The 280,657-nt window shown below is 53.9% G+C and overlaps 7 protein-coding genes and 2 long non-coding RNA genes across 13 annotated transcripts; 8 read left to right on the forward strand and 1 right to left on the reverse strand.

Annotated features, from left to right (window-relative positions):
• Positions 1-2,693: 2,693 nt before the first annotated feature.
• LOC125625640 (SLAM family member 9) lies at positions 2,694-8,339 on the forward strand. The gene is made up of 4 exons (XM_048827971.2): positions 2,694-3,280; positions 5,234-5,560; positions 6,541-6,819; positions 7,332-8,339. Exons 1-4 carry the CDS (start codon positions 3,223-3,225, stop codon positions 7,481-7,483), a joined length of 816 nt encoding a protein of 271 aa, XP_048683928.2. The 5' UTR covers positions 2,694-3,222; the 3' UTR covers positions 7,484-8,339.
• A 2,739-nt stretch (positions 8,340-11,078) lies between these two features.
• LOC125625642 (uncharacterized) lies at positions 11,079-13,208 on the reverse strand. The gene is made up of 2 exons (XR_007353610.2): positions 12,730-13,208; positions 11,079-12,151 (listed from the first exon to the last, which is right to left on the reverse strand). It is a non-coding gene; the product is annotated as an uncharacterized LOC125625642 (long non-coding RNA).
• Positions 13,209-14,507: 1,299 nt separating this feature from the next.
• Positions 14,508-49,452, forward strand: LOC125625639 (T-lymphocyte surface antigen Ly-9). The gene is given in 8 exon segments (XM_075123004.1): positions 14,508-14,580; positions 17,386-17,709; positions 18,351-18,617; positions 34,856-35,182; positions 36,168-36,431; positions 39,714-39,980; positions 40,505-40,657; positions 49,292-49,452. Coding segments are annotated over 8 exon segments (1,821 nt in total). The 5' UTR covers positions 14,508-14,522.
• A 29,423-nt stretch (positions 49,453-78,875) lies between these two features.
• Positions 78,876-80,930, forward strand: LOC125625998 (uncharacterized). Its single transcript, XR_007353676.2, has 2 exons — positions 78,876-78,961; positions 79,965-80,930. It is a non-coding gene; the product is annotated as an uncharacterized LOC125625998 (long non-coding RNA).
• Positions 80,931-90,256: 9,326 nt separating this feature from the next.
• KIRREL1 (kirre like nephrin family adhesion molecule 1) lies at positions 90,257-176,051 on the forward strand. Of its 2 annotated transcripts, none has more exons than XM_048827998.2 (15): positions 90,257-90,555; positions 152,392-152,541; positions 154,338-154,487; positions 159,222-159,379; positions 160,749-160,899; positions 162,632-162,737; positions 163,073-163,221; positions 164,378-164,505; positions 164,605-164,731; positions 165,250-165,350; positions 168,812-169,010; positions 169,551-169,658; positions 170,297-170,436; positions 171,274-171,351; positions 171,711-176,051. In XM_048827998.2, exons 1-15 carry the CDS (start codon positions 90,495-90,497, stop codon positions 172,179-172,181), a joined length of 2,277 nt encoding a protein of 758 aa, XP_048683955.2. In that variant the 5' UTR covers positions 90,257-90,494; the 3' UTR covers positions 172,182-176,051. The 2 variants fall into 2 exon arrangements, with proteins under 2 accessions (XP_048683955.2, XP_074979177.1); XM_075123076.1 differs by lacking the exon at positions 90,257-90,555 and adding an exon at positions 93,684-93,720.
• A 12,945-nt stretch (positions 176,052-188,996) lies between these two features.
• Positions 188,997-204,371, forward strand: LOC125625815 (SLAM family member 5). 3 transcript variants are annotated; one of them, XM_075122702.1, is made up of 5 exons: positions 188,997-189,902; positions 190,040-190,251; positions 201,288-201,629; positions 202,809-203,105; positions 203,958-204,371. In XM_075122702.1, the coding sequence occupies exons 2-5, from the start codon at positions 190,197-190,199 to the stop codon at positions 204,092-204,094; spliced, it is 831 nt and encodes a 276-aa protein (XP_074978803.1). In that variant the 5' UTR covers positions 188,997-189,902; positions 190,040-190,196; the 3' UTR covers positions 204,095-204,371. The 3 variants fall into 3 exon arrangements, with proteins under 3 accessions (XP_074978803.1, XP_074978804.1, XP_048684295.2); XM_075122703.1 differs by having other exon boundaries at positions 188,997-190,251; positions 203,961-204,371; XM_048828338.2 differs by having other exon boundaries at positions 188,997-190,251; positions 203,428-204,048.
• Positions 204,372-209,078: 4,707 nt separating this feature from the next.
• LOC125625813 (SLAM family member 8) lies at positions 209,079-228,215 on the forward strand. The gene is made up of 7 exons (XM_048828335.2): positions 209,079-209,425; positions 218,157-218,495; positions 219,655-219,948; positions 220,642-220,761; positions 221,362-221,450; positions 223,603-223,727; positions 225,879-228,215. The coding sequence occupies exons 1-6, from the start codon at positions 209,359-209,361 to the stop codon at positions 223,717-223,719; spliced, it is 1,026 nt and encodes a 341-aa protein (XP_048684292.2). The 5' UTR covers positions 209,079-209,358; the 3' UTR covers positions 223,720-223,727; positions 225,879-228,215.
• Positions 228,216-233,002: 4,787 nt separating this feature from the next.
• LOC125625814 (CD48 antigen) lies at positions 233,003-248,550 on the forward strand. Of its 2 annotated transcripts, none has more exons than XM_048828336.2 (7): positions 233,003-233,106; positions 238,735-239,073; positions 241,538-241,834; positions 242,714-242,833; positions 244,261-244,352; positions 245,865-245,962; positions 247,983-248,550. In XM_048828336.2, the coding sequence occupies exons 1-6, from the start codon at positions 233,046-233,048 to the stop codon at positions 245,955-245,957; spliced, it is 1,002 nt and encodes a 333-aa protein (XP_048684293.2). In that variant the 5' UTR covers positions 233,003-233,045; the 3' UTR covers positions 245,958-245,962; positions 247,983-248,550. The 2 variants fall into 2 exon arrangements, with proteins under 2 accessions (XP_048684293.2, XP_074978940.1); XM_075122839.1 differs by having other exon boundaries at positions 248,355-248,550.
• A 13,792-nt stretch (positions 248,551-262,342) lies between these two features.
• ETV3 (ETS variant transcription factor 3) lies at positions 262,343-276,541 on the forward strand. Its single transcript, XM_048828435.2, has 5 exons — positions 262,343-262,466; positions 264,738-264,800; positions 265,896-266,133; positions 268,627-268,742; positions 271,637-276,541. Exons 2-5 carry the CDS (start codon positions 264,755-264,757, stop codon positions 272,833-272,835), a joined length of 1,599 nt encoding a protein of 532 aa, XP_048684392.1. The 5' UTR covers positions 262,343-262,466; positions 264,738-264,754; the 3' UTR covers positions 272,836-276,541.
• Positions 276,542-280,657: the final 4,116 nt, after the last annotated feature.

Raw genomic sequence — 280,657 nt, forward strand, 5'->3', positions numbered from 1 at the left:
TGCGGGGAGACATTGACAAGAACATTTCTGTGGCTGCAGCCATTCCCCGGCTAGAGTGTTGGCAGCAAGACCCACCGTTCCCCAGGACCCTGAGGCAGAGAGAGAGAGAGAAAGAGAGAGGTGTGCTTGGAGACTGTCAGACACAATCAGCCATTCAAGGGGTTGTGATAAGATCGTCAGTCGCCCTTGAGTCTATGCAGAAAAACACCTTTAAAAGCTTGTGAGCGTCTCTCGCTCAGTGCTGGTCTTTGTCCCCATCTAGTGGTGACACCACAAAGAAGCACAAGAGCCTCCTACTGCTCCCTGGTCTCTCTCCCCCACGTCTGATCTGCAGCCAGAGCCCTGAGTGGGGCCCCGAGGAACTGCTGCATTATAATAATGATAATAAATAATAATAATTAACAATAATTCCAGAAGTTTATTAAGTTACAACTAGAGCTGATAAAAAAAAGTTTGCAGAAATTTCAGCAAATTTGAAAACTTGACCATTCAATTTTTCTCCCATCACATTTTTGTGGATGGGCCACGGAATTCATTAAATGAATGAAATTATATTAATTTACCTCGAGAGATGATTTATTTTTATTTTGTAATTTTGGAAAGTATTTTCTTTCCAGAGAGAAATCCCATTTTGACATTTTGGGGGAGGGGAGGGACCAAACAAGAAAGCTTTTGAGTTAGTACAAACTCTGAACTGTAACCTGCCTGCAGTGTTTGGTAGGGTGAGAAAAAGTGTTTGATTCCAATCTTGCTTAGCCTGATAAAGTTCAGGATTTAGGATGCCTGTTTACTTTGTATTTCTTATGTAACCAACTCTGACCTTTACGCCTACCACATATAATCACTTCAAATCTCTCTCTCTTTAGTTAATAAACTTATTTCGATGTTTAATCTAAACCAGTGTGTTTGTCTAAAGTGTTTGTGGGATCTGCTCAGATTACAGAAGCTGGGGCATGTCCATCACCCTTTGACGGAGTGGCGAACTCATTAATGAGCTTGTATTGATCAAGAAGGTCTTGAGTAGTGTAAGACACACATTTCTGGGGTGCAAGGCTGGGGGAATTTGCTGGGGTCTCCCTGTATGCTGTTCAGGAGTGGCTTGGGAGAGCCTCCAGGTAACTTTGCTGGGTGTGCCTCTGCACGCTGATGGCTGAGTGAACAGAGCCTGGAGGGGTTTGCTGTTCACTGGCAGAACAGTGTAAGAGACAGCCTGGACAGGAGAGTTAAAGGGGGCACAGGCGTTCCACAGTCTGGATTACACCCCGGAGCACGTTACAATGGGCAGAGCATGCGGTTTTGCTATTTAGTGCTGTCGGTCCTGTCTAAGGATCCCAGGGCACTTTGCTACAGTCGAGCTGTTAGGCCTGGTGCTAAATCCAAGTGTTGGTGAATTACACTGGTGCCCTGCATTCCCCTCCAGTTTAATTAGATGCAGTGGAGGCTGCCTCGCTCATAAACACTGTTTACTGGTGCAGAGTAGCCGCTAAACAGCTGGCCCATTCCACCCCAGAGGAGGCCGCATTTCCATGTTGGCATTTCACTCACCAAATTTAGAAAAGCACCTTGGGATTGTATGGCTTTTCAGAATGCCTGGAGTGGCCCCTTTGCACCCCAGTCGTGAGAGAGGAAATCAGGCCACAAATGAAAATGCTACAGGTGGCTGACTGGGAAATTGGAGCATCCAGCACCGCATGGAAGTGTTTTACCCCTAAGCCAGGCTGCCTCATGGATCAGGGAGGGGCTGTGAACAGCCATTTAGAAAAGCCATTTCTACCAGCACAAACCAGAGCTCAGAGACACCAGTGAACCATTGACCCAGAGGTGAGTGCAACCAATGTGTATGGAGGGGGGAGGGTCACAAATGGGAACAGGTTCCCTTTACTCTACTCTCCTAATGCTGTCCCCTTAATGCAACTCTCAACACTCACTCGTGCCCCCAGAAAAAAATGTTTTTCATTTTTTGCCAGGAACAATAATACCTGCCCTTCTAAGTAGATCTCCAAATGCTTTACAAAGAGGGTCAGTATCATTTCCCCCATTTTATAGATGGGGAAACTGAGGCAGGGGGAGGGGAAGTGACTTATTCATGATCACCTAGATGCCAAGCCAGGAATCAAACCCAAGTCTCCTGGTCCAGTGCTCTAAACACTCGGCAATGCTGCCTCCCTTCTACAATAGGAGACTCCTGTCCTGTCCCCTGCGCTCAGTCAGGATTTTCCCAAGAAAGTTCATGACATGTGTTTGCCCCAGCACTAAACCGGGCTCCCTGTCCGCAAAGCTGCCATTGCACCAGTGCTGTGCCTTTCCTGGGTCGTGAATGACCTGACCTGTTACAGCTGGAGCTGGTTGAATTTTTCCCATCAGAATGGGCTCGGATTAGGTTTGGGTTCTTTTAACATAGAAAATTGGGGGTTAGGCCAAATGCAAACGTTCACAGGAAGCGGTTGCTTCACACTCCAGTTGTTTGATTTTTCCATCCAAAAGCTGAAATCCTCAAAAACAAGGTTGCTGCTGAAACAGTTTTGGCAGCTGAAGACAAACAAACAAAACAACTTCCCATTTTCCACTGTGGGAAGTTTCAGAACCAAACTTCGAAACTTTCTGCTGAAAATCCCCACAAACCATTTTCTTCTAATCGGTGTTTTCCTTGCAAGCCCGCACCATCTACTTTCCAACCAGCTCTATTTAAAATTCCCCCCATGTCCTGCACTTTGGGAACAGCCAAAATGATCTCCTGCCGCCACCACACACCCGTCTTGACCAGCTACAGCAGTGATCAGAATTTTTAAAAATGCCACAGAAATGTTGAATTGCAACAAGCCAGGGCAAAAAATTCCGTAGAGATCAGTCTGATTTGTTTCCTGGTTTTTCAACCAGGCCTTATGAAGACCATTAAAAAACAAGCTTTCAAAACTACGAATATACTGTTATCTACACCACTTCCTCTGTTGAGCAACAAAACCTTCCCTCTCCGTAAACCCTGCTCGGTTTCAGTCACACGCATGCAGAACCTCACCTGCTCTGCAGAGTTCTTAGGAGCAGAAAAGAGTGAGGGGAATTTGCACACCACCTGGGGGTTATATTATTTCTTTCAGCAGGGGAGTCACAAGAGCCTCCTGTCCATCAACTCTGAGCTCTTTGCCTAGTTGGTCTGGGTATCCGCTCTATAGACTGATTACTCCTGGCTCAGCAACCTGTCCTGTCCTGTCCCGCACTGCCACGATGCTTGGACCTCTGCCACCTTCCCTTCTCTTCCTCCTGCTGGCTTTCCAAGCTGTAGGTAAGTAACAACTAAAGGGCAGGGTGCAAGAGCAATAAGCCAGCAGGCCAGCCGCAGGGTCGTAGCTAGAAGTCTTAGAGATCCGATTAAGCTGGTTGTTTGTAGCCCAGTTGGGGTGAATAGCCCAGTTTCATTTGAAAAAATTTTAACAAAAAAACCTGGCATCTGGGCTCACCGAGGGTCTGTCTACACAGCAATTGGGAGGTGTGACTGCAGCCCCTGTAGGCATAGCCCAGCGAGCTAGAGGAAAACTAGCCAGCTGTAAATAGAGTGAAGCTGCAGCAGCATGGCGGGGACTTGGACTAACCACTTGAGTAGGTAGCCGGGGATCTAGGCTGGCTGTACTCAAACAGCTAGTCTGTGCCACCCCAGCCTCACTGTTGTTCTTAGCCAGCTGGCTCAATGGAAGGTAGCTCAGTGATGCCTACACCGGTCCCCTGATTGCAAGGTAGACACGTCCTCGGACGGCTGCTCCCATCACAAAGCGCAGTTGGCACCGGGTTTCGGTCTGAGTGAGACTCGCAGCTACGGGAGATGTGGATGAGGCTCCAGGCACATCACCAGCTCTGGGGAGGGGATTCAGGAGGCCAGCAGCATGGGGCACGGAGAGCAGGGATGACGTGCTTAGACAGAGCTGCGTGGCGGGGCTCCGGACTGGAATAGCATTGGGTACTGCGGGTCCAGACTGAGATGGACTGGCTGAGTTGTGTGGAGCGGGGAAAAACAGGGGTATTTCGCAAGTCACAAAGCAGGTGCATTAACAGAGCCACAGAGCACTCATGCAGATCCATGTGAGCATTTGCACTTCCCACTTTTGGTCAGGGCTGGAAGCAAAGGCTGAGTAGCAGGGCGGCTCCGTGGGCTGGGTGTCAAGTCCCTGCTCCGTTGCGGACTCCATGTGTGACCTTGGGTAAGTCACTTAGTCTCTCTGCGCCTCAGGTCCCCGCTCTGAAGGTGGGGGTGACAACCCCGTGTTAGGAGGAGAACTCCATGAGAGACAGGGAGGGGTTCGGATATTATTGTGATGGGGACCAGCGCTGTCCCTCAGGTGCACATGGATCTGCAGTAATATCTGGTTGAGCAAGGCGGAGACAGGGCTGCTGGCGGGCGAGGAGACGACTGGAAGTGGGGATGGAAAGAAGGGCAGAAAAGAGGAAAAAGCAGAAGAGGAAGAGAGAGAAAACAGGGGGCAGGAAGGCCCTTCGGGCAGCGAGGGCTCCGCTGACAGGCTGACGAGGACAGGCAGGGTTGGAGTCTCTGACACGGCCAGCCAGAGAGAGATCAGCAGGACAGGCAGGGGAGCCAGAGAACAGCCCCAAAACTGCAGCATGAGGCCAAAAACAGGTCTGGTTCCCAGTCCACTGCCTCCTTGGGTCCCCAAAAGTTCTCCATAGACATAAGCCACTAGGATGGGGCAGCGGGACTGGCTCGATCTGTCTGCGATGGGCTGGGATCGGGCAGCAGGACTGGCCTATTCCCAGGGTTGGGGCTTGTTTAATCTGCATCCAAAAACCTCCTCCCCCCACCTCAGCTCCCTCCCCATTTTCACCCAGCTCTATTCTTGCTAGACTCTGGGCACAGGGCTTGTGCAGCCGGCTTTCCCCCCCTGCACTCAGTAAAGTTGCACGGATGTCCCAGGGAAGAATTGACACCTCAAAAATAAACTGATGGGCAGTATAATATCCCAGAGGCCCACAAAGGGGCAGCTCTATGGGGCAGGGACTGTCGCCGTCCTGTGTTTCTACAGCGCCTCGCACCATGGGCCTGGTCTATGACAGGAGCTCCCCAGCCCTACGGTAATACAGGCGATAAATACCCTGCCGCAGGTTTTCAGTGGAGATATTTGACCAGGTGCCGGGGGGAGAGCTTGGTCCGTCTCTGATAGGTGGCGGGGGCAGGGTTTGTTCCGGCTGGATCTTACAGTTTCCTTTTCTTCTGTCTTCCCGGCTGCAGGAGCCTCCGGAGAAGAGTCGGGGCCCGTGAGGCTGAACGGGATTTGGGGAGAGTCGGTCACTTTGTCTCTGGTGATTCCAAGTGGAAGCCGGGTTGACAATATAGTCTGGAACGCAAAGTCAACTATAGCAATTGTGAAACCAGGAAAAGAAGCCGCACCCCAAGTGATAGATCAACATTACAGAGAGCGACTGAGAGTCCTGGACAGGGGCTACTCATTGCAAATCATGGACCTAAGCCAGGAGGACACGGGCACATACACGGCACAAATAGCCACAGAAGGAACCACTGAGCCCATCTTCCAGAGATTCGCCCTGCACGTGTACAGTAAGTCCCGGGCGGAGGGGTCAGTCCCTTTCTCTCTACAGCAGATGGATGGGTCTGGATGTTGGTTGTTCAGTTTGTTGCCACGAGGGGCGTTGCTGGGGGATGCGGCCGGGGGCAGAGGGAGGACGGCCTGTGGTGGCAGACTCCATGGCAGCGACTGGATGAAGTGAGCTTTGCCCTCTGGCACGGCAGGCTCTATACTCGTCTCGCTGCCGTGGTCGCCCCACCCTGCCCCCTGCACGCTTTCACACAGCTGCTGGGGAGACTCTGCACAGTAGCCTTCTCTTGATGAGCGAGACCCATGAGCCTCTTCAGTCCCTTGCTATAAGGCAGGTTGTCCAGGCCTCCGATCTTTCTTGTCGCTCTTTTCTGAACCCTTTCCAGGTGGAGCTCAGGCCAGAAAGGGAGGAAGCGTGGCCCAGGGGCTTGGGTTCTCGCTGGAGACCCAGGGGGATGGGTTCACGTCCTTGATTTGCCACAGGCTTCTTGCGTGACCTTGGGCAAGTCACTTAGCCACTGTGTGCCTCGGTTTCCCATCTGTACAATGGGGATTAAAGCCCTGCCTCACGGGGGTGCTGCAAGGATAAAGACTGAGAGACAGCACCGTGATGGGGGCCATTTAAGCACCTTAGATAGAACCACGCAGGGCCTGATCCAAAGCCGCTTGAAGTGAGAAGGAAGCAGCGCTCTTGGCCTTTCTGCGACTATCCCGCACAGCAAACTCAGACCTGATCTGCAGCCCCCCTCTCTGGATCTCGTCCAGCCACTCCGCTCTGGGTAGGTTCTTCCACTGCCCCCATCACTGTGGCATCTGGGCACCTTCCAGATGTGCACTGAGCGACGTGACAACACCTCTCAGGGGTTGTTTGTTCTCTCTCATCTCCCCCCCTTTCGGAATTCCATGATTTCCAAATTCACCTGCACAGCAGGGGCCAGAGCCAGCTGTCCTCGCTGATGAGGTTTGTTTTCCTCCCAAACAGAACAACTGACAGAGTCCGACATCAACATCATCCCCGGGCAGGACTCCGTGCGCACTGTGAATGGGACGTGTAACGTCACCCTGAACTGCTCCCTCCTGTGGGGAGGAGAGGACGTGACCTACACCTGGAGCCAGACAGCAGAGAGCTCTGTTGTCTCCAGTGGGGCATCCATTCTCATCTCGCACAGACTCGGAAGTGGGGTCTCACCTGTGACCTGCACGGCCAGGAACCCCATCAGCAACAGCTCAAAATTAATTTCTCTCCAGGAATTTTGTGAAGGTGACTTTCCACAGCAACAAGTCCTGTTAACAGCCATTCTTGCTGTATGTGTCATGTCTGATGGTAGCTGTAGCTAATCCACTTGGGGATAAAATCTGCCCCAGCAACAGCAGATCAAAAACTGTCCACCTGGAAAGGGTTCAGGGAAGAGCTACAACCAGAATTTGAGGTCTGGGAAATGCACTTTATAAGGAGAGACTTTAGAAGCTCAATCTATTCCGTTTAAGAGAAAGTTGGCAGGTGACTGAATTTTAGCCTACAAGTTTCAGTGATTTCTGATAGCAGAGGGGACCTTAATCTAGCCGAAGAGAGCACAATGAGATCCAGTGGCAGGAAGCTGGGGTCAGGAAGGAATTTGCCCCGAGTCAGGTTGGCAGAGACCTCTGCAGCATGGGGCGTGAGTTCTCAGGCTCCCCGACCCCTTCCCCTGTTGCACTCTATGGGTGCAGCAACCGCAGGGCGTCACCAATCGCTCCCCACATGAACTAACCCTGTCCCGTTTCTTCCTTCAGGTTTCACCAGCACTGGCTTCCCAGCAGGGTCAAGCAGCCCAGCAACCTATTGCCAGGTGAAGGGGATTCTCCTGCTGGTGGTGCTGGGAGCCCTGCTCGCAGCCATCGGCATGGTGCACGTCCTCACCCGGGACAAAGAGAGGCTGGATTGAGCGAGCCGAAGGGCCAGTGCAAGGAGCTTTCCTTGCGGCTTGTGGCGACGTCTGCATCTGCAACGGGGTCTTTTCACTCCCCTGCTGCACACCGGAGCCGCAGCAGCCCAGCTGTCGATAGGCCTGGGTTTGGACCCATCCCTGCTCCTTTGCCCTGCCATGCTGGGGCTCAGATGGGGAGGTCGGGACTAGAGAAACTCAGCCTCCAGAGCCCCCCTAAACCTGGCTGAGAATGGGTTGCCACCACCTCCTGGCTGGGCATGGTGCTGCAGGTGTTCTGCCTTAGTTTCTCCATTCTAGCTTTCCCCACTTGCTATAACAGTTCGCCTGGCTCACCACTCTGGCTCGGTCAGTGCGGAAGCTCAGTCCCCTTCCAGGGTATCGGAGTCGAACCAGACACAAGATATAGGAGCCTTTGTCCCAGCTCAGCTTAGTTCTCTGCTCCTTTCACGTTACCCATCTGCCCACCCCCTGGACTCAGCTCGCAGTCACTCTCCTGCCCCTGCAGGGCCTTACGTTAGGAATCATCCCAGGTACTTCCAAGCAGTCTCCTGTCAGGGCCTTCCCTCCCCCCAGGGAGGCCCAATCAGGTCTCCCAGTTTCAATCCCTAGCCCAGCTCCCCTCTCCCCGTGAGGGCTGTTGGGTCCCTGCTCCTTCCCAGCCAGCCCCCTGCAGGGCAGGGTCTCCCCTTTCTTAGCGTCTCCCTTCCAGCCTAGCCCTGCTACAGGTGTGGCGGGCAGAGCTGGCTGGGCTCAGAGCAGCCGAGTGACCCCTCAAGCTTCCTGCGGTGTTTGGATTATGGGTTTTAAGCATTTTTCAGTGTTTATCAATTTATATATTCACAGTTGCAGGACATTGCGGGGTGGGGGGGAGGGTCAGAAAGTAATTCTTTATGGCAGACCTTGAGATGCAAAACATTAAAGCTTTATCGTGAGCGAGAAGGAGGGGGCGTTGTTATTGGGCCGGAGGCAAGCTTTCGAAAAGCTCTGGGGTAGCTCCAGGGCTGGTCTCTCTGCTCCTATAAAAGATGTGCCCTCCCCCACCTTGTCTCTCTCATGTCCCGGGACTGACGGGGCTGCAAGGCGACTGCATACCCAGCTTTGTCATTGTCCATTTTGACATGCAATGTTGACAGCGTAAATAGCCGTCAATCAACTTCTAATATGCTCTGAAGCAGCAGGTTTCTTACCCGGCCTAGCTGTACATTTCAATCGTTACTTTTGTGATGGTTGGCAGCATGACCCCCGTGCCCCAGGACCTGGAGAAAGAGATGGGTGTGTGTGTGTCACGGAGTCCCTGGGCGATGCTCTGGAACTGCTCCCCATGAAGTCAGTCAGGACTCTGGGGTAGTCGCCTTCCTGTGAGCAGCCTGTCTTCAGGACACACAGCTCACCCGGCTTCCACCTTCCTGGGTCTGACCTCGGAGCATTCAGCCTCCTCTGCCCCTCCGTGCGCTTCCCACAGCGAGTCCGCTCAGGCGGTGCTCCTGGGGAAGCCAGAGGGTCCTGCACCCCAACTTCGCAGTCAGACGTGACTCTCAGCCAGCCAGTAAAACAGAAGGTTTATTAGACGACAGGAACATGGTCTAAAACAGAGCTTGCAGGTGCAGAGAACGGGACCCCTCAGCTGGGTCCATTTTGGGGGGCAGTGAGCCAGACAACCAAGTCTGCACTTCACTCCATGTCCCAGCCAGCCCCAAACTGAAAACCCCCTCCAGCCCCTCCTCCTCTGGGCTTTGTTCCTTTCCCGGGCCAGGTGGTCACCTGATTCCTTTGTTCTCCAACCCTTTAGCTCTCACCTTGCAGGGGGGAAGGGCCCAGGCCATCAGTTGCCAGGAAACAGGGTGTCGGCCATTCTCTGTGTCCAGACTCCTGCACACACCTGCCCTCTAGGGCTCTGCAATGATCATACACCCTTACTCCACCCCCTAGATACTTAAGAACTGCCTAGGGGAAACTGAGGCACCCCCACACTATTCAGAGGAAACATTAAGAACAGTCCCACTTCGTCACATCTCTCCCCCCTTCGAGATCGAACTGAGCGGGGTCACTTTAGCCGGTGACCTGGGGAAGTTCGAAGCCACCAACGTTCCCATGGATGCCCCAGCATCTCTCCCATTCCTTGGTAGGAGTTACACCAGGCCCTTCCAGTTTCACACCCTCCCTTAGGTCAGGGGTGGTCGATAGAACTCGCAGGCCGCATGTGGGAAGGTTTATGCAGCCCATGCCCTTTGGCCACCCCAAGAATGTCTCCCCATTGACCATCACCTTCTGCTCCCACTGGAGGTCCGAGGGGCCTGGCCCCAGGAAACTCCACACAGACATATAGGTTGGGGTCAGGAGTGGGAGCCCGTCCACATCCCCAACCATCTGGCTGACGGAGTCTATGGCCTTGGGACCCAGCAAGGGAGCTAGACACCGGGGCTTTTCCGTAGGGTCCCCCTGGTTCAAATCGTCAGCCTGCTCAAAGGCAGTGAGGTGGGCATCCACACCCCCCCCTCCTTAACCAGGGGCAGGAATTTAGTCTCGAGGTTCCCTGCGGAACTGGCCCCCCGGGATCTATCCCCACTCACCCCGGGGAGGTCCCCTAGGCCTCTCCGCCCCACCACCGCCAGTTCATGCTGCTGCTGCTTCTGCAGCTCTTTCTCGGGCTCTCGCTGTCTCCCACGGTCCTCTTGCTCTCTCAGACTCAGCTCCAATCCCGTCCGTCTCGATCCCCCGATGGGGAACCTGATCGTGAAGACCCCCGTCTGGTCGGGGACAGGAGTCTTGGCGATGCCTGGCTCCCGCTCCAGCTGCTCCCAGATCCTGCTATAGCCCCAGTTGGGGTCAGGAATCTGTTCCTTAGAGCGGTCATCCTCCTCCAGCTGCACGATTAACTCTGCTTTGGTGAACTTTCCAACGCTCAACCCTCTCTTTCTGCACAGGGTTACAATGTCCTTCTTAAGGAGACGGTGACAGGCCATCACTCCGCTCCTCCCAAGTTGTTGTGGACTCACAGGCCCGTGTGTTCTCAGCTCCCCACGGTTTCCAGGGAGAACCCCTAGTGTGCCAGCCCTTCTCGAGGTCACCACCTCTTTGCCAGGGTCGAGCTGCAGACTCCTCCGCCCCTAAGACTGCTCACTGCAGTCCCCAGGGGGACCCCATTACTGCACAGTCCTTCTCGCTGGTCACACACTCCCAGGGGTTAACCGCCCCCCGAAACCGCTCCTTTCTGAGCCTTCAGCAGGCCTGGTCCTCGGCAATCCCCCTTCGTGTTACTGCTCCCCAGTCACTTACTGCAGGAAGCGCCATCCACGGGGTGCAGTACATCCCACCGCTGCCACCAGTTGTCACGGAGTCCCTGGGCGATGCTCTGGAACTGCTCCCCATGAAGTCAGTCAGGACTCTGGGGTAGTCGCCTTCCTGTGAGCAGCCTGTCTTCAGGACACACAGCTCACCCGGCTTCCACCTTCCTGGGTCTGACCTCGGAGCATTCAGCCTCCTCTGCCCCTCCGTGCGCTTCCCACAGCGAGTCCGCTCAGGCGGTGCTCCTGGGGAAGCCAGAGGGTCCTGCACCCCAACTTCGCAGTCAGACATGACTCTCAGCCAGCCAGTAAAACAGAAGGTTTATTAGACGACAGGAACATGGTCTAAAACAGAGCTTGCAGGTGCAGAGAACGGGACCCCTCAGCTGGGTCCATTTTGGGGGGCAGTGAGCCAGACAACCACGTCTGCACTTCACTCCATGTCCCAGCCAGCCCCAAACTGAAAACCCCCTCCAGCCCCTCCTCCTCTGGGCTTTGTTCCTTTCCCGGGCCAGGTGGTCACCTGATTCCTTTGTTCTCCAACCCTTTAGCTCTCACCTTGCAGGGGGGAAGGGCCCAGGCCATCAGTTGCCAGGAAACAGGGTGTCGGCCATTCTCTGTGTCCAGACTCCTGCACACACCTGCCCTCTAGGGCTCTGCAATGATCATACACCCTTACTCCACCCCCTAGATACTTAAGAACTGCCTAGGGGAAACTGAGGCACCCCCACACTATTCAGAGGAAACATTAAGAACGGTCCCACTTCGTCACAGTGTGGACATCTGATAGACAGCATCAGCCTTCAATGGGCTGTAATGAGATCAACAGCCTCCCGTGAGGCTCTGCAGAAAAACCCCTGTAACAGCTGCAACCCACTCCAGACAGGGAGGGCCTTTGTCCCCATCTAGTGGCTGCTCCACATCAAAGGGTCAGAGCCTCCTGCTGCTCCCAGATCTCTACCCCCCAATAGCTGATGCATTCAAAAGCCAGACCCGGATCCAAATCTGACAAGTGGCCCCTCCCTCGGCAATAGCCCAGTCACAGCCCCAGGGCTGAAGGTCCCGGCCACGAGGCGCTGGACACCATGATGTGGGAGGGTTTGGGCCCAGCTCCATAGGAAAAGGAACTGTCCCCTCCCCCAGCCCGGGAACAGCAGCGCCCCCTGGTGTTTGAGAGAACATGTCACAAGAGCTGGGGAGGGGACCTGGCCTGGTGTCCCCGTGATGCGGTCGATCTGGTCCTAAAGGCTCCTGTTCTTCTCTCTCATGGGGCAGGGTACGGCAGAGCAGAGGCAGGCGCGATGGAGCTGAGCGGGATTCTGGGAGGGTCGGTCACTTTCCCTCTGGGGATCCCAGCGGCAGAGCACTTCGAGAACGCTGGCTGGATGGTAAACACAAACAGTTTACTAACCGTAGCAGCAGGGCAACCACCCAATGTCGTTCTGATAGACAAAAAAAATTACCGCGGATGCATGAGAATCCTTGACGAGAGCTACTCCCCACAGATCACCCACCTGCGCATGGAGGACACGGGACAATACACAGCTGACATAAACACGGATAAAGTGTACAGTAAGTGTGGGGCCAACGAAACCCCGGTGGAAGCTAGAACCCGCCCTGCTCAGGAAGCTCCTCTGGGAGATCAAGGGCTGCAGGGTCCCAGCGTCTGTGCAGACTTCTTAGTGCGGTTGCTTCTCCTCCTCCTCGTTCCTGTCCCTGCCGCTCCCCCACATCCCAGCCCTGCCTTTCTGTTTCTCCTCTACAGCCCTTTCCCACTTGTCCTCTGCAGATACCTTCCCCCATCCCGGTTGCTACCCCATTGCTCCAGCCCCTTCCCTGAACACACACAGACCTGGTCCATCAGAAACCCAGTCTTCTCTTGGCATGTAGGTTTCCTTCACCCACCCCAGCATTTCATTGTTCATTCATCTTCTCCAGGCCCCACCCTGATCTCCTCACCACACAACTCCAGAGTGATCTTCACCCCAACAGAGCTGGTCAGACAGAATTCCCATCCCGCAGGACATGCTGGTATTTCTACAGCGGTTTTCCTTCTGCATCAAGAGGAAAAGTGGAAGGAGCAAAAATGTTCATGGAACAAAACAGTTTGAAAATGTTCGATTCAGAAAGGAAAATTTTCAACGTTTTCAATCAAAGCAAAAGTTTTGTTTCAAAGCTTTGATTGGTTACTTAGACGTTTCAACCTACCGTGCCAATAAAATGGTGTTTTGAGCGGAAATGTCCGTTCAAAATGAAACGGTTTGTTTCCAAATGTAGCTTTGGAAAATTAAAAAATTCCACTGAAATGGACGATTCCCCCTGGAAAATATCAATTGCAACAAACCCACATTTTCCAACAGAAAAAAAATTCACTGGAAACTTTTGATCAGCTCAGACCCCCAACAAGCCTACAGGCTGGGCCTCCCTGCAACCCCCAATCCCCTAAATGATCCCTTCCTTCCGTCTGCCCCCCACTTCCTAGTTGTGACAGCATCACACTTCCCCACCGCCCCTGCTCCAACCATGCTGCAAAGATGCAGAGAGCTCCCCGCCCTCTTCTTTCCCCAGCAGTTCCAGGCAGCAGCTAATAAGATGCTGCTGTGATTTCATCCTGTTCCACGTTTCTCTGCACCCCCCGCAGAGCAAGGACCGGAGCCAGCTATCATCTGTGACTCAGTGACCTGCGTGAATGAAACCTGTAACTACAACCTGAGCTGCACCGCCAGGGATGGGGGGGGGGAGGGGGAGAATGTGACCTACAGCTGGACTCGCCCAGCAGGGGGTGCTGTGGTGTCCATTGGACCCATTCTGACCATCTCCCAGAGACCCCGTGGTGCTCACCTGGCCGTCACCTGCACAGCACAGAACCCCGTCAGTCACAGCTCCACAACGGTCTCACCAAACGACTTTTGTGCAGGTAACTCCCTTGACAGCAAGGTGCTGCCCAGTGCTGACGCAGAGACAGCTAGCCTTGTGTCATGGTCTTTGTGCCTATCCCAGGCCTTTGACCCCAAACCGAATCTGCCACCTCCCACTCCACCCCAGAAGCCACCTCGCTGCAGATTTTAGCCTGTAACCCTGCCAATCAGGGAGCAGGTTGCACTTGATTTGTCTGTATCACCAGAGCAGCCTCTGGCAGGGCCCAAGGAGAGCCACGCACAGGCTGAGATATTAGGGGGGATGTTGGGGGGAACCCCGAGAGGTTTAGTTCTTAATCACTCCTGATCTCAAACACTGACTCACTTAAGGGACTGTATCAGCTCACCTATCCCCTCCCCCAGCTCTGACAATTCCTAGCATGGCAGGCTCTCGGATGCAATAGACAGAACTATCCAATGACGCAGGAGCCATGTCCCTTTCAGACCCACCCGCTGCCCCTTTCAGCCCTGAGCAAGGCCCATGAGAGGAGCCTTCCCCAAACCGGCGCCCTGGGCTTGCATTGACCAAAGGCGACATGACCCCTCGCCAGGAGCCTGGCTGGGTGTAGTCCGGCGCTCAGAGTGACGCACCCTGCGGGCTTTAGGGAACTCAGCTGCTTCGAGTTCATTGCGCGACTTACCACAAAAGGAAAGAGCATCTCGCGGGGGAAGTTGCAGAGCTGTGGGGTGGGTCATTTCTCTGCAGCTCCTCGGCACCATCAGGGATCGACCACTCAGGAAACCCTGCCGGCCAACCCGCTCTGGCTCTGTTCAGTCAGGACACCCATTACATGGACTGACGGCCGCCCGCTCTGCCTGCCCCTCGCTGTCAGGATGGAGGGGGCTCTACGGCCTTCCCTTCTCTTGCTCCTGTTGGTTTTACAGCGCGGCGGTGAGTGATCTGTCTAAATTCCAGGGCAGGAAATGGTGGCAGAGACAGGGCCATCATTTCGGATTTCGGTGGGGGAGAAGGGGGCACTTTAACCGTGATTCCAGAGCTACTTGGGCACCTGAAAACTCTTGGTTTTTTGCAGATAATAACTGAGGTACAGTGCTCCCGTCAGATAATAGTTTCTAATTCCTCTATAAAGAAAGAAAATTTAATAAATATTAGGCCCACTCAGCTCTAATACTAACATGTTCTGGCCTCTTGTGTCAAGTCACTTAAGGGACACTGGTTAGGTTTAAAATGTTAATGTATATTCTTCCTTTGTTACTAACTCTTGCATACAACTCTTGAAACAATGGTAGAAAAACCTAGAGGACTTTCTATCTCTTTTTTGCAGTTCATCAAGCTTGGAATAGACCCTTTAGCTTTTGGAAACATCCTATTAGGGGAAGGCCCTGTGAATTTAGATTGCACCTGCCTCCCGCTCTAGGGGTGTGGCCCCACTAGAAGTAATAGACTAGAAAATGGCTTTAAACAGGAGTGAAACTGACACTTTCAAGTCACTTTCAGAGTATTGCCAACCCCAAATGTTCAAAAATCATGAGATTGGCTTTAAAATAATCCGAGTATATAAAAAATAATAGACTTGGTGGGTTTTTTCTTTACATTCTGCTTTTTGAGCCTTTAAGGTGCACGGGGGTCACATTTTGAAGCTCCCTCCACAGCCACAAGAGCTAGAAACTTCATTGTTCTTTAAGAATGAAGGCTGAAATCATCACATATCGCTTGACTCCAGGTGCCGGAGTTTTAAGGGAAAAGATATTTAGCATGAGACTCATGACAAACTCATGAGAGTTGGCAACACAGCGTTCACTTCTCTTGAAAGGCTAGTCACTTTCCAGCAGGGTCTTCAACACAACACCCCACCTTCCCGTCTGACCTCAGGTCAGTGCCTTAGGGACAGTGTCTCAAAGGTTTTCAGGCACCCAAGGATGCAGCCAGGCATCTAGTGGGGTTTACAAAGCACCGGACCTTCTAGGCACTTTTGAAAATCCCACTCCGTGCCTAAATACCTGTGAAAGTCTGGCTGTTAATCTGTGTGTGCCTCAGTGCCCCATCTGTACAATGGGGATAACAGCCCTGCTCTACCTCATCCAGGGGCTGTGATGGGAGGCGCTCAGATACTGCGGTGATGGGGCCACATAAGTACCACAGGTAGAGTGGGAACTTCTCTGTACCACTGCGAGCCCTGCCCTGGGGTTTGGCCCCTTCTTTTCACTTATGCCCCGCACACCTTCCTCTGTTCTGAATGTAGCCTTGGCTCAGAGGGCTTGGCTGTATTTCTTCTGAGTCCCCTGCCTTCTCTCCTCAAACCCCCACCCACAAAGGGATTCCTGTTTTACAGGTTCATCTGACCACTTCCAGGTCCTTCATTTAATTACCAGCCATTTCCTATCTTAATCACCCTGCCTCTGTTTGGAAAGAAAACACTGACCCCCTGCCGAGGGACACAAGCTGAAAGAAACAGCTCTCTGCAGAACTCACAATCCAGTGAAGAGCTCCCCCTGGGAGCACACCTCCTCTATGAACCTCAGGGGGATGGCAGCACCCCATTCCCTACCTAATCGGCGCCCTTGGACAGAGAGCGTCTAATGCACCCCCTGAAAAAAACTGGGGGCTCCTCATCTCCCACTGACCACAGGAGGTGCACAAAGACGGGATGGGCAATCTGGGGAATTTATGGAGCATTGGGAGGACCACCTCAAATCCCCTGCAAAGTTAGGAGGGAAATGGGGGCCCCCACAAATAGCCCCTGCAATGGGCCTGGGAGACTCATGCCCCCTCCCCAGCCAAAGGCGGCTTTCATAGAATCATAGAATATCAGGGTTGGAAGGGACCCCAGAAGGTCATCTAGTCCAACCCCCTGCTCAAAGCAGGCTTTGCTGGGTCTGCCCCAAGCTCCTGCCCCCCAAGGCTCATTGGGGAGCACTGTAGACCCCTCCTCTCTGAGCCTAAAACGCCTGCACCATACCTTAGGCAGGTCCCTTCCCCCTAAGGATCTAAAACCTCCCCACACTCAGAGCAAGGTGCAAAGTCACCTCTTCAGCCAAACTTCCTTCACTAGCCCCCAACTCAGCACAGTCACTCCCCGCTCAGCTCGGTCCAGTGGGGATCATGAAACCACCCGAGCCTGCTGGGAAGGGAGAAGGGAAGCAAAGCTGTCTCCCTTACTCTTGGGATGTGCTCAGATACCAGGGTGCTGGGCACCAGTGTAAGAACCCCCGGGAGAGAGACGAGTGGGTAAGGGGAGAGGCAGACTCAGCCGCCAATGGGCTGCAACAGGATCATCAGCCTCCACTCAACCTGGGCAGGAAAAACGCCTCTGAAAGCCTGTAACCCGCTCTGGCACAGGGCAGCTCTCCGTCCCCCTCTAGTGGTTGGATCACAGCAGAGGGAAAGAGCCTCCTACTGCTACAGGATCTCAACCCTCTGAGTTCGGACGTGTTCAAAAGCCAGATCCGGACCCACATCTCACAGCTGGCCCCTGGCTCTGTAATATCCCAGCCCCAGGGCTGAAGGCGCACAGCCATGGGGCTCTGGACACCAGGATCTGAAATCTGGGAGGGTTTGGGTCCAGCTCCAAAGGAAAGGGTACCGTCCCCTCCCCCGGCTGTTCTCTGGCCCGGGAACAGCAGCGCTCCTGGTTCCCGGGGGAATGTGTCACAAGGGCTGGGGAAGGCACCTGTCCTTTGATGGGGCGTGTGGTCGACCTGGTCCTAAAGGCTCCTGTTCTCTCTCGTGGGGCAGCGTACGGCAGAGCAGAGGCAGGCGCGATGGAGCTGAGCGGGATTCTGGGGGGCTCCGTCACTTTCCCTCTGGGGATCCCAGCAGAGCAAGTTAAAACTGCTGCATGGACACGAAACACAAGCAGCGCTGTAGTAACTGTAGCAGCAGGAAACCCCCCCAATGTCCTTGTGTCGGACCCATCCTACGAGGGACGCCTGAGAGTCCCTGCCGAGAGCTACTCGCTTCAAATCACCAGCCTGAGGATGGAGGACACGGGCACCTACAGCGCTAAAATCATCACAGCTCCAGGCATCATCTACAGACACTTCCTGCTGCGCGTGTTCAGTGAGTGTGGGGCCGATGAACCCCGGTGGAAGCTGGAACCCGGCCTGCTCAGGAAGCTCCTCTGGGAGATCAAGGGCTGCAGGGTCCCAGCGTCTGTGCAGACCTCTTAGTGCGGCTGCTTCTCTTCCTCCTCATTCCTGTCCCCTCCACTCCCGACCCCCAGCTCCGCCTCTCTGCCCGCTTCTCCTCTGCAACTTTCTTCCCCTGCCCTGGCTGCCGCCCCACTGCTCCCACCCCACACGGTCCTGGCTCCTCAGAAACCCAAACTCCTCTTGGCACGCGGATTTCCTGCACCCAAGCCAGGGCTCACCTGCCCGGCCGCTTTCTGCAGGCCCCACCCCCATCTCCCCAATTCCACCAAAACCCCATTTTCTGATGGAAACCCCTTTCATTGAGGAATTTCAACTAGCTCCAGGCTGGGCCTCCTGGCCAACGCTTCTCCAGCACCCCCAATCAATCCCTCCCTTCTTCCCCCCACCTCCAGCTGGGGCAGGGTCTCCCCAATCCCCTGCCCCTGCTCCAACCGTGCTGCGAGGAGCCAGACAGCTCCTTGCGCTCGGCTTCCCCCAGCACATCCAGGCAGCGGCTAGCAAGATGCTGTGGGAATTTCAGCCCATTCCATGTTTCTCTCCCCCGTGCAGAGCAAGTACCGGAGCCAACTATCCTCTGTGACTCAGTGACCTGTGTGCCCGAAACCTGTAACTACAACCTGAGCTGCACCGTCAGGGATGGAGGGGAGCACGTGACCTACAGCTGGACTTGCCCAGCAGGGGGCGCTGTGGTGTCCATTGGACCCATTCTGACCATCTCCCAGGGACCCCGTGATGCTCACCTGGCCGTCACCTGCACAGCACAGAACCCCATCAGTCACAGCTCCACAACGGCCTCTGCAAAGGACCTTTGTGCAGGTAACTCCCCTTGCAGGATGCCGCTGGCCAGCGCTCACGTGGGGGGAGCTGGCATCGGGTCGCTGCCTTTGCACCGGTCCAAAGCCTTTGATACCAAATGCAACCTGGCCCCCTGCAGCCCCAGAAGCCACCTCGCCGCAGATTTAACCTGTCAACCTGCCAGTCAGGGAGCGGTTTGCACTCGATTCGTCTGTCGCAGGGTCAGTGGGGAGCAGCCTGGGCCCAAGGAGAGTCGTGCACAGGCTGAGATACTGGGGGGGGGGGGGAACCCCGAAAAGTTTAGTCATTAAACACTCCTGATCTCAAACACTGACTCACATAAGGGGCCGCATCAACCCCCCCCCCTCCCCCCGGCTCTGAAAAGGCTCCTACCTGGGAGGTAGCAGGGGGAGGGGCAGAAACATCAGCGCAGGCTGCCCAGGGGAGGGGTCCCAGCCCAGCCCTGCACAGGTGTGATAAGCGGCTCACGGGGGAGGGGGAGCTTAGGGTGGAGCCAGCGGAGCGAGGGTCTCAGAGTGGGGGAGCGAGGGTCTCAGAGTGGGGGCCCAAGGGGCTGTTTTGGGTCCCGTTACCTCACTCTGCTCCGGAGGAGTCTGAGCCGCATCAGAGCCCCCTGGGCCCCGCTCTGGGCACTGGGGGCAGGACGCGGCCTCTGACTCTGATTCCCCAGACGGGACACCGGCGCCGAGGTCAGCGGGGCCAGGCCCAGACTCAGCCCTGTTCACACAGCGTCTCCTCCTGCCCCATAAGGAGTGGGGGGCAGGTTCCCAGGCACCCCGACCCCTTCCCCTGCTTTGCTCTTGGGGCATTGGCGGTTGCCCCCTGCATGAACTGACGCCATCACCTTTGTTTGTTTAGCTCCCACATCAGCCCCGGCCTCCTCGCTGTCCTACTGCCACGTCAAGGGGCTCATCCTGCTGCTGGTGCTGGGAGCCCTGAGCGCCGGGATCATCGCGGTGCACGTCCTCCCCGGCAGGGACCGGAGACGGGACTGAGAGCACAGGGGCTCCCACTGTGGCAGCTCATCCCGCCTGGGTGTTCCCCAGCCCGCCAGCCCAAGGGATGCTCCGGGGGGACACTCGCTTGCACCTTCATAAGGGTGGATGTCACTGAGTGGGAGGAGGGGAAGTATTGGGTCCCTCTGTGTGGCGGGAGATGTGGTGGAGAATCAGCCCGGCTCAGAGGTGCCCTCTGGCAGCCACAGACAGCACAACAGGTGCGCCTGCCTCAGTTTCCTTCTTTTTGAAAAGATCCCAGTGTCTAAACGTACCCCTTCCAGGGGCTGGTTTATAGTCCCAGAGTGTAAACAGTCCCTACGTGCCCAGCCCACACCAATCCCCCAATCCAGAGCACACTGCTCAGTCCTCATGGCTGCTCCAGCGCCTGGTTCATCCCAGGCCCTTCCAGGCTTCCCAGACCTTTCCAGGCCCTTCCCAGGCCTCTGCACTCCACAGGGTCATGATCTTGGTATCTCTGGGGTAATCCCGCTAGTGGCATCATACTCACTGCGGGGTTTCCTTGGGGCCCAGGCTCAGTCACCATCTTCCCTACATTGCTCCTGCTCACACCCGACCCGCATTTGTGTCCCTATCCCAGCTCTGAGCTGCCAGCCATGGGGAGGTACCTTCCATTCCTTTGCGCATTCCTTTATGTAGCAGAGAACCTGCAGCCCCCCCGGGATGCAGGGCCAGATTCTCATTCACACCAAGCCTCCATTGTGACGGGTTGGGTCACAGAGACCACCTTGGGACTGTCACCTGATGTGCTGAGACGACCTCTGAGCCCATTTTCCCCGGCAGCTTGGGACTCCAGAACCCTGCCTTGTCGAGCCAGACATGCCAGCCTGCTGCAAACCCAGACCCAGGTCTGATCCACGCACCCAAAGTTGCAGACTTAACTGATAGAGAGATATACACAGCTGTTTGCTCCCCCAGGTAGTAATTACTTACTCTGGGTAAATTAATAAGCAAAAAAGAAAAAGAAAGCTTAATATAACTTTCGCATGGATTTTTCAAAAAGTGGAGAGGAAAATAAACTTCTCTCTGCTCCACTGGATTACGAAATAAGGGGAATATAAACTAGCTGTTACTAAGGTTCTGCGGTTTTCACTCTGGGGTGTTTTCTGCACGCTCATTTTTCTGTTTTTTTAATTGAAACACACGTAAAAATGTTGAAGGGCTCTGTCTTCAGACAGGCTTGTCTTTTAAAGCATTTATTCCTTTACAAAACTTAATATAACTTTCACTTGTATTTGTTAAAAAGCAGGCGAAGAAGCAGCCTTCTCATCTCTGATCCACTGGCTTACAGAGGCTGTTTGTGCTGACGGTGGCTTTGCTACAAAATCACGCTGCTTCAAATTGTCCTTACTAAAAAATGACCCATGTTAGTCCAAAACGCAGGGGGGAACTTTTTTATCACTATACATTACTTTTATAAACAGGTTTTCTGTGTTTTTTACCCTGGGTTGTTTCTGCGTGCTCACTTTTTATTGACAGGTTTCAGAGTAACAGCCGTGTTAGTCTGTATTCGCAAAAAGAAAAGGAGTACTTGTGGCACCTTAGAGACTAACCAATTTATTTGAGCATAAGCTTTCGTGAGCTACAGCTCACTTCATCGGATGCATACTGTGGAAAGTACAGAAGATCTTTTTATACACAGAGACCATGAAACAATACCCCCTCCCACCCCACTGTCCTGCTGGTAATAGCTTATCTAAAGTGATCACTCTCCTTACAATGTGTATGATAATCAAGTTGGGCCATTTCCAGCACAAATCCAGGTTTTCTCACCTTCCGCCCTCCCCCCCCCCCATCCCACACACACAAACTCACTCTCCTGCTGGTAATAGCCCATCCAAAGTGACCACTCTCTTTACAATGTGTATGAAAATCAAGGTGGGCCATTTCCAGCACAAATCCAGGTTTTCTCACCCCTTCCCCCCCCCCCCCCCAAACACACACACACAAACTCAGTCTCCTGCTGGTAATAGCTTATCCAAAGTGACCACTCTCCCTACAATGTGCATGATAATCAAGGTGGGCCATTTCCAGCATAAATCCAAGTTTAACCAGAACGTCTGAGCGGGGTGGAGGGGGTAGGAAAAAACAAGGGGAAATAGGCTATCTTGCATAATGACTTAGCCACTCCTAGTCTCTATTTAAGCCTAAATTAATAGTATCCAATTTGCAAATGAATTCCAATTCAGCAGTTTCTCGCTGGAGTCTGGATTTGAAGTTTTTTTGTTGTAAGATAGCGACCTTCATGTCTGTGATTGCTTGACCAGAGAGATTGAAGTGTTCTCCGACTGGTTTATGAATGTTATAATTCTTGACATCTGATTTGTGTCCATTTATTCTTTTACGTAGAGACTGTCCAGTTTGACCAATGTACATGGCAGAGGGGCATTGCTGGCACATGATGGCATATATCACATTGGTGGATGTGCAGGTGAACGAGCCTCTGATAGTGTGGCTGATGTTATTAGGCCCTGTGATGGTGTCCCCTGAATAGATATGTGGGCAACTGCTGAATTGGAATTCATTTGCAAATTGGATACTATTAATTTAGGCTTAAATAGAGACTGGGAGTGGCTAACTCATTATGCAAGATAGCCTATTTCCCCTTGTTTTTTCCTACCCCCCCCCCCCCCAGATGTTCTGGTTAAACTTGGATTTATGCTGGAAATGGCCCACCTTGATTATCATACACATTGTAAGGAGAGCAGTCAGTTTGGATGAGCTATTACCAGCGGGAGAGTGAGTTTGGGGGAGGGGGGGCATGAGAAAACCTGGATTTGTGCTGGAAATGGCCCACCTTGATTATCATGCACATTGTAGGGAGAGTGGTCACTTTGGATGAGCTATTACCAGCAGGAGAGTGAGTTTGTGTGTGTATGGGGGTGAGGGGAGGGAAAACCTGGATTTGTGCTGGAAATGGTCCACCTTGATTATCATGCACATTGTAGGGAGAGTGGTCACTTTGGATAACCTATTACCAGCAGGATAGTGAGTTTGTGTGTGTGGTTTTTTGAAAAAAAAGGGGGGGGGGGCTGAGAAAACCTGGATTTGTGCTGGAAATGGCCCACCTTGATTATCATACACATTGTAAAGAGAGGTTTCAGAGTAACAGCCGTGTTAGTCTGTATTCGCAAAAAGAAAAGGAGTACTTGTGGCACCTTAGAGACTAACCAATTTATTTGAGCATGAGCTTTCGTCACGAAAGCTCATGCTCAAATAAATTGGTTAGTCTCTAAGGTGCCACAAGTCCTTCTTTTCTTTTATTGTAAAGAGAGTGGTCACTTTGGATGGGCTATTACCAGCAGGAGAGTGAGTTTGTGGGGGGCGGGGAGCGGAGGGTGAGAAAACCTGGATTTGTGCTGGAAATGGCCCAACTTGATTATCATACACATTGTAAGGAGAGTGATCACTTTAGATAAGCTATTACCAGCAGGAGAGTGGGGTGGGAGGAGGTATTGTTTCATGGTCTCTGTGTATATAATGTCTTCTGCAGTTTCCACAGTATGCATCCGATGAAGTGAGCTGTAGCTCACGAAAGCTTATGCTCAAATAAATTGGTTAGTCTCTAAGGTGCCACAAGTCCTCCTTTTCTTTTTATTGAAACGCCTATGCAAAAGGGCAGAATGAAAAATTGTTTCTTCACATAGACTGGTTTTTCAAAGTGGTCTTCTTCTTTTCTAATCAACCAACTTAAAAAGGCTGCTTCAAATTGTTCTCACTAACAGCATAGGGGAAAGCTTTTAAAAACTTTTTCCTAGTCAGGGTTTGTGTTTAGGCCTGGGGTGCTTCTGCATGCTTTTTTTTATTGAAACGTAGGCAAAAGTGCTAAATGAAGAGATGTGTCTTCATACAGGCTTGTCTTTTACAGTGTTTATTCCTTTACAAGACATACTATAATTTTCACCTCTGTTAAAAAGTGGGGGAAGAAACAAACTTCTTCTCTCTGATCCACTGGTTTACAAAATAAGGGGAATATAAACTGTCTGTTACTAAGGACCTGTGGTTTTAAAGCTGGTATCTGCATGCTCTATTTTATTGAAACACACCTGTAAATAAAGGGATGTGTCTTCATATATGTCATAAATATAAAGGGAAGGGTAAACACCTTTAAAATCCCTCCTGGCCAGAGGAAAAACCCTTTCACCTGTAAAGGGTTAAGAAGCTAGGATAACCTCACTGGCACCTGACCAAATGACCAATGAGGAGACAAGATACTTTCAAAGCTGGAGGGGGGAGAAACAAAGGTTCTCTCTGTCTGTGTGATACTTTTGTCGGGAACAGAAAGGAATGGAGTCTTAGAACTTAATAAGCAATCTAGCTAGCTATGCGTTAGATTCTGTTTTGTTTAAATGGCTGATAAAATAAGCTGTGCTGAATGGAATATATATTCCTGTTTTTGTGTCTTTTTGTAACTTAAGGTTTTGCCTAGAGGGATTCTCTGTTCTGAATCTGATTACCCTGTAAGGTATTTACCATCCTGATTGCAGCTTCCGAAGGGTGGATGTCACTGAGTGGGAGGAGGGGAAGTATTGGGTCCCTCTGTGTGGTAGAAGATGTGGTGGAGAATCAGCCCAGCTCAGAGGTGCCCTCTGGCAGCTGCCGAGAGCACAACAGAGGTGATTACAACAAGAATCAACAGAGTTGATTCTTTTTACTTCAGTTAAAATTCTTCTTTTCAGAAACTGAATGCTTTTTCATTGTTCTTAAGATCCAAGGGTTTGGGTCTGTGCTCACCTATGCAAATTGGTGAGGATTTTTATCAAGCCTTCCCCAGGAAAGGGGGTGTAAGGTTTGGGGAGGATTTTGGGGGGAAAGACATTTCCAAGCGGACTCTTTCCCTGTTATATATTTGCTAGACGCTTGGTGGTGGCAGCAATAAAGTCCAAGGGCAAAAGGAAAAATAGTTTGTACCTTGGGGAAGTTTTAACTTAAGCTGGTAAAAATAAGCTTAGGGGGTTTTCATGCAGGTCCCCACATCTGTACCCTAGAGTTCAGAGTGGGGAAGGAACCTTGACATGGTGGCAGAGCGGTGGGATTAACTTGAAATCATTTTGAGATCAATTTGAGATTTTTTGAACAAGAAGCCCAGATTTTAAAAAGGGAATCTTTTTTTCCTTTGGGCTGCTGGAAAGCAGGTTTTCAGCTGAAAGCAGTTAGAGTTTTTTTGTCTCTGCTTGGGGGCCAGAGCAGAGACAAAAGGGAATTGTCTTTTGTGAGCTGGAGTTTTCTCTACCTAAAGGCAGGGTAGTTAACCTCCTGCAGGGAAATTCACAAGTCTTCACAGACCTGAAGAATTTTTTTTTTTTTACCTAAGCGCAACTAGAGGGGTTTTCTGCCTATTTGCCTGGAGACAAAGGTGTTGGGTTTGGTTTTTTTTAAGGATTTTTCTGTAGGCTGACAATCACTATCAGAGAACATAGGTATCCGGTTACAGCACAGCAAAATTTTACAAGCCAAATTTTTTTGTTTGTTTTATTTCTAACTCCTGGGTGTAAAGTTAGTTAAAAACAGAGAGGCAAACATGACAGAGCCCCAAAACAGAAACAGCCAAAGAGGCTGCCCACAGGAGAGCTATGGAGGCAAAGGAAAAAGAAACGGAGGAAAAGGAAAAAGCCCAGAGGCTGCCCGCAGGAGAGCTATGGAGGCAAAGGAAAAAGAAACGGAGGAAAAGGAAAAAGCCCAGAGGCTGCCCGCAGGAGAGCTATGGAGGCAAAGGAAAAAGAAATGGAGGAAAAGGAAAAAGAATGGAAGCATGCTGAGGAGGAAAGGGAGGCTGCTCACAGGAGAGCTATGGAGGCAAGGGGAAAAGAAATGAATCATACACTGGAGATGGAGAAGGCAAAGGCTCAGCAGAATAGCAATCCTTCTCCAGGTACCGCTTCAAATCCCAGGAAGTTCCCCACCTACAAGGCAGGCTATGATACCGAGGCTTTCTTAGAAAACTTCAAAAGGGCCTGCCTTGGGTGCAGCGTCTCTACAGACCAATACATGGTAGAGCTGAGGCCGCAGCTCAGTGGACCCTTAGCTGAGGTGGGGGCTGAAATGCCGAAGGACCACATGAACAAGTATGAACTGTTTAAAACCAAGGCGAGAATCGGAATGGGGCTAACACCCGAGCGTTCCCGTCGGCGGTTCAGAGCCCTAAGGTGGAAACCAGACGTGTCATTTACCCGACATGCCTACCACATTGTGAAACATTGGGATGCCTGGATATCAGGAGCAAGCGTTAAATCTCTAGAAGATTTGCCCTTCCTAATGCAAATGGAGCAGTTCTTAGAGGGTGTTCCTGAGGAAATAGAAAGATACATCCTAGATGGGAAGCCCAAAACTGTAATCAAGGCGGGGGAGATTAGAGCCAAATGGGTGGAGGTGACAGAAAAGAAAAAAGCTGGTTGCAGTTGGAGCGGATACCAGAAGGGACAACCTCAGACCACACCCTACTATCAGGGGCAGCCCAAGGCCCGAACTACCCCTCAAGGAACCCTGCAGACACCTTATCGTCCCACCACCCCATTCTCCAGCAACCCACCTCGCCCCAGTGACCCGTCAGCTGGACGATGTTTTAAATGTAACGAGCTGGGGCACGTGAAGGCCAACTGCCTCAAGAATCCCAACAGATTACTGTTCATTGCACCAGAATCACACCAGAGGTCCTCAGGCCCAGATACCTCCCAGATACCCTTGGAGCAGAGGGAAACTGTGAGTGTGGGCGGGAAGAAGGTCACCGCGTGGAGGGACACCGGAGCACAAGTGTCAGCTATCCATGCTTCCTTAGTGGACCCAAATTTAATCGACCCAGAGATCCAAGTGACAATTCAACCCTTCAAGTCCAACTTTTTCAATTTGCCTACAGCCAAGTTGCCTGTCCAGTACAAGGGCTGGTCAGGAACGTGGACTTTTGCAGTCTATGATGATTATCCCATCCCCATATGCTGTTGGAGGAAGACTTGGCCAATCATAGAATCATAGAATATAAGGGTTGGAAGGGACCCCAGAAGGTCATCTAGTCCAACCCCCTGCTCAAAGCAGGACCAATTCCCAGTTAAATCATCCCAGCCAGGGCTTTGTCAAGCCTGACCTTAAAAACCTCTAAGGAAGGAGATTCTACCACCTCCCTAGGTAACGCATTCCAGTGTTTCACCACCCTCTTAGTGAAAAAGTTTTTCCTAATATCCAATCTAAACCTCCCCCACTGCAACTTGAGACCATTGCTCCTCGTTCTGTCATCTGCTACAATTGAGAACAGTCTAGAGCCATCCTCTTTGGAACCCCCTTTCAGGTAGTTGAAAGCAGCTATCAAATCCCCCCTCATTCTTCTCTTCTGCAGGCTAAACAATCCCAGCTCCCTCAGCCTCTCCTCATAACTCATGTGTTCCAGTCCCCTAATCATTTTTGTTGCCCTTCGCTGGACTCTCTCCAATTTATCCACATCCTTCTTGAAGTGTGGGGCCCAAAACTGGACACAGTACTCCAGATGAGGCCTCACCAATGTCGAATAGAGGGGAACGATCACGTCCCTCGATCTGCTCGCTATGCCCCTACTTATACATCCCAAAATGCCATTGGCCTTCTTGGCAACAAGGGCACACTGCTGACTCATATCCAGCTTCTCGTCCACTGTCACCCCTAGGTCCTTTTCCGCAGAACTGCTGCCTAGCCATTTGGTCCCTAAATCATGTGAAGCAAGCCAAGAGGGTGGGAACGGTCACCCGCAGCCAGGCTAAACAAGCCGTCACAGCTAGCTCTGTTCTGGAAACTTCTACCAGGACCCGGTCAGAGGTGGTGGACCCAGACCCCAGGCCAATGTCTGCAACAGCAGTAGTGGATCCAGTCCCAGAGACCCAGACAGAGCCAGTCCCAGAACCGGAACCAGCAGAACAACCAGCACCAGACCCATTGCCAGCACTGAACCCAGTACTTGCAACCCCAACACCAGAGGGCCCCACCGAACCTGAACCGGCAGCAGCTGATAACCCTACACCAGAGGCTCATCCGGAGCCTGAACCCCAACATAGTGCACCAGTGGAGAGCGGTTCACAGTCAACAGAAGCAGCCCCATCCCCTACATCGCTTCCAGAGGGACCAAGCCTAGGTCCACAATCCAATGAGGAACTGATGTCTCCAGCATCCAGGGAACAGTTCCAGACTGAAGCAGATGAAAGCCTCCAAAGAGCTTGGATGGCGGCACGGAGCAACCCACCGCCTCTCAGCTCTTCTAATCGATCCAGATTTGTTGTAGAAAAAGGACTTTTATACAAGGAAACTCTTTCTGGTGGACACCAGGAAGACTGGCATCCTCAGAGACAGTTGGTAGTTCCAACTAAGTACCGGGTCAAGCTCTTGAGCTTAGCCCACGATCATCCTAGTGGCCATGCTGGGGTGAACAGGACCAAAGACCATTTGGGGAGGTCATTCCACTGGGAGGGAATGGGTAAGGATGTTTCTACCTATGTCCGGTCCTGTGAGGTATGCCAAAGAGTGGGAAAACCCCAAGACCAGGTCAAAGCCTCTCTCCAGCCACTCCCCATCATTGAGGTTCCATTTCAGCGTATAGCTGTGGATATTCTGGGTCCTTTTCCAAAAAAGACACCCAGAGGGAAGCAGTACATACTGACTTTCATGGATTTTGCCACCCAATGGCTGGAAGCAGTAGCTCTAAGCAACACCAGGGCTAAAAGTGTGTCCCAGGCACTAGCAGACATTTTTGCCAGGCTAGGTTGGCCCTCCGACATCCTTACAGATGCAGGAACTAATTTCCTGGCAGGAACTATGGAAAGCCTTTGGGAAGCTCATGGGGTAAATCACTTGGTTGCCACTCCTTACCACCATCAAACAAATGGCATGGTGGAGAAGTTTAATGGAACTTTGGGGGCCATGATACGTAAATTCGTAAATGAGCACTCCAATGATTGGGACCTAGTGTTGCAGCAGTTGCTCTTTGCCTACAGAGCTGTACCACATCCCAGTTTAGGGTTTTCACCATTTGAACTTGTATATGGCCGCGAGGTAAAGGGGCCATTACAGTTGGTGAAGCAGCAATGGGAGGGATTTACACCTTCTCCAGGAACTAACATTCTGAACTTTGTAACCAACCTACAAAACACCCTCCGAACCTCTTTAGCCCTTGCTAAAGAAAACCTACAGGATGCTCAAAAAGAGCAAAAAGCCTGGTATAATAAACATGCCAGAGAGCATTCCTTCAAGGTAGGGGACCAGGTCATGGTCTTAAAGGCGCTCCAGGCCCATAAAATGGAAGCGTTGTAGGAAGGGCTATTCACAGTCCAGGAGTGCCTGGGAGCTGTTAATTATCTCCTAGCATTCCCCACCTCCAACCGAAAGCCTAAGGTGTACCATATTAATTCTCTAAAGCCCTTTTATTCCAGAGAATTAAAGGTTTGTCAGTTTACAGCCCAGGGAGGAGACGACACTGAGTGGCCTGAAGGTGTCTACTACGAAGGGAAAAGTGCTGGTGGTGTGGAAGAGGTGAACCTCTCCATGACCCTTGGGCGTATGCAGCGACAGCAGATCCAGGAGCTGTGCATTAGCTATGCGCTGAAGTTCTCAGCCACCCCAAGACTGACTGAACAGGCATACCACTCCATTGACACAGGTAATGCTCACCCAACTAAAGTCCAACCATACCGGGTGTCTCCTCAAGCTAAAACTGCTATAGAACGGGAGATCCAGGATATGTTACAGATGGGGGTAATCCGCCCTTCTGGCAGCGCATGGGCATCTCCACTGGTTCTAGTTCCCAAACCAGATGGGGAGATACGTTTTTGCGTGGACTACCGTAAGCTAAATGCTGTAACTCGCCCAGACAACTATCCAATGCCACGCACAGATGAACGATTAGAGAAACTGGGACGGGCCCAGTTCATCTCTACCTTGGACTTAACCAAGGGGTACTGGCAGGTACCGCTAGATGAATCCGCCAAGGAAAGGTCAGCCTTCACCACCCATGTCAGGCTGTATGAATTTAATGTGCTCCCTTTCGGGCTGCGGAATGCACCTGCCATCTTCCAAAGACTTGTAGATGGTCTCCTAGTGGGATTAGGAGAATATGCAGTCGCCTACCTTGACGATGTGGCCATATTTTTGGATTCCTGGGCAGAACACCTGGAACATCTACAAAAAGTCTTTGAGCACATAAGGGAGACAGGACTAACTGTTAAGGTTAAGAAGGGTCAAATAGGCCTAAACAGAGTGACTTACCTTGGACACCAGGTGGGTCAAGGAACAATCAACCCCCTACATGCCAAAGTGGATGCTATCCAAAAGCGGTCTGTCCCAAAGTCAAAGAAACAGGTCCAATCCTTCTTAGGCTTGGCCGGATATTACAGGCAATTTGTAACTCAATACAGCCAAATCGCCGCCCCACTGACAGACCTAACCAAAAAGAAACAGCCAAATGCCGTTCAGTGGACAGAAAAGCGTCAGAAGGCTTTTAACCAGCTTAAAGCGACACTCCTGTCTGACCCTGTGCTAAGGGCCCCAGACTTTGACAAACCGTTCCTAGTAACCACAGATGTGTCCGAGCGTGGTGTGGGAGCAGTTTTAATGCAGGAAGAACCGGATCAAGAATTCCACCCTGTAGTGTTTCTCAGCAAGAAGCTGTCTGAGAGGGAAAGCAACTGGTCAGTCAGTGAAAAAGAATGTTACGCTATTGTCTACGCTCTGGAAAAGCTACGCCCATATGTTTGGGGACGGCGTTTCCACCTGCAAACCGACCATGTTGCGCTATAGTGGCTTCATACCGTCACAGGAAATAACAAAAAACTTATTCGGTGGAGTTTAGCTCTCCAAGATTTTGATTTCAACATCCAACACATCTCAGGAGTTTCTAACAAAGTGGCTGATGCACTCTCCCATGAAAGTTTCCCAGAATCAACTGGTTAAAATCATCCTTGAGATGTGGAAAATATTGTTAGTCTTTATGTACTTGGTAGTATATTTAGAGGTGCATGTGTCTTATTAACTCTGTTTTCTCCTATAGCTCCAGGAAGAAATCACAGCCAGCGTTTCACCCTATCTGTGATTTGCGGGGCGTGTCATAAATATAAAGGGAAGGGTAAACACCTTTAAAATCCCTCCTGGCCAGAGGAAAAACCCTTTCACCTGTAAAGGGTTAAGAAGCTAAGATAACCTCACTGGCACCTGACCAAAATGACCAATAAGGAGACAAGATACTTTCAAAGCTGGAGAGGGGGAGAAACAAAGGTTCTCTCTGTCTGTGTGATACTTTTGCCGGGAACAGAAAAGGATGGAGTCTTAGAACTTAGGAAGTAATCTAGCTAGAGATGCGTTAGATTCTGTTTTGTTTAAATGGCTGATAAAATAAGCTGTGCTGAATGGAATGGATATTCCTGTTTTGTGTCTTTTTGTAACTTAAGGTTTTGCCTAGAGGGATTCTCTATATTTTGAATCTGATTACCCTGTAAGGTATTTGCCATCCTGATTTTACAGAGGTGATTCTTTTTACCTTTTCTTCTATTAAAATTTTTCTTGTAAGAACCTGATTGCTTTTTCATTGTTCTTAAGATCCAAGGGTTTGGGTCTGTGTTCACCTATGCAAATTGGTGAGGATTTTTATCAAGCCTTCCCCAGGAAAGAGGGTGTAAGGTTTGGGGAGGATTTTGGGGGGAAAGACATTTCCAAGTGGACTCTTTCCCTGTTATATATTTGCTAGACGCTTGGTGGTGGCAGCAATAAAGTCCAAGGGCAAAAGGAAAAATAGTTTGTACCTTGGGGAAGTTTTAACTTAAGCTGGTAAAAATAAGCTTAGGGGGTTTTCATGCAGGTCCCCACATCTGTACCCTAGAGTTCAGAGTGGGGAAGGAACCTTGACAATATAGGTTTGTCTTTTAAAGTGTTTATCCCTTTACAAGACTTAATATAACTTTTACTTGCATTTGTTAAAAAGTTTGGGGAAGAAGCAGCCTTCTTATCTCTGATCCACTGGCTCACAGATGCTGTTTTTGCTAACAGGGGTTTTGCTGCAGCTTCAAATTATCCTTATTAAAAAATAACCAATGTTAGTCTAAAACATAGGGGGGAAATTTTTAAAATTGTTTGTTACTAAGGGCTTATGGTTTTAACTTTTATTAAAGTCCCCCTGTAAAAGGGCTACATGGTGGGGAAAAATGCTTGGGGTCTTTTTTTTTTTTAGATAAGATTAATGCTGTTAAAGGGAGGGGGGGTGGGTCTTGTTTAAAAACCTTGGGACTATAGGATTGGTTCCGGAAAATGAATTGTATGACACTGCTGTAGAACAAGATCTGATTGGGCCAACCCAAAGGCGGTGATAACAAGCCTGAGGGGCTGTGAACCTGGGAAGTTGCCTCTTTCCACAGAAACACTTGGAAGGGTAAGATCTCTCTCTCTCTCTCTCTCTCTCTGCCTCAACCACATGCTGTCTATCTTTGCCCTTTGCAAAGGGGCTTTCTTTTCAGTTTTCTTGCCCTGTTCTCTCTTTTAACTTAACTCTTTTTAAATGCTCTTTTCTTAACCTAGCCTTGTATTTATAGTTTAAATGTTTCTTTCTTAACCTGCCCTTATATTTTTTTACCATGTGCTTACTAAACAGTTTCTGGCAGGCTCTCCAATGCAATAGACAGAACCATCCAATATCACAGGAACCATGTCCGTTTCAGTCCCACCCGCCGTCCCTTTCAGCCCTGAGCAATTAGAGGACCCTTCCCCAACCCAGCCCCCTGGGCTTGAGCCCAGCTGAGTGGAGCCCCGCGCTCAGCGTGACACACCCTGTGGGGTTAGGGAACTCGGCTGCTTTGAGCTCATTGGGTGACTCACCGCAAGAGTTGAGTCACATCACTGCCAGTGGGGTGTGGTCTTGCCATATCCCATCTCCCGGTGGAGAAATTGCAGAGCCACAGGGCAATTCATTTCTTTGCAGTCCATCCTCAGCCACAGAGGGTAGCCAGGATCGCCCTGCCAGCCACACGTTCCCATCCGAACCACTCCAGGCTCCGGCTCGATTTGGTGAGGCTCTCCGACACCCACTGCCCCACGCTGTCAGGATGGAAGGGGCTCTTCTTCGACCTTCTTTTCTTTTGCTGCTTCTGCTCTTGCAGCCTGGCGGTGAGTGATCTGTCTGAATTGGGTGCAGGAAATGGTGACACATGGGTTACCCACAAACCCCACACCTGGGGCAACTGGGAGTCTAGGGTTTGATTCAATCCATTTGCTTTCTTTTCCACGTAGAGTTATTGCAGCCCTGCAAATAGCTCCTCGGCCAGGGCTGGAATAACCGGGGGGGGGGGTGGGGGCTGAACGTCAGGATTGAGGGTTATCAGCAAAGCTGAAGGAGGGAAGGGGAGTCCAGCGCTGGAATGGGGGGGCTGCATGTCAGGATTGAGGGGCATCAGCAGAGCTGAACAGAGGTAGAACCCGGGGCTGGAATAGACCTGCACTCCCAGCTCACCTCACCCTGCAGGGTCCCCTCCTCTCTAGCAGCTGGGGGCAAGACCTGTGGGAAGCTACACAGACCCTGAAGATCCTGGGGTGGCCAAGGGAAGGGTCTGGGCAGGCCCGAGAGCGCTCCTGTGCTCTTGGGGGACCATCTCCCCGCAGCAGAGGGACGATGCTGGGAGGGATGTCCTGCATAATGGCAGGGCAAAGCATAGAGCATTGCCAGGAGGGACCTGGGGATGGGAGACGGGAGGACTTGGGGGAGGGAGAAGGAGGGGTCAGGTTGTGGGTCTGGAGGCTGAGAGGAGGGAGGGAGGGAAGGGGGACTCCTGCGAGGCGGCCGCGGTGCAGCAGGGGATGCCCTGAGCCCCTGTCCCTAGGGGTAGCAGGGCAGTGGGCAGGGGCAGGGTTATTACTGCTTCCCTGGCAGCTCCTGGCGGCTGCTCGGGGGGGGGGTCTGCACGGATTCGTGCTTCCCACTCCCTGCTCCCCACCCCCTGCCCAGGGCCTGCCGTGGGCCAATCACACTGAGCGTGACCTGCACACAGAGCCGTAGCAGGGCCACCAAACTCCGCAGGCCCCTGGAGAGGGAGCAAACGAGAGCCCAGCTCGGGAGAGGAGAGGGGCTTGGGAGTGTGTGGGGGGGCGATTCCTGGAGGACAGTCATGAGGCCGAGATGAAACGGCCCCTCCTTGCACCTGCACAACAGCTGGGCCCGGCCCAGCGTGAGCCACGGGGCGGGTGGGACCAACCTGACCCTTTGGGTTGATCCGTCTCATTCACACCAAGACGACTTTTCCAGGAACCCCCGGTCGGGCCTGATCCTCCGCGGACCCGCGTGTGAAATGCTCCTGGATCGCACCAGGAGCATTTCACCCTGGCTTTGCCCTGGGGGAGGTGGTTACGCAAGATGCAGAGCGGTGGAGAATCAGGCCCAGGATCTCGACCTACATTTCCTTGCTCGTCTGCTTCCCAGCCCCGAACCGCTAGTGGGGATGTAGAAATACCAACAGAAATGTCACGTTGGCTACTTCTGGCCTGAGAGGCAGCTACCAGCCCTGCAAAGGGGTGGAACTTGCCTCTCCCAGGAGACCTGCTGCCCTAAGGGCTTCGAGGTTCCCCCCTGGCTCCAGCAGAGCCCGGCTGCTAAAGCATCTGGAAGATAATTTGGGAGGTGGAGATGCTGGCAAGACTATTTCTGTGGCAGCAGCTATTCCCTCTGCTATGCTGGTTATGGCACGACCCACCATTCGCCAGCACCTGTGGGGGGAGAGAGATGGGTGGGCATGGAGAGAGACAGACCGATTCGTTCAGCCGTTCAATGGGCTGTAATAGGATCACCAGCTTCCCTTGGCTACGCGGATAAAACCCCTGGAAAAGCTGTATCCCACTCTAGTACAGTGAGGGGTTTTGTCCCTTTTGAGGGTCTTTTATCTAGAGGCTGCACCCCATGCAAGGGTTAGACCCCCCTACTGCTACCAGATCTCTGTCCCCCAAGAGCGGATGTGTTCCAAAGCCAGATCCGGCTCTCAACCTCACAAATGGCCCCTCGCTCTGTAATATCCAAACCAACACCCCAGGTGGGAAGGCTGCCCGGCCATGGGACGTTTGACATCCAGATCTGCAATCTCTGGGGTTTGAGCCCAGATCCAGGGGAAACAATTTTTCCCCCTCCCACTCCTGTAATCTGTGACTCCCCCTGGTTCCTGTGGAGCACGCACAGAGACCATGGAGGGAACTGGCCTGGTGTGTCCATGGTCCATCTATTCCCTTTTCTTCCCTCCTGTGCACCAGAGTACTCCAGAGCAGCCGCAGACGAGTCGGAGCTGACCGGGATTCTGGGAGGATCGGTCACTTTCCCCCTGAGGATCCCAGCAGCACAGAAATTTATACACGGGGCCTGGGCAGTAAACACAAGCAGTCTAGCCACCGTCACCGCAGGGAAACCTCCCCATGTCCTGGTGTTTGACCTATCCTACAAGGGACGCCTGCGATTCCATGATGAGAGCTACTCGCTTCAGATCACCAACCTGAGGATGGAGGACATGGGCAGCTACACCGTGGAATTCAGCACAGACAAAGAGCAATTCGCCTACAGGGAATTCACGCTGCGCGTGTCCAGTAAGTGCTGGGGCAGGGGGAACCCTGATGGAGCCTGGAACCCGCTTTGCTCAGGAAACTCACAGCTGCTTGCAAACATCTTAGTGTGGCTGCTTCTTCTCGTCCTCCGCCTTGCGCTTGTCTCTTCCACTGCTCGCCAGCCCTGTCTCCCTGCTCCTCCATCTTCTGAAGCCCTTTCCCACTTGTGCTCTGCTGCAGCTTCCTTCCCTCATTCTGGTCACTGCCCCACATGGTCCTGGCCCATCCGAAACCCAAACTCCTCTTGGAATCGAGGTTTCCCCCACCCAACCCAGGGCTCCACTTCCTGGTCTGCTTTCCCCATCCCACAACTCCAGCGCTGGTCACCCCAAGAGAGTTAGTCAGGAACAGCGTTTCCATTGCACAGGGCCATTTCGACATCTGCTTTTGCCCCTGATCGGGATGTGAAGTAGAAATTAAAAAAAATGAGAATAAAATAGTGGCATGAAAAGTTTCAAAAGATCCCAAACAGAAAATTAAACATTTCAACATTTTCACTCCCTCTGAAACACTAGGTGTCGAAATACTGATCGGTTTCCACAGCGACTTTGCCCCTGAGGGCGGACTCCAAAGGGTGGAGGGGAAAGACCGTTCGAATGCAACGGTTGGGGTTTTGCTTGTTCAGGTTTCCGAAGCAGGTGTTCATTTTTCTTGGCATCAACTTTTCCCCCGCCGAAAATGGCAGTTTTGACAAAACCAAATTTTCAGATGGAAAAGATGTTCATTGGAAAATCTCAACCAGCTCCAACCCCCAACCGATCCCCAAGCTGGGCCCCCCAAATGATCCCTCCTTCGTCCGCCCCCTCCCAGCTGTCCCATTACCTTCATGTCCCCCTGCCCCTGCCCCAAGAGCGCTGCGAAGATGCAGAGGGCTCCTTGCGTGCTGCTCCCCCAGCAGATCCAGGTAGTGGCTAGTAAGTTGCTGCAGGGATTTCAGCCTGTTCCATGTTTCTCTCCCCCCACACAGAGGGACAACTGCCACCCACCATCACCTGTGACTCAGTGGCCTGTGAGGAGGACTCCTGTAGCTACACCCTGTGCTGCGCCGTCAGGGACGGAAGGGAGAACGTGACCTACACCTGGAGTAACGCACCCAGCAGCGTTCTGTCCACGGACTCCACCGTGCACATCCCTCAGCGGCACCAGGCTGCCCACAAGGACGTCACCTGCACGGCCCGTCTCCCCGACGGGAACAGCTCCAGGACCATCTCCCCGAAGGACTTCTGCGCAGGTAATGCCCTCTGCAGGGAAACGCTGCCCGGGGCTCTCCTGGAGAGAGCTGGCATCGGGTCCCTGCCTCTGCCCTGACCCCACAACTATTTCAATGAAACCACTCTGGTCTCCAACACTTTTTTGCACTTAAAGGGGCACTGTCACCCCAGCAATCCCCTGCCCCACCTCCCCCTCTGAGAAAGCTGCTGCCCCTCCGTCCCCCCGGGGAGATATCAAGGGAAGGGGCTGGAGCGTCCCTGTGGCTGGGCCAGTGCAGAGTCATGGGGCCGCAAAGAGAACCAGCAGGGAGCCCCAGGATCCGATCCCCTGCTCCAGCCACTCATTAATCAGAGATCCAAAGAGCCCCCCGCCCCCCATCAGGCTATCCCAGAGCCCAGCAGTTATATCGCTCACTTGTGAGGTGGCAGCTCCCTGTTCAAACCCCTTCTCCCACCCGGGGGAGGGCCCTCACCACAGGGCTACACGGTACAAGGGGAGGCCTTGGCAGCCCATGCCCAAGAGAGGGTTCCCAGCTGAGAGTCCCCAGCAGAGACAGGCGGCAAAGGCCATGAGAGGGGGAGGGCTCCCTGCCCAGCGTGAATCCCTTTGTACCTATCGGTCCCCACTGGTTGCACGGGACGCCGGGGCGCCAGACTCAGGCTTGTGAATCTCAGTGGCGTCCCAGACCCCTCCGAGTTAGGCGCGGCGGCTCTGTGTCCCTACGTTCCTTTGTGACCCCAGCCCTCAGGGTTCTTCTTGCGCAAGCCCTTCATGTGTCTCCAGCATCAGACGGATGGAGCAATAGTGGCATGACGTCATGGTGACGACCCCACAGCCGGTGCTTTACTCATTCCCGTGTGCAGCTGAGCATTGCCCCACTCTCTGGTCCATTGCTCACCAGGCCAGGAGATTGCAGACCTCTTAAAAAAAAATATCACCAACGAACCGGGTCCAGGGAACGGTCTGGGCTTGGGACCAACACCGCGGCTCATATGGAGGCTGCGTGGGCTTTGTTGACACACGAGCACTCCCGCCGTCGGGAGTCCGGCCGTGCTGCCCAGACAAGGCCACTTCTTGCCGGGGAAGCTGAAGATCTGACCGTTTTCTCTCCCCACGGGTCAAAAGGGAAGAGCGTCGTCCTGGTTTTCAAAACGAAACAAGACCCAGCAACCTTTCTCCAGCGTCGTTAGCAGAGCCATGCCGAGAACGTCTCGTGGTACTTGCTGGGCCTCTTCTACCAACCGTCTCAGAGATCCTCCAATGTGCAGGAAGGCTCGTCGCTCCGCAGCTGTCGGGCAAGGGGTGGCCAGGTGTGGACAGCCCACCGTGACATTCCTCATGTCTTTCAAACGTGAAACTCAACATTCAGTTCACTGCTTGAACCCGGCGTTCCGTCCATTCAGAATGCGGGAAATGACACTTTTGCGTCGTCTGATGCCCAGAACGGGTTCCTGAACGTTCAGACACATCCTCATGAGAGCAGTGAACATAGTCCACTCACAAGAGTGGAAGGAAAGGGACAACACCACGGAAAAACTAAGGGATCATTCCCGCACTGACAGGGTGTTCACCCTACACCGCCGCTCAAGGGGTTAAAAGGGCTCAGGGAGGGGCTACCTGACAGGATGGGCTGCACCTGGGTAAGGTGTGGGCTGGACAGACAGCCCGAATTGAGCCTGAAGCCTGGCTGGGCTGGTATAAAACCAGAGAGAGGAAAGCAGAAAGGGCCTGGCAGGGCCAGGGGGAGAGTCAGTCACTCTCGGGGTTGAGAGAAGGGAGCAGGAAGCAGCCTCAGGAAAACAGCATTAGAAGGAGGCCACCTGGACCTGAGCTGGGGATTGTAGGGAGCCGGTGTGGAGGGAGGGCCTGGCCTTCCCTCCCAGTCACTGACGGGGAGGGTAACAGGGGCAGGGCAGTGGATTTTGAAGACTTCCCGAGGCAGTTTATTTAGCGAGACTCTGACCCCCGCAAAGGGAGGAAACTGCAGCCACCTGGCCAGAGGGCCAAGCCACAAAGAGGAAATGCTGGAGCTCGCGGAGCATGAGAGAAGCCGCCAAGTGCGCGATTGGGGCAAGGGAGGCAAGAAACCGCAAGCGGCAGTGCAGCAAACCAGCGGTGAGCCAATCCCCCGGTGAGCCACAAGGAGGCGCCCCAGCGGTGAGCCAATCCCCCGGTGAGCCACAAGGAGGCGCCCCAGCCATGAGTGGTGTGAACCGCGTGAAACCCACACCCTGCTGTCTACCTTCTAGATCCACGCTTCCAAGACATCTGCGATGGTGATTCCATTTCTGCTTGTGACCTCAGAGCATCTCATGCGAATTTTAAAGGCTAAACCAGCGAACAGACCGTTCGGATGGAGGTAGCAAGTTATGGCGTAAGCGGCAGCCCGGCCAGCCGTAAAACCATGCGGAGTGCAATCCCCGCACTTAAATCAAAGCAGCGTCCGCCTTGCAATCTCGTTACAGCGACAAATGCCTGTAACACTTTAAATGGCTCAGTTGGCCGGTTTGGGGATCATGCACTGAAAATCCAGAAAGAGACAGAAAGTCTCCCCTGCTGTGTCGCCGTGTGAAATCAGAGAAGAAAATGGCAGATGAAGAACTGACTCAATGCTCTTCCAGCGAAGAGGAAGACGGACAGACTGACGAATTCGCTGACTGGGATGATGGCTAGGATCTACGTGAAGCAGATAAAAAAAAAATAGTAAGAGAATGCAAAGTGAGCTGCTCGAAGAGCTGGCTAGCTGCCCACCTAGCTTAAGTGTGGGTATCGAAGGCCAGGGCAGGCTAAGCCTCCCCTAACCCAGGCCCCGGCCCCACCCATGCTCCGCTCTGAGAGCCTGCCTTCACTCCCCCTCTCCCCTGAAGCCAGCGGGGGCTGAGCTCCAGCCGGCAGGCAGGGGTTGGGGTGGCCTGGGGCTCCTCCAGCCGCAGTGGGGGCAGGCTCGGGGCTCTGGCAGCAGGGGGGGTGTGCTTGGGCGGAGGAGGCGGGGCTGTGGGGCTAGCCTCCCTGAAGCGGGGGTCCACCCGCCACCCTGGTCAGTAACTTTTTTTTTTTTTTTGGCGATTAAAGAGAAGTAGCTGAGGCTAAGCGGGCTGGCGACCACAACCGTATCTTGTTACCGACGTTACTGTTCGGATAAATTGATGCTTTTACATTATTTTTGACACTATTTGACCAGCCATCTATGGGCAGGTGCTCCACCCGCCCTCCTGCGCTCCGCTTCCTCCAGCGGTTCCAGGCAGCCGCTAGGGAGTTGTGCCAGGGATTTTATCCCATTTCTCCCTCCCCCACCCCGCAGAGCAAGTGCCAGCAACAACGATCGTCTGTGACGCGGTGACTTGTGCCAATGGAACCTGTAACTACACCCTGCGCTGCGTGGCCGGGGAGAGAGGGGGACGCGTGGCCTACAGCTGGACTCGGAAGGCCAGCGGCACGGTCGTATCCACCGGACCCATTCTGCTCGTCTCTCTGAGACCTTTCGAGGCTCTCCCGGCCGTCGCCTGCACGGCCCGGCACCCCGCAAGTAACAGCTCCAGAATGGTCTCCCCAAAGGACCTGTGTGCAGGTAACCCCCTGGGAAAGCGCTGCCCGGCGTGGGGGCAGGGAGAGCTGGTCTTTGCTCTAAGAAGGTCCCTACCAGGGGGGAAGCTCAGGGGAAGGGTCTGGAACATCAGCGGGGCAGGGCCCGGGGAGGGCGGCCACATCCCGCAGCGTTGCAGACACTTGGTGAGCTACTCACAGGGAGCCGGCAGAGCAAGGGGCTCAGACTTGGGGGGACCAAGGGGCAGGTCTGAGCCCTATCACTTCCCACTCTCCTCATTCTGCTCCGTGTCAGAGTCCTCAGGCGCCGAGCTCCACGGACGGGGGGTTCCTGGGCAGAACTGACTCCGATTCCCCAGAGGAGACGCTGGAACCGAGGCCGGCATGGCCCTGCCCAGACCCAGCCCTGTTTGCCCAATCTCCTCTTGCCCCATATGGAATGGGGGGGGGAGGGTCCCTGGGTATCCCAGCCCCTGCCCCAACCATGCAGCAACGCCCCGGCATCGCCAGTCGCCCCCGACAGGAACTGACCCCGTCGCTCTTGTTTAGCTACCCCGCCAGACCAGTCCCTGGCCTCATCGCCGTCCTACTGCCTCATCATCCTGCTGCTGGCGCTGGGAGCCCTGAGCGCCGGGGCCATCGCGTAGCACGGCCTCCCCAGCAGGGAGCGGAGATGGGACCAAGACCAGAGGAGCTTCCACTGCAACTGCCAATTCCACCGGCCCCAGGCGTTCCCCAGCCTGCTAGGCCAAGGGATGGAAAGGGGGCGAGGGGGGGGGGAGATGACACACTCACTTGCAGCTTCCGAAGGGTTAATGTCACTGAGTCAGGAGCGAAGCAGAAACACTGGGTCCGGCAATGGGGCCGTCAACTCTCTGAGACAATGGTGGAATCGTGGATCTCGTTATTCACATAAATATTTAGGATTGGCTGTATTTTAATACTGTGGATACCGGGTAGCAGTGAGTTCCACAGGTTAACCCCCCATCTCATAAATAAAGTCTCTACCATTTGACTCCACGGTATAATGATCTCTGCATCTCTGGCTTACGCCTGCTTGTGGCATCACCCTCCTTGTGGGGTTTTCTGAGGAATGCTGGTGCGGGGTGGCAAGGGGGAAGGGAATGTTTCGGCTGAAGCTTAGGAGGGGTTATGCCCGGGCAATGAGGTGTGTCACTGTGGGAATCACCGCTGCCGGGGGGGGGGGGGCCTATCCTAGCCAGGCTGGGGCTGCGGGAAGCAGTGAACGGTGGGCATCGTGGCCGAGGCAGGAAGGGCTGGTGCATCGGGTAGCTTCTCTCCTCCTGCTGCCGAGGGAACGGCTGATGGGAAGGAAGGTGGCACTGGACAGCAGCTGCTGCGTGCGTCTCTCGCAGCCCTTGTGGGGCGAGCCCAGCATGGCCCCACACGGTTGCCTGGGCACAGCTCAGACAGTGGGGCGCACGGAGGGGAAAGGAATCCCGGCTGGCCCAGCACAACCTGGGAGATGAGCACTCGCCCGTCCCCTGCCCGGCCAGGAACCCCCACTCCCCAGGGGCAGCTTGTTGCCTCCCGCTCTGTGGTCCCGGTCTGCATGCCTGGCCTTTCAGTGCCTGGCCTTGGGCAGGAAGGGGGTTGCGGAGGCCTGGGGGCACCGGGCTTTGCACTGCACCTGGCCAGGCCGGACGAGTTGGGCGTGGCATCCCCGCCCCCTCCGGGCTCTTTGGAGTCGGAGCTCCCGGGGCCCAGAGCGGCTGGGTCCCGAACATGTATTTGTTTATTGAGGTCCCTCCCTGCCCTGGGTCCCTTCTCTGCCCTACTGCCACGGCATGGGCAGGGGTCTGCGAGGAAGTGGGCACCCGGACCGGAATTCAGGCCTGCTCTGCTGTGGGGCGTTCCCAGCTCTCCTCCCCTCCCCACGGCCCCCAGACCACAGCCAGCACAAAGCCATTTCCTGGCTCCTCACCCGTCCAGGGGGAGACTGAATCTGAGAGTTGCTGGAAAACAGACCAGTCCAGACTGAGAGACTGTCTGTGAAGCACCTACCCTGAGTGCGAGGTGCCAGCCAGGCTACTGATCCGCCCCCCTGCAGGCCCCCAGCCACCTTCCTCCCCCCTACAGCTGCCCCAGGCCAGGGCTGTCGGAGGCTGATTGGCAGCTCTCTCCATTAACCCTTGCCTCCCCAGGCTGAAACCCCAGGGAGTTCCTCCTCAGCTGGGCCGAATCAGTAGCGCACCCCATCAGGCTGCTGTAAACAGACCTGTCCTGGTTTACTCTGCTGTGGGAACTTCTGTTCAATTCTGGGCACTGGGATATGGACGAACTGGAGGGTGTTCAGAGAAGAGGGGTCAGGCGGCTCTTGTTCTAACCGGCGGTTGTAACTGGCTGGTTGGTGGGTTTTTGCAAAAGGGGTTCAAAAGGATGCTCTGCTGAAAATGTTACGCAGGGGGCTTTGGGAAGGGCTTCTAGTCTGTGCTTCTGAATCCTGTCTGCACCCAACCAGCAGGGGAAATTCAAATTCAGCAGCAATGTTCATTTCTGGGGAAGCTTTGGGCGTTCGGCCACTTTTACAATGCGGCATAAAAAGAAAGGTCAAAAACTGCCCTCGAGATGAAATTCGTGCCGCAGCTTTAGCAATGCCACAGCTCCCGCCTGCCTACTTCCTGGCTGTGTTACAGACACCGGCTAATTGTTTGGTGTCTTGGCCTCACTTACAGTAGAGATCTGGAAAAAGACAACCCAGGCAAATCACCAAATCCATGGGGCCTGATTCTCCGCAGCCCTGCCCCGGCGTCATTTACACCTGTGCACTATTCTAACAATGCTAGCGTGGGAGAAATGACTGAGGGCCCTGGACTGTAACAGTGGCAGGGGGAGACACAGGGGGAGTATTTAGAGGCCTTCTGCCCCTGGGGCAGTCCACATGGCAGGGTGGCCCTGGAGCCGTAGATCCTGGAAGCCTGGGGCCACCAGCAGCCTGGTAGGAGACCAGACAGTTCTGTCAGAGCCTGATAGGTTCCCGTCAAAAGGTTGTTGAACCTGATACGTCCCCAAGAACCATTTTGGGGTCAACAAATCGGCTTTTTCCGATGCCACCCTGGGCACTATCTGCCCCCAGTAATTCACTCAACCAGCAAGGTACCTTCCATCGCCACTGAACTAGGATGAAATTCAGTCTCAGCTGCCTGCCAGCGCTATAGCGGACGCCTGTCCCGCTCTCAGGCCCTTCGTCTGACAGTCCCAGCCCCGTCCGCAAAGACCACTGATCAGGCACTTAACCAAGCTGCTGCTGCTGCTCCTAACTCTTCCGGGGGCCTTTCGGCTAAAACCCCAAGCCAGGGCTCAATTCACAGCTTGGACAGACTCCTCAAGGAGCGTGCAGTCCAACCCACCAGGGCGGACACAGAATGGAAAGACACAGAATGGGAAACTGAGGCACAAACAGATTCCGTATCTTGCTCAAGGAACCTATGGAAGAGCTGGGACTTGAAACCCCGCTCCCCAGAGCCCAGTTCTTCATCCGCATGGTTTCCATTGCCTTGGCAAAGAGCCATCCCCAAACTCCAGGGGTCAATAGCTTTAACTCTCTTCCGAATTCCTTAAGCGGAATGAAGACGACTTTTCTCATCTCACAAGGTTTATTTACTTCCATGGTGACATACTGTAACTTTAAACCTCCTGCGATCTGCCAGGCACGTCCCATAAAAAGAAAGTTCTGTTCACCTAGCTCAGCAGCAGCTTGCTGATACTACACCTAGCGAGGCTACCAAATACCACGCCGTTAACTCTGCTGCATTGAGAGAGACTAACGAGCCCAACGTCGCAAAGGAAAGAAGTTGCTTTATTACAATTCAGCAACATTTTGCAGCTCTTTTTTCCTAGCTAAATGGTGCTGCCTGGCCGAGCACCCTCTCACTCTTCGAAGGGCAGCCACCGTTTGGGACACGTGCCAGAAGTGTCATACTCCCCTGCCTGCCTGCCTGCATCCATCCGTTGCCTCTTGACTTTCATTTCAGTCGCAGACTTTTTGGGGCAGGGACAATCTTTTTGTTCTGTGTTTGTACAGCGCCTAGCACCACGGGGTCCTGGCCTATGACTGCTTGGTGCTGCCACGATACAAAACACTGTCAGTGCGGTCTAGTGGACTGAGCATTGAGTGGGGTCAGGAGGTTCTGTCCCTGACTGTGACCTTGAGCAAACCCCTTCCCGTTTGTCTCCCGTCCCACACTTTGCAGGACTTGTCTACTTAGGAGAAGAGTGGCATGGACGGACTCCCCTCTGAGTCCCACCCACGCCGCCTTCGGTGTAGAAGGATCTGAGGCTGAAATGCCCATCACTATCTCACAGACCCCTTATCCGTCCCCAGCTGCGATACCAGCTCAGCCAGCGGTGCTGGATCTACTAGCTGGAGCCAGTGGTGCCGGCTGGAGCAGACAGAAGTGCAGCACGGGAAATCCTGCAGCTAAACATGCTGGCACATGCTGAGAACGCTTCCGCAAAAGGGAAGGACAGACAACTTCGGCCACCATACAGCTGCACACCAATTGCTAGAGTGGCTGCAAATCGCGAGGCGCTAAGAACCTTGGGATACGGGCCCCTCCCCGCCCCAGCAATTCTAGCGCCAAACACATTTCATGGCCGCGCCGGGGTGGACAGGGGTCTGGGGCGTGAGCAGCTCTGCCATGTGGATTCTTGGAGGCCAGCGTGGCAAGCCCACGCCCACAGGCCAGGACCCGGGTGCGCTCTGCAGTGCAGACGTAACCTTAGCACCCCAGCTCTTTGCAGTGGGGACTGTCTCAGTGACAGCAGAACCCCGCCTGGGACCCCGGATGGAGACTCGCATGCCTAGCCCGTGCTGCCGCGGCTTCGCTGCTATTTTCATTTGAGCTCGACGCTAATTTGCGTATGTGCTGCAATCACCCCCCGGATTGCAGTGTAGACACACTCACAGAGCATCTACATTGCCGGGGGGGAGAGCTTGTGTAGACAGACCCGGGCTTTCTGCAGTCTAGCTAACTCACTAAAAATAAAAGTGAGTATTATACCTAGGGGGTCAGGCGGGCTGGTGCAGCCGGTGCTGAAGCCCAGTTGTGACGTCCTCACCTTCATTTTTGGCGAGCTAGCTCGGGCGCGGTTGGAGCGGGTGTGTCTGCCCCAGCTGCCAGTCACACCCCCTGGCCGCAGTGTGCACAGCCCCTAAGAAGCAGCCCCTGCCCTGGTAGGGTTACCAGCCCTCCAGGATTGTCCGGGAGTCTCCAGGAATTAAAGAGCAATCTTTAATTACAGCTTATGTCTTGTGAGGAAACCTCCAGGAATGCAGCCAACCAAAACGGGCAGCCCCGTGCCTTGAAGAGCTTGGCATTTAAACAGAGGGAAGAGGAAACAGAGGCACAGAGAGGGGAAGTGATGCGCCAGATCAAGAGTAGAACCCAGACGTCCTGACTCACAGTCCTAGGCTCTACCCACTAGATCAAGCTACCTCACTGGAGAGCCGGCGCTTTGCTCCTCCCCAGCTCTGGCAGAGCCAAGAACAGGCCCCAGGTCTCTGCCAGCTTAGCCCAGTGCCTTATTCACCAGGCCACACTGCCTCTCCCTATCTAGCCGATTCCATATTTCACAGGGCCAGGCCTCCTCCCACCTCCATCTGACCTGAAAAGCCTTAGCCTAGAGATAATAACCGGGCTGCAAAACTGAATCATGCTGGAAAGCGAGGCCAGAGCCATATCTCTGCAGAACGTTCCATAAACTCCCTCGGCAGCCAGAAGAGAGAAAAAGCTCCACGCAGGCAGTCGCGCCCAGACTCTGAGCTCGTAATCTGATCCACACGGCTGTTTTCCCTTCAAATCCCCTCTGAACTGCACTAATCACCTTATGGTTCCCCCCCCCAAATTGCCTGCCTAAGCCTATTGTCTGTCATCCTTTCAACGGCTTCTCCAGATTAGCCTCTGCAACAGCATCCTGTGTCTCTACCAGTCAGCACTGGCCGGTCCTTTACCTGGCTTTCCCAGGAGCCCAGATTGCTCCCCCATCTCCCACAGCAAACAGAAGTCCTTCTCTTCTCCGGTGAGCTACAAGCATGTTTTCATCCAACATGACAACACTGCATCCTTCCACACCCCCTTTCTCACTCGACGATCTTCTCTGCCATGCACCAAGGAACTACCCCTCACTGTGGACATGACCCTATGACAGATAGGGAAACAGAGGCACAGAGAGCGGAACTGAGCTCAATCAGGAGACGATGCAGGGATAGGACCCAGGAGTCCAGATGCCAACTTGCGATGAAAAACCAAAGCTGGCAACCAGAAGAGGTTTGGTTTTCAGAATCTCTATTTGATAAAAATGTCGGTTTTCCCTTAAAACCACACTTTCGGTAAACTTTTTGGTAAACAAGTTCAAGTTTTTTGAGGGGAAAAAGGAAAATGGCAAACAAAAATTGAAAGTGTTCATTTTTTGGTCCAAAAAAGTGTCTTCAACAACAAAAATTAAACTTTGGACCAGCTCTAGTGCAGAGCGTGATCAGGTCTCACATCCCAGCCCCCAGGGTTCAGGAGAGGAAACAGTCCAATGGTGAGGGTGTTACTGTGCTTCTAAAAACCCCAGACTCTTGGTAACTCTTAGTCTTGGCGAGGTGGTGGTAGAAAATAAATCAATGGAGACCGAGGTGTCCAGCCGATAGGTGGCTGGCACAAACAGTACAAGACAAGAGTGTTCTCAATTAAAGCTGCACTTTATTCTAGTCTCAAGCACTCACACCTAAGAACGGCCCCACTGGGTCAGACCAAAGGTCCATCTAGCCCAGTATCCTGTCTGCCGACAGTGACCAATGCCAGGTGCCCCGGAGGGAGTGAACAGAACAGTGAATCATCAAGTGATCCATCCCCAGCTTCTGGCAAACAGAGGCTAGGGACACCATCCCTGCCCATCCTGGCTAATAGCCAGTGGTGGACCTGTCCTCCATGAATTTATCTAGTTTTCTGGGGGGGGGGGGGTTAACCCTGTTATAGTCTTGGCCTTCACAACATCCTTTGGCAAGGAGTTCCACAGGTTGACTGTGCATTGGTTGAAGAAATACTTCCTTTTGTTTGTTTTAAACCTGCTGCCTATTCATTTCATTTCGTGACCCCTAGTTCTTGTGTTAGGAGAAGGAGTAAATAACTCTTCCTGATTTACTTTCTCCACACCAGTCATGATTTTATAGACCTCTAGCATATCCCCCCTTAGTCGTCTTTTTCAAACTGAAAAGTCCCAGTCTTATTAATCTCCCCTCAAACGGATGCTGTGCCATACCCCAAATCATTTTTGTCACCCTTTTCCGGACCTTTTCCAATTCCGATATATCTTTTTTGAGATGGGGCAACCAATTCTGCATGCAGTATTCAAGATGTGGGCGTACCATGGATTTATATAAGGGCAATAAGATATTCTCTGTCTTATTCTCAATCCCTTTTTTAATGATTTCTAACATCCCATTTGCTTTTCTGACTGCCGCTGCACACTGCATGGACGTCTTCAGAGAACTACTCCAAGATCTTTCGCCTGATTAGTTGTAGCTAAATTAGCCCCCATCATATCGTATGTATAGTCGGGGTTATTTTTTCAAATGTGCGTTACTTTACATTTATCCACAATATGATGCAATACGATATTTTCTGTCTTATTATCTATCCCTTTCTTAATGATTCCCAGCATTCTGTTCGCTTTGTCGCCTGCCACTGCACATTGAGTGGATGTTTTCAGAGAACTACCCACAACGACTCCAAGATCTCTTCCTTCCTAACAGCTCATTTCGACCCCATCGTTGTATCTGTAGAGTTGGGATGATGTTTTCCCAGGTGCTTTACTTGGCATTGCATGCTAGTACATCTGCTGTGAAAGGTGGTACTTGCATGTTTGTTAATATCACTCTTCTCAGCAAGCCCCAGGTGGCGGGGGAGGCAGCAGGGGCGATGAGGGGGTGGATGCGGGGCCGAGGGAGGCAGCGGGAGCTGGGGCCTAGGAGTGATGGGGGAGGGAGTGGTGAGCCTCACCACCATGTGGCTGGAGCCAGGGGCTGGGAGCTGGACCCAACCACCCCAGGCCCCACCATCCCTCGCCACCCAAGGTGGGTTGAGAACTCACCTTGCTCCTGTTTGTGTCCCTTCCTCCTCCCCCTCCCCGTCTCCAGTCAGTGCAGGGTGGCACATCCAGGAGCAACAGGTAAGGAGCAGGAGGGGGAAGGGCCGATGCTTTGCTCCCTCCCCCCATCACCGCCCTGGAGGCTGTCGTGGCCGCATTTGGGAAATACTGTGCCAAGGCACAGTAATGATAAGCCTCAGAATCCATATTACGCTACCCGTAGCCGTCCCAGCCTTCTCCTGGTCCGTCAAAATCTCCCCAGACAAGGGCAGTGACTTGGGAGACCTGAGCTGGGGGTTGCGGCCGACGTGCGTTGCTGTTCTTTACTTCGCAGGGGTAATGGAAGCAGCTTGTAAGTTAGAGCAGCCCTGAGGCTGCTCTAATTTACATCAGGGGCCAGAATACAGGGAATGCAAAGGAAACTTAAATCCAATTTAAGCCCACCCACCCCACCCTCATCCCCTGCTTCCAGCCTCGGAACAGAGCAACTGAGAATCAGGCCCATTGACTTGAATGGGAGTTACTCTAGAATTACACCCTTACCCTGTAATCTCCAATCTACACAAAGTTTCTATTCTGGAATAACTATTGCGCTTTAAATTCACACCCGACCTCAGTCTGCATTCATTTTCCAGTGTGGCCAAATTAATCATGGCTTTCAAGACCCAGCCCGGGCAGGGAGTAAGCCGCTGTCATTTGCTGGACACTCATTAGTCTGTGGGGACAGAGCTAGGCTGGTCCCCACGCAGTTCCTAGGGGGCAGGTCATCTGCGAACTGCCCGTAAGCAAAAACTAGGGAGTGATGAACTGTCACATCTACTCTGTCCATCCCAGACCACGCCACGCCAGCCTTGTGTCACAGCAGCCCAAACGCGTGAATAAGGAAGTCATACAAGACTTCTCTTGTATCTTGCTTTCTGCAGAACAGCTCAGGGCCGAGCGAAAAGAAACCTCTCAGTCTGCCTCTCTCAGCCAGGGCAGCGTCCGGACCTGCCCGTGCAGAATGGACACCCGGCCTTGCGCCCTCTTTCCGGGCCTGCTGTTCCAAGCTGCAGATCCGTGCCCGTCCATCGTGTGTCTGATCTGAAAGCTCAGCGTTAGTGCAAGTTGCCAGGCATAAAGATGACCAGGAATGCGTACAGACTGTTTCTGGGGTGTCAGCCTCGATTCACCCATCGTGATGTATTTTGACATGATCCCCTAACAGCCTCCGGGGCTGGCTCTTCCCTCGCCCTGCAGATATCGCGCTGGGCGGAAGGGACCTGCAGCCTCGAACTGAACTGCACGGCGGGGACCGGGAGGACAGATCATGTGACCTTCAGCTGGACCCATGCTGGGAAGGCAGGAGCCTCACCTGTTCAGGGGTCCATTCTCCAGCTTCTCCTGTGACCGGCAGATAAACCCCTGCCCTACAAGCGCACAGCATGGGCCTCCCACAACCACAGCTCCACATCAGCAACCATCATCCGCTATGAATTCTGCAGCGAAAGGGCAGGGGCAGCAAGTGATCATTTCCTGGGGTGGGTCACACCTCCTGGGTTCTCTTCCTGCCTCCTTTCCTTACCACGGATAAGCTGCTCCCCCACCCGTGCCTCAGTTTCCCCTTCTGTGAAATGGGGTTGGGGCTCCTGGCTTGACACACTGGTGTTTTTGCAGTGACGTGAGATGCAAAGCGTCATTTACATCATGCTGGAATTCTTAATGGGCAGAGAGCTCTGGGTACAGGAAGATTTTGGCTCAGAAATCACCACGCGCCGAGCTCCTCACGAATGCCTCGACCCCATCTCCTGCCATCCATCTAGGCCCCATTACATCAGAGCAATAGCTAGCCTCACAGCCCGGCTCCTGGCATATCAGACCAGCTCACCAATCCACAAGAGGCCCTGCCTAGCTATGGCACAGAGCCCAGGGCTGGGAGAGGTGAATGTCCGTCCCACCTCTGCCATTAGTCTGTTGCGAGACCTTGAGCGGGTCCCCTCCTCTCTCTGTTCCAATCTCCCAGTCTGGGAACGGGGTTGAGGTCACCTGGTGGCTAGGGGGGTTGTGAGGGTTCATTGTTTGCCGAGTGCTGTATAAATCCTCAGCACCACTCTTAACCCTGCATCCTTTGACCTACTAGGTCAGACCAGGGGGCCATCTAGCCCAGTAGACGTGCATTCCAGACCACTAGTGCAACATCCTCTCTTCCTTCCATGCAGCACCAGACCTATCTGCAGCCTGCTTCTAAGCAAGGGAAAAACCCCCTCATTTCCGGGGCACACCTAGCAAACCACACATGGGGGAGCAGTGACCCTCCTGACCTCCATCGATGGACACCCTGCAGCAACAAGCCTGATGAAGGGAAATGTTGGCACCAGAGGCAGATAACCTGTCAGGTGTACGCTCTAATGTCCGGAGCCCCGCTCCCAGGTTCGTGGCTCTACAACAGAATCTCAAGCTTGCCTTTTAAAGGTATGATTTCTATCCCTCCTGTGAGAAAAATAGAGCTTGCTGATGTGGAACTGCCTGAGTCTGCTGGCAGCCTGAAACAACAGCTCCCAGAGGCGTGAGCTGCCCTGTTCATTTTAACTCTGAAACCTGCTGCCAGGCACAGGGAAGGCGCAGTGCTAGGGGCTGATATGGGCGACGGCCTGGATTGCCTTCAATAAGGATGGGAATGGTGCTCAGGAAATGTAGGTTTGTTCCCAGCTCTGCTACAGGCCTTTTCTGTAACCTGGGGCGAGTCCCTTCACCTCTCTGTAAAGAGGGGTGATCGCAGCTCTCTGCCTCGCAGGTAGCCAGAAGAAAACCTGCAGGAGCGAGCTGCCAGGTGCACAGGCTCATGAGCAAGGCAGCGGGGTCTAACGGAGAGGGGTAGTGACTTGGGCCAAGAAGCGTCCTGGTTCCTGTGTCTTTACGAGGTCAGGCTTCATGGTGCAATGGTCCCTTCTGGGCCTAAATTCTATGAATCAGATACTTCAGCTAGGGAGACAGAGCGACACGTGATCCTAACAGGAGTTTTGTTGTAGAAGGGCTCTGCTGCACACAGTGATCCCTGCCTTTCCTGCTTCTCCTCACCCTGAACTAAGCAAGTCCTGCATGTGTTTGTTTTAGGACACACTGCAGCCGGCTCCTGGTCATCCTGTATCACGAAGGCTGTCGTTGCCTGATGGCAAGCCTGCTGCCTAAGACGACAACTCCCAGCGCGAAAGCAGGGATTGAACCACGCCTGGGAAGAAGGGACAGATGTGGGGGCGGGGGAGGCTTGACATAATCATGTTGCCCCTCAGCTTTGTTAATTTCACACCCCCCGAATTTCACTTCACTGAAGCTGCCAGAGAAAACACAACCAGCCCCTCTGTCTGCTGGGCTATTGCTTCTTATGAAAGCATCACATTTTCATTCACCTCCTACCCGATCTACAAAGGCCGCAGGCTCGGGCCAAGTCACCAGTTGCAGCAGGGTCACATTGACTTTCATGGAGTCTGGCCCATTTTCACCAGCAGAGAATTTGGCCTTTGTCACCCATTCCCAGGTGTAGGCTACATTAACCCCCTCCCCTCCCCTCCCCTCCCCATATAGAGGGCACCATAACAGATTCACTCACCCAGCCCGGTTTCAGGCTAGCAGCGGCTGCCTCAGTTTCTCCTCACTCAGGTCAGATCTCCCCACCTTGCAGCCAGGTTTGGTTGCCATGGTAACCTGGCCCTCCAGCCAAGTCCTTAAAGGAGACATCTACCCCACCCAGGGTACCCACGGCCAAAACAAACAAGAGTCTTCCACCCCCTTCTGAAGCTGGGCCCATCTCCTCCTGCCTGAGGGTCTGCGTCCCTCCCCAGCCCTTCTTGGGCTCTGCTGAGTGTCTCCATGGAGCAGCAACACCCAGCGTTTCCTACCTGGGGGTCTTTCCTTGCAGCTCTCCCCAGGCGTCTGTCTCATCTCCACCCCAGAAAGCCCAGGTCTGCCCCAGGCCCAGCCCCTCATGTGACTTTGTTCATTTTCTCCACTTGGGGAGGTGAAGTAAGTGAGTGTCAAGACCCTGGGCAGAGGGAGGCCGGACCAGAAGCCGGGTGTCAGAACCAGTATCAGGGTCACCAGTCGAGTCAAGGGTCCGAGCGAAAACCAGGGTCCATGTTGGGGCTCCAGGGGTCAGTCAGAGACCAAGTGAGGGCCAAGGTCAGTACCAAGAACTCAGACACTGGGCAATCAGCACTAAAGACCGACCGACCGACCGACCGACCGACCGACCGACCGACCGACCGACCGACCGAGCTCCCTGAACACGGCCCACCCCTTCCCATGGGCTTATATAGGGTCAAAGAGCCAATGAGGGATCACTAAGGGAACTGTCAGTCAGATCACACAAGGCGGAACTTCCTGCAGAGTGCAACAGCTGTTGATTGCGGGAGTAACATCCTAGGGTGCAACCAGCAGTAGGGCACTGTTGGTTTCCTAGTAACCCTACAGACCTGAGTTCAAATCCCAGTGATCCTTATCTAGGGTCATAGGTGGGGCTAGACCCATCTACCCCGGAGGGGCACTCTAACCCCATCCTTTTCCCCTTACCAAGTCTAGGACACCTCACCTCCTCCTCTCCTGCTACTATAGCCCTACTTTTCTCCTTCCCATCCACACTGCACACCAGCTCCGTGCTTTCTCGGTCCTTAAAACTCATTAAATCAATTGCACTAAAGTTTAAAATGTCGCTCTCCAAGGATTATCGGGAGGAGATGGTGTTGACAGAGGTGAGTCATGTAACTCGACATGCCCATAGGGTTAGATCCAGAAGCGTTCACCAGCCTGTATAAGCAGGCCATGGGATTTCACCCAGGGACCCCTGCAGGAAGCCCTGTCTCTTGTGTGGGAGATCACATCTTTTATTGGAGCAACTTCAATGGACCTGAAGACGAGCTCTGGGGAGCTTGAAAGCTTGTCCCCTGCTTCCCCCCACAGAAGTCGGGTGCCTCCCCGCACCTTGTCCCTCTAATATCTTGCCACCCACACAGCTACCGCCCCACTGCAAGCAAAGAACAAACTGCATTCAGACCAGGTGGTGGCAGTACGCGACCACGCTTGGCTTCGGCAGCTATTGAAATTTAACAGCCAGGATCAGGCCACCTGCCGCCTTTTCGCCAGTAACAGGGCTGGGTTCTCCATCACCATTTACACTCATGAGCGGGATCCGGGTTTGTCCCAAGCAGGCCCCTCGCAGTTCTACCTCGCTCCCACCCAGCCAAAAGGGAACCGGTTTAAGGGGGCCCTTCAGCCGAGCTCCTGGTTGGCAGGGGATCTCACCTCAGGAGCAAGGCCGTTCCTTGGGGGGCTACCTCGCTGCAAAGAGCCTGTCCCGTGGCATTAGGGTTACCGTCTCTGCGACGCCGTCCTCTGTGCGTTTCTAATGCTGGGGTAGGGCCCGAGCCTGCCGCCTCCCACTGGAAAGGGCAGGGGTGAGGTTCTAGGTCTGTGGCACGAAAGGCCCCGGTGAAGCCCAGCTGCGTGTATCCCAGCTCTGCAAGGATGGGCAGGTGCAGCAGGAGAGAGCCAGCAGCAGGCACCCCTGAGTCCCCCGGGATATTCCCTCCAGGGGTTAGAACAAGGAGCAGCCCCACTGAGCAGCTCTCCTGGCCATTTCATATCACTGGGCTTAAATCTCTTCCCTGGCTCACCGAATAACGAACTTCAGGAATGTCCAGCAAGGAAGGAAGCCGGTTACCAGGACAAACACGGGACGGGATCTGGTGTGAATAGGGCCTCCCGCCTGCCATCCCAAGCAGAATAAATTCAGCCCAGTTCCTCCCAAGGCCCTCTTCCTCGGGGGGCGGCTTATCAGACTGTGCAGGGAAGAGTGTGTGAGAGTCGCTCCCCATGCTGTGACCAATCCGGAGCCACCTGTGACCAATCACATTTCCTGCACTCATAGGCTGCTTGCTATTTCCATTTCACGCTAAAAGCAGGGGTTGCGATTGATTCCAGTGGAAGTTAGGAGCCTAAATATCTTTGTGGATCTGGGCCTAATAGCTTTGCTAATAATCCAGGGCCTTGCCTCTTCAGCGACCAGAGACTCTCCACTACATATAAGCAGTATAGGGCCAATGACACACAGCTGAGCATTTCTGATTCCAACCAGAAGAGAGCAGTGGCATGGAGAGTGATGGGTGTGTCCTGGGATAGAGAGACGACAAGTGGTCTGATTAGCTCTGAGGAGCAGCTCCGCTCGGGCACCCTTCACTTTATTGGGTTGGCCTTTCTCCAGGATGTCTTGCTGGGCACCAGCTGAACAAGCATGAAAAGTGATGCCAGTGGGTTGGGCTGGGGAAGTCATTCGTGTCTGATGCTGTCGAATGTGGAGACATTTCCCCCCAGCACCGCTGGGCTCTGGAAGATGGGATGTGGCCCTCTGTCTGCAACCCAGAGCCAGCCTGTCACAAGGTGATGCTTTCCGGCTCCTCAGCTGCTCGCAGGATGGTGGGACTGTTTGGAGGAAACCCGTTTGCTTTCCCCACCTGGGTCCCAGGAGACGACAGTTTGTACATCCTGAACAAGCTGGTTTTACCTCGTCCCAGCGAGCAAGGGGCTCCCTCCTCCATCCCCCAAAGTCGTTGCCTTCTCGGGGGGTCTAGGTAGGGGAAATTTGCACCAACAGAGCCAGTAAACCCCTAATGCAGATACGCTGCACCAAACCCTCCAGTCTCTCCAGCACACCCTGAGGTAGCAGAAGAATCGAGCCACAGGCCTCTTCCCCCACCCCAAGAGCAGAAAACTACCAGCCCCCATCCTGTGGGTTACTGCATCCAGCCTGATGCAATCCCCGATTTCACATGCTCCATGCACCATGGGACCTGGGGACAGGACAAGCTTCCCCGCCTGCCGAGGGGCCTCACAGCACAGGAGCCCCCTCCTGGAGGAAGTCTCATGCCGCTTGCCCCATAGAAGCTCTATGGGATCAGCCCAACGGTCGCTTTAGCTACGGGAGCGAGCTGCCCTAGACAAACTGAGGGCAACCTAATGCCTCCAGTAAAGGACAGAGCCCAGAGAATGCCCTGGAGCGACTGGTTACCCTGGACAGGGAGCAGCAGTGACTTCATTGCACTGGCTTTGAGTGGAGAGGTAGTCCAGCTGCTGAGCCCCGGCATCTCCGGGCCGGGTAGTTCAGAGCCCCGGGATCTCCGGGCCGGGCAGTTCAGAGCCCCAGCATGGCTGGGCCGGGCAGTTCAGAGCGCCGGCATCTCCGGGCCGGGCAGTTCAGAGCCCCGGGATCTCCGGGCCGGGCAGTTCAGAGCCCCGGCACCGCTGGGCCGGGCAGTTCAGAGCCCCGGGATCTCTGGGCCGGGCAGTTCAGAGCCCCGGGATCTCCGGGACGGGCAGTTCAGAGCCCCGGGATCTCCGGGACGGGCAGTTCAGAGCCCCGGCATCTCCGGGACGGGCAGTTCAGAGCCCCGGCATCTCCGGGACGGGCAGTTCAGAGCCCCGGCACCTCCGGGCCGGGCAGTTCAGAGCCCCGGCACCTCCGGGCCGGGCAGTTCAGAGGCCCGGACTCTCCGGGCCGGGCAGTTCAGAGCCCCGGCACCTCCGGGACGGGCAGTTCAGAGGCCCGGACTCTCCGGGCCGGGCAGTTCAGAGGCCCGGCACCGCGGGGCCGGGCAGTTCAGCGCCCCGGACTCTCCAGGTTTGGCAGTTCAGAGCCCCGGCTTCTCTGGGCCTGGCAGTTCAGAGCCCCGGCACCGCTGGGCTTGCTGCATCAGTTATGAAACTAAATAAAAATGGCTTGAGCCCCAGCACCTCTTTCATCACAAACTAAGCAGTGGGTGGTCCCCAGATTTTACCCAATAACCAAAGGCATTTGGGGTGCATTAAATAGCCCCTCGAGGTTTAAATGCTCCATTACAACAAAGAGGAGAAACAAGGCTTTGTGCAGCTGTGGGACCTTTCATGCAAGGATCTGAAGAACTTTGCAAACACAAGGATTGCGTTGCCCAGTTGCAGAGGGGGAAACTGAGGCAGAAAGAGGCAGAGAAGTGACCTGCCCAAAGCCGGGCAGCAACTCAGGGGCAGAGCCAGGTGCAGAACCCAAGTGTCCTGTCTCCCAACCTGTCGCTCTAGCAGTTAGAACACTGTCCCGCCCGCAGCTGGGAACAGACGCCAGCAGAAATTACACCGAGTCCCTCTTTGATTTTCACTGGACAACTCTCCTTTCTAGAGCCACGAATAGAATCCAAGAGTGCTGGCCACCAGCCCCCTGCTCTAGCCACTAGACCCCCCTGTGCCCCTAGGTCCACTGCCTCCATGCGATACCATTCAGTGCTCTCCTTTCCTTGGGCTGCCAGCAAAATCCTAACCCTGGCGATAACAACGCTCCTGGCTACCCCCTGAGCCACCTGCTCTGCGGATGCATTCGACCACGGCTTGCCACAGACATCCAGCTTTGGCAGGAAAGCCGAATTCACACCCGGGCATCTTGTGGCCAAGCCCAGCTTCCTGTGCGCCGCACAGGGCCTTTATAAGGCCGCTCCCCTCGCACCCGGTCATACAGAGACACTGCAGCACACTTACCCAAAAGCAGAAGTCCAGGGCATGTGGCCAGCCATGGGGCTGCTGCTCTGTAGCCTCCTGCTGTTGGCTCCAGGGGGTGAGTAGCAAAGGGGCCTTTTGTTTATCTGGTGGGCCGGAACCACTCTGGGATGGGGCGATGGGGTTCTCTTGACCATTGCAGCCGGATTTGCAGTTCCCCTGGGCCTGGCAGAGGCAGGGACGGGGAGTGGAGCAGGTGACTTTAAGCCCCCTTTGGGATTCTTGGATTGTATTGTCAGGTGGTGGCGCTCAGTGACTACTCAGTGCGGGCGGGGTTTGCAAGATGCCTGCTTTATTCCAGGTCTCCTTCCAAGTGGCTGAGCATAACAAGAGCTTCACAGCCACCCACCCGAACACTCCAGGTGTGTCTACACTGAGCACTAAGCCCAGGCTCCGACTCAGGTTTGAGCCCAGCCCACCGTTGCATCCACACACAAATCAGTCTGACTTGGGTCAGCAAGCTGGGTCCGAGGATGCTGCTAGGAGTGGGTCAGAGCCCGAGACCTGCTCAGACTTGGGTCCAAACCCTATCATTCTGCAGTGTGGACACAGATCAAGCCCCAGACCCCAGTCAGATGGTCTGCGTAATGCAGTATGGATCCATTAGTACAGCTGTGAGCCAAGTCCAGACACTCTAATCCCAGGTTTACAATGCAGTGTGGACACTCAAGCGCGGACTTGGAAACACCGAGTCTACAAGCCCAGGTCCCGCAGACCAGGCTTAGCATGCAGTGTAGACACACCCTCAGTCTCCAGCTGGGAAGCTCCCCGCTTAAAGGCCCAGTCCCCAGTACCACACCAAAGTGAGCCTGTCCCCTAGTGTCCATACAGCAGCTGGGAGGGAGTTTCCCAGCCCTGGTAGCCCATCTAGCCCGGTATCCCGTCTCTGACCTTGGCCAGCACCAGATGCTTCAGAGGAATGTGCAAGAACCCCGCAGTGGGCAGACGTGGGGAATTCCACCCCACCTTGTAAGTCTCATCCTGGTCTCTAATATTGAGAAATGGGTTTACGCCCTGAACCAGGAGATTTAATCTCCCTGGCAGGGTTTGTGGTAGCACTGGTTCTCATAATTGGGGGTCTTCGGGTTACCCATAGATACGTCCCCTCTCAAATCCCACTAGGGCCTGGTCTACACCTAAAATGGAGCTACGTTGCTCAGGGGTGTGAAAAATTCATACCCAAGAGGCGCAGTTAAGCCGACCGAAGCCCCGGTGTAGACACCGCGAGGTTGACGGAAGAACCCTTCTTCGAACTAGTGTCTGCCTCTTGGGGGTGGATTTATGGCAGCAAGAGAAAAACCCCTTCTGGCACCGAGGTGAATGGAAGAGGCCTTGCTGCCTATTCCCAGGGCGTTTCACATCCCATGAGGACGACCGAGGCAAGTTCTGCAGAACGGGGAAACGAAAGGTCTTCGCAGGGCATAGTCTCCATGAATGACACAGCTCCCCTGGACCGACAGCGCCCGGGCTAGTCACTGCGTCTGTCCCACTTAAATAGCAGGAGCCTCTGCCACTTGAGTTAATAGACTGGCTGCATGTTGCCCACTGGGTTTAACAGAGTCATCGAGTTTACAGGACAGGGTCCAAAATCCAGGTGTGGTGGAGCCAAAGAACACAGCTCAGCCCCCCTCAGATTCCACTGCTCCCCGGTACCCATCACTTGATCCAGGAGGCAGCTGACGGTGGGAATTGGGGTTGGTTAAGAATCTCTGTGGCAGCGGTGGGAAAGCCAAGCTGCGTGGGAGGACGGATCAGCGGGACTGGGGCTGTGGTAAGTCTGGAGGCTCTATTTCCCCCGCACCCCCCCCTTCTGTAATTTCGATGTCTATGGACTAGAAAAGGCAGGTAGCTGGGGTGTTTCAGCACCAAACCCCACCTCAGTGTGGTGAGCGCTGTGAGATAAACCCCACTACCTCAGTTTGCAGATGCTTCAAAGACCCCCGGTGGGGTCCAGTGATGGCAAAGCCCCAACGCCCCTGGGTAAAGTTGTTCCCAAGGTTAATTGCCCTCACCGAGGAAGATTTGCACCTTGCTTCTAGTCTGAAATGGTCTCGCTGCAGCTTCCAGCCACCGGTTCTTTGGCTGCGAGACCACAGAGTCTTCTGTTACCAAATTTTTGTTCCCCATGTGCTGACACAGAACTCACTGCAGGATCCAGGGCCAAGGAAGGAGCGGCCAGATCCCCAGGGCTCAGCACCCCTGCTGGGGCCAGATCTACCAGACAGCATGGCACCTAACGCGGCTGGGCTCTTAGAGAATCCAGCCCCAATTGAGGGGGAGTCTAGCCCTGGGCTCTCTGAAATACCTGCCCCTTTAGTGCCTGGCTGGTCACCTCACTGTGAACCCCTGCTCTTCCCCATCCCCGTCGGCATATTTACAGCCCTGCCCTACGGGTTTATTTATTTTCAAGGGAACCTTGGTGGATATAAATGGGAACCGACGTGCCCAAAGTGGAAAACTGATTTCATTTTATCCACGGGCCGATGCCGGCATCTAAAAATACACAGGCCATAAATATCCCTGCCTCGTGCTGTGCTGTCTCGGGCTGTGACCGCACGTGGGCCAAGCAGTGCCGGGCCTGTCCGGAGCCTGTTTGGGGTTCAAACCCCCAGCTGCTGAAGGAAGTGGGGCTGATGATTCAGATTTCCTTACCCCAGCAAGAGGGTGGAGGGGCTGGGGAGGGGCGTTTGCTCTCTTCATAACCCCCCGGGAGGCTCCTACGGAAACTGCCATGACTGGCAGCATCTTCACGGAGGACAAGAGGATCCCAAAAGCAGAGAAGAAGGAGCTGAGGCAGGCCCAGGGACAAATCAGAGAAGGGGCTGCAGGTGGGCAGTGAGGGGCTGTGGGGGGAGCCCAGGGCTGGAATAGCTGGGGGTGCTGCAGGTGGGGCACTGGCGGAGCTGGGTGTCTCTCAGAGCAGCGGGAGGTTAATACACTTGACATCTGAGGCATGAGGCGGCAAAATGCTTCCACGGCCCATCCTGCTCTGCCTGGCACAAGAAGACTCCCTTCCTCCATCCCTTCCATCCGGCCAGGCTCTCAGATGAGCCCAGCACTTTGGGGACACCCGGCCTAGTGGGAGCTGCTGGGCTCTGAGCGCTGCTGGACATCCGGCGTAAATATTTATGTCCAGCCCCCATTGTGGGTGCCAAGTGCTTGGAACTGGGGCCTGGATCTCTTTGGTAAACTGAGATCGACATGCCCAATTTTCAGGGGCACTGAGCAGCTGCATCCGCCATAGGCTGCATCGCGGGCTCGGGGCGCTCAGTCCCCCTGAATGTGAGGCCCAGCGAATTATAACTGAACCATCTGCAACACATCCCTAAGTGCAGCAAACCGGAGCAGCTCTGCACACTGACCAGCAGGTGCCTCTCTTCTCCTGCCCAGCCTGCAGCTGGGGCCTGGCATCGCCCTCATGCCATGCGGTCCCTTGCCATTCCCCGCTGCAATCCCTCGCCGTGCCAAGGCAACTCGAAGTGATGCATGCTTCGAATACCAGATGCACCAGTAAGTGCAGTCCCGTTTTGCAGAGCAGTGCCAGGAATGCCCTGCCTGGATCTCAGCGCCCCAAACAGATTCGTATTTCATGGCTGCAATTCTTTCCTTTTATTCTCTGACGAGTCTCTTTGCCCGACGCATTTTAATCAGAGGGCAAAGCGCCTGTCAAACGGTTTCCTGCCTGGCACTTTGTTAGACGAATGGTGTTGTGCATGAGGGAGCGAGCTTTGCATTTTCTCTCTTTTTGGGGAGACCTGGGCACCAGAGGGGCTGCACGGCTGGCTGGGGCAGCCCCATAACAGGCATTACTGACAAATCATGCCCAGATGCCAAAGGGCTTTGCAAAAGCCTGTGGTGTTTGCAGGCCAAATGTTGCAAGGACAGTGGTTCTCAAACTTTCGTACTGGATTAGAGAAGGACTTAGCTGAGCTGCTCAGATTCACACCAGCAGAGGATCTGGCCCATGATGTTGATCTGTGCATTAGAACATCCTTGCTGCCTACACGGGGTGGTGTCAGGGCATCTATTGATCCGTCGCTGTGGTTAGTCGGGAATTTTGCCCTTCAGTTGTCTAGAGTCATGTAATGCAAGACCGGAGAAAGAAGCTGTGAATATTGTGAAGGGATTTATCCTTCTCCGGCCGGGCGGGGAGGGTCAGAGCAGCAAAGCTCAGTGGCCTCTTCCCTCTCAAATCTCTGCCCCTCCAATTCCCAGCCCACCGCGCTCCCAGCCGTCGATCGGCAAGCGTTCCCGGGCGGCTGGGCAGGGAGCAGACACGTAGCCTGGCCTCTGTCCTGCCCTGGGTCCCAAGGGAGCCAGTTCTTGGAGTAAACATGTGGGACGACCATCAATGGCTCCGTGGCACTAGCAGGGGTGTCTGAAACTTTCATCGACTAGACATGATTAAAGGCACTTGCAGGATACCAAGTATGCATCCGTGATTTGGGATCAGGCCTGAGTCAGAATTACATTTAGGCCCATGTAAAAGCGTCACTGGCCTGGTTCTTATAGACACGAAGGCTCCGTTCCACCCCTCTCGGAATATTCGTACCCACCCACTTGCAGGCCCCTTCACGCTGTCCCAGCCTCAGGCACAAATCGGGCAGGGTGGGGCTAAAGCACACCCTTCACGTTCAGCCTGCCGATCTGGGGCCGTAGGGCTCCGGCACCGGCTGTGGGGATCGCAAAGCCAAGGCAGTGCCCTCGGTATTAAAGCTCAGTCATGGGGTCCATATTTATGATCCCGAACCAGGCGCGAGATAAGAACTCACCGTGTCATAAAGCATTCCAGAGTTTATAATAAGTGAATTATTTACCGGTGACCCTGGCGAAATGCTGTGCTGTATAAATTATTGAATGGCCGATCTGTCAAAAAGTTCTCATAAATAAGTAATCTGGTGCTGTCTTAATGTTCCCAGTAAATTACTCATTCAATCTCCCGTCTAAATGCTCTCCTGGGGAAATTACTCACGCCTGCTGATTGATGAATTAGGACTGGGCAAATACGGCAGATTTCAAATTCTAGTCCATTAGGAGGCCCGCGGCGTTGCTTATTCATGACGTCTCGCTCGACACACACAGCCTTGTGTCACAGTCATGCAGAGCTGGGACATGCTAAGCCACTCATGGACACGGGATGGAGCTTGCATACAGCCCAGCTCTGATTATTGGCTCGATACATGGCAATTGATATTTGTTTTGCAGTAGCACCTAGAGGCCTCAAGGAGATATGGGTCCTATCGTGTTGGGTGCTGCCCAGACACCTAGTAAGAGACAGTCCCTTCCCCAAAGAAGCTTCCAATCTAAATAGATAAAGGGCAGCCAGGGAAACTGAGGCACAGAGAAGAAGTGATTTGTCTAAGGTTACCCAGTAATCCCAGCAGAGCCAGGAATACAACCAAGTTCTCAGTCCCAAGGCAGTGCTCTAACCATTGGACCAAGCTGGCCTTGCAATTCTGGTTCGGGTAAACATAGTAGAGCTGTTCTGTGGATTAAAAATAATGTGATCTATAATGGAGATCTACTAATAAATTATAATGGATTATATGATGGACTATTGAATGGGCACTGGGAAATTTTTCCTCAAACTAGGCTTGTTTGGTAGATCTCACACTAAGATTTAAAAATCAAGCCAAGTTTAAGGAGTATGGCCTGACTCTCAGTTAAAGCTGAGGCCTTTTTACACCACTCTGGCAATCTTAAAGCAGATGGAAACAGGCCCCAGAGGGCATCACTGAAATGAAACTTTTCAAGGAGGTCAATTTGGTGTTTCCAAAATGAACTGTTCTGGAATTCCCATTCCACGGTAAATGTCAGAATGTTAACTTTTCGTGCCTGTATTTGGGTGGCTGCCTGCAGAGCCCCCACCCCTTTGTGGCCTGGGACAGTCCTGCAGCAGCCCTGCCTCAGTTGCCCTTCAGTGACATGCTGCCGTGATTCCACCCACTGGCTAAATCCTTAACCAACACTCACCCCTTCTGGGGAAAGAGTTCCTTAGCCCAGGTCCAAAGCAAACCCAACACAAAGTCTTTGCCCTGGTCTCAAACCAGGCCCAGATGCACCTTCCTGACAGGTCTGTCCTCTCCCCTGTAAGTCTTCTGCCCACCTTCTGGGCTCAGCTTTCACCCTGTCTCCCCAAGCCCCTTAATAGGTCTATTCTATTTACAATTGCTTTGATATCATGGAAGAAATAAACTAGCATTGCAACAGAGAAGCTAGTACATGTGAGCATGTGTCTCTACGTGACCACCCTCTGCTGGATGCAATCAGAACCTCTCCTCTGTGGCTCATAAGCACTATACTTTTCACAGCTCATGGGGATTTTCCTTTAGCTTCACTGTTTTGGGAAGGGGACGATTTGAGTTCTCTTCCCACTGCCACCTGAGAAGTCCCAAGCGACCATGATGTGAGGCACACCGACAGCCACAAAGCCCTAGAGGGCCACAACTTTGTTGTAATATTTTATACACCGTCATATTTTACACACTGCTTGCTGCAGGTTTTATTGGCTATATAACGGTCACCTTCCAAGTGTGCATTGCCATCTGCCCTCCATAGCAGAATCCTCACTGCCAAGTGCCTTTTGAATGCCTTGTTTCCATTGTGTGCAAATATATTTTCTGATCATGCTTATCGGCAATTAAACTGTGATCCGAGCGCTGTAGTAAATGGTGACCCTGATACCAGGGCAAAGTTATGCTCCCTCTGTACATTAACTCAAACGCCCACTGGCACGCTCAGGAGGAAACTATTTTTGATTTTATATCCTCCCATATTTCACCTACAAATCTCAACTGGGGAAAGGCAGCCAACGCAACACAGGGCAGATGAATCTCCATTTTAATTAGGAAAGGTTGCCTGCATCCTCGGCACTCTTTGAGCTGTCTAGACTAGGAGAAGGGCGGCTTTCTTATCTTATGTTGAAGCACACACTCCTTCCTAGGTTACAGTGGGACCAACTAGCCCATGGTTATGCTGAAAGGTGCGAGATCTGCCAGTTAAGTAATTGGATCCATAAAAACTGTAGATCCCATTAAAGACAATGGGGGCTAAGCACCATCTTTCATGCTCAGCAGAAGGAGCAACCAAGCACCTTTGGGCCCAAAAACAGCTGCAAACAATGGATGGGCTGCCCAAGGCACAAGGCCAGCTGAGCCAGTTGCAATAAATCCAGGGGACAGGATGCAGCCTGCTTGTGTGGGAAGCCAGAGGAGGACAAGGAGGAATTAGTTGCGAGCATGATGCTAAGAGGAAGAAGAGAGACAGAGCTCCTTGGTACAGAACTCATTGGAGGGGCAGACCGGGGATTTTTGAGCAAGCAAGCTGCTTGCCATTGTTTGCTTCTACTTGTGTTCAGGGAAACAGGACTTTGTGGGCATTTATTTGTAAAGAAACGCAATTACCCCAAGACTCGACCTGTCTCTTCTCGCTACTTTCTCATCCTAATGGAAGTAACCCTGCAAGGCTCCCAACATGGTCCACGGGGCAGCGAGACAGTTATACTTTGTCTGCTCAAGACGCTGTTAGGAAAGAGGTCCAGAGAGAAGCAGGATCTGTGGATCATGGGAGGGCTCTTTGTGACTGCGCAGGAAAGGTCAAGTTTTATTTCAGTCTCATGGCTTTTCTGCACAGGGACATGGAGGAGCATTAATCTGAACTAACAAAAAGGTGTTTCGTTTTGCTAGGCTTCCCTCTGAGACCTTTTCACTTGGCTTATATCCAGAGCCCCTCATCCAGGATGCTCTCTGGGATCCAGAAACTCAGTTTCACTCCAGCACCTCACTCCAGTCACTTGATTGGGCACGTAACAGCTCTATGCCCCCGGTGGCTCGGCCCAGCTGCGGGGAGTTTGGGTACAAGGAGACGCCAGAATTCCACATCGTGTCACGCTACACTGTTCATCTACATTTTTCTTAGCGACTAACACCTCTATTTCTGGAATCTAATTGGCTTGGGCATCATACAGATTGCGTAAGGACCAATTGCTTATGTCCTCAGCTCCCCCGTTCAGGGTGTTTCCACTCATCTCACCCTAATCGTCTCCAACACACAGCCCGTCACACCCTTGTTTACAGTGTAACCTTGCACTCAAAGCAAGCCCTGTGCAAGTTTGTTCCTGCCCAGCAGCAAGCTCTATGCCTACAAATTGAAAGTGGATTGTTTAACCCCGTGTGGCTGTCTCTAATTGCTGGGGTGATGTAGGCTACAGTCAGACTCCGATCAACAGTGGAGGTGGGGCCATGGGGGCCGGCGGGGTAGCTCAATCACTCCCCACCTTTCCCCTACAGCACATTTGCATTCGACATTTCTATTAGTTGTAATGACTCAGTGGCATCAGAGGTCTCAAGAGTGCTCATTGGTGAATAATCCCGCCCAGCTGTCCCTGCTCTTTCAGCGTTCCATGGCAGTGCTTGAAAGGGAAACTGAGGAAGCATACGCTCTTCTCTAACATGAGAACACTCCCTCATGCAGTGGAAGCCCATTTCCAAAAAAGCTGCCACCCTGGAGAGAGGGACCCAGGCCGGAACCTCCGAGGATCCCAGCAATCTCTGGCTCTGACATCTATGGCTTTAATCCACGCTTCCACTTTAAAAAGGGCTGCTGGACCCAACCCAGACCCTGTGGTTCTCCGGCTACCAATCTGTGCTACCTAGTTTTACCACTAGGGGGTCTCCTGATGTCCTGGCCTGGATAGCGCAATGAGAAGCATTCTGGTGTCGTGTCACGGTAGCCTCAGACCTCGGGAAACAGCTCCCTCTAGAGGCCGCCCTAAGCAGAGTCCAGCGGGAATCCAGGAGACAGCCGGACACCGAGTTATTGGCTCAGGGCTCTGAGCCGCCTGCAGTGTCATGGAGTTTAACGGCAACAAATGGCGGGTGGTTGGCTACGGAGCAGGGGCTTCCAGAGTTGAGCCTTTAACTTTCAATCCTCCTGTTTTGTTGCTGATTTAGTTTTATTTCCCAAAGCACCTCGGCCAGAGGACGTGCCAAGGCAAATTCCTGAGTAAATACCTCTGAGCCGCTGCTGTTCATCAAACACTCCCCCGAGCACTAGGAAATATCCTGCTTTGGCTTTGGCTGGGGGCTAAGAACCGACGCAGACGTGGCCAATAGATTTCACTAGCTCTGGCGGGTCCGGTTCGGAGGCAGGCGTGTGGGGCGATTGCTTTCGAACAACTGGGGAATGATGCAGGTGCAGCAGAGGGGAAATCGTCCAAAATACGAAACCTATTGGAACGTGTCTGTATTTGCAGCAAGAAAAGCTGGTTTTGTGGTTAAGGCACCAGTCTGGGCGTTAATAATAACTCCTTGCTCTTCTCTAGGGCTTTGCAGCAGGAGATCTCCAAGCACAGAACAAAGGAGGTCGGCTTCATTTGACAGTTGGGGAAACTGAGGCATACAGGAGGTCAGACTAGATGAACACAAAGGTCCATTCTGACTTTGTAGTCTATGAATCTATAAACAACAACAAGAAACAGGTAGACTGGCCCCAGAGAGGCTGGGAAGTTGAAAGCATCCCAGCCTGTGTGAGAAGCAGCCTGCTGCGTTAGACCAAAATAGAGGCCATTTACCAGAAAGCTGCGGGAAAGGGGGACCCGTTGATTGACTCATTTCTGTGGGGAGAGGCAGGCAGGCACCCCCTGCAACTGAGGTCAGAAGGAGCTGCAGGCTCTCAGAACCCCTGGTCCCAAATTGAGATACCCAAGGCCTGATCCTCAGTCACACGCAGGCAGCATGAAGAGGCCTTAAAGCGGTGAGGGGGTGGTGGAAATATTGCCCCCTCCACACAGATGCCTCCCCAACTGGTAGGAGGGCTCTGCATAGCCAGCCCTGTCCCAGCCCTTGGCACAGAGGTCAAGGCTGATATGCACTATGCCATGGCTATTCTCTGCATGCCAGAGGGAGCAGGAGCGTCAGTTAGAGCAGCCCTGAGGCTGCTCTAATTTAGAGCAGGGACAAGATGAGGCCCAGAATACAGGAGTTGCAAAGGTGGCTTAATGCCCCCTGCATCAATGCCCCCCACGCACTCAGAATGAACAGGCCACGGGGGCCAATTTGTGCCACAGAACCCCTTGCACATACAGCTGTTCCAAGCAGAGCGGCATGCTGCTCGCCCCTTTTCAATGAATCTCTGTCTCCCTCTCTGTCCCTGGAGCAGAGCTGATTAAAATAATACATTCACCATGCCTCCAACGCGTGTAGCAGTATCATGCTGAAAAAGCACGTCCCTGCAATGAGACATGGACGGCGACAGAGGCAATTAAATCACTCCTGGAGAAGGGCAGGCTGGGAAAAGATCTAAACGAGACGATGGCTGCAGGTTTAACGGGAGGAGATCAGGGCGGCTTCGCCAACGCTAAAACAGAGACATCCTCGGCTCAGCTGGCGTGAGAAATGGCCAGGAGGGGTCCGAGCCGCTTGGCCGCCCTGGGCAAAAAACGGATTCGGTGCCCACACGGCCGCCAACCAGCGCTGAGCTAACGTAGCTGGCCAATCAGAGCGGAGCCCCGAAAGGTCCCACCCACACAGTGGCGTGGCAGCACCTCCTGGATGCTGGTGCCCCGACCGGGCACCCTGCTCGCCTGCCCCTGGTACCGGCCCTGCTCCTGGCAGACACAGAAAGGCCTTTGCACCTGTGCTGGAGGGGATATCAGGCGGACCGCCTTCCTGGGACCCCCTGGCTTGCAGCGGGGTGCCAGTAGCAGACAGATCAGGGTGGGGCTGCCGCACCAGGCACTCCCACCCTTCGGGCAGCCCAGGGAGGCTGCTGTAACTCAGGCTACGGCTGCACGTCAACCACCTCCCCAGGAGGAGGCAGCTGGGGCTCTGTTGACCTAGCACTGTCTACACCAGGGTTAGGGGGGTTTAACTACAGCGAGGGGGTTTTCACACCCCTGAGAGCCGTAGCTACGCCGCTGTCACTTTTCACTCTCGAGCGTCCCTCGGGCGGGGACCCAGGGCTGCGGGCGGGGGCTGCGATCATCTGCCGAAAAATAACTGGCATTGTTGCCATCAGCTCTAGGGATAGGCTAGCATCAAATCAGTGCCCTTGAGAGCGGAACTGGGCCCTTCGGAGGTTTGCAGGCCATCGCTCAAGCTCTTTGTGCAGCCTGGCTATTGTGTTTCCCCTTGGGGCCCACAGACGAGGTGCCGGAGGGAAGAGGTCGCGGGGTTCGATCTGTGACAGCTGCTGGGTTTAATCTCGTGTGCCCATGATACATGGGCCAGAATCAAGTTTTCTCTACAGCACTGCCTGCTGGGTTGAAACAAAATGGGAACCCGAATCTCACGCAGCTGCTTTTCTCCAGCCCGGAAGATGGCAGCACATCCAGTTCCGGACAACAGCCACAGGGAGCAGATCTCCACCACCTGACTCCCTAACATCACTTCTTACAGCACCTCGGGGTGTGGCTGCAGGCCTCCCTGCCTCGCTCTGTGACGTCTGACGAGAGAACAACCCATGGTGGGAAAGCCTGGGGGACCTGCCCCACACGTTCCCTGGGAGAGACTCAGAATTAACAGATGTGGGGAGGGAGTTTCTTGCCGGATGAAGGACTTGACTTTCCCTGCTGCCTTGTCTTGGGGATGCTGCTCAGGCTGTTCTGTGAGGTGTGTCTGACTGGCCTGCAGACAGAAAGCTAACCGGCATGCTTAAAACACTTACTCGGGTCCTAAATGAAAATGATCTTTCCATCTCTTTCTCATTATCCTGTCATTGCTATTCAGTCTCTCCTAATCCAAGAACAAAGGGACTTCCAATTAATTGGAAAGGCAGCATATTTAAAACCAGTCCAAAGTAAAACTCCCCCGTCACCCACAATGCATGGTTTAACCTGTGGAACTCATTGTCACATGATATCCCCAAGGGCGAGAGCTTAGCAGGGTTTATAAGAAAGGGACTGGACGTTGTGATGGGGGGCGTGCCCCTTTGTTAGTTATGTCCTAGGCAGCTCAAGTAGCAAACCTTCCTCGTCTAATGAGTCTCCTGCTGCATGCAAAGCAAAGGGCAGCGGGGTGGGGTGGATAATGACCCCTGGCAAACAGTTCCTGCTGCAGAAGAAGAAACTGCCTTCCCAGGTGGAGGACGAACCCCACAAGGCTGATGAACGTGGCCTCTAACAAACCACTGTCCAGCCACTCAGACACTAGCCCTAGGATCCTTTGGGACATTGCCTTTGATGGCTTAGCCCAGAACTCCTGGGAGGGACTGTTTTGGGGTGCGTGGCTGATTAGCTAGCAGGATCTCTCCAGAGACAATGACTTAATAGCTTCTCAGCTGGGGTAACCAGAGGTTTGTGCTACCTAATGGAGACCCAGACCCAGACCCAAGCTCTTTGCCAGCTCGATCACATAAGAACTTAACACGTGGCCCATCTTTTCTGTAGCTAAAGAGGCAATGACCTGTCCCGGTTTACTGGTAGTACCGTGCAAAATCTAGACGAGATAGGAAAAGAACGAATTTTTAACATCTTTACCTCCCCCCCTTTCTGATTTCAAAGAAAACGTATTTTACGAAGAGATCTACTGCCTGGAAACTTTCTCCTCGCTCTCTCTTCTCTTAGGAGAAAAGCTGCAGGTCAACTTGCACGCAGGGCGCTGCCAGGTAAAGAGGCCTGGGAACCTACCCTTGTCACTGTCTCATGGGCAGGAGGCAAGGGTCAGCTCCCCTAGACTGAAAGTTGTAGAACACGAACACAGGTAACTCACTAGGGGAGTTGTAGAGAGACAAAGAAGGGGTGAGAGGTATAGGTGATCCAGAGTTCAGACATTTTTGTCAATAACAGAATAGTAAGGGTTAAAAATAAACAGGTTCAGAAGCAAACAGGGGTCACAAAAAGCCAAACCCCCTGGCTGGCAGCCTCAGCAAAGAGGCCAAAGACTGCATGGGTTACAAGAACAGAACATACCATTGTTTGGCGTCTCTCACATTGGCTTAGCTGTGTGTTGGGAGGTTTGCCTTGCTGCTGCTCACCTCCAAGAGGCAAGTAAACCTTGCAGTGAACTGGCTTGTGAGAGTGAGTCACCACTGCCCTCTGTGGGATGGAATCACAACAGCCTAATTCTGTGTCATAGACCCTATACTGCCAGCAGGTAGTGGGGATTCTCCTTTAGCTCTGGGGATTGGGGCCTGTGCTGACAGAGCTCTGAATTCTACCCCTGCTACTGCCCAGAGGTTCTAAATAACCACAGTGCAGCAGGACGATACCCATGAAATTCCCAGCTCATCACATCTTCGATGCATGCAAAAAAAAACACGTAACAGTGTTTCCTGATTCCAAGAGGAAGTGCCAGAATGCAGCAAGCCCCGTTCACCCAAATCTTCCAGCTCAGAGATCCAGGCTAGAGAGGTGTTGGTGACATGGAGGTCCTGAACAAAGAGGAGACTTTGAACCCAAGGCCATGACCTCAGGATCCCCAAGGGCTGAGAGAAAGTCATGTAGCCACTGGGAAAAAGAAACCCAGAAGTCCTCCTGCAGCTTCATCGCTGGAACAAGAGGATTAGACCAGTGTTTTGTTTAATAATTGAATGCAAGTTTGGGGACAATTATTTATTTAAAGAAAACAGCGTGTTAACATGAACACTATCTAATCCCACATGATGGCCCGTCTGCTATATTAGCACCTCTGTCCGAGATCTGAGCCCGCCAGGCAAACAAACAAACAAACACGCCAAATAAAAGCAGTGTTAGAAGATGAAAGCGCCTTCCAGAAGTTCGAGCATGAAAGCCAATAGCAGATTGTGCCTGAGCAAATGGCAGTAGCCCACGGGGCTGCAAGCATTTGTCATAGAATTGGAGTTCACTAGCAAAGCTGGGCATCACCCAAACACTCCTTCCTCTGCTCTACACAGAGGATAACAGCCTACTACTGCTGCCAATTAATAGAGCTACTCCTTCAACTCAAGTAGTAGAGGCCTGCATTTTAGTGTTGATATTTCCAAGTTCAAATCTCCCTGGCAGGGAGGGGGGTCAATCGATAAACTCAGTTCTTCCACCTCAGGGCAGACCTCTAAGTTTGCAAGCTAAGTAGGTTGAACCTGGTAACTACTACGGAAGGGAGACCTCTCAGGGTATGGGACGGGGGGTGGTCCTGTAATTCCATAGGTGGCACTTTTCCCCCCGAACGCATCCTGCAGCAATGCCCTGGCACAACGCTGGAGGTGCCAGCTTCTGAGTAAAATATCCTGCCATTAGTGTCTGGACTCGTACCCCCATGCCAATCCGGCCTGGCTGTCTCTAGGGGCTAGATATTGAGTCTCTTCCTGCCTCGAAGCTCACAGAGCTGGTCTTGTAGCTGAGCTGGTAGGGGGTCAGGGTTTTTAGGCCCCAGAGCCAATCCCTGCTAAACAAACAGGTCTATTCCTGAAGACCCCCCAGATCTGTGGTATTTGTCTAGCCCCTCACCGTGGTATCAGGGTGCCACACAACTGTTAATGCATCTATCCTGACAACACCCCTGGAGGTAGGGCATTGCTATCATCCCCACTGTAGAGATGGGGAACTGAGGCACGCAGGATGTGTCTACACTGCACTGTAAACCCGGGCCTATGGGCCCCAGGCTTGTGGACTCGGTGTTTCCAAGCCGGCGCTTAAGCATCCTCACTGCATGGTAAACCTGGGTTTCCAGCTGCTGGGCCCGAGTCTCACAGGTGGGCTAAGGTGTCCAGGTCCTGTCGTTTTGCAGGGTGGACGCAGCTCAAGCCACAAACCCGAATCAGAATTCGGCGCAGGGCAGTGTGGATGTGTTAGCCCAGCCGTGAGACCTGGCTCCAGCAGTTGTAAACTCAGGTTTACATCGAGCCCACAAGCCCATGTCCCACAGGCCTGGGCTTAGCGTGCAGACGTACCCATAGGGGATAGGGGTTGCATTGCCTTTCATGATCTGGGCCTGCCCCAAGTCAGGCAGGGCACCTGCAGTTGATCCAGGAGTTGAACCCAGGTCTCCCAAACCTTAGCTTAGTGCCTGATCCATGAGATCACCCTCCCCCCTGCTCCAACGTGGCAGGCCACCCTACGGCTTTGGATCCCCCTAGGCTCCGTCCTCACCCAAGAGGCTAAGAGCCAACTGAGCCCCTCCTCCGGAGGGGACCCAATGCTCCTTCACGGCAGGTTAGCCATTCTTCCTGCCGCTTTCCCAAAACCCAGAGCTCAATCCCCAGGTGCTGTCAATCTCCTTGGCCTTCCCTGGCGCTAATTAGGAGAAAATCAGGTAATGAGGGAAGAAGAAAAGTTCCCCCACTCGGAGGGAGCACCCGTCACCGGGGGATCTTCACTCCCCTCTCAAAGCGCAGCCCGACGGGCTCCGATCCAGAGCACCAGCCTCCCCACATGGTCACAGATCCCCGCTGCGGGAGGAGGGGATTCCCCTCGGGCAGGTTGTTATGGAAATGGATTGGATTTTAGTTTATTTATTTATTAATTTATTTGCCATGCAAATGAGGAGCCAGCGCTTCTGAGGGGAGGCAGACGCCTTGACAGGAACACAGAGTGCCCGGGGCCTTTCCTTTCATGGTGGAACAATTCCGTGACAAGCCCTTTTGTGGGGGAAACTTTCATAATCCCCGTCACGGTGACGGATCGATCGGCTGACGACAGGCCCCGTTTCCCTGCGGGGACTGGGGGATTCAGGAGACTTCAGAGACCCGTTAAAGGGACAGGCTTCGCAAACACGGGATCAGCCATGAGAACAAGACACGGGCCCCCGACCATCCCCTTGCCAGGATAATTCAGGGACGACCCCCGTAGTGTAATGAGAGGAAGCCTGGCCCAGTGGTTAGAGCACTAGCCGGGACTCTAGAGATTGGGGTTCAGATCCTCACCCCATTGATTTCTAGGAGAGTTAGGAGCCTAAATACCTTTGAGGATACAGACCTTTGGCTCTCTCTGCCTGTACATGGAGGATCCTCGCCCCACCCGCCCTACTTCCCAGCAGTCTTGTGAGGATAAATGGGAGATTGTCAGGTGCCCAGAGACTCCGGTAATGAGGTCAGGTGCATACGATAGCAGGGTCAGTGGTACAGTAGCAGCTAGACTCCCCAGCGGAGATCCAAGCCCCATGGCGCTAGGTGCTGTACGAATACACCAGAGGACACAGTCCCTGCCCCCCAAGAGTTTACAAGACACAGGGGAAAAGTTTGGGCCCAATCCTACTCCCAGCGAAGCCCAGGGGAGTTTTGGTCACCTACCTCCAGGGGCCGAGGATCAGCCCCTTAGACAAAGGCGTAGTCCATATTACGGACATAGGGCCAGATCCTTAGGGGGTTTTAGGTGTGGGGTAGAGACTCTCGCCTCCTGGTGCCCCCTCAGCTCTGCTCACAGGGTGCCCGTTCCTGGCACCCCTACGAGGCTCTCCCTGGTTGGCCCCCCACAGTCGCCTTTCTCAGCTGGGGTCTGCCCTCCAGATCCCCCTCCGGAAAGTCTAAACCTGCCCGAGGGCAACACAAGCAAGTGCCTAGGAAAATCCAAACAAGGCTTCAAACTACAACTAGCCCTTCTACCCTTCCCAGCTCCCCCAGAGCTCCCCGCCTCGGGCTTCCCAGGCAGGACCCTAACCTACTCCTGGCAAGTTCTTCCTCAGTTGCTCCCTGCCTGAGTTTCTCTGCACCAAAGACCAACTCCCCTGCAACCTTCCAGCCAGCTGAGTTCCCGCAGAGGAATGACACCACCTAGCTCCGCCTCCTCTGACCAGGGGCAATTAATTAATCAGCCCCAGGTGCAGAGCATGACTAACCGGGGTTCTTAACTTCTTCCCCTGGCCTTTGGGAGGACAGGGGTGGGTAGCTCCTATCACAAGGCACCAAACTGCCATTGAAATCAACTGGAGTTAGGTGCCTACATACTGGGTGGATAGGCAGTCAGGCCTGCTTCACATTTACACTGAAGCCCCTTTGCACCATTCTGGCAGCATCCGGGGTTCGGGTTCCAGGAGGGAGTTTGGTGCAGGAGGGAACTCGGGGCTGGGGCAGGGGGTTGGGGTGCGTGGTTCCCGGGCAATGGGAGCTGCGGAGCCGGCACTAGGGGGGGGCAGCGCACGGAGTCTCCCTGGCCGCCCATGCACCGAGGGGCCACAAGGACTTGGTGGCTGCTTCCAGGAGCCGTGTGGAGCTAGGGCAGGCAGGGAGCCTGCCTTAGCCTCGGGTCCCCGCTGCGCCGCCGACCGGACTTTTAATGGCCCATTCGGCAGTGCCAACCAGAGCCCCCAGGGTCCCTTTTCGACTGGGCGTTCCAGTTGAAAACCAGACCCCTGGCCACCCTAATCCAGGGATCTGCCAGTTGCTGAGTGCCCACCCGGTGCAGCCAGAGTGAGGTAAAGGGGCCTTGGCGTAACAGAGAATCTGGCTGTGAGGTTCCTTCCAGATCTTCCTTCTGGATGCAAAGGCATGCAGAGTTTGGGAGGGTTTGGCTCTGCTGTTCCAGGGCAGGACAAGCTTTGCCCCCTGTGCTTTAGCTACCCAAATGCCTGCTGGTCAATAGGCAAAAGGCCAGCGTGGAGGGTAGCCACAGGAGCTGGGGGATAAGGTCCTCGTGCTCCGAACAACGGCTCCCTCGAGGAAAGACAGGGCTGTTATTTTCCGACTCAGGAGAGGGACCGCGAGGCAGCAGGTAACAGGGACTGACACGCTGAGAAACACGCTTCAGGGGGCAGCCGCGATGCTAATGCGTCTCAGAGCGGGGCTCAGAGCCCAGCGTCACGTCCCTCTCGGACGCATTCATAGCTCGCCCCAGAGAACAGCCCTGGGCCTGGGGTCGCTCCCTCAGCGCAATCAACCGAGTCCTGGCCCCCAGGGCTGGAGCAGTGCAGGGGCAATCAGGCCCTTTTAGTGTCCTACGCGAATCTGACTACGGATGGGTCCGGGGAATCCATCCACAGCACTGAAATTCGGCCACCTCGGGGGGGGGGGGGGAGAGGGACGCAGCAGCCACTTGCATGCCGCAAACCAGTTTAGGAGAGGAAGGGGTGGCGGATGCTGTGACTCCTTTCATTGAGGGACGTAGAATTGGGTCAGGGCCTCAGACTCCAGGACTGCCTCGCTAGACATGCCACGGGGTGCGGCCTGGCACGGGAACACTCTGAGCACTGACCACATCTCACCCCACCGGAGATCCTCTGGGGGGGTCAGCGCAGCCCTTGGCAGTCAGTGCTCTCAGGTGAACACCAGCCCCCTCCCCTGTGTCGCTCAAAGCCCCCCAGGCTGAGCTGCGCGAGTGCACCCCCTGCTGGCTCCCCCACACCTCTCCCTGCAGCACACCCCAAGCTGGGGTCACTCCTGATTCTAGCAGAGCTCCCCTGGCTGAATCCCCCAGGCTCCATGCTGACTCACAGGGAGGGTGTCACTTTACTGAGTGACCCCCACTGCTTTCAGCAGCACTCAGAGGGTCTCCCACCCACACCCTGACCCAGCCCAGCTTAGGAGATCTGACACCCGCACTGGCCAAGGGAGGAGGGCTGCGAGTCACGCAGGCTCTCCTCTCTCTCCTCCTGGAGAGCCCGCCAGCACTGGGCCTCAAGAACATCTCCCTTGGCTGCCTCTTTCCATCAGATGCACCCCAGGAGCTTCGGCTCTTGGAGAAATAAACCAAGCGGCTGGGCAGGGGTTCACCAGGCTCACAAAGGCGCCAAAGCCCCCGCGGTGGGAGCTCCTGCCAGCTCCCGTCTGCAATGGCCACGGGCAATTGGCTAACGTCGCCCCCCTGCACTCAGTGGAGGCCTGTTCCCCTGCGCCCCAGGACGGGGAGGGTGGGAGGTTACAGGGTGGGAGGTTGTCTTTCTGTGCATGCCCTTGGCTTCCAGGGCCCCACCCCTACCCCTTTCTGTTGCCTGGGATCCCCATGCAGGTTAGCCCCCAGGGGCCTGATTCTCCTGCCTGTAGCTTGGCATGGATCCCAAGCCCATGACATCAGTCCTGGCGGAAGAAAGGGGAAATTCCCTGGGCTGGGTTTGCCTCTGAGGACTGTCATGGTTGAGTCACCGCTGGGTGCGGTGTCGCTTGGCTCATGGGCCCCAGTGGCGTCTCACCGCTCCCCCATCTGTTTGGCTTCCATTTAGAAAATGCCTGCTTGAGCACCAGCTGGGTGCCAGGACTCAACGCTTCGCGAGCACTGGACCCTGCGGGTCTGGCCCAGCCTCAGCCCTGCTGCAAGGGAGCTGCTGAGTGTGTACAGCGCCAAGCCCCGGGGAATCCTAGGCATGACTGCGATACAAGTCAATCATTGCTACTGTGTCTAGAAGACTGGATATTCGGGGAGTGGGGAATCAGGACTCCTGGGTTCTATTCCTGGCTCTGGGAAGAGGGAAGTCAGGATGCCTGGGTCCTCTTCCCAACACAGCCACTGTGTGACCTTTGGTGAGTCAATTCCCCCTCTGCGCCTCAGTTTCCCCATGGGGGATAATGACCCTGACCACTCTTTGAGATCATCAGGTAAAATCCAGAGCAGCAAACGTTATAACTGCCGCTGCTAATAAATCCATTCCCCTCTGCCTGGCCTCAAATCGCTCATTGGTGGGCCCTCAATTAGTTCCCTTTGTCCATGGGTCTGAATCCATGGCCCAAAAAACTTCAGTGACTTGCAATTCTTAGCAAACTGCCCTCCGCAAAGCAGGCAGGGTCTTGGCCAGCAGTGCAGAGCACCTCTCCTCCTGGCTCGCAGTTAATTACCAGAGACTAGAGGTCACTCTGGCAGGAGCGCAGGAATGGAGCGAAGAGGCTTCCCAGTAATTGCTTACCAAGAAATGTTAATAATCCAGAGCCCTGCTGCGGATCTGAAGTGCTGGGGTGGACCCCTCCAGCCCGCCCCATTATTAATCAGGGAAGGAAGGCCCTGGCCAGGTATTTTTCATAAACTTTCAAGTTATTTTTCTGCTCCCTGGTGTTCCTTCACAGCAAGTGGAAAGTGAATTCCGTTCCCCTTTCCCCTGATCAGCCGGTTTGCTACAGCAGGGCTGCGTGAGTGGGGGGAACACATGCTGGGTGGTTATCAGAGGGCTCCCCGGGAACGGAAGGAGGCTAGGGCATGAGGTGAGTGTTTAAGAGACCTGCGTGCAAGCCTCCACTCTGCTACGAATCCGCAGTGGGCACCTGGGCGCATCTACACTACCAGGGCAAACCTGGGGGTTGAGTCTCAGAGCTCTGATCAACGGAGTGGGGCTCAGGCTGTGGGGCTCACAGTAACTGTGTAGACGTTCGGGCTGGGACCCGGAGTCTCAAAACCCAGCAAGGGGGGGCGCGGGGCTTGGAGCCCAGGTGCGTCTACACGGCTAGTTTTAGCCCCACGAGCCCGAGTCAGTTGCCCGGGGCTCTGAGACTCAGCACCAGGGGTGGTCCTTGCAGTGTAGACGCGCTATCAGTCTCTGTGTAGCCCCCCCCACATCTGTTTCAGGTACTTCTTCGCCCCAGGCACTGTTGTGTGACCAATGCCCGTGACAAACGCCTTGCTGGTCTAGCGGTCCCAGCAGAACCCCCTAGTGCAGACAGCGTCTGTGACAGGAGGAGCTTTTCTGTCCCCTCCCCTCACGACACAGCTGTGGCCACGCCAGGGGCAGTGGGGGGGGGGGTTCTGGCAGAGCTACCTCACTGTGGGGTGGGTTTTTCACACCCCCGCCAACACAGCTAGGCTGTCAGAGCATTGGCACTCAGGGATTTGCCATGTCAACAGACTCTGAGCCCTCTCCCTCCCTAAGATAGAGACTCACTGGCCCAGGGGTTCCGAGATGAGAAACAAGCTCTGGTTTAGCGGAAGGGGGTGGGGATTTGCATTTGCAACCAGTTAAGTTCTGCTCAACTCACCGATTTTGTCCCGGCTTAGCTCTGCCGGTTAGGGCTGTGATTTTTCACCTGTAGACTTACACCCGTACAGCCCCTAGCGCGGACGCAGTTTCACTAGGATAAAGATGCCTTCGAGCAGTATCGCTTATTCCCAAACCCCTATCTCGGGGCTCCTCTCCACTCAACGGACCCATGCCGTGAAAAAGCCACACCCCTGCGTGACATAATTAAGCCGACCTAGCCCCTGGTGCAGACGGAGACATGGAGTAACTACGGCCCGGGCGGAACCCCTCCCGTCAGGACGGTCAGCACTGACGTTCTGCTGCCGTGTCGCTGGTGTGTTTGCAGTGTAGACGCCTTCGCGCTAGACTTACGCCTCTTGAACACGACCGGAAGAACTCAAGCGAAGCCGCTTTCTAGAACAGGCAAATCGCTTAGGCCCAGGTCCGAGCTAGACCCAAATGAGAGTCCACATCGGGGGGCCCATCGGTGCAAAGAACCTCATTTAAAGACACTTCCCCCGGAGCTCCGGTACAGCCGTCGGGGCGCAGAGCAGGAGGATGTGAGCCCGGCCACGGCTGTGGTGCAGTTCCAAGAGACGACACAGGGCTGCAGGTTCGTTATGCGATTAATCAATTGCAATTTATGATACAATAACATGCCCCTTAAATGTATTTGGGCTCCACACGGCAATGATTGCTGCTGGATGAGTTATCGACCAGTGGGAATAACAAAATGTCTTATATCTATAGAGCAACTTGCAGCCCAAAGGGCTTTATAAACTTTACATGGTTTGATATGGTCCCCCTCTCCCCTGCATGGGAATCCCTTCTGGGCTTCCCCTGCCACTGAAATGTGGCTTCCTCTGGGGTGTGGTGGAGCAACTGCTTAACAGCCACACAACCCAGTGGGCAGGGGTCCCATCACACTAACGTGCAGCTGTTTCTATGGTGGAGCAGGGAGCTGCCCCAGAGTTTAGGGCAGGAAGTGAGGAAGAATCCAGTACTGAAGTAGACTTTAGGGGCAGGAGAGGAGAGAACCCCTGGTGGAGCCTGCTCGAAGCACTGTGGCTCACTTCTTCACCGTGACCGAAAGAGTGGTGGGGATCTTCAGGAACCAACAGCCAGCGGGTTTGTACATCCCCTGGCCCCTCCGGCAGCACAGACACCTCTAGGCCACCCCGCGGGAGGCAGCACAGAGGCAGAGGGGAGAACGCCCCCTCCTGAGCCACCAGCCCAGCTCCCTCCTAGATGGACCATCGGTCTGACCCAGTGGGGCCGTTCTTATGTTCACGGGCGCTCCTGGCTCTGTGCACACGTGCGCCCACCCTGGGGCGGCACGCAGCTCATTCCACAGGGGAGACCACCTCGGCCCGAAGTGGCAGGACCCGCACGGCAGCCGGCTAACGAGCGGGTTCGTTAGCGGGTCCATATCAGCAGCTGCGCGCCCGACGCTGCCTCTAAATGGCTTCTGGAGGGCGCTCGCCAGCGTCGGGCTCTGTAGAAATATCATTACGTTGGTTATTATTACTATCGGCACAGATGGGCTTTCCCGGAACGCCGTGCGCCGCAGGAGTCCCTCTTTCACCGGCGGTACTCGGTGAGTGGGAGAAAATGAACCGCTGACGCCAGCCCGGATTCAGCTCCGGAAAGGAGATGGGGCGGGGGTGGGGGCAGGATTTGGTGGTTGCTTATTTTCCTCTTTCTTGCCAACACCTTCCCCTCTGATCCACAACTTGCTGGGCTGGACAAGTCAGATACCACGGTGATGGGCAGCGGGGTGAGCTGCAGGGGGGCTGTCGTGCTTAAGACACTGCCTTGGGGACATAAAGGCTTGTGCTTTGAGGCATAACCACTGAAGGAGGGAGGTGGTGGATTCTCCGTCCCTTGACGGCTTCAGATCCTGGCTGCCTTTCTGCAGGCTAACCACAGCGACTGGGCGCAAGGCAGGAGTAACTGGGTGACACAGGTGTACCCGAGGTCAGGCTGAATGATACAATAGTCTCTTCTGGCCTGAAAAACAGCTGTGAATCCCATGGCTGTGTCTCTTTGTACAGCACCTACCACCAGAGGGTCCTGCTCCATGGCTGGGGCATGTAGGCCCTAGTGAAAAATAATAATGATTAGGAACGCAGCCCAAAGGGCAGGTTTGTTCCCTGACTGTCCCGTGCAGCAGCAGCTGGTGCCGGCCTGGAGGCAGGATACCCGGTTAGATGGGTCCCTGGTCTGTTGCAGTCAGGGAATTCCCCATGCCCCTCTGTTATCGTAGGGTTGAAGCGCTGTCCCGTGTGCCTTGGTTTGTTATTGTGGGGCTGCTGATGGGCATGGGCATTTTGTGGGTCTGGTTGCAGTAGCTTTGGGCTGTTGTCATTTGTGGGTGTTGGGCTGTCCCGCTGCTATGTTATCGTAGGAGCTCTCAGGGGCGAAGTGGCCCTGCGACCGGATGGCTTCTCGGAAGCATCCTGGATGCTCATGCTGCGTGGTTACTGCAGGGTCCCTCACCAGCGCCGGCCATCACAGCTGCCTGGGTTGTTCGTTTCACCGTGCCCCAGGCGGGCCGGAACTGCGATCTCCATCAATATTTCCCTTCCTCCCCCCATCAGGGCCTGCTCCCCTCGCTCCTGTCTGGCCAGGCCAAGAACCGCCAGTGAATTCCTCTCCAGTACCTCCTCCCCGACCTCCTGCTCCCGTCCTTTGTGCTTGAAAAACACCTTCGTATTCATCTCTGCTCCCTCCGTAATCTCTGAGGGGATCCAGAGACAGCGGCTGGACTGACACCCCAGCAAGACCAAGAGATTTCCACAGATTCCCCAGATTGGGTGCAGCAAGTGTGTGGCTTCCCACCCACACACTGCCCTACAAGGGGGCATCCGGGAGGACCCCTCTCCACAGCAGGAAGGAGACACAGTGTGGCCCAATGGGCAGGGCACCAGCCTAGCAATCAGGAGACCTGGCATCTAGTCCCAACTCTGCTGCATGCCCGTAGGCAAATCACTTCCCTTGTCTTTCTAGATTGTAGGTTTGTGCAGCGCCTAGCACACTGGGGTGCTGATCTCATTTGGGGCCTAGCCGCGCCTCGCAGATCAAGCGCCACCCGGCATGATCTCTAGATAGATCCTCAAGATGGTCTGGGTGCATGTTCAATCTCCATCCCTCAGTGGCGATCTGACTGCCGCACCAAAGCTCCTGGCGCCTGCGTGAGCACCAGCTGCGTTTGAGTGGGTTACACGGGTGTGTCTGTCCCGGCCAGCCCCTTGTGGGCAGAATCAGCCTGGCTGTGGCCAGCCCCACATTGCTAATGGAGACTCACCACTGCACAGCACCGCCTCGGAAATTCCCAGCACCAGCGGGGCTGGACCTCAGAGCCAAACACCCAGGTCCCTCTCCCCTGTATTAAGGGAGCAGCCCCCTCTCTCCCAACAGCAATGGTAGGGCTGTTACCTGCAGGTAGCCACTCGAGGGTCTCTCCCACACGCTGCCCTTGTACTGTTATGTTACACAACCAGGACTGATCCACCCCCCGAGGAGAGACAACGTGATTGCTTTTAATAAAACAGACTTGATTTTCAGCTCTTTTTATTGCTATCGTTAGTCTTCTCTGCAGCGTATCCCACTGCTTCCGTGACAGAGGCCCCCGCTGCTCCAACAGGCCTGTTTGCAGTCAAAGTCCCGGGTGGCTCATTTGGCGCTGAGCCAGGAGAGGACAACCTAGAACCGGCTCATGCTCCTGTAGACTGGACCAGAACTCAGGTTCCCAGGAGCCCCTGCAGTGGACTTAGCTACAGCCCTGTTACAACTATGTCTGAGCAGCCCGTATGGGTCTCTAAGGACGCGGCTGTCTATGGAGATAGGCAGGTGCTGTGCGCGGAGTTCTGTGCAGACTGTTAGAAGAGATGCACCCTTTGCGCTCTCTTCGAGGCTTTACCTTCGCGCCTCTTCTCGCTCCAAGTTATTACTTGTATTGCCATAGCCTCTAGCAGCCTCAGTCGTGGACCAGGACCGCCGGTGCTTGGCGCTGTACAAACCCACCCCGGACAGACAGTCCCTGCCCCAAAGATCTAAAGCAAAGGGCCCTTCACACTGGGGATGCTGGTGCGCTATTGTGGATGGTGAGCACATGCTAAATGGTGTTGATGATGCTTCCCCAGATCTGGCGATTTCACCCTGCAAGGGATCACCCCTCCCGCGGACAGCAGCTCTTCTAGGGAATTTCAGCCCCACCCAGGCCAGAAAGGGGAGGGGGAAAAGATTTGCTCCCCCGAGAACCTCCAGTAAGAAAAATGCTTTGGCTCGTGACTCTGGAGGCTGCCTCCTCCAACCCCCGTCCCTTCTCTGCTTCCCTCACACTACTCCTCCCATGAACTCCAGGGGCCTGACCAGCTCCCCACACCCCAGCTGGAGGATACAACCAGCCCTGCAGATTTCAGTGGCAATGACGCGGGATCCTGCATTGGAGTGGGAAACGGGTCCCAGGTCTCCTCCGCCGCAATCAGAAACCGGTTTCCCCTCGAGCTTTCCACTGCCCCCAGCAGGCCATTTAGTGCAGCGGCCTCTCCACAAACCCGGCAGGAAAGTAGGTTGGTTACACCCTCCATACAGTGCCTTGCCTCCCCGTTCCTCCCCCTCCCACTCCATTCCCCCTATTCCCCGCCCCCGCATCCCGCTGTGTCTTTCCCCAGCTGGGGTCAGCCGTACCCTGCCTTTCTAAGGCCAGGGCTTTATGGCCATTAGGGGCAGGGTCTCCTAGATGGTCCGTCATCCCTTGTGGCCTGAACGTCTACCCTGACCTGATGCAAGGCCCCTGGCCCAAAGAGACCCTCCCACCCAGGCTCTCACCAGCTGGGGGCGCTGTGCCTCCGAGTTCCGCTTCTCACCTGGCACTGAGTCAAAGCCTTTGAGTGGCTCCTAATGCCTCCCTTGGAATGGCTGAGCAGATCACAGGACACCTGGGTCCTATCCCCAGCTCTGCCCCAGCTCACTGTGTGGCCCTTGTGCAAATTCCTTCCCCTCTCCAAAAAGGGGGATAATGCGGCTGAGCCAGCGTGGGGAATTTCCAGGTGGAAATCCAAAGCAAGGGGAGGTGCTCACAGTTGCTGCTTTCATGGTAGACAACAGAAGGAGCTGTTTGAGTACAGGGCTGGGAGCCAGGACTCCTGGCTTCGCTTCCTGTCTCTGCCACTCACTGATCCAGGTCGAGCCAACAAGATGCCACAGTTTCCCCATCCGTAGAATGGAGATAAGAAAGTCAGCCTCTCTTAGGGGTGTGGTTGGGAGACATAGTTACTGTCTGTAAAGAGCATTGTAACAACACCTGCCCAAATGAATCATGATCTGGGTTTGAACCCAGAATCTGCCCGACAGGCATCTAGTACATGAGCTACAGTAGCAGTTCCATTAGCCGGCAGCAGTAACAGGCTGTTATCCTCTAGGGTGGATCAGTCACTAGAAGAAGCTGCAGCACACACTTCACAAGTGTGTTAGATTTGAATCTAGGGGGTTGTGAAGATAGATACTTTAAAGACTGTGCGGCACCCCGGCACTGTGGTGACGGGGGCCATTACAAAGCACCTTAGACAGAAGCCCGTTATAACCCTCTCTGTGGGCTGAATCCATGCATCTCTTGGGAGTGCCTGGCGTGATTCTTTGACACCCACAGATGGGGCCTAGCGAATTGCAGCATTAAAAGGCAGAAGGGAGAGGAGGAGAAGCCAAGAATCTGTCGGGGGCGGAGGGAGGTAGCCGGGAGGCGAAGGGACAGCTTGAGCGGCTGCATCCGTGTGGGGATGCAGGGATGTGATGTGGCACCAGCATTATGGAGCTGCTGCTCCAGGAGAGGAAAAAAATAAGACAAGCAAATGGGTTTGTTATTCGTCTTCTTTGGAAGAGCCAGCACCACCTGTCCCCTCCATCTGCCGCTCACGTGAGCAGCCAGGGCCTCTGTGGAGAGAGGGGATGGCCCCACCGCCACTGAGGTCTGTCGCACTGACATCTTTGCTTTGTAATCTACAGATCAGAGCATTCCCCCCGCAGCTGAGACCCATCCACCTCTGGATGGTAGCAACTAACAGCACACGACAATACCACCCGGGCAGCTCACTCAGCACTGGAGGGCAACTGCCTCTGGGACACAAGGTGGCAGCTGTTTACCTGGGTGTGCCAAGATTGGAATGCAGCCACTTCTGGGGTGGCACACAGCAGCTGTTTAACAGCCACCCTGCACAACAGTCGGGGCCAGGAAGCCAAGGAGACTCTCGTAACTTATTGGCACAGCAGGGTGGCATGCCGGAGGCAGACTGGAGTTACCCAGGTTAGAATTTGCACCCAACCCCAGTACTGACACCTCAGCGTAGGCAAAAGGTGCAGCGTGGCCTTTCATACCACAGCACCCCCTAACGCCCTGGTGTGCCAAAAAGGATTTCTCAAACATCTCTCCCCACACATCCCAGCAGCCCTACCTGCACCATGCAAAAAACCCACTGCTAGCAAGCTAGTAGGAAAGACCAATTGTTCTGTTTCTGTGGGCGGGGCTGGGCATTCTGGGCGGAGCTATATCTCATCACATCATCACATTCTCCTATAAAAGGGAGACTCGAGGCCATGTCTACATGGCACACCAAGCCCAGGTTCTGACTCAGGTCTGAACCCCCAGCCCCCTTTCTGTCCACACACAAATCAGTCTGACTCACATCAGCAAGCACTCAGGACCTGGGTCCTAGAACCTTGGCAGGGTAGGGGGGTGGCTCAGAGCCTGAGGGCCAAGCCCTGCGGTGTGGGCTCAGCTCAAGTCATAGACCTGGTCTGCACCACGCAAAATGGACGTGTTAGCACAGTTGTGGGACCCGGATTTCCAAGGCAGTGTGGATGCTCCAACACCGAGTGCACAAGCCTAGCTCCCATGCAGACCCAGGTTTGCAATGCAGCACAGGGCTAGGCCCAGACCTCCTAATAGGGGTTACCCAGCGTTCCCAAGCCCAGCAAATGGTAACAGCAGCTGTTCAAGCTGATGGACACAGTCCCCTGACATGTAGGAGGGAATACACCCTTCAGTGGCCTAATGGATCAGGCACTAGAGTGGACTCTGGAGAGCTAGGTTGTAAGTCTCGCTCTGTCACTGATCTGGTGTGTGAATCATTGAGCCTCTGTTTCCTCTCCCTCTTTGGACTGTAAGCTCTTTGGAACAGGGACTGTCTCTCTGTGCACAACTGTGCCCTGATCTCAGCTGGGACATTGCTACAATGCAAACGATTGTAAGCCACCAGGTGCATACTGAGCTCCAGGAGACAAAGCATCCTCACAGATCACTGCAAGGGGGTGAGGTTTCACTGCAGTGCAAGGATACAATAGAAATAATCATACAAAGGTTGCATCACGCTTTCTCTTGCCATAATGCTCTGAGGACCCTGCTGTACCAACTGCAGGATGAACACAAGACTCCTGTCCTAGAGAGCTTTCTCCCACGTTGCAGTGGGAGTTCATGCACACAGAGTATAAATGCAGTGGGGGGTAGGTGGGGGTGTCTGTGGCCTTGCACGGAACGAGAGCTGTGTGGGGAAGAGTTTTCCTGTCCTCCAAGAATTTGAAATTTCCTCCATCCTGAATCAGATGGAAAAGTTGACATCGCAAAGTTTGAGGAGCTAAAAATGCAACTAGGTCAATCAAAATGTTTGGAGAGGGACGATGGGGAACCAGCAGAGACCCCCCCCCCCGCCCCCACCAGCTCCCCACCCCTTAGCCCTTGAAGCAAAAAGTCATTTTGCCCTACAAAAATGCAACTTTTTTCAGTTCAAAACTATGTGAAATGGGACACTGACCATTTGGAAAGGTTCCCCTCCCCAAAAAATCCAAGTTTATGAAATGAGAAATTCATCAAAACTGACCCTTTCCCTCCAAACACTTTTGGCTTTGACGAATCGGTGTTTTCCTACAGAAAACCATTTCACCGAAGGATTCCTGCCCAGCTCTGTGCTGAGCCCTGTGCGGCTTCTCACGGCACAGTGCCACGTTTCTGACAGTGGAGGGCAGCAAGAAGCCACCCAAAATCCACACACCAAGAGCTCCAGCTGGCTAGAGTGAAACTGCGGCCATGCATTGGGGCTCAGGGCAGGCTGGATAGGACCCTGGAGATAGCCGCTCTGGGCCCCTTGCTCCGCCCCAGCCCCCAACGTTGGCTGTTGTAGAGGTTGTTTATTATGGGCATCAGACCCATCCCCCAAGCAATGTTTGGAGCAAGGAGCTCGTCCCAGTCCGGATCTTTCCAACGTGGGAGAGAGGCCGACACCCCCCCTTCCGCCCTGCTGCATAGCAATGGGCGGCAGGATTCAGAGGGGCGGGAGAGCAGGCTCCCCCCAAAACCAGAGGCAGTCACAGCCAGATGCACGGTGTGTACCACGCCATCAGCACTGAGCCCCCTCCAGCAGAAGTGACCTGGTGCATGGGGGCTGCCGAGCCGCTCAGGTTTGGCCCCAAAACCCTGCCCTCCAAGTCCGCATGGTGCTGCAACCGCCCATGCACCGGCTCACGAGGCCACTCAGGTTTGGCCCTGGACCCCCCTCTAGTCATGACAGCGGGGCCACGAGGCTAAACCTCCTGGCCTCTGCCATGGGGCCAGCTCCTGCATCGGGGCTGCCCCCCTCCACTTCCAGCAGCCCTTGTCCCCTCTGCTCTGCCCACAGGCCTGGCTTAGCCACAGCCTCATGAGCTGCATGGGGGAGCTGGCCAGGACAGGGGCGGCGGGGAGCCCAGGGCAGCACCCTGTGAAAAATCTCTGGGGTCCTCCCTGGACCAAAGAGCCACAAACTTTGTGCCGTGCACCCCGATCAGATCTTTGGAGCTAGGCCTGAGGGGAGAGCGCCAGTCCCCAAAGCCCACAGCATTGGGATGGATCCAGACATTGCAGCCTGAGCCCATCTTAGTGGCTTCTCACCTCCTCCGGAGCTTCCCGGGCCTACTCCGCTCCTTCGCCCCCATGCCCATCCCCAGCTTTAGGCCAGGTTCTTGGGGGATCTGCTCAGGCCTGCCCCTAAAAGCTCCCTCCCGCCTCTATCGCGCACACATCCACCACTCAGCACTGGGACCCCCAAGTCCCATTGAGGCTCCAAACTCGCCATGTCCTGCCACTCTCCCTGCTGGGCCCAGAGTTCTTGTGAGTTGGCAGCATGAAGGCAGTTGGACATCGGTGAGGGTGGCACACGCTGGAGGCTCCCAGGGAAGGGGACGGAGAGCGGAGCCCGTGAGGAGAAGGGTGAGAGGTGCAGAAAGGTGCTGCTAACCGCTGATGAGTCAGCCAGGTCCCAGAAAGCTTCTGAACCCAGAGGCCCCATCTGCCCTTCTGCAGCTGCTCCTGGGGTCAGCTCTTGATCACGTGGCCAGCTGCAGAGCATAGTTCATCTTTGCAGGAGATGCCGCAGCCTCAACTCCCTCCCTGTCTAGGCACAGAGGTAGCTTGGGTTAGTCTGTCTAGAGACTGCTACTAGAGAGACTCAGCGTCTCCTCCCTCCCTGCCTCTGCCTTGTATATTCAGCTTGCGAGTTCTTCAGAGAGCCGCTGTGCATACACGTAGTACGAGACAGTCCCTGCCCCAAAGCCCTTACAATCTAAATAGCCAGAGAGAGGAAGGGGAAGCAAAGGCCCAGAAAAGGGGTGTGGGAATAGAACCCAGGCACCTGAGTCCCTATCCATTAGGCAACACTGCCTCCCAGAGTGCTGGTTTGATGGCTGAAAAGGGAATGATCCCAGTGTCACCGAGAAGGCTGCTGGGAAAAACGTTACTCAAACTTTGTTGTTTTAAGCCTTCTATTTTATTAGGCAAGTGAAAGACGATCCCCAGCAACATTCCAGATCATCTAAACCCACACCCATCGCAGCATAAAAGAGAGAGGAACACAATCCAGCTTGTAGGTCACTGACAGCTTCAAAGCACCAGCAGGTGAGCACTGAGCTGGCGCACCTGAGTGGAATCACACAGGCTCCCAATCTAAACAAATGGAAACCGCTGAGCAGCAGGCCTTTGTCGAACCCAAATGAGAGAAGGGCCCTGACGTGTCAGTTTCACGGCTCTATTACTGGTATTATGGTAGCAGCTTTAGGCCTCAGGTTAGGTCAGGAACCCCTTATGCCAGATACTCTACGCACATAATGAGAGTTTCCTCAGGCCTTGAAGAGCCCAGTCCATCTAAGTAGCCAAGACCAACCAAGGGAGTAACAGGATTCCCATTTTATAGATGGAGAAACTGAGGCACAGAAAGATACGACTTCCCCAAGGCCACCAGGAAAACCACAGCAGAGCCAAGAAAGGAGTCGAGAGCTGCATTCCAGTAACCACAAAAAGTCACTCCCCTTCTCTTGTAGACTCCCCACCCGCATGGCCCCTGGAGGGGCTTTGTGACATAGCAAAATGTCCTCATCTGGCACCCCACTGCTGGTAGATGCTCAGGCCCTGTGGGGCTTCACTTCTACTCAGCCCTCCGGCCAGGTCACTTACAGTCCCCCCTGCAACTCCCGGAGGTAACAGAGAGTCTGACAAACCAGAGTCCAGTGTCCTTACATCAGGTCTCCAGCCCTGGGTCGGGCCCTGTGGTTCTTACATCCTGTGGTCCTAGGGCTTTCAAGAGTCCTTAGACCCTTATGTCAGGGGGCTTTGCACCCCCTTTCCTGAGAGCTGGGAGGAGAAGCCAGACCCCTCCACTCCTCTGGGTTCCAGCCCAGGGAAATGGCAGCAAGCAGGCAAGGTGCAACCCAGTTCAGGAACTGAGATCTCCAGCCTCCCCTCCCCCCTCACACCCATCACACTCTCATAACAGCTGTGAAACTCACCAGAGTCTGGTCAATTTCCCTTGCCACAGGGGTGGGAAGCTGCCTGCCTGCAGACTCAGGCAGAGGGCACTCCACTGGCTCACATCTGGAAAGTTTTCTTTACAAACATAAGGGCTAGACGTGTAATTTTTTTTTTAAAAGATGAGATTCTGCCTAACTAGATGGGCCTCTCTGATCCCAATGGAAAACTTCCCACTCCCTGGGAGCTTACAGGCAAAAAGATTTTTCAAGCCCCTGATATTCAGTGCCTTTAGTTTGGGCTTCTATAGTTTCGGGGGGGGAGGAGAGAAGAGGGTAAAAAAAATGCAAGAAGGAAAAGTGAACAGAACTGTCTGGACAATGAGAGAAGGCTGGGCTTGAGTTTGGGAAGGCCTGGGGGAGCTTTGAGTTTGATCAGGCTGGACGGCTCAGCAACAGGGGAAGAGCGTGTTTGTCCCCAGGCCGGATGGGAATGGCGGGTCCCATTAATGATATAGCCCCCAGCTGTGGGGGGCTTATGCGGAAGTACCCAAGGACAGACACAGACTTTTGGTTAGTCTCTAAGGTGCCACAAGTACTCCTTTTCTTTTTGCGAATACAGACTAACAGGGCTGTTACTCTGAAACCAGACTTTACTCCTGTCTCCCTATGTCTCTGCAGAGGTGTTAATGGGCCACTCTACCCTTATGCTAAACACCTTGCTGGGGGAGGGCACCTTTCCCAGCCCCGAAGAAGAGCTCTGTGTGGCTCCAAAGCTTCTCTCTCCCCCCACCAGAAGTTGGTCCAATAAAAGACAGAGTAGCTCCCTGCTCTCCTTGTCTGTGTGTGTCCTGGGCACTCACAGCCAAAATGAAATGAGGGCAAAGGGGCATCCTGTCCCTTTAAAAACACAGAGCAGGGGAGGGGCTGGCTGAGCTAAGATGAAAGTCTGACATCGCCCCCCCCATCTCCTCTTCTTCCCACCCCTCAGTGCAGAATTCCCTAACCCCCATGTCCAGGATTCCCCCCCACACACACACACACACTTCCCCTCTGTTAAGAATCCCCCCAACACACATCCAGGATCCCCTCCCCCACCCCATCAAAGACTCCCCCCCCATCAAGGATCCCCCTTGCTGATTCAAAGATTCCCCCCATCCGCCCAGGATCCCCCACCTGCAGGATTAACCCCTCTTCTCAAAGATCCCACCTCTGCATCAGGGATCCCACTCCCTGCCCAAGTTCTGCCCACCCCATCCCATTTGCAGGATTCCCCCTCCCTTTAGGATCCCCCCCAATCCAGGATCTTCCCTCCCGCTGCAACATCTTCTGTCTCTGTCCAGACTCTGCCCCTTGTTCAAACAACTCCCCCCCATGTCAAGAATTCCCTCCCCCGACCAGCATTCCCCCCAAAAAAGTCAGTTATCCTCTGTCCCTGTCCAGAATCTGCCCCCCATGTCAAAAATACCCCCCCACACACACACTTCTATGATCCCCTACCCCATGTCAAGAATTTCCTGCCCATATCCTGGATTCTCCCCCAAGTCAATCACCCTCTGACTCTGCCCAGAATCTCCCCCCAATGTCAAAAATAAGCCCCACCTCTATGATCTCCTCCCCCATGTCAAAAACTCCCTCCCCATGTCCAGGACCCCCTCAAGTCAATCACCCTCTGCCTCTGCCCAGAATCTGCCCCCCATGGAAAAAATACCCCCACACCTATGATCCCCTCCCCCATGTCCAGGATCCCCCCACCCCAGTCCATTACCCTCTGTGCCTCTGCCCAGAATCTGCCCCCATGTAAAAAATACCCCCACACCTATGATCCCCTCCCCATGTCAAAAACTCCCTCCCCATGTCCAGGACCCCCCCCCCAAGTCAATCACCCTCTGCCTCTGCCCCCCATGTCAAAAAATACCCCCACACTTCTATGATCCCCTCCCCCATGTCCAGGACCCCCCACCCCAGTCCATCACCCTCTGCCTCCGTCCACAATCCCACCCCCAACTTGGCCCAAGTTGCTGGGTGGGTTGTTCTGAGAGCCCCCCACCCCCCGCCCCCCAGGCCCGGCCAGCTCCTCGGCCCCCTCCCCCGCTCGCTCCCAGTGGCTCCTTCCCCGTCTCGCTCCATCCCCTCGCTGCAGCCAGCCCCGCCGCTCCGGAGCGCCAGCCAGCGCGGGTGCGAGCGAGCCCGGAGCGAGCCAGCCGGAGGGGCCCCTTGCGCCGGAGCCGTGGAAATGGTTTGGCGGCGGCGCTGAAGCCGGGCAGGGCGCGGAGAAGGCGAGAGACCCCCCCCCCCCCGCCCGCCCGCCGGACCCCCCGATTCCCCCCCTGCCCCCCAGCGCCCGGGCCAAAGGCAGGAGCATGCGGAATCTGCGGCTCTTTCTGCTCTGGGTTGTGATTCTGGCTGACACTCAGTGCCAAGGTAAGGGGGGGGGCTCCGCGCCCCCCACCTCTTTTGTGTCCGCGCGGGGGGTTGGGGGGGGAGCGAGTTTGCAAGTTGTTCGTGGGAGGATGGGCGAGGGCAGAAGGAGCGGGGGCAGGGGGCGATAGGGAAAGATTCCCCCCCAACCCCACTAACCCCCCCCCATTCCTTCTGCAAACGCAGCTAGCGGGGCCTGATCCTGGTGTAACTTGAGTGGCTTCGCTGGAATGGCTCCTGATTGTTTCCCCCCCACACTCCGGGGGGGGGGGAGGTCGGTAGCTCCCCCCCCCGCCCCGCTTCTTTCATGGGAAATCGAGGGGGAATTGCATCTTGGATCCAAAGCTGGGGGGAAGGGGGAGCCGCTTCCAGTCCTGCCCCCCCCCCCGGTATAACCCTGGTGGGTAGCCTTGTTTTGCTGCTGCCCTATATTTATGTATTTGTGTTGCCCAGAGAAAAGTTTTGTGGCAAAAAGAACGGGGGGGGGGGGCGCCCGGAAGGCTGAAGGGGGGAAAGTGAAGGAAGAAAGGGAGGAATGGCAGAAAGGAGAAGTCGCGCGGATGCCAAGGAAGGGGGAGGAGAGAGCGGGACAGGGGAATGTGGGGGGAAGGGCAGGGGAGAGGCTGCGATTTCAAGTTATAAAGGGGGTGGCGCGCGCGGGGGGGGGGGGGGGTCCGAGCCCTGTTTGTGCAAGTTCTGCGGGGTGCAGGGCGGGCGCTGCTTCCCCGGGAATCCCCCCCGCACGCGCTGGGGAGCGGCGACCAGGCCGAACCGCTGGCTGGGGAACATCTGGGGCTCTCCTGCTGGAAGGAGCATTCCAGGGAAGGGAGAGCTCGTGTCTGGGGAGTTGGCGTTAAATCCTGCTCTTTGCCCACTTGGGGGGAGCCAGCGGTGGTTTGCGGGGGGACTAGCTGGATTGGAGTCCCGCGTGCCCCCGCCCCGATCCGGATGGGGACCCTTCCTGGGCTGCCTTGTGCTGATAAGGCTGCTGGGGGTTCTTTATCTAGCTGGTCGCAGGGACCTGTAGAGCTAGAAGATTCAGGCCTGGTCCTTCCTTGCAGACAGTGGAGGGGCCCCGGGCTCCCACTGGAAAGTAAGAAATCCAAGCCCTGCCAGGGTGGGTGGGGGGCGGCGGGCCCTGGACCATGCCCCCTGTTCTGATCTTGCCCAGAAGGCATTATTGCTGTTTGTCGAGTGGTCCCACCCAGAGGCAGGAGAGACGGTCCCTGCCCGAAGCGCTCACAGTCCGAATAGAGCAAGACCCTTAGGCCCATTTACAGAGGGAGCAAACTGAGGCCTAGAGAGACTTGCCCAAGGGCCAGAAGGCAGGCAGTGACTGAGCTCTGCTTTCCCCAAGTTCCAGGCTAGTCGCTTAAAGGCAAAGCTGGCCAGGCTGCCTCCTTCCTTGCTGCTGGCTGCTTGGCGGGCCCATGGGGCAAATGAGTTGGCTGGTTCTGGGGGTCTGTGTTGCGGGTACACCACCTCTTCTTGGGGTGAAATAGCCTTCACCGAAGGGGGCATGGGAGCCTGAACTCCAGTGCGGGGCTGGAGGGGTTCCCCCCACCAGGGGACGGAGTGCCTGGAGGGGCCAGTTTGCAAAGGACCCTTGCCCTGCCAGCATCCCTGTGCTCTGGATACTGAGGCCTCCAGTGCTTGCAGGTCCCTACTGCTACAGCTTTCATTTAAAGGGGGGGGGGTTGTGGGGGAGCGTTGCTAAGACGCTGGGAAGAAAATGAGACAAACAGGGGTTTAAAGGGGGAAAAAAGCCTCTTACACTGAAAGATCGAGGGGGGGGGGGGAGGGCAGGGCAGGATAAATACATCTCATCCTCCACCCCTTCTTGCAAGACTCCGAGAACCACCATGGGTCTTTACTTAAATCGAAGGAACAAAAGCTACAGTTCCCCCGCCCCCCAAACTGTGACATGTGGATTTAATTGGAGGGAAGGTGGTGTTGGGGTGGGGGCAGGTGTTTGCAGGAGAGAGAGAGAGTGAGCAGAAATATTTCCCTTTCTATAAAGCTAACTCTTGGAAACCAGCGTGAGGGGGGCAAATGGGCTGAATCTGATTTACTCCTGCAGAGGATTTGATCCAGAGGGTGGCTTAAATCCCTGCTTGGGGAAGAATCCCCCTCCAGGAGGTGAACGGCTAAGCAGGGCTGGTGATTTAGGAAGCAGGATTCTGGGAAAGAGGAGGCTTGGGGATCTGTTTTGATTCCCTTTCGAATAAACACTCCTCTGCCCCCCCATTACCATTTTTCCCTTTGTTCCCCACTGCTCTGCATGACACCAGGGGAGCACCTGTGTTATTTTTCCAGGGTTTGTGGGGTGTGCATGGGGATTCTTGTAAGTTTCTTTCTCTTGCCCACTCCCTCCTCCTTCGGAAGCTGTTTGGATGGGTTGGTCTGGGGCAGGAGGGGTTTTCCTTCAGGGTTGTTATCAGGGAGAAACAGAGCAGGGATTGGGGGTTGAAGAGTGGTTGGGAAAACTGTGATCCCCCTCCCCGAAGGAGATATATATAAATGAGCTTGATAGATGGAGAAAGGGGGTGGGGGGAAACATGTTGGAGTATTGGGGCAGGCAGGAGGGGGGGATCTGTGCCATTCATGTGGTTTGAGCTCACACACACACACACAGACACACAAAGATGTTGAATGGGTTTCATCATTCTTCATTTCTCACTAAATAATTTTCTGTATCTTATCTAAATGAAACCCATTATTCTTCCCCCCATTTCAATCACTCGCTGTGATTGTGCCTCAAATTGAAATATTTATTCATTTTCCGGGTGATTCTTTATCCCTTTCTCTCTGTGTGGGATTTCCCCCCCCTCTTTCCCTTCCTTTCAGGGAAGAGCAGCAAAATTGCAACAGCAAAAACTACAGCTAATCAGGAGAAGTGTGTGCTTCGGGAGGTGGGGGATGTCAACCCGTGGGGGGTGGGAAGTGGCTAGGGTACTGTTTTGTAAGGAGGGGGTTTATGGGGAGGTAGAGGGTGGGAGTGTTCTTCATACTGCCTGGAAATATCGGGGGGGGGGGGGAATGTGCTTCCCAAATCCCTCCCCCTAACAGAAACACACACATAAAATGCTTTGATCCTGCACCTCAGAAGGCAGCTAGACAGAAGGAAGAGGGAGTCCTGACACCGGATGGCTCGCTCCATGCAACAGGGTGAGCTATAGTAAACTGGTCACAGATCCCTTGTCATGTGTCGCCACTCAGGCACTTCACATCTTGCAACCCAGTGTGGGGGGGGGGGAGTCAGGACTCCTGGGTTCTATCCCTAGCTCTGGGAAGGGAGTGGTCTAGTGGGTAGTGCAGGGTGGTCTAGGTGTCAGGACTCCTGGGTCCCTTTTCTGCTTTGCTATGTGTCTGTCTGGCCTGCTTTCCTTGCATTTGTCGGGCGGCCTCCCCCTGTTTCTGGGCCATCTGTGAAACGGTGATAAACCCACCTCAGAGCGGCTGTGAGGTCTTAGTCAAGGTTTGTGATCCCCTGCCAGAGACACCTGAGAAGGGAAAGGTTACAAAGAGGTCACACCCCCATTCAGCGTAGCGTTTGCCTTCTCCTCCAGCCCCAATGAACAGACGTGTTCCTGTGCCTTTAATCCCCATCCCATCCTTCATGACCCCAGACCTGGCTTCCCATAGCGAGGACCAGGGAGCCATCACTGGCCTCAATTAGGACAGAATCGCTAGGACTGGAACATACCAGGATAGATCCTTGGCCACCGATAGTGAGTGAGTGAGTGAGAGAGAGAGAGAGAGAGAGAGAGAGAGAGAAAGAAAGAAAGAAAGAAAGAAAGAAAGAAAGAAAGAAAGAAAGATGAATAAATTCTATTTATCTCGTTATTTATTCAGCTAACTCTTTTAATCAGCTAGTGAGTACATTACAGGTGAATAATATTTTCAATATTCAGTCCGTATAGATAGATAGATAGATAGATAGACGGGGTGTATGGAGATAGAGGGTTGTATAGAGGGACAGATAGGTAGATAGATAGATAGATAGATGGATTAGATACACATGTGTGGGGGTGGATGGCTGGATGGTTAGAAGTGGGGTATCTATGGGGTAGTGTGTATTGTGATGGATGGAGGGGGATGGTTGACTGGCTGGCTGGATAAATGGAGGGGTGTTCCTAGGAATGGATAGTTAAAGGGGTATATATGGGGGTGGATCAGATATTACAGTGCTGAGGGCAATATAAGAATCTATATATGTTGGTAGATAGAGGGGCATTTATGGGGATGGATGGACAGAGGGGTGGGGGTGAGGATGGATGGATGGATGGATGGATGGACGGACAGGGGGTGGGGGTGCAGATGGATGGATGGATGGATGGACAGAGGGGTGTGGGTGCGTATGGAGGATGGATGGACATAGGGTGGGGGTGAGGCTGGACGGACAGACAGTGGGACAGATGTGCGGATAGATCATCTCCCCCCGGAGAAGCAGCCAAGGAGCTGGCAGGACTTGCTTTCCAGACCTGTGCAGACTCCATGCCTGCAGAGAGCTCGGGCAGGTCTCGGTCTCAGCCCCGCGTGTGCATGGCTGCTGCATTGCCGGCTCCCTTCCCCCCATGCCGGACGCCCCCGGCGAGCGGCAGGTAAATATTGTGAGCGATGCACGGGCAGTAATAGTGGTTTGACTGCAGATTGATGAATGCTGTGTAAAAACTCGGCACCCAGCAGCCCCCCTCACTCACCCACGCATGCCGGCTGCTGCCTGCTCTGTGCCACTTGTCTGCCAGCCGCCCTGGCCCCCAGGGGCCTCACAAAGCCTGGCCTGCCGGCCCGACGGGGCAGCTGGGGGGAGCAGCCAGCATTGCAGCTCGGCCAAGGCATCGGGAGGTCAGGGGGGTTTATAGGGCAAACTCTGTGCTGGGGCAAGTGGCTTCCCTTACCCAGGGTGGGAGCCAGCACAGGGTAGAGGGGGGAGAGCCCCACCCCACCCTGACGGTCGAAGTCTTTAGGGACTGGAGGAATACAATGCGGCGGCGGGGTCGGGGGGGAACAGGTGGCTAACCATTGCTGTCACCTCACTAGGTCGCTGACTCCGTGCGTGTCTGTCTGTCTGCTCTCTCTCTCCATAGTCCCGTCGTCCCAGCCTGCTCTCAGCCTGCTGGCCGTGTGAGGGTTAAAGGGGCATTGTGTCATGCTCAGTGTCGATTTCCTGGTGCTGCGGGGAGAGCGATGCCCCACAGCCCAGCCCCTCTCCCTGGGGTGGCCCACTTATGGAGCACACGGGCTGCAAACGTTCCCATCTCTCCATCTCCTGGCGGCATGGCAGGGGCTGGCTGGGCTGCTCCCCGGCCCCCCTGCCACCAGGACATCGCTATTCAGCTCCACAACCCCGCATCACTCTGCCCAACGCAGCAGAGGAAGAGGGTGAAGGGTTTGATCCCTTTGTCTTGTCCTCTGTGCGAGCGGCAACAGGGCTGGTTTATAGCTTCCTGCTGTCCTGTCCAGCCCCAATAACCTGAACTGATCCACGGCAGGGGACTCCAGCTCTGTTCTGCTGCCTGGTCTGGAATTTAACCCCCGTGTCTCTGATTTCCACCCCGCAGCAGCCTCTTCTCCTCCCCCTCTGCGGCTGACCCTGTCTCCCCCCACCCCGGCACAAATGTGACATGCCACCCTGCTGGAACCATGGGCCCGTCTGCCTTTCCAGATCAATTCCATCAGCTGCAGGCACGCGGCTAGGCAGTCCTAGCCTCTGAGAGCAGCAGGAGGGAAACGGGGGGGACTGCAGGAGGGCTGGGTTCCCTGGGGAGGATCTGCCGGCCCCGATTCACCAGGGTCTGTCTCCACAAGACGAGAGCCCTGTATTTACTGCGGCTATTCCCATGCAGCGCGGGCACGCTGGTCCGATTTATACAGCTGCAGCACCCCCGCAAGTGAAACCGGGGTCGGGGGGGAGGGAGGGCTGTGTTACCAGCCCCTACCTGCCTTGAAGCACTTACAGCCCAGGGAGGGGAGGTGACTTGCCCCGGGTCACCCAGCAGATCAGTGGCATAGCTGGGAATAGACCCAGGTTTTCTGGGACCCAGATGAGCACCTGTCCACTAGGCTATGCTGCCTTGTGCAGAGGTGGCAAAGCCCAGATCCCCAGACCCTTGTGAGGGGGACAGTAGGGGCAGTCGGGGCGTGCGCGTTGGGGGTCACATGGAAGTGGCTGGGAAAGGGGAAGTCCCTCCAGAAACCAGGCGCAAGCCAGACTCCCGGCAGGCCCCAGACAGGCCGGGCAGTGGCAGAGCAAAGCTGGGTTAGTGGAGCCTGGGGGAGATGAAAGGCAGGGCTGGCCAGACAAGCACTTCTGTGAGGATCCCTCTGCTTGGGGAAGTGAGCGATGGGACCTAGCTTCATCCGCCCTGCTCCGTTTCAGCAGCTCAGGCCCGTGTCTCACTACAAATACAAACTGTCCCTGGGTTCAATGGGCATTGGGCCCATCCATGATAATATCAGTGCCTTGGACCAGGGGATCTCCCAGCACACCACAGCTGATCAATCCTCACCTCCAGTCACGTAGGGCAGGGGTTGGTACGATCAGCTGCATTTTCCAGGTGATTTGCTCTTAAACCACTAGACAACACTGCCTTCGCCACAGAGAGAGCTCAGTGGAGTGGCTGGTCCCTGAGAACCAACTGCTAGCGCCCACCAAAAGGGCAGTAGGAAAAGAGAGACCCTGCAACCTGGGTCCAAACCCTAGAGCTCTCTAGGCAAGTCTTAACGGGGTTCCCCCTTCTTGGATTCAGCTCCAAACCTCCCCAGAGCTGGAGGGCATCCTGATCCAGCTCTGGGACAGCCCTCCTCCCAGGAGAGCAGCCCCCGCCGTCCGGGACTGGCTGTGCTCAGAGGTCTAAGGGCTGGGGTGCAAGGTGGAGCCAGCAAGATGTGCTGATGCATTGTGTGTGTGTGTGTGTGGGGGGGAACGACGACAACAAGGGAGCTCAGCTGCGTTTCCCTATCACTAACGCGCCTTTGAACCAGCCACCCACTCACTGCCCCCCAGGGATCTACGCCGCCCCTTTCATTCCGCCGCCTGGCGAGAGGGTTATTTATTTTGATTGCACCTGACACCTGTCAGCACACAGCTCAGCACAAACAGCCCGGCGGGGCTGGCTCCACGGCTCCCCCCACCCCCACCTTGAGGGGCTTTTTGTGCCGTAACCTCATCATCTGCGGCTGGGTGCAGGGAGGACCACGCAAAACTCCGGCGACCCATCGCCCTGGGCGGTGGGGCTCCAATGGTAGCCCTGCTGAGCCTGACTCTGGGCGCTGCCTCTCGCACGCTCCACCGGGCTGCTCAGTCCAGCTGGGCCCAGCACCCTGGTTGCAAGTGACTCTTGGGTAGGAAAGCCAGCAGTCGTTGGTAACAAAATCCACTTGCAACAGAGACAATTCTCCCCCACTCCCGGGAGGGCAGGCTTAGAGCCCTCAGCCTCAGACTCCAAAAACACAGGGCTTGCCCATTTGAGTTAAGGATGCGCTCCCTCAGCTAGCAGTGGTAGCAGGCCTCTTATCCTCTCTGTGGGTAGCCACTAGAGGGCCACCTCCAAGCAGCCCCCACTGCCTGCTGCCACCCTCTCCCCACACCCCCTAGAGCTGTGCTCCGTTCGGCTCCCTTTGCGTTCCAACAAGCCGAGTGAAAAATCCCAACCTCCCTCAAGCAAAACTGGGCTGAAAGGGGCAAGATTCCCCCTGCTCTGGGACTGAAGACACCCGACCGTGGAACCTCCGAGGTCCACAGGGTTTCCACCCTGAAGCTGTTGCCTGCCCCCCTGCTGGCAACACCCCAGTCCCCAGCTCTCTCCCTATGGGCTGCTTCCCTCCCCCGCCACCCCAAGCTCCAGGGCTTCTATAGGGTTTGCAGATCCGGCTGCAGATCTTTGGTCAGGACTCCCTGGGGTCAGCCCTGCTCCTGCTGCAGAGCAGAGCAAGTACATGGCGTTAGCTCCCTGCCCAGTTCCTCAGGACAGTGGGGCCTTCAGCCCGGCAGCTCTCGGCCAGCCCCAAACCTTGGGCTACCGCGCTGGCCCTCTGAACAAGCCAAGTCCAGTTAATGGGCTCTTTGGATTCCAACAAACACAGCCTAGCCTGATCCTCTTGCACAATCGTATGCAGCAGGGAAACGCTGCCCCCCCCCCCAGCACACTAGGGTTTTGCACCATCTTTGCACTGGTGCAAATGAGCAATGTTGCACCATTCCAGCCAATGCAGATTATGCCATTGATTTCAATGGGAGCAGGGTTGAACCCTAAAACAGCTTAGTCTAGGTAGGAGACAGTGTGATTTAGTGGATAGGGCCTCTAAATTGGGAGTCTGGAGACCTGTTTGCAGCTCTGCCACTGACTTGCTGGGTGACCTTGGGCAAGTCACTTCCCCCCGCCCCGTGCCCAGTTTCCCCATCTGTAACCTGGGATACTAACGCATGCCTTACTGTGTGAAACGCTGTGAAGCTGGTGCGTGCTTGCTCCCCCACAGGCATTAAGCACACATTGTGTTATTTATCTAGAGATGAATCTATCTAATGTTCGGAGTGCTGTGACCCCTGCTCCAAACAGCGTCTTGCAACTCTACCTGTTTGATCCATCCACAGTCCACTGCTGCTCACTCTGCAGAGCGACTCAGGGATGAAAGGAAACCCTTTTCTGTCAGGGCATGTGCATGCGCAAAGTGCAGTGAACTTGTGGAACTCCCTGCAGTAGGAAAAGCGGCAACCAAGCTTAGAGACAGGCAACAGCCCAGATGTTGCCAAGTATGGGGACAGGAGTGCTGATGACCCAGAAAAGGTTCCTGTCAGTGAGAGACTCTTGGGAATCGTCTCTGCCAGGGAAGCGGTGGGATCCCTGTCGTTCAGGGCACTTCGAACACGTAGCTGGAGGTTATAGCTTACGGAAGGATCCTTCTTCAGCTAGGGGAGACTGGACCCATCAGGGCCTTTTCTTCTCTGATTGGACACACTGGTTCCCATGCCCCCTTACACCAGTATGGCAGGAAAGGGCCATTAAAGTGGGTGGAACTAATATATTTTAGCCTGCCAGAGCTGCATGAAGGGGCCTTAGTGTGACTGAGAATCAGGCCCTCAGGCAGTTCCAATAGCGAGGAGGCAATTAAAAGGGTCCTCCACCCTCATGTGTCAAGGCACAAGTTGATTGTTCACCCTCCACCATTCTTGCATGGCTGTGAAATCGCTGCTGCGCTCCACACCAGAGGTGGCTGCATTTCAATGGTGGGAGAGCGATCCACAAGCAGCATTACTTCGTGCTTTTAAATAGCAGCTGTGCTCAACCCCAGAGGTGGCTGTCTTTCAGGCTGGGTGATTGATCCCTGGACAGCGTTGCTTTGTGCTGTTAAACAGCTGATGCATCTTACCAGAGAGGTGGCTGCCTTTCAGTGGTGGGGGAAGCGATCCCAGCATGCAGTGCATACTTTGCAAAGCACACTGGGGGCGTGAGATTGCCCTCACTCCAGGGCTTCTGCTGCCATAGGACACAGGAGGCCGGACACCAGGTACAATGGCCCCCTTCTGCTGCAGCGAGCCTTTCGCTGGGGAACGGACTGGTGGCTCGGAAGTGGCAGGCGGGAACGGGGGGACTCGGAGCAGCAAGGATGGCTCCGTGCTGACCCTGTTCTGGAAGGGAGGATTAGAGCTAATGGACAGCGTGTCACCGTGGCTATGTGGGGGCTGACCCAGCAAATTCCTTGAGTCAGAGATTTCTTGCTCTCCTGCCCATTTTAATATCCCAGGGAGCCTCCCTTCCTACCCAGATCCCCAGCACTCAGCCCTCCCCAGCCCCTGCACTCAAAGCCATTGAGGAAATTGGGACCCTGAGTGAGACCCACAGGGGCACACTGGGATTAAAAGGCTTCAATCCCGGGGGGGGGGGGGGGGGGAGTTGGAGCCAGCCAGCTCTCCAGGGTGAGGCCACTGTAGTTCCTGGCAGCAAGGGTGAGCTTGGGGGCTCCAGCCTTCGCTCGCTCCCCTGGCCCAGTGCTCTTGCTCGCTCACTTCCCTGGCAGGGTTCTGTCACTCGACCTCTTGTTCCCCCAGTCCTCCTCCCTTGCGCTCGCCTCCCTGGGCTGGGGCGTGCGTTTGCCTGGGCTTGCCCTCTAGCTTGCACTCCTAGGCTATCGCTCCAGCCCATTGGCTTGCTTGGGGCATCCAGCGGGTGGCTTTGCAGCTTCTCCTGCAGGGCTATGGTCTCCTCCTACAATTCCTTTTGGCTGAGAGGGCAGGGAAAGAAACAAAGTCACCTTGGAGACTGAGTTTCATCAGTAGAAAGGGGACAAATTGTGATGAAGTGTGTGTTTGTGTGTGTTGTGCGTGCGCCACCCTCTATGGGAAGGAATCAGAAATGTCCCCCTTTGTGTCATAAGCCCTATAGTGCTACCAGCTAGGGGAGAGTCCCCGCTAGCTCCGGTGCTAGACTTCTTATCAGCATAGACTTGCTGATACCATTGCGGGGGAGTCCTGGCTAAGCAAAGGTGGGAATTGCTAGGACAGCCCGCCAGGCAAAGAGCTCCAACCTCCTAAGAGACCCAGAGTCCTTGCCCCGATTCTGCAGTGAACGCAGGGGGTGATTGGCATTATAGCAGGCCTGAGCCCTGGAGCCATTTGCGAGGGGAGCTCAGAACAAAGGCCGGCCCCTTAGGAGTTCCAGGGGCCTTGGCCCTGTGGACCGTCTCTCTCTGGAGGGGACAGGGCTGGGCTGTGTGGTGAATACAAAGGTGATGCTTTGCTGAGGCTGCTGGATGCAGACCGCCCCTGTGATCCTGTCTGGCTCTAGCTCCCAGCCTGCAGTGCCTATTGTCACCTAAATCCTGCCCTAGCTGGATAATGGGTGTCAGCAGAGGAGCCCGGATTCCTGGGTTCTGGTGCATCTCCCTTGTTCTGGAGGCTGAATTCCAACACGGAGGTGGGGGATGCAGCGAATAGAGAGCAGTGGAGTTAGCAGCTTTGGGGTCCCTTCCCTGTTCCCTCCAAATCAAGCCCCCTGTTGCTGCCCGGTTGTCCCAGCTTATTCTCTGGGTTGCACCCAGGGAGATCGAGATTGTCGTGCAGCAAAAAGTCACTGCCGGCTCAATGCACCGTGCAGCCCGGCGGGGAAGCAGCTAGGAAGCCGGGGGCATCAGCAGGCCTGCCGTGCAAGGCACGGGGGCGGTGGGAAGCGGTGGTGGGGGAGTAGAAGCGCTGGGCCCAGAGGCCCCTGTCAGGTTGTGAGCGGTGCTAGCAGGTTTCCCCCCGGGCCAAGGCCTGGGGAAACGTGACTTTCCCAGAGTAGAAATCCATGTAGCATCACATATCGTTATCCCTGGGCACATCAAGGGAGGGAGCGCGGGCGAACGATGAGGTCAGGGCAGAGCAACACGCGGCGTGGGCGTTGCCGATCAGCCGGGTGTGAGGAGGTGCCCTGGGAGCTAGCAGCTCGCAATCCACTTCTCCACTTCCCCAGCTTGCGGTGAGATTCCCCAGGCTCCCCCTGCCCCCTTCCTACCCCCCGCACATACAGCTGTGCCACCCAGCGCAGGAACAGGCAGAAAGCCGGCGGGGTGGATGCCGTTAAATATTAATAATGCTTTGCCCTTCTCTGGCGCCTGCCAGCCGGGGAGATCAAAGCCCTTTGCAACCATTCGCGAATTTACCCAGAAGCTGGGTAAATATTTGCAGATGGGGAAACTGAGGCACAGGGAGGGTGGAAGTGTCTTGCCCAAGGTCACCCAGTGACTCAGTGGCAGAGCCAATACTAGAACCCGGGAACCGTCCTCTGGCGCCCCGTGCTGTAACCACGAGCCCACATTCCCACCTGGAGCTGGAAGTAAAACCCAGGAGCAGAGCTGTCTGGGAAACGGGTTTCCATCACATAAAAATGCTGCAGGTTTTGAAGAATTTCCCGGGACCTTTTGGAATCGTTCATGAAAAGCCGGAGGGAGAAAAAGACCCACCATCGGGCAGCCAAGAGCCTGGCAGTTGGACGCTCACATGAGATGGGTGGGACCCAGGTTCAAGTCCTGCTCTTCCTGATCCAGAGGATGGACTGGAACCCAGGTGTCCTGTGTCCCACATGGGTACACACATGCCCTCACAGGGGCCCTCATGGGACCACGCCCACCTAGGGACACGCATGTGGCTTTACAAACATAAAGGGACATGCCTGGGGGCTCTTCTACAGGCCATCCCCATTTGCACACTCGTTTGTGCCCCCTTGCACATGGATACACACCGCCCGGAGCCGTGGCTGCGTCCCCGTAGGAAGCGACATGCGGCCCCCCACTCCCCATTGCCTGGCGTTTGGTGCTGGTAACTCAGGGATTATAGCTAACTCTCCATAAAGATCCCCCTAATTGCTTGCCTTACCTCAGGTTTTATCATCAAAGCATCCGTTATTCCCTCTCTAGCCTCCTTTTCTTTTTATTATCTCTTAATTAATCACTCTGGCTTTCACACTTAGCAGATAATTACAGTCTCCTGGGCACACGGCTCATTTTCATAACCTCCTGCTCTGAGTGGAGAGTGGGCGGGAGAACAGTGGGAAGGCCAGAAGAAGGGATGGAGGAAAAGGAGGAGAGGAAAGTGGCTGGGGGGAAAGAGGTGAGGTGTAATAGATCCGCCTTCTCTGCTGTCATGTCTCCCTCTACAGGCTGCAGCTCACAGAAGATAAGGGATCTACTACTGCGGCTGCAGCTAACAGGGATCCACCCACACACTTGATCCAACCCCCCCCTGAAATCAGCAGATTGCTGTTAGTTTGAGGGGCTCTGGGCCAGGCCCTGCAGTCAGAGGCTCCTCAGGTTGCAGCCTGGGTGCGTGGAGGCTGGGATGGGGGGCATGGGGAGGGAGAGAAATGTGAGCCAAAGGAAGACATGGGGAGCGATTGCTGGGCCAGAGCAGGGCAGGCAGAGCCTGTCACCTAGCTGCCTGGACAAACGTGGGTGAGCGGGAAAGGAAAAGGGGGGGAGAGGCAGCCTTGGGAAAGCAGCCCCCCACCTCAGATTTGCCCCGCCACTGTTCCGAGGGTCCAGTCCTGCCCGCTTCCTGAGAAGGGCAGGCGACTGCCCAAGCAAGTTCTCGGCAAGGGCAGCATGGTCTAGTGAGTAGGGCGACTGGCACAATTGCATGATTTAAAAAGAAAAAACACAATTCAGTTAAAGCAGTTTAAGACCTGCTCCCGAAGCTGCATTTTCTGTCAGCGGCAGCATCCCAAACACCAGACCTGGTTGGGATTGATGGATGGATTGATGGATGGATTGATTTGGCCAGAAAATGCAGATTTGTTGAAACTGAAACTTTTCACGGGAAAGGGGAGTTTTTTTACTCCACAAAGCTTGGAAGTTAGTGAAACACTGTCCACATGGAAAATCCGGGGTTTCCCCATTCGAAATGGTGGTCTGTTTTGAAATGTCAGCTCCTTCCCGTATGGATTTTTTTAAATTCAAAGCAGAAAATGGTTGAAAAGCCCGAAACAAACGTTTCAAAATGATCCAAACAAAACGTTTGGATCAGCCCAAGCTGAATGTCTTTTCAGAGCATGAACAGTTTATCGATTTTGACTTTTCGTCCCAATTCAGGATGGGACCATTTTTGGCAGGTTGGGAAAACCATCCCCCTCTCCCCCAGCTCGGCCAACCATAACAATGCAGAACTGGGGTGTGTGGGTCAGACAGATACGACCTAGTTCTTTCAGCCTCAGCCACGGGATCTCTCCTAGTCCTAGGATGACCAGATAGCAAGTGTGAAAAATGAGGACAGGGGGTGGGGGGTAATAGGAGCCCATATAAAAAAAGCCCCAAATATCAGGACTGTCCCTATATCTGGTCCCCCTACCTAACCCTCCGGCCGGTTCTGTACTAGTTCTTGCAAAGCTCGCCTTTTGTCAGCACAGCGTGGTGTGGTGTGCAGCCGTGCTTCATTTTGTCTCCTATGAACATAATCCTCCACGTTTCCCAGCATAGGTAGCGTACGCTCCTTGCCCAGACAGTTCGGCCGGGGGTACAGCAGCAGTGCGGATCAGAAGAAGGAGCAGTTTGCCCTGTCTGTACGGTGGTGTAAACGGCCGCTGGGCAAGGGAGAATCCCACCCAGAAACCCCGAGCCACGTTCTCGTTTGTGCTAAGTTCCCTTTTCCTGGCTCCGGCTGGGCAAAGAGGCCTTAAAGCGAGTGTGACTGTAATTTACACCCAATTTAAGCCCCCTTGACGCTGCCAGGGGCCTAGGTGTCAATTCGAATTCAGGTCACTGTGCTGCGCCGAATTCCATGTTATCGTTGCCACCGTCCCCCTCCAAAGCGAACCGCTTGAGTGAGAGCGGGCTGTTCTTTGTCTGTCGGCCGGCTGTCCGGCTGTCCGCCCTTCCCCGACACGCCAGGCCTGATTCTCATTGACCACGAGGCCCCTTGCAAGTGTGAAGGGGCCCCAAAGCGGGAAGGGGGTGGCTCTAATTCATGCCTGGCTGGTGACAAAGAGGAGTGTAAATGGAAGGCAGCCCCTCCACGTGGATCTCGCTGGCTGCATTGGGGAAAACAAACCAACACTTTAAAAAGAAAAGGGGGGGGAGGGACCCCGTCCTTTTCTTCCACAGGCTGGAATGTAACAGGTTGCCAATGCTGCCATGGCAACAGGCGGTGGGGGGGGGGTTATAATCCAAATGGAAATCAAAATAAGGGGGGAAACAGAGAGAGAGAGGGAGAGACAGACTGTAGTAAAGGGGAGGGGGGGAGAAAAAACTTTTATTTCAAATCAGAGAGCAGTTGTATGCCTTGGAGGGGTTTCCATAGAAACAGCACAGAAAAGGAGATAGGCGAAGTGTGTGAGTGTGTATGGCAGGCAGCAACCCAATCGGAGTAAATGTTTAAAGGCATGAGCAAACCCATTCAGAGATAATTAAGTAACAGACAGCAGGTTCTGTAGGCTCTGCCATTGTTAAGGGCTCCAGACGTTTTTTCCTCCACCCTCCCTATCCACAGCCACCCTCCCCAAAGTAATAAAGTCCTTGAATGAGTGGAAGCTCTGTCCTCCCTCCTACCCATCTGCCCCTTGCTCCCAGCCCCCCTGGGGTATGTCCGACAGGGGTGCTGAAGGAAGAGCATGTAGACTTGGGGAGAGGGAATTAGAATCCCTATTCTTCATGTCTGCAAAGACAGGCTCTGCCCACTTGAGCTAAAGGAGGACTCCCCCAGCAAGCTGCAGATTGCAGTAGTAGGTCTTTTATCTTTTCCAGGGGCTGGACACTAGAGGATGATACAAAAGTCAGGGCCTAATTCATAGCTCATTGAAATCAATGGAAATATGCCACATGCCATTCCTCCGATCTCCGCCCCAAAGGGAGTTCAAAGCATCTGAACCGGCAGGGGCTAGTTTTCCTCCCTCTGGGAAGTCTGTGGCAGGGTGTTTTGGCAGCAGAACCTCCTGGGTCGGGGGGTCCCCAGGTTTGCAGACTCAATGGGGTTGGCTGCTTTGAGTTCCGTTGGGGTCCCACCGTGTCTCTGCAGGGAGATGAAATACCCTGTGGCTTATCAGATCCGGGGGCCCCGTGAAACTTCCAATGTCACAGTTAGTCAAAAGGTTCCCAAGAACAAAGCAGGGCTGGTTTCCATGCCCCAGGGGAATGCATTTTCCTAACTCCCTAGTGATGAGCAACTCTGAACTCTGAACTCCCCGGCTCTGATCCTCATTAACCCTTTGAGGTGGGAGAGCAGACTTCTCTCTGTTTTATTTACTTGCAAGTGAATTTAAATGAACAGTAAAAAAAGCTTCCAACAGCGGAAAGGGGATTTCCTAGGGGCGCTGGGTGAAATTTGCCGGTCTTCAATCTCGTAAGCTGCTAAGCGTCCACAACACTTTACTGATGGGGGCAGCCCACAGACTTCGAAAAGCAAAGCGTACAGGTATCGCGCATCTGGGAGGCTCCTAGCTATTCTGTTGGTTCGGTCCTGCTCGTGCATTTCAGATCAGCTAGTCCCCTTATTAAATGCAAATCGAATTGATGCCATTTGGGCACGTCAGGTGCTGATCTCTGGTCGAAACCAACCCCGTGGGGATGGTCCCGTCCCGGGGTGCTCTGCTTTCTGCACAGCTGTTCCTGCTCTGGCCATGGATGCGGGACAGACCGTTTCTCCCTGGGAGAAGCCAGCATGGCTTTTCTGGCTGAGTACAGCCCGAGTGGCGTCAGGACTCCAGGGTTCTATTCTTTGCTCTGCCACCAAGCTGCTGCATGAGCCCGGGCAAGTCGTTGCATCTCTCTGTGCCTCGGGACTGGCCTACGCTTAAAGTTTAGGTCGATGCAGCTCCACCGCTCGCACGTGGCCCTGCAAAATCCATAGCCCGGAGCACCAGAGCTCCGCCGACCAAATGCTCGGAAGGCTTGTGTCGAAACTTGCTCCCGTCACTGCGGGAGGCAGTTTTCCAAAACCCGTTCCGTCAGCATAGGCTGCGTCTACATTACATGATTGTGCCAGTGTAGCTCTGTAGAGTGGACAAGCCCTCACTTTCTCTCCCCCTCGGTGCAATAAGGGTTATTCTGTGCAGGTGAGATCGGACAGTGAGTTCACGAATTGCCTGCCAGCCCCCCACACCGTCCCCGTGGGTTGTGGCAGCAGATCGCTCAGGGGCCCAATCACCACCACCATCTAGAAATGCCAGGTCCGCAGGTTGCCCTGGGCATTCGGTGTTGCGAGCATTTGGGGAAGCAGGTTTGTTTCGGGTCCATCTCTTGATTATCTAGCTTGGGTGGGAATTCAAGACGTGGCTTGGGGCCCATCTGTCTAGGAGACCCTGCGTCTGCCCTCACCTTGGGAGGGAGGAGAGAAAGTGCTGGTTCAGATCTTGCTCGCTCTCCTCTTTCTCTGTCAGGATCCCCAGCCCCCACTCTGTCTCCCCAGGGTCTGTTTCTAACCTCTTCCTCCCCCCCACACCCAGATTTCTACCCCATTGCCCCCCAGACACCTCGCTCCTCTCCCTGTAAAGATAAAGTGCTCCTATGGATCAAGGAGAAGTTGGGGGGGCCCTAAACCCAGTTGGCGGGGGATGCAGCTTTGTCTAAGGGGCCTTTGGGGGCCGCTTGAGCTCAGATCCCGCAGATGGGAATGGAGAAGCAGGGGGCTTTGATTCCAACCTGGGAGATTACCGGGATCGGCAGAGTGCTGAGCTGTGGCAGCGAAGACTCCAGAAAGGGGCGGGGGAGTGGGCTGGGAAGTCGCCTTTGATGTTGAGTCAAGGCTTGAAACAAAATGGGTCTGTGTGTTAGCGAGGAGCCGGGGGCGGGCCAGGAACCAGGATCAGGACCACCGGCTGGGATGATGGAGGCAGAGCAGAGAGAGGGAGGGAGAGAGCTGGCCTGCCTGGAGCCAGATGCTCATCAGCATCCCCTGAATGGCTGGGAAACTTTAGAAGACCCTTCGCAGGGTGCTGTGACATTTCCATGAAAACAGGTCTGACAGGAAGCAGAGGAGAGACACGGAGACAAGGTCAGACAGACGGGCTCATCAAGCCTGGGTCAAATGTGGCTATGCCCCCGGCTGGCACCCGCTTATGCTGGGAGACCTGGTGTTACAGGGGGTCTCCAAGCCGGGCTACAGACTTGAACAAGTCAGGGATGGAGGCAGGTCCTGGGGCAAAGCAAGTTCCCAGACAAGCTGTAAACAGGTTTCAATCTGCTCCTCCGAGGCCCTGGATTGGGGTGGGGGTGGTGGTGGGAGGGATAACTGGGTTTGAGTCACCTGGTTTATAAGCATCACCGGCTCGGCTCACCCCAGCCCCTGTGAGATGCTGGCCAGCCCAAGGATGCGACTGAACGCAGTCACCGTGTGTCATCGCTAATCAGCGAGGCAGCAGGCAGGGCTGTGAGTTCAGAATCCCACTTCTCCCACCATGGTTCGTTAGCGAGGCTAGGCAGGGAGAGCGGTGAGAAAGAGATCTTTACTGAGTGGGCAAAGAGGCCAGGGTGGTGTGTGCCGAGAGGTCTGCATTACTTCGGAAGCAGCCTGGCCACCGGCTTGCTCTCCTGAGCTGCAGATGTTGCACCAAACGACTTCCCTTCTGGAACCTCCCCCTCCAGTTCCACTCACTCTGCTACACGGGCGGCAAATAAAAAGGCACCAGCCCGTCTCCTTTTTTAAAAATCTCCCGATTTTTAAGCTGATCTCCCGATTTTTTGGAGTCGGACTCTTGGCTGTGGAGCGCTTGGCCCTGGCGAGGCTGCGACATATCCCAGCGGAGAGGCGGCATCGTGGCAAAGTGTTAGGCGGAAAAGTTCAGTGTTGTTAGGGCCTGCGTCACGCGTCACTCCCTCGAAGCAGTAACTAGTTTTGGGTGGCGCTGGCTCTTTTGTGGGTGCTTAGATGCTTCTGGGGCCTCTGTTACCGTAGTATCTGAGCAGCTCACAAAGTTTAATGTATTTATCCTCTCAGCATCTCTGCAAGGCAGGGCTGTTACCCCGTGGTACAGACAGGGAAACTGAGGCATGGCGTGGTTTGACTGAGGTCACCCAGGGAGTTTGCAGCAGAGCAAGAAGGTGAACCTAGTCTCCCAAGCCTCGGTCTAGCAGCCTAAACGGTCAGCGGAGACTAACGCAGGCCACTGTGTCTTGTGCAGAAGGAGCGTCAGATACTGGGATGGTTACTAGTGTGGGTCTGTGTAACTATCATGTCGGGGAGGGGGAGGAGATTTTCAATCTCTCAGCACCCACGGTCAGCCCCAGATTTCCCAGAGCTCTGCTCCCTTTCAGACACCAAAATAAAGGCCCTTTATTCAAAGGGGCTCAGCACCCGGTGTGCTGGGAGCGCTTTGGAAAATAGGGCCCTGACTGTGGGTATCCTGCTCTGAGGGGGTTGAGCCTGAGTGCCTGGCGAAGCCAGCGGGAACTGGCCTGCCCTTTGCAGGGGCCAACTTGTAACAAACGGCTCTGCAGAAGCAGGCAACCCCTCCCCCAAGCCCAGCTTCCAACACCCCTAAAGTTTGAACTCCCCAGGGGATTGCCTGCCTCTCTCTTGTTTGGTGAGTCCGCTTGCGTTCCCCGAAGCCCCCCGCAGCAGAGCAGAGGCAGGAGTGGAAAGCCGAGGGTTAATTACTAGGTTTCCTTTCCCTCTCTAGTCTTCCAGAGAGCCTTGGCAGGAAATTTCTCAAATTCCAGGCTTGTAGGATCATCCCTGGGCTTTGACCGCAAGAGCGAGGGAGAGAGAGAGAGAATTGCTCCAGCTCCATATTTTCTCTGCAGGGTTTACAAAATCCAGAGGGGAAGGAGGGGTGACGGAGAGGGATTGTGCCAAGGGAAAGATTCCCTGAGCAAATTCGCAATGCTAAGGCCCTGCTGGGCGCAGAGGGGGGATGGACCGGGCTGGAGGAAAAGCTAGCTCGCCTCCAGAAAATGTCTCTCCAAACAGCGCCCTGAGCTCCTTTAGTGAACACATGGGGATCCAGAAAAGCTTCCATTCCTTGCCTCTGTGTGAGTGTGTGTGTGTGTGAGTGAGAGAGAGAGAGGGAGAGCGCGGCGAGAGCTGTCTTGTTCCCCAGCCATGACTGAGTCGGAGTCATGATGTAGTTAGTGGCTCTTTTTATTTGCATCTTCCTGTTTCCGTTCGCCCCGAGGGGCAGGCTGAGTCGCCCCCACAATGTCTCCCGCCCCTGAGAAACCCTGAATTTGCAAAATACCAGAGATAAGACGTGTGCTTTCGTCCCAGACCCAGGGAGCGTTTAATTGGAGGTCTCATTATTATTTATAATTTGCATTGTGGGTGCACCCCGAGGGTGCTAGGTGCTGTACAATCATGTATCTAGGAGATGGTGCCTGCCCCAAAGAGCTTACAGCCTATGTTGTCGTGAAAGGGGACTGCAGGGCAAGTAGCCCCCAGGCTACTGGGGCATAGCATCGACTTGTGGGGCTGCAGACGTAGACTAGAGAGAGGCAGAGTTCAGCGGTCCGGGCACTGAATCTGGCTCCGTCCATCATGTCTTTGTTAAATGAGAGCATCTGTCTGAGCCTCCGGAGCCTTCTGTGTCCTCGGCTCACAAAAGCCAGGGGCTAGGGAGAGAACGGAAAACTTGTGTCATTTGTGAGCGATGGCAGGACTGGTCTCCAGTGAGGAACAGCTGCTGTAACCTGCTTGCACTTTAGTGAAAGGGCTGGATGCTTTGGTGTCTGGCTGCAGGACGAGGTGGCTAACCCAGGTGGCTTAGCTGATGCAAAGTGTCTCCTAGAATAATGATGAACCTGGTGACCTGTCGGCCCAAGGTGCGGGGAAAAGGGAATCAGTCCGTGGGACCTGATTCGTTGTTGTCCTGTGCCTTGTGCAGTTGTTTATACCAGCGCCAAGCAGGTTTTAAAGTCACCAGGGTCAAAACAGTTGCATTTGGCACCTTCTTTGCAGGGCAGCAGGAAATCAGCTCCATCAGGTGCGATTGCCCACCACTAAGATGCGGCCACCTCTGCGGTGGAACACAGCGGCTGATTGCAAGCACACAGCAAACACCGCCGGAGAGTTTAAGACAGGAAGTGAAGAAGAATCCCACTTCCAATTAGGGGTCGGCAATTCCCTTTTTCTCCTGACTCTCCCCAAAGCTAAGTCCCCCCCAGCCCCATACACACTCCCCAAGCAGCTGAACCGACTTCTCTTCCCTGGCTGGAGGGTTTGGGCTTTTGAGGGTTGTTCCTGCATCTGCTGCTGTGTCTGCCTTTCGAGCAGCGCCCGTCTCTGCGCTGCCAAGTTTCCTGCCCTGGTTGTTTTAACTAGTTGCGTGCTAATGCAGAACAGCCCTCGAGGTTCTGGGTCAGGGCTGCCGGGAGAGGGCCACCCCCGTGCTGCTGATTACTTTGCAGCCAGCCACGGTTAGGGAGGAATGTACTGAAATTCCTTTTCCTTCCCATATTTTCTTTTAGCGCAGCAGATTGGCAGGGAGGGCGCAGACAGGGCCCGAAGGGAGGAGGACAAAGGGAAAAGGAGAGAAGGGAGCAGTGAGGGAGGAAAGATGAAGCCAGGAGTCCTGCAAAGGAGGAGAACACGCCAGCCATGGCTAATTACCCCGTTGTCCTCGCAGGAGCGGCTGGTGGGAGGGCCGGGCTGGCAGGGATGAGCTGTGGGGAGGGAAGGGCATGGGGCACATGGGAAAGGAGATCCCCACCCTGGCCTCTCCCGGCCTGTTAGCGGGCGCCGGGGTGCTTTCTTGCTGATCCCTGCCAGTCAGAGAGCAGGGAGCTCCCCCTCCGGTCCCCACACAGCCCCTGGGGGAGGGACGTGCATGAGGGCCAGCTCTCCCCCAGCACTGGCCACGTGGGCTGGTTTTTAATTGAATCCACTGGACTGGGTGCCTCCCGCGGCCCCGTCACACACGGAACATGCTCGGAGAGGACGCCAGGCCACAGTCTGACTCCATTGAGTCTGTGGGCCAGACTCTCAGCTGGTGTAAATCAGCCCAGCTCTGTGAGCTTCCAGGGAGCTAGGCCGATTTACACCAGTAGGGAATTGGGGCCAGTGGATTTACTCTGGGATGTTGGGGTGGGGGCAGGATCTGGGTCACTATTTGTGGGGGGAAGGGCAATGGAAGAGGGATGATCCCTGATAGTAGTTTCTCATATGGGCATTCACCTTTAGATACGGGGTATGTGGGGGGGGGGGGGGGGGAACTGGGGAGCAGAGGGAGGGGAGAATAGGAACCAGGATGGAGACAGGAGAAGCTGGGGATCAGAGAGAGATGTGAATGGGGGAGCTGAGCATTGGGGTGCCTGGATTCAGAACTTCCCAGCCATGTGTCCTAGGCCCTATAGTGCTCACATGCAGTGGGGATTCTCCTTTAGCTCAGGTGTGAGGGGGCAAGTGCTTTAGGAGCAGGAGGCTCCGAGCTCTGTCCCTGGGCAGTCCTGGGAACAGGTGGAGCAGCATGCCCACAGCCATGACGTCCATAGGTGGCTCTGAATTTGGTCACGGGATTAGTTTCGCTTTGGAGTTCTCATGCCCTCGTTAAAAAGTTGGTCTCCCCCAGGCTGGCAGCTCCACTGTGTGGTATTTACGTTTTAAACAGGGGAGAAATCGCAAGCCCTGGTTTTATGGATTTGCTTTCAAATGTCATTAAAAACCGTTTCTGTTCAGATTAGGTTTTATGAAAACCCAACTGTGGGGCTCTAAAGTACCTGGCAGTATCCCAGTCCCGAGGCAGGGGAGAGGGTGTATTTTAGTAATCCCGGCTGTGCGCTTTATCCGAGATACTGAATCAAATCAAATCTAGTTATTGATGCCACACTTGGCCCCTGGCTCTTCGAGGTGCCATATTGGATTTATTACCCACAGTGATCAGGGCTTCTTGCGACATGTCAGCTTCACTCATGATCTTTACCTGCTGTACTGATTAGAGCTGGGCTGGAAATTATTTTCCTGCCCTGTGAATATTTTTGAGATTTCAATAATCAGTGGCTCAGGCATCCATCTTGGGCATGGGAGACTCAGGTACAAGCCCCTGGTTTGAATCTAGCGCTCCCGAGCCTTGAACTTGGGTCCCCTGTATCTCAGGTGGGTGCCCGCCCCACTGTGCAATTGGCTTCTCTGGGGCTGCTCATGCTTCCCAGAAATTCCACCCTGAATCTGAGAAACTTTTCCTAAGTAAGGTTTCATCAGCACCGATTCTGTCCCATAGAACTTTTCAGCTTTGATGAATCTGGGTTTTCTGACGACAAACCGCTTTGTTTGAAAATGCACATCTAGCTCTCTGTTGATACCATTAATGCGGGGCGTGTCTCAGCAAACACACTGATTATTATTAGTGCACTTCGGGTTACAGGGGCACCCAGCTGAGATAGTCCCAGACAGAACTGACCAGACACTGGAGAAACTGAGGCACGGGGCAGGGAAGTGACTGTCCAAAGTCACCCATCAGATCAGTGGCAGAACTGGGAATACAACCCTCATCTCCTGAGGCCCAGCCCTATGCCCTACCCATTTGGTTAGACTGACACCCCTCAGTGGGGCCCATTTGGCACTCATAACAAATTTATGGCTCTGCAGACTCCATAGTCACCACCTAAGACACATGCCGGGATTATGGCATTAGAAGTCAGGGCTTCCGGCTCTGGAGCGATCTCTCTGTTTCATGCATATGCACATATAGCTGCTCAGTCTCCTTTCGTTTGTGGCCTATGACATACAGTTATGCAGATCTGATTAAATCCAGTCGAGGGCAATGGTCTTTATCTCTCTCATACACACAGACACACAAATGTATTTTATGTGTACACACATGCCCTATGCACACGCACATCCTCCAGTTCATTCTCATTTAGTTTGTTGCAGTATGTGGTCTATGACACACAATTGTGCAGTTCTGATTGCATCCAGTAGAGGGCAGTGTTCTCTCTCTCTCTCTCTCTCTCTCTCTCACACACACACACAGGAATCAGCTCACTCCCCTTTTCATTGTAGCCCCGTAAGGCCTATGACACACAGATGTGCAGTTCCATTTCTATCCAGTAGAGGACAGTGCTACAGATGCTTCTGCTAAAAAATAAGAAAGGGAGGGGGGGTAAATAAAACCCAGGCCAACCAGTTAATTAGCATTATTTTGGACGATAATAAATAGAAAGCCCTGATGAGAGAATCAATGTGGGGCGGTAGTATGCACTGACTTGTGCTTACATATGCTAAGCACAGAGGGCCATGGCGGAGATTTCAGCCTCACATCTGCTCGTCCCGATTCGATTTGAATGATAATCCCATTATTAAGAGATGCCTTCATTAAGACATCTGTAAGGAGAGCGCCTACCAGCCGCTTGGTGGAAGGATGCCAGCCCTACTTGAATATTTTTCCCTCCATTAATGATTACAGATTTTTTTTTAAACAAAAGTCTTAATTAGACATTGTTCCTAACAGGAATATTTCACAAATTAATTAAACTCAAGCCAGTAAACAGCGCTGCTCCGTGATTCTGACAGCCACAGACCTGACTGTTGCCTGTGAATGAAAAGCAAATAAGGAGGATGGGGGTGCTGACAGCTAGTTCTAAAATATATCCAGCTTATACGCTCTTTGTTTCTATGGGAAAGGGGTGGGGGGGCAGTGAAGGCTAGTGGTTAGAGTGAGGAGGCTGGGAGTCAGGATTCCTGGGTTCTGTTCCTGGCACTAGGAGGGGAATGTGGGGTCTAGTGGTTAGAGCAGGAGGGCAATGGGAATCAAGACTCCTGGATTCTATTTCCTGCACTAGAAGGACTGGCCACTCTGAGAGGCAGAAGGTGTAGTGGTTTGAGCAGGTGTGAGTGGGAAATGGGACTCGTGGGTCCTTGTCCCAGCTCTAGGAGGCAGCATAGTCTAATGGTTAGAGCAGGATAGGTCTGCTGGGGGAGAGGTTCTTTTCCCAATTGCTGCCATTGGCAAATCTCTTCGCCTCTCTTCACCTTAGTTTCCTGACCTGTAAAGCGCAGCTGCTATTCACCTGCAGGGGCATTGGGAATTAATGATTGCCTGGAAAGTGCGGGATGAAAGGGGCTCCAGAAGTGCAAAGCAGAGCTGGCCGCAGTTGCTTTGCTTCACATCTCCCGGAGCTTTGAAGTTTCGAATGCACAGATCCCAGCCTTCAGAGCTGCGGCCCCTTTGTTCTGCGCTGCCCGGCCTCGCCGCAGCCAGCTTCCCTCTGATATCCCCCCCGAAGCCAAGGCTTTGAAAAGCTCCGTTAAACATCCACCTTCAGTGCAGCTCTTTGCAAACCTTCCCGAGTCAGCCCTTGCCACCTCGGCTCGGGCAGAAGGTCAGGAATGTTCTCTCCCCATCACCAACCAGGGAGCGGTGACTTTCCACTGGGCCTCGGAACTCCAGTCACAGCTGCAGAGTCAGGAGGAGACACTGGAAGCCCCATTGTTATTAACTGGATTGTTACTATCTAAATGCCCTGTTATTATTATATCCCAGCAGCACTCAGAGGCTCCAGGGGAGATCAGGGCCCCATTGTGCCAGGCGCTGCAGAGAGCGAGACAGTCCTTGCCCCAAAGAGCTCACAGTCTCAGCAGACGAAGGACAAGAAGGGAAAGTGAGGCACAGAGGAAGCAACCTGCCCATGTCAGAGTTGGGAAGAGCTTTTAGGTTGTGATGTATTGAAAGATGTGTTCAAAGGATAGGATTTCACTTTAAATCCTCAGGGGATTCCTGGTCCTGCTTGCAGGCTAGGGGCTGTGTAGGGAAGCGTGGGATCTGGGGCTTGCACAGATAGTCTGCAAAGAGCCAGCCTAGAGTAAGATGGGGTGATTTGTGCCTCCATGGGGAGCAGCCTGCTTTGTCTCTCTCTGTTCTGGGTTCTTGTGTTTTAGGACTGGCGATTTTAGGAAGTGAAGCAGTGTTATTCTGCAACCTTCCTAAAGCACTATCAGATGTTTTTTCACTGATAGCTCTATTTGTATGCCAGGAACATAGGCCTCCCCATCCTAGTCCCCCACCCCTACCCACTAGGCCACCCCACCCCGAATGCAGAGCAGCCACTGCTAACCATCTCAGCTCAGGTGTGTCCCAAACCAGCTGGTTGAGTTATGCACTGCCACCCCCTGATGGATGGACTCAGAATTGCTCAACCATGTCTCACAGACCCTAGACTGGGAGGCTGAAGAGGTGATTCTCCCTGAGCTCAGGCAGCAGCAGGCCTGTACTTTTGGAGCAGGAGGGTCTGGGTCCTAGCCCCATCACCACTGTCATTTGTAGCTCTCTAGGTTCTTCGCTCCCTCCTCACTTGTTACCAGAAAGGAGAGGGCTGAAGGATTCTTTCGCTGGCAAATTCCTCTTCCTCTCAGCAGCCTGGTGATTACTTTCCCTCTTCTCACCTTCCCAACCCAGCCTGTCACCGCTGGAAGCACAGAATCTCCTTTTGCCCTTTCGGCTCATCTCTTATAACTCTCAGGGCCAGCTAGATCCTCTCCTTGCGCAGGATGCTTTCCATCCTGCTGTCTCCGTGGGTTACGCCGAGGCCTTTATCCCGCTTGTCAGGATGCTGGTTCATTTGCAGTTTAGAGCCTCGGTTGAGACAAAGCCCCGGCCTGGCAGGGAGACAAAGCTTCGGTTCAGCTGGCTCTGCTGGGTTTAATTATGGGATTCAGACAAGCCCCGTCCTCCTCTCTCTGCCTTCGGACAGGGCTATTAGAGGGCTCGGCTGTCTGGACCGGAACAGCGTGAAACTGATGCGATGGATTTGGTTCTCCCGCTTACCCTGGTGCAAAGCACGTGGCTCGCCATGGTAATCGGGTCGCATTAAGCCCTAGTGGAAACAGCTCCATGAGGGGTGGGAATCAGGCCTAAAGTTGGTTAGAAAACTGGTCTAAGGGGCAGAATTTTCATGTTGGAGTCAGTGGGGCCGGATCCCTGGCTGGTGTAAATCAGCTACAGCTTCACTGGAGTCAGTGGGGCTATATCCCTAGCTGGTGTAAATCAACCATACCTTTATTGGAGTCAGTGGGGCCGGATCCCTAGCTGGTGTAAATCAGCATCGCTCCATTGGAGTCAGTGGGGCCGGATCCCTAGCTGGTGTAAATTGGTGCCGTTCCACTGACTTAGTGGAGCGATGCTGATTTGCACCAGCTGGAGATCTGGCCGACTGGAGTCACACGGGGGTGGAAGCTGGGGTAACGGGGTGGTGAATCAGTCTGCGGCTGAGCGAAATATGTGTTACTTCGTCACACTTACGTGCCACAGGACAGCAGCAACCCCCCCACCCCCCACCCCCGCTCACACCCCTGCCAGGCATCCTTCACTACCTGGGCCGCCTTGGCTTTCTGCTCGCTGCCCCTCTCAATCCCGCAGACTCTGCTGGCTGCGCTCTGGGGTCCAGCACAGACTGCCCTGGGGGAGCTGCACATGCCGTGCTCTCTCCCTTCCACTGTGCTCTCTTGCTCTGAACTCAGGGTCATCCTGACTGGGGGGCTTGTTGGGGTGCAGAGAAAACCCAGCGGGAGAGAAGTCCTACCTCGCTCCTCCTTCCCCATAGCCTTGTACCCCAGTCAGACCAGGGGGGGAAGGGAAGCCCCCTTCCTCCCACCCCTGCTCTCAGGAACAGCCCAAGGTGCAGAGCTGTCTCCCAGCAGCTCCCCACTGCTCCCCTGGGTGCCATCTGGGGTGTGGCCAGGGCAGAGCTATGCCCTGGTTATTCTGCCCCCACAAGGAACACCCCCAATGCTGCCTCCTCTCCGTCTGGCCTTGCCCTTCCCTTTGCGCCCGGCAGGTGAGGATCCTTCCCCTCCCACGGGCTGGGATTAGCCAGCGCCGAGCCTCAGGGCGCTGTGTCTCACCGGGCCGTGCCTCTGACTCGCTGGCTGGCGGCGCAGGGATTAAGCCATGATTCACCGCAGCAAATAGGCCTGACGGGTTCATTACCCCTCTGGCCAGCCTAGCGCATCTGTGGCTGTTTGCTTTGTACTGTTCTGCCAGTCACCTGCCGCTTCGCAAAGCAAAGACCCATGGAAGGCTGGAGCCCGCAGATAGGAGAAAGTCACTGTGGAGGGAAGGATTGTCTAATGGTTAGAGCAGGACTCCTGGGTTCAGTCTGTGGCATGGGGAGGAGTGTAGGGTTTAGTTGGTTAGAGCAGGGTAGAGACTGCGAGCCAGGACTCCTGGGTTCTGTTGCTGCTTCCAGGAGGGTTGTGGGGTCTAGTGGGTTAGAGCGGGGAGGCTGGGAGCCAGGACTCCTGGGTTCTCTCCCTGCTCTGGAAGGGAGTGGGGTCCAGTGGTTAAAGCAAGAGGGTTTGGGAGCCAGGATTCCTGGGTTCTGTCCCTGGCTCTGGGAGGGAAGTGGTGATCTACTGATTAAAGCAAAGGGGGTGGAGAGGGTTGGAAGCAAGGACTCCTCGGTTCTCTTCCTAGCTCTGGGAGGGGAGTGGGTTCCAGTGGCTAAAGCCGGGGGGTGCTGAGAAGCAGGACTCCTGGGTTCTATTCCGGGCTCAGGGCTGTGATAGCAAGGAAGGTCCTGGCCTTGCCTCGGGGCCATTGGTCAGCTTGGGCTTTGCCTTGGCTGGAAAGGCCAGTGGGAACGAGTGTGTTAGGGTGGAATCACCCCTGCGTGGGGCCACGAGGGGACCCAGCTGTGAGGCTTACGGAGCATCACGCACTGGAGTGTGCAGGCGTCTGGGAGCATCGCCCTGTGCCGGGGCTTTGGGGCTAATCAGAATAGCCAGGGAATGAAACCACAGCGGGTGAAATCCTGTCCCTGCTGAAATCAAGGGGAGCTTTGCCACTGATGTAAATGGGGCCAGGATTCCAGAGTGGGACCTCTTCAGGGCCAGGGCAGGGCCACCCCCTGGACGTACAGCACCCAGCATAATGCGGCCGGATCACGGCCAGCATTACCGCAGTGCAAACGATACTCGGAGGCAGGGTCTGAGCTAGAAGCAGAAGCAGCTTTCTCTTTCCCCTCTTCTCCCCCACCCCAACTTTGCAATGGTGGGGAGACTTAAACCACCAGCCAGCAGAATATTTCTTTCCTCTGAAAGTTACAGCTCATCCCTTGGCAGCTTAAATTGAGCTTGTCAGTAACACCAGGAGGGCCAGCTCCGACACTGCCTCCACCGTCAGACTGGATCCTGCTCACACATGAGGCCTGTCCCCTTTCAGAAAGTCATCCCAGGTTCTCATGCATCCATCTTTCTTTCTTTCTTTCTTTCTTTCTTTCTTTCTTTCTTTCTTTCTTTCTTTCTTTCTTTCTTTCTTTCTCATCCATCCATCCATCCATCCATCCATCCATCCATCTTTCTTTCTTTCTTTCTTTCTTTCTTTCTTTCTTTCTCATCCATCCATCCATCCATCCATCCATCCATCCATCTTTCTTTCTTTGTGTTTCACTTTTTTGGCATGGAATTACTTGCAGGCAAATCCCCAGGCATGTGGGGTTCTGCGATTTATTTATTTGTTTTTTATCGTACCGCACTCCTGATGCTATAAACCCGAGCCAAACAATTGGAGCTGGGGTGTTGGACCAACCGGGGAGCTGGGATCATTCACAGAAGGGGGGGGAAGACGGTGCTTTGGGTTCGTTCCATGTTGGTCCCATTCCGGACCTGAGCGGACCAGCCAGGGCTCCTACGTGAGCTTCGTGACGCCGGTGCGAAGTGACTGGGTGCCCCGAGATGTTGTGGGGTGCAGATGAGGAGTTGAATTTTCCTGAAAGTGCTCAGCACCCCCATGGCTGGATTAAAGCAACCGGGGGGGGGGGGGCGCTCTGGTCACACCCCCATATGTCTCAGGTCGCAGACGGAGCCATCTGGCATTCCAGTAGCTGCCAGGTGCCCCATTGAGCTCAGGGCCCGTAGTGTCAGGTGTTGCCCAGACAGTCCCTGCCCCCAAGAGTGGAGTTCTTACCAAGGGGGCACAGCTGCTCAGGGAGACTCAGGGACTTGCCCTGATTGAACCCTGATCTCTGGATCACCATGGCCGCGAAGCTTTGCGTCCTCTGCCCGGTGCCCCTTTCAAACCCCACCTCTGTGCGGCTCTGAATGTTTGCAACCAGGCCTTTCTCTTGACCACTGGAGATCGAGCACATCTGCAGCATGACGGCACATCTGCAGGCCGAGGCTTTGATTGGCAGCGGTGCAAAGGGCACTGCGTGGGGGAAACACAAATGCAGATCGTATTGTCTCCCCCCTGTCACTCCCCTCCCCCCCCCGCCCGCTGCCCTTCCTCATTCTTCAGATCTGCTGAGCGGGTCGGAGGTGGCTAATCCTCTTGTTCCCAATTTGAGATCCCTGGAGAACAAAGCCTGGAAGGTAGCCCAGCAAGTCCCCAACCGGCTGTGATGCCCCTGTGGACCATCAGGACAAGCCGTGGGGCTGAGACCCACCGCTGGTGGGGATGGAGGGCAGCTCGGGGATCTGCCCGGTTGGGTCTGTTGCCCGTCGCCTTGCACCTTGGCCCTGATTCTGATTTACGCTCAGGGCCCTGGACATCCCCCCAGCAGGGAGAAGTGAGTGCGGCTGTGATTGACCCCCGTGGAGGGCTCTCCCCCCTCCACCCCCCAGCACGGCCCCAGCCCTGCCCAGGCCCTTGGCGGGAGTGAGACTCAGGCCTGGAAGGGATTTCGCTGGTCGCAACAGCCCAGCTCGCAGGTGGCTGGACGGGCCGTGTCCCGACTGCTGCAGCAGGTGCAGGGAATGAGAACCCGCCCAGGAATTCAGCTGTGTCGGCAGAGCCAGAGGGCCGAGGGTTGGCCTGCATGGCATCTTCCCCCATCTCCATGCCCGTGGACACACACACAGAGCCCCCCCACAGCCCGTGCACGCCCTCACACAGACACAGACACACACCCAATGCGTGCACACGCGCAGAGCCCCCCCCAGCCAGTACACACACACAGAGCCCCCCCACAGCCCGTGCACGCCCTCACACAGACACAGACACACACCCAATGCGTGCACACGCGCAGAGCCCCCCCCAGCCAGTGCACACACACAGAGCCCCCCCACAGCCCGTGCACACACACACAGAGCCCCCCCACAGCCCGTGCACGCCCTCACACAGACACAGACACACACCCAATGCGTGCACACGCGCAGAGCCCCCCCAGCCAGTACACACACACAGAGCCCCCCCACAGCCCGTGCACACACACACAGAGCCCCCCCACAGCCCGTGCACGCCCTCACACAGACACAGACACACACCCAATGCGTGCACACGCGCAGAGCCCCCCCCAGCCAGTACACACACACAGAGCCCCCCCACAGCCCGTGCACACACACACAGAGCCCCCCCACAGCCCGTGCACGCCCTCACACAGACACAGACACACACCCAATGCGTGCACACGCGCAGAGCCCCCCCAGCCAGTACACACACACAGAGCCCCCCCACAGCCCGTGCACACACACACAGAGCCCCCCCACAGCCCGTGCACGCCCTCACACAGACACAGACACACACCCAATGCGTGCACACGCGCAGAGCCCCCCCCAGCCAGTGCACACACACAGAGCTAGTGCGTGCACACATCCACACACAGCCAAGGCACACATAATCACATGCTCGCACACACACACAGCCAAGACGCACACAGAATTTCTCTCTGACACACGTCCATTCATACTCACAACCCCTCCACTTCCCCCTCTCCCCTTTTCCAACTCTCCAAACCCCCTTTTATCCCCCTCCAGTCTCCGGATCTCCCCGCCCAGCTAGCCGACTCTTTTGTCTTTCTGCCTGGCTGCTCCCTTTCACAGGGATTAAAGTGAAAAAGAAAAAGAAAAGTTGTTCAGAAACTCCAGCGTCCAACCGGGCCTTCCCCCAAAGCACTGGGGCAGGTGGAAGGGAGACAATGAAAGGCCCCAGCCGCCCTCCGAGAGAGCCCCCAGGACAAGGGCTCAGCGGGAACCAGCCCTGGCGTTGGTGGGGGGAATCACACACTGGGGGAATCCCATATTTGGGGGGGGCGGGATTGGGGGAGATAATTTGCTGGGTTAATAAATGAAGGCCGTGTCAGGAGGGGGTGAGGGGCGTGGTATGAGATTTGGGGCTGGGAGCTGATTGGTTTCTTCTGCCCTTGTATTGGGAGGGGAGATGGAAAGGGACCGAGTAAGTCGGTGTCGCAGGAGGAGGACGAGTGCTGGGGGTCGGGGATTCCTGGGGCACACAGTCAGGAAGGGATTTTCCTAGCATTATCCTGGGAGTCAATGAGCGAGAATCCAGGAGTCCTTGCTCGCAGGCCTCTGTTCTGGCCACACAGCCTCAGTTACTCAGCGGCTATCTTCTCTCTGTGTCTGCTATTGAGGGTTTGGCTAAGGAAGGGAGGAGTGCATGGTTGTTAACCGCTGTCTGGGAACCAGGTCTGATCTGCAGATAATACAGAAACCTGGGAATTGCCAGACTGGTTCAGAGCACGGGCCCATCTAACCTGGTATCCCGTCTCCCAAAGTGGCCAGCTCCAGCTGCTTCCAAGGAAGGTGCAAGGAATCCTACAAAAGACGGTTATGGAATTCCCTGTCCCCTAAGGGCTGTTCCCTCCTGACCCCATTAGTTAGAGCTTGACTCATGCCATGAAGCATGAGGGTTCCTATCCCTTGTTTAATTTCTAATATTTATTCTTCTAACTCTGGGTGTTCGCATTATAAATGCCTGGTCCTTTCGGGAGTCATGTTATGCTCTTGGGCTCAGCGATAAGCTGTGGAACTCATTGCCACAGGGTAACTACTCACTTTGTGAAAAAGCATTTAATCCATTTTGAATCTGCTGCCTTTTAGTTTCACTCTCTGCTCCCTTGGTCTAATGCTGTGAGCAGATGTTCCAGCACACCCCCTCAATCCCATCCGTTACTGTGTAGGCTGGGGACAGGAAGTCAGATCGGATCTGACCCAAAAGGAGGCGTGCTCAAACTTTGCCTTGACCCAGACGTTCCTTCAAGCCTCACAGAATATGAGCCTTGCCCAAAAATGTGCTCTGCCTAAACAGCAGAAGTGGTGAAGTAGTGAAGGAGAGGGACTCTCCCAGCAAGATCTACAAAGTGTCTGAAGTCGAAAGCTCCAGAGAGAGATTGCTGGCCTCAAATTCCCATCCCTCCAGAGTTCTTCCTGATCAAAGGGGCTCAGAGAAGCTTGGTACTGGTCAGCTCAACACCTGGATGCTTATTCCATAACAAAGCAATCCTTTGGCGTGTCTCATCTTAATGACAAAGTTGTCATGAACTGGGTAGCATGTGTGCACGTGAAACCGGCTCACCCACGCCTCACTGAGCCCTGCTCCTCAGTGTGTGTGTATCTGTCTATCTATTGCTATGTGTATGTATCTGAGCCTTGCTTGGGGTTCCTACGCGCTACCATAATGATAATAACATGTACCTTCACCACCGTCCTGCACTGGATGGAATCAGACCTGCTCAACTGTGTGTCACAAGCCCTACACTGCCTACACCTCTGTGGGATTCTCCTTTAGCTTAGGTGCCAGGTCATTGGCCTTTTGGATCTGAACGCTTTCTTTGCTGCTGCCATGAAGCTCCAGACGTTGTAGCAACAGCCATGTCGTCCTCAGTGGCCAGGAGTCCGTTACAGGGACGGTGCAGTCAATGAGCAAATCCACCTACCTCTGCTGCATCTGGGATGCTGCCATCAGCCCCGGTCACCGCATTATCAGCGAGATACAGAGAGACGGGGGAGTTCAGAGAAGAGCAGCCCAACTGGCCCGGGATTAATTTGAGCGGGGAGATTAAATGAGCTAAGTATGCAGAGCCGGACTGCAAGTGACAAGTGCAGGGGCTAAAGCCAGCGGCAAGGAGCAGCATGTCGGCACCCTTGGCCCCAGCTGGCAGCTTGAGATGCCTGCTGCTGTCCGCCCAAAGCCCCCAGCAGCAGGGAGAGACTCTATGGGGCAGAAAGGGGTTGGGGGGGTAGAACTAGCAGGAAGGGGGCTGGAATTAACAAGAGGACGAAGCCCAAATTCTCCGCCATGCACTAGGGCTGCCCCAGCAGAGCAAAGCGGTGTTCGAGTGGCTGGAAATGACCCCCTGCGAATCCCCCTGTCGCAGCATGACTGGCCCCTTTAGCCTGAGGAACACCTGGACCTCAGAGGGAGTCCAGGGAGCTGGTTGGGCGCCCGTGGGATGCAGGAGCTGTAGAAAGCCGGCAGGTCGCGGGGAAGGGAGCCAGCTAGGAAAAGCCAGGGAATCGGTGCTCTGCAACAGAGCAAGAGGGGCCTTGCAGGCAGCCCAGAAGGGGCTCAGAGCTGAGCCTGCCAGGATGGTCAAGGCCTTTCCTTTGTCTGGACTTCCCTTGTGCTGGAAGGGACCGAACTGCAAAGGCTGGAAGCAGGGGGCTCTGGAGCAGGAGAACCCCTGCAACGCCGTGCCCTGGCTTTCCAGTGGTAAGTCCCCCCCCACACACACACACACATTACACCCCCTCTGAGCAAAGAGGCCTCCTGGCCAGTGGGGAGCTGATGGAAGGGTCTGCACCCTCCCAGCCCCCTTGTGTAGGGGGCATGGCTAAAGTGCATCTTACAGCACCTATTCTCTGCTTCCCCAGCGCCCACGGGGTGGGGGTGGGGTGGAGCAGAGCATAAGTTAGAGCAGCCTGGAGGTGACTCTAACTTACACCAGGGCCCAGAAATAAGTTGGATGCCAATGGGGTTTAAAGCCATCTCCAATCCCGCCCCAGGCGCGGAACAGCAGGACTACGAACCAGCCCCAAGGAGAAACGTTCTGGCCCCGAGATGCAGAACAGTCTCCCCAAGGGAAAGGGGAATGGGAACAGACTGCGAGGATTGCTCCCCTGTGGGCTGTCACTGGATGGGCACCAGGCACGGGCCCTTATGACCCTTTTGAAAATCTGACCTCCCTGCTCCCAGATGATCCCCAGTTGAAGCCAGAGTGGAGGAAGTAGCCCTGATGCCTGTCCAATAATGCCGGCTCCTGGGATGGAGAACTGGCCCTAAATTCCACTGAAAGAGAACTGTTAGCAGCCAAGTAACGTGTGGACAGAGAGGTACGGGGTGGGGGTGGGGATCAGGGCTGGCAGGGAGAGAGCCAGGGGGTGGGGAGTCCCAGCACAGCTTCCTTTAACACAAGGGGCTGGCAGTTGGAGTCCCAGGAATTGCTGGGTTCTAATTGTACTTCGTTATTACTGGCACTAGGGTAGCACCTGGAGGCTGCAGCCAAGCTCAGAGCTGCATGTGCCGGGAGCTGAGCAGTAGTCAGGCTCCCTGCTCTAAGGAGCTCATGGAGAGATGGGGGGATTGTTATCCCAATGGGACAACTGAGGCCTGGAGGGTGAAGTGCTTTGCCCGAGGTCATGCAGGGCAGTCAGTGGCAGAGCCAGGGATTGAACTACCTCTCCAGGATCCAGTCCAGGCCTGAATCACAAGACCTGGGAGTTTTGTTCCCAGCTCTGTCACTGACGTGCTCTATGGCCTTGGGCCTCTCTCCATGCCTCAGTTTCCCCCTTGGTTCAATTGGCTTAGGCTGGATCCCACAGTCTGAGGCAAATGCTTTGACACTGACTCACTGTGCGGCCTTGTGCAACTTACCTCGCTCTGTGCCTCAGTTTCCCCATCACCCCAATTTGCTGGCGGAGGCGGGGCAGTTATGTGAATTAATTAGTCAATGCTTACAGGGCTTGACTCTCCCTTCCCCAGGTGCCAACCGCCTGCCACCGATAGACGGAGAATGAGCTTAAAGAATTTACTGGAGGGAGCTCGTGCCCAGGCTCGGCTCCCAGGAGAATTAACTGTCACTGAAGCAAAACAAATTGAGGCATTTCAGGGGTTTTGAGAGTTCAGGACTGAACTGCCCAAGTGGGGGGAGGAAGAGGGGCTGGGACTCAGGGAGGAGCTGAGTGTAGGGGGCACCTCTCCCACCCCCCAGCACAGCACTCTGTTCATTCCTCTTTCTTTTGTGTCTCTGTTCTTACTTTCCTCTTTTCATTTTTTCTATCCTTTTTTTCTTTCCTTCCTTCCTTGTTTCTTTCCCTTCTTTCTTTCTCTCCATCCCTCTTTTCTTTACCGTCTCTCGCTTTGAACAGCCCCAGTGCCCTCACTCCAGCCCAGCTCCCCTCACCCACCCGCTGTCCCAGCTGAAAGGGGTCTGGTTCAAGCCAGCCTCTGCCCCAGACACATTCCATGTGCCCAGCGCCGTGGGGCACAGGAGCCCAGGCTTTGAGCGAAGCCTGGCATGTTCCACCCTGGCAGCTCCCCCAGACGATGTCGCTGCTGCCTATGTTGGACACGTTTTCTCTTCTCCTTTTGTCCATTTTCCCCATTTTGCCTGGTTACGACCAGCTGTCCTTCCTGTGAAATCAGCCCTGGAAACTGGCACCTGGACCGCAGCGTCCATCAGCCGAGAGAGAGATGAAATCTGCTGCGGTGCAAAGATCTCCAGACACTCAGGAAGCCCAGGCCCCAGCACTCCGGGGCACTAGCGACATGCCAGGCCCGTCCACACAGAGGCACGCCACTCACCCGAGGTCACGCAGTGAGTCAGCACGAGAACCCATGAGTCCTGATTCCCAGTCCCCTGGGTCACCCTCCTTCCCAGTGTCAGGAATAGAACCAAGGAGATCTGGTTCCCAGCCCCCCGCTTCCGCCACCGCTAGACCACGCTGCTTGTCCTGATTCCCAGGCCCCTCCTCTGACCACTGGATCTCTCTCTGCTGCCAGGGGTTGTCGCAGACGTCAGCAGTCCTGTCAACCCCTTGGCAAGGGTGCGAGCTGAAAGTTCTCCCCGGCCTCGCACGTGTGCCCGTTGGCTTGCTGTAGGCTCCCTCGTGATTCCATGATGCTCTGTTTGCTGCCAAAGGGCTGTTCAGGGGTGCTGGGCTGCCCACGCTGACTTGTTACCATAGGGTCACTTGTTGGTGCTAGGTGCCTGGACTGACTTGTTACTTGTGGGGCTTGGACTGGCCCCCTTGGGTTGCTTTTGTGGGGTTGCTTCTGGGTGGTTATTGTAGGGTCACTGTCAGGCACTCTGCTGGGGAGTTTTTTGTCCTGAATCAAGGTGATTTAGTTGGGGATTGGCCCTGCTTTGAGTAGGGGGTTGGACTAGATGACCTCCTGAAGTCCCTTCCAACCCTGATATTCTAGGATTCGTTGACTTTGCAAACTCTTGACCTTTATAATCACGCCCACTTCTGGTGCATGGCAAACGTTGCCTTCTCTGTACGTCCCAGCAGCTAGCCTCCCTTCGAATACCTCACCTGCGGCTTGCTCTCTACCAAAGGCCTCCGTAGTGATGCCAACTTGTACACGTGAAGTTGCAGAGCATTCTGGGAGCTCGTCCGCCGGTCTCTTTCCTCCTACGGCACTCTTGAGTGCAGCTTATTTGCCGGGCTGCAATAAAGCAATTCATTTGTTTTATTTTATTTTTCTCCCCGACCCTGGTTTATATTTTATTGGCATCTGTGCAGCATTGAAAGTAATGTAATTGCGGGGGGAATTTATCTGTTCTCCAAGGCTGGAGTTCCTTTGTTTTTATATATAATTATTATTAGATGGCGAATATTTAAGATGCTTCGGAAACGAAAAATGGAACCCAATTCCATTGTGTCATTTTGCTTTGTATTTATGCCTCTTCCGACGAGATTTTAATTGAAAATTGTTTTATATGTTCCCTGTGTAGCGCAGGGTTTTGCTTGGCATCTAATTATGCCTCCCTCTATACGCACGCAAGCTGGATTCTCAGCTCAGGGTATCAGCGCATCGCTAAAGACAGCGACTTGAATGGAAAATTTCTGAATTGATTGCGAAGATGAATGTGGCGACGGTTTGACGGATGCCTCTTCTCCAGCAACCTCTTTAAATCAGACTTCCCCTGTAACTGGCAGATGATCAGATAAATAGTCAGTGTTAGAGGCTGAATTCTGTTTGGCAGCGCTTTGAAGACTATTATGAATCTGTTATGAGGGCCCGGCCAATCCAAATAGCGATCGGTTGGGAGCGCTGGATGGTTCGAGCAAGGGCCCATGTGAAAAGAAAACAAGTGTGTGAACCTTGCAGACCTTCCCCGGGATGGGAGTTTGAGAAATAGACACAATTAAAGCTCTTTGCATCTCTGTGAAATTTGCAAAGGACAAACGGTTCGTTATTCTTCATTGATTTGCATGTCGGCACCTGCTATCTCGCTTTGAAGACTGGCGAGTGCAGAACGATCATTTCTTTTCCACCTGCCACTGAAATGCAGCCAGCTCTGGGGTGGAGCACAGGGGCTGTTTAACAGAGCACAGAAATACAGTGCCTAGGGATAAGCTACTCAGCACCAAGATGCAGCCACCTCTGGGGTGGGGCATGGCAACTGTTTAACAGAGCACAGTAATGCCATACAGTTGCTTCGGTCAGGCAGTGAAAAAAGACTCTTCTACCCAGTTGGACATGCAGAGGGAATTCAGTGGTGCGGAGTGGAATTAATTTCCCGACTGATCCCTGATCAGCTGGCCAGAGCTTGTGTGAAAACGGTTACAGGAACTTCAGCGGCCGAAAGAATTCACACCTGGTTTGCTGTCCTGTCCCAAAGACAGCACCTCCTGCAGCACAGTGCCACCTAACCTGGCCAATACCCTCTCATAGGGGAGAGTGCCCCCTACTGAGCCCCCTGCCCCACCCTATGCCCTGCAGCGCAGTGCCCCCTAGTGCCATGGTGGAGCCTGAACACTGGTTAATCCTATAACTCACCCCCAGGGCTTAGTGCCTGTGATCATGTCTCTTGGTACGTGTGTTTGAAGCAGTGTGGTCCCGTAGTTTGTGAGTCAGGACTCCTGGGTTGCTTCCCTGGCTTTGCCACTGACTTGCTGTGTGGCCTCATAAAAGTCACCCCTTTTCTGTGCCTCAGTTTCCCCATCTGTAAAATGGGGACAATTACACTTAACCCACCTGCTAGTGATCAGCTCTGTTGCGTAATTTCCTGTGAGCAGTGATGGCATTGTAAGGCTCAGTTCTGCCTAACCCTTTTAGCATCTGCTGTTGTCCAGTGGCTAGTACACTGCAGTGGGATCCGGGTTCTGTTCCTGACATCGACCTGCTGGGTGACCTTGGGCAAGTCCTTTCCCCTTTCTGTGTCTCAATTTCTCCTCCCACCTTCTGTCCCTTAAGGGCAGGGACTCGCTCACTGTGTGTGTACAGCTCCTAGCACCATCAGGCCTAGATCTAGGGTTGCCTCTAGCTGCCGCTGTAATAAATAATAATGACTCTAAATAGCAGGCTAACTAGAGACTCTAATAAGCCTGCTGCGTTTCTCTAGCCCACTTTAAAAGCATATATAATGGATGGAGCGGTAGTTCCGTGTGCTCTTTTTCCAGTTGAACACACACCCATGGTTGTTTCATCGCCTGACATAATGGCTCACAAGAAGTTATTAAAAGTTGCACGGTATTATTCAGAACCTGCAATTCCCTGAGCTCCCAACACTTCCAGTGAGCACAGCTGCTGTCGGAAGCAGCTTCCAGTCCTAAGGAACGGTGGGAGAGGAAGAGACGGAAGGAACCTCAGATTCAATGGGGGTAGGGGTCTCTTCGCGTCTGGTCCCAACCTGTTGTGCAGTGTGTCTTTTAGACAGCTGCTGCGTTCCACCCCAGAGGTGGCTGCATCTCAGTGCTGGGCGAGTGAGGCCGATGCTGTTGTTCACCAGCTGCCACGTTCCATCCCGGAAGTGACTGCATTTTCGGGCTGGAGGGGTGTGGGGCTATTATGTAGTCTGTGAGTCTACCGGGACTGACAAACACAAGAGCGGATGGATAGTTGGCAAAGCATTTGGGGGAGCTTTCAGGGGGAGCACTGGGGAGGACTAGTATGCCTACGGCACAGCATTTGCCTTGGTAGCCAAAATCAGAAGAGTTAAAATGAGGCTATTTGGAACCTCTGAGCTCGCTCCCCTCTGTCTGTCTGGTGCTCCTGAGCCGTCCGTCTGTCCCTGGCTGGCAGCCCCCCGGGGCGGACGACACAGCGCAAATAGGGGCGCCGTATCCTTGCGCACGTCAGCGTGTCTCTGGGGATAGGTCACAGCGTCACTCCCCCGCCAGCTCTTCTCATCGGAGAAACGGCGTTCGACTGAACAGCTCCCGCGTCGGCGTTGGCTCCGGCCCATCACGCCACCGCGCTGCCCGGGCTTGTGCTGATGTCACTGACCCAGGAACCCTGGCTCGTCAGGTGCTGGAGGGAGAGCGGCTGGCAGGCTCAGCCCAGGCGCCGGGCGGGGTTGGTGACGAGGGCAGGCAGGGAGCTCAGGTGCGGATCCAAGCCTCAGGGATGTTCAGTTCCAGGCCGTGGGGCTTGCTAGCGGTAGAGATTGGCCATTTTGTCTATCACGGTAGCGCCTGAAGGGGCCCAACTGAGATCAGGACCCCGCTACTCCGGGCGCTGCCCAGGCCCACAGTGAGAAGCAGGCCCTGCCCCGAAGAGCTCCTAGCCTGTATAGACAAGGCAGGGTTATGATCCCCATTATAACAGGGAAACCGAGGCACAGAGCAATGATATGAATTGCCCAGTGTGTCGCTTGCAGTCTGCGGCAGAGCTGGGCCTATGAACCAGATCTCCTGAGTGCCAGCCCAGGGCCTTAACCACAAGATGAGGGGCCAGCTATGAAATTTGGAGCCAGATCCGAGCTTCGTTGGAAACTGAGGGTGCAGGCAAGACCCACGCAACTGGTTTAAGCTAAACCGCAATAAGGCACCAGAATAAGAAAGTCCACATGGGAGTTTGAACTGACTTAATTAAACCGATGCAAGTTTGTGTGTAGATGGGGTGTAATACAGCTCACCACAAGGAGGTGCTGTCTGATATTCAGGCAACTGCATCACAGAGGGATCATTATAACCAGTCAGACCACGACCTCAGCATGACTGAGAGCAGCATCTCTCCCAAGGCCAGTATAAATGCACTGAGATGCCACTCGGGCCTGCACATGGACAAAACCAAGATCCTCATACTCTTGAAATCTCAAGCCCTGCCACCTGAGCGGAAGGAGAATCCCCACTAGGTTTTAGCACTATAGGGCTTATGACACATGGTTGTGCAATTCTATTGTGTCCAGTAGCGAGCAGTGCTCTCTCATAGACTAGCCAACTCATTAAAAAAAGAATGGGGCTAAATATTATACTCAGCCCTGCCGGCATCCTGTGTTGTGGCATTTGCTTCCGCCATTAACCAGGGCTTGGGTGTAAATCAGCATGTTAATAATAATTTGTATTGGATTGTCTCTAGGAGCCCCCATCCTGGATCAGGAGCCCAAGATGCTAGGTGCAATACAAACGGAACAGAAAGTCCTGTCCTTCCCTAGCTTCATAGAAATCAATTGTTACACTGATTTATGGTGAGAATTTCTCCGGTTGTGTTTTTCTTCTGTGTAAAGGAGCAGGCAGGTCAGGTTTGGTCTGGTCCCTCATGTCTGCGGACTCTCTATTCCTCACCCTGACCCCAGCCACCCCCAATGTAACATCACTGCAGTTACATGCAGGATAAAATTTAGCTCCTCATTACTGGCTCCCTGATCACAGTTGAAATGGTGTCAACCCTCTATTGCCTGCACTGGAGTCACACCTAGTTCACACTGGTTTGGAATCTGGCCACTGGTGCCATCAGTGGCCGGTGCCCTGCACCAGTCCAGAGCGGGCGTGAGACTCCACCGGACTGGAACAAGAGTGATGGGCGTTCACTTTGTCATGGCATAAATTAGCACACCAAGGGCCTGAGCCTTATTCACACTGCGGCCCCTTTGCACCACTCTGGCAAGGGCAAGGGGATATAAATGCAGCTGCGCCCACGGCAAGGGCCCTTTGCATAGCCAAAGTGGAGTAAAGGGTGTGGTAGGGTCATGAAAATCAGGTCCAAGGCACAGCAGTGTAGGTCCATTTGCCCATCCCCGGTCCAGGCATGCTTCCCCTCAACCCCCTTCTCTGCCCCCCCCCACCCATCCACTTGATCGGGAAATGAAACTGATTGAGGCTGACGTCCAGTGGAGGTGTGTTCTGCTCGTTTGGATGCAAAACGCCCCATCTCTGTGGCCAGGAGATAATCGAGGTGGAATATTTGATCGGCCAGGAAATGAGGTGCTAAATTTGTTGTGAGATTGGTGTCACAACCAATCAAGGCGCCTCTCGCCTGTCGGGGATGGGCAGTTAAATGAGAAATCATTAGGTTATTTCAGAGCCCGAGCGGGAGGCCGGGAGGTTGGATGGGAAGTGGGGGCAGAGAGAATTGGAGAGGAGATGGAAGATAGAGAGCGGGAGCGAGGGAATGAAAGAAGGGAGGAGCAAAAGCCGACTGAGTCCCATTAACTGTTGGCAGCATGAAGGGCCTTAAAGCCAATGTCAATTACAGGCCCCTCGACAGCACAAAGGGGACTCCTTGCAAACTGAGAACCAGGCGCCGCTGGGGTCGCAGGACATAAGTGGCAATGTTAAATTCTGCCCATCTCAGCTCTGCCAGCTCCCAGATATTCAGAAACCAGGAGGCAGGCCCCACACGAACCATGAGTTTGGTTTAAGAAACTGAGTTTGGTTTCAGAAACCATGAGGGGGTTTTTTTTAACCCAACATTGTGTGTTTTGTATTTTTTTCCCCACCTTCTAGATGTTGAGCCTTTCTGGGGAGGGACGGGGGCTGCCTTGTCCAGCTTTTCTTTGCAACCAGGAGGGGCTAGAGACTTGAGGGGGGTTAAAATAAAAGTGGAGAATCTCACCAAATCACAGGACTCCAGGAGCTGAGCGTTTGAAGTAAAATGTCAAGCTGGGGAGGCTCGCGATGCGGTCACAAGAGGTGGCAGGGCTGCCGTAGCATAGGATTATTTATTATTTGTATCGTGGCATCCGGGAGCCCCAGTTATGGGCCAGCACCCCGAGGTGTTAGGTGCTTTGTGGCCCGATCACGACCGCTTCCAATCTAACTAATGCTAAGAAAGCGAAGGGTTTCTCTCTCGGGGTCGCTCAGTTTCCAGCTGTGGAGGGATCCTGGCTTTCCCATCCCAGCACAAAGATGGGGACACCAAAATGTTTGAAAAAAGAACAGGAGGACTTGTGGCACCTTAGAGACTAACCAATTTATTTGAGCATAAGCTTCCGTGAGCTACAGCTCACTTCATCAGATGCATGTTTGACTAGCTGAAAGCATTTAAACCGTGGCCAGAAGGGCAAAAGCCAGGTAAGATCGGAATCCCCGTAGGCCTGTTGAACATCACCTCTCCCATCTTGAGACACCAATCGCAATGCCGTTGATTATTTAATCATGATACCCATCCCGCCGCCCCTTTAACGTTCACTGCCCTTGCCAGAGCGAGAATTCCCACCGTTTTGGGTTCACTCTGCCTCCCCGCCCCCAACTCCTCCAGGCCCCATTTCGCTGTCCCTGGGAAGATCAAGTCGTCTCCAAGTTCTCTCAAAATATATAAACAATGTAGAATTTCAAACAGACAGCAATTATTTTGGGGGAGGCAGAGGGGAGGAACCAAATGGCTTTATTTGGAAGCAGCTGTAGTTAATTGGGGAGGGGAGGTTTAACCCCATCTGAGTCTGAGCCCAGAATTCCAGATGGACTTGTTACAATGTAACAAATTGGCTTGGCCTGTGTTTCTGTAAATGTGTGTCATTGCTGCCCTCTGCTGGATGGACTTGGACCTGCACGTGTGTGTGTCATAGACCCTAGAGTGCCACAAACAAAAGAAGATTGAGTTGGCTCATTTGTGTGTGAGAGAGGCCACTGTCTTCTGCTGGACGGACTCAGAGCTGTACAACTGTGTGTCGTAAGCCCTATACTGCTAGATGTGGATGGGGATTCTCCTTTAGCCCAGGTAGGAGTGGCCTGGGCTTTTGAAGCAGAAGAATCTGGGTTTCTCTGCCGTGAAATCCCGAGTGGCTTTGGAGTGCGGCGCAGGGATGACAGTGAGGTCCTAGGTAGCCACAGATTTGTTCCAGTCTGTTTTCCATCACTGACCCAAAAAGAGAACGAGGCCCAAGGAGGCAGAGAGGCTGGGCCGTGCGAGTGAGGGCAGCAGGGGAGAAGGCTCTCATTCCCATAGCAGCACAACTGTGTGCTGGGGCTGTTGTCTGCAGACCCTGAGCCAGATCCCCAGCTGACGTCAAACAAGCCAGACAAGACCGATCTGGGGATCTGGCCCCTTTCGTTTCCATAGGCAGTGTCCTCACTAAGCCGCCCATCCCTGCTGGGCAATGTAGTGCTGGCAGAGAGCGGCTGATTCCTCGGGGGCCACCGCAGTGGGTGACTCAAGTTGAAGTCAGTGGGAGCATCGCCATTGGGTTCAGTGCGGAGGGGTGGGGGGGACTGGGGTCCCCAATTGTCGGTGTCATGGGCATGTTCACTGGAGAATAGAAATTCCCCCCCCCCGCCGCCTTGCTGTCTCCCTCTCATTTGTTTTTATAATTTTGCCTTTTAAAAAATGAAAACAACTGGAGCATCCTTCCCCTTGAGAGCTTTTCTATCTCTGACTTAAATACCAAAAAACCAGCCACCCACCATATACTAAACAACCCCCCGACTAGTGAAAAACCAAGGGCAAAATTCCTCTTGCTGATTCAGCGCTCTGCTTGGTTATTACATGTATTACGGTAACAGGAGGCCCCAGCTGAGATCAGGGGGCCCCATGGTGCCAGGTGCTGCACGGACCCAGAGTGAGACAGGCCCTGCCCCAGAGAGCTCATAGTCTGAACGGGCGAGACGATAGGAAGGTCTGTTAACCCCGTTTTACAGATGGGGAAATTGAGGCACGGGGCAGTGAAATGACCTGCCAAAGCTTACCCAAAATTCCACTGGTAGAGCTGGGCATGGAATCCAGGTCTCCTGAAGCTTTGCCAGTGCTCTGACCGCTAGCCACCACTGCCTGATTAAGAGGGCTTCAGCCTGTGTGGAATGGGAGCTGAGAAGGGGGAACAGGGAGAAGGAATGGGGATGGGTGCTTGCTGGGTAATGGGGAGCGATTTCAGTGCGTCTGTTCTGAAATACCCAACTTAAAATGACACCAGCCCCCAGAGGTAGCCACCGTAGCTCCCTCAGGATGGGCCAGCCAGGCAAGCAGTCTGGGGTGGCCGTTCCCCTCTTCCCGCACCCTGCCCCGGGGCTCGCGACAGTCCGAGGGGCGCGATTTAACCCCTCTTCCCTGGGAGGAGCTGGGAACAGCTGGAGAAGCAACACAGGACCCTTTGGTTCTGCCTTCCTGTTGGTGACGGCCCCACCGCTCAGGCAGCCAGGCCCTGGGCTATTCCCCGCATCCATGTCTTCCATTGCCAGGGGTTTTTCTCCTTTCCTTTGGTCTAAGTGTTCAAGTCCTTAAAACGGGTCTGGGCATTAGCAATCCCCGCCCCGCGCCCTGTGCCAACCCTCTCCCCGCAGGTCCATCCTGGAGAGACAGATGCCTGCACTCACAGCCTGATTCCACAGGGGGCACTCGCCGGGCGCCCTCCCCAGCCTGCCTGGCTAATGTTCTCCTTGTGAGGAAATACCCCTGTGGGGCTGCAAGGAAACGGAAAAGGGGCGGGAGCCATGGGGCAGGTGCAAAGGGCCAGAGGCTGAATGAGAATCTGTCCCGATGGAGTTACTGGATTTGTGTGCATTGAGCCCCGTGAGATTCTTATCGTCTTGATCCAAAAACACATTCCCTGCTCCTTGTTCTTGCTCTCGTGCATGGGACATTCCCAGGCCCTGCTCTCTTCCCGCCCCCTCTCCCAGCACTGGTCCGTGATGCAGCAAACTTGACTAGCTGCTGCGATGTTCCCAATGCCCCAGACACGCCCGGCGCCTGTCGCACCTGTTACTTTGCCGCACGCTGCTGCTGGGACGGGCGAGAGCCAGTTCCCTTCCAAGCCGCAATCTCCAGCGTTACCAGCAGATATTTGCATCCCCTTGTCAGTCTGTGTTTGCCTCACCCTCCCTTTGTAGTTTGCTCTGCTTCTCGGACGGGTTTGGATTCTGGCACGTGGAAGACAGATGCTTTTGCAGGAAGGGAGGGAGGTTGAATTGAAGCAGTGGGTTTTTTTTCTTTTTTTGCACGTGCAGAGATATGTAAGAGCGTGCATCATGAGCACTGAGAGATGGGTTAGCTTCATATACAGTACACTGCCTAGTCACCGATACCCTCTGCTGGATGGAATCAGAAATATGCAGCTGTGTCATAGTCCCCGTACTGCTAAGAGCTTGTGGCAATTTTCCTTTGGCGCTAGTGTTTTTTAGAACACGAGGAGCTGAGTTCTGTCCCTGTAGTCCCTGTGACGTTCCCAGTAGCCACAAAGTGGCAACCGTGGAGAATATTTTGGCCACAGATTTGTTATAATCTGGCATTTCCATAGCACCTTCTCTGTCCAGTGCTTCACTGTGCATTTCAAACATTCACAAATTAAGGCTCAGAACAGTTCTTTCCTTTGGGAAAAGTCAGATGATGTATTCATGCCGTACATTGATGCTGAAATACTTTCTATTCCAACAGTAACTAAAGAGGAGGTTAAACAGCAGCTACGATAGTTAGACATTTTTAAATCAGCAGGTCCCAAGAACGTGCATTCAAGAGTTTTAAAAGAGCTGGCCAAGGATTCTTGGACCATTGGGGACGTTCCAGAGAACTGGGAGAAAGCTAATGTGCCAGTATTGAAAAAGTGTAAATGGAATGACCTGGGTAACTATAGGCCTGTCAGCCTGACATAGATCCCGGTCAAAACAATGGAATGGCTGATAAGGGACTTGATTAATAAGGAATTAAAGGAGGGTAATGTAATTAAAGTCAGTCAACATGGTTTTATGGAGAATAGGTCTTGTCAAACTAACATATTGTCTTTGTTTGATGAGCTTACGAGTTTGGTTGATAAAGGTAATCATGTTGATGGAATATACTTCGACTTCTGTAAGGCGCTTGACTTGATACTGCACGATGTTTTGAGTCAGAAACTAGAATGATACAAAATCAACATAGCACCCCTTAAATGGATTCAAAACCGGTTAAACGATAGGTCTCAAAATGTAACTGTGGAGGGGGGCTTCTCAGCAGGCGGGTGTGTTTCTGGAGGGATCCATTCTTGGACCTACACTGGTTAACAAGTCTATCAGTGACCTGGAGGACAGCGTGAAATCCTGACTGATGGAGTTTGCAGGAGACACAGGTTGGGGCAGTGCTAAAGAATGATGACTGCGAGTCTTTCCCGGTCTCTGCCCCTCTCTCTGGCCCAACAACTGGTTCAGTATTTATCTGCAGTGGAATAGCCTTTGGGCCAGTGAATGGGAATGACTTTATAGTCTAGGTGTTAGGGTGCCCATTTGCCAGGCGGCAGAAGCAGAAACTTAATTGCTGAAGGAACTTTTACCCTAAAAATTGAGGTGCCCTCACGGTCAGCAGGGATTTTGTGGATCGCAGCAGAGCCAGAATTGGGAGGCACCTGAACCCCGGATTTCGCCCGAAGGAACCGAGGCCCGGAGGGATGAAGTGACCCTCCCAAGGTCTCGTGGTTGGTGGAAGACCTGGGACTAGAACCCAGGAGTCCGGATTCCAAGTCACATGCATTAACCAGAAGACCCTCCTCCTTAAACCTGGGAAACCTGCCCCCCCCAACCCCCATCTTTCCAGACAGTTTTAGGGCTTGAGACCCACTAAGATTTGAGCTCCCTGCGGATTTGGTTTTGCAAAACCCACCACCTCCTGTGCCTGCCAGGGCTTATGCTGATCCCCCCAAAGTAATGGGTCGGTCGTTGGCTGAAGAGGGAATCTCAGGAGCTCAGAGCTAAATTTTGAGGGCTCTGTGGGTTTTACGGTCTAAGCTGCGCTCTCAGCCAGACTGCTGTAATCCAGCATCGCTGGGCCCGATCCCCCACGTGCAATGCACCAGTGCAAAGTGACCCTTGTTGACCAGACAGACGCGGGGCTGCTCTTACCCTCTTCCCGCTATGGGGCCTGAGGAAGGCCAGGAGAGCTGCCGTCCCCCGATTCGCCCCCTTGGCTGGGAGCTGGATGGGTGCAGAATGCTTGCACCCGGCCGGGAAGGCCCCCAGCGCAGGGGAGATTTGCAGGGGCCCATTCGCACCCTCCCTCCTGGTTCTAAGTGCTGTCTGCCGAGTGTCCTTGAGAATCAGGCCATGGGAGACCCCCGGTGTGAGCTTTGGGACGGTTCTGCTCTTGCTCCAGACCCACCTCTGCAGCTTGGAGCTTTCGGGCACCTAACCCCACAGGAGCGACTGTCCCAGCTTCGTGTCTGCAAGCCCAGGGACAGGGACAGATTTGAAAGCACCTTGGCAGGAGGGTGCTGCCCCCGCCCTTTGTTTATTCACCAAATCCTCTTTATTTCCCCTCCCACCTTTGTTCTGTAAGGCCCTGCCCTTTGGGTGGGATGGGCAGCCGCTGGACCTGGCCCCAGACCCTGTGGATTTAAAGGCAGGTGAGCTAGAAGACCCGGATTAGGAACCTCTTTGTGGCCCCACCGCTAGAGGGGGACAAAGAGCCATGTCGCAGTTCCACTTGTATCTGGCTAGTGCTGGCTGCTGATAATTATCAGGTGAAAAAAGCAACAGCCAGGTGCCTTGAAACAAACCAGCAGTGCCGGCGCCCCCCGCTGGCCGAACTCTCCCGTGCTATTCAGGTCGATGAGGGGGAATTCCTGTGTTCTGCCCAGCCCTGCCAAGCTGTCGCTGAGGCCTGTCTCTTTGTATCTGCCCTTCGTGAGCGTCGGACGCTTCTGCCGTTGGAAATATCTGTGCTCAGTCGAAAGGCCTGAATTGCTGCTCCGAAAATAGCCCCTGATCTCCTGCCTAATGTAAATGGGGGAGGGGGGAGGAATAAAGGGAAGTGCCACGTCCGATCGCGTCTCCGCGCCAGCAGCCCGGCTCCTACCAAACCCCACTGGCGCTCTGCTTAGTGCGATAGCCTGCCTTCTGCCAGAGAGGCGCCGGCCGGCAGCCGGTCGAGCTGGGCAACCCATCTCCTGCCGTAGCAGAACCAGCCCACTGGTCCCTGCCGCCCTGGATCAGGGCACTGGGCCCAGATGGTTGGGTGTCCAGCCATCCCTCGTCAAACTTTGGTCCATCTCGTCCTTTATCCACTGGGGAAAAACATCAAATCTTTCCCCCGTGCTCACCCTGACCCTGGTTAGCTGGCGAGATCGCAGCCCGAGGTAGACAGGGAGGCTTCAGGAAGTGACAGTGCAGTGCACTGGGTAGAGAATTGAACCAGGACTCAGGAGACCTGGCTTCTATTCCTGGATCTGCTGTGTGACCGCAGGCAAATCCCCTCTCCCCTTGGGGCCTCAGTTTGCCCTTTGCCTATGGAGATCTTGGGCTGTTTGTCTTGCATCCAGCCAGCGCCCAGCACAGTGGGGCGTAGATCTCGCCAGTTTGGCCCCCGCACGGGTGAGTTTGCTAATGCTTGTCCTGTTGCTGATGGCCCGTGCGGTGGAAGTCTGAGGCCGAGCCGGCTGGCGAGAGGTTCCCCCTTTTTCCTCCACGCTGTTGGTTTGCGGCTCCTCGTGGGTTATTTCAGGGACCATGTTGAAGCTGTTTCGCTCCCGGGCTTTTAATTGAATCGTGCTCAGCAACAAATCACTCGCAGCTCCAGCTCTGAACTTTGGAGCTGCAGCCAGGCTGCCGTGCCTCTGACATGCCCAGTGATTGGGGGGGGTTGCGGGGGGTGGGGGGAGCTGTAGTCGGGAGGGGAGAAGTTCAAGCTGCTGCCTTGTGGAAGATGCAGTTAGAGCACAGGGGCTGGACTCGTGGGTTCCACGGCCAGGGATTGAGAACTCTTGGTTTCTGCTCCCAGCTGGGGGAGAAGGTGTGCTCCACTGGTGTAGCCAGGACTCCTGGGTTCTATTTCCAGCTCTGACACAGATGTGCTGTGTAACCTTGGGCAAGTCACTGCCCCGCTCTGTGCCTCAGTTTCCCCTCCCACCTTTCTTTATCTGCTTAGATTCTAAGCTCTTCCCAGCAGGGCCTGTCTTTCACGAGGCATCCATGCAACATCCAGTGCAGTGGGGCCCTGGTTTCTTTTGGGGCTGCCAGGCTTTCCCACAAAGAAATGATTAATATTAGTACCCCTTGTATTACAGTCATCCTAGAGGAGAAAGGAAAAGAACTAGCATTATAGTGGGAGGATGGAGGGGAGTGGTGCAGCCAGGAGAGGAGAGATGGAGGGAATGGGGCAGGTTAGGGAGGAGGGACTAAGACAGGTAAGGGAGGAGGGAATGGAGGGAGTGGGGCAGGTAAGGGAGGAGGGACTGGGATGAGCCAGGAGAGATGATTTTGCCAGAACCTCAATAGATTGAGGAACAGGAGAGAGAAGTTGGGCTCCTGACCCCCAGCCACTTGGTTCCCATGCTTGGGGCAGGCATGTGGAGGCCATGGGGGTTAGACCCCACCCCATTCCCCCAGCATGGCCCTCAGTGTCACTTAGAGCAGCCTTAGGGCTGCTCTAACTCACTGCTCCCCATGGCTCTTGCAGAGCAGAGAATGGCTACAGGGCAGTGCATTCCGGCCACCCCACACCCACAATCCGCCCCCTATGCTGGAGGTCCAGGTCCACACCAGCCAGGGAGGCCCCTGCACAAGGGGGATTCTCAGGGTCTTCCTCCTACCATCCTCTCCCTTGCTCCAGAGATTAAAGAGGGATCAGAGAGGAAGATGGACACCCCCTGCTGCAGGTGCAGCAGCCCTCCTGCCCATCGATGCAGCGACAGTTCCCCCTCCTGGCTCAGTCCAGCCACTGTTCTCTGAGTGGGACCCTGCCCCATCCAGTTTCTCCAGCCCCCCTCCTCCTCCCCAATCTCTCCCTAGCCCCCCTCTCCTGCTCCAATCCCTCCTTCCCCATCCAGTGTGCAAATCTCTCCCTTTCCGCTCTGCCAAGCACGGCCAGGAGAATCCAAATCCTCTTTTCTCTCCAGGAGAATAAAACCACCCGTGGGGGGGGTGGGGGGGGATTTTTTTCCCCTCTGTATTTTGTTTTATTATTTTATTTTAATATAAATAGAAGTGAAAAACTATGGGGGGGGGTGAAAAAGGCTTAAATTTAAAAGCATCGAGAAGGGGAAGAAGGTGGGGGTCTGGAGGGATAAAATACATAGGGAAAAAAAGTCTAGCGCGGAGAGATTTAGTTCCATCTGAAAGCTGTCGGCGCGAATAAAAAGCTTTTCTTTGAACCCTGAGTTTAATAGCAAGAGGAGAGAGAGGGAGATTGGAGCGCCAGCCCCAGGGTTTAATCAGTCCTTCGTTTGATAAATAGAGGGAGACAGGGCTTGGAGTGTGCATTCCCCCCCCCCCCCGCCCCCCAGCCTGCATGTCTCCTCCGCAGCACTGCTCGCTCGCTCGCTTCTTTCCCCGCGCGCCACGCTCGTGTCTCCTTTTCACCTCTCTCTGCTCCTCGCTTCGGTTCTCTCCTCGGCCCGCGGTCCAAAGAGAAACACACGCAGACAGGCACAAAAGTGCACGCACGGAGCTGCAGACCCACGTGAAGGACACACACACACACACACACACACAAACATGCAGGACCAACACAAACAGGCGTGTGTGCACACACATAAATGCATGGAAATAGACACACGGTTGTGCAAATGTACACTCAGATGGACACACATGCACTAGTGCTCCTGGACATACACACACAACACGTTGATCTCTGTGTGTATATAAAGTCTGCTGCAGTTTCCACGGGATGCATCCGATGCAGTGAGCTGTAGCTCACGAAAGCTCGTGCTCAAATAAATTGGTTAGTCTCTAAGGTGCCACACGTCCTCCTGTTCTTTTTACACACAACACGGCAGATGCAGGAAGGGTGGGAGGAGGGGGATGAGAAGAGGGGTAGAAAAGTCCAGCCCAGAAGGTGTGAATAATTTATCTCCTGTGAAGGCCGAGGTGAGGCCAAACACGGCATGCCTTTTAAGCAGCAAACCTTTTGGAAGACAACTGTCTCCTTAGCATAATGGCCAGGCCCAGCGACAAGAAAAGACTTTCAGCTCGCACTGCCGTGGCAAACAGCCAAACTGTCGTTGTCTCCGGGATCCCTCTTTCCCGTTCGACTGTCTTACCCCCCCCAGCAACCGCGCTGAACTCAGGATCCCTCCTTCCCAGCCGTCCGCGACCCAGAGGGGGGAGATAAAGACCCCGTGGCAAAGGGCTGGTGCCCTGCCACAGCACCGCAGCGTATTCTGAAAGCCCTGCACTGAGCCCAGTCCCCCGGGTCAGACTAAAGCATTTCAGTCCTCACGAGCCTGGACTATCGTGTGCTGCCGGCAGGGGGGCTGGAGAGGCTGAGGGGCCCTGTGATGCCCGAGGCCAGTGCAGTGCAGGGACTTGGCTTGACTGATCTTCCCAGAGGGGAAGACGAAAACCCCACGGGGTTGCCCTTTGCTGCGGAGGGCACAGTGGGATGAGGACAAAGCGAGCGGGGCTGCCAGTCACCTGCCCTGGTCCATGCTCCCTCCATCCTGGCAGGCTCTCAGGCCCAGGAAAGCAGGAGGGGGGACTGACCGGACAGTGAAATACACGGGAGCTGGAAAAGCCCCACCAGTCTCCTCTCCCCGCCATGGCCCATCTAGGATCCTGCCCGGGGCTCGGCTCTGCCAGGTCTGCGGTGCTGGGGGCCAGAGTGTGCTCATCCAACCGTAATGTTGCCTCCCAGCAGCCCACTTTGACAATGACCCCGGAGCAGAGGGGCTGTATCTGCATATCATTTACAAATGCAGATCAGGCCGGGTTATCAAATAGCAGCATCGCTGGTTTGGATCCCCGGGGGAGGGTTGAAGGCTGGGTTGGGGGCACTTTTAAATTCATGTTCTTCTCTGCCTAACCCCGGCTGTCTGAGGACCGTCCCAAGAGTCACTCATAACCCGTCAGCCTCGGCTGCATCAGACCCCGGGACCGGATGTTTGCCACTTCATGGTGGACTGGAGTTATTCTCCCAGCTCAGATCTGATGCGTTTCCCCAGCCAGAGCTGGGTTCCCTCCTGGCTTGATCTACAATCTCAGACGCTCAGGTGCTCAGACGCCACAGCTCAGCGTGACGAGGCAGAGCCGCTCGGCTTGGTGCCACCGGAAGATTCACCTGTGTCGTTTCTGCCCATTATTCTGAGTGGTGTTTAGTGGGCTGAGACCATGGCTGGCAGCCAGGACACCTGCATACTTGTCCCAGCTCTGGCAGGTAGTGTGAGCTAATGGTTAGAGCAGAGGACTGGGTGCCAGGACTCCTGGGCTCGATTCCCTGCTTGTGAGCTAGTAATTAGTGCAGGTAATTGTTAGTCAGGATTCCTGACTCCACCCTGCTCTGTAGCTTTACGCGAGTCATTTCCCTTCGCCATGCCTCGATTTCCCCATCTCTAGGGCGAGCTCTCCCTTCCCACAGAGGATGAAATGTTAGAGCTGGCTGGGACGTTTTTCCACCCGCCCCTTGTGTCATTCTGCAGCTCCCAGCAGGCCTTGAAGAGTCACCTCTCCTGGTCTGTTTGTTGCGGTCAGACCCTGGTGGGTTCCTTCTGTGTCAGCCTGACCCATGGTTTGTGATGTGCCACTAAGTGACCAGCAAGCTCAGTTCGGTGCTGACTCGGCTCAGATTTGAAGCCGGGCTGAGCAACCTCAAACCAACCCCCAGCTTGCAAGCTTGAGTCTAACCAGTGTCCTCCTCGCGCTGGCTGGATCCAGACCGTGGAAATGTAGAATAATCATTAATTGTCTTACAGCCGTCCCTAGAGGCCCTGAAAGCCCATTGCGCTCGGTGCTATATGGACACATAGAGACGCTCCCCAGCTCAGAATCCAGACCCACAGCAAAGAAAACAAGCCTGAGGCCCAGAGCTGACCCATGGACAGCCCCTTCCAAGGTTTCCAAATTCCTTTCCATTCCACGTGGGCAGGGAACCAAAACCCCTCGGAACGAACGTTTTCAGGGCAGCGGTGTAAGCCAGTGGCTGGGGGACGAGTCCGGCGTGTGGGCAACACAGACGCGAGGCGCTGCCCGGCCTTGTTTGGGGTGAGGGCGGATGACAGTTCTGCTCAGAACCAGGCAGCGCAGGGCCTCGAAGCTGGGGTCTCACATCCCCAGCCGCCCACTTACAGAGCGTCTCTCAAAACGCCTCCCAATTCCAGGAAACTCCCTGCACCGGGCTTGGCAGGAGGCTGGGAGGGCTCGGAGCAGCCTGTGAGCCGAGCCGGGGGGGCTATAAAGCCAGTGGCAGCAGGCTGACTCTCGGCAATGCACAGGGAAAGTCCCTCCTTGCTCTGGTTTCCAGCCTGAAGGCACCTGTCACTGTTCCACACTTGTTGGCCCAATAAAAAGATCTCCTGTGATCTACCTCAGCCATCAGTTTCCCTCCAGGATCAATACAGCTGCAGGGGTTTCTGTTATTCTAGCCTGCCTGGCTGAAAGACCTTAATAAATAACCGTCCTCTCCTTGCGCTGCTGGAGCGCATTGTGACTGGAAGCGTCCCAGAGCACACGTAGTGGGATTCCTAATCAGCACCGAAATGCAGCCACCTCTGGGAACCCCACCGCAGCTCAGAGGAGGGGAGCTGAAGGACAAGCTGTTTGGGGCGGGAGGGGCGTCTGGATTTGTACAGCACGGTGCACCCAGGAGTGGGGCTGCTAGAAGGTACTGCAATGCAGACGACGGCCAATGGTAGCTGCCCCGTTTGACCCTGCTGGAGCGACCAAAGGCAGGGTAAGGGCTCAACCCAGATCTGCCCATTACCTCTGCTCTAGGAAGGAGCGAGCTACGGCTACTGCTCTGTCTCTTGCCGAGAGCCCTGGGGCACCAGCTGGGTGGTGGGGGTGGGCCTGCCCCAGGGCATCGATTCCCCGCCGGTGCTCAGAGGAGCAGAGCTGAGTCACCAGCAGCCACCGGCCAGACCACCCTGCCAGCCCGGAGCCTCTTCAGCTCCTGAGATGTGGGGGGGAGCCCCACGTGCTGTGACATCCCCTCCTTGGCTTGACCGGCCCGCCCCTCCCTGTCCTGCCCCTTCAGTGCCGCGGGGGCCTAGACGGGCCGAGGTTAGCAGGATGCCAAGACTGGGCAAGAACAACCAGGAGGGTAAATGGGCATCGCGCCGTAGAAACCAGTGGGGCAACAGACCTGCTTCCCAGCCGCTCTGGCTCTGGCCCAGCGGGCACCTCTCTGCGGGCCCTGGCCGTGCCCTGACGAGGACAAGGGGAAGCGGGAACAGAACCCAGACTCCTCCCTGTTGGTGTTTCTCCGAGGGGCCGGGGCTGCATTTGACCAGCAGAGCCAGAGCGAAAGAGACCAGCGCCTTGCTCAGCTTCGGGGGCCGGGGGGGGGGCTGGCGCATTTCGCTGCGGCTCCTGGGGTGGGTCCCGTTTTTCTGTGATGGTGATTTGCTGGCGGGGGGAAGGAGGCAGCTTTTAGGTGGCATAGGGAAGGGATGGTGTGTCTAACCCAGTCTCCTCCCGCCGCCCAGGCAGGGATGTGCGTAGCCAGCCTCTGGGCCATGCACCTGCTCAACTCAGCTGTGAAGAGATGCCGGGGGGCTGCTCTGGGTCTTGCTGCTCCCTCCCGCTCCCCGTGCTTCCTCGCTCTCTGATCCCACTTGCTTCTCCTCCCACCTGCCTCCCTCCCCTTCTCTCACTCTGATCTCTCTTCCTCTTTGATCTCCCTCCTCCTCACCCCCAGCCGGTCCTCTCCTCCCTTCTCTTTCTTTCCTTCCTTCTCTCCAGAATCTCGTTCCTTCTCTCCCCCCTTCCTTTTTTCTCTGCCTCTCAATCCCCCTTCCAGAAATCCCGTGCCGGGGTCTGTCGAAGATCAAAGCACCCCCTGTGTGCTGCACTCCGTGAAATCCCATTGTGTTGACTGCAAGGTCCCAGATCTCCGTCCGGCCTCTTGACGCAGGGCAGAATGGCTGGGGCCTGGCCAAACCCTTCTCGCTCCACATTAAAGAGTGGGGGGGGGGGGGCGGAGAGGGCCCTGGGGAGCCCTGATGGGTCACCCCACTGCCCCAGGGATGTGGGAGAGGGCCTGATACATCTCCCTGGTCTCATCTCCATCCTGCTTGCCCTAGCGCTGTCTCGCGTGAACACTGTAGTCTCAAATGCACCCATTCCAGCCACCCCGGCAGAGTGCCGTTAGCACTCCCCTCCCAGACAGGTGCAGCTGAGCCCCGTGGGTGGCTGGGAGACCTCTCCAGAGCTCACCAGGGCTGGTGAGATGGTTTGAGGGGTGCTTCTGAGCTCGTTCCAGTACCAATCCCTCGTTCCAGTACAAATCTTATCATCCGTAGAGCTCAGAACGCTTTACGAAGGAGGTCAGTCTTATTGTACAGATGGGGAAATTGAGGCTCAGAAGGGCAGCTGAGTCTCCAATGACCTGGGCTCATTACATGGTTACTAGCCTTATGGAAGCACCTAAAAGGCCATGGTCAGGGCCCCATGGTGCTAGGAACTGTGTGTGCATGTAGTGAGAGACAACCCCCTGCCTCAAAGAGCTTGCAATGGAAATAGAGAAGACAAAAAGGGCAGGGATGGGGAAACTGAGGCACAGAGCCAGGACGTGACTTACCCAAAGGCTCTGGGATGAGAACAGATTTCATTTGCTTTCAGTTATCCCCTCCCCTTCCATTCCTAACCCAACCTTTCACCGGCAGCAAGCCCCCACCCTGGGTCACAAGACAGACTAGAACCCTGTCCCCTCTGTGCTCCATAGACCAAGACCAAGCGCTTGGCTGCTTGCAGAAGTAGGCTGTTATCCTCTACGTACACCAGCCACTAGAGGGCACAGCCATGGGGCACACAGGGCTCACCTTTATTAGCAAGTCAGAGAACACCCTGGAAGGGTCGTGGGAACTAACAGGACTTAGAAATCAGTATAGCACAAGTACATCTATACATGTGCCAGTCACACCTCCGATTGCAGTGTAGACACACCCTTAGTCCCAGACGAGTTTAACCACAATCATCTGACCACATTAAATGCCACAATCTCTGCACCAAAGCTCCAGTTTTCAAAGCTGCCCAAAGGATTGAGCCACGTGTTTCTCTGCGAAATTAACAGGCATCAGGTGTCCAAAGCCCCTAGCCTGCGTTGAGACCCTCACTGTACCAGCTTCACATTGCATTGATTATCCATGACCCCTCAAGGTCACCTTCTGCTACAACCTGGGTTTGTGGCCGAGATCAGCCTTTCGTTGGTCCTTTCCATGTGCCCAGCCTACCTTAGGTACTTGTACGGGCCCCGTTACCCCAGTATCTGAGCACCTCCCAATCTTCAATGCTTTTACTAGGAACCAGACTGAGACCCGCCAAACTCATTTTACCAAGGCTATTGTGCCGCCATCAGGGGGCGAAGTGGGCTCAGGACAGGAGTTAGCTGCTTTCAATTCTCTGTCTCGTGCTACTCAGGAGGTCAGACTTGATGATCCAAATGGTCTTTTCCGGCCTTGAAATCTACAAATGAAAGGCTTTTGGTCACTGCTGACCTAGACTGAGATTTTAACTGGCAGCCTAGAAGGCGAAAGGCTCTGGATCCCGTCCCTGGTCCCCACAGGCGGGCAGCCGCCTTTTAAGCATTCACCTCCTGGCGCTTATTCCATTGCTAGCGATTGCCATGATATGGCAAAGTGGGGGTGTGTGTGTGTGAAGGGAGGGATTGTTCTGACCTTTGGGAACCAATCCGGTCTAAATACTACTGCTAGACAGTGGGACTCTCTGGCACTGGAAGTGGCTGAGGCCAAGAATTTTTTCAAGGTGCAAAAAAAGGCAGATGGACATTTGTATGGCCAACAAGAATATTCAGTCATAACTGTGAACTCTGAGAGATGTTTTGGCAGGGATATCGAGCCTCTTGCTTAACGAATCCCTGACTATTAGGGATTAGGATGAGACCCAGTGTGGAGGGGCGGATTATCCCATATCTGCTACCGCAGAGTTTCTTCCACCTTCCTCTGCAGCAGCTGGAAGCAGCCGGTGTCACAGACAGGCTCCTGGGCTCCATGGACCTCAGGCCTGGTCCCGTCCGGCTGCTCCGTCAGTGAGTAGCAGCAAAAATCCTGTCTCTGGACACATCTTCCTTGCACTGAAGGAGGAGAGGCAGCTCGTCCTGTTGGTAAATACGTCTCCCTCCAAGGCTCAGGGGGAATTGACGGCTGGAGGGAATTCAGGATGCAACAGATATATTTTTACTTATACAGTGCAATTTAGGCTTTGTTTGGAAATGGCCCTGGGGAGTGACACGCTGGTCCCCAGCTCGCAGCAGACGCGAGTTCGTCTGCGTCGGGTCACGGGATGAGGGACAACTCGGTGCTCAGCATCACCCCGGCGAGATCCTCATCTCTGACGCGCACACACAAATCCACTGCAAAACCCGAACTGAGCAGGGGGGATCACTGTGGCGGGGAGAGAGTCGAGATCTGACACGAGACCCTTGTAGAAGGCGATGGAGGGGCAGCAGGAAAGACTGGGGGGGCTGGAATGCAGAGGGGCTGCAGGTCAGGATGGAGGGGCAATGGCAGAGATTGGGGGGAGCCCAAGACTGGATCCACGGGAGATGCAGCGGGCCAGGCTTGTGGTTGGCTAGCCGAGCTATTCAGGGGGGATTCGAGGTCTGTAGTAGAGAGGGGCTCGGGGTCAGGCCCGAGACGCTGGCAGAGCTGGGCAGGGTTTATGGGTGTGTGTCCGCCCTGGAGAATTAAGTTGACCTACGTTAGGTGGACGTACAGCCACCGCAGTAATGCAATCGCTTGTGTGTGTCCTTGTGTCGGCGGTGCATGTCCTCACCGGGAGCACTTGTGGGATGGCTTCTGAAAGGCAGCAGCAGGCGACGGAATCCCTGACTACATCCACCTCAGCCCCACGCCTCTCGCGGAGCAGGAGTCACTGGGTTGCCCTAGCAGGCGAGTCACGTCGTCGCCAGCGGCATTGCAGTGTAGACGCTTTCTGAGATGGGTCGACGGAAGCGGCTTTGTCTCAGTCGAGCTCTGTAGCGTAAACCAGGGCTACGAGTTGGCGCAGTTACAGGACAGCTCAGGCTCGGTTTGAGGGGCTCTGACGGAGCTGGGGGTGGGGAGCCCAGGGCTGGGCTAGCCGGGGGTGGGAGTGAGAGAGACTGTGGATTGGGATTGAGGGGCATTGGCAGAGCTGGGGAGGGAGTGGGGGAGCTGTGGATGGGATTGAGGGGCATTGGCAGAGCTGGGGAGGGAGTGGGGGAGCTGTGGATGGGATTGAGGGGCATTGGCAGAGCTGGGAAGGGAGTGGGGGAGCTGTGGATGGGATTGAGGGGCATTGGCAGAGCTGGGGAGGGAGTGGGGGAGCTGTGGATGGGATTGAGGGGCATTGGCAGAGCCGGGGGTGGGAGTGAGAGAGACTGTGGATTGGTATTGAGGGGCATTGGCAGAGCTGGGGAGGGAGTGGGGGAGCTGTGGATGGGATTGAGGGGCATTGGCAGAGCTGGGGAGGGAGTGGGGGAGCTGTGGATGGGATTGAGGGGCATTGGCAGAGCTGGGAAGGGAGTGGGGGAGCTGTGGATGGGATTGAGGGGCATTGGCAGAGCTGGGGAGGGAGTGGGGGAGCTGTGGATGGGATTCAGGGGCATTGGCAGAGCTGGGGAGGGAGTGGGGGAGCTGTGGATGGGATTGAGGGGCATTGGCAGAGCTGGGGAGGGAGTGGGGGAGCTGTGGATGGGATTGAGGGGCATTGGCAGAGCTGGGGAGGGAGTGGGGGAGCTGTGGATGGGATTGAGGGGCATTGAGAGAGCTGTTGTGGGGGGACTCAGGGCTGGAATAGCGGGTGGGGGTCTGCGGGTCGGGACTGAGGGGCATCAGCTCCTTCCCTCTCTGGTGCTCGCTACTGGCCTGACCCAAGGCTGGCAGGCCCCAGTTTCCTCCCGGGCTCTCACTGTCCTGGACGCTGAACGCTGCCTTTTTCGCCGCCTCCCCACCTGGTGCCCAAGGGCTGGAGTGTCTGCAAAGCTTTCAGAGCCCACCCTCCCATGGGGGACTGCTTTGTGGGGGACGGAGGGCTTTGCCTAGGAACTACTTCCTAGAGACACCCCCCCGCCCCACCCCCATCACTGTGCAGTGCCTTGGATCAGCCCCTCTGCTAGGGAAAGGCAGCAGCAGGGACTTGGCTTCACCTTCATCTGCAGCTTCTCTCCCCCCTCGCCAAAGCTGGCGTGGGACAGTGAGGGGTTAACCAGCTGCCGGGTTGCTCTTTCTCAAAGGGGATGAACAAGGAGTCCTAGACCCTAGCCTCCTGCTCTAATCACTACACCACACTCCTTCCCAGGTCCTGAAAGAGAACCCAGGCATCCAGACATCTAGCTTCCTCCCCTGCTCCCAGCTCTAACCACTAGACCCCAGGGCAGGCCGCTCTCTGGGCAGGGACCCGCTCCTCCTTCAGTGTTTGTACAGCTCCGAGCGCCCATGACAGCAGCTCCTGGGCCCTGCAGTAGTAATAATTAAGATATGAGCAGAGAACCCAGCCAGCTGCCAGGACTCTGCCGGGGTAAAGACTCACTTGTAAAGGCAAGTGTGTGTTCATACAGCACGAGCGCCGGGAGTCCTGCTCCGTGCCTGGGGCCCGCCACGTCCTAGGATGCCACAGACAATAATCAGAGAGAAGCAGCAAAGAAACTGCAGCTTCCTCCCCTACCTCCTTCATCCGTGCCCCCCACCCAGCTCCACAGCACCCGCTCCCGGTGCGGCCCCTTGCTGCCTTTCAGAACCGCAGCTGTCTCCAGCCAGGCTGCCAAGCTGCCGGAGCCCTGCCAGCTCCTCTTCCTCTGGCGCGGGGCTCGGCTTGCTGGCTGGTGCCAGCTTGATTCACTTCCACGTGCCGCTTTCCCCCAGCCCAGCCCTGCCTGGAGGCCGGGAAACGTTGAGACTCCCCCACCCTGAGCCTCCCTGTCCCACTATCGATGCCCGGTAGCCCCCGGGCTGGCTGTGAATTCGCTGCCACGTGACCGGCTGCTGTTGTGGAAAGATGCGGCTATCGATCTCCCAGGCTGGGCAGCGGGACGCCAGGGGGGCCTGGGAACCTGGTGCCCCAGCTGTGTTTAGGGCCCACAAGGTGGCTGTGGACAGGGGCGGCTGGGTCCAGCCGGGGGAGGAGAGGGAAGGGGCTGGGTTGTGGATGGTGAACGCCAGCCCCAGGCAGAGCTTGAGCAAACCGCACGCTCACACGTACACCGCGTAACACAACCCAGATACACACACACACGCAGGCTGTCCACAACACACACGCACACACACTATACACAGCCTAATACACTCGTCCACATCCGCCCGCACTGTACACAGCATAACACACAACCTAGGTACACGCAGACATACAGGCTCTACACAAGATAACACACTCACTGGCATGTCGATAACGCAACCTAGGTGCACGCTCATACACAGGCTGCCCACAACATACACACACACAGTACACAGCATAACACACAACTAATACACACACAGGCTGTACACAACAGAACACACACGTAGACACACACTGTACCCAGGAGAACACACAACGAGGTACACATTGGCACCCTCACAGGCTGCACGCAGCATAACACATGACCCAGACCCTCGTAATGCCCATGGCAGACACGCATTCACACACGTATACACACCACACACACCGTACGCACCCCCTCACGGGCGCCTAACGCCCGGGGCAGAACACACAACCTCGACATGCGTTCACACCTGCCTTCACGAGACACCCGCTGAGCCATTCCGTGCACACCGCACATTGTGGTGCAGCAATCGTATCCAGTGTAACCGCAGCACTCCCGGCCCAGACACAGCTTCACGTGGGCTGTGCGCAAACCACCCACACACGCGGCACCCGGCTTCCAGAGTGCTCAGCACCCAACAGGCTCCTTCCTGCCCTCCCACCCCGGTGCTGACCTCAGTGCTCCAGGGGTGCTAGGGGGCGCTGTGCTGCAGGGAGCAGTGGGGTGGGGGCTCAGTAGGGGGCGCTCTCCCCTCTGGCTCTGTGCTGACCCCAGGGCGATGCTAGGGGGTGCTGTGCTGCAGGGAGCAGTGGGGTGGGGGCTCAGTAGGGGGCGCTCTCCCCTCTGGCTCTGTCGTGACCCCAGGGCGGCGCTAGGGGGCGCTGTGCTGCAGGGAGCAGTGGGGTGGGTGCTCGGGGGGGGCGCGCTCCCCTCTGGCTCTGTGCTGACCCCAGGGCGATGCTAGGGGGCGCTGTGCTGCAGGGAGCAGTGGGGTGGGGGCTCAGGAGGGGGGCGCTCTCCCCTCTGGCTCTGTCGTGACCCCAGGGAGATGCTAGGGGGCGCTGTGCTGCAGGGAGCAGTGGGGTGGGTGCTCAGGGGGGGGCGCGCTCCCCTCTGGCTCTGTGCTGACCCCAGAGCAGCGCTAGGAGGCGCTGTGCTGCAGGGAGCAGTGGGGTGGGGGCTCAGGAGGGGGCGCTCTCCCCTCTGATTCCCCAGTCCCCACCCCAACATTACTGGTGGGAGAAACTGGTCCCTGTGCTCAGTGCCGTGTGGGGTCCCTCCCTCCCCGGGGCTCTAACGCTCATCCTCTCTCCTTTCCCAGTTGTCCAGACCCGGTTCAGTGAGGAGCCAGAGGACCAGACTGTGGTGGCCGGGCAGAGGCTTGTCCTGTCCTGCGTGGTGCTGAACTACTCCGGGATCGTGCAATGGACCAAAGACGGCCTGGCGCTGGGCATGGGGCAGGGGCTGAAAGGTACTGACACTCTGGCCGGGGCAGGGAGGGGAGGCGCCCAACCTGCGGGTCAAGGAGTCGGGGTGATCCATCGCTTCCCTGTCCCTTCCCTGTCGTAGTCTTCTCGGTGGCGATGGGGCTGGAGTCACAAGGCACGAGCAGCAACGTGACTGATCTACCCACTGCCCTTCTCCCTGGGCAGACCCGATTGCTGGCTCTCCTGGCGTTAATGTCAATGGACTAAATGGGCCCTGAGAGTCCAAGGTGTTAACAGGGCCCTGTCACTGTCCGGGGAACACCCAGGGCCGCTCCAACAGATTCAGATGCCAGCTCCGGTGATTCCCAAGCCCGCTGGCGTCCTGTCTCCCAGTGCCAATCGGGGTGGGGGGGGAGCGTGTGTCTCTTGCTGGCAGCCCACTCCTTTCCCCTCTGTGCTTATCCAGGTTTCGTTCATTCGCTGCCCCACGTCTCCACCCTCTCGCGCTCATCCCTCCCGCCTGCCCTGCCCTTCGCTCAGTCTTTCTTTCATGCCCCCTGCCCACCATGCACACACTGGGGGGAGCAGAGCGCCGTTAGCTGGGACGACATTGCTGAATGAGATGGAGAGAGGGGAAGAGGCTGGCTGGCATCTAACCTGTGGAAAGCAGGGCAGAATGAAATCATAACTCCGTTGATTCCCATAGAGTAACACCCGGGATTCATTTGGCCCATTCTCTTCCTACACTCTGAATTCTCTTCCGCGCTCCAGGGTTTTTATTAGGTCTAGAGGAGCCGCCTCTTTTTAATCACAGGACAGACTTAGCCGGTGGAACTGACTGCCACAAGATACTAATGGGTGGTAGAGCTTAGCATGGTTCAGGCTTTATGCAGATAATAAGACAAGCTGTCCAGAAGCCACTGGCTACCTGGTATTAGGAACGAATTAACCTGTCCTGGGGCAGGTTATTCCAGAATTAATAACAGTCCCTAGCTCTTATTAGTTGTAGATCTCAACGCACTTTACAAAGGAGCCTAGAGTTATTCTCCCCATTGTACAGAGGGGGAAACTGAGGCATAGAGAAGGGAAGTGACTTGTCCAAGGTTACACAGCAGACCGATGGCAGAAGTGGGACTGGAACACAGATCTCTTGAGTCCCCATCCAGTGTTCTAGCCATGAAGCCACACTGCCTCCCGTTATGGGGGTTCTTACACTTTCCTCTGAAGCAGCAGTTGGAAACAAGATACCAGGCTAGATGGGCCCCTGGCCTGACCCAGCATTTCTTATGCTCCTGTGTCTTTCTGATGAGATGGAAAACTGCAGTCTCAACCACTCATGCTCGTTTAAGATCCCATAGCACCTTTTCTATGAATCATAACCTTGTCCTCCTGGCCCCATTCCACCTCTGGCAGTGACGTTCTAGATCCCACTGTGGTTTCAGTTCCTCCCTTGCTGTCCTATATTGTTGTGCAGTGTTGCTGTTAAGCAACTGCCATGCCCCACCCCAGATGCAGTTGCATTTCAGTGCTTGGTGAATGAGTCCCATGAAGCATTGCTATGTGGCTGTTAAACAGCTGCCATGCACCACCCCAGAGGTGGCCGCATTTCAGCACTGGGTGAGCAATCCCTGTGCAGTGTTGCTGAGTGGCTGTTAAACAGCTGCCATGCACCACCCCAGAGGTGGCTGCAGCTATTCCTGACGGAGCTTGTATGTCATCGTTCACATCTGCAAAGGGGTTTGGGATCCCAGGGAACCGTCCCTTAACCTGTCTCTAGTGCCTCCTACCGGTGCCATGTCCCTTCCTGTCACCTCCCTGCCTGTCCTGTCTCTTTCTGCAGCCTGGCCACGCTACCGGATCATCGGCACGGCAGACTCCGGACAATACAACCTGGAGATCACCGACGCCGAGCTCTCGGATGACGCCTTGTACGAGTGCCAGGCCACAGAAGCCGCGCTGCGCTCCCGGCGGGCCAAGCTCACCGTCCTGAGTAAGGGGCCGCCCGCTCCCCCGGCCCTTCTTCTGCAGGGCTCCCCCAGCCCCCCAGCCCCTCTCCCTGTGTCAGGGCTGTGCCCGGGATTGGACTAGGTGCTCTGCTCTGTCTCTTGTTGGGTTGGTGCAAAGCGGCTCGCCAGGGTGAATCTGGGTTGGTTCTGCGACTGGAGACCTGCAGGGAGCAGCGAGGGTGACCCAGAGCTGGGGGCGCTCTCCCCTTTGAGTCCATGCTGAGGCACGTGTCCCCGAGTGAACCCTCCACCCTGCTCCCCGCAGCACAGCGCCCCCTAGTGCCAGGCTGGGACACTGGGGTCAGCACTGCTCTAGAGGGGAGAGCGCCCCCTACTGAGTCCCCACCCCATCCCTGCAGCACAGCGCCCCCTAGTGCCAGGCTGGGACACTGGGGTCAGCACTGCTCTAGAGGGGAGAGCGCCCCCTACTGAGTCCCCACCCCATCCCTGCAGCACAGCGCCCCCTAGTGCCAGGCTGGGACACTGGGGTCAGGACTGACGCAGAGAGGAGTGCGCCATCTAACCCTCCTCCTGTCCACTGGGGACACCCACTCAACTGACCCAACCCATGGCCGCTTCTCTAGAGGAGACCTGGGCCTGACACTAGCATGTCTGCCAGCAGCTGTTCCCTCTTGGGTACCCCAACTGTGGGAGGGGATCCCGTTTTCCAGCCTGCCCCAGAGCCTGGGCGGGGCATGGCCTCTGCCGGGTGGCCCTGATCTCCCTGAGCGCTTTCGCCGCCTTCGAAACCCCTTTGCTCAAAAATGAAGTGCAGAGAACTTGGTGGCGGCCGCCGGCTCCGCGGGCCGTCGGGAATGCCGCTCCCGCAGCCGCCTCCCCCCGCCCTCGCGGGTCCTGGATGTGCCGCTCCCTTTAATGCCTTCATCTATATGCGCGCCGTGACTGAGTTACTGCAGCTGTGGGCGACGTAACTTTGATTTCCCTGACTTTTGTGCCTTGTAAAAAGCCGCAATCGAAATATTGCATGAATGGGATTTGGGGCCGATGGATTTTTTCCTCCCCTTCTCTTGCATTGAAATTCTTATTCTAACGCCGGGAGATAAAATTAAAGGGAAGGCGTGAGGGGGATGCTGCTGGATTACTGAACGGGCAGCTGAAACCGCAGATTTCCGCCCGGTCACTCGGGTTCGGGGGCGGGTGGGCTGGGGCCTGGGAGCAGTTAGAAAGGCTCGTATGATGGCCTCTTAGGGGGGTTAAGAGAGGGGGAGGGATGGTTTGGGCAGGGTCTGAAGGATTCAGGGCTGTTTGGAGCTTTGCACGCTACCCCACACATGCATCTTCCTAGCGCCATGCGCCGGGCGCTGCAGGAGATGGCCGCGCTCCCTTCCATGACGCTGTTAATGCAGGTGAGGGTTTCGGGGGACAGCACGGGGGTGAGGCCAGGCCACGCAGGGAGGTGGAGAGCCAGAGGGAATCGTAGAGTTTGCCGGTGTCCAGCAGCCTGCATTAGAGTCAGCCCAGCCCAGCCCATCTCTCCTCTGCCACTGGGGCACTTCGCCAGTGGGGCGTCAGGCTAGCAGCCAGCTCTCGGCACCACCGAAGCCCGGCTCCGAGAGGGACCGAGCGGGGATGCTGCACGAGGGGGCCGGGCAGAACTGACAGTGGTGGGGGCATGCTCGGGGCCCACGGCTAGGGCAGGCTGGGAGAATGGGACACGGGCTGAGATCAGCAGGTGCTGGCGGGGGGATCCTCCCTCCCCTTGCCCGCCCCATGGGAGGGCTCTGAAGCCCTGTGGGTTGGATGCCTGTACAGTCAGCGGCACGGGGGGCTGGAGTTGGATACACTGGGGTTCTGGAGAGACAACAAGCGACCTCGGCCCTTCAGCAATGCTGCCAGGGAATCTCCTTTCTGCAACTCTAGAGGCTGAGGGAGCTTGAGATAAACCCGCTAAGGCCCTGCTTGTGCCCCCTACCTGGGCAGGGCTAGGTGACAGGATGACCGTCCAGACTGGTGCTGTCACCGCCAGGGCAAAAGCAGCCTGTAAGCAAAAGCACAGGAGCCAGGGGCCAGGGTTTCAAACCAGGGTCCCGAGCGAGTTGGCTGGGGACAGGGATGCCCTGGGTCTATGCGAGGAGCAGAAGCAGAAACTGCGCAAGCTTGTTCCATCCTTTTCCGCTCTTCCCTTCCTCCCCGGCAGGCCCTGCGCGCCCTCCTCTAGACCCCCATTATGCATTCGCATAACTGCAGAGAACCCCCCTGGGGCAATTTGAAACCAATGGGGCCTTTCCAACACATCCATCTGGGCTCCCTCTCTGCGAGCGTGTCAGAAAAATCCCATCCTACCTGCAAACAGCCAACCCCCCGCCCTGCCAGCCGCAGGTCCCGGAACTTTTATAGCGCACTCCGGGGACGGCACCTGCAGGCAAACAGAGAAGAAAGCCATAAGCTGTCACTGTCGCGACTGACGGCTCGCATCCACCCCACCCGCAATCCTGCCTGCTTCGTGGGTAACGGCGGAAGATTGGGAGCAAAGATCTTTTTTTGGTGGCCCAGTTTCCTTCTCTTAAGGTTTTGTTCTTAACTCCAAACAAGGCCTGCTTCTTCTTTTATTTTTATTTTTAAATTAAGCCCTAATAAATCAGTAATGGGGCTTTAGAAATCAATCACAAAGTGGCTTTGTACAAAGAAAAGCAACTTCCCCAGCTCAGTTTCCCGGCTGACAATCAGCTGTCAAAGCCTGACTTCACTTACACAGAGCCCGCAAACAGGCCTGTGTCTTTTTTCGTGCTGCTAATCAGTTTCTCTTTATTAGAGCATCATCAATTTTTCAGTGTCATGCGGCCTGGATTCATTAAGACGTGCGGTGGTTGAAAGAGCCACCAAAAACCTCCGCTCGCTGTGGAGTACAACTTGGTAGGGCTTTTTTTAAAGCCCCTTTCCCTGCTGTAAGAGCTGCAGGTCCAAGACAGAGCTCCTGAGCAGATTACATAAAGCTCTCATTAAAACACAGATCTCTCTGCATATTTCATCTAACGGAATAGCACATGTAACCACCTTTAGATAGCATCTCTGGCTGGGCTTCCTGTCGTGTCTCTGTGTCTGTCACAGAGGGCCGAAAACAGGGGCGAGTGCTGATCAGGGATTTTTCGGCAAAATGTTTTTTTGCTGGCTTCAGCAAGACTGAAATGGCTGGCGGGGAAGGTCTGGTTTCAACAAATGTCCCGACTTGAAAAGCCGTTTAGGAATTGTCATCATTTTTCAAAGGCAAAGTTTTGATGTCTCAGTTCAGCACGACTTTCTGGTTCAAAATGTCCCTTCATTTGTACTAAGGAGAAAAGAAGCAAAGGGTTGAAACTGAAATGACATATGAGGCGTCGTGATTGACCCAAAACAATTTATTTTTTCGGTTCACAAAAAATTTCAAGATTTTACCTTTGATCCCTAATTTGAGCATGGAAAAATGTTTTAAATCTTGAAAATACACATGGGATTGGCAGTTCTCTCTCCCCTCCCCGCCTTAATATCGGGGTGTGACCCGCACTGCCCCATCCGAATGGAGAATGGTTCATTTCCTGGGGTCAAACGCTTTGGAGCTTTCTCAAATGGGGCCAGATCGATTGAGGCCAGTTTGTGCAGGTTTTCAGGTTATATTAAAAGGATGGTCGGAGCTCGGGATGGAGGGTGTGAGCTGGTCACCGTAACAGGGGTTGAATGAATCCCTCCCCCAGCATTATCTGCCCAGTCAGCCAGGTGCATTATGGGAGCGTTCAGAAGCACCAGCTGTTGACCAGGGCTGAAGTCAGAGTACTGGGCTGATGGACTAGTGGTCTGGTCTGGTGCAGATGCTGGGGTGGATGGACCAATGGTCTAGTCCAGTGCTGATGCTGGACTGGATGGACCAATGGTCTGGTCCGGGGCAGCAGGAAGGGGAGACGCTGGGGTGGATGGCTCAATGGTCTGATCTGGGGCAGCAGCAAGGGGAGATGCTGGGGTGGATGGCTCAGTGGTCTGGTCCGGGGCAGCAGTAAGTGGGATGCTGGGGTGGATGGCTCAATGGTCTGGTCCAGGGCAGCAGCAAGGGGAGATGCTGGGGTGGATGGCTCAGTGGTCTGGTCCGGGGCAGCAGTAAGTGGGATGCTGGGGTGGATGGCTCAATGGTCTGATCCGGGGCAGCAGCAAGGGGAGATGCTGGGGTGGATGGCTCAGTGGTCTGGTCCGGGGCAGCAGTAAGTGGGATGCTGGGGTGGATGGCTCAATGGTCTGATCCGGGGCAGCAGCAAGGGGAGATGCTGGGGTGGATGGCTCAGTGGTCTGGTCCGGGGCAGCAGTAAGTGGGATGCTGGGGTGGATGGCTCAATGGTCTGGTCCGGGGCAGCAGGAAGGGGAGGTGCTGGGGTGGATGGACCATGGCTTCGCTCAGATATGGCATGAACGGTGTAGACTGCACCCAGGGGCTCAATGCTCTGCCACAACATGTTGACCCCTGTGTTCCCTGCACGCTGACCCCTGTGTTCCCCACGTTCCTGATGGTGCTTGGCGAGTTTCTTCCCCCACTTCGTCTGGTCCGCGATTTCTCCCCCCGTCGCCTCGCCATGCCCACTACCCTGGGGGCCGTGGTGTGTGTAGCGGGGCCGGGAATATATTGTGGGCGGCAGAGGGTGAGGGGTCAGCCAGCGCCGGGGTGCACCGAAGCCCCAGCCGCGTGCCGGATCTGAGCCAACCCGGCACTCACCTGCCTCTCTCTCCGCTGCTGCCAGTTCCCCCTGAAGACCCGGTGATCGACGGCGCCCCCGAGATCCTGCTGCGGGCTGGCACCCCGTACAACCTGACGTGCCGGGCTCACAGCGCCAAGCCTGCCGCCACCATCGTCTGGTTCCGGGACGGGCTGCAGCAGGACGACACCAGCATCAGCACGGTACAGAGCCCGGCCCGCCCGGCCTTTGCCGTTCCCCACCAGCTAGAAGATGCCGAGGGTGGGGAGAGAAGGCAGGTGGATCCCTCCTCCCCTGGGGAGGCGCAGCGGGGTGGCTGGCTCCGTTTGAAACCCCTGCAGGAAGGACACAGGAGAGCAGCCCCTCCAGGGCACAGCCCTCTAACCCGCCTGCGCCACTCAGAATCCTGGGCCCCTTTTCTCCTGCATTCATGTAACGAGTTAGAGAGGTCTCAGTCCAGCCCAGGGGAGCGAACAATGACTGCCCGTCCCCGTCAGCCCTCATTAGCAGTTGGCCCTCGTTAGCACGTGGCCTGAGGACGGAATGGGCCACGGAGGCTCAGCTCCCCTTCCACCCCGGAGGCGGACGTCCTGCTCATCCCTCCCACTGCACCTGCTCTGGGTGCCCCAGGGCTGTCACCGGATCCTTGTTAATTGCTGGAAGGAAATGCCATCCCCTCCCCCTCCCACTGCCTCTTTAATTGGTTTGACTAGTTTTCCTTTCCCCTGACAGAGCTGGTTGCACTTTCCAAGAGCACTTGAAAGCCAAATGTCCCGCTCATTAATCCCCACACAGTTTATGGTGCGAGAACATTAATCCTGATGAACTTGTGGGGCATTTTATGGGCATGTCACAGGCGAGTGGGGGAGCGCCATTCCAGGCGAATTCGGAAACCATTCACTGCAGCGTTAGCACTTGCCGGCCTGGCTCCGACCCCCCCGGGAAGTCCTGCCCACCGAGATTCTCCCCAGCAGTGGCATCATCAGAGAGTTTGGGGTTGTTTTTTTTCAGTGACAGAGTACAGTCTAGTGGTTACAGCAGGACACCTGAGTCCTCTCCCCAGCCTTGAGAGAGGAGTGGGGTCTAGTGGTTAGAGCGGGTGGGGACTAGGCACCTGGATTCCTCGGTTCTGTTCTCAGATCTGGAAGACGAGTGGGGTCTAGCGGTTAGAGTTGGGGGGCACTTGGCATAGGATTTCTGTGTTCTTCCACCAACTGTAGAAGGAAGTGCTGTCTAGTGGTTAGAGCAGTGAACTTTAAGTCAGGACTCCTGGGTTCTCTTCCCAGCTCTGGCTGGGAATGGGGTCTAGTGGTTAGAGCAGCAAAATAGAAATTAGGGCTCCTGGTTCTTCTCCCAGGCCTGGGCTGGAGCCTAAGTCTGGTGGTCAGAGCAGGGGGAAGGGAATCTGGGCTTGTGGACACTGTACCTGACTCTGCCACTGACATGCTGTGTGGTCTTGTGCATGTCCCTTGCCCTCTCAGTTTCTCCACCTGGGCAATAGAAAGGAATAGCACCAAGTGCCCCCCTTCTGCCAGCCCTATGGTTTGATCATCTCCTCTTCCCTGTGGACAGGAAGTGTTAGCAGATGGCAAGAGGGAAACCACGGTCAGCCAGCTCCTCATCAACCCCACAGACGCGGACATCGGGCGGGTCTTTGTCTGCCGGAGCACCAACGACGCCGTCCCGGCCGGCAAGGAGACCTCCATCAAGCTGAACGTACACCGTGAGTCCAGCCCCCGCCCTGCTGCTGGGCTCCAGGGCCCCGCTGGACGGCAAGTGCAGGAGCAGTGGGAATGGGGCCTGGTTCCCCACCTCCCTTCCCCTCATCAGTTACACCAGTGTGCAGTGGGTGCAGAACACTGCCATTTACACCCACTGGGGTAAATGACCAGGTGAGGGGCAGGGGGCAGCCCACAGGAGGCTGTGTCTGCAATGGGGAAAGAAGCCACCCCAGGGCACTGATCACATCCAGTGCTTGGTTCGTAGATAGAGGGGTGTGTAGGAGGATAGATAGATAGATAGATAGATAGATAGATAGATAGATAGATAGATAGATAGATAGATAGAGGGGCTGTCTGGGATGGATGGATGGACAGATGGGGTATCTGGGGATGGATGGACAGAGATGGGGTGTCTGGGGATAGAGGGATGGTTAGAGAGGGGGTGTCTGGGGATGGATGGACAGGCAGACAGACAGAGTGGGGGTGTCTGGAGATGGATAGATAGAGAGGGGGTGTCTGAGGATGGATTGATGGACAGACGGGGTGTCTGGGGATGGAGGATGGATAGATGGATAGAGGGGGGTGTCTGGGATGGATGGACAGACGGACAGACAGGGTGGGGGTGTCTGGGATGGATGGACAGACAGACAGGGTGGGGGTGTCTGGGGATGAATGGACAGGGTGGGTGTCTGGGGATGGATAGAGGGATAGAGGGGGTGTCTGGGGATGGATGGACAGACGGACAGACAGAGTGGGGGTGTCTGGAGATAGATAGATAACTGCTCTGCCAGGTTCTTAGGGTTATGTGCATTGGTGTCACCCTAATTTCCACACTTTGGAACCCCAGTCTACCTTTTGGTGACAGAATGCCCCCTCTCCAGCCGGTCCCAGCTGGGCAGCCCCATGGCACAGGGTGGGGCGGGACGCTCATGCTGGCGCTGCCTAGCTACACCTGGCCCCGGGGCGGCTGGAGGAGCTCCGATCGTCCTAGGTTTAGAATCACTGTGAGATGCGAGGCTGGGAGGCTCTCCGCTGGCTGCCCCGGACAGCTCTGCATGTCAGGCCCCCCGCCCAGCCCCCCGGCACGCTGTGACAGCACCCGGTCCCACGAGCGTGGCTGGGCAGCTGCAGGCCACCGGGGTACCGGGGCGCGGGGCCACCCTGCCTGAGAGGCACAAACAGCCTGCAGGACGCACGGGGGCCAGGGCGTGGGGGCCAGTGGACGGAGCACAGGACCGGGACTCAGGAGCTGGGGGTCTCCAGGTCTGCCGCTGATCTGCTGGGGCAAGTCTCTGCCGGCCGCCCGCGGAGCGGGGCCGGGGGATGGCGCTGGCCTGCCGTGTGGGGCTGCAGCGTTGGCCGCTCAGGATTTCCCCGCTGTGTCTGCGGCCCAGCACTGACCCCCAGTGGCTGCTGTGGGGAATCGCAGCTCTCACGGGACCCGAGAGGCAGCTGGGGCGCGGCGTTCCCCCTGCCACGTGGCACTGACCGGAGGAGGCTGATCCACAGACTGTCCACCCCTTGGTTTTCCATTGAGCTTCTCCTGGAGCTCCCCCCAGCGTTGATTTAAAGACCCCCGCCCCAGCCAGGGAAAATCCGCCCCGTGGCTCACTGGGCTGGCAGAACAAGCAGCTCCCTGCACCAGGCTCCAGCCTGGGGGCCTTTTTTGTCCCTGCCTCAGTTTCCTTCCCGTGCATCGTGCCAGTGACGGCTGTCTCCGTCTCTCCCGGGCAGATCCCCCCACGGTCACCCTCTCCATCCAGCCCCAGACGGTGCAGGAAGGCGAGCGGGTCGTCTTCACCTGCGTGGCCACAGCCAACCCGGAGATCAGAGGCTACAGGTGAGGGGCGCGGGTGGAACCAGCGGGGATACAATTAAATGGGAGTCCCCGGGCCAACCAGCTCCTGAATCCAGATTCCCGCTAGCATCACAGCACTCAGCTTCGGCTCCTGATGCCTCCCCCACACCCCAGTGGATTCGAACCGTTCACTGATGGGTTACACAGCTCCGAAGCCCATCATCAACCCGCTGAGCCGCCTCCCTCCTTGGGGGGAGGAGCCTCTCTCTGTGTCTGCCCTCCCCTTCCCCCCAGGGGGAGGAGCCTCTAGCTGTGTCTGGCCTCCCCTTCCCCCCAGGGGGAGGAGCCTATCATCATGTCTGCTCTCCCCCCCACAGGTGGGCCAAGGGTGGCGTGATCATCGAAGAAGCCAAGGACAGCAAGTACGAGGCGCAGGTGGATTATTCCTTCTTCACGGAGCCCGTCTCGTGCGAGGTGCACAATGATGTGGGAAGCACCAACGTCAGCACGCTGGTGGACGTGCACTGTGAGTGCCGCAGGGGGGCGATGCGCCCCACCGCTCGGCCTGGGCGGAGACGAGTCGGGGCTGGAAAAGGGGGGTTCTGCAGGGAGGCGGCTGGGCACAGGCAGAGCCCAGGGTGCTCGCTGGCTCCCCGGGTACCAGCCAGCCTAGTGGTGTGTCACCTGAGTGCCAAGCCCGGCCCTGAGCACGCAGAAAACACGGCCAGCGGCGGGACTCGAACGCAGGCTTGTTAGTGCCAAGGGCACAGACCGCCCCACTGCCTGAGCCCCTCGAGCTGTGCCTCAGTGGGCAGGGGCTGGAGGCTGGAGCCATGAGCACACGGGGACACACGGGGCATGCTCACGCACGAGCCTTGAGCACACAGGGACACACGGGGCATGCTCACGCACGAGCCTTGAGCACACGGGGACACACGGGGCATGCTCACGCACGAGCCTTGAGCACACAGGGACACACGGGGCATGCTCACGCACGAGCCTTGAGCACACGGGGACACACGGGGCATGCTCACGCACGAGCCTTGAGCACACAGGGACACACGGGGCATGCTCACGCACGAGCCTTGAGCACACGGGGACACACGGGGCATGCTCACGCACGAGCCTTGAGCACACGGGGACACACGGGGCATGCTCACGCACGAGCCTTGAGCACACGGGGACACACGGGGCATGCTCAAGCACGAGCCTTGAGCACTCGGGGACACACGGGGCATGCTCACGCACGAGCCTTGAGCACACGGGGACACACGGGGGGACATGCACAAGCAAGCCATGAGCACACGCCCTCACACACACAAGAACACACACACACACAAGCCATGAGCACATGCACGCGTGCACACAGACACACACACACACGCGCACGAGCCAGGAGCACACATGCACACACACCCCCATGTGGACACAGAGGTAAGCTATGAGCGCACACCCGGGGATGGACACACGGATGAACCACAAGCAGGGGGGTGAACACACATGGCGACACATGGACACACAAGCCATGAGCACACAGACATGTGGGGACACGCACACACACACACATGAGCCATGAGCCCACTGGGACACACCCACGGCAACGGGGACACACAGCCACGTCCACCCATGGGATCCAGGAACATACCTGCGCACCCAGGGCCGCTGACGTCTCTCTCTTGCAGTTGCCCCTCGGATCGTGGTGGACCCCAAGCCCACGACCACCGACATCGGCTCGGATGTGACGCTGACATGCGTGTGGGCCGGCAACCCCCCGCTGACCCTCACCTGGACCAAAAAAGAATCCAACATGGTAATTCCTCTCCCAGCGCCCCATAGCCCAGGGGCTCGCACGGCCTGTCCCCCGCCGCACACGCCCCCCTCTCACGCTCCGCCCTGTGTTTGTGCCCAGGTGCTGAGCAACAGCAACCAGCTCTACCTGAAGTCGGTGACACAGGTCGACGCTGGGCAGTACATCTGCAAAGCCATCGTGCCCAGGATCGGCGTGGGCGAGCGGGAGGTCACCCTCTTTGTCAATGGTGAGGCCCTCTGCCCAGGGTATTGGGGAGCAGGCTGTACCCCGGTGTTCATACCCACAGTACCCGAGTATTCAGACCCTCAGCTTGGTACCCTGGGCACGATGCCCCAGTATTTGGACCGACTTGGTACCCTGGGCACAGTACCCCAGTATTCAAACCCACAACTTGGTACCGAGGGGCAGTATGCCAGTATTCATGACCATGACTGGTACCCTGGCATAGTACCCCAGTATTCAAACCCACGACTTGGTACCCTGGACATGATGCCCCAGTATTCGTACCCACGACTTGGTACCTTGAGTACAATGCCCCAGTATTCATGCCCATTGGTACCCCTGGCACAGTACCCCAGTATTCATGCCCATTGGTACCCTAGCACAGTACCCCAGTATTCATGCCCAATGCCTAAACTAATGAGCCTGGTGCGATGTTCCACAGCCGTGGAGTGCCCACTCTGCCCCAGGCAGTCTCTGGCTTACGGTGCCCATTTTAAGCAGCTGTTTCTCCCCCCCCCACAGGCCCCCCGATCATCTCGAGCGAGGCCGTTCAGTACGCTGTGCGTGGCGACCGCGGGAAAGTGGAGTGTTTCATCGGGAGCACGCCACCCCCCGACCGCATTGTGAGTGCTCTCCTGGGGGGGCGCTCTCCACAGGGGGCGGGGCGGAGGGCAACCCGGCCTGGGCTGGGGACCCTCTAGCTAACACACCAGGGCAGCAGCAGCTTCCTTCCTAACCAGGACCTTGTCATCACGGTCTCTGTGCTTCTCAACGCTCCCTGGGCTGAGGAGCTGTGCTTGTTGCCTGTGCCAGAGAACGGAAGCCAGTTTATGCACCAACAGCTCCGCCAGTCCACACTCGCCAGGGTTAGGGACTGCAACGGGGAGCTATCCCACGGTCCCTGGCTCTGCTGCCGGGAAGAAGGCATGCTGGGAGATTTGTGAAGGACGGTGGCGGGTGGGCCGAGTGGAACCTTTCCAGCTCGTCTGTATCCACTTTGGCTCTAAGCACGGTCAGCCTGGAGTGGCCCTTAGCACAGATGCAAGCTGCCTGGTGCATGCGGACGTAAGATGAGCCACAGTCCTTGAGGCTGGTCAGTTTAGCATGGTCAGTTTCTCCAATATGGACTAGCCTAAATTTAAGGCACTCATGTTGTCCTTGGAGTTTATGCTGTGACATCCCCGTGGGTATATCTGACGCCAGTCTCTGGATTCATCAGCACGAGTTACCGCGGGTTGAGATACTGGACCAGGTGGGACCCATCCATGGGCTCATAAACCTCTCTATACCCTCCAGCCACTAGAGAGAGACAGAGAGTCGCGTTGGCATCAATAACGTGGGAGCTGGTTGGAAAATTGAATTTTTGTTCCCTGGGAAATTCGGAAATTCCCCAAATTAATTTTTGTTCTGAATCGTAACAAAAAAAATCAACATTTTGAAATGTGGCACAGAACAAAAAATTCCCCCAAATTTCTCTCCGAAACCATTGAGATGTTTTGGTTTGAGAAGGCAAAACCATTTGGTTCCAATAATGCTGATTCTTTTCAACGTGGATATTGTATTAAAATAATAAATATAACATACATTATCTACAATAATAAATACAATACAGTAGAGCTCCTGTTTAGCGAAATAATGGGGGATTGAGGAATTCATAATGTCGAAAAGCTCATAAAATTGAACATCTCAAAGTTGAGGGTAATACGGTGCACATGTTAATTTATTAATTGTTCAGTGATTGTGTACATAATGAGTGGTAACAGATGGGTTAAGGGTGCCGGATTTTCCTTTATTTGAGAAAACTGCAGCTCTTCTTCGTGGCTGCTAAATCTCTCAGACTTTTCAAGCCTCTACAGTCGCTTGAACGTTAGCTGATGGATTGTAGCAGAAAGATGGTTCTTGTAAGCGATCATTCATAAGGTCGATGTTCCTAAAACTGGGGTCCTGCTGTACATAAATATAATACACTATTAACATTAACATTTCACTATAAAATACAAGTTGAACCAAAATGAATCAGAGCAATGAATTCGAAATGGAACCTTTTGATGTCCTGGAAATGAGAACATTGAAATGATTCGTCAACACTGTTGAAATCGACAGGTTCCCGTGAAATATTTCAATTTTGCCCAAACTGCGTTTCTGTTCCGTCTAAAATTTTCAGACCCGTTCTAGTTGCACTTGGATACGGCCGCGTTGGCTGTGGTGGAGAAGGAAGGGGAGGCTGGGAGAAAAAGGAGGGTTGAATGAGGCCGGAACGGAGGGGTAGTGAGAAGCAGACAGAGTCAGACATTTGGAGTCAGAATGTGCAGGTCCCCGAACCCCACCCCTGCTGAATGCTCCCAGCAAATAGTCGTTTTCCCTTCACAGCTGCGATTATTGTTTCCTAGCACTCTTAGGCCAGCTGCATCTCTTCCCTCTCCCCCTCAGCTGTAAATAGTTAATTGCAAGAGCAATCATTGGGTGAGACGAGCACTCTTGGCTTTGCCTTGGGATGGGTCACTGACCAACCTACAGCCAGATCCTGCGGGGAGGGAAGGGGATGTGATGGCTTTACTCGGATCAGGTCAGAGCGGCTGCTTTGGAATGGAGGGAGAAGGAATGACGTGATTCAGGAAACAAAGAAACTGCAGTTTACACAGAGGAGCAAAACCGCTAGCAACCAGCAGCCTGAAGCGAGGTCCTGTTCTGGTGTGGCACGAGCACGCCCCCTTGTGGGGACACCGGGACTTGACTTGTCGTGCGACTGCAGTGTAACCTAAAGGAGAAGTCCTGGCTGGCAGCGTCTCTTTAAAAAAACCCAGCCTCGTTACTGCCCCATTAAAGCAGCTCGATTGAAAAATAAACACAGTGGCGGGGAAGGCTTACATGCAGTCTCCTCAGGTGACCGTGGCTGTACGGTGAGCCCAGGGCACGCGCTGGTCCTGCTTGTGCTGGGAGAGTTACAATGGCCCGTGGTATGAAATGTTTATTACACCCTGGCCCCGTGGTGAGCAATGGGGCTGCAATAACCACCCGGAGGGGCCTGCATTGTGCTATTTCCTGAGCTGAATTTGTCTCAGAGCTCAGCGGTATTAACATTGCTCACATGTCGCTGTTTGCTTTGTCTGCATCGCTCTGTCAATCTCACGCTCCCTGTCTCTGCCATTCTTTCACATGCCTTTGTCTCTGCTCCTGTCTCATCTGCCTGTCTTCTATCTGTCTATCCCCATACGCACCCATCTGCCTGCCTGTCTGCTGTCTGTCTATCCCCATACGCACCCATCTGCCTGCCTGTCTTCTGTCTGTCTATCCCCATACGCACCCATCTACCTGCCTGTCTATCCCCATACGCACCCATCTACCTGCCTGTCTTCTGTCTGTCTGTCCCCATACACACCCATCTACCTGCCTGTCTTCTGTCTATCTATCCCCATACGCACCCATCTACCTGCCTGTCTATCCCCATACGCACCCATCTACCTGCCTGTCTTCTGTCTGTCTGTCCCCATACACACCCATCTACCTGCCTGTCTTCTGTCTATCTATCCCCATATGCACCTCTCTACCCGCCTGTCTTCTATCTGTCTATCCCCATATGCACCCATCTACCTGCCTGTCTTCTGTCTGTCTATCCCCATACACACTCGTCTATCTGCCTGTCTTCTATCCCCATACACACCTGGCTACCTACCTGTCTATCCCTATACACATCTATCTATCTTTCTGTCTATCCCCATACACACCCATATATCAGTCTGTCTGTCTGTCCCTATACACACCCATCTAGCTATCCCTGTCTACCCACCTACCTGTTGACACAGCCCTGGTGCCGCCTCCTGTGTCCTCAAGTTGCAGATGGTGGCTGAATGGAGGAATCCCACCATGATCCTCCCACATCCCCATTCAGTTTGGGACAGGAAGTGAACGGGACGATCGTATCCTACTGGAACAGCGGGGGGCTGGTGGGCTGTAGATACCCAGCTGGGATTTGGCCCGGATGCTAGGGTTCTCCCGGGTTAGCGGAGGTGTGATGGGGCAGGAGCTCTCAGCCCCGGGAGCTGACCAGGCCTTTCTCCCTTTTGCACGCCCCACCCGGCGATAGGCCTGGGCCTGGAAGGAGAACATCCTGGAAGCTGGCACACTGGAGCGCTACACGGTGGAGAGAACCAACACGGGCAGCGGGGTCCTCTCCACCCTGACCATCAACAACGTGATGGAGGCCGATTTCCAGACACGCTACAACTGCACGGCCTGGAACAGCTTTGGGCCGGGGACGGCCATCATCCAGCTGGAGGAGAAAGGTAGCAGGGAGGGGAGTGGGATCTAGTGGTTAGAGCACAGGGGGCAGGACGCCTGGGTTCTATCCCCAGCTCTCGAAGGGGAGTGGGATCTAGTGGTTAGAGCACAGAGGGCAGGACGCCTGGGTTCTATGCCCAGCTCTGGGAGGGGAGTGGGATCTAGCGGTTAGAGCAGGAGCCAGGTTCTAGTCCCAGCTCTAGGAGGGGAGCCTGAACCAGGGTTTACAGCAGGTTGGGAATGGGGAGCCCTGTGTTCCATTCCCAGTTCTGGGGGACAGTGTTGTCTGATGGTTAGAGCAGGAGGCTGGGTGGATTCCTTGGTTCTCTGCCGCTGACTGTGTGAGGCCTTGGGCAGCTCCCTTCCCCTCTCTGTGCCTCAGTTTCCCCATCTGGGGAGCAGGGCTAGCAATGCCAACCTTGGAGGGGATCCTGCTCCATCTCAAGGCAGTCGGGGGCTAAGGGGTGAGAGTGGGCTAGGGAGGAACCGGCAGGAAGGGGGCAGCGCGGCTCCCGCAGCTAAAGCACCCCCTGTTCCCCCTGCAGAAGTCCTGCCCGTGGGCATCATCGCCGGAGCCACCATCGGGGCCAGCATCCTCCTCATCTTCTTCCTCGTCGCCTTGGTCTGCTTCCTCTACAGGCGCCGCAAAGGAAGTGAGTGCGGGGCGGGGGATTCCCGGGAACCCCCTTCAACTCAGCCCAGGGGCGAGGAGGGAGGGGAACGGCTCCAGACTGCCCCAGCCGGCACCTACCAGCCACTCAAGGGACAGGCCGGGATGGTACCAAGAAGCCATGTGGTCCATAGGGGCCACGGCTGGATGCGTCTCCCCCCACACTGTGTCAGTCTGCGGGCCGATGCCCCCGTCACCCCAGGATGGAGCACGTGGCCCACAAGCAGCCTCGTCCACCGGGGGCGCCCCTTGGAAAGCCCACGACACCTGCAGGCGACGGGAACGGCCATGGCTCCTTTGCGCCAGGTGCTGGGCGTAGGCAGGTGCCCACGGGGCCAGGTGGTGGGGCCAGGAGCAGCTGGAAGCGGGGAAGCCCTGCTACGGGGGTGCGCTTTCTCTTGGCCCATGAGGTCCCTGGCCAAGGCCCCGTCCTAGCAGGGGGGACTGGCGGCTGCGGGGGCTTTCCAGGAAGGAGGCCAGTTTCTCCAGGCCAGGGGGAAGGGTGAGTCCAGGGCCCCCGACAGCCAGGGCTCTGGGCTGGGGTCTCCAGCTAGGAGAAGCCCGGGGTGCAGCTGGCAGAGCCTCCCTGTCCATCCGTCCATCAGTCTGTGTGTCTCACAGGCCGCAAGGACGTGACCCTCCGCAAGCTGGACATCAAGGTGGAGACGGTGAACCGGGAGCCCCTGACGCTGCATGCGGACCGCGAGGAGGACACGGCCAGCGTCTCCACGGCAACCCGCGTCATGAAGGCCATCTACTCGGTGAGGGCCCCCCCCGATCTCCCCCTGGGGCCCCGGAACGAGCCCAGCAGCACGACAGAGCGAGACAGTTCACTACTGCTCAGAGCAGGACTCCTGGGTTCTGTGCACATCTGTGGGACAGAGCGTGTGTTAGTGGTTAGAGTGGTGGGGAAGGTGGCTGGGAGCCAGGACTCCTGGGTTCCCTTCCTGGGACCAGGAGTATGGCCTGGTGATTAGAACAGGGAGGCAGGACTCCTGGGTTCTGGGGCCTCCTGGCCGCACATGTCGTAAGAGGGAGGTGGGCAGGAGGCCAGCCTGGCACCCATCAAACAGCCCAGCGGGCTAAGTCTGGTGCCACAGTTCCAGCCATGCCCCACGGAGCCACCCATGTCTAGCCACCCTGGGCTGTAGCTGCTGGGAGTGCCCCCCGAGGGGCAGGGCGGGCGGTGTAACTCAGTGGTGCTTTGTCTCTGTGATCAGTAGGTGTTGATGAGTCTGTTGCAGGCTCTGTCCTTTAGCTCAAGCCGTAGCAACTCAGGCTTTACGTTTCAAAGGTCCCAGGTTCAATCCCTGGTGCTGCCAACCCAGGGTACAGGACTTGGACTCCTGGGTTCTTTACGGATCTGCGAGGGGAGTGTGGGCTAGTAATTAGAATAGGGAGCCCAGATTCCTGAGTCCCATTCTTGGCTGGTTACATCAGTGCCCCCAGAGTGTGGGGAGGAGCCACAGCCTGCTTGGTCCTGCGTTCAGGTCGGGGTGGGTGGGATGACTTGGGGGCTGGGGAGCCGAGCGGCCGGTGGGCTAAGACAGAACCTGGGCGGGGAAGCTGACGGGTCCCTTTCCCATCTCCCTCGACAGTCGTTCAAGGACGACGTGGACCTGAAGCAGGATATGCGGTGCGACACCATCGACACGCGGGAGGAGTACGAACTCAAGGTCCGGCACCACCCCCGGGGGGGCGCCTGTCCACTGAGCGTGCAACGGCGCGTGTGGGCGTGGGCAGGGAAGGGCGGCCTGGAGTGTGCGGGGGAGTGATTGTGCCTTGGTGCCAATGTGCCTGAGCACACCAGCGAGTGTGCTTGTGTGCGAAGGGGTGTATGATGGTGTGTGCATGTCAGCAGCTCTGGGTGCAGAAGGGATTACGTGTGTGTCTCTGCTGGGGGTGGGGGCCAGGACTCCTGGGTTCTTTGCCCAGCTCTGCCCCCGGAATAGTCCACAGGCACCCAGAGCTTTGCCCTGCCCCGTGTGCGCCCCCTGGCGCTGCCTGAACCTGCCCCTCTCCTTTCCCCTTCCAGGACCCAACCAATGGCTACTACAACGTTCGCGCCCACGAGGACCGCCCGCCCTCCCGCACCGTGCTCTACGCCGACTACCGCGCCCCGGGCCCCGCCCGCTACGACATGCGCCCCTCCTCCCGCCTCTCCCACTCCAGCGGCTACGCCCAGCTGAGCACCTACAGCCGGGGCCCCGCGTCGGAGTACGGGGCCGAGCCGGCCCCGGGGCCCCCGCCGGGCACCGCCTCGGGCGAGACGGCCAGCCAGCTCTCCTACGAGAACTACGGCGGCCACGCCGCCTTCCCGCCCAGCGCCGGCTACGCCACCTACCGCCTGGGCTACAGCCAGCCCCCTCCGCCCAGCTTGGACCGCGCCCCCTACGACGCCTACGACCCCATGGGCAAGTACACCAATGCCACCCGCTTCTCCTACACCTCCCAGCACTCGGACTACGGGCAGCGGTTCCAGCAGCGGATGCAGACTCACGTCTGAAGGGCCGGGGGGCTGGGGGCGGGGACGATCCTCCCTGGAGACAAAAGTGGGGGGGGGGGGTCAAGGGTACTTTGTGACTGTCCTCTGATATTCAGGGGCTTTTCCAGAACACCCCCCCCCCCACGCCCACCCCTAACCCCCACCCAGCGGCAGGACTCTCAGCCTGCCCGGCAACTGCACCCCTCACCGCCTGTATTCCAGGGACCCTGGCGTCCGGCTGACTCCGGGGCCCCTCTTCCCCTATATCTGAGCTTCCAGCCAGCCACCCGTCATGTTGTCTTCGTTTGTTCTTTTCAGCCCATGTCTCGAGGGGCCGGCGCCCTCCCCGACTGGAAGGAAAACAGATTTTGGGGGGGGCTGGGGAGCCTCACCCCCACCCCTGCCCCGGCCGTGGTCACGCGTGGCACAGTTCTCCTCCCAGCGGGCTGGAGGCCGGATAAAGCGTGCTGGTAGCTGCAGGGGGGGAGATTCCCTCCCATGGCCTGCATCCCACCCCGCCCCATCCTGCTCCAAGCAAGACTCTGGAAACTTGCCCCCGGCCACGCTGGGGAGACCCCATTTCTTTGCCAGGCGTCGTCGGGTCTTTGCGGGGAGATGGGCCGAGAGCTGAACTCCAGGCTGGGGGTGAAAGGTTGTGACAACAAGGGGTGGGGGGGATTGTGGGGCAGCGGAGGACCAAGTGGCATTGGGGGGGTGGCTGAGGGCAGGCTAGCTTGTGCATTCCCCTGGGGGCCGTGGGATCCCTGGGGTCTGCAACTGGCTCCCGCACCTCTCGGCCGCTAGGCGGCAGAGAGTCGTGCCATCACCGGCTCCCAGGGCACGATGGGACCCGCCGGGCTGCCGGGGTGCCGCAGGGGGGCACGGGGGACACTGTGCTCTAGATGTGAACGCGCCCGGACGGGGGCTGCGGCTGCCTGTCGGCCGGCAGGCCGGCTAACCCTGCAGCCAGCCTCTGAATGGCCAAAGGGCTCTGATCCTGCCTCAACGCCCATCGCTCAGCGCCTGGCAGGGTCGGGCCCTAATGTGGAAAACCAACCTGGAGCTGCAGCTTTTGATCCAGTCCACACCCGGGACCCCCATCCAATACCAGGACCCCCTATTCCAGACCAGGGACCCATGTCCAATACTGGGACCCCCTATTCCAGACCAGGGACCCCCTATCCTTTCGTGGGGCCCCCTGTTCCATACCAGGGTCCCATGTGCAATACTGGGACCCCCTATCCAATTCCTCCCTCTTCCATACTGGGACCCGCCTATACAATACAGGTACTCCCTATCCTATACCAGCACCCCTTTCCCATACTGGGATCCCTCCTGCCCCACTTAGCAATATGGGAAGGGTGAAGTGCTCGCAATCCCTACGCTGTGAATCCCTGACCTCGAGGGCACTGCTGGCCCTAGGGAGAAAGGTCAGCCCCACCCCCGAGTGCTTCCATTCACAACAGCACCCCTTGCCGCTCACACCCCAAATTGGATCCCTCCCCTGTGTGGCATTCCTCTTCAGGAAGAAAGCAGGGGGCCCCAATCTCTCCCCCAGTACCCCATCCGTCCAGGGCCGAGTTGACTCCGTCCCCCGTCCCTAGCACTTTGAATACGTTTGTTTGGGTTTATGTTGGATTTTTTTATATATATATTTTATACGGGGGCGGGAGGGGGGTGGTTGGTGGGTTGGTTTTTTCCTCCGAAAGGACCGATTGGAATCCTGCCTCTTCCACCACTTCCTGTGCCTTGAACTTCAGCTTTATTTGACCCGTCGGCATTTGCTTGCGCGGTGGAACCAAGCCAAGGGGGTGGGGGCGTCGGCGGGGCTAAATGTTTTCGGGGCTGGTGGCACCCCGGGGCGGGGAAGCTGAAGGCTCATCTCTCCCCCTAGTGCCTGGCACCAGCCACTACAGCAGCCTGTCCCCGAGGTCAGGGGAGGAGCTGACCCTTTAGCTTGAGGCATCAAGAGCTGTGTTTTTAGGGCTGAAAGTTGTGGATGCAGCCTCCACTGACGATATGGGCTTTCCAGGGCTGCCCATTGAGAAATGATGGGTGCCCCTGGATTTCCCAGGGTTGCTATTTTGGTGGGGGTGAAGGGTATCTTTCAAGGTTCCCAAGTATCCCAGCAAAGCTGCACCCCACTCCTGGAAGGGATGGGGGGCGTGGGCTCTGTTTTCGAAGCCTGGCAGTGCCATTCCCCAGCCGGGCAGAGGGGGGCGCTGCTGAGCGACACTGGGTCCCGCCCTGCAGCGTGAGCAATGCAAATCCTAAGTGGCGCTGAGCAGGATCCCGGCCCCCCCCCCCCTTTACTGCCCTTTCCGCCATCGCTCCGTTAGGGAGCAGGACTCGAACCCAGGCCCTGCTTCTCCACAGTCGCAGCCCGGCCCAGGAGTCGAACTCTGATCTCCTGCGTGGCTGGGCAGAGGGCAAAGCCACCAGCCCTGTCTTGACTGTTCCCTCCTAGTACCTGCCGGCGTGGCAGGGCCGCTCCAGCCCTGGACTGCAGCAGTTCTGGATCTTTTCTTGTGACCCTTCTGACCCTGCAGCATCGGTTTCGTTTGCACAGTTCGGGGCCTTGATTTTAAGTACAGATACCGCCCCGCCCCCCTCTACATTATGGAGCCATTCAGATATTGTACAGCCGTGAGCTGCGTGGGTTATCGGCATCAGCAGCAGGGGTTAGCAATGGTTATAGCGGCCGGTTGGCTGGCTGGAGCCTATAACACCCGAGGACGGAGGGGTCACCATTTATTAAAACATCACCTGACCCTTTATTTAGCCTGTTCGGAAGCAGCCGGATTTGATCATGTGTCGTGATATGGGCTTGTTTTTCTTTTCCTGCCCTATTTATGGGACTTATACAACGGCCATTACCCTGGCCCCTGAGAACCTCACAATCATCACTGCGCTTTTCCTCATGACCCCCTGTGAGGCAGGGCAGGGCTGGTCTCTGAAGCATCTGGCACTGGCCTATGTCGGAAGGCAGGATACTGGGCTACATGGACCACTGGTCTGACCTAGGAGGGCCGTTCTCAGGTTCTTAGCCCCATGGTACACATGGGGAACTGGAGCCTGGAGACCCAGATTTTTAAAGGCATTTTGGCCTAGCTGCACTCAGTATCTCAACGCCTAACTGATTTAGGAACACAGATCGTTTTCCGAAGGGGTTTAGGCACTCCAGAACCTGACTCTCATGGACAGCTGATGGGATTTTTGCTCCAAAGTGCCTAAATCCTTTTGGAAACTGAGTTTTAGCTCCTAATGAGTTAGACATTGCAACTCTGGGTGTAACACTGCCCAATATCTGGCTCAGTCGTGCCCCAGGTCAGATGGGAGAATAGAGTTGACCCTGGGTCTGCCTGGTCTCAGGCTTACAACCTGATCCAGGGACCAGCTCTTAATGCGCCACTTTCAGAAGTCATGTTATTTTGAACTTCAGCTTCCCCCCCCCCCCCTTAGTAATACATTTCTAGCTCTCATGGTTTTAAAGAAAAGAATCCAGGCTCTAACCACTAGACATCACGCTCCTCCCCACACCTGCGAACTTGACCCTGGAACATTCACAAGCCTGCAGGAGAATCAAAAGAACCCAATTTTTGTCCCAGCTCATGATTTGTGGGAGGTCTGATTCACGATTTGTGAGCAGTTGGGACTGCTAGCAAAGGCAGTGGGAGCTGAATATAAAGTGTGAGCCAAATCTGGCGTCATGGTCCATGACTGGGGCCAGGGGCTGCTGCAATACGAATAATAATGGTTAATAGTCATCGTAAGTAACAAACCGGTGCTGGCTAATTTGCTGGCATGAGTCGGACACGTGAGAAGGGGTTTTGGTTTTTTTATATGAATGTATCTAAATATATATTTTATATAAATATCCTGCCAAGCAAATTCTTGAAAGCTGGAAGCACGTGTTCTTAATGCTCAGCAGTATATAATTATAGATTAACGCCCCCCAAAACTTCCACTTTGAGGCGGACAGCTGGCATGGGAAATTTCAGACCGAAGGGTTAACGTCTGCAATGTTCCAACCAACTGAAAGCAGGGTCTTGGAATGGAATGTGTTGGGCAACCTTGACTCCAGGGGGGCGCTCCGTGCACGCTGCAGAGATCACGGGGCTTGGCTTGGCGTGTGTAGAGGGCCGTGGAAAACGAGGGCAAAGCAATAATTCCTCGAGGGAGGGGGTTGTGCCTGTGAGGGGGAGCTGGGAAAAAGCCGCAAGGCGTAGCTGGTCCTAGGGTTTAAATCCTGAGATTTGTTTTTCTCCCTTGATCTCAGTCTGGCTTCGGGGTTTGAATGGCCCCTGGACGGCTGCCCTGCGCTTTCCTCTTTTGAGCATTTGTGCTCTGTGGTGTAAACCTGCTTGTGGCCAATTCCTGCTCACTGGGGCTGGATCCCAGTGCGTCCCAGGGGTGAGAGCCAGGACACCTGGATTCTATTCCCAGCTCTGGAAGGGGCGGGAGGTCTAGTGGTCAGATCAGAGGACTGGGAGTCAGGATTCCTGGGTCCTATTCCTAACTCTGGGAGGGGAGTATAGTGGTTAGATATGGGGACTGGGAGTCTGGACTCCTAGGAAAGGAGTCTCGTGGCTTACAGCAGCCAGGGCTGGGAGTCAGGACTCCTGGGTTCGACCTGGTTTGTGTCCATCAAACTGGTGTCACCCAACCCGTGGGGCATTCTGTCTCCCCCTAGTGGCGGCTTGGCCGCACAGCTAGAGATTGGGGCGCCTGCCACAGCTTGGCTACCAGATGAGCTCAGGGCTAGCCGAGGCTCAGGCACCAAGATTCAGAGGTTCCCAGGCACAATTCCTGCTGTCGACAGCCCACGTCCTTGCGTTTGCAGGCTCAAGCAGGGGATTTTGCATGAGTAACTTTAGCCCATTTTTTGAGTCAAACCGGTGCAAGTACTGTGTGTGGAGCAGCCCGAAGGGCCCCGTGGAACTTCCCTGGGAGCTGGGTGCCGAGCGGCCTTCGATCGCTTTGCGTCCCCCCAACAAAATGCCCCTTGGGCAGCTGGATGATGGGAGCAGTTCGGACACGACGGCGCTTCGCTAGCCCAGAAAGGAGCCGGGTTAGCTCAGTGCCAGAAGCCAGTGCCGGATCCAGCCGGGTGCGGGCTGGTTCCTCTCCACTCGGGACCTCGGCGATGGCTCGGGCCTACCCCTCTGCCTGCCTTGCCCCAGAGCTCGTCAGCTGAACCCAGCACCTGGTCGGTCTTTCCTTTGCATCAGGGGGCTGGGGCTGGGGGGCTGTGGAGAGGGAGAGGATGGATCCCCCCCCTGCCCCTGCAGTCAGGAACAACCCACCCCTTGGTTCGACTCACTCCCTCCTCTGGTGCTAATTCACAAGCTTTCACCCTTGTTAGACCCCCACCCCCACCCCCATGGCTGAGTGCAAGGAGTTAACCTTGACCCCCACCCCCACGAAGGTACCTTTAAAACAGGCCCGATCCCGCAAGGCCCTGAGCCCGAGCCCAGGAACCGCTCTCATGGCCTGCAGCTGTGGTCTATGCTTCCTTCCCCACCCTATCCCCGGTGACCCCCATTCTCCCTCGCCCCGGTCTAGAGCGGGGGCGGGGGAAGCGGCGGGACTGGCCTTCGCCCCAATGGTGCCGGGATCCTCTTTAGCAATAGAAACCCTCACTGCCATGACACAGAACCATGCAAAGCCTGGAGTCGAGTCGCCATGGATCAAAGCTGTGTCTTTACGTGACACTCACTGTATCGGGATTGTCTCCAAGGTTATGCACCGCTCACCTCCCCGTACACCCACACACCTTCCAGCTCATTCCTAAACGCCCAGGCTCATTGGATCCCCCATGGGAATGTGGGTGGGGGGAAATGGGGGTATTTTTCTTAGCACAGCCCCTTTAGATTTCTAGAGACGTGTATCTGTGATTCCCCTGCACCCCTTGCCCAGCCCAACCTTGGATTATTTTTTTTTTCATTTTCCTTTTTTTTTTTAAATATTATGTACTATATTTTTAGTCTTAAACACGATATATTATATATATTTAATTTTTTATATATATAAAAATATAAATGTTACCAAAAAAAAAGAGACCGTGTATCGCCTTTGTTGTGTGAAAGTGATGCCCGGGGGGAAGGAGGGGAGTGTGTATGGATGGGGGGGTGTTATGCCTTTGGGACCTGTAAAATGCTGTTGGGAGCAGGGGATAATTGGTGCCTGTTGAACAGGGCCCTGAAGAAGGGCAGGTTTGTCTCTAGTGCTGTTCATCGCCAGCACTCGACACGCTTCGCAAAGGAGCTGGGTAGCGATCTCCCCGCTGGGCAGGGAGGGGAAACTGAGGCACTGGGAGAGGGGAAGGTTAGGAGCCTAAAGACCGTCGAGGGGCTGGGCAGAAGCGATTTACTCAAGGCCACCGCCCCACCTGTGCCAAGCTGCTTACCTCCCCAGGTGAGAGCCTGAGGTCGGTCATGTGACAGGAAGATCATGTGACTAAGGCCAAGGGATATAAGGGAACATGCTCAAGCCCAGCACCCTTCCTGCCAGGTGGGAGGTGGAGGGCCAGGCTGGGAAGCTGTAGGTGGGTGCGGGAATGTCTGCCCCACACAGTTAGCACTCAGGGCTTGCTGGATGGGAGGGATAGCTCAGTGGTTTGAGCATTGGCCTGCTAAACTTAGCGTTGTGAGTTCAATCCTTGAGGGGGCCATTTAGGGATCTGGGACAGAAATTGGGGATTGGCCCTGCTTTGAGCAGGGGATTGGACTAGATGACCTCCTGAGGTCCCTTCCAACCCTGATATTCTATGATATGATTTTAGCCTGACTCCCATGGTCTGGTGGGGCAGTCGCTGAGCTGGAGCTAGTGAATGAGTCAATGAGGATTTGCTGCCAGGGAGCAGGAACACAAGGCTCGGGGGGACTCTTTAGTTTGCGTTTGAAAGACTTTGCTTCCTCTATAGGGGCCACAAAAGGGGCCAGCCAGCCTGAAGCTAAGCCCAGCCCCTGGAGGGAAGTATCTCCTGACCAGGTGGAAGGGTGAGGGCTGATAGAAATGGTGTAACAAATTTAATTAACTATCTCTCCCTTCCACGGGGGTTTTGAAGACTCCCGAGAGAAGGGGAAAGGGAGGCAGGGTGCTGCAGCACCTCCCCAAGCCATGAGGGCCCCCTGGGAGGCATCTGGGCTGTTTACAATCACCCAGTGGCAATGCCAGGTTTCCTGAGTCTCAGGCCAGTGCTCTGCCCACTAAGCTGCTCTGCCCACTAGGCCACTCTGCCTTCCCTTAAGTAGCCTGGCCCCAGGTCTTTGAGGGCCTTGAAGAGAAGACCCCAAGGCCTTGAACTGGACTGGAGTGACCAGCATCTCCTGTGTGTGAAAGGCACCAGATTTTCCATTCACACCTGTGAGATGTGGGGGTTGCCCCCTGAAGGGCAGGGAGATGGGACCTGGCCTTAGAAGCTTGAGGGGCACTGGCAGACCTGAGGAGTGGTGTGGACGGTGCCCAAGGCTGGACTTAGACGGGGTGGGGGGGCTTGGCAGAGCTGGGGGCTGGGAGCAATAGCAGGGGGCTGCAGATGGGGATGGGGGGGCCTTGGCAGAGGTCGGGGTGTTTGTGGGGAGCCCAAGTGTGAGTGCTACAGCTCAGGGTTCAGGCACTCATGTGTGGCTCTGGATTTACCCTTGTCTTGCACCGCAGCATTTGGGGCCATTTTTTGCTTGGGTCGGTTCCTCGCCCTTTGTCCCTGCTTAATTAGCAATGTTTTAGCTGCTTCTCTCCAGCAGCCCTGCCCCCCCCCCCCCCGATGTCCAATGTAGGGGCTCGGATTTCTCCTGGGGGGCGCTTGGCACTCCACACAGCCCAGAGAATCAGGCCGCAAACGGCTCCTGCCCACGGCTGCTGAACGGCAGCCCCCGCCGCTGACGGGTCTGGGCTGGATCCTGGGCCAAAGAATGGGGGAGGCCGGGGGCGGGGGTTTGGCTGTTCTGGCCCCAGATCCTCTCCTGCATGACACACCCCTTCATGGCTGATCTCGCCCCCTTTTCCTAGCAATCGGTGCTCGCTCTCCGTCAAAGGCCAATGAAGCCTCTCCGACAGTGTAAGCTCCTTGGGGCAGGGACTCTGCATCCGCGCCGCTCCCGGCCCAATGGGGCCCTGATCTCAACCGGCCCCTCCAGGCGTCAGCGTAATCCCCAGGGCTGGCAAATCCCCATAACCGTGCCCCCCCCCCTCCCCCGCACAGGCTGACCTATTTCACAGAAGCTTTTAGCGGGAGCACCGTTGTGAATGACATGGAGCCGAGGCATGGGGTGGGTGGTGGTGATGGTGGGTTTTGTTTTGTTTTGTTTTCCAGGCAACCCTGCAAATGGGCTGGCTTAATGATTTTGTTTCTCGACAAATGTAGCCTATTACTTCGCGTGTTTCCACGCCTGGTTTATTATGCATGAGCCAGGCACTTTGCCTGCTGCTCCCGGGACCCATCGGAAAAGCAAAAAGGTGCTTCGTCAATCTTAATGGCTTTTGCTGGAGCAAGGGATGAGCGATAGCGAGACGGATAAATACATGTGGGGGGGGGGGGATGGGGATGGGTGGCTGGAGAGCTCGAAAGGAAGAACTGTGGAAAGCAGGATGAATGGATGGCTGGACAAGATAGATGCTGGCTTCTTCTGTCTGGAGCCCTGTTCCCCTCTTGTTGTTAGAATTAAACTCTACTGCAGACCCCAGATCTCCCCTTCCAGTGCAACCGCCTCTCCCTTCTAGCGGCACTAGGTGACCTAGGAAGCTTTAAAGTTGCGCCAGCCGGAGTCTAGATCATCTCTGAAATTCACACTCTGGAGGCTTCTCTCCATAGCACCGTTTCCCCGGGAAATCAATCTCACCAGCCGGCTAATTTATGCCAGGCGCCCGAGATTTATTCTAATTTATTCTACCGGCTGAAATGCACCTCGGCTCCTCTCAGCTGTACAGAAATCTCGCTCCTTGGTCTCCCCTCCCCTTCCCCTTCCCCGCCGCCTCCCCGCAGACGCCACAAGGCTGCAGCCTTCAGAAGCGCCGACAAGGGGAATTTCTCTCCTCCACGCTCTTCCTTTCGCTGCAGTTCCAGGGCGTTTGTTCTCCCCTCGATGCGACGTGCCCCGGCTGAGCGCATCCGATGAAAGGGAAGCGTCTGCTCCAACGTTCAGAGGCGGCAGAAGAAAGACCTGGAACAAGCCGAGGAACCAGCAGCCTCAGTAAAAAGCACAGCTGTGGGGATAAACCACTGGGCTGGGACCCTGGAGATCCAGGTTTGGTTCCTGGCTCTCCCATGGCTTCCCTGGGAGAGCCTGGCCAAGTCCTTGAAGAGCTTGGTTTTTCAGAGGGGTTGCCCACCTGTCCTCAGCCGCTCTGGAAATCAAACCTAGATTCTCCTTGCGCCTCTGCCTAGGCACTGAAATGGCCCCTTGTAACCAAAGTATCCACGCACCTCTGTCTCTGTCCTATTTAGCCTCGCCGGGAAGGCAGGTGGTTGCCCAGATGGGGAACTGAGGTACAGAGGCTTGGCCATGGTCACTCTGGCCATCTGTGGCAGAACAGTGGGTTGAACCTAGGTCTCTTGAACACTGCTTCGGGCAGCTGGAAGATGGCAGGAGCCACTGTGGGGACATCTACACTGCAAAGAAAACCCCCTGGTGCCATGTATCAGTGCCTGGTCAGTCCACTTGAGCTGCAGAGCTAAAACTAGCAATGTAGACATCTGGGCTGGGCAAAGGAGGAATGTCTACACTGCTCCGCAGCCCAAACCCAGCAAGACTGAATCAGTTGGCCTGGGCTCGGGGATTCAGTGCCGTGGGTTTCTCTTTGCCGTGAAGACCTAGCCTGCTCCCTGGCCACCCCCGCTACACCCCTTCCTGGGCAGCACTGCCCATGGTTTGCTGGGTGCTGTTCCCCAAGGGGCCCAAATTCAACCTCCTGTCCACACAGGATAACACAAGTGGAAAGGTTTCAGAGTAGCAGCCCTGATCGTCTGTATCCGCAAAAAGAAAAGGAGGATGTGTGGCACCTTAGAGACTAACCAATTTCTTTGAGCGTAAGCTTTCGTGAGCTCTCTGGGGTGGAGCAAGCCGGGCTCAGTAGATCAGGGACTTGGGATGAAAGATGGGCCATATTTTTCAGCTGAAATTATTATTCAGCTGCTCGGCAGGTTGAGCAACACAATTCACGGATTCAGGTTGATTTCACTGAGTCGTTGCGGTTGGCTGGGGGGACAGGACCCTCTGACGCTTTTGAAACAGAAGTTTTGACTTTTTGATTCAAAATTACTTTTTCTTTTGAAACTGACTTCCGTGTTCTTTCTGAGAATGTTTAAAAAAAATTTGATTTCTAACCAAACATTTCATTCAACCTGGAACTTTTTTTAAAAAAACTTTTCAGTTCACTGGAAAATTTTCACTGTGGGTTAACCTGAAAGGATCCCCCCCCCCCCCTCGCTGTTCCAAATTTTTGCAGCACTGCCAACAAAACAAAAAATCCATGATTCACCCAGCTTGAGCCAGGAGGCCTGGATTTGAGGCCTGACTCTGTCTGTTGCCTGCTGGGTGACCGTTTCCCTCCCTGTGCATTGCTTGTGAGGCACTTGGAGATCGATAGATGAAAAGGGCTCCATAAGCCCTGGATTACATTCTTACTATTATTAAGGCAGAGACAGTGAGCGGCAGATGAGAGCAAATTCTTTAGCTGATTACTGTTGTCAGTTACAGTCCTGCCCCCTCCAGCACAGATAGGGGCCCAGGAAATTACAGGTCTGACCTCCCGCCTTGAAATCCTGACATGAACACACTCTGCTGATGAGCTAGCAAAAGCCTTTTGTCTTTCCCCAATATTCTTGCCTGCATGATGCCCGTGAGAGAAATGTAACTTTGCATCCCTCTGCCTTCTTGGAAAAGGACTTGCGGCAAGGTGCGAGCAGGCTGTGATTTAGCTCCACACCATCCCTGGCAGTTACATCGGGTTTAAACAAATAAATAAAGATCCGCCCCCCAAGAAAACCACCATTTGTCACTCAGCACCTGATAATAACGTGCTGCAACCAGAGAGATGATTCCTGCTTCTGTCAGGCTGGAATGGAAGCTTTCAGCCCCACGCTAGCTGGGCTGGGGAGAAGTATAACTTGATTTCTCCCTTCTCCCAGCAGGCACCCCAGTAACATTTGCTCATCCTATGAGAGGAGACTCATTAAACAGCCCTAAGGGAAGAGGGAGGGGAGGATAAAACATCCATGGCGGTGATATGAGTTCGGGGTTAGGGAGATGGCATGTAGCTTGGGACACCTGGGTTCTTTCCCCAGATCTGGGAGATAGTGTGACCCACTGGATAGAGTCAGGACTCCTGGGCACTATTCCCAAGCAAGTGAGTGGTGTGTTGTGTAGTGCTTGGAACAGCGCTGGAGAGCCAGGACTCCTGGGTTCCATTGCCAGCTCTGGGAAGGACTTCTGTCTAGTGGTTAGAGCAGGGGAGCGGTGATCAGGACTCCTGGGTTCTACTTCCACCTCAGCCACTACCCTGCTGTGTGGTCTTGAGCAAGCTGCAATTTAGCCTTTCTGTGCCTTAGTTTCCCCATCTGTAAAATGGGGGTAAAACCAAATTCCTACTGCACAGATGATTGGGGGGGGGTGCGGGGGCTGAATTAGAGTTTGCAAAGCACTCCAGGCCGCCCCTATGGAAGATGCTGCATGTAAAGTGCTAAGTATTGTTGTCGTCATCCTGGCCTCAAAAGGGAATATTTTATAAAAGTGAATCTCGATCTCTATGTTAGTGATAAATTATAAAACACGGCGCTTCTCTCCTGCCTGCATTCTCTCCCTCTCTCCGCTCCCCACGGTGGCTGATTCTGTTGCAAGCTGGTAGGAATGGCCTATTTCACAACATGGGCTTTTACGATGGGGGGCGCGGGGGAGACACAGGGTTGAAACACATTTCGTAATTTACAGCAGTGATGCACCAGCCCTTTGTACTTTAACAGGGCAGCGTCTTTCATCTGAGGAGCTCAAAGCATTTCACAAACCCTAAGGAATGACACCTCAACCCACGTCTGCAGTGTTTTAAGCCCCTAGTTCCATCCAGGGGAGAGAGGAAATTGGGTAAGTGCCTCTAAATATTTGGGACCTGAGCCTGCAGCCACCCCCTCGAAGGGCTTACATGGCTCCTGTCAGCAGGGATATCTGGCACCCGATGCCCATTAGTGAATTCAATAATCCCATTTCACAGGTAGGGAACTCAGGCACAGGGAGATGAACTGATTTGCCCCAAATCACAGGGGGAGTTTCTGGCCGAGCCAGAAATTGACCGCAGGCTTTCCCAAACCCTACTCCAGTGTCTTAACCCCAAGCCCAGTTCTTCCTCTCAACACCCCTGGCGAGGAAATGGAGAATCTGCTGCTTTCTAGAATCAAATTCAGACCAACCCTTCAGCGGGGCTAAAATATTGGGCTAATTTTTCCTCCCTGTTTCATATTTTCTGCTGCTCCTCCTTTGCTTTCTCCAGTGGATGGTGGTTTTCCTTGTGGGATCTCTGAGATACATTTTGGCCCAGCAGCAGTTTAAAATTAAACACTTCCAAAATTGCCTTTTACCAAAGACAACCCTCCAAAAAAAACCCAACCCAGACAGACTCTGGCAAATGCCCAAAGAGAGAGGGGCCTGTCAGCTGTTTTATCTTAGGTCCTTACCTGGTCACTGTTGCTGTGATATCCGAGCATGTCACAAGCTTTACCGTATTTATCCTCACAGCACCCTTGTGAAGCAGGGCAGCGCTAGTCTCTCCATTGTACAGATGGGGGAAACTGAGGCACAGAGACTTACCCAAGGTGACAAGGAGGCTGTGGCAGAGCAAGCCACATCTCCTAACCACTACATTATCCTTCCTACCACATTTTCTTCAGGAGCAGGAGACACAGGCTGTGGTGGTGCAGACAGGGGAGCGAATTCCTGATTCTACAGTCTGCCACTCGCCTAGGCTGCTGTGATGAGTAACGGGGAGAGCGGCAGGTCTCGGGGACAGCCAGGCCCATATAGGGGGCTTTAAAGGCCAAAGCTAACAGCTGGCTGTGAAGAGGAAGCCAGTGCAGCTGTTGCAGAATGGAGGTGATGCAACCTCTTTGGCTAACAGGTGGGCAGTTGTGTTCTGCCCCACCCTGCACCTGGGACCTAAGAAGGATCAGTCACTAATGCTGCCCCTGAGAAAATCCAGTGCCAGCTGGGAGTCAGGATGCAGGAATCCCAGGGAAGCCCCTCACATTGTGAACTAAGGGGAGGGCAGGCAGGCACCCTCCCTAACAGGCATGGAGAACAAACCCTGCACTGCTCTCAAAATCCTTCCCTCAACCTGCCTGCACCGGTCGTGTCCTGGCTGGGTTGAGCTTTTCCAGATGCCTTGTTGAAAGAGGAATAAATGGCTCTGACTGTCAGCGAACTGACAAACTGTCAGCCAGCAGGAAGAGCTCTGAGCCCCGTGCAGCTCCAGGAGGGCAAGCGGAGTCCAGCAGAGCAGGGGCTGCTGCCACTCCACTGAGTATCGATTCCTCGCTGTAGTGAAACGATTGACAAAGCTCCCTGATCCCCAACATCCCCTTTAGGGTACAGCATTGCAGGCAGTGAAAAGGCGACAGTACTAAGGAGCAATCATCATTAAAGCATGCTAAAAGCCAGCCACATGCAGTCTTGGCTGGGCCAGGGGTCACCACTAGACATAGAGAAAAGTGGTAGAAATACCATAAACTGTCCCTCATCCTTAGCTCTTGATAACAGGACACCTCAAAGCACATTGCAAAGGAAGCCCGGTATCAGTATCCCCCAGTAAAGATGGGGAAACTGAGGCACATAGAGGGAAAGTGACCTACTCCATGTCACGCAGCATGTTAATGGCAGAGCTGGGAACAGAAATCAGCAACCCTGACCCCTGTCTTTCTCCCCCAACATACTTAAATTCTCTATCCACTAGACCACACTACCTCAGTGTATAGAAAATATGTTCCTAAGGCTGGGCAGTGAGCGAGGGGTTTATGGTCTAAATAACCCTATTTTTTTCCTCCTCTCTCATAGCATGGTGGGATGGTTCTTGTGATCTTATTTGAATCCAACCAAGCCCTAGGATTCAACATCATGTGGCCACGAATTTCACAAACTAATCGTGTCACATACTGTGACGAAGCAGGACTGTTCTTAATGTTTTCTCTGAGTAGTGTGGGGGTGCCTCAGTTTCCCCTATGCAGTTCTTAAGTATCTAGGTGGTGGGATAAGGGTGTATGATCGTTGCAGAGCCCTAGAGGGCAGGTGTGTGCAGGGGTCTGGTCACAGAGGATGACCAAGACCCTATTTCCTGGCAACTGATGGCCTGGGCCCTTCCACCCTGCAAGGTGAGAGCTAAAGGGTTGGAGAACAAAGGAATCAGGTGACCTCTTGGCCCAGGAAAGGGACAAAGCCCAGAGGAGGGGCTGGAGGGGGAGGCAGTTTGGGGCTGGCTGGGGACATGGAGTGAAGTGCAGACGTGGTTGTCAGGCTCACTGCCCCCCCAAAATGGACCCAGCTGAGGGGTCCTGTTCTCTATACCTACAAGCTCTGTTTTAGACCATATTCCCATCATCTAATAAACCTTTCCTTTTACTGGCTGGCTGAGAGTCACGTCTGACTGTGGAGTTGGGGTGCAGGACCCTCTGGCTTCCCCAGGACCCCGCCTGGGCGGACTCACTGGGGGAAGCGCATGGAGGAGCAGAGGATGCTGAATGCTCCGAGGTCAGACCCAGGAAGGCGGAAGCTGTGTGAGCTTTTTGCCCTGCAGACAGTCTGCTCCCAGGGAGGAGAGTTCCCCAGAGTCCTGACTGCCTTCGTAGGGAGCAGTTCTAGAGCATCGCCCAGGGACTCCGTGACACATACATGAAAGAAACAGCCAACACAGCAGCATTGTTACACAGGAAGATTTGGTGACACAAGGGCCTGGTAACAGGCTCTGGTATCTTTCACAGCGGGGATACAATCCTTGAGCCAGGATCTTTCTCTCTGCTCCACACAGAGCTGTTACGCTGATTGTGCTATGTAATAGTGACCAAAATGTATCATCCGATGGCTGTTTGGTGGAATGCGTAAAAGGAGTCAGTGTTTGTGCTTTAGGTCCTAGTGGGTCTGGTGTCCATATTCCACAGCAAGCTGTGTCTGTGGAAACCCTGTTGATAGGCCCAGGATTGAGGAGTCAGCGTCATAAACCCGCTGCTGAGAACCCATGGGTTATGCAGACTGGATTTCCTTCAGGGCAGGAGGGAGACGCACAGGTGCAGGGGTAAACAGGGGAGGTTTGCTGTGCTGAACCTTTTCAGAGCCTGTCAAATGCTTGAGTTGGTACCTTTCCCCTGCACTGATATCACCTAAAACGCTGCAGGGCAACAAGAAACTGAGCAGCACTAAAGGTGGAATGAGAGATGCGCTGGTATTAGGAGACCCTTGGGACGGGGATGGGGATTCTGCCAGTTCCTACATCAATGGGCTGTGTCCTAAAGGGGCAACACAAGTGTTAGCAACATGAATGGCATTCCCCGCCCCCAGCCCAGAACAGCCTCCTGCCCCCCCACCTCATGGAAACCTCACTGACCACCCTATGTCCCTTGAGGTCCAGCCCACGCCCCCAACACCTCATAGGGAAATCCCATCCTGTCCTTCCCACCTCATGGGGAACCCCACTCACCCTGCCTTGGGGAAATTCTCTGCTTCTCACATCATGGAGACCCCCCTTGGACTCCAGTCCCTGCCCCCTATCCCCACCCCCCCTATGGGGGAATCCCAACACCCCCTGCCCTACTCAGAGCCTAGCCTAGCCCTCCCCCACTCCAACTCCCTGTGGGAGGCCCGCACAGCCCCTGCCTCCCGCTATGGAACACCCCCACCCCCGTCTCCAGCCTATTAGGACCCTCCCTTGAAGAACAGCCCCTCCCCCAGCCTATGCGGACTCCCCCATGGAGCACAGCCCCTCCCCACAGCCTACAGCCCCCCCCATGGAGCACAGCCCCTCTCCACAGCCTATAGGCCCCCCCATGGAGCACAGCCCCTCCCCACAGCCTATGGGCCCCCCCATGGAGCACAGCCCCTCTCCACAGCCTATAGGCCCCCCCCATGGAGCACAGCCCCTCCCCACAGCCTATGGGGCCCCCCATGGAGCACAGCCTATGCCCCCCCATGGAGCACAGCCCTTCCCCACAGCCTATGGGCCCCCCCATGGAGCACAGCCCCTCCCCACAGCCTATAGGCCCCCCCCATGGAGCACAGCCCCTCCCCACAGCCTATGGGCCCCCCCCATAGAGCACAGCCCCTCCCCACAGCCTATGGGCCCCCCCATGGAGCACAGCCCCTCCCCACAGCCTATGGGGCCCCCCATGGAGCACAGCCCCTCCCCACAGAGCACAGCCCCTCCCTACAGACTTCCCCCCCAGGAAGGTCCCAGCCCAGCTCCCCATAGGCTAGTGGCCCACGACACCCTGCCAAGAAAACAAATCACCGGCCCCCCCGCCCCACTTTGACATCCCGCGAGATTTGGAGGCTACTTCCCAGGCAGTCCTCGCGAGATCAGCCTCGAGAGGGGCGGGGGGGGCGTCTTGGCTAGAGTGACAGGGCGGGGCCCCGGCTAGGTCCCGCCCCTTCGTGGCCTGGGCGGGGACTCAGCCCCGCCCAAACGTCATCGGTGGGTGCCCAGGGGAGCGAAGCCCCGCGCAGGGCCTCCCCGGGCGCGTCGCGCGTTGTTCGTAGGCGGCTTCACCGAGCGCCTGCGCAGCGCGTCACCGGCGGGGACCTTCGGGCATCCCTGCAGCCCCGGGGACAGGCCCGTGGGAGCCTCCCCCCGGCTCGGGGTTCGCCCCGCTCAGTCTCGCCCCGGGGCCTCGGACCCGCCCCCACCTCCCCCCCATGGGGCCTCACCCCCCCCCCCCCAGCTGCTCCCCCTGCGGCCTCGGACCTGCCCCTAGACTCCCACTTTCTCCCCCTGTGGGACCTGGGATCCCCCTTCCCCCGGTGGGACCTTTGGACACCTCTCCTACTCCCCTCCCCCCAATGGGGACGTGGACCCACCCCTGTCCCCACACAAGGGGCTGGATGTCTTTCCCCTGCCACCACTCAAAGGCCTCAAGGAAATCCCTTGAACCTGAATGACGCAGAGGGCGGGCTCTGCCCAGCAGCGGGGAGGTTGGAGGCAGGCATCAGCCAGGGGCAGAGTTAAGGGTATTTGGGAGCCTTCGCTGTAGCGTTGTCAACCCCAAGTGTTCAGAACTTGGGGAAACCCACCAAAATTATGAAACGGGCTTAAACATCAGGAGATTTTAATCATAACGGATGTTGGGTTCTTTTGATTTGCCTGCTGGCTTCTGAGGCTTTAGGCTGCACTCGGGTCATGGTTTCAAGCTTTTCTGTGTAACCGTGAGGGCTAGAAACTTTAATTTAAAAAATCTAAATAAAAGCTGAGACTCTTGCGTGACTCCTGGAGTTGGGGCTGTAAGAAAAGCATGAAATATTGTGAGACAAGACTTGAGATAAAATTGCAAGTGGTTGCAACTTTTGGCTGTGTTCTGGGGCATAGCAGGAGCCAGCCTAGTTTCCTGGCTAAGGCTGCTCTGCTTCCTATGGCCCCTATTGGGTCTGGGAAGTAGAGCCTAGCCACAGTGCATAGCACTACAGCCACACCCCTGATTTCCGCCGACATTGGGGGCTGGGAGTACAGCTGTTGTGGAGTCCTTGTGGCAACTCTGTACTGGCTTGTGCGGTCCCCTGGGTAGGGCATATTCCCCAGGGTCATTTTTCTCTGCTTATTGTGTGAGCCCTGGTGTGCAGTTTTCACACTCATCTGCATTTGCGTGCACAGATGTGAGGTTTGGTGCATGTCATCCAGTGTTCTTGTTAATTTTACAGGTGCTGTTCAGCAGACCCTTGGAAAACTGGCACCTAAGGTGCTGGGAACCTGCCAGGCACAGATCCCTCTGAGTGCCCATTGGGAGCTGAAGTCACTCAGCGTCTCACAAGATCAAGCATGATGCAGTAAAGCAGCCTAGAAGACATTGCCCTCCGTATGGGAAGAGCCGTCGTTGGACGATCCCACAGGCCACTTTATGAAATCCATCCCGGTCAGCCAATCTAGTCTCTTTTTCTTTCTGCTGTGGTGATGGAAGCGAAGGGGTGAGAGAGATTAATTAGGGCTTGTAAAGTGCTCTGGGACCCTCCTAAGGAAGATGCTGCTTGTAAAGTGCTAAGTATTGTTTTTGTCAGCCTAGCCTCAGAAGGGAATATTTTATAAAAGTGAATCTTGATCACTATCTGTTAGTAATAAATTATAAAACACTGCGTTTCTCTCCTGCATGCATTCTCTCTCTCTCTCAGCTCCCCACAGCAGGCTGATCCTGTTGCATGCTGGTAGGAGCGGCCTATTTCTCAACATGTGCCTTTGTGAAGGGGGGAGGAGAAGCTTTTTTTTTTTTTTTTTTGGTCTTTGCCAGAATGATGCACAATAACAGCTCTTTGTACTTTAACGCTGTAGCATCTTTTATCTGAGAAGCTCAAAGCGTCTTACAAACAGTAATGAATTAAGCCCCCTGTGGAGCATTTTCATCCCCTGAAAAACAGGAAATTGTAGCATTACCTGGAAATGTAATTTGAAGTGTCTAATATTTGGGAGCCTGTGCACCAGGGCTTGACTCTCCATTGCTTTGCACCTTGTGTGATCATTCAAAGCAGTGCAAAGTGCTTGTAGAAGGCTACCAAATCTGAGATGGGTTTTACATCTACCTTGCAATGGTGTAAACGACTACATAAGATATAGAGTACCAGGGGATCTGGCCCAGTGTAGTCCCCTGGCCCCCATTGTTGTAGGATTTGAGTGCCTGACAAACACTAATGGATTCATCCTCACAGCGGTGATGCAGAGAAGTAGGGTTATTATTCCCCTTTGAACAGATGGGAAATTGAGATCCAGAGGAATTAGGGCCTTAGCCCTGGAAACACTGAAGCTCCTGGGTGTAGGACCTGGTGGGGAGTGAGACAGGAAGTGGGGGTGCCAGAAAGGAGGAATGTGACGCTCATTGTATTACCCCTTGCAGCCAAAAGCAACACCCTGAGGCAAAGAGGAAGCCAGAGCAGCTGTTGAAGAACTGGGGTGATTTTAACCTAATGCAGACTACTAACCAGCAGGCATGTTCAGCACCCACTGTAGCTTTGTACAGCGCTATGCAGTGATCCACTCTGATGAGGTCTGGATCCAAAGGAAACTGTCACCAGTGCTTCCTTGGATGTCATGGAAAAATCTGATGCCACCTTGGATTCTAGATTTGGGAATCCCAGGGGAAGCCCTCACATTGAGAACCAACAGACGGGCAGATTAGAACCAGAGACCAAACCCTGTACTGCCCTTAAGATCCCTCCCCCAACCCGCCAGCACCACCTTTGTCCTGTCCATGTTGAGCTTTGCTGTTGTCTTCTTTAAGGGGGAATAAACAAGGCCTAGTGTGCCTGAACTCACTGAAACTGCAAACTGTCAACCAGGGGGAAGAGCAGTGAGTGGCCTGCAGCTCGGGGAGGGTGAACGGAGTGCACTGCTCACAGCAGAGCAGGGGCCGGTGCCACTTCAGTGAGTATCGATTCCTCTCCGCTCTCCACCATCCATGTGAGAAATACGGCTCCGGTTAGGCTGGATGTGTATGGTAAAGATCTGATTTACAAAGCTCTGCTGGCCCTTAGCTGAGAGTCTCAGGGTGCAGGCAGTTAAAGAGCAATCCCAGTTATAAGTGCAAATCGTTAAGCATCATCAAATGCAGAAGAGGATAGGGAATTGCCAGTGACCTAGTTCCAACTGCTTTTACGGTGTAGTGGTTACTGTGTTTGCATTATGTACAGTAGGTCCTGGGTTCAAGTCCCAGTGAATCTAGCACAGTCACCTTAGAAGGCAGTGTGGCTTAGAGTATGTGACTAACAGGAGTGCTGTGTTCCGTTCCTGGTCTTGTGACTTCGGGCTAGTCACATTTCCTCTGTTAGCTGCCTACTGAGGCAGGATAGTCTAGTGGTTAGGGTGTGCGCCTGGGCTATGGGAGACCTGGGTTTAATACCCTGCTCTGCCGCAAACTTCCTGTGTGACCTTGGGAAGTCACTTAGCCTCCCTGTGCCTCAGTTTCCCTTCTGTACAATGAAGATAATAGCAATACCCTACATCCAAGGCATGCTGAGCGGCCATATATTGTGAGGTGCTCAAATGCTGCTGAGGTAGGAGTTAGATAAGTACCATGGCTAGATACTGTGGGGTTTTGTGCGCCTTCTTCTGAGGCTTCTGGCCCACAATGGGGCATGGGTCTAACCTGATCCAATGTTCTCATCCCTGGGCCATTACATCAAATACAGGATTTAAAATTAATCATTTTAAAATGAGCACGGTGCCAACACCAGATTACAGTAGGTGGTACAGCTCAGAAGCTTTGGTGTTTCATACCTTAGGGCCTGGGCCTGCTGTGAGTTGGTGTCTCCCGCCATCAACTTCAAGGAGAGCTCTTAGTACCACTCAGCACTGTTCAGCAGTGTCTGAAGTCAATGGATTGGGGTAAAGCGGGAAACCCCATAATGAGCTCACATGGTGCGGGAAGGGATTCGTCCTCATGCTTCAGGGCATGAAGTGATCACCCCTGGAGGGATCAGGAAGGAACGACTCCTCTGTAGGCAGCATTGTACAAGTGACCAGGTGCATTGTAGGTGGAATTTCCCCCCACTCACAGGGCTATTACAAGAAGCAGGACTTAACTGATGTATGTACCTTTGTTGTGGCCCTCTCCCCAGCAGATGAATTTCACCCCACGAGCAACATTTGCACCTTCAGAGGCATCGTTCTAGACTGTAGGCAGGATTCCAGGCTCCAGTCAATACAGCCGTTGCCTGAGCTAGAGTGGTAAATCTTTGCAAAGCGACTCCTTTTGTGTCACAAACAGATGATAAATGGCCACGACTCTCACTTTGATACCTTTCTGCGATGAAGGAAGCCAGTCTGTGTTTCATACAGATGAGACAGCTCTTTTCCTGGGGACACACTTCCCTCTGGTGGCTGACAAAGATGCAGCTGTGTTAGTCTGTATTCGACTAGAAAAAGAAAAGGAAGACTTGTGGCACCTTAGAGACTAACATTTATTTGAGCCTAAGCTTTCGTGAGCTACAGCTCACTTCATCAGATGCATGTGAAGTGAGCTGTAGCTCACTCAAAGCTTAGGCTCAAATAAATTGGTTAGTCTCTAAGGTGCCACAAGTCCTCCTTTTCTTTTTGCTAATAAAGATGGTTTCTGTGAGGCTCATTCCCTCCTGTTAGAGTCACCTAAGCGGAGGGAGTCACAGAATGGGGGTGGGGAACAGGGAGAGTATTTTTCAGTTCTCAGATTTTAACACGAGAAAGAGACGACCATGATAAAAATGTAATGAGGTGACGTGATTATGGTGCATAAATGCAGAGCAAGAACCAGTGACTCGAAGTTAAAGCCAGACAAATTCCAATTAGAAACAAGGCCCACATTTTTAACAATGAGGGTGATTAACCACTGGAACAAACTGCCAAGGGAAGTGGTGGATTCTTCATCTCTGGGGTTTTTAGATCAAGACTGGAGGCCTTTCTGCAAGGTCTGTCTTAGCCCAAGCCAAGGTTTGGGGCTCAATACAGGGATAAGTGGGTGAAATTTTCTGGCCCATGTTATACGGGAGGCCAGACTAGATCTAATGATCCATCTGGCCTTTAAATCTTTTAATCATGATGGATGTTTACTAGCTCTGGGATCACCTTCTTCTTTTATACATTTTCTTACAGTAATTTAGTGCTCCGATTCTATTCCTGTTTAACCCCAGGACAGCTTAACCCTGTCACGGGTGTCTTGGAGAAAAATGGACCAGAGTTGGAAATTCCTGCTCCAAACTGCCCCAGATTTCCTGGCGTTTAGCTCCAGGGTTGTGGTTGGACCCATCTTGGAGAGCCTGTTTTCTTCTGTGGAGGGTCCTCTCCAGGCTCTGCTGGTGGCTAGAAGGGGAAAGTTGAAGCTGTCTGTGAGAGAAGATTATGGGCAGATGGATAAACAGGGAAAGGGAACTTGTAATGACCTGATCAGGAGCCGCTCTGGCAGCTGGTGCTCAAAGGGCTGTTACTCTGATGTGACAGGCTGCTCAGACACCCACGCAGATCCATCCTTGGTTGTTTTCACCACCGAGCGAGTAAAAAAGCTCCAAAATCTCCTGTTCCCCTGTCACGTTTCTCATTGTGCTGCTCCCAAGGCCATGGGGCTGTGCTTCTCTCGGCTCAGCCTGCTCGCTCTCTTGTCTCTGCTTCTCTCATCTACAGATGAGCATGAGCAAGTTGGTTAAATCTTCACAGGGAGTCTGGGAAGGACACACTGGATCCAACGCACCAGAGAGAAGTTGCAAAGATTGAGGGGGTATGTGGCTAATATTTGAACCTTGCCATTCATAGTGGATACATTTTAACATGGGCCGAGTGACTGGCAAGAGTCCACCCCACGAGGGGTCAAAGAGAACATTGGCAGTTCCCTGGACAAGGCTGGTACCACTGGGATTAGGTGCATTCTCCATGGTGACCAGTGTCTCTAAGACTGCTCTGTGGTGACATAGAGCACCTACGAATGCCTGGCTCAAGACTAACCTGATTGTCAAACCTGGGCTGGGGAACTTCCACCTTGGTCCAGACCTGCCCAGATCTGTTGTTCTCAGGCCACGCTGCAATGTTCATCTACATTTCCAGATCCCATCACTCCTGTGGTTACTCAGTGATAGGGTAGATGTACTTGTAGTTACAGGGTTCAGCCAGTAGGGGTCTCCATGTGCCATGTAAAGTTCCAGGTAGGCTGTGATCCCTGGTAAACAAGAGAGACAAAGCTGGGATCGAGCCCTTTGCACAGCTGAAAAACTCAGCCCTGGGACAGCTCCAGCTGGCCTCTCAAAAACTGAGGCATCCAGAAATCAGTGGCCACCTTTGAAAATATGGCTGTTAGGTTTTGGGAAGCTGGAAACGCGGCAGGGCTGATACAGCAGCAAGAGGGAGGCACTGATTGTCTTGGAATCTGTTACACATGGAGGAGGAAGCCCATGTGAGAGAGGCCCGGTACAATACATTGTATCCCTGGAAGGGGCCCAGATGCCACAAGTGATGGACACAGGATAAGAACCTGTATAGAATTGAACCCAACTGGTTAATTACTTCCTGGATTTGGGCTGATGGCTCCATATTATCACATGGCTGTATTTTTAACTGATGACAAAGACACATTATCGGGCCAGATCCTCAGTGGGTGTAAATCACTGGTGCATCACTGATGTCAGTAGAGTGACATTGATTTACACCAGCTGAGGATCTGGTCCCCGGAGCTTTGGATAGGTGATTTTTTGCATTCATTATAAATTCAAATAAATAGCTGTATCTCCAGGCATTTTCTAAATCAATCCTCATATAGCACATCCCTGCTCCGCTAAAAAAGGAGCCGTTTATAGTGTTGTATTTTTATTTCTACTTTGCTCTAAGTCCAGGACATCACAGACCTGTCACAGATACATATTTCCCTCACTCTCTGCCCCTCTTCCCCCCCTGGTCACAGGAGCGGCTTTCAGTCCTTGTGGTTTAGAGGTGATTAGTGTGACTGTGTTATTGGCACTCTGAATCGCTGCGATTGTCTTGGTGACGGGTTGGATAGAAAGCCCCAGAACAGCTGAACTGCTGGAGCTCTCCGAGTCAGAGCGAAACCACGTTGCAGATGTTGAAGGAGGTGAAAGGAAAAGGCTAGGGAAATCTGTTTTGTTCTTAGCTCTGAAAGTCTCACCTTCCTCATCCTCCTTTGTAATCTTGCAAGCTAAATGTTGCTGGGACCATTACTGCCACAGACTCCCTGTGTGACCTCGGAGAAGTCACTTCCCCCACCTCTGTGCCTCAGTTTCCCTGTGTGTAAAATGGGAATAAAAATGCTCACCAAAGTATTCAGGGCAGGCGGGCTGCGGCAAATTAAGTAATTCTGGCAAAAGCATTTTGGAGTCCTTTGGAGTCGAAGGGACTGGGACTCAGGACTCCTGGGTCCCATTCGTAACTCTGGCACTGACTTGCTGCGTGATGTAAAGCAAAGCACATCCCTATGTGCAAAATGGGAATGTTTCCCTTCCTGCCGGACTTGTGTGAAGGTCATTAATTAATATCCATAAAGAGCTTTGAAGTCCTCTGCTGGATGCAAATTATAATGATTTCAGCTGTTATTGTAGCTGAATGCAGCACAAGGACACTATTGATTGCTTCTAACTTACTTTTGACTCATGTAGGTTTCAACATAAGAGCTTCACAAGGACAGCCATTAATCATTTGTGAAACTCACAAGCCCACAAAGCTCAAACACAATGACAGTGTCCATTGCACTGAGGTGTTTTGCTCGCCTGCCTTCTCTTGGTGCAATGTCATGATGAACCCTTGAATAATAAAGACAATTCACACCAAACCTCAGTGGTTTAAATGTCCCAGCTAGTTCCTCAACTACCTACCACTTAGCGACAGTGTCTGCTGGTGGATGGGAGATTGGAAAAGATGCTTTTAAAATTGAAGGGTTTTTTAATTGTAGATACTTTATATTTTAAAAAATTAACTAACTTTAGTGTAATTGTTTTAGAATACAGGTAATGCAGGGGGGTTAGCTGGTCCATATTGGTAAAGGGATTTTAAGCTTTAATTGTATTGGTTACTGGTTGAAATCCAGGTTAGGCAAGTAAAGGTCAAAAGGGGTTCCCCATTTGACAGTTTTTGGGTGGCTTAGTGATAGATCTAAGCTAGCAAGTGTTGTGGAATAGATGCTCACAGGTCCTGGCCAAGTACCATTAGTGCAGAGGTTCCTGCATAAGTGAGACAAGACGTTGATATCCTCTCTGATCATTGACAGGATTCTCCGTCCTGCCAAAACTTCTCATGACCAAAACATTCTTCTACCGTGGTGCCGCTAGGTGGCAGAGCTAACCCTCTGATGGTGGAGGACTCCGCTGCATTTAACCTAGGCCAGGAAGGCTTGCGGGTTTCAGTGTGCCTGCATACTATGGTGATGGGGGCTTTAAAAAGGGCAAGAGGAGGTTGCAAAATAGCAGAGTTTAAACACTACGGTGGACAGGTGTGTGAGAGAGAAGCGGATGGGGGTGGGAGAATAGATAGAGACCCTGGATGGATGGACGTGTTCTCTGTAAAAGGAAATGTTTCTCCTTTCAGTTTCGTTCAGTGAATTTAGAGCTGCTTTGTGTTCCTCTCCTGTCTTGCACTGATCAGTTTGCGCCATGTGGGTGGCTATTTCACATGACATGTCAGCGCCCCTCCACCTGCTGGCGTGAGGGATGCCTGTGATGATCGGGGATCGTGTGGCTGCTTAGACTCAAACAGGTCCCTAGCTGGCCTTCAGGGATCTTGGACCTGGGGCTGGATCTGTGAGTGCAGAGAGATGGGAAGGAGCAGGGTGGGTGAGAAAGCCCAGCACAGTGTGATGTGTGGGAGAGGCACAGCCCTGGGATGGGACAAAGCGAAAGAAGAATTCAACAAAAGTGAGGAAGGGAGCAGGGGAGGGAGAGCAGAGAGAGACCAGCTGGACACCGCCTCCTGGGAGGTGCTATGCTGGCGAGATGGAGGGGGAGGCTCTCAAGTTGTTGCTAAATAGACCATCCATTCTGAGCTACTGAAACTTACCCAGCGCAGAGGGGCGAGCACAACCCTTTGCAGTCTGCTGTGGGGCTCGAAGAGCTGTGTTGAATCAGGGTATCCATGGAGCTCAATCAGTGGGGAGGGTGGAGCAGCCTCATGCCACCTGTAGAGTCAGCAGAGCATGGGTGACATGGTCCAGGGAGGGGAGAGACAAGGAGGGTGGTGGTGAGGGAGATCCAGGAAGCTGAACACAAGGGAACAGATGGGCTTCACATGTAGGCTTCTGAATGAAGTGGGGATTCTGGGCTTGAGCCCTGTTGATGCTCAGGCCCCTTGAAACAGCTGCAGCATGGGTGTGACTGTAACTGACGCTGTCTTCAAGGCCCCTTCATGCTGCCGGAGGGGTATGAAGGGGCCTCGGTTTCCCTGGGCTGGGAATCAGGCTGATGGACCCTGCAGGCCAGTAGTCGAGTGTCTCAGCAAGACCACAGCTCTTGGCAACAAGAGACATGTTGCTGTTGTCAGGGAGATGTGGTTTTGACCTTGGTCCGGGCCAGCCTGTTCGTGCACAAAATACCCAGAGCTGTCGCACAAGCATGATTGCAATGTACAGCCAAATGGGAGTTGGCTTTGATAACAAGGAATAGCTGCCTCTCTATCCGGCTACCCCCATACACACCCGCCTATCCATCCCCATACACAGCGGCCTATCATCACCTTTCTAAAACACTCATCACTTACGCACCGCGTTTTACCAGCCCTCAGCTCCATCCATGGCTTTCAAATCTCTCTCACTTGAACCCAGATGGAGGTGGCGTTCCGGAGCCCCCGATCTCCCTAAGACTCTGGAGACAGATGTGTCCATGTGGGACCGTTTTCATTTTCACCTCCTCTCTGACCAGCTCGATTGCAGCTCGTAGGTGCTGTGACCGCTTCAGCTCCCCCAAGCCCCGCCAAGTCAGGGCTGGCGAGTCCGTGGAGTTCCACCATCCCCACAGGAATCCTGGGCAAAGCTGCTCCATACGGGCAGACCCTCCCATGGAGGGTGCCCCCTTGTCTCACGCTGCCCCGTGGGGTTGGGGAAAACGAGGGCTTCCCCATGAAGGGAGTGCTCTGTCCAGGAGACCATCCAGGCAGAAAGGGCGCTAGGGCCTGCCGAACACATGGATTTCCGAGCAGGGGCCCTTGTCCCTGCAGTGGGCGGCTGCCTGGGTTTGTGGTTAAGGCACATGCTGGGGAACGGTTTTGCGCTGGGCACCGCTAGGGCCAGTCACAAATCAGGCCTGTATGCTTCAGATCTGACGGCCAGGAGGGACCCGAGGCGGAGCTGCTGCCTAGCACAGTCCAGAGAATTCCACCCCGTCACCCTGCACGGAGCCCATGGCTTGTGTCTGGCTAAAGCGTCACTTCCAGAAAGGCTGGAGAGCTACTGGCCCGGGTCAGGGTGGGGGCTGCAGTTGCACTGACCCAGTGGGAATTCTGTGCAGGACCTTGAATTCCAGGTGCTCCCCAGTGCAGGGGCGGCATAACAACATGGCTAGCCCCCACTGGAGGAAGCAGCATGGGCCAGGGAGCCCTCCCCTTCCTCCTCCCCAGGGTAGCTGTTCTTGTGCTCGGGCCAGGGGAAGGGCAGCGACCGAGACCAGGGGTGAGTGGTTGAAAGGATGGGAGGCTCATTACGCTCCCCTTTCCGCTACAGTACCTGGTCAGGAGCCAGACCCCACCAGGCTCTCTGTGCCTCAGTTTCCCCACAGGTTGGCCATTTTGCAGATGGGGCTAAAGCTGCTGCTGTTCGTAAAGCGCTGCGGTGGGAGGGAGGCAAGGTGGACTGTTGCAAAGAGAGAACGACGTGTGGAGGAAGTAACACTGAGAGCTTGTGATCCAAGGGAGCTGCAGCTATGTAGAGTTGACTGTCGTCTCAGTGCCTTGTTTGGCTGCGCCGGGGGAAGCAAAGCTCCCAGGAGGCAAATCCCTCCTGCTGCGAGAGCATGGGCTGGGGCCGTGCTCAGCTCCCCCTGCTTGCTCTCCTGGCTCAGCCCTCCAAGCCCCAGGTGAGTGATGGGGCGTTACAGCTGTGAGACATGTGGCAACCTCGTGCCAAGGGGAACCTTGGAAACCACAGCCCCTGTGCCCAGACTAATGCTGGTGCAAATCCAGAACCGCTCCATTGAGCTCAGCGACTCTGGCTTTACACCAGTGTAACAAAGCAGAATCTGGCCCAGCGTGTGTTGGGCTCCTTCCTTGCTCTGATAGCTGGTTCCCTGCCAGGAACAATTGCTGGGCCTAGCCCCCCATCCCCAAGCTCTGTGCCGGAGTTTGGTGAGATGTTTCTCTCCCCTGAGACTGGGGGGGGGGGGGAGAAGGGGGGTGTCACCAGGAGGCCGTTCTGGTCCCCAGAGCTTGATGAGAACAGAAATGGATATGTAAGTGTAACAAGGCGAGACTCACTCCTGCAGCGCCTCCCACTGGTCATCCAGGGAATTAGCTCACCAGCCTCTGCAGCGCCCCTTGCCAGCCAGTGTCCCGCCTCTTGCTGGCCCGTGTCCCTCCTGGACCCCAATGCCCCTTTATCTGGGGGTTTCTGCCACAGCAGTATCCCCTCAGTCTTTGGGTCTCCTCTCCCCAGGGAACCCCCAAATCCCACCTTGCCTCAGCCTATGGGCTACTACCTTTCACTGGGGCCAACTGCAGTCTGTATAAGCCAGTCATCATAGGCAAGGCGGGGTGGGGGGTAGGACCTACTGTCTCTACCCAGCCCCAGGCTGCCCTTTTGCAGCCCCGCGGAGTTTCCAGGCAGGAGCTCCCCAGCACTACCCCCACCTTCAGGCAGCTAGGTCCTTCCCTCTCTGCAGTTAGAGAGGGACTAGCTGAGTGCCTGGCTCACAGCCTTTTATAGGGCCCAGCTGCACCCTGATTAGGGCGTGGCCCAGCTGTGGCTGCTTCCCCAATCAGCCTGGGCTTTTCTCCCCACCCCACCCCTCTCCCAGGGCTGGCTTTAACCCTGTCAGGGCTGGAGTGGGTGACTACCCCTCTACAGTAGGGTATTGGGATTCTTGGTGGGGGTGGAAAAGAGTAGCAGAGAGGGAGGATTGCCTAGTGGTTAGAGCACTAGCCTAGGAGATGGAAGTTCTGGGTGCAATTCCCTGCTCTGCCACACACTTGGGTGAGTCACTTAGGCGCTCAGTGCCTCAGTTTCCCCAGCTGTACAATGGGCATAATGGCACTGCCCTGCCTCACAGTGGGGGTTGGGAAGATAAAAACATGAATAATTGTGAGGTGCCCAAATGCTACGGTGATGGCTGCCCTAGAAACACCGAGGGTAAGTCTCTAGTTTCAGCTCTGAGGCCAAAACCAGACCCGGCAGCTGGGGATAGGGATGGACTCCCGTCAGTTTGTTCTCTCTGGCTTGTGCTGCAGCAAGTGGGGAAATCAGTGGCCACCCCCACCCTTGCCCCCTGCAACTTTGATCTCCTGGGCTCTGTTTCTCAGATCCTGGATTAACCCAAGCACTGACTCCCCGCCGCCAGGTGAATGGGATTCTGGGAGGATCGGTCGTGCTGTCTGTGGATCTATCCCCCGGGAAAAAGGCAAAAGAAATCGAATGGAGTTTCAGTGCTGGGACAGGTGTGACGATCCAGCTGGCTGAGTTCAATGGAGGGAAGTTTGAGCGACACGATCCCAGCGACAGATTTCAGCAGAGGCTAGAAATGTACAACGAGACCTCACTGAGGATCAAGGCTCTGGAGCTGGGCGATAGCGGAGTTTATGAGGCCCGGGTTAAGATCGTACCAGCAACTGTGGAAGATCAGGCCTTTCTCCTCGCGGTCTGTGGTAAGTGACTGTTTAAAACCGTGTTGAACTGAAGTTTGAACAAGTGAAATCATCTTTCAGGGCTATTAATAAAAGCGTGTTCCTTCGCTTTTATTAACAGGGCCCCGTGGATAATAACTCCTGGCTTGTGTCCTGCGGAGGAAATATGTGCATTGGGGTTGGGTTTTCCCAGCCTGCACGAGGCAGGGAGGAGGATGTGCGGGAGGAAGGCTGTCACCCAGCCCTCAGTTCTGCATAACTGAAAACCTCCCTCCAGCCCTTGTGTGGGGCTGCTGGGTTCGTGCTGTGATGGCCCGGTTACGTGCACAGCTGCACGTTGTATGCTGGGTTCATGCCGTGATGGCCCTGCTACCTGCATAGCGGTTCCCTGGCTCTCCTGTGCACAATTATCCCCTCTGTTGCGGATACCATCCAAGCTAGCACAGTGGTGCTCACTGCTTGTGAACGAGTTGCAGCAAAGCACACCTCCAGGCAGCTGTCAGAGGGAGCCCCTGCAGTGCGTTTGGTGGAGGATGGAGCTCTCCAGGGGATTCAGATCTGATTCTCGTGAGGTGTCCCTGTATCTCTTAGCTGTGCCCCAAGAGTCACATCCCCTATTCACCCAGCTCTGCCCAGCCCCCTGCAAACCATTCATAGCCGTAGACTGTCTTGCATTGTCCCATCATTAGTGGCAGCCTCCCTGAGGCTCTGCTCATTTACATCAATGCCCCTTTACCCCACCCTGGCAGTGCAAAGGGGCCTTCAAGGGGTGTAAAGTGGGCCCATTGTAAGGCCCTTTTGTGCTGCCAGAGACATGGAAAGAGCCCTTATGATACATCTACACTGCAAAAAAAAAAGAAAAGCCCCGGGCAGCCAGTCTCAGCGCTCAGGTCACCTGACTCAGAGCCCAGGTCATCTCGCTCGGGCTCTTGAGGCTTGAGCTAGTGGCTAAAAATAGCAGTGTAGAAGTTGCTGCTCGGGCCTGGAGCCCAGGCTCTAACGTCTGGCGATGGGAGTGGGTCTCAGAGCTCGAACTCCAGCCCATGCAGGAATGTCTCCACTGCTCCTTTGAGCACTCTAGCAGGCCCCCGGGTCAGCTGACCTGGGCTCTGAGCTGCCAGGTGGTGGTTTTTTCCCCAGTGTAGATGCCTTCTGTGCCCCCAGAGTCTTTCATTCTCATTTTATTTCTTCTGAATGCAGAGCCCGTTCCAATGCCAAAGATATGGATTCACTCACTCTCCAGCACGGCCGATGGGTGCAATGTCACTCTGCAGTGTCAGGCGTCTGGCAGGGAAGAAGTTAACGTCTCCTGGATGAGAGGGAACCCACCCCGAGGCCTGGGCGATTCTGAGCGGTACCAGCTGGCCCCTGATGGCAGGACCCTCCGCCTGTCTCTGCAGCCCAACCCCCCGAACTCTACCTTCACCTGCACGGCCAGCAACCCTGGGGACCAGAAGAGCATCTCTCCTGACCTGCAGAGCATCTGCCAAAGCGGAGGTGAGTTATCAGCCGGGCGTGTCTGTCTGCTCATTTACACCGGCTTTATGCTAGCCTAGCTTCTCTGGTCTCAGTGCTGCCACTCCTGATTTACAGCAGTGTAACTGAGCGGAGAACCAGGTCCCCGGACAGAGGAATAAATACACTGGCCGCAGCCCTGATTTTCGTTCATGTACGCCGCTAAAGCAGTGAGCAACTCTGGAATTTACTCCCACTTCCAGGCCCCTTTACTCTGCCAGTGCCAAGTAAAGGGGTCTTAGTGCAAATGTGGATTCAGGCTTGTCAGTCCAGTCCCCCTGACTCTGTCTTTTCCCCATTGCAGGAGCGGCTCCCAGTCTTTGCCATTGGAGAGCCATTCCTGTGGCTCTGTTCCTGGGATCAATGCCATTGTCCTTGTGAACCTGCTGCACAGAAAAACGCCCTAACACTGGTGGTTGGGCTCGAACCTCGTACCGCAGACACCTAATGAGAAGGTGTACGGGCCGACTGGGACTGACGGGGAGGCGGGGGGAGCAGGCTATCGGGTGAAATCCTGGCCCTAGTGAAGTTTTGCCAATGACTTCTGTGGAGTCCGGATTTCACCCCCAGGTGTAGCTTGGTCCCCAGAATCTCCTGCTCATCGGAGAATATTCTGAGCAAGCTTTGTCTAAAGGAGATGTTTCTCCACGGTAAAGAGAAATAAAAGTACCGGATAGTTGAGAGTACTTTAATACTCAAGTATCGTGCTGAGTTGGGATTAGCAATGCAGTTACTGACCCACGCCTCTAGTGATACATATTCAAAGCCCTGCTCCCTGATTGGCTGAAGTGGTTGGATTTCCATAATGACTCTAAGGTTCTCTCTCTAATGCAGCAGGTTTCAACCTGTGGTCTCTGCGGAGCTGTTCCAGGCATGGTGCAGGGAAGGCAAGGCGGACTCTGCATTCAGACCACGGAAAGGGGCAGCTGACGGTCTGTCGAGCTAGGTACTTGAATGACCTCCACCGCTGAAGTACCTGCCAGGACTTGGAAACAGCCAGTACCATGGTCGGCATTACAGCGCTGCAGCAGGATGGCCTCACCACTGCAGTGTAGACGTACCCTGAGGGCCTTTTGCATCATTCTGGCCGCACCAAGTGGGTAGAATGAAAAGGGGTAGAAATTACAGTTACGTTCACTTTAAGGCTGCTCTAGGTTTCCAGGGCCATGTAAAGGGGCCTCATTGTCAATGTTTATGTGTAACCAAGGAAGTCGTTTACACCAGAATAAAGTCATTTCTCTTCCAGCATAGAGTCTCCACATGGGGTGTTATAACAGCGCAGACACAGTTCTGGTGTCAACTCCCCATGTAGACAAGCCCTTATCGCACAGCCGGTAGTTCCACTCTCGTCCTATATGCCGGAGATCCGTTGACTTGCATAGAACAGTGTTGTCTCCAATACAGTCTCTCTGTTGTGTTCTCCTCGGTAGCCCTCTGCGGAAGCCAGTGACTAACGTCTGTCACATGGGAACTCATGTGCCTCCTTCCAGCCCATCAAGGGTGGAGACTGGGTCATGAGCGGCTCTCACATGGATTGACGGGACACGGCAGCTGCCGAATTTCCCCAGCCCCGTGCTGTCTTGAGCCCGTCACACTGGCAGCCCCCGGATGGAAACATGCTTGTTGTTTGGAACATGTTTTTCATTTCCTCTGAGCCGAACCCTGCTCCCCTGGAACCTGATGGGATCGAGATCTGCTCCTCCACTTGCAAATGCAGAGTGAGGGGCACAGTGGCTGCCCCTCGGCCTCGAGAGGCTGGCAGAGGCAAAACCGCTGAGCCTGGAGCAAGGTGGGAAGAGCACATTCCCGTGCAAGGGCAGGGTTCGCACTGGATCTCATCCCCCTGCCCCACCACTTCTCTGTTTGGGGCCCTCTAGGCCCTATTCACGCCTTACCCATTCGGTTTTGTTTTAACCCATTGTGTGCTGCAACTGTGGGTGAAATCCGGGCCCCAGGGATATCAACGGTGAAACTCCCACAGGCTCGCTAGGGGTGGGATTTCACCCAGGGAGGGCTCAGGTCCTGTAGGACAAGCTGCCTTCTGCATGAGACTCACTGATGGATATTGCAGCCGGTGGAGAAGCTGGAGAGCTCGGGGGGCTGGCAATGGGCCGCAGAGCTTTTCACGGGTAGGTTGCTGGTTCCAGACCAGGCAGCAGAGCCTCCCAACTGTTAACATCTGAGGCACTCATGCCCAGATTGTAAAAGGTATTTCGGTGTCTACCTCCCATTGAAATCAATGGAAGTTAAGAACCTAAACACCCGAGACTTAACCACCGATTCCTACTAGATACACGTCTTTACAAGGGTAACTGTCCCTTGGAACAATTTACTTAGGGATGTGGTGCTGTGTTTGAAGTCATTAAATTAAGACTGGCTGCATTTGTCCAAGACCCACTCTAGCTCACTCACAAGTTGGTCTCAGTGCAGGAACTACTGGGTGAAACCCTCTGGCTTTGCTACGCCGGAGGTCAGATTAGATGGCCACAGTCGTCCCTTTGGGCTGTACTGTCTAGGGTTCTGGATAGCTAGGCAATGATGGACACCCATCTTATTGGTGCTGTGTTTGTTTGTCTGTAAATTATGTATCACTATGAACTACCCCAGCTGCCCTCCTCCTGGGTCCAGCTTACTTGTTGGCATCACTGTAGGGGCAGGTGTTAGGGAGTGACTGCGCTGACATGGGAATAGAAGCCCCGTGGTCCAGGTCAGGATGGGCGGTTTGGTCAAAACATGCACACGCCGAGATCTAACGACCCCAAAGAGAATTGTACCCGCATCAGCTGCCAGAAGGATGCCAGCCCTCCCTTGATTGGTTTCACTTCCTTCTAGAACAGTGCATTGCCTTTCTGAAGAATCAGGGGACATTTACTAGATGCCATTCAGCCTCTCTATAAACTGCATTCCCCAGCTGTTTTGGAAGATGGTGGTTTCCACCCATTGGCTTCTAGCTTCATATCAGAAGCTTTCAGTTCCTCCTTCTCGCCAGTGGGTAAGGGCAAACTCTGCACAAGTTAGTCCCCAGATGTTCCATCCAGGAACCAGCCCCAGACAAATCAGAGTTTCTGTGAATTTGCTCAAGGTTCATGGCGGCCTCATGCGAAGCCACTGGGTTGTCCTGGATTCTTTGCTGTGAATATTTGGGCAGCTGCACAAGCTTATTTGGTGCCTAGATTTTATGCCAGCCCTCTGCTCCTGGGTGAATTTCACCCTAGGATTTGTAAGGTGCTTTGAGATTCTCCGGAGGAAGGTGCTCCAGCTGGGGAAGGGCTTAATTAGTCTTTTGGGAACAGGTGAATCATTTTCCTTGAATTTCCAGAACCGCTGAGAGCAGAACAGGAAACACCTTACATTTCCCCTCCCCCCACTTTGTCCTTCTGAAACAAAACAGCCTATTATGTCAACGCTCTTCCTTTGTTTTTTTGCCTGGAGCGATTTTTTTAAATCAAAAAATAATCTTTCCTTCTTGTTAGAAACACTTCCTTTCTTTCAGCCAGCTCTTTGCTACCGAGGGCCAGGATTATTATTAGCTAGTTTCTCCCCTCCTGGAAAATGTCAGCAGAAAGGGGGCGGGAATCCTTTTCAGCAGAAAACGGAGACATTTTTTGTTGGAGCCTGAAATACGTGTGGTCCTGGACTGGGAAAATATTTGTTCTTTGAGTTTCTCGGGGCTCTGATGAAAAACGTTTCTAGGATGGCAGATGCTTTCTGCCAAAATTTACATGGAGTCGAAAACCCAAATTCCAGCAAAAAAAGAGGAGTAGAAGGAAAACTTTCAACCAGCCCTGTTTAGTGTCCCCCTTTCATAGAGAGGGAAAATGAGGCAAAGCAACTGGCTCACAAATCATTGGCAGAATCAGGATTCGAACCCAGGAGCCCTGACTCAGGGTCAGACCCTCCAAGGTACGTAGGCACCTAACTGCTGTTGATTTTAAGGATCTGGGTCTCATTGCCTACTGCCTTATCCATTGGACACCCTTCCCCCCCAACCTCTTGTTAATACTGATGGTTCTATCTAGTCCAGTGTTTGGTCGTGCTGTGACCCCCTCCTTTTCATTATTGTCCTATTTACTGGCAGTGTTGCTGGATCACATCAGACCAGTGGGCCCGTTCATCCAGTATTGTTCCATAGGTCTGAATATCATCTGGGTGATGCCCGCATGTGGCCATCCTGTTTTTGGTGCTTGCCTCCCTCCATGGCTTCAGCAGCCAGCAACCTCCTTTGGTAAAAGCTGGGCCTGATGCTTTGTCTAAGCAGGAGAGTTTGCGCAGAGTGCTCCTTGCAGATACAAATTTGCAACACTCCTAAGAGTTAATGGGAATGGCATCCTCCGTGTAGAGAAGACACAGGGCTAGTCTGTGATGAATATAAAGGAGATTCTGACCCAGTCAGACCCTGTGGTTCCCTCTGGCCCCCCAGCTCACAGTGTGTCCTGCCGATTGTGGCCCCGCTGAGTCTTGGCCTGGACTGCACAGGGTTGCTGGCTGGCCTACATGTCTGTAGGCAGAATTTGGCTCCCTGAACAAGTCTATAATAAAAGCGCTGGTTGCAAATACTTCTCTGTTCTCAAAGTAGCTTGTCTGCCCTCTACTTCCCCACAGACGAGGCGGTTGGAAATCTAGCGTTTCAGTTCCAGTCCGCTACAGGCATCTAGAGCACATCCCACTGACCATAGCTTGGGAGAGGCGTTGGGCCGGATCCACAGCTCGTGTAAATCGGCCTGGGTGCACGGAGGTCAATGGAGACGCTGATCGTTCACATGAGACACCCGGCTCTCAGAGATGGCAGCTCCCAAGCGCATCAGGGAACGGGGGTTTGGGGCCTGGCCACAGGTGCATGCATACCCTGGGATCGCTAGGTGCTGAAAACTGGCTAAGTTAAGTGCCTCAGCCCATGGAAAGACTCCCATTGATTGAAGGGAGCTGACTCTCAGGGAAAGACCCTCTATTGACTTCCCTGGGAGTCGAATAAGCCAGCCCAGATTGCCAGCCAGATGGCAGAGCAGCCAGATGGCTTCAGTAGAAGGGGCTGATGCAAACCCCAGTGACTCTTGCACCTGTCGTGGGGAGCAATTCCATCGGCTGCCCTGGGCCAGGCCCTACTTCAATTGTCTGTGGCTCAAGATCCCTTTTTGTTGCTGATGATAATACTTGGTAACAGGCGTCCCAGCCACCTCCCTCCAGAGGATTTCGGATGTCCCCATTCTGTGCCTCAGAACAGCAAGCCAGGTACATAGACGAGCCCAACAGGGGGATATTTCCCTTCTCTGGAACGTGATTCTCTTCACAGGACCACCCTGTTCTCTCCCGCAGCTGCCCAGAGGGCTTTTTCAGCCCCCAGTGGAATTGATTTAGTCAGTCGCACTCAATCAGTGTGGAGATCTCTTGGCTCCCCTCAGGCTTGGAGGCTGCGGGGCCTCGGTGGGCCCAGTTCTCTGCCACCCTGTGTCTTGTGCCCTTCTTTAGACCTCTGTAAAGTGGGTGTAAAGCGCCACCAGCTCAGAAGGGTGGTGAGACCATTGCGCTGCGGTAAATGACTTCACAGCGACAACGGCCCTGGATCTTTGGCCTTTGTCTTCAGTCATCCCAGGATCCTGCAGGATTCTCAGTTCTTCCTACAAAGTCCTTTCGTCCAGCTCCTCCCAGGTCCCATGGGAGATCGGGGGCGAGACCCCTTTCAGGGTCAGAGTCTTTCGCTCCCATTGACGTCAATGTGAGTTGAAGGTTCTCAGCACTGCCCAGGATCGAGCCCTGGGTTCCTTCATTCTTGGTGTTTCCCTGTGGATCCTTGTTTAGGGCTGATCGACACACAGACATAGTTAAACCAGTGCACAGGCCAGACCTTAAATTTGGAGACAATGTCCTAGGAACGCCCCTAGCCCAAGGGGGATTTGAATCTGGGGAGGTGACGATTTAATTGTCCTGATGTAAGATTCCGTAACGAGCCAGGACATCAATACTTGGGTATAAGCAAGCACTCAACAGCCTGGCAGAAGGGCCATGTTGCAAATCCAGCCGTCAGAGAAGCAGTTATGATTTTTTGTACACACTGACCTGTGCCCTGCATACTCTCTCGTGTACCAATGGATAATCAGTTAATTAATAATGGTGCTAAGCTCCTGGATACACAGACCCCTAGAGGGTGTGCCATGATGCAGTGTTGCTCCTCCCCATCTCCCAGCATCTGCTTCTGCTATCAGGATCAGCGCAGAGACACCCAGAGAGTGGTGAAGACATGGAGGTGTCCAGCAAAAAACCCTCTCTCCCTTTATTGCTAGTGACGCTGATCAGCCTCTCTCCAGGTAGGTGAACCAGAACTGGTTTAAATTCTACGCACACAGGGCAGAGTCTGGCACAAGGACAAAGGAATACTATAATGTCAGAAAGTATAGCAAAGAGCAGGAGACTGAAGGGAGAACCAGCTGGTATATTTTTCCCCATAGTAAATTGTTTTCAATGCATTTATGGCAGCTTTCTATGCATTTTTTCAGATTGGATAGTTATTGCATGTTAAATTAATGCGAGTGGAATATCAAAGATATATTAATAGAGGTGTAACAGTTCTCTAGACCAATTTATTTTCACCCACTGCAGATTTGTTGCTAGATATTTTCCAGAGTGTTATCTAATCCAGTTGATTGTGTGGTGTTGGTTTTTTTAAAGAATTTATAACTGTATCACCGAAGAAATAAAGGATGCTGACAATCGGGATTTCTTCCTTAGGTTGTTGATTTTCAGGTGTCTGAAGAAAGGAGGTTAGTCTCTGCAAATTTATCATCTGATTTTTATCAACAGCTCATGAACGTTACGGGCCAGGTGCCCAGCTGGTGTAAACTGCTGTAGACCCACTGAACCCAGTGCAGCTTTGCCATTTTATACCAGCTGAGAGCTTGGGCTCTTATGTAGAGCAAGACAGAAGAACCTCCGTTAATTCTCACTTTGCTAATCCACAGATCTAATCATTCTCACCAAAGCCGCAGTTCTAGAGAAACCATTTAATAGCAGAGACAGAGCAGCAGAGAGATCTTGTTCCTAAAACTTGCTGTTTTTACAAAATACGCTGCTGCAAAACATAATGTCACCATTTTTTTAAAGAAAGGATGCTTGTCTCAACCCCCAGGTTCATGATTCTGCCGTGCAGATAAGGAAGATGAAAGGACATTTCTGATGATGTAGCTCTTCCCGATTGCTCTCTTTGTTCTCCTCTGTCTGCACAATTGTGTAGGACATAGGTCTGGTGTAACGATGAGCCGCCACCAAAAATGGGTTAGCACTGAACAAATGCAGATCCAAAATATCTCTCAACAACTGCACGTCCCTGCTGTGATTTCATTAGACCGAAATTGGACTGATCCACGTACAAAATACACCATGATCACTTGGTTCAAATCAGTGATAATTCTTAACTACATCTGTCATAAATATAAAAGGAAGGGTAAATACATTTAAAATCCCTCCTGGCCAGAGGAAAAACCCTTTCACCTGTAAAGGGTTAAGAAGCTAGGATAACCTCGCTGGTACCTGACCAAAATGACCAATGAGGAGACAAGATACTTTCAAAGCTGGGGGCGGGGGGGGGGGAAACAAAGATTCTTTCTGTCTGTGTGATGTTTTGCAGGGAACAGAACAGGAATAGAGTCTTAGAATTTAGTAAGTAATCTAGCTAGAGATGTGTTAGATTCTGTTTTGTTTAAATGGCTGTTTTGTTAAAATAAGCTGTGCTGAATGGAATGTAGATTCCTGTTTTTGTGTCTTTTTGTAACTTAAGGTTTTGCCTAGAGGGATTCTCTATGTTTTGAATCTAATTACCCCGTAAGGTATTTACCATCCTGATTTTACAGAGGTGATTCTTTTTACTTTTTCTTCTATTAAAATTCTTCTTTTAAGAAACTGATTGCTTTTTCATTGTTCTTAAGATCCAAAGGTTTGGGTCTGTGTTCACCTATGCAAATTGGTGAGGATTTTTATCAAGCCTTCCCCAGGAAAGGGGGTGTAAGGTTTGGGGAGGATTTTGGGGGGAAAGACATCTCCAAGCGGGCTCTTTCCCTGTTATATATTTGTTAGATGCTTGGTGGTGGCAGCAATAATGTCCAAGGGCAAAAGGTAAAATAGGTTGTGCCTTGGGGAAGTTTTAACCTAAGCTGGTAAAAATAAGCTTAGGGGGTTTTTCATGCAGGTCCCCACATCTGTACCCTAGAGTTCAGAGTGGGGAAGGAACCTTGACAACATCCTACATCTATCTCTATCTCTCATCATTATTCAGTGGTCTTTCCCATCTATTTATCTATCCTGCCATCTGATCTATCTATCTACCTTAAAGTTTCCTGCGGCACCATAGTATTTATGCTTCTCCCCTTCAACTCGTAGACCTTTCTGTTATGATCCACTCTTCCCCCACGAGCAGCCAGCTTTTCCCAGTTTGAGACCAGGGATTTACCAAGATTAACCTGTTCCAAACAACTTCTGGGTAAACAGGATAAAAATCGCACCACGCTGACAAACTCAGGAAATTAGTTCATTGTAGCAAAGTCACCCAGCCATGGTGGCTTTCCAACCCATCATTTCCTTAAACTACCCTGAACAATGGTGCAGAAGCAGCAAACGGAAACAGAACAGCTGAGACCAAATATGTGGCTATGGAACAGTTGCCTTTTCTAAAGAACAAGTCAGGATCATGGCAAGCCCCACACATCCGCCGAGCTACTGGCCTCTGGTAAACTGGCCTGACAACAGATGAGGACAATGGGAAGAATTTTGGGTGGTTCTGCGCCAAGCCGCTGATGTATGTGGCTGTACCAGTTGCTAGTATGTGCAGAGTTTTGCAGAGATCTTGATGAACATTCCTAAAATTAAATACAGTTGGAAGCATTAATAAAGCCAAGTATTCCAGAGATGAGGAAGGATGGTCCAGTGGTTAGCACCCTAGCCTGAAACTTTCATTCATATATTTTAAGGCCAAAAAGGTGCATTTTGATCATCTAGTCTGGCCACAAGACCGAGGATTTCACCCAATTTTCCCCAGTCAAATTGTGTTTGACCTCGGAGAGCCAATTCCCTGCTCGGCCACAACCTTCCTGTGTGAGGCTTAGTCTATCCGTGCCTCAGTTTCCCCATATGTAAAACAGGGGTACCAACCCTCCCCTACCTCAGAGGGATGTTGTGAGAATAAATAAATTAAAAATGTGAGGCACTCAGGTGCTACCGTCGCAGGGGCTGCTGCATCCAGGAATAGAGCAGTTTCCACGGTATACATCTGATGAAGTGAGCTGTAGCTCACGAAAGCTCATGCTCAAATAAATTGGTTAGTCCCTAAGGTGCCACAAGTCCTCCTTTTCTTTTTATCCTATTACATAGTTTGCAAGCCTTCGAGTAAAGCCACCAAGTAAAGCATGGTGTTTACTGAGCTCTGCGTTGTAGAAGCCAGCCAGAGAAGTAGCATGCATGTAGCTAGGCCTGGTGCGTTCATGTGTGTTGGGTAGACAGGGTTAGTTGAGCCCCAGCTGGGCCTAGGTGGTTAATACCTGGTTTTTTTTGTTTGTTTGTTGTGGAAACATCAAAGGAAACACACCTGGGGCCACAGAAGTACCTGATACAGGCAGGTGCAGGTCGGCTGTCAGAGCTTTCAAGTTGTGGAACTGTCCCAAGAGTCTGGAAATACTGATGAGGCAAATTAACTTGAAGTAGGATTTAGGGGCCTCGTCTACCTTCCTGGGTGGGGGTTCATGGCAAATGGCCCCCAGCCAAAGCCAACTCGCTTTGTGCTGCCTGTTGACCGCTGACAAAGGCCCCCGTTCAGGGAAGTGCCGTGGGTGAAACCCAGGCCCCCGGTCAGGGAAGTGCCGTGGGTGAAACCCAGGCCCCCGGTCAGGGAAGTGCCGTGGGTGAAACCCAGGCCCCCGTTCAAGTCAATGGGAGCTGAGTGGGGGACTTAGATTTTATCCAGAGACCAGGATTTTCAAAAGGTCTCAGCACTCACAAATCAGGCTAGATGGTCAGTTACGTACCTTGGCTCTCCAGGGCGCGCTGTGCCCTCTGGAGAGTCCAGCCCCAGTTGTAAGTGCTGAGTGCTGGGACATCTGGCCCTGAGCTCTGGAGAAAATCTGACCCTTTAGCACGTGCTTAGTGACTTTCCTGAGCCAGGACCAGACATTACAGGTTAGCACCCTAACCACCAGGCACTGTACAATTACTGTAAACCTGCTAGCCTGACACAGGTGACATGCAAGAGGAGCTAAATCACAGGAAAGCCACAAGAGTTTTAAAGCACAGATTTAAAAAAAAAGAAAATCAAAGGACGCCTCAGACAAATAGCAAAAAGAAAAGGAGGACTTGTGGCACCTTAGAGACTAACCAATTTAGCTCACGAAAGCTCATGCTCAAATAAATTGGTTAGTCTCTAAGGTGCCACAAGTCCTCCTTTTCTTTTTGCGAATACAGACTAACACGGCTGCTACTCTGATATCAGACAAATAGGATCAGCATAACAAAAGCCCCACGGATGCTGAGCACTTCTTATGCAGAGCTGTGTACAAAGCAATGCAAAGAGGCAGCTTGTAATGTGGGCTGCGGGAAGGTTTATAGGAAGTAAACTCTCTGATGTTGGTATTTAATCTTCTTTAATACACAGGCACAGCTGTTTCTTCTCCACATCCACTCTGGCGACGGGAGAAGGGAAATCATGGCTTGTGGGACTAGGTTTAAATTCAGTAACATGGCACCTTTCATCCCAAAGATTTAACACGTTAAAGCCGGAGATCATTTTGCCCACCTCTGGGGTGGGGTAGGGCAGCTGTTTAACAGCACCCAGCAACATTATACAAGAGAATGTGAAACAAGACTGTAGCCAAGCTGGAATTTAGTCAGGGCACCAGGGTTAAAACTGTAAATCATAAGTACTTTCCTGGCCCCCCATCGCCTTAATATCTGGGCACCTCAAAATCATTAATGGATTTGTCCTCACCAAACCGCTGTGAAGCAGGGCAGTGCTACTTACCTCATTTTACAGATGGGGAAACTGAGGCACAGAGCAATGTAGGCCCATGTTGTCAAAGGTATTTAGACACCTGTGATTTCAGTGAGAGTTAGGCACCTAAATACCTCTGAAGATCTGAGCCTAAATGTGAGCTGTAGCTTACGAAAGCTTATGCTCAGATAAATTGGTTAGTCTCTAAGGTGCCACAAGTACTCCTTTTCTTTCTGCGAATACAGACTAACACGGCTGCTACTCTGAAACAGGAAGCCTGGCATCCTGTGTCATAGCTGCTTCCCTAACCACTGGGGCGACCCTTGCAATGAATGCCACATCCCATTGCACCCCCCTACCCCTTGGTCTTCCCCCCTCCCTGTTTCCCCTTCCCCTTTTCCCTTGATTCTTGGTAACAGGCGTTGGGCCTGGGGGTCGGCATGATCACCCCCAGCTGGGAAGGGGGCAGGTGACTACCTGATGTGCACCTGATGCCTATAAAGGCTGAAAGAGCAGAGGGCTCTGGTTCTGGTGGGAGCCTTTCCTGAGCTGGGGCAATAGGCCAACAGCCTACAGCACCTTCCCTTCCAGCCAGGACTGGATGAGAACAGACCTGGTCAGCTTTTAAAATCAGATTGGAGGTGTGGTATTAAACAGCTGCCCTCTTCTACCCCAGAGGTGGCTGCATTTTGGTGGTAGGTGAAATGATCCCTTTCTATAGATGGTTTTTGTTAACCCCATAAGGGACCATTCTGACATGGAGTCTGCCTCCTGCCTCCATCTTATAACTCCTGGCTGAGCTAGAGTATAGCTTGGAGGAGCTAGCCAATCCAGTTTGCAAACCCCTTTGGGATCCTAAAGGGTGAAAGGTGTTGGCTATTGTTTACCCAGGGCCAAATTTGCTGCTGTTGTAAATCAGACTATTCCCATAGCAATCAATGGAGCAATGCTGATGGATATCCGCTGGGTATTGGGGGCTCCTATTCACTTCAATAAAGTGAAGCTAATCTACACCATGTGGACCTATGCCCCAGCTGAGTCCAAGGAAGGCTTTGCCTCCGCAAAGACATCTGAGCTGGCCCGCTATCATTCTTCACCCAGGGTGAAACTCCCCTGCACTGCACACACGTGCCTGCGTCAACACAGTTTGAAAATGCACCAGATGGTGTGCGGGGGGGGATCCCATGGCCTAATCCCAAAGAAATATCAGATTTCTCAGCAGGCTTTAGTTGGCTTTTAATGAGGCTGGCATTTGTTGTTATAGAAACAAAATATAGAACATTCATTTCCCCTCCCTCCAAGGTGCTTTCAGGGCTAGGCTTTCGCAGAGGATCACACAACCAGACCAGCATGAACTAAAATGTATCTGAATGGTGCATGATGGCCGTGTAGACACACTCCCTGAGCTATTATTCAGCAGGGGGTCTCAGCTTACCAGCTGCTTCGCTGCTGTCAATCTACTAGGGCAAACGAAGAAAGCAAGGTGATGTGGCCATGTTTATGGGGAACCCTTCCCAAAATCTCAGGGGCTGTTCTGATGAGATTCCTGCTTCAATTCTTCTCGACCAAAGCGGTTCTGATGAACGTGGGCTAAAAAGAAACAGCTGAGCTCAGAATCTTCGCCGGTTTCCTTGTCAACAGGAACGTCTTCCTGCAAACGGGAGGCTGGATCTGGGGAAATGCATTACCCTGACCAAATGGTCTCCACTTGCGGCTCTAGCCCTGCAAGCCCTTGACCTCAATGGGGCTGTAATTATTATCTGGCAGCTCCACTCCTGGACCAGGATTCTGCTGTGTTAGGGGCCGGACAAATGCAGAACGAAGACCGTCCGTGCCCCAAGGAGCTCACAGTCTAAGTTCTATGGTCTAGATCATAGAAGTCTAAATGCCATCAAACTTCTATAGGGCAGTCAGGAACTTAAATATCTTTGTGGCCTATGTGACTATTCACCTGATAACAATTTGCAGGCTCAGGCAAAACTCGTGAAGAGTGAATGTACCCCGTGCAAAGGGCCACTACAGAAGGCATAAGTGCCACTTAGCACGCTCTGAAACCCTATGCTGAGAACTCAAGTGGTGCAGCATGCCTTGTGCAAGCCCTCTGCACAGGGAGGCGTTTCCCTTCCTTCTCCGCGTGTGTCTACGCTGCCCTCAGGGTGTGTGATTGTGACCGGAGTCCTGGGGGGGGCCAGCTGTGGTCCCTCAATTAGGGTGAACTGCAAAGAATGGGGCAGACAACCCCCCTAAAGCTGGTGGATAATCCAATACTTAAATTCACCAAGCCAGCATAAAACAGCTTCTTTATTACCTCACTGGTTACTCAGAAGTCCAAACAACACAGTTCCCTTCAAGTGATCCGGTCTCAGGCTGCCATCCAGGTACCCACATCAAATATGATGAAAAATTCTGTCAATCTTATTTCATCATTTAAAAGAAAAGGTTCTCCCAATCCTGAAGGATTGGACACGTCACCTCCCAGGTTAACGAATGTTCCAGATCTTACCCAAATACATACTACAGCCAGTTCTTATTTATACGAAACTAAAATTTATTTAAAAAAAGAGAGAGGATATGGTTAAAAGATCAATATTTACAAAGACATGAGTTCGGTTCACTGAGGTTGAGATTCAGAGCAGAGCTGGTAAGCTTTGTAGTGGCAAAGAGTTCCTTCAGAAATAGGTCATAGGTCATAGTTCAATGTCCAAATCTCATATTCCGGGTGTACCAGCATAACTGGGACCTCACTCTTGCAACTCAGACTTTCCCTGATGAGACGCCTAAGCAGATGTGAGATGACAGAATCAGGACCCAAAGATCTTTTATACAATTTCATGTCTTTTGACAAGTTGGAATTCCTCAGAGAACAAAAGGGAATTAGGAAGACTTTGAAGGAGGTCTATCACCGGTACTTAGCTATAGAATTAACATAAGGCCATTTGCTTGTTCCTCCACCATTCACAGTACATTTCAAAGAGAGATGAATACTGAGATATCCCTTGTTTACAATTCATTTACATGACAGGATGTTCTTTTGATCTCTGAATTATCAGAATACAGTGTAGACAGGGACTGCTGATTAACACCCCCCCCCCCCTCAGATGTTCTTCTTAAACCCTGGATTTGTGCTGGAAATGGCCCACCTTGATTATCATACATATTGTAAGGAGAGTGGTCACTTTAGATAAGCTATTACCAGCAGGAGAGTGGGTTTGTGTGTGGGGGGGGGGGTGTGTGTGAGAAAACCTGGATTTGTGCTGGAAATGGCCCAACTTGATTATCATACACATTGTAAGGAGAGTGATCACTTTAGATAAGCTATTACCAGCAGGAGAGTGGGGTGGGAGGAGGTATTTTTTCATGCTTTGTGTGTATATAAAAAGATCTTCTACACTTTCCACAGTATGCATCCGATGAAGTGAGCTGTAGCTCACGAAAGCTTATGCTCAAATAAATTGGTTAGTCTCTAAGGTGCCACACGTCCTCCTTTTCTTGTTGTGAATACAGACTAACACGGCTGCTCCTCTGAAACCTGATTAACATTGTCCACCCTACCCATACATATGTAAGTACACAAAACCACAAACATTATCTCCCCACATATCTTATGATGGTTATTTATTTGGCCAGATGTTTAACCCTTTCTAGCCACGTGTCACAGAGGCGTTTCCCTTCCCTCTCAGCTTGTGTCTATGCTGCCCTCAGGGTGTGTGATTGTGGCAGGTGTAGACGGATCCGCTTTAATCTCGCTCGCTCACGCATCAATAGCAGGGAAGCCGCAGCACCGTAGGCTGTGCAAGCCCCCCGGGACACTGAGTGCACAGGTATCTAGCCAGTACCTGAGCTAGCTAGATTAGAGCTAGGGTGGGCATGTCTGTCTGCTGCAAATGCGCCCCTGAGCTGCAGCCTAGACATAACCTGATGAGCTACTGAGAGCACACAGAGATGCAGCCTGGAAGGGAAATTTAGCAAACTAAAAACCCTGCTTCGATTTGCCTCCTTTCTGCTGCTTTTCTGTTTATCTTGTGACACGCTAGAAGGCTGTAACGTTTCTGCCTTGCCCTCTTTCTTAGATATCCTGGTTGCCCAAGCACCGACTCCCCGCCACCTGGTGAATGGGACTCTGGGAGGATCGGTCATGCTGTCTGTGGATCTATCCCCCGGGAAAAAGGTGAAAAAAATTGAATGGAGCTTTAAGGCTGGGACAGGTGCGACGATCCAGCTGGCTGAGTTCAATGGGGAGAAGTTTGAGCGACCGGATCCCAGCGACAGATTTCAGCAGAGGCTAGAAATGTACAAGACCTCGCTGAGGATCAAGGCTCTGGAGCTGGGCGATAGCGGAGTTTATGAGGCCCGGGTTAAGATCGTACCAGCAACTGTGGAGGATCAGGCCTTTCTCCTCACGGTCTATGGTAAGTGCTGACAAATCGCTATTTAACGGCGTTTCCAGGAGTACACAGTGCCTGAAGCTCTGATAGTAACAGTAATCCCTCACTCTTTCCATTTGTAGATCTCAAAGCAATTTACAATAGAGGTCAGTAGCATTACCCCCATTTTGCAGATGGGGAAACTGAGGCACGGGGCAGGGACACACCTTAGGTCACCCAGCAGGAGAGGGGCAGAGTCAGGAATAGACCCCAAGTCTTCTGAGCCCCAGTTCAGTGCTCGATCCACTAGGCTACACTGCCAAATGATTTTGTGCACTTGGGGTGAAATTCTCCCCTGTGCAGAGGGGCCAGCACGGGGTCTATGCACCTATTAAGGTTCAATAAAGGTTTTAAGCAGCATATAACCCCAGCCCTAGCTCCCTGCATGTGCCTTAATTTTACCCAGGATGCTCAAAGTCAAAGCTTCAGCCACACCCACCACTTCCAGCCTCTCCCCTCCCCCCACAGCTACCATCCCCCTCCAACGACTCCCCCTCCCAACGTTGAGCACAGGAAAGCCAGTGCTGTCAAACAATGTTACCGCAATTCTCACCCTCGCTGGCATGGCTCTTAAAGCCCCAGCTGCTGGAATCAAGAGACTGCATGAGAATCTCAGCTTTCCTTTCTAAAAAATATTTCTCATCCTGGTTGCAGAGAGAAGCTAGAAATGGTGACGGGAGTGACGCCAAAGGCAAGGAAAGTGTGTGGTTTGGCTTCCAAACCCTCTGGCTTAAAAATCATCTTCCTTGATTGGGGGCTTGACTCGTGATTTTTTTTCAAGGTTGGGGGCTGGTAATACAGAGTCCTGCAGAGAGATTCAGCTCCAAGATTATGGCGTGTGCCTGGTGGGGGTTTTACTGTATGGATAAAACAGGGTCAACCTCACCTTCTCCTGTAGACCAGCTCTAAGGTGGCCCGTCTCCTGGACCGTGCTGTTTAGCTACACTCAGAACTCCTGCATTCCGAGGAATTTCTGCCTCACTAAGGGCGCGCTCAGTCACATTCTTCCCTTCTGGAACTTCCAACCTGCCCTGGGTCGGGGTCGGGGTGAACGGGGTGTCGGGGCTCCGAGCAGCAGGGATCAGCTGTCACGGTGACCGGAGCGGATCCGATTCCTCTGAATGTCGCTTGTCTTTGAACACAGAGCCGGTGCCGCAGCCCCGGATCCGGAGTCAGCTGCTCGCCAGCACGCTGGAGGGGTGCAACGTCACACTGCAATGCCAGGGCTCGGGGAAGGGAAATGTGAGCATCTCCTGGGGGAAAGAGAACCCAGTCCAAGAGCTGGATCCGGCTCGGCACCAGCTCTCCCCTGATGGCAGGACGCTCCAGCTGTCTGTGCTGCCCAGCTCCCGGAATGCCACCTACACCTGCACGGTCAGCAACCCCGTGGATCAGAAGATCGTCTCCTTCGACCTGCAGAGCATCTGCCGCAGTGGAGGTGAGGGGCTTGTGGCCTGTCTCTGTGTTGATGGCAACACTTGATGCTTTGGTTCAGGGAGAGAGTGCGGTCTAGTGGTTAGGTCACCAGCTTGGGACTCGAGAGACCTCACTTTTATTCCCAGCTCGGCCATTAACCTGCTAGGTGGCCTTGGTCCAGCCACTTCCCCCCCATGCCTCAGTTTCCCTGACTGTAGAAATGAGGGACGATCCCGCCGCTCTACCTCACTGCGGTGTCCTGATGCTACGTTCGCTTATGCTGCCCAGAGGCTATGGGGATGGGAGACGCAGATCTAATGAGGGGCATGAGGAGTTGCCTAAGAAACACTGCCCCGTTTGCTACACAGCGTAGAAAGGGACTGCGTTCCTCAGGGGATTTGGGTATCGAACGGGTCGTTGGTTTGTATCCAGCTCAGTCATCGTTGGGTCTGGTTACTCTTCAGAGGGGCCCCATGTGAACAAATAACACCCCCATGACTGGGAGCAAATGGCCTTGCTGGGCGTAGAGTCTGAAGTCCCCTTCTCACCATGGGTCTGTCCCACAGCCACTGAAGGTTCCCTTTCAGCTCAGGCCCCATGAGCGGCGGCATCTCTTTCAGCTGCGGCCTGATGGCTAGGGGACGTTAAGCCCTGGCTCTTCATTACCCCAAAGCCCTGGCGGGATGCCGCTAACCTCCAGCCTCTGCCATTCCAGATGCAGACGTGTCCTTCTCGAAGCCAGGGTACATTGTGCTGACTTTCTTCCTGTTAGTGCTAAGCCTTGGGACTGCGGTCTGGTGTTGGCGGATGAACAACGAGAAGTCAGCTGACCCAGGTAAGGAAAGCCCTTTCCAGCCCATCGCTTGCACCAGGGCTGGACTCTGCTGTGATGTCTGAACTAGAGCCCTGCAGCAGGACTGGGATCCCGCAGGATGCGCTGCCGTAATAGCAGGATTAAATAATAGTCCTGTGCAGGGCTCTGATCTGAACTCTCTTCTGCAAAGGAGGCTAGAATCTGGCTTTTTTTTTTTTTGAATGAGCGCAGAGACTCTCCCGTAATCACGACTCCAGGAGCTGCGGCTTAAAGAAACATACCAACTACCACGAGGCTCATGATAAACTCATGAGAGTTGGCCACGGGGAGAATAGGCCCAATGCCCGTCATATTCAAGGCCTTAACCCCTTTTTCATTATGATCCAAATGTACCCAGGATTCAGCATCTTAGCATCAAACATGCCTGATTGTGTCTTCTCTGGAGAAGGACTCGCATGATTCCCTGCCCGTGATTTTGTGGGGGTGGCTCTGTGGATTTGGATCTGTGCAGGGCTCAGCTCACGAGAGACGTGAGGCGCGAGTGGCAAAGATCCCGACGCTCCGGGCTGCTTGGAACTTGGTTTTTCTCGCTTCTCTCTTAACCTCATGCTCTTTCCTTAGCTGCCACCCCCACGGGCCCAGTGGAAGAAAGTCCGTCTGACCCACAGTACACTGAGATCTTGAGGAGTCCCCCAGAAGGTAATGACCAGGTGAGTGCTCTGAGTTGAGGTTATCCAGCAGCCTTCCCCGCCAAGCACTGCCTTGTGCAGGGGGATGGCCGGGGCTCTTTCATTAGACATTAGCAATAAGTGATGCAGCAGGCAGGGCTGTAGGAAAGAGATCCTCCCTCTAGATGTCTCGCCCTTTGTGTGTTTGGACTGTGATCTCTCTAGGGGAAGGGATTCTGACGTCCTCTTTAAACTTCCTTCTTGTGGCAGCTCCAGGAAGTTATATCCTCTTGCTACGGCCACCAGGTTCTGCTGTTTTGCCCAGCAGAAATGATCACTTCTGTCAATCATGAGCTGCCTGGCCCAAGGAGGAGAGGGAGTAGCGGGTGGGCTCTTTCTCTCTTTGACACATGCATTGCTCCTTTCTGTCCATTGTGTCGCTCTTCTGTCTGGGTGTGGCTGCTCTTTGCTGTGTGTGTGTGTGTCTCCTCTGGGGAGCATCAGGCTCTGCACCCGGGGAGGCATGCGTAAGCGTCTGCATGACTTCTCTCTCGGCTGGGTTGTGTGTGTGCGTGATGCTCCTGTGTGCTGCACACCGTTCCCCTGTCTGGTTTGTGCATCTCCTCTGGGGCTGTAGCTGTCATTCGGGTGTGCGTAGAGCTTCTCTGTGTGTTGCTCCATTCTGGGGGCCGGGGCTGTCTTTCTAATGGGTGCATGTGTCCTTTCTGGAAGGGGGTTGCTCTCTCTGCGGTGTGTATGTCTCTTCTCTTCCCTTTGGAAGTGTGATCTCCCCTGGGTGTGTACGTTTGCGCCTTTGTACCTCGCTGGGGGTACCTTTGTATGTCTCTTGTATGGCTCTTATTTGGGCTGCCCCTGTCTCCCTCCCGTCCACACACAACCCTCTCTCCTGAGTTCAGTGGTGCTTTCAAACCTGCGCTGCTGGCTCCACGGGGGGTGGGTTAGAGCCAGGGTGTTGCTTTCACTCAGGCCGGTCCCCCACCCGCTTTGCGGCGTGGCTGCAGGCTACGGCCCACCTAGCCCTCCAGTGCCTTCCCACAATCCCCTACATGCCCAGCAGGACGGACAAGTTCTCCCACAAACCACTGGGAAAGAATCAGAGCAGCTGGGCGCACGGCAATGCTAAGAGCTGGGGGATCTGCCCCCAGAAGTCCTAGCGGCGTGGGGGGGGGGAGTGCAAGCACCAGTGAAGACTCAGTAAGATGGGCAGGGCTTTGTGGGGTGGCTGCTCAGAGCCGGGCGAGGCTAAGAGTGACCCTAGGAGCCTGCAGTGTGTCGTCCTACACCACATCCGCACTGTCCTGTTTATTGCTCCTTGCTTAGGTGTAAGGAGGGGAGCAGGCCAGCCGGCCATCTGTCTGTGTTTGCACATGGAGGAGCCCTTCAGGCAGGTACTGCACATGTGGGCAATGTGAAGAGCCCCTCCCCCCCCCCCATCTTTGTCTATACACTGATGGAGAGGCCAGGAGTCCCAAGGGTTCAGATGCATCCTGTCTCGCAAAGCAGGGTGGAAGCTACCCAGTGGTCTTTGCTGACAGCAGAAGTATAAGGCACTATGGGATCCGTGCCTCCAGGATCCCAGAATGCACTGGTGCAGCCCCGGGTTGGCATGCTGCACCAAGACAGTGTTGTGTGAATGGGAACCCCGCTGCCCAACTGTGCCACGTCTCCCTCTAGTGACTGGTATGCAGAGGATAACAATCTACTACTGCTATTGGTTAACAGTGTCGCTCCTTTAGCCCAAGCTGATGTGGTTTGTGCTTCTTGAGGCTGAAGGTGCTGGGTTTATCCCTGCTGATGACCCATGGTGGGGTCTTCACAGACACATCAAACCATTGCAAGGACTGAGGACCAAACACTTCATACAAACAATGTTCCTACCAGGGTTTCCTCATTTAGCATAGAGGTTTGAGTTTGGAGGGGTGAGATTAAGCCATGTCCACTGCTGCAAGGGTAACAGCACTGTGTGTCATGTCCCGCTCTGGTCTGCCTAGAGGATAACAACCTACAACTGCTACCAGGTATGGAATTGCTCTGTTAGTTCAGGTGGTAGAAGTCTGTGCTCTGGCACGTTCAACCCTTGCTGATTTTGGGGGAGAATTTTTACCAAATTCATCTGCTGAGAAAATGGCTTGCAAAGTCCTCCCCATAACAAACGTGTCTGCTTTTGTTTCAGGCCCTACGTCACCTGGAAAATAACACAGAGCGGAGCCCACAGAAAGAGCCTTTAATCACCACAATCTACGACCAGCTCCAAAGGACCCCCGAGAATACATCCGAGGAGGTCACATAGGCCCCCAGGTGAGGGAGACGCTGCTTTCTGTCCATGTGTTTAAAGACGTGGCCAAGGGACAGCTTGGGGGATGGGAGGATCTGGAAAGGTTTGGAGCGTAGGCTGGACTCAGATAAAGCATCCAGGAGTTGAGATGCTCTCCCACAGCTGCTGCTGTTTACCCAGAACTGGACATTTTGGGAATAATAACATAGTGCCGAGCTGTTCCAGAGCGTTTCTCGTCCATAGGTCTCAATGCACTTTAGAAAGGAGGTCAGGATCCTTATGCCCATTTCACTGATGGGAAAACTGAGGCACAGAGCGAGTCAGTGACTTGCCAAGCAGGCCAGTGGCAGTGTCAGGGATAAAACCAAGATCTCCTGAGTCCCAGCCCAGTGCTCTATCCGCTAGGCCACACTGTCTCCTCCAAAGGGCCACATCTCAAGGGGCTGGCCTTGTCTGTAGCCAAAGTCACAGTGGCTTAATTTAAACTGCTTGAAAAACTGATTTAGTTAAACCAATGCAAGCCCCTGAGTGGATGCTCTTAATTCATTTTAAATCCAGTTTGTCGATTTAGCTGAATGGGATGAGGAACTGACAAACGAACTCATTCACAAACCAGATTCAAATCAGATTACGAGCGTCCACACAGGGAGCTAGCACCCATTTAACTGAACTGGTTGCAAATCAGTCCTTTCCTCAAATCGCTGCAGCACTGAAGATGGACAAGGCCTTTGCTTTGACCTAAATTTCAGAAGCGGCCTGTGTCCTGGAATGGGGCAAGTGTTGGGTCCCAGCGGGAGGTGCTGGATTTTCAAGAGAGCTCAGCACTTGGCATCTCCTGTTGGGAAAATGGAGACGTCTCCTCGCTTCTTGAGAATAATGGAGACTCCCCTCCTCGCTTGCTGAGGACAATGGGTCTGGCTGAGTGTGGGGAGCTCTTGAAAACCTGGCCAGCAGAGCCTGGATTTCAGAGGTGCTGAGCCCCAGCACCTTCCACCGACTGCAGAGAGACGGATGGAGGGAGAGAAGAGTACAGACCCTCCCATCCCACCTGGCTGATCACCCCATCTCCTTCACAGGCAGGCTGGGATGGGGCCAGGGGGGCTGGAACAATTTGTATTGTTGGGGTGCTAAGAGCCATTGAACCAAACTGTATAGAATCATAGAATATCGGGGTTGGAAGGGACCCCTGAAGGTCATCTAGTCCAACCCCCTGCTCGAAGCAGGACCAATTCCCAGTTAAATCATTCCAGCCAGGGCTTTGTCAAGCCTGACCTTAAAAACCTCTAAGGAAGGAGATTCTACCACCTCCCTAGGTAACGCATTCCAGAGTTTCACCACCCTCTTAGTGAAAAAGTTTTTCCTAATATCCAATCTAAACCTCCCCCACTGCAACTTGAGACCATTACTCCTCGTTCTGTCATCTGCTACCATTGAGAACAGTCTAGAGCCATCCTCTTTGGAACCCCCTTTCAGGTAGTTGAAAGCAGCTATCAAATCCCCCCTCATTCTTCTCTTCTGCAGGCTAAACAATCCCAGCTCCCTCAGCCTCTCCTCATAAGTCATGTGTTCTAGACCCCTAATCATTTTTGTTGCCCTTCGCTGGACTCTCTCCAATTTATCCACATCCTTCTTGTAGTGTGGGGCCCAAAACTGGACACAGTACTCCAGATGAGGCCTCACCAATGTCGAATAGAGGGGAACGATCACGTCCCTCGATCTGCTCGCTATGCCCCTACTTATACATCCCAAAATGCCATTGGCCTTCTTGTCAACAAGGGCACACTGCTGACTCATATCCAGCTTCTCGTCCACTGTCACCCCTAGGTCCTTTTCCGCAGAACTGCTGCCTGCTGCCAGAACTGAAAACCATGTCTATGACGGAAACCACTTCAAACCAGGGGGTGTGGCATTGGTTCCAGCACCTCTGAGTGGGGACGAGAAAGAGAACAATAAAAAGAGCCACTTCTGGGAGCGTAGGAATAGGCGTACTGCGAGGGGCAAGGTCATCAGCTGCTGTACCTCAGCGTAGCTCTGGGGAGAGGTGCTGTTTTGCACCAGCTGAGAATCTGGGCCCGTCTGATCAGTCATTTCATGCCGATGCTTTAGGATACAGAGGCGGTGGGGTGGGGGAGGCATGCTGGCCAGGTGCTGAGCCCTTCTCTCTTTCCCCCCAGGAACCAGATGTGGTGGCGTATCAGAGCTTACCAAGGGCTTTGAAGTGCACCGTGTGCCCCACTCAAACTCTGTAGCTGAACGGTCTCAGTTCCACCCACAAACCCCAATGGAAGAAGACACCTTCTCCAGCTCCGGAGCCCGCCTTGCGACGCTTCCCCACCCCCGCGTTGTTTCAGAACCTCGTGTGTGAAGCCCTCAGCAACTGTTTTGGGAAGGAGGAACCTGAGTGAAGGCGGAGGAGCAGACTCTGGGAGGGAACAGGAGCCCGTGTTTCCATGGTTGGTGCACTGGCCTCCAGCAGGGGCAGAATCCCGCCATCCACTGAGGAGCGGAGGGTGGTGAGAGGGCACGTGCCACGGTGCAAAATGGCCCGTGCCAAGAAGGAAACCGCTCACGTCTGAGCCTGGCCCGCTAGCTGCATGACTGTGGAGAAGCAACGTCGGAAAATGGGCTCCCCCGGGATGGAGGCATCCTTCTGGCTGTGTGATGCTGCAGGGCTGTGGGCTGTGAGGGACTTGGATGCACCATGTATTTATTTATCTATTCTGTTTGATAATGCTAGCCCTGCAAGGTCGATGTACATGTGACTGAGACATTGGATCCGGGGGCCTGTTTTCTTTGTGATCCTTGGAGGAAGGGAAGTTTTCTAAAGTAGAAATAGGAACAGATGGTGCTGTGCCTTGCAGGGAGGGGAACTATAGGGGGGGGAGAGGAAGGTAGGAGGGTGTCTGAATTAGTGACTGACTGAGGGTACTGGGGATTGACTGAGTAAAGGGCAGTCAGATTGCAGTTTGCCGCAAAACATTCTGGATCCTGTGGAAGAAATAAAAGCAAAATTTCCCTGCATGCCAAATACCCCAAGACAGAAAGGCGCAGGGGCAAAGCCACACGTAGCCGGCAGAAAAGCAGCACAGAATATCAAGCTCTCAGCAGGCTCTTCCCAGGGCTATTCTGGCTGAGACTGGGGCGGGAAGGTGTTGAGGAAGATCCGGGGAGCTGAGGGTGACTTGGCAGAAGTGATATTAATGAGAGACAAACTGACCGGGTTAAAGAGTCAGGGCTAGATTCTGCCACTCTCGCCTTCACCTGCTGGGATCGCTAGGATTGCTCGGAGCAAGGTGCCACTGAAAGTGAGCCAGGGCGGTAGAACCTGGCCGTGGGGAAGGCCCTGAAGCTCAAGCTGAGGGGCACAAGCTGCAGGGCAGAGCTGAGCCCTGCCATGAGCAACCTCAAGAAAGAATCGGAGTCGGGAGTCTGTTTCCAGCCCTTCCTGCCCCCCAGAGCAATTCAATAAGTTACTGCAGTCACTGAAAGGGAGCATGTGTCCGCTTGCTTATAGGGGTAATGTCTAGGGCGGGGCGCCCCGAGATCTGGAAGGTCTTACTCTTCCCCCTTACACCCCTACTTGGCCAAGGAAGAGAAGGACACAGTCTAGCAGGAGGGAATTACCGGGAGGGACAATGAGCGTGTCTTGTATTGGCCTGAAGATGCTACACAGGATGGTGGTTCCCTGTAGAGGTGAATGGCAGAGGTGTGGGTGTTAGTGAGGGGTAGCTAGCCCCACGGTGTTCTGTTACTGGGCGCCTGGCCTTGCTGTCACTACATCAAAGGGGTAATTGTGATTTGGCATCTGTACCACCCCCCTGCTGTTCACAGCACTCACACCATGGAAACCCTCTCCGAGAGCTGCTAAGCAACCCTCAGACATTAAAGGACCTGGAAGACCAGCACAAAGTGGCCCTGTGTTCCAGGAAAGTTCCCCTTTAAGTTCAGAGAAGCTCTTCAGAGGAGAAATCATCAAAAGCCCAAAAATCTTTCAGGGGCCGGGGGAGAGGAAAAGAAAACCTGCTGCCGGATTTGGTTGGGCAGCTGGGATCAGGATTGTTAGGCTCTCTAGTGACACATGCAAGATGGGGAGAGTTGGGCAGCCCACGGTGATCCCGGACCCACCTCCCACACACTAACTGGGAAAAGCTCTGGTGGGGGAAGGCAGCGTTGGTCTAGTGCTTGGAGGATTGCCGTGCTTCCTTTCTCCTGTCTGTCCTGTCTATTGACACTGGGGATTGACTGTCTAGTCGAGCAGAGCCTCGGCCCTCATCTCAGTGGGCGACTCCAGGCGTTCTTGTAATATAACTGAAAACAGAGCAGGAGCCTCTCTTGGGAAATCTGAAGGTGGTTTCTGTGTGTGGAGAAGTAGCCCCCTCCGCTGAAGTGTTTCCAAGTCTGCTTTTGCCCTGGCTTCAGTCCCCGGTTAGATTAGTCTGTCCAATAAAGCATCGGATGATTTGTGCTATTTTCATGTAAATATAAGGAAATGTATGCAAATTTACAACCAACCGCTGTGGGTTTTTTCTGATGGTGGGAGCGGGCAATGGGCCTTTGCATGATGGGTGGGACCCCAGTAGGGTTTGGAGCTCTTTGGGCCTGTTCTCCTGAAGCAGCGAGCTCCCGCACCTGCGGTGGATGGCGACAGATGCTGCTTTCACCCCCTTGGCCGGAGAATAGTGGGGTGTTTGGAACGGGGGGCTGATCAGGGAGTGTCTCTTGACCCTGCTATTTCCTCTGATGTGCGAACCAAAATGCTCAGGGATTCCAGCGCGGAGAAAAGAGAACTTGGTCTCTCCTTGCTTCCCTCTTCTGCTTCCCTCTTTTGTGCATCCCGCGCCAACCAGGGAAAGCTGGGTCCTTACCTGCTTTTGCAGGGGGAGGGGAGAAGCAGCAATGCCCATACACCCCAGTGACAGTCACAGCCAGCGCCATGCTAGCTTTAGGGTAGGAGCCGCCCGACGCCATTCCCGTTCACCAATGGGTGACGAGTGGGGACGGGCTCTCCGGAGCTTGCCTCCTGTTTTCGTTGGCTTGCCTCATTACACACAAGCTCAGCAGGGCAGAGCAGCGTCTCCCCCCAGTGATTTCCCCCTTTCAAGTCCCAAACCCAACCTCGATGGCCCCTGTTCCTGACCGTTCCTGCCCCCTTCTTCCTGTATGCCACGCTAGCCTGGCCTACGCTCACCTGCCCAACCAACCCTTTGCCAGTCCTCTCGCTCCCGGAGGAGCCGGGGGGTCATCTCTCGCTCTCCTGTTTGGTGTGGGGGTTTGTGCCTCTGCGGTGACCCCCTCTGTCTTGGAACATGGAGTACTCCCTGGAATCCTGACGGGGTGCCTGCCCCCACTCTGCTCCCCACCCTTGGGGTGCCCCAGGGACATGACCCAATGGCAGTTTTGAAATCGCCTCAGTTGGGTCCCAACATGGTCCCCCAATGGCTACAAGGGAAGTTTACTCCTAGGCCCTTGGTCTCACCTGGCAGCACCAGGGGGCTGTGCTGTGGGGCCCCTCTGGGTCCTCTGCCGGCCACCCTGCTGTGCCGTGGGTCCCCTGTGGGCGTCGGCGCGTTGAACCTTCCCTGCCCAATGTCTTGGTGACAGAGGCAGCTCCCAGGCCACTCTCCGCTCCATCCTGGCTTGGCTGGTTTCAGCACCTGCCACCCCTGCTCTCCCCTCCTCGCCTCCCAGCACACACCCTCCCGGAGACGAGACAGTAGCCCAGCACAGGGACCGATGGGCCGGAGAGCCCATGAGGGGCCATCTGCTGCAGCCCGGCCGCGGACACAGCCGCTGTGAGGAGACGCCAAGCGAAGCAGGCAGCTGTTACAACAAAGAAGCCGAAGACCTGAGGCCGCTACCCACAGGTGAGCAGGTTGGGTCCAACCATCGAATAGCCACAGGAATCTAGGGAAGTGAGAGCAGTGCACGCTGCAGGGGTCTGCAGACTCGGGGGGGGCGGGTGGAGTCGCTGCAAACAGCTGGCACGCCTGGACTGCAGGGCCACGGACAGGACCAGGACGGAGTAAAAGAGCCTCAGACAACAGCAAGTTTAGGCTTGAAATTAGGCGAAGGTTTCTAACCGTCAGAGGAGTGAGGGTCTGGAACAACCTCCCAAGGGGAGCCGGGGGGGGGGGGCAAAAAATCTAACTGGCTTCAAGACTCAGTTTGAGAAGTTTATGGAGGGGGTGGTAGGATGGGACTGCCCACAATGGCACGTAGCCGCAAATATCTCCAATGTCCGGAGATGGGACACTAGACGGGGAGGCCCCGGAGTTACTACAGAGAATTCTTTCCCAGGTGTCCGGCTGGTGGGTCTTGCCCACATGCTCAGGGTCCAACTGATCACCAGATTTGGGGTCAGGAAGGAGTTTTCCTGAGGTCAGATTGACTGAGACCCTGTGGGTTTTACGCCTTCCTCTGCAGCCTGGGGCACGGGTCATTTGCAGGTTTAATCTAGTGTGGATGGCAGCGTCTCTGGAAGGCGAAGTTGTTAAGTCATGCTGTGAGGAGTTCAGTGACTCAGGCGGTGAGGGGTCTGTTACAGGAGAGGGTGGGGGAGGTTCTGTGGCCTGCGATGGGCAGGAGGTCAGACTAGGATCATAATGGTCCCTTCTGACTTTAGAGCAGGGGCACCAGAACAGGGGGGCAGGGGGCCATGCCCCCCCACACACTTTTAAAGGTGCAAGGGCGATACCTGCCCACTTTTTACCGGCCCTAAGGGTGAGTGATGGGGGGAGGGGTGGAGAGGAGTGAGCAGGGGGCGGGAGCCACGGTTTGGGCGACTGTGGCCCCTTCCCCACACACACTTTTAGGGTGCTTCTGCCACTCCTGCCTTAAAGTTAGAGTGACCAGATGTCCCGATTTTATAGGGACAGTCCCGATATTTGGGGCTTTGTCTTATATAGGTGCCTATTACCCCCCACCCCATTCCGATTTTTCACACTTGCTGTCTAGTCACCCTACTTAAAGTCTGTGAGTGGGACTGACGTAGGAGGATCAACAGAATGATGGCAGCAAGAGGGGGGAAGCCAGTGCCCCACCAACCACAATAACATGGGCAAGCGGGAGAGGGGGACAAAGGCCAGCACACTTGAATGGCTAGGAGACCTAACAGATTACAATGGCCCAGCAGTACAGACCATGTCCCTGCAGTGGGCTATGTACTAATAACCTCCAGCCCCAGCAAATCAGCAAACGCTGGCACAAAGGACACAACAGCAACAAAAATGGTTGCAAGGAAAGATGTAGCAACTGGCGCAGAACTTGGCGGGAGGAGCACAGGTTGCAGGGGGGAAGAGTTTGGAGGAGGCACTCGGAAGTCAGTCTGTGTGCACAGGGCTGGAATCTGGGCTGCAGCATGTCTGTAAATAGTTCTCTTAATCAAGAGCCGGTTTACCAGTAACGGCCTTTTGGAGATTAACGTTCTAATTAGGGCTGGTCAAAACTTTTTCCATGAAAAACAGTTTTTGCTGGGAAACCGGGATTTTGACTAAACCAAAATTTTTCAGGGAAAGTGGCTGCTTTGTGCAGAAGACTTTGATTTGTCATTGAAAAACTGAATGCCCGCAAACTCAATTGTTTGGATTTCGCAATGTTCCCATGGTGCTTCATGGGAACTGTAGGTCAATTACCTCCTGTCTCCATTCTCTATGGGTGAGGCTTCCTGACCTGCCCACATCTCCCATAATGCACCATGGCCAGGGACTTCTCTGATGAAGGGGGGATTTGTAGTCTGACCAGGAAGCCTGGAATTTAAGGCATCCAAACTACGACTCCCATCGGGCAAAGCCACAGCATTTCCAAATTGCAATATTTCGGGGTTTGGCCAAAACTGTTTAGTTTCAAATTTCTATTGAAAACCGAAGTTTTGCACAGGGGAAAAAAATTATTATTTTTTTTTGATCAGCTGCCCTTCCAAATGCTATTGTCTGTGTCCGTGTGCAGCTAACAAGTCATTATTGTGTGTTTGTGTTTGCATGAGACCTGCAAATTCACTGCAGCCTTCCTCAACCCCCTGGGTTTCCCCCCCTTCTAGATTTTTCACTTTGTCAACTGAAACTGACGAGAAAGCTCCTTTAGAAGCACTAGGGGGCGCTTTCACCATTTCAGGCCCATCTCGGCCAGACTGCAAGAGGCCGGTCCCATGGCCAAGTCATTGGCCTGGAACGTGGGATATCTCAGTTTTGTCACCTTGAGCACATGACTTCATCTCAACTCCCACCTGAGCTAGGTGGGTGGTAGGTGAGACACTGGCAAAGTGTGTCATATTTCCCACAGCTACAGCTGGCCCATGGAGCATAACTACCGGCTAACAGACTTAGACCATGTCTTCACTGCCCCAAAAAGGTGTAATTTGTCTCCCACACACCCACCCACACACCATGGATTTAGCTACTGTGCTATAAAACCCTAATGGAGACAATGCTCTGAAGCTCGTCCTACAACATAGCTAGGTGAGATCACACAAGGACAGCAGTGTTGACCTCACCTAGCTACAGTGTGGTAAAAGTGACAGAAACTGGTCTCCATTCAAATTTTACTGTGAAATAGCTAACCTATGTTAGGTACCCAGCTGTGTGTGAGTGTATTTGACTGTGATGACTTACTAATACATAGCTCTTATCTAGCACTTCTCAGCAATAGATCTCAAAGCACTTTACCAAGGTCAGTAGGAGTATGCCCAGGCCTTTAGCTCAAGAACCAGAGCCTGAAGATCTCAAGTTCAAACCTCACTAATGCCAAGGGAGTTGCATGTACAAAGGAGACAAAGCAGTCCCCGTCTGGTGGGGATAATTAATCTACATGTGGGAGGTGTTCTAACGCTAGGGTGATAGGAGCCACAGCTATGCAATATTTTTGTTAGCTAGCAGAACTATACTGCCAATCAGTGTGTCTGCCAGCGTCCCTGTGGAAAGCAAACACAGGCAAAGCTACTTTCGGGACATTTTGTTTGGTCAGCCTGTTCACCTGGCCCGCAGAGAAAAGATGAAAATAGAGTCAACTAAGGCGACGTTTACATGGAGTAGAAATGTCCAGATGTTGATGTTGAAATAACCCAATGCTCATTTCGGTCCCATCTGCGTGAGACTGATGATCACTTTACTTAAGACAAGGTACAATAATGTGGCATGGCTCATAAGTGATGAGGTCCAATTCTGAATGGCTTGATCTGCACACTTGGTTAACGACTTGCTAGCCATTTTATTTATTTATGCATATTCCAAGACCACCCCCGTGTTTGTCTAATGGGCGAGAAGGGCAGGGTGTGTCCTATGTGCTGCACTTCCCCCTGTATTCGCAGCTCAGATTGCATTGTTTCAGCTACAGGCAGTGATGAGGACATGGAGGTGAGACGCCCCTCTGTCCCATTCCTGCTACTGCTACTGATCAGTTTGTTGGCAGGTAAGTGACTAATCACTGGCTTAAAATCTACCAGCACAAGGGAAAGACCCACAGGTAGGCAGGGAAGCAGGAGGTTTTCTTCAGTAGTAAAGTACTGGAGATTCAAGGTGTCATTAACCATACGGTTGCAGGGAGTAAGTAGATTCTTTAGCAAATTATCCTATGTGCATGCACTCAGAGCAGCTACTGTGTGTATATGTGCAATAGTTTAGAATCAAGGGGGAGAAGTGACTGGTCAGTGACTGTTGGTGAATATTATCAGAATAATTATTTGGTAAGTAATATCTGGGGAGTCACTAAACCTATTTAAAATGCTCACTAGTTTGTAACTCTTTTGTCACCAAATGAATTTTAGTTCTAGGGATTTAGAAAGCAGGCAGGGCAAGTGGCATGAAACATTGGAGAGGGAGTCACTAAACCTATTTAAAATGCTCACTAGTTTGTAACTCTTTTGTCACCAAATGAATTTTAGTTCTAGGGATTTAGAAAGCAGGCAGGGCAAGTGGCATGAAACATTGGAGAGGGAAGTTGGAATGTTATCAATCAAAAAATCTTCTGACAAGTGTCAAACAAAAGTAACCAAAGACCTTGGAAAACCTTGATTTCTGTGCACTGTTCATTTTTTCACTGGCTGTGAGGATGAAAGGGGGTTGATCTGTGCTGCTTTTTCATGCCTGTAACCCATTTGGATTTTCCTGTGGATTTATTCAATTCACTTATTTGTTTGCATTAATGTGCTCAAAAGCTCTAGGTACTTTATGGTTTTGAAAGCTGTCGTATATACAGTAAATCTAGAGAGGTTTGCAAGACCAGCCATAGTAAGCAGAGATCCAAAAATAAGCCAGAAGGTTCATATCAGTGTTGTATTTATTCTTTATTCTGTTCCACTGCTGCCCTTTAAAAAAAATAACTTTCCATAGAATGCCAGAAGATGGGTACGTTTGGAAAGTGCGAGAGAAACAACAAGTTTAAAGGATCTGGGAGTTACAAATGTACAGACTGCTAGAGAATGCCTGTCTGTCTCTGTCTAAACACCTCACGTGCTATTCGTACACCTAGATTTTGATGTACTTTGTCTTAAAACTGCTCCTAGGACAATTAAACCAAGTCCTGGGGCATCCAGATGTGTGTAGTACTGACTGGAAGGGAAACCTACAGAATAAATCATAAGGGCTTTAAAATAATCCTCTCACATTTTCTGAATATATTTTTGGATTAATGTTACTCACTGGTCTTGTAATTTGGTCATAGAAACGTTTAAGAAGCAAAGAAATTTTAACCAGTGTTTTCTTCATTTGATAAAAGATGTTTTACCCCTGAGATTGGCAAATGTCTAGATCACAGGTTCGAAGCTTACAGGGTTTGCTCTTTCTGCTCTTTCCATGCTGCTACATGGGAAGAGGAGGCTAAAGATGGAAAAGTTTATCTGGTCTGCTAGATTATGGAGTGATAGGACTCCGTAGTTAAGGTTACAACTGAGTTTCCATTATAGAGTCTTTCTTTGTCTTTTTTTTTCTTCCATCCATCCATCCATCCATCCATGCATCCATCCATGAGGAAATTATAGCAAGAATAAAAACTGGTCAAAACCTATATTCAGAAAACTGTGATCATATCATTTCACACTCCCTGAAATGCAGAAAAAGTCCCCTCGGTCTCAAACCGGGTGAGTTAGCTCTAGGATTAAGGTAGGATTTTTCTTCTACATTGGAAGCAAATTGGACAAGCGGATCTTAAATGAGGACACTCTAATAACAGAGCTGGGAGTTAAAAAACCCAGCAGCTCCTAAATCGTATTTGACACTGTGTAGTACGAAAGGAGAAAGAGAGAGAAATCGAACGTCATTTGCTGGACTCCCCTGGCTGAGATCTGGCGTCGGACACCCCGTGTTTAGCTGGCGCCAGTCTAATTTACATAATTATTTCAATCGTTATCTTATAATATTGCTACTTGTGACCAGCACGAGTGAGCTTCGTATAGCAAATGATATGATTGCTGGAGAACTGCTCTTTCATTAAAAGAAAGTAAATTTTGGTTCACACTGGGGGATTTGCACTGACTCCAGCCAGCAGACTGCCCTGAATTCCCCCCAGATCACCGGGGTGACTTGAAACTGGCAAACCCTGCCCGTAGGCTGGGCCAACCGTTATATACCATTTACACCAATGCTGTTCACCCTAGTTCCTAGCAGGGCTAAATGATACCAGGGCAAGTAGTGGCTTTGCCTGCCTTTGCAGTGATGCATCTATGCCAGGGACTGGAGCTGGGGCAAATCCCCAGTGCAGACAAAGCATCAGCCTATATCTACACCACAGGTGGGCCCAGTTCTGCACACACAGTTCTGTCAGTTGGGGTGGGAGGAGGGGTGATCCCTGACCTACAAAAGCCGCTGGTGTAGACGCAGTTTTACCAGTATATCTGGTTTGGTTCAGGAACGGTGGAATAAGTGATACCTGCAAAAGCGCCGTTTTGCGGCTATCAGCTGTGTCCGCATTATTATGCACCAGCCAGTATCCCGTGTAGATGGGGCCTCTGGCTCCAGCTCTGTTCCTTGCAGACTTAAAGTTCATTGTGTAACCCGAGGGCAAGAGAAGCGTGTCTATAGGAAAAGGATCATGTATCCAGCCAAGGTTTGGCTGGCATGCACGCTTCTTACTCCGCTGCATTCTTCCTCTTTAATATGCTGCCCATCACCATGGCCTCCAGCCAGGTGTAAAAACTGCCTCATTGTAGAGCTTATGTAAGATCATTGGTTATCCCTCTTATCAGTGTGCCGGAACACACTGATACAACACAGCCTCTCATTTGTATCTAGGTGGACCCAGTTAGACGTAGCGGGACCTGGAGTTTGAATGCCCCAGAGTGCCCAGGTCAGTTGTTCCAGGCTCTGAGACTTGCTCCTGCCGGGTTTTGTTTGCTGTGTAGACGTGCCCTGGAGCTGGAGGCTCGGGTGGATGTACCTACGCTAGCTGTGATCAAGCTGATGCACTAAAAACAGCCATGAAGCTGCCTGGGCGCGGCCCATGTGGGATCCCGTCTGAAATCCAAACTGTGAACCTGTGCGGTCAGCCACGCTGCTAGCTTGCTCTGAGCTAGTGCAGGTTCGGCTGCTCGAGCTGGACTTTACATCTTCAGCTCCAGTGTAGATGCAACCTGGCCCCTTTACTCCACTCCAGCCGCATCGAGAGACATTCAAATTAGTGTAGATTATATTTGTGCCAATTTGAAGGTCCCTTTCTACATCTAGAGCAGGGTCAAGTTGCTTCAGTGTAAGCGTATGGCTTCACTGCACAGGGCTGGCCCTAGACCAAACGGCGCCCCCCCCCCCCATGTGTTAATCTTTTGAATGCCTTGTTTTGTATGGCGTTTGTAGCCCATTTCATGACTGCACGATTTGCATGCATGATTTATCCTTGTCAGATAGGATGATAAATTTGCACACCAGGTTCTGTAAATCTGTATTTATTCATGCCATATATAAGCAAATTAAAAAATATTCATTTCCTCTACGTTTATAGAAATTTCTTCATTTTAAGACTAACTGAAATGGCCTAACATGATCAATGAATCCACCTACAGAACACCCGAAACATTTTACTTCAAACGTTCTATTTTCCCCTTTTGTCGCTAATAACAAAAACAGCCCCCCAAGCCCAGTGCCCCCTAGCCCGGCACCCCAGATGGTCGCCTGCCCCTAAATCCGGCCCGAAAGGTGTGTACTGAACTCAGCTGATCTAACTCTGGTTAAAATAGCAGTGAACACACGGCAACTCTGCTTTTATCTGGGGTTAACGCAGCAGGGCAGCCTGGGGCTCAACACGCTGCTAACCAGAGTGAAAAGCCGAGGTAAGAACACATCTAGCTATCTATAGCTGTCTACCTATATCTGTACAGGTAGATAGCTATTTTGCAGTGAACACCATGCCCTCTATGAGATTCAAGCCCCGGCCCTTTTCCAGACAGCGAAACGAATATTTTGGAGAGGGGGAAGCAAGTTTGCACTCTCCCAAGTAGTAAATCTATGCATCTCATGCAAGGACACACATGCTGCGTGTGCTTCTATCACGTACTGTGTGCGGTTTTTTTTGGTCGTGCATTTGGCTAGCCATTTCAGCTTGTGCTTTGCAAACCAAATCGCCCTCGGTCAGAGATCAAGATCAGTTTCCACGGGGTGGGGGTGGGGGAATTCAAATAACTGAGCTGAGGCTGAGAAGAAATTACCAGTGGCCAGTAAGGGGGAGAAAAACACAACACAACCCCCACAAACCCCCACCTCTCCTGACTCTGAGCGCAGAAATGTCTCTGCAATACAGGAAACAAGCAGCTTATAATTTTGGCCACTGGAAGAGTTAATGCAGCATAAACGCTGTGATGTGGTCACCTGATCTTCCTTTTAATACACAATCGCATCTGTCGCTTCTCCCTCAAAGGGCAGCATGGCAAACAAAGAACACTGGCTCAGATGAGACTGAAATTCACGAAGACCTTACTTTTCATACAGCCAGTTTCATCCCAATGCTCTTTATAAAATACGGGCCAAGTCCTGCAGTTCTTACTCAGGCAAAGCTCCCCTTAAGAGTCAAGTTAACGGCAGCTTTGCCTGCGTAAGGGTGAGGTGATTTGGGCCTATAGGTAGAAGTTGGTCCTTTATGGGAGGAAGGAGAGGCATGTGGGGAAGGCTCTAGATTCAGGACCTACAGGACTGGATTTTTCACAAGAGCTCTGCTCCCAACATACAGAGCTTGTCTGAAAATCTGCCCCCCTCCCTCCCTCCCTCCCCAGTCTCCACATTCTTTGGGGCAGGGACTGTCTGTCAGTACATACAGCACTTAGCACAATAGGGCCCTGGTCTCAACTGGGGCTGCTAGGTGCTGCTGAAATAGAAATAATAATAACGAAGAACCCATCACTGTAATGCGACCACTTCTGAGGTGGAGCGGGGCAGCTGTTCAACAGCGCACAGCAACACAGCAGTAGTTTAGGGGAGGAAGTCAGTGAAGAAGGAGCCTCCTTCCCACTGGAATCGCAGTAGGTAATTAGGGAGACGACGGAAGGACACCACCAAGAACAAATGTGTGTAGCAAGATAATATGCCCAGGGCCTTTTACACTGGTGGGGAGACGAGGTGTGTTTAACACCAGCAGAATTACCTTAGATATCAAATTAAAAGGAAAACAAAAATGACACTACAGACTACAAGGGAAAAACGTGGATATTGGTTACCGACCATTCGTGGGATGGCTGCAATAGATTAAACCCTTTGTTGGCATATAAAAAGGATAGGCTCTGTTGCAGAGAACAAACTATTCCTGGTTACCAAATACCATTTAAAAACCTGAGGAGAGCCTAAGTTATATTTAAGGATGAATGTGAAATTATGTGGGTGGGTGTGAATGAAATGTTCTCACCACTCACAACCTGTTGGTGCCTTTATCCGTAAGAAATACCTGGTGAAGGGATATAATATCCTGTTAACTCCTTCGTTCTTGTCCTCCACGTGCCTGTCAGCCCTGTGTTTTATTCCAGTGACAGCTTTAGCTGTTCATCTTCAGCATCATCCTGATAAAATATCACAATCCTTTTTGGTGGAGGCTTGGTTGTTTCTGGTTGGTTTTGCATTTTTTTAGGCATCATAATTGGCCAAGAACTGACTTCCGACCGGCAGGTGAATGGGGCTCTGGGAGGATCGGTCGTGCTGTCTGTGGATCTATCCCCCGGGAAAAAGGTGAAAAAAATCGAATGGAGCTTTAAGGCTGGGACAGGTGCGACGATCCAGCTGGCTGAGTTCAATGGAGGGAAGTTTGAGCGACCGGATCCCAGCGACAGATTTCAGCAGAGGCTAGAAATGTACGAGACTTCGCTGAGGATCAAGGCTCTGGAGCTGGGCGATAGCGGAGTTTATGAGGCCCGGGTTAAGATCGTACCAGCAACTCTGGAGGAACAGGCCTTTCTCCTCACGGTCTATGGTAAGTGACGACAAATCGGTTTCTTAGCTGTAACCCAGTTTCCAGAAATATTAGGGTACGGCTGAATCTCTGATTTTGTGCACGTTGGTGCAATTCACCCCTGTGCAGTGCGACCAGCACGAGGTCTCTGCACCGTTTACGCCTTCAAAATAGGGCTTAAGGGGAACCACAGGGTTTGTCCAGGTGCAGCAGCATCTCTAAAATATCCCCTTCATACCTCTCACAACCCAGTCCTGTCTCCACAAGAGGTGCCATAGATTCCAGGCCACGTCAGGATGGGCTGTTCAGCTGGGCCGTTCTCACGTTTCAGGCCAGCGTGGATGAAATCCAGTGAGATAAGACATTCAGAGAGATTTCTGCCATCTTGGGCCAAAATCTCACCGGACTGGCTGTTCCTGATGGATTTTGATTGTGTCTGAATCAGGATTGGGAAATAGGCCCTTTTTCCTTATAGGGTCCAACCTAGAACCAAAATCAGAGAGACGAGGATGAATCCAGTGATTCACACTGAGTCTCCGAAACTCAAAGGGGTTCAGACTCCGGGATCAGGTTTTGGCCCATCTCTGTTGAACTTCTTTGTAATCTTCCTGTATGTTTCTAATGCAAATAAGCTTATCAGTTTCCATAAAACCCACATTTAGAAACACAGAACAAGCCTGCCATCTGTGAATTGAGACAAATTATGGCTCTTGATGGGCAATAAAACTTTAGTGCAATGAGGAAAAGGGGAAAAGAAAAGTCTATTTACCTACGTATCAGCTGTCTATTTACCCATCATTAACTCAGCCAGAGGTTAGGGGTCTTTCCAGGAGAGGTTGTGTGGCCTGCGATGGGCAGGAGGTCCCACTAGATGATCTTGATAGACCCATAGGCACCAAGGTCAGAAGGGACCATGTGCAGGGGTTTGACTATCCATCGCTCTGTCTCTGTATCTAGCATTAGTCTATGATCCTCCCTATGCATCCATCCATCCTGAGCTTACGCCCAGGTCACCTGAGCCGCTGTCCTTGGTGTGGGGCAGTATCCTGTGAGCAGAGCCCTGCCTGGCCTTGGCAGCTGGGAGAGTGGCTGGGGGTACATCTGGGTTATGAATCTGACCCCAATTGTCTGCGTTAGCCGCAATCACCCTTCCCCTCCATCCTAGCCAAACGCCCAGCGCTCACGGGGTCCCAAGATGGGCTACCAACACCCCACAAGGACAATTTGGCCAGTTACTTTGGGACACACATATGTGGTTTGTGGGATGAGTCAGCTCCCCTCCCTTCTCCACTGACCCCTTGGCCAAGTGATACCCCGGGGACTCCATCGCTTTGCGGCTGGTCAGACTCTGCCTTCCCCGGGCCCACTGGGAGCTCGCTGGGCTCCTGCCCGTGGAATGACAGGGAGCTAGAGCTGTTGTCGATTCCATTCCCCCCAGTGGAGGGTACGTTAATCAAGCTGGCACAGAGCGGGTGCCAGGGCCGCAGCAAGAGAAATTTTACCAGAGGGAAGGTTGCAGCAATGGGAAGGTGCAATAGGCTGTTACCCGCTCCAGGGTGGGGATCGTAGGTGGCCAGTAGCACCCAGTACGGGGCAACATGCTAGGGAGAGCCAGGGGAGCATGGATGTAGCCTCTCCCGGAGTGGGTCTCAGTGGAGCCACTGGTGGGGCTTACAGCTCCTTCTACTTGGGGGGAGTCCCTGGGGGCAGAGGACGATGGAAGCTCTGCCTGCCCTCCTGCAGGGGTTAATCCTGCTCCGGCTCTGATAGCTCAGCACAGCTCGGCCCAGCTGGTGTGAATCGAGCCCTGCCGGTTCATCCTGCCATTGCTTGGACATGGAGGGTGACTTGCCCGCTGGCACTCGGGCAGCTCTGTCACCTGCAGGGCCTGCCTTCACGTAGGAAGGGAAAAGCCGCTGCAGAACGGGGACTCACTGGCTGGGTGGCAGAACTGCTGAGCTGGGCTTAGAGTGGATCACAAACTGCATATGGGTCAGTGGTGTGATGCAGTTGTGAAAAGGGCTGACATCCCTCTGGGGTGTATGAACAGGAGCGTCGTAGGCCAGACCCGGGACGTCCCTGTCCCGCTCTGTCGAGCACTGGAAAGCCTCAGCTGGAGTCCCGTGTCCAGGTCGGGGCGCCACACTTTAGGAAAGACACGGACCAACTGGAGAGAGTCCAGAGGAGAATACCTAAAATGACAAAAGGTTCAGAAAGTGAGGAAAGGTTAAAAACACTGGGCATGTCTAGTCCTGGGAAAGGAAGACGGAGGTTTGGGGGAACCTGATAGTCTTCAAACATGTGAAGGGCTGTGATAAAGAGGCAGGGATCAATTGTTCTTGTGTCCACTGGAGGTAGGAGACGAAAAGTGGGCTCAATCTGGCCTGGTCTAGGCTGACGTGGCCCTGCCTTAGTGCCGGGGTTGGACTAGACGACCTCTCGAGCATTGCTGAGATTCTGGGTTTTCTTTGTGATTGAAACACAGAGCCTGTGCCAGAGCCGGAGATAAAGAGTCACTCAGTCTCCAGCACGGCCGATGGGTGCAATGTCACTCTGCAGTGTCAGGTGTCTGGCAGGGAAGAGGTTAACGTCTCCTGGATGAGAGGGAACCCACCCCGAGGCCTGGGCAATTCTGAGCGGTACCAGCTCTCCCGTGATGGCAGGACCCTCCGCCTGTCTCTGCAGCCCAACCCCCCGAACTCTACCTTCACCTGCATGGCCAGCAACCCTGTCGACCAGAAGAGCGTCTCTCCTGACCTGCAGAGCATCTGCCAAAGCGGAGGTGAGGGATTTACAGCCTGTCCCAACCTTGCCTTTTATTACTTAATATAGCGTCGCCCCTCTGCCGAGCAGCAGCAGAATTCAGGGTCTGGCAGGACAGCTTCTTGTGGGAAATCAATGAGGCGGAGCTTGGGTATTTTCCAGTATCATTTCTTTATTTAAAGACTGCACACGAATCCTGTTTCCTCCAGCAGAGGAGGTCACAACAATGCACGCAGCCAATCCCCCTCTGCAGAAACCTCAGCTAAGGCGCGGCTGCTCTGGCACTTTGGGTGTGTCTACACTGCAGCTAGAAACCCAAGCTAGCCCGGGCCAGCTGACTCGGACTCCCGGGCTCGGGCTAGGGGCCTTTTTATTGCAGAGGAGACTTTCTGTCTTAGGCTATGGGACTCTCCCACCTCGCAGGGTCCCAGAGCCCAGACTCTACCCCGAGCCCGGATGTCTATGCTGCGGTTAAACAGCCCCACAGCCCGAGCCCTGCGAGCTGAGTCAGCTGGCACGGGCCAGCCGCGGGTTTTGAATTGCGGTGTAGACATACGCTAAGAAGCCTGAGTTTTAGGTCACGGGTCAGGAAGTCGGCCTATGTGATCCTATTGGTCCGTTCTGGCCTTAAAACGTACCGCTCTGGCATGTATTCAGATTGCCAGCGCTTTAGGGCAAGGACCTTGGTGTCTTATTTATAAAGCACCTGGCCAGATGGTCTGGATCCAAAGTCCGCTGGAGCCAATAGAATGGGTACCACAGGCGTGGGATCAAGTGCTAGACAAAGAGCCCTTCTTCCCACACGCAGCCACGTTCTGGGAACGCGGCCTTGTCCTGTATTTTCCTGGTCGGCGTCGAGCTGGGCACCACGTCATGTGTTTCTGATCTGTCGTCGCAGACAAAGGCACAGACACAGCCATGTGGATGGGGCCTCTGTGCGTTGGGCTGATCGTCGTCACAGCAGCCTGTGTCGGGATGTGGCTGTGGAAGAAAAGGAGGAAAAAGCCAGTCGGCCGAGGTAGGTAACTTCCTTCTTACAGAAACACTAATGGCCCCAGTCAGCTGATGGGTCACAAATAAATAATTGCTGATTATTCACTTATTCATGAGTAATTCTGCCAGCCACTTTCCCCTCCCACACTTTCCTGTATTTTATGGTTACACTGTTGGTTCTCTTTTCTTGAATGTTATATAGTCAAGGTCCAATCTGGCACATGTAACATACATGTAAAGTGTGTGTTGCCTCCTTCTCTAATGGATGGTTCATAAAAACCTTCTACTGCTACCAGCTACTGGAGTAACTCCTTTAGCTCAAGTGGGAGACTATTGTGTTTTGGAGGTGAAAATCATAGGTTCTAAACTGCTGGACAATCCATGATGGGGGGTCAATCTACGAATGCTTATTGCTCGGTGTAATGCTGACTGGTGAGAGGAGTTGTACCATAGCCAATGGGGCTATTAAAGGGTTACAGCTGGTAGTCAAGGCAGGCATTGTGTTAACATTTCCATTCAAGATTTGTTTAAATTAATAGCACTTTGTATCATGCGTTTCACGGAGCGTTTTGCATGTGTAACCCACAGGGGGGAGTGTGGGGCCGGGCCCTCTCTGTACATCTACAGACTCTGTTACGGCTCCTCCTGGAGAACTTTAGCTCAAGCTAATGCCAGAAGCGGGGACTGGACGACAGGGGCTGGGTCACTCCACAGTTCTCCCGTTCTGTTCATTCCCTCTCAAGCGTCTGGCACCGGCCACTGTCAGAGACAGGATGCTGGGCTAGCTGGGCCATTGGTCTGACCCAGTACGGCCGCTCTGATGAACCTGTAACAATGCTGGCTTTTAGCTCTATAGGTCCTCGGTTCAATCCCTAATGTGACAGCCAAGTTGGCAGCTGCCACACAACCATCCATGGCATTCATTGCTACAGCAGTCCCTGTGAGACAGGCCAGTATCAGTATTGTCCTTGCTCAGAAGGGAAAACTCCCCCATGCAGCTGGCCTGGGTCTAACATGCCCAAGACTGGGCAGGATCCCAGGGGAGAGGGACACAAAGAGGCAAGCTCTGATCTCAGCTACGCTGGGGCAAGTCTGCAGTAGTTGCATGGCTGCCCTTGAAAGGGTCAATTCATCAGAGTCGCTGGACTGACTTCAGAGTTAGGCCAGGGTAAGTGAGAGCAGAATCCGGGAGGAAGTGTGGCCTTATGGATAGCGCACTCGACTGGGATTCAGGAGACCTGTGCTTCTATTCCCTGACCTGCTGGGTGACCTCATGCAAGTCACTGCCCTCCTCTGTGCCTCAGTTTCCCCATCTGTAAAGGCAGATAATTATTATCTGGCCCTCAGTGGGGATTATTAGTGCTGGGACGTCGTCACCGCATCCCCAGACCCGGCGGGGTCCCCACAGCCTCTCAGTGTAGGATAATGATCTGTCCCACGTTCTCCCCTAAGCTGCTGTCCCCACGGTCCCAGAGGAGGAATGTCCTTCAGAGCCCCACTATGCTGAGATCAAGAGGAGGAGCCCTCCGGAGGGGAACGACCAGGTGAGTTCCCTTTGGGGGGGAGTTCTCCTGCAGCCTTCAGTTCTCTCTTAGGGCCCCGGCACCTCTAGCGGAAAGCAAAGCCAAGGCTGGGCTTAATGAGTGAACAGCTTGTGGACTTGCATCACACTGGCCCCATGGCACCCCACAGCAGCACGTGGTCTCCTGGTCTCGGGGTGACCCGGCCAGCCCACTCGGGCAATCTGCAGCACCTCTGACTCTGAGCACCTCCGCTCTGGCCTTCAGGCCTTTCTACTTTGCTTGCAATTTTTGTTTCAAATTACCTGACACCTCGGTAACCGCAGGAAATTGCACCGACAGGGCTGTGACCCTGCACGATATTACTCAGCCTTGTTTGCTGGAGAGTCAAGCAGCATCCTGAGCTGCAGCAAGATGATATTGAAGTTGCCAGCTGTTGTTTCCCTACAGAGATAGCGGCTTCTGGTAAATGACGCACACCAGGAAGGGTGTCAGTCTTGCTCCTATCTCCAGTCTGTTATTTATGTATCCGTGTATTTTAGTAACTCCCTTCTGCCTCCGAAACTCTCCCTGCTGTTTCAGAGATAGGGGTTTCAGAGGAACAGCCGTGTTAGTCTGTATTCGCAAAAAGAAAAGGAGTACTTGTGGCACCTTAGAGACTAACCAATTTATTTGAGCATGAGCTTTCGTGAGGTGAGCTGTAGCTCACGAAAGCTCATGCTCAAATAAATTGGTTAGTCTCTAAGGTGCCACAAGTACTCCTTTTCTTTTTAGAGATAGGGGTGTCTTCTTCACTTCCCGTCCTAAGCTACTGAGCAGTTTTGCTGTGTGGTTGTTAAACAGCTGCCACACCCCACCCCAGAGGTGGCTGCATTTCAGAGCTGAGCAAGTGATCCCTGTACTGTGTTGCTGTGTGATACAAAACAGCTGCCACACCCCACCCCAGAGGTGGCTGCATTTCAGTAGTGGGCAAAACTGGAATTTCTACATAAGCTACAATTTTTACTTAGGGAAAACTCCCACTGACAGCAAAAGGAGTTGCAGTGAGTGAGGACTGAGCAAACTCTGAGTAAAGACTTAGCCCAGTATGACTGAGGGTATTTCCTGTTGCCCACGATTCCCCTTAGACACAAGATCATTGTTCCTCGAAGAGAAAAATGGTCTTATTTATAGTGTGTCTGGCAAGGGGATAAATGACTGTGACTCATTGTGGAATTCCCTCTTCATTGAGGGAATTCCAAGGGGGAGGGATAGCTCAGTGGTTTGAGCATTGGCCTGCTAAATCCAGGGTTGTGAATTCAATCCTTCAGGGGGCCATTTGGGATCTGGGGCAAAAATTGGGGATTGGTCCTGCTTTGAGCAGGGGGTTGGACTAGATGACCTCCTGAGGTCCCTTCCAACCCTGATATTCTATGATCTATGCAGCTACTGAACTCAGGGACACACACCCAGCCCCTAAGGGCCATTTCCAGTTCAGGATAACTAACCAACAAAGACAGGACAACAAATTAGTTTTTTTTTTTCTTGTTCTCTTAGGACCCTGGCTGCCCGAGCGAGAGACCACTGGTCACCACCATCTATGATCAGATCCGAGTGGTCCCAGCTGGCCCCTCTGAGCAGCTCACCTAGGCCAGGTGAGTGTTGTGGTTAGGATGGATCTCAGGCTGCGTCTACACCGCAGAACTGTTCCTAATGGAGCTAGTTGAGTGGAACTGGTTTCCGAGCACAGAGCTTCAGAAATGTGTTCAGAGTGCTGTCCTGCTCAGCGGTGGGTTTATCCACACTAGCGCTGGTCTAGCTGCGATGCCCTCTGGGTATCTATCCCACAGGGCATTCCGGGAGACTAAAGGCATCTCCGTGCATTGTGGGATGGCTGTGGGCTGGGGCGGACCTGGGGCAGTCTGTAATGGCACTTAGACCTGCGAGCAGCCAGGCTAAATGAAAGGGGATTTGGCCTCTGTCTGGACCCTCAGGAGAGCTTTTGGGTGTGGGGGGAAGGTATGCTACACATCGGGCTGGCTGAAAAATTTCCAAACAACCTTGTTTTTGGACAGAAATGAATGTAGGGCAGGCGGGGGCGTTGATAGTAGGTTTCGTGTGGAAATTTTCAACTTTTTGGTCAAAAAACCCTAACACCCGAAAATAAAAATATGTCCGCCGCAAACTGGAAAAAAAATTGAATGGGAAATGCTACCGCGTTGCCTCATGGGGTTTACAGTTTGGCTGCCTCATGGCCCCATTCTGCTGTATGGCTGGAGTCCCCAGCCAGACTACGTTTCCCATGATGCACCGGGGCCATGGGACGGGTACAGCCAGCGATCAGCAAGTGAGGTGACCGTTGTGCATTGTGGGAGATGTTGTCCCACGGGGGGCTTGATCCACACAGGAGAATGAGGGCATGAGGCCCCCCACACTACAACTCCCATGAGGCATGGCAGTGGCATTTCTAAATCAAAGCGCCCTGTGGGGAATATACCAGGATCCCGACAGACTGTGGGGAATATACAGTTCTCAGCATAATGGGTCTGTTTCTCATGGACACTACGCCCCCTTTGCACCACCGTGGCTGCATAAAGAGTCCTTAAAGTGGGCATAAATTGTAGTTAAACCCATTTTAAGACTCCGGAACACTGCCAGGGCCTTAGTGTAGAAATTAGGACTTCTCCACATGGGGAAATTAACTGGAATAGCTACTGCAGAATAGTTCCCCATGTGGACTTTCCAGTTCCAGAGTAAGAGTGCTTTGGAAGTGGATTAAGCTCATTTTGGATAAGACTCTCTCGTGTCCATACAGGGAGATACATAGGAATATCTATAGTGCTTCCCTGCTTTAATCTGGAATAACTTCCCCTTGTGTAGACAAGCCCTTAGGTCATGTGGCAGGGACGCTCAGGAGAAACAGGGAAATAGCACCCCCCAAAATGTAGGAGCTTCCCTGAATACTCTGGCTCTCTCGCAATGGAAACACTGTGAGAACAGAGCGCGGTGTATTGCCACAAACAACCCTTGTTTACTTCCCTCTCCATAAATCACATGGGTTGCTAAATTCATCCATCAGGCTGATGGCCTGGGAACAGCGCAGCAACGTCTGCCTTGTGACTGGGAGTGGAACTTTTGACGATGGTACCGGTCAGCAGAAGCAACTAGTGATCTGGGGTCAAGGCCATCTGGCAGGGCGATAACAAATGGATGACACGCACACTTTCAGAGAACCACAAATCTGCTCCTTGGCGGGAGGTGGGAGGAAGTGAGGCAGAGTTTTGTCTTGGAATTAGAGCAGGAGGCTGGGAGTCAGGACTCCTGGGTTCTGTCCCCACCTGTGGGAAAGGAATGTGGTCTACTGGTGGGAGGACAAGAGTCAGGGCTCCTGGGTTGTCTGCCCAGTTAAGGGAGAGGAGTGTTGTCTAATGGTTAGAGCAGGAGGCGTGGGGAGACCACGACTCCCTATTCCCCCTGACTCACTCCTTATCTGTGCTTCCTGTTAATGAGATTTCCCTGCCTCCAGGAGAGGGGTTTTGTGTAAAACCCAGCTGAAGTGCTTGGAGATTCCTTAGCAAAAGACATACACGCTCCCCCTCCCCCACCCCCACCCCGCGCACACACAGAGCAACCTTGCAAAATATGATTGTGTCTCTCTGCTTTGTATCAAAATAGGAGCACCAAGAAAAGTGTGTCGCTGAGACAGCAAAGTCCTGCAACATCCTGGGAGGAGGTAGAGAGTGGGTGTGTTATTGTGGGTCGGGATCATATGTCACCTCTTGAGGCAGCTGTGAGACCTTGGAGTTCACAAGACTCTGCTGAAAATGTGCCAGACACGCAGGGCCTTTTGGGACGAGAAGTGAGATGTGGATTTCCCTGGGGGAATCCCAAGGGAGAGGTTCGTGCAAGTTCCCCCGACTCTGGTTCTGCAAAGCCCCCAGCCTTTCGAAGCTGTGCCCTGCGGAGCAGCTCATTGCCTGATGCAAACATGTGATGTGAGGCCAAGAAAGAAAAAGCTGATCTGCCCAATCTCTGCTCTGGTTCCAGATCTAAGACAGACGAACTTGCAACCGTGGGGGGAAACCCAGTCGTGGGCTTTCAAGGACTGAACCTACCAGAGCCCGATCTTGGGCCTGGGGCTGAGCTCTGGGAAGCTTTTGAGCTTGTGTCTAGGTTATTCTGTTGACTTCATCTGTTTGCTCTGTAATGCTTTTACCTGAAGAATAAAGGTGCTTGCCCAGCAGCAGCGGTGTGGTGACTTGTATCTGCGGGCGACACACTAGTCATAGTCCTTGGAGAGCAAGCAGAGCGCGACCGTGATCCAGGGAGCTCTGCAGCCTGAAAACCCCCGGGCAGGAGAGAGCGAGATGTGGGTCTCCGCTCAGGAGAGGTGACAACCGGGAGTTGGAAACCTTGAAGTGGGTGCCCTCAAGGGAACCCAGGTGCAGTTACCCCGAAACTGGGAAACACAGCATCCTCTGGCTGGGACTGGCTCTGCCTGGTTCTGCTGCAGTGACCTTGCAAGGGCTGGACACAGGCAGGCAGTAGCAGCTGGCTGGAATTTGCTCTGGGGTTGGCTTGGCCTTAAACTGATGGAGTTTATTTTTGTCCCTTTGCTCCTGTCGCCCTTGGGGGCACTGGGGGGTGTTGGCTGCTGCGTTCAGGTTGCTGCCTCGAAAAGCAGAACTGCTCCAGCCCTGGCCTGGGCCAGAAAGGGAGGCAGGGGCCTGATCCTTTCTGCTGGCGAGACGGATCCACCTTCCCCTCCCCACTCAGGGTGGCATGCAGCATGCCAGCAGCCCCATGCCCTCTCTCTGAGCGGGGACTTTGGCCCCCATCAGGGCTGGCTTTGTGTCTGGTGAGCAGATAGGTTGCAGAACAGGAGCCGGGCGGTGTTACCAGAGCTGGCGTGAGGGGTTCATGTGTTGGGCATGTGGTTGGGGGAACAAGGGGTATGGCAGGTGGTGGGGACAGTGTTGTCCTCGTGGGCGATCTATGGCTGGATGGTTGGCCAGGGATCTGCAGGGCTGCAGCATGGGGGCTTTGGGGGGAGGCATGGCTGGAGGTGGAGGGGTAGCTGGGGTGGGGAGCAGAGTGGGATGTATAAGGAGCTCGCGAGGAAGTTCACCAGCTGTGCAGGGGAGCTGGCAAGCCCCGCGACGCTGGGGAGGGCAACACGGGCGAATCCGTATGGGCACAGGGTACGGCCAAACCCGACCTGGCCAGACCCCTGGCACAGACGCATTGAATCCTCTGGTGCAAAGCAACGGGTCGATTTACACCCTTAGACCAGAGACAGGAGAAACACAGGCACTTAACCCGCAGCAGCCTCTCATTTACCTCGGTGCTGTCCGGCTCCGCTCCGGCTCATCCCAGAGCCACACCGAGCTGGGGGAGCAGTCTGTACATTTTCTCTGGAGCAGCTTCCCAAGCTGATGCTCCCCGGGTACCTGCCTAGTGCTTGGCTGCTAGGCCAGGGATTGAACCAGGGACCCCCGCAGCTAAAAGCATGAGCAGCTACATCTTGAGCTAAGGAATCACATCTCTATAGCCTGGCATTGAAACAGACCCATAGCCCCTGTGGATCAGCCCGAAAGGGGCATTCCTAATTCACCCTCCCCAGTGGGTTACAGTTACATGGGTCCCTTTTCACCCGCAGAGCAGGAATGTGACCAGCCTCAAGCCACATGGTGAGGGAGGGACTGAGCCAGGAATAGAACCCAGGAGTTTGGGGGGGGAGGGATAGCTCAGTGGTTTGAGCATTGGCCTGCTAAACCCAGGGTTGTGAGTTCAATCCTTGAGGGGGCCATTTAGGGATCTGGAGCAAAAATCAGGGATTGGTCCTGCTTCAAGCAGGGGGTTGGACTAGATGACCTCCTGAGGTCCCTTCCAACCCTAACCTTCTATGAGTCCAGCACTCTAACCGCTGGTCCTGCTGTCTCTGCTCTCCCGCTGCGAGAGTCTGTTTTGAACAGTCTGTGCCTGTGAGCCGTGGTGCATTCGTGGTTTGTCGGAGCGAGCGAACAATGCTGTGAAACGTTCCCTGGGGGGAGATTGCACTCAACCACGTGGGGAAAAAAGTTTATCGTGGAGGAGCGAAAAAAGAAATGAAGCCAAGTTCCTGGTTTTGCTGCCCTGGTCCAGTTCTGCCGCTGCACCAGCCTGGCCCTCGCCCTTCCCAGCCAACGCCTGGTGGAATAAAGTCCTAGATAATACGGTCTCTTCCATGACTGCTGAACTCCAGGGCAGGATTTAGGCAGCCCAGGCCAGAGAGAACCACAGTCGGTCTGTCTCCAGCAGCCTCAGCACCGAACAGCTGGGGAAAGGCGGCACGGCCAGGGCCGGCATGCGTTAGAGGCAGTTCTAGGCATGTCAGCAGGAGACTCTACACTTGGTAACAAGCAACCTGGTGACCTCCTGGACTCTGTTCCAGTTGATTAGCACCTTTATTAACGTACCAAGTGTGAGCAAATCCCCATTAGGAGCCGGATTTGCAGACGGAAAACCTAGATCCTGTTATCAAAACAGCCCAGTCCTGGGTCCCCTTGGATGACGAGCTATTGGCCTGTTCTGGATTGTTCTGTCCAGGAGGCCAGGCACCAGTCTGACCTAAGGAAGGAATTAAATCCCCCATGCATGGGTCTGTCTAGCTACGGCACCTCTGTGGTCCCCAGCCCACCTGAGCACCTCCAAATCTTTAACATATCTATCCCCACAACACCCCTGGGAGGTTGGGTGGGGCTCTTTATCCTCATTTCATAGATGGGGAAACTGAGGCACAGAACCCATTGGTGTCAAAGGGAGTTAGGCGCCTAAATACCTTTGCGGAGCTGGGTCTTGATGAGTTTGCCCAAGTCACACAGCGTCCACAGCAGTGATCCCGGGTCTGTCAAGTCCCAGGCTAGCCCCAACCACTGGGCTGTCCTTCCTCGCTAGCAGGGCTGCTGCATAGCGGCTGTTACGCCAGGAACCAGGAGTTCGCTGGTGCTGGACCGCCTCCTGAGCCCGACTTCTGAATTTTTCAAAAGAGGATTAACTGGGTGACGTGAAAAGCCCCAGCACTGGGATCTGACCAGCAGCCCCCAGCCCCCTGGGGCCAGGGGATCCTATGCAAGCAGCACGAAACCCCAGGGCTTCTGCTGCAGGAAGAGCCATGGGTATCTGGGGGGGACAGAGAGAGAGTGTAGCCTGTGGGGCAGGCAAGGAGAGGGGGTGATGGGAGAGGATTCAGAGGAACCTCTGCCTGCGGCTTCCCACCTCCCCTCTGGTTAGAGGAGGATGCTGCTAAGGTGGGGTGAGCGGGGAGGGGGGCGAGGCCGACCATAATAGTGACTGCAAAGGCTGGATTCTGCACGGGATGGGGATGATGACAGGCAGGGGAAGCGGGGTGGGGAGAGGGCTGGAGGCCACGGGGCTGGTGCACAAGCGTGTGCGGCCAGGCCAATATGTGTGTGAGTGTGCGAGAGAGAGAGAGAGAGAGAGAGAGAGAGAGCGCTGCCATGATCCAGCAGGAAGGTGTGAGCTACTGAGGTCCAGATGGGAGGGAAGCTCATGACCAGCTCCTGCCCACTGCACTGCTGCCGGGGGCAATTAATTGAGCTGGGTAACTTTGGGGGCTGAGGGCCCAATCTTTGAAGGGAGCAAGAGTACCAGAATTTGGGACAGCTCCCTTCTTTCCATCCCAACCTTCCCCACCACCCCTTATTCTGCAGGGATTGTGGAGTCCTCAAGGGAATCTCCGCACGCTGGTTGCAGTATAGTGCCTATGACACACAGGTGAGCAATCCTAGTTCCAGCCAGCAGAGGGCAGCGGTGCACACAGCCCTGTTCAGTACAGCCTGGTGATGGGTGTGGTGTCAGAGTTTGCTTTGGGGTTCCCAGTCACCGTGACTCTCTCATTGCTAGGGTCACCACGTATCAGGCAGCAACCCGGGCATGGGTCTGCCCCGGGGACTGGAGTTACTCTGGGCACCTCTGTCCTTGAGTCGTTGCATGAGCACAGGGTGATTCTGCTAAGGCCACGGCCTGATTCTCAGTTACACTCCAGCTCCTTCAGGCTGCTCTGACCCCTGAGAACTCCCCCTGCCCAAGGGGTCCTCCTAGCCAGTGTGAAGCGGGCGTCAGGGCACCACACCCACCCTGCTTCCAGCCCTGAGGTAAGGGGGCAGATCGCAGGTGGGGCCAGGGCACAGTGTGTTGTGGCTACTCTCGACTCCCCTGGACCACTGTGGGGTGAGCAGGGACGTGGCCGGAGGGCGCTTGCTCTCTGGCTATTCTCTGCCCTCGTGGGGACACTGGGGGGCACAGTATAATGGCCTCCGCACCCCGAGAGGAAGCATGGAAGTGACTCAGAGACACTTTAACTGCCCTCCCCGCTGCTTCACCCCTGCCCGCTGAACTGAAGCCCCCGGCTTGTGCCCATGCCGATTGCTCCTGCAGAGCGATTCCGTGGGTCTCTATTCACCGGGATGATACTGAGCAGAGGACCACCTGTCGCTCTGCCCACCGGCTGCACCTCCTCCGTATGAGCATCTCTCCGGGCCTCTGCCATCTGGAATCTGCAGCTTCCGGCCAGACGACCCCAGCAAAAAGCGTCCCCGCAGCGCATGTCGGAACCAGATAAATTGGGCAGGACTGGTACGGCATGAGGGGGCAGGATGGAGGGGCACCAGCGTCTAAGCCCCGGGGTTGGGGGGTGAATCCTGACATCCGGGCAAAATCCCAGCTCGGGCCCTTATGTTCTGCCTCCCCGTGTCCGGCCTGTGCTTGCAGCTGGGAAGCCTCTTCGCTGCTAACTGCACCCCAGAGGTAGCTGCATTTTAGTGGGCGAGGGAAGTCACCGCTCTGGGCCCAGCACTGTGCTAGGGCACTGGGGTCAGCCCTGCCTCAGAGGGAGAGCGCCCCCTATGGAGCCACCCGCCCCACTCCCTGCAGCACAGTGCCCCGCTGGGCTCCTCACTGAGTCAGAAGGGAACGCACCCCCCCCGCGGACCAGGCTCACCCCAGCACTCCGTGCAGAGTGGCCTCTCATCCAGGTACCAGCCCAGCGCAGCCCTGCGGAGGCCTGTGGGTGCAGCGTGATGCCACAAGGCTGCAGGGGGGGAGTGGAGCCATTTGCCTGGGGGTGGGGGTGGGGGGGGCTGGGTTGCACCTGGCGTTCACGCAGGCAGCTCCTAGCTGAGCATTAATTAGCAAAGCGAGAGGCCAAGCTCGCCTGAGCTCCAAGCAGCGCAAACCACAGCCAGCTGGCCTAGAATAGTTCCGCGGAGCTGGCCCACCGCGAGGTATGTATGTCATGGCGCCCCGGGGACGGCCCTCCTTGCACTTCCCGCCTGGTGCTGCAGGGCCGAGGTTGCCTCGTACCTGCTCTGCCAGCTGGGGCTCGCGCACGGGGGCGGGAGGATGCGTGTGGTTGCTTGCACCTGAACAAATACAGTTCTGCACACGCTGCCTGCCCCCAGCTCTGCTGCAGACCTGCACGGGGGAGGGACGCCAGGCTGGACAGATGTGGCAGGGACCCAGGGCAGGGGGGTTCAGGGGTTGGAGCACACGGGGGGCGTGGGGGGTAACACATCATGCATCGTGCACAAATTCCGCTGGTTGCGGGGACCCCGGAGACAGGCGTCCGCGACTGGGCCACATAGCAGCCCCTGCCCCAAAAGGAACCACCTCCTAGGAGCTCAGTCTTGTGGCCTGTCTGTTGGGGGGCAGGGAAGGGCTGTGGTCAGCCAGCAGGAGGCGCCCCAAAAAGGTGCGAGGCTCCCATTTCAACCAGGCTGCGTCTCCCAACGCCCATCAGAGCTGCCGCCTGGCCCAGGGTCCTGTCTCCGGCAGTGGACCTACCAGGGGCAGTGCCCAGAGCAGGGCTGTTATGGAGCGAGCCGCCCCCATCTTCCACTCCTGCCTTCGGGCAGACAGAGCTTTCGGGTCCAGGGGAGGCTGGGGCCCCTCCAGACCCCAGGCCAGAGCTTGGGAGCAGTCGGAGCAGAGACCATATCCGGATGGAGCCGTGCTGGGTTTCAGGCTGAGCCCAGCTCATGGCGAGTTTAGCCGGTGCTGGGGGGTGGGTGGGGGGAATATTACTCGAGGCCGGCAGGGATGGTAGAGGGTCACAGCGGGGATGGGCGACCTGCCCTGGACTCACTAGTGCTGGGAGACGCTCATGAGGTGGAGAGGAGAGATCAGTGGGGGATAGGGGGGTGGCTAGGAAGAAAAGGAGCCCATGCAGCTCCCCCAGCCCCAGCTAGGGGTGAGAGGCTGGGCTATGTTCGTCTCCCCCCACCCCCAAGTGGGGCTGCACAGCGGTCACCAAGGGCAGACTCTGACTCTGCGGTGGGTGGGGGACTTAGTTAATAATCCTTGGGAGCAGCAGTGAGCCAGAACAGAGCCTGGCTCCCTCGCCCAGAGCTGGGCTGGCCCTGCTGGGCTCACAGCGATAGATTCCAGCTCCCAGGCCTGTAGCTGGATTGGTCTTTGCCGTTAGCTGCAGGCTGTGGCCACTTGGGAATTTGTAATGATAGGGAGCACAGAATTCAGATCCTGCTGCTCCCAAAATTGCAGGAGTGAGGGGAGAATCCCCAGTAGCTGATAGCAGTACAGGGCATATGACACATGGAGGAGCAGTTCTGATTCCATTCAGCAGAGGGCAGCAATCTATTTCTCTCTCTCTCTCTCTCTCTCTCTCTCATTGTATTGCACTGGAGGCACAGTTGAATTCAGAGGAATCCCAGTCGTCCTTCCCCAACCTCCCTTAACATGCCATACAAATCCAGAGAGGTTTTTCGGAGACAGATGGCGAGGCCGAGGCTGCAATTCATCTCAAGGCCCGGAGTGCAGCAAAGGGGCTGGCAGGGTTAAGTGGGGGTGGGAAGACTTGTCTAACAGTAACAAGTGGAGGCGTTTACACTCGTATAGATCCTCGGGGAGGGGAGCTGGGAGGCCAGTGCAAAGATAAAAGCCAGATACGAGCAGAAGGAGAGACAACAAGCTGGGGAGTGGAACGTCGACTCCCAACTCCTTGAGGCTTCGGGGTGTGGGGGGTCACTGCAGCAGAGACAGCACTTAGAGCCACCCTCAGGGATCCCCCATCCCGCACCAGGGGCTCCCTGTCCCTCAGCGCCTCGCAACAGGGCCGGCGAGGTCCTTGCGCCAGCTCAGGGCTGGACCTGGTGCTCGGTGCCTGGATTCCCACTGTTCCTTGCGGGAGTGGCCGCCCGCCATGGCTGGTGTTAGCCATGCTGAGACCCGGCCGCTCATTTCACGCCCCACCCCCATACGAGCCTCCCACTTTTAATGGCAGGCGGGGCAAAGGGGGTGGCTGGGCCGTGGCGGGGCGGTGAGAGCCCTTGGGAGTATTGTTTTAAAGACTTCTGTCCGTGAATGGAATACTTCCAGGAACCTGAAGGGAAACTGAGGCAAGGCCTACAGTGGCATGCCACACTCATAGACTGCCCCCCCCAAATCTAAATAGTTATATATCCAGACTAATGATCTCATAATCCTTGCGGCTGAATAAACGTTTCAGATCTGAAGCCCTGGGTGTTTTTCAAGAAAAGGCCATTCCTAGCCTGTAATTTTGCAGTGTTACGTATTTGTATTCCTGTAAGGCTTGGGAGCCTCAGCCACGGATCAGGGCCCCGTGGCGTTAGGTGCAGTACAAACGCAGAATGAAAAGACAGTCCCTGCTCCAAGGCGCTTGCCATCCGAGAGACGACAGATAGACATGTTGGCAGGGGTACCAGGTCACCAGCAGCCTAACTCTTGTTGAGATTTTTGTGGGCACCTCCCCAAAGCGTGGGCAGAGGGAAGCCCACGGTGGACAGGGCCTACGCTGCCAAGTCACGCTTTCTTTTTCGGTGAGCGTGGTCGGCTGTGTTTAGGCTCATAAGTCACTTCACCAGCTCTTGCGGGGGTCAGGTCAGCTGTGTCATCGAAGGAACTGGCAGACGCGCTCCTTTGTAGGGAAAGTTTTGACTTCAGGGATGGGTCCGCTGTTGCTTTTATTATTATTTACTCCCTGCGTTGCGGTAGCGCTCCACACCCCCCATCCTGGCCTAGGGCCCATGGTGCTAGGCGCTGTACAAACCCAGGGCAAAGAGACCATCCCTGCCCCACAGACCTTACAGCTGCACTTTCTTTTTTGTTGTTTCAGGCCGAGATTGTCCAACATGACTCGTGAGCTGAGATGCCTTCATGGGGCCTGGTTTTCAGTGAGTACCAAATCCCCTGCCCGCTGACAATCAATCAATCCCCTGGAAAAGGGTTGTAAGTTGGGTGCCCAAAATCAGAGGCCCTCCCACAAATCATTAGCAGTTTCGCCAGCTCCAGGCATTGCAAAATCAGGATTCCTGAATCCATCCGGCTCCTGAGGTTTTTGCTCATGGGAGCTGGTAATGCCGGAAAGCGCCTTTCATGGCTGCCAGGCAAAGACAGATTCCCGGCTGGTAGGAATGGTGAGAATTTGGGGGTGGCCCTGGGGAACAAGGTGGTGTTGGTTATTGTGGCCCGGTGCTGCCACCTGGCACTCTCCTGACTGAGCTATGCAGGATGCAGATGTGGTTCGTGATAGCAGCCTGGAGTTCATCAATAAGCAACGCTCTGCTGAGGGGGCCTTGTGTCCAGATGGGGCTGAGAGTATCGAGGGTTGGTGAGACTAAAGGGAAGGGAATCGTGGTTCAGGAGAATGGTAGGGGGGAGTGTGGGGGTGGGGGTGAAATTGTGGGATTGCATACTCAGGGAAGCCATGTCTCTGCCGCTTCACATGTCACTCACATCTCGGGCAGAGCCATCAGCCGGCCCGTGTCTCCGCCAGAGTCCCATGCCCGGGGCTGAGCTGGGTGGAAGGGAGCAGTTCTGGATCTGAGCAGGGAAACGGTAACCTGTGTCTAGGGAGAAGCAGCAGCAGTGAGGGGGCCTCAGTATTAATACTAGTTTCCCCCAGAGTGACCCTATTAAACCCCTTGCCCCCCCCCCAGAGACCCCTACCCCCAAAGTGACTCATTTTAGCCTCCAGAAAAGCCTCAGCCAGGCCCCCAAAAGACCCCTGCTCCAGAAAGACCCCAGACAGACCACAGGCCTCTGTCCCCCCAAAAAACCATAGCCAGTTCCCCCTGAGAGCCCCCTGTCCCCACAGATCTCCTCCCAGACAACCAGCAACCCCAGCATCCCCCCACCCCAGTAACCACCCCCTGACCCCTCCCCAGTTACTTGACACCTCAGCATCCACGACACCCTCCAGCATCCGCCCCAGCACCCACCAAGCCATCCCCCATTTACCCCCCCTTCACCCTGCCCTGCCCCATAGCTGCCAAGTTTTGGGCACCTCCATGCCCCTTGCATAGCAACCAAGGCCAGCAGGGACCAGCGTGATGATCTAATCTGACCCCCGCCCCACCCCGCTCCCCATATAGCACTGCCCAGAGACCGGCCCCAGAGCAATTCCTAGAGCAAAGCTTTGGAAAAACCCCATCTGGATGTTAAAACGGTCCGTGGTGGAGAATCCCCTACGCCCCCAGCTCAGTGGTCCCAGTGGTTAATTGCTCTTCCTGTTTAAAATGTCTGCCTTCTTTGCAGGCGGAATTTGTGTGGGTGATCTGCAAATTAATCTGAATATATGCAAATGACTCCATTAAATAATTTGCATAGAACGTCCCAGATGGAGCTCCACAAATCCAGGGGAGTGAGGCCTAGCCCCTGGGGGGCTCTTTCGTGGTACAGCCGCGCCACCGTGTGGTCTGAGTGATAACTACAGGAACACAGTGGGCCCCTCGCACAATGCCATGCCTACCCGCCGACTGTTCCCCACCTGTATGATGGGGAGAATAACCCTTCCTTCATATCAGAGAGGCAGCCGTGTTAGTCTGTATTCACAAAAACAAGGAGGAGTCTGGTGGCACCTTAAAGACTAGCAGATTTATTTCGTGCGTAAAAAACCCCCTTCGCCATGTGCCTTGTCTATTCAAGCCGTGAGCTCTGGGGGGCAGGGACTGCCTCTCGGGGCTTGTCCACACACGGAGTTATTCCCTGAGTAGCTGCCTGTGTGGACGAGTCTGGAACCGGGTGTTTGTGTGGCCCCAACACCTAGGGGCCCTGATCTCAGGTGGGGCCTGCAGGCACTGCACTAAATACCCCTCGTGACAATCAGAGCCAGTGTTGTAATAAGGCTCTCGATGCAGAGAAGGAAGACGGTGTCATTTCTCCCCTCCCTGGAGCTTGCAGGATGCCCTGAGAGCTGGGGAGGGGGTGCTCTGGGTGAGCAGGTTTAAATCAACAAACCCAATTTCTCACACACCCCCCCCCCACACACACACTGGGGCCGCTCTCCTGGCTGGCAGAGGCTTTGTCTTTTTGCTGCTGTGGTGCCCATTTACACCAGCTGGGGATCTGGCCCATCGACTCCTGTGGGGGGTGATGAGGATTTGTGCCACCTGCGGATCTGACCCATATCTTATAAATTAAGTTAGCTTTGCTCACAGTCTGGGAGGCACAGTGCCGGCGGTAAAGCAAGCTACGCTGTTGCACTGCCCTCCTGCCCTGGAGAGTTGTCATCTAGAGAGGAGCTCCGTCTCCATGGCCCGGTCAGTCCTTGGCCTTGCTGATACTTGTCCCGCAGCCACAGAGAACACGATGCAGACGTCACCAGCAAGGGGGGGACTGAGCGACAGCTGCGGCGGTGGGTGACTACTTCTCTGTGCAGAAGCAGCCTGAGACCCAGCAGCTCATGTCACCCAACGCCCCTCACGTTCAGGTGGCTTTCCCTTTGCTAGTGCCCCAGGCTTGGCTTTGAGCTGGTGACCTAGAGGTGAAAATCCCACATCCCATCCCCCTGGCCAAGAGCTGGGCTTGCGTGTGTACCGGTGTCGCTACGCAACTATGGCTTAACTCGGTGTGAGCTGTAGGATGCTAGGGCATGGCGGGGGCTCTAGGTAATGCAGCCGTTCATACCCCTAGGTGCAGACTGGATGGGTGAGGAACCTGTCCCTGACAGGACCTTTGATCTTCATCACTGCGGGTCATAGCACCCGAGCTCAGCCACTGAGCGGTGCTCAGGCCCCACAGGGATGGGCGTATAATTGACAGGCTGGTGCCTAAACAGAGAAAGTTCCTGTCGGCTGAGAAGTGAGTCAATACACACTCCCTGGACCGCTCATCTCAAGGCAGCTTGGGCAGACCTGTCCACTTTGTACCTCCAGTTTGAACTGGTCGATTGTGCACGCAGCACAGGCCTGGAAAACGGGGCGGGAAAGAGAAACCTATTCAGGCTGCCAGTCAATACTCAGGATTTCCCCATGCCCGTGACCTAGTGACTCGCGCAAACTAAGCAGGGTTGAGTTGGGTCAATGTTTGGATGGGAGACTTTCAGAGAAAGGCCTACGTGGTGGTCATTGTTCTCCGTAGCTCAGTGGCACCTTCGAACCCCATTGCACAAAGAGCAAAGAGCCAGCCCCGGCTCCAGAGAATTCACAAAGCAGGACATTGCAACAGGTGACTAAACGGGAGGGGAGAGGGTAGTAGGACCAGATTATAGTAGCAACAGGGAGCACGTATCAGTTACACCACTCCATTATTAAGACCTGTCAGGCCATGAAAACAGTGGTCTGGCTCAGCGTGCTAAGTTTCTTAAAGGGCTCATTAAAAACTAATTAACTCATAAACGAATGAGCGGATTTACGTGCCAGTTCTCAGTGGATTTACGTGCCAGTTCTACACTCAGAGAGGAAGGGCTGGAATTTGGGGGCCACTCTACAGTCTTCAAACATGGAACCACACCTGGGGCTTCGATACCAAAGGTATCTTCCCCGGTGTGCTCCTTCCTGGCCCGTCTATTTCAGCCTGGCACGAGCACTGCCCAAGCAAGGTGCAGGCGCAGTCTGACTCAGTGGCTTGGCATTGGTTCGCTGGGGTGCTGGATGCCAGCCCAGCTGCAAACAGCCCAGGGTGCGCTGCTGCTGCTTACCCGAGCGTGGGAGACACGCACGCAGCTTGTTCCCTGGCATGCATGCCCTGGGACTATCCCAGGCGCCCTGCAGTAGCGGAAGTCGTGGCGCCTCGTACCTGCCCTGGCTCTGGGTGCATTTCATCCGCCCTCTGGGCAGCGAAAGGCCTCCTGGGGATTGTGGAAAGGATGTGCGCTTGGATCCTTTAAGGGAAAGGCTCCCTGAGCTCAGTGAATGAGGGTCCCCCACCCTGGGTCCCTGCTGCCCCCCAAGACCCTCGTGTGCAGTGCATGGACGGAGCCCCCTGAAAGCATCGGACAGATGCCTCCCCCATAAAAAATAGCATGGTTCATGGAGGGTGACTTAGCAGGCTCTCATCCCTGTCCTCCCCCCCGCCCCCGACCAGGGAATGCTGGGGAAGGAGACCCCAGCCTCCCCCTAGCATTGCCCCCCATAACCTTGTTGCTAACATGAGGCTCTTGCCCTGTGCAACATCTTCCTAACGTCCTCTCCAGCTGGGCCTTCACCTGAGCCCTCCATTGCTGTTATTTGTGTGGCAGTAGCACTGAGAGGGTCCAGCTGAGATCCGCAGACACAGAGCGAGGGCTCCAAAGTGCCCCAGTCAGATAAAAGCTAGGAGGGAAGACAGAGGGGAAGGGTCTTCTCCAAGATCACACAGCAGGGCTGGGAATAGCACCTAGGTCACCTGGGTCCCAGGGTGGTTCCCTAGCCACTAGACCCTGCTGCCCCTCCAGGAATCATAGTCCCAGTGCATTGCTGGGATTAGAGCCTGCAGAACAGACATGAGGTTCTGTTAAATGCCGGGATTACTTTCAGGGCCAGCACAACATCCCTTTGGCTTAACGCCGGCCTCTGTGCTGCGACGGGAAACTGGTGCCGACTTTGGCCCAGAGGGGAGAGTTTGAAAAGTGGCCATTGGAATAATGTGAGCGGAAAGGTCTCTCTGCATTTTCCACAGCTGGGCAAATCAGTTTGGAGAAAAACAGCTCCGAACCTTCTGCTGTCAGAGTGACGCGGCCAGGCTGGGACTGGGGGTGCCAGCACAGGGGGAATTCATGAAAAAAAAACCCTAAAACGTATACTAAATTAAAGCTCTTCTGCAGAGAGTGTTATTGGAGTATTCAGTACCCCTCCTTCCCCCTCAATGCCCCCACCCCACAACTTCTCCCTTCCCCCACCCAACTCACCCCTTCCTCCTCCCTCCCCATCCCAACCCCCAAAGCTCCCTCCTTTATCTCCGCCCCTCCCAACCCCATCCCTCTCATCCCTCCCATGCCCCAAATTCCCCTGCCCTACCCCCTTCCTCCCATCCCTCCTCTCCCCCATTACCCATCTTGATTCCCCCCCATCTTCCCCTCCCCCTCCAACCCTGCTCCATTCCCCCCTCCCCTTATCAGCACCATCTCCTCTCTATATTCCCCCTCCCTCCCCTCCCCTCTTTATTCTCCCTCCCTATCCCTTACGTCCCCCTCCAACCCTCCTCCTCCATTCCCCCCTCCTCTTATCACCCCATCCCCTCTCTATAGTCCCCCTCCTCTCCCCCTTTATTCTCCTTCGCCCTCCCTTATGTCATAGAGTCATAGAATCATAGAATATCAGGGTTGGAAGGGACCCCAGAAGGTCATCTAGTCCAACCCCCTGCTCGAAGCAGGACCAAATCCCAGTTAAATCATCCCAGCCAGGGCTTTGTCAAGCCTGACCTTAAAAACCTCTAAGGAAGGAGGTTCCTAACCCTCCTCCATTCCCCCCTCCTCTTATCACCCTATCCCCTCTCTATAGCCCCCCCCCATTCTCCCTCCCCTTTCCATCCCCCCTCCCTTATCTCCCCCTCCCCTCTAACCCTCCTCCATTCCCCTCTCCTTCTCTCCTCCCCCTCCCATTCTGGTCCCACTTCGCTCTCTGGGGTAGTTTGCCCCCTCCGGGCACTCGTTGGAGAGGTAGGCGGATGGGGGTTGGGCGTGCGTGCGTGCGTGCGTGCTTGCACGGCGGGGCAGGTGAGGCCCGCTGCGTGCGCGGTGACGCCACTGCGGGGCGGAAGCGCGTGGGGGCGCCCAGTCCCGGAAGCGTGTGGGTGGCGCTGGTTCCGGTTCCGGTGGCTGCTGGGCTGGGTGGCGAGGGGGAGGCAGCAGGCGAAGGAGCGAGCGAGCCAGACACTCGGACGGGCGCAGACTCCGCCGCCCAGAGCCGCCGCCCGGGCACTGAGGTGAGGCCGGGGCGGGCGGGGCGCGCTTCCCCCGACCCCGGGCGGCCGCGGAGCCGCCTCCCGGCCCCAGCCTGGGCCGCCGCCTCAGCCGCTCCTCGGGCCTAGGCGGCGGCGGCGGCGGGGGGGGGGTGTCTGGGACCGGTGCGGGGGGAGGGGAATACCGTATTGGCGGGGGGCAGGGGGCGGGGTCTCAGGGGCTGCGGGTTAGTGGGGGGAGGGGGCTTGGGGTTGACGGGGGTGGGAAATATACGTGGACCTTAGCGGAGGGGGTCCCTGGGGCTAATGGGAGGGGGGGGGTGAGGGGCGTATTTAAGGGGCAGGGGGTCTCTGGAGGTACGAGGGGGCTGAGGCTCCGCGGGGAAGGATTTCTGGGGGGCGGGGGGGCTATATAAGGAAGGGCGGGGGTGCTCTCTGGGGATAGAGAGGGGGGTGGGAGGCTGGAGAAGGGTGCAGTGGGGGCGGTGAAGGTCTGTGGTGCCCACGGGGGGGGGGGGAGGGTTGTGTTTCTGGGCGGGGATGGGGTCGTGAGGTTATTTTGGGGGCTGCGGGGCAAGGTCAGTTTCGAAGTGGGCCCCTAAGGAGCTGGCCGGGGGTATTTTGGGGTGGCTCGCTGTGGTGGGGTTTGGCAAGCCACCAAAGAGAAGGGTGCTGGAAATTTCTAGGGGCATGAGGGAGAAGGAAGGTGTGGGCCCATCAAAGGCGCTTGCCTGGGGAGAGGGGTGTGGTGAGCTTGAGGAGAAGGGTGCTGGGGTCTGGGGGGGGGGGTATTGTTAGTGCTGGGCTGCTTAATCCATTTATTGGCCCTTATCAGCTCCTACTCTGTTAAGAGAAATTGCCTGCTCTAATCCTGGTTTGTTAGGGCTCTTGGTTTTGTCTCATTAATGACTGACTCCCTATAACTTGAGTGTTTAAACACTGCGGTGGGGGGGAAGGAAATCTACTTTAAATTGTCCTGCCCCACCCACGGTGGTGGTGGGGAGGCTTGGGTGCATTAATATAAATGTTTTGAGGTCCCCAAAGAAATTAAACGTTGTTGTTCAACTATTAGGATATAGGATACCTCCCCCCCCCACCAAATGGTGTTGCACCCATAATAACCCCCAGCAAACAGGGTTATGCTCATAAATTAAATACTGATGAATTCTGTAACCCTGCCAATTCCAGTCATTATTTACCCTACTGGAAATTTAAACTATAGGGAACAATGTTTTAAAAAACCAACATATTGTGGAAAAAAAGAAACCTACTGATTATTCCTTTTTTAGAGGGCAACACACTATTCTCACCTACCTCCATTCCCCTACTTTCCTTAGCTTTACCATTTGTAAACATAGACCTTAACAGGAAACTTCATTGAGGAAGTATAAATCTTTAACCAAATGTTCAGTCATCCCTAAGAAGGGCTGATCATAAGCACCTGCTGACAGACCCATTTCTGAGCTGAAACAAGGTTTAAACTGGATTTAGTTTCCACTGTCTTGGTGATGGATACTGTTCACAAGGGACTGTGTAGACAGATCTAGGGCTAGTTCTGGCCCCCACTTATCTTTCAACTTGTATAGAGGTGCACATTCTCTCTCTCTGTCTCTCTCCCCCCTTCTCCTTCTTCACCCCCCGCTTCCCCCCCCCCCCACGATTGGACAATTGCAGTGCTTTTTGATGTCTTTCTGCTTGAATAACGCCATGGGTAGAAGGATCTTATGTGTTTACTTCCTGTAACTCAGAATATTCTTGGGAACATGCCTATATCTTGGCTTCGCTCTGTGTGATCAGGCAAAGCACATGCAGGTAGTTCTTAACACAGGGTTAATTGACCTAAAAAAATCAAAATCAGATGTCCGCTCTTGAGTGGCATTCAGATGTTTGGATATTTTTCCACTCTCGCTGGTACATCTGGGTGAGCTCAGGAGCTTGTGTATTTTGGCACTCAGGCCTGTCTAGTAACAGAAGACAAACTGTTTGGCTTGTTTTGTCTGTCTCATGGTCCCGTCTTGCTGTAGTGTTTCTTTTTTACATTTCAATGGCAGGTCAGGAGGGAAGCAGCTATTAAATTCTGTGTTTACATGTTGTGGTTTTAAGTCAGGTACTAGTAATTACGGCTGCTAATAGCAATGAAATCCTGGGTACCATCTCTTGGAGTTGGGAATATTATCGGTTGGGGGTGGCTACTTCGTCTAAAGGAGCTTTATACAGGAAGGAACAAGATTCAAAGTCCTGTGGGTAATAATTGCATATTGATATAGTTGTTGCTTATTTCCTTTTATTTCACAGTCAGCAGGAGGGAGAAAATGAAAGCAGGCTGCAGCATTGTGGATAAGCCAGAAGGAGCAGGAGGTAAGGAAGTGTATATAATGTGAGATGCTGCACAATGAGAACTCTTAAAAGCCTGATTCTTATTTACACTGAGAACCCTGTACGTGGTTCTGAAATTGTAAAGACCCCTTTGTCAGAGCTGTGTGTGCATGGGGATCAGGCCATCAACGTTAACCTAATTACAGGTTTCAGAGTAGCAGCCGTGTTAGTCTGTATTTGCAAAAAGAAAAGGAGTACTTGTGGCACCTTAGAGACTAACAAATTTATTTGAGCATAAGCTTTCGTGAGCTATAGCTCACGTCATCGGATGCATCTTATGCTCAAATAAATTTGTTAGTCTCTAAGGTGCCACAAGTACTCCTTTTCTTTTTGCGAACCTAATTACAGAGCTGTTTGATATTATAGGTGAGGTCCTGTGAGTTTTGGATTTGGAATCACGCAGAGCAGTAACTGGGTTAAGACTTGAATACATTTTCCTCTAGATGTTTTGCATGCAGGGTTTGTGACAACAATAGTTATGCTGGAAAACTGTTCTGGCACAGCTAAACTTGACAGTCATTCATAAGCACCTGTCAGCATGGCTGAAAGTGGTGTAGACTAAGATTTTCTCTTAGAGGCTGGGCAGCTGACTGGATTTGATGAAAATTGTGGGTGCTCAAAACCTCTAAAGATCAGGCCTCTCGTTTAGAAGCCTAAATATGGATTTAGGTGCCTGATTTTAGACACCTACGTTTAAAAATGTGGCCAAGATGTCTGGTGTGTAAAGATCGCTTTCCATTCTTTCTGGTTCTTCTAATGTCTTTTTTATCTTTAGGTCTTCTGTTTGGTTTCACAATGTTGATTTTTCACATTTTCCACCCTAGGGAGGCAGTATAGTTACAGCAAGGGAACTGGTGGACAGGACCCTTGAGTTCGAGTCCTATTATTTATACTATAGTAGCGTGTAGAGACGGTAACCAAAATCACAGCACCATTCTGCTAGATGCAGTGAAAGGCAGCCACTGCTTTAAAGACCTTACACTCGCTGAGCTCTGTTCCTAGCTCAAGTTTGCTATGTGTTTTTTTGTTTTAATGACTTTTAATTATTTCACTCTGTTGCTTTGGGTTCTCTTCAAGGCTATCACTTCCCAGAGTGGGCATACAAAACTGAATCGAGCCCTGGCTCCCGTCAGATCCAGCTCTGGCACTTCATCCTGGAGCTGCTGCAGAAGGAGGAATTCCGCCATGTAATTGCTTGGCAGCAGGGCGAGTATGGGGAGTTTGTGATCAAGGATCCAGATGAAGTGGCACGTCTGTGGGGCAGGAGGAAATGCAAACCACAAATGAACTACGACAAGCTGAGCCGGGCCCTCAGGTGAATGGAAGGATCCTTGAAAACAATTGTTGATGAGGGTGAAATATTCAGAATGGGGTTGACAGGGAAGAATAGCTAGAAGATGTGGCTGATTCATGTACAAAGTTGATCGTGGAAATTGACTCAACCTCCCCAGCTCAATTGCCCCTAAACTTTGGAGAATTATGGGACCATCTGGGTGGTTGATACGGTTGTATTTGGAAAAGGTTAGACAGACATGGGGAGGAAATAACCACAAGGTTGCCAGAGGGTTGTGACATAACAGCAGATTTGTCCTCTACCTGACTGTGGGGTGTAATGACATAAATTTGCATTTATAACTTGAAGATCATTGTAATCAGGAATTTACTACTTGGGAGCTTTCCTGTCTCTTCTCTTCCTCCGGTTCTGATGCCTGCTTGAGTAATATATGTGTTGCAGGAAAAATATTGGCTTATTCCATCAGTGATAAAATTTCCAAGAAAGCAACTCCCTTCTTTAAGACCAGTTCCTACTTGTACAGAATTAGAGGATGAAGACATGGGATTAAGGTTCCTTCTTGATCCTGCAATCAGTTGTTTTACAACAGTTGTATTTCCCTTATCTTTATCCTGGTGGTTGTATCTATAAACAAAAGTCACAATGCAGTGGGATCCTGGTCTGACTCGGACCCCTACGTGCTACAAAAATACAAATAATAATTCTTGGCCTCCGTCAGTAGTGTTCTGCACCTGCTGCAGCAGTACATTCAGCTGCACTGCATTAGAGTTCAGCCCTAACCTGCTAAGAGCTGCTGACATCATAGGAGTGTGCATCAGACAGAGGGTAGTGTATGGCCAATACTGTCGTGTGGTGGTGGTGGGCAGGGTGACGGGGGTTGATCAGTTTTTACTATGCACTTCTGGATCTATTCGTAAAGTTCTGTTACCTTTTCTCCTTGCCCACGTCCATCCTAGTTCTTGAAATCTTTCCCGCTGTGTAGCCTTCACCAGAACACGTACCAGTTTTATTTACCCCCTTCAAGAGCTTTTCAATCTCTGCTGTGTAGTTTGAAGGGGGAGGCACCTCGAAATGGGCCCAGGCCTGTTGGCTGGGGAGATGTAGCCTGGGCAGAGCTGTCTTTATAAAAATGACACTGGGCTCCGTTCTGAGAAGTTGCGGAGTTACCAACCTTGCTAATAATATGGGCCTCGCTGTCATGTGCCCTCTGATCCCTCCTGGGCAGGGCAGGCAAAGATAAACAAGGCAGCAAACAAAACAGACACATAATGGAACAGGAAGGAAACAATAAATTGAATAACACCAACGCTGCAATTGATGTATGGGAGTGGAAAAAACTCCACCTGCCTGATCCAGCCATGCCTTGGTTCCTCGATCACACTCAGAACTTCACTGAAGTGAGATTAATCAGCAGCGCTGGCTCAAGCAGCCACCTCAAGTAGGAAACCTTTGTCTTCCCACTCCCTCCCTGTACTCCAGCCGCTTGATTTCTTGCCATCTATGCAAACATGAAGTGCCGACAGCCAAGATTTTAAATAGCAAGGGGTGTGGGGGTGAATCGCGTGTAGTATTTCGGTGTACTGGTTAAGTCTATGCTATGAGCTAGGATTTTGATGCCCAGTTTGCGTTGCCATGCACCAGCTCTCCTCGAGCTAGCATGCTAAAAACAGTCATGTAGCCATGGTAGCCCAGACAGCAGTTCTGAGTGCAAACCCACTTAACCCCGTAGGTGCGAGCTTGGCTCGGCTAACCCACAGTCGATCGCCGCTACCGTGGCTACGCTACAAGTTTTAGCGTGCTACCTTGAGGTGAGCTAGTGCATGGCTGTGCCACCTGCGAATCACACTCCCAGATGCTTTCAGAATGTGAGCTTTACTGGAATGCAGACTCTCTTACGGACACGTTCCTTCCCATTCTCAGTCCTTTAACATCCCTGTGGCATCTCCAACTACTGCTACTGCTTACGTGGAATAGTAGCCACAGAAAAGTAACATACGTAGCTATCTTTAATGGAATTTAGCTGTTGGAAATGACGAGCCAATACCATGTGCCCGGCCAGCTCTCTGGGCTGCCAGCAAGTCCTCTGGAAACCACAGTCTAGGAAGCCCTACGTTGGGAGGCCTAGTAGGGAGAGCACTGCAGTGGGACCTATGGTCTTATTCCCAGCTCTGCCACTAGCCTGCTGGGTGACCTTGGGCAAGTCACTTTGTTTCCTCATCTGTAAAAAGCGGATAATGATACTAACCTTCACAAAGTGCTTTGAGACCAATGGCTGAAAAGAGCTATAGACGAGCTAGGAATTATTCTTTGGAAACTTTTCCTGACAACAGCCTCAATTTTCATGTGCTTAATTTTACTCTTCTTCTCTGAGTAGCTTTATTTCTTTGTAGACAGTTGAAACTTGGACATAGTAGAAGGAAGGCAGGCCTTAGAGTGGCTTAAGCAATAGACATTAAGCTGTATTGCATCTGACTGGCAGAGCTCTTGATAATTTTTTAATTTTTTCTTTGACAGATATTATTATAACAAGAGGATTCTTCACAAGACAAAAGGCAAAAGGTTTACCTACAAGTTCAACTTCAACAAGCTGGTGATGCCTAACTATCCATTTATTAACATACGGCCCAATGGTAAGCTGGAAATGGGGTTCCTATCAAATCCTAATCAATGTGCGTTGATTGGCAGCATATGGAATGCTGAGCTTATGCCGTGACATGCCTGTAGTGCAGGGAGGCAGCTAAAATCACACCCAGCGATCTGTACAGATTCCTTCCACAATCTCTAATTAGTCCAGGCTGGCGTCTCCCAAGCAGTCAGAGCTAATATGGTGGGAATGTCAGTACTATGATGATACTTAAACTGGAGTGCACTTCCCCTCTGTTTGCCCTTTCATGGCAGCCTTCAAGGCAAGCCTGAGGCATACAGGCTTTCTATGTAAGCTTGCTTGTTTGGTTGTCTTTATTGGTTGTTGGGGGTTTGCAGTTCGCTTGCAGTTTTATTTGAGTGTCTTGTCCTTCTGATAGTAGAGGGTTTCGGTTCTATCGCAGGGACCTTGTCCTACGTGCTTGCAAAGCACCCTGTACGTTTATGGTGCCGTATAAATGTGACCTTTCCTGTTACGATGTCCAGAGGTCTCCGGGACTGGGTACATGTAAATGTTATCAAAAAGTTCACAGCCTAAAGACAGTGATAAAAAGCTCCCTGCTCTACTGAAGAGCAGTTAAACCAGCTCTTATGCTGACAGCAGCCTTTGATTGCTGTGTTCCTGCCCCTTTTATGTCAAGCAGAACAATTCTTGGCTAAATTGCTCTGGCTTTCAGGGGCATTTACCAGCAAGTGCAGATTAGAGCAGCTTTCAGAGGTGAGTTTTGACTGGCTTGTGAGTCACGGGAGCTCCTGAACTCTTGTGGTGACCCAAATCCACAATGGTTTAACAGGGTAGCCACAAGGTGCTTAGACAGGAAGCATCGGTGTTGGCCATTAGGATGTTTGGGGCATTGAGTCTCTTGTTGTTGAGTCAGTCATTCCTGAGTATAAGTTCCACACCAGGGTTTGGGTTAATGCCAGCAGTAATGCTGCAGTTATGCTGTCGGAGGGTCCATCCATCTTGAGTTCCACTCTGGTGGGTTGTGCGGTGGAATCTAAGATCCCATGACCTGCTTCATATGATTGAGGGCTAACCCTGGAATCATAGGGAGCACACAACCCCAGGAAAGAACACATTCTAATGTTGAAGGATGTGTGCACCGTTGGTGGGTGTAGAATGGCATCTGCATATTTAAACAGCCCCCACTCTCACCAGGGCAGATCATGTTGAACATGATCAGTGGGACACTTCTGGGAGCCATTACGTTTGGGGCCTAAACTGCAGAACTCAATGCTGCAAGGAGGTGGATCAGAAAGGACCCTCGCCTGGCCATGTTCAGAGCGCCATGCAGGGCTGACCTCATCAAGAGGGCCTGGTGAATGGCTGAAGATCAGCCTAACAAAGGAAAGGGGAATAGTGTTTGTGGAGACTGAGTGATGGCAGCTATTCAAGCCTGGGGATGATAGTCTGAGAGGGATGTTTGTTAACCTTACTGTTGTACTTTGTGCTTAGCTACCGTGATGACTGGGACACTTCATAAATACCTAGATAGATCCTGGCAGTGCAACTACTGTGCATCTAACTTATCATTTGACTCTAAAATCGCACTGGGCAGCCTCCACCATGAAAGTCCAGAATTGTGGTTTCAAAGAGCCTGTCCTTTCAGAAAGCATCCCCCCTAGGGGTAGGAGGCAATGGAGCAGTAGAAATCGACAATGAAGTAGAGTTGCTTCCCCCATGTGAGAAGAGTTGTATGTAGGGGAGAAATGTATTTTCCAGGTGCTCTGAACTCAAGCATGAGGGATATAAAATGTAGTGTGAAGCTGCACTGCAGATCTATAATTACTACAGCAACAAGTCTGAGCAGTTCCACCCCAATATTGCTCACTACTGCTTCTGTTTGCCGACACTCCCTCCTGTCCCTGGGGCATGCATTTAAAAAAAAAAAAAAAAGTTTGAAGAATTGGAATGCATCTGTCTAATTACAACCTGTTTTCTTTCCTCCTGGCTGGGGGTGGGGGTTGGGATATTAAACCTGTTTGGGGCACTGGAATCTGATTTCTCCTCTTTCCTCTCTGTTGTGTGCACTTTATCGGGTAGAGGTGCTCGGGTCTCTGTGTCTAAGGTGAGAACAGGCACAAAACTGCATTAATCAGGCTCCTGTGAGCAATAGTAAATTTTAAGCACAAGGTTCTTCTTAAGCCTTCAGGTGGGAGTGTCTGAAACAGCGCGCACAGGGGACCTATTTGAGTGGCAATATTACTGGGGAAGTTGTCTGAGATCAAATCTCTTCCATTCTGGAAAAGCACGAACGGGTGGATTTTGAAGTTCCCTTTTGAGAATTGGAGCTTTATCAGCAGTGTGTGTAGTGGCTTCAATAAAGCTGTATTGCATAATGTCTGTCATGCACACTGCCTCCTCAAAAAGCCTCTCAATTAAACAGGAGAGAGAAGGAGACCTCGAGAGAGACAGAAGGGGCAGGGGAAACATGTTTGGATCTGAAAATCACCGATTAGTTGACAGTGCTGAGAACCCAAAGAAGAGTTCTGTGTAAGCTGCAAAACTTGTCTCTCACCAGCAGAAGTTGGTCCAATAAACGATATTACCTCACCCACCTTGTCTCTCTCTCAAGCTGAGAGAGGCAGGAAGGATGCTTCAGGCACCAAAGGAGACGATTCACCTCCAAGGGTGGCAAGATTTTGAGGTGGGCAGAGGTGATTAAGGTATTTGGCAGGGAGATGAGGGGAATAGAGAGCAAGTTTCTAAGGCTGCTTCCAGCCAATCACCTATTACGCTGCAGAGAATCTGTGGTGCTTTTGTGTTACTTTTTAAGCATCTCCAGGTACAGCCCCAGCCATGAAGCTCTTACACGTGACACTTTTCTCCCTGGCCACGTGGGTTCCTAACACTCCTTTCTCATTTTCTCCCTTGCACCAGGTGTCGTCCCACAGAGTGCCCCACCCGTCCCCACCGCTTCGTCCCGCTTCCATTTCCCACCCTTGGACAGCCACTCTCCCACCGAGGATGCCCAGCCCAGCCGGTTCTCCAGTGGATCCCTCGGACCATCCAGCCAGGAGCCTCTGAACGACAGCGGTGACAGGAAGCCTGATGTGCCGGAGTTGGAGGATGTCTCCTCAGACTGGCGGCGTGGCGTGGATCTCATGGCTTCTCGGAATGCAGTGGGTGCTGGGAGCATCAATAATCAGAAGCGCAAGCCGGAGATCATGCTGCCTCTCTTCACGAGGCCTGGGATCTACCCGGATCCTCACAGTCCTTTTGCCGTGTCTCCTCTTCCAGGGCGCGGTGGGGTCTTAAATGTCCCAATCTCGCCTGCGTTGTCTCTGACTCCGACCCTTTTCTCCTACAGCCCCTCGCCAGGTCTCAGCCCCTTCACAGGTAGCAGCTGCTTCTCTTTCAACCCCGAGGAAATGAAACACTACCTGCATTCACAAGCCTGCTCGGTCTTCAACTACCACCTGAGCCCGCGGACTTTCCCCCGCTATCCGGGGCTCATGGTCCCACCACTACAGTGCCAGATGCATCCCGAAGAGCAGCCCCAGTTCCCGATCAAGCTTCAGCCTCCACCTGTGGGGCGTAAGAACAGAGAGAGACTGGAAAGCTCTGAAGAGGTGACTGCCCCCCAGCTAGCTCCGGCTTCACCCAGGGTTAAGGTTGAGCCCATAGTGGACAAGGAGCTTGAGAGCGAAGAGCCACCAGCCAAAGGGAAGGACAAAAGTGAGGAGGAGGAGGAAGGGCCTGGCATGGTAATGCCAAACACCAGCCTGGAAGGAGAGAGAGTTGCTGTATTTGCCAGGCCAGCTGCCCCGTCCTGGCCCTCAGTGCCACCAGTACCTACCCGAATAAACTTCCCCACTGAAGAATCCCAGGGGCAAGGGGAAGGAGGTGGAGAGAAGCCATCCAGAGAGCCAGTGGGAGACACCGGGGTGCAGGAAAAGAGAGAGGATGCCCTGATGCCACCAAAACTGCGTCTAAAACGTCGTTGGAACGGTGACCGGCAGGCTGAAGCCCCAGAGGAGCACCAGAATGGGAAGCTGCACTGGAACGGTGTGTTGGGTACCTCACACCTCGTCCCGCCACCCAAGGCAGTGACAGCCACAGCTGCATCAGACACCTAGGAGCTAACTGGAAAGCGCTCCAGTCCATTTGTACTAGAATCCATGTATTTATGTAGCAACATTGCAGAGGGGGCGGGGGCGGGGGACTAGAATGGTTTGATAATTCTAGGGACTAGGACTTTGGTTTTGTTTTGTTTTAATTTGTTGAATCGCAAGTGAGACTCTGCTTGTCCTGGTTAGGAGAGGGAGGCGCTAACCTCTTCTGTGCGTGAGGTTGAGACCTTGGCGCAAACTCCAGAAAGACCAAGCCACAGTCTCCAGCGAGGCTTATGAACTCCAGACATAATCTACTTTATATTCTCTAGTATTTATAGAAGCAGGAATCTGAATATAGTTTCTTTTTATGGCGTCGGGTGCGGCAGTGGAAAAAGATTTCCGAAACAGTTCAATCGGCGATGCTATTCTTTCTTTTATTTTTTTTTTTTTTTGGTCGGCGTCACGAGCTGTTGCTCTTTTCAGCGGGTTTGGCGGACGGGAGTGTTGCACTGTCTTTAAATTGAAACAGAGATTGCAGGAAGACAAACACAAAAAACCAAACCAGCTTGGCGTCAGTAGGAGGAAGCTGCTGAAAATGCAGTAGTCAGTGCTTTTTGAGTCAAGCTGTATGTCTGACAAACAACTCTCATTAGGACTTGAAGACGCGATGGTCGTTCTTTCAGCCTTCTTGAAATATTGAAAAAGCCATGAGCAATTGTAAAATCTTTCAGGGAAGGGAGTAGTGGAGTGGGAAAAATAACCTAATGCCTTTAATAGAATGCATTAAAATGTACCCTAGGTTTTTTCTTCTTCTTTCTAATAGAATGGGTGGGGAAGTGCTTGGAAGATTAACCCTCTAATTTCATTGTGGTGAGTTCATGGAAAAGGAATGAGAGCTTTGTTAAATCTACTCCCTTTATTGTTTGGTTCCCCTATCACTTTGAGTCATGCCTTAAGTACATAGATACACTTTATGTGATCAGGGTCTGTTGACAGAAGAAGCTTGTATAACAGCTGGATCTTCCTGACCGAGGTTGGTTTCCATTTGGTATTGGGGTCTGTCTCACTTTTAATACCATTGGGAGGAAAACGTTGTTTAGATTGACTGCGATGGGTGTGGATATAAAGGATTGCGCGGAGGGACAGGGAGAGGAACAGGGCAGGGCGGCATTGAAGACAGTGTTCCGGTGGGGGCAAGAAAAGTTCAGAGGTGAATTTTAGAGGGCAAGCTGGTGCTATAGAGCATGACAGCAGTTTGGTGAGTGGTGGTGGTGGCTACTCAGACCTTGCCACATTATTTGCGATAAAACTGCTGGTTCCCTGGATAGCTATGTTTCTCATTAGACTAATTGGCCTGGGCTTCAGATTACACCAAGGAATGTGATTCTTTCTTGTTGCATTGGGACTAATTTCTAATGATTCCTTGAAAGGAACTTGAACGATTGATCTTGGCAGGGATAAAGTCGTATCTACAGTGTTGTCGTTTATTCATGCAAGTCTAGGAAAACAGCAAGCTACTTTAATAGAGAGCTTAGCAACTGTTGTGAGGGGCATAGCCAGTATGTGTGAGCAGAGTATTACTTGCATACGCTATTAGGCAAATATAAACCTGGTCTACATGGTTAAGAGGGCAGTTTGCCTGCTCAGCGTGGAGCCAGTGAGTTGAAAACCTGGCCAGAAGGCCCTGCCTAAGCGAAGTAGTGTACATAGTACAAGGAGCATTCTTAGACGAACTGCTCTGCTTGGTAACTACTGCCTGAGAGGCACTGGCAGAAATGTGTGTAAATCAGGGGGTGGGGAAGGGGTTGTGATCTCTTTGCTGGGGCAGCTCCGCTTCGTTGCAGCATCTGTGCCGTGGTGCAGTTCCTGCTTCGCTCCCAGCTGCCCGATCTGTGCGGGGTGGCTGGTTCAGCTGTGGTTTAGAACCCATGGACTTCCTGGCTCCCAGTTCTTGGCAGTAACCATTACCCCACAGGGTTGCCTTTCTAGCGTCTAGGTTTACCTCCAAATTTGGAACTGAGCACGGGGGGAAAGGGAAAGGCATCCCCGGCTTTTGGAACATCCCTTTCCCGAAGAGCGGGCCAGCAGATGTCAGTATGAACTCAGGAATAAAAACTCGAGGCCTTTCGAATCAGTAATGCATATCTTCAGCCCCGTCATACCCAAGTGCCAGAATCAATGGATGCTGCTCCCATTTGAGGGGGGAATAAAATCACCTGTTTCGCGCTTCTTTTTCCAAATGAAAGTTAAAACTACATTTAAAATGTCATTTGGCTTTAAAAGTTTGCAATCAGTTTGGGTTGGGGGTGGGAGGGTCGATTGTCATTGCACTGCAAACTGGGATCTCCAAGTTCAGGGATAAAGGACTCAGGTTCTCAGGACAATGGACCAGTGAACGCTGGGTACATCAGCGTTGGCGTGACGTATTCAGCTTTGGAGAAGGGGGCGGCAAAGCCCATTAGGCAGCGTTACCCTGTTCCCCAGCTGGCTCAGGAAGGCACCTTTTTGCAGAGGTGTTCCTCCTGACCAGACTTAACATTGCCTAGCAGCAGCTTAAAGGAGGAAGCTTATAAATACATTTTAAATAAAATATATATATATTCCAGTGTGCCAAATATTTAAACTTTTAAAGTTTAAATGGTTGAAATCTCAGCGTCCACCTGTATTAACTAATCAAGAGCATGTTAATGTTTTAAACCATTTTTGCTTTGTTTAGCCATAGAGAATCTGTAGGAAAGGAACTTTAATGAGACAACCAGCAGTAATCTGAGGCTTGTGGGAGAGAATTGTCAGGGCAAAGCGTGGGGTTGGGAATGTTAGCCAAGCATCTCCCCTCAGTGTTGCAAAATTGTCAAGCCCTGGGGTCAGTCTGATCAATAATGAAAATTATTCCTCACATCCCCCAGGGAAGGGTGAGTTGGATTTTGCAAGGCTATACTAGTTGGGGGTGGTATTTGGCTAATACTGCCCCTCTCCACATAGGGAATTTAACCTCTCTACAGTAGTGTGTGGGTGAAGAGAAAGGAACAGCCTCCTCTAGAAGCATTAAAACCCTAGTGACAAACTGTCACTGTCTTCATCTACAAGACAGGTTAAACCCATTGCTTGGTTGTCTTGGTTTTTTATTTATTCTATAATTATGTGTTTATTTTTTAAAGTAACTTTTTTCTTTTTTTTTCCTCTTATGGTTCCTGGTGGGTTTTAAAAAGAATTTCTTCTCTTGGTTTGAAATATTTTTAATCAGATTGTTTGTTTAAAAAAAAAACCTGTTAAATTTTAGAGTGTTTTTAAGGAGAAAAAGTATTTACTGATAGAAAGTTGTTTTTTTAAAAAAAATTCACTTTTCGCGAGGCATGTTCTTTGACTTTATTAGAGTTGATTCAGCAGGGATTAGTATGGATGCATACACATCTGACTCTGTTAGCTTGAGCTATCTGTCCACTGAAAGCAGAATTAAGTGTGTGTATATGTACATAAAAATGTAAAGTAGTCTTTAAATACTCCATTGTGCAGTGCCTTTAGCTGTCCCACTTTCTATAAAGTCTTCAAAAAAGTTTGCATATATATATTATATATATATATGATGTAATGTTATAGAAATATATGTGTAATATACATATTTTTTTCCAGGGGTATCTGATAGCTCTGTATTTTGTTATGGAAGTTGAAAGAAAAAAAGTATTTTACCTCAAATTAAAAAGTTAAATAAACCTTTTAAATAAGTCAACAAGGTTTTTTTAGTTTATTTGTGCTTTGCCAGATTGTCTGTCTATATGGTGCCCATTAGCGGAGTATCCTCATGCCTCAGACACGCTAATGCATGGATGCTCACATGCATGGTGAGAGATGGGGAAGAATCATCCACCTTTTACAAGGTGGGAAACAAATAGATTAAGTGATTCAACTGTTGTCTTGCAAGAAGTCCTCAGCAGAACTGAAAACTGAATCCAGATCTTCCAAGTCGATTGCTTTAACCACAAAACCGAACTCTGCATTCTGAGGCCTAGCTGTTCTATAGCACTTCGAGATCTGCAGAGGAAAAGATCTCTTACAGAAGGTCAGTGTGACTCTCTGCATTTTAGGACTGGTGAAACTGAGACACAAACGGGGGAGTGACTTGACCATGGTTGTGTGGCAGAGCCAGGAGTAATACCCAGGTGTCCTGGTTACCAGTCCTGTGCCTTAGTCAAGGACCATTTTCACAGGTTTCCTTAAATGCCACTTGCATTCAGAGTCTTGTCTCATGCATTTCTCTAACCACCCTCCCCTCCTGCTAATGGAGATCATTATTTTCTTCTCCACAGTGCACTGTCAGTAACCATGTCCTTGGTCCCTTAAACCCTTGAGTATCCCTCCTCTTCTGTCTGTCACTGTGACTAGTCTCTCCTTCATATGTGCGCAGGTTCGTAATCCGACAGCTTCGTGCTCTGCTTCATTTTCTTCCTCTGGTTTGCCCTGCATTGCGTCCTGGTCCTCACAGTCGACACCAGCACGTTGTATGTTTTTTCCAGGTCGTTCTGAACATTCCTTTGTGTTGGTCGTTTCCGTGGAGATGCACAGTGCATTCTGTCTGTTCGTATCAATGCTGCTCCTCATGTCCTCCAGCAGGAGGTGCTCACAGAATGAGTTTGCCCTGTATCTGCCTTCCCCCTCTCCAGAGAACTCAAATGTGTGACCTCAGTGGCGTGTTTCGGCTCCCCCATCTCTAACGGGTGAGCAAATGCAAACCTGAATTTCCAGGGACTGGCTACTGTCCAGACCTTACAGGTGAAGGCTCCTCTCAGAATGCGTGTAGTGAGTTAAGTTTTGGCGCCATTCGTCTCCTGGAACTCCTCTGACTTTGGAATTGTGCAGTTCGTTGCCAGTGTCCCATTGTAACCTGCTCGCTCTCTGAGCAAGGCTGAAGAGGTGCTAAAGGCAGCTGCCTGCATCGCAGGAATTCATCTTGAGTGCAGTCTTCCCATCGTGTTGTCGTAATTATCCTCGAGTTTAAGCACATTGTGTTCTTATGCCCATCTTTAGCACCTTTGTCCAACCCTTCCAATATACAGGGTATTTTTTGTTCGCCATTTTAACCCTGCCCTTTGAATAACACTGACCGACATAGCGTTGGGATAGATCAGCAGCTGTTAAAAACCTACTGAAGAAGTAGACATGCAGCCCATGTAATGGAAGACAACCATTCAATGTGCAGCGGCAGTCAAAAAGGAAAACAATGTTGGGAGTGATTAAGAAAGGGAGAGAGAATAAGGCAGAAAATATCATATTGTCTCTATATAAATCCATGGTACACCCACATCTTGAATACTGCATGCAGATGTGGTCGCCCCATCTCAAAAAAGATATACTGGAACTGGAAAAGGTTCAGAAAAGGGCAACAAAAATGATTAGGGGTATGGAACAGCTTCCGTATGAGGAGAGATTAATAAGACTGGGACTTTTCAGCTTGGAAAAGAGACGGGCGGGATATGATAGAGGTCTATAAAATCATGACTGGTGTGGAGAAAGTAAATAAGGAAGTGTTGTTTACTACTCATAACACAAGAACTAGGGGCACCCAATGAAATGAATAGGCAGCAAATTTAAAACAAACAAAAGGAAGTATTTCTTCACCCAACACACAGTCAACCCATGGAACTCTTTGCCAGAGGATGTTGTGAAGGCCAAGACTACAACAGGGTTCAAAAAAGAACTGGATAGGTCCATCAATGGCTATTAGCCAGGATGGGCAGGGATGGTGTCTCTAGCCTCTGTTTGCCAGAAGCTGGGAGTGGGTGACGGGGTGGATCACCTTATGATTCCCTGTTCTGTTCATTCCCTCTGGGGCACCTGGCATTGGCCACCGTCAGAAGAAAGGATACTGAGCTAGATGGACCTTTGGTTTGACCCAGTATGGCCATTAGGCTGCTCTTTCGTTAAGAGGTGGGGTATCCTTCAGACTACGCCGGGCCCTAACTAGCTGTGTCACTGAGGTGGTAGTAATATGGTCAAGCATTTTCCCTTCATTCCTGTAACTGTGCTGTGGACTCCTATCTTAACTGTGTCATTTGACTATCTGAAATTTTGCCTGGTGAGATTTCCTGACATGAATACGAGTGATGTGCTGCGGTGGAGCTTGATAACTGCAATGTTGGCAGGTAAAAGGATGAAATGTGTCTTTTAAGCCTAAGACTGTGCCAGCGGCAAGCAATGATCCCAGCAGCAAGAATCCATGGAAAGCTCTCCTTGGTTACAGGAGGAGGCTTTAATGGCTCAGTGATGATACTGATGTGAGATTCTCCTGATGAAATAGGCTTCAGCCTACCACCATGGGGAACCTGATGTTGTATGGTCAATAGCAGAAGCCTTTTCACCCCCCAGATAAGACTAGTGCGAATGTTGGACGTTGTTACAGACAGCTGTGGAGTGCAGGCTTTCTCCAACAGGTGTGATGCGGTCAAGGAATGGCTGGTGCAGACAGAGTATGATAGGGCCAAGATTTAACCCACTCATAGTTTTAATATCTCCAGCACACACTTTCTGTTCCATCCAATGCCTGTCATTTGAAGGCTTATTTTGATTTAGCTTAAAGGAGCTCCTAATAGACTTTAAACACAAATAAATCCAATTTCAACCTAAATAAGTGTCCACAAAGGAACTTGCAGCAAGCTATTTGTATTGCAGTGGTGCCTAGCAACCTCCATTGTGCACCAGAACCCCATTGTGCTAGGCTCTGTACATACACGAACAGAAGGATCATCTGCGCCCCCTAAAGGACTTGTAATCTATGTGTGAGAGACAACAAATTGATACAGACGGAGCACAAGGAAACAGACAATACAGGTTGGTGCAATGGGCAGTGGTCTCAGCTCAAGCTTGTTTAAAGTAAACTTAAACTGGCTTAAAAATCGCATCTTTAAAGCGTTAGCCATGGAAAGTGGCCTTGCAGTAGAGAGGGGGGTGATGCACTGCCAGCGTAATGTCAGAGAGCCTGGTAGTGTTACTGAATCAAGCCCAGTGACTTGTTCATGGTCATAGGAGATCTGTGTCAGAAGGGGATTAGACATTGGGAGTTCCTGGCCCTGTGCGTACACCACAGAACTGTGCTTTTCTGTGATCACATTTCAATGCCCCTTTTATAATTCTCTTGTAAATTGCTTCAGTACAAATAGAACGGTAATGCTGCATTTCAGGTCATTAAAATCCAGCCTTTACCAGTTGCCCCCATGCAAAATTTTCTCTTAAGAAGCAAAGAAATTCCCGGCAGTGTCAGTTGGCCTGTCCTTCTGTTGCCTGCACGTGGTTTGGCAAAGGCCTTACATTCAGTTTTTTAAATGCACGTTAATAGGAATTGCATGTTAAATACCCATTAATTACAAGGACATATGTATTAGGGTTTGATAGTGCTGTGAGCAGTCCCTATCTGTTTTCTGGCTAATCCTCAAAGGTTTATACTAATCAATTAGTTTTTATAACCTTAATAGCATTTGCTGTCAAATATAAACAGAATGCATATTTGAAACACGTTAAGTGTTTCCAGTAATAGCACTGAGTTGTGTATGAATCCCTGTTCTTTAGGACTGAAACGCAATGAAATAGACAAAGATTGCAGTGGTACACAATGAGACAAAGGGCCTGATCTTTCTTTGAACTAAGACCGCTGTAGTGGTGCAAAGGGGCCGTAATGTTAGTGTAACTGATTTGCACCCACTTCAAGCCTCCTTTCCACGGGCAGCCTGCTGAAAAGAGCATCAATGTAAGAGCTTGTCTACATGGGGAAATTGGCCAGCAGAGCTGTAGCAGAATAATTAGCTTGACTGGTCAATTTCCTAATGTAGTCACACTTGGCTCCAATTGTCATTTAGGG

The sequence above is a fragment of the Caretta caretta genome, chromosome 24, assembly GCF_965140235.1.
Source record: "Caretta caretta isolate rCarCar2 chromosome 24, rCarCar1.hap1, whole genome shotgun sequence".
In the NCBI taxonomy this organism is placed as follows: Eukaryota; Metazoa; Chordata; order Testudines; family Cheloniidae; genus Caretta; species Caretta caretta.

Excerpts from the sequence above, each read along its gene's own strand:
- LOC125625640 (XM_048827971.2), top strand. The coding sequence starts at position 3,223 with ATGCTTGGACCTCTGCCACCTTCCCTTCTCTTCCTCCTGCTGGCTTTC. Across the intron at positions 5,561-6,540 it reads ATTCGCCCTGCACGTGTACA|AACAACTGACAGAGTCCGAC; the intron begins GTAAGTCCCGGG and ends CCTCCCAAACAG. Across the intron at positions 6,820-7,331 it reads TCTCCAGGAATTTTGTGAAG|GTTTCACCAGCACTGGCTTC; the intron begins GTGACTTTCCAC and ends TTCTTCCTTCAG.
- KIRREL1 (XM_048827998.2), top strand. The coding sequence starts at position 90,495 with ATGCGGAATCTGCGGCTCTTTCTGCTCTGGGTTGTGATTCTGGCTGAC. Across the intron at positions 164,506-164,604 it reads CCAAAAAAGAATCCAACATG|GTGCTGAGCAACAGCAACCA; the intron begins GTAATTCCTCTC and ends GTTTGTGCCCAG. Across the intron at positions 169,011-169,550 it reads CATCCAGCTGGAGGAGAAAG|AAGTCCTGCCCGTGGGCATC; the intron begins GTAGCAGGGAGG and ends TTCCCCCTGCAG.
- LOC125625815 (XM_075122702.1), top strand. The coding sequence starts at position 190,197 with ATGGGAAGAGCCGTCGTTGGACGATCCCACAGGCCACTTTATGAAATC. Across the intron at positions 201,630-202,808 it reads CTTTCTCCTCGCGGTCTGTG|AGCCCGTTCCAATGCCAAAG; the intron begins GTAAGTGACTGT and ends TTCTGAATGCAG. Across the intron at positions 203,106-203,957 it reads GAGCATCTGCCAAAGCGGAG|CAGGTTTCAACCTGTGGTCT; the intron begins GTGAGTTATCAG and ends TCTCTAATGCAG.
- LOC125625813 (XM_048828335.2), top strand. The coding sequence starts at position 209,359 with ATGGAGGTGTCCAGCAAAAAACCCTCTCTCCCTTTATTGCTAGTGACG. Across the intron at positions 220,762-221,361 it reads CGAGAAGTCAGCTGACCCAG|CTGCCACCCCCACGGGCCCA; the intron begins GTAAGGAAAGCC and ends CTCTTTCCTTAG. Across the intron at positions 221,451-223,602 it reads CCCCAGAAGGTAATGACCAG|GCCCTACGTCACCTGGAAAA; the intron begins GTGAGTGCTCTG and ends CTTTTGTTTCAG.
- LOC125625814 (XM_048828336.2), top strand. The coding sequence starts at position 233,046 with ATGGAGGTGAGACGCCCCTCTGTCCCATTCCTGCTACTGCTACTGATC. Across the intron at positions 233,107-238,734 it reads ACTGATCAGTTTGTTGGCAG|GCATCATAATTGGCCAAGAA; the intron begins GTAAGTGACTAA and ends GCATTTTTTTAG. Across the intron at positions 244,353-245,864 it reads CTCCGGAGGGGAACGACCAG|GACCCTGGCTGCCCGAGCGA; the intron begins GTGAGTTCCCTT and ends TTGTTCTCTTAG.
- ETV3 (XM_048828435.2), top strand. The coding sequence starts at position 264,755 with ATGAAAGCAGGCTGCAGCATTGTGGATAAGCCAGAAGGAGCAGGAG. Across the intron at positions 264,801-265,895 it reads TAAGCCAGAAGGAGCAGGAG|GCTATCACTTCCCAGAGTGG; the intron begins GTAAGGAAGTGT and ends GTTCTCTTCAAG. Across the intron at positions 266,134-268,626 it reads AAGCTGAGCCGGGCCCTCAG|ATATTATTATAACAAGAGGA; the intron begins GTGAATGGAAGG and ends TTTCTTTGACAG.